The sequence below is a fragment of the Choloepus didactylus genome, chromosome 7 (assembly GCF_015220235.1).
Source record: "Choloepus didactylus isolate mChoDid1 chromosome 7, mChoDid1.pri, whole genome shotgun sequence".
Lineage (NCBI taxonomy): Eukaryota > Metazoa > Chordata > Mammalia > Pilosa > Megalonychidae > Choloepus > Choloepus didactylus.
The window spans coordinates 70618800-70907157 of record NC_051313.1 but is presented as its reverse complement, the minus strand read 5'-3'; the positions used below and the strand labels follow the sequence as shown (position 1 = coordinate 70907157).

At 37.5% G+C, this 288358-nt stretch overlaps 1 long non-coding RNA gene and 1 pseudogene across 1 annotated transcript; one reads left to right on the top strand and one right to left on the bottom strand.

The window, feature by feature from the left end:
• The first annotated feature begins 79876 nt into the window (after positions 1 to 79876).
• Positions 79877 to 80016, top strand: LOC119541031 (annotated as a pseudogene).
• A 13387-nt stretch (positions 80017 to 93403) lies between these two features.
• On the bottom strand, positions 93404 to 278903 carry LOC119540082. The gene is made up of 4 exons (XR_005218032.1): positions 278759 to 278903; positions 265716 to 265851; positions 115900 to 115959; positions 93404 to 93530 (listed from the first exon to the last, which is right to left on the bottom strand). It is a non-coding gene; the product is annotated as an uncharacterized LOC119540082 (long non-coding RNA).
• Between the last annotated feature and the right edge of the window lie 9455 nt (positions 278904 to 288358).

Sequence of the window (288358 nt, the reverse complement as noted above, 5' to 3'; positions counted from 1 at the left end):
AAGACATTATCTGGCTCAGAGAAGGTATGGCAGAGGTACAAACTTCTCTCCCTCAGTCCTGATCAACCCAAGCAAGACCCCTGCTGTTTTTCTGGTGATTTCTCCAATTGTCCCCTACTCTGACAAGGGTAATTTGTTGGCCCCAGAGTGCTGACAGGGCATAGTGACTATTGTAATTATTGTTCTCAATTATGTGTCAATTAAGAAGCTCAGTGTAAATAGTCCCCTTCTCAAGGGCACCAATAACAATATAATAATGTAGGTGGATTTGGAGTCAATCAGAACTGGGTCAGAATCCTGGCTGCATCATTTATATGGATAAAGTTTTAAACTTGATGAATGTCAGTTTTCTCATCTTTAAAATGTGTCCCATAACATACACCCAAAGAACTAATAGAAATAGTAAATAAACTAATGTATGTGAAATGACTGGCAGGTTTCCTTCCCTTTCCCTGTTGGTTTCATTCCTTCTGCCCTGTTACACCCTCTTTTATTCCATACCCTATAAATAGACAAAACTCAATATATAGCTGTTGACTCAGTGAACATGCTGGTGAGCAAAACATGGTTGCAAAATGTGCAGAGTAAAATCATCTTCATGGTGAGGCAAATTCTTGCTGTGCACAGGGGCTTCCCCTAGGGCTCCAGAATTCCCCTGATGAACAGTGATTGGGACACAGGTGAGACGAATGCTATTACTATACTTTTCACCTGTGTTAAAATGTATAACTCTGAATATCAAGTAGATATTTACATTAAGTATGTCTGTGTACAAATTTCTTATTTCTAGGAAAGAGTTTCCCACATTATACTCTACTACTCTCACTAGGAAGGCCTTCAATAGTGTGGGCTCTGCCAACCTCTCCATCTTACTTCCTGCCATCTCCCTCCCTTTCAGCAACTCGAACAGCTTCTAAATTATAGTTTAAGCATTTCAAAAGTACTGCTCTCTCCTCAGTGCCCTTGTATGTGCCATTCCCTTTATTAAAACTGTCCTTCTGTCACCCCACTATCGATTAACTCATCCTTTAGTTAGTTTGGGGAAGCTTTTCCTAACACCACCCTCCCTTCTCATGGTTCTGTGAGATTTCCTTTTCCATCCAGCCCACCCCATTTTTACTTCTATTGTCTGCTCATTTGGGTGTTGACTGTCTCTCTCATCCTTGAGATAGCTGGGTTGACAGCTGTTTTGTTCACTGTCGTGTTCCTATAGTAAGCCACAGTTCCTGGTACATAGTGGGTGCTTAAAAAGTATTTGTTGAAGGAATGAATGAAGAGGTAAAAGTACATTAGCAAATTCACATTTGCTCCTCTTAATTTCAGTAGGAAATGGATGGGTATATTTCCCACTATGACATTTTATATGATTTGGAAAACCTGAAAATGATTTTATTTCTGTCCAAATCCCTGGTATTTAACATAATATTGTCAAGAAAGAGTTTCTTACAATAAATGCAACCAAACATCCGGTAGGCATATCGGGAAAATATAGGAAGGAACACCCATTTTTAACAGGCCAGTTACAGGGGTCACTCACTTCCAGTGAGCAGCAGAAGCATTGTATTCAATGTTCCCAATGCCATCATTATCATCTACCTATGATTTTTCAAATTAGGATGCCACTGTGTATGTCTTATTTCCTTTTCAGAATCTTTATGATGTTGTAAATGTAGGTACACCCGTTCAGTATGTACAAAATGATTCATAAGTTGTATGATGTCACAGAAGCTTTGGCAAAGAAAATAAATGGTGTTTCTAGGTTACTATCCAGCAAACCTCTGACTTATCTTGGGCTTCTAGTGTTTTCAATTCATTTAATGAGGGTTAGAGCTACCCTGATGGATCAAGTGCTGTAAATTCTTAATTTATCATTATGGCTATGCATAATGACAGGAAGCTGATGTTAAAAAAAACACAACACAGCTAGAGAAATAGAACAAATTATTGGGAAGGACTGGGCAGAAAATTTGGCCTAACTTTATTTTGATTAAAATTTCTATTCTTTGCATTTGACTGCATGTAATTCATCACAAGAATATTATCCTATCAATATAAAATGTGCCTATTCATGGTATTAAGATTTTTACTTGTTGAATACATATATTCTGCCCCTAAATACTGTCTTTCAGCACATGTCGGGGAAGAGTGGATGAATAATATGGTTTTCAATAATTCAAGTTTGCCATTCTCATTTATAAAAATGGAATAGCAGCAGCATGGCTTTCCCAGAAATGTAAGAAGAATCATCCACAGACTTGTCATAAAACACAAACATTGAGTGATATAAATAGGACCTAAGAAATAGCAGTGGACTTTGAAACCCATTAGGGCCTAACAAAGCTGTTGAACAAAGCAAAACAAAAAAGAACCTCACAATAAATGAGGAGGGCCATTCTCTCATTCATTCAGGCAGTAACTCATCATACATGCTTTAAGCAGCTAATGCTTACCAGGGATAATGCTGGAGGGCAGAGTGGAGAGTAATTAAAACAAGAAAAATTAGGGTGCACTGGGAGCTCAGTGTACTTGGAAAATCAGACTCCCAAATTAAATGCTTACAATACTATTGGGCAAGTGCTTCATACAAATAAAGCACCAGCAGAGCATGAAAGAGGAAATTTTAATGCTTCTTGGAGGAGTCCAGGGAGGCTTCAGAGAGGAGGTAGCCCTTGAACAGGCTTTTACATATAAATTTGTAATTTTTTCATTAGAGTCTCCATGGGATACTGAAGGAATCCACTGCACAGCTGACACAGGAAGTTTATGAAGGAAAATCAAACACATTGAAGAATGGATTGCTGTTACGAATTACCTTTCAAGAAATAAGCTTTCCACAGATTTCAACTCCAGCCTTGATTAATACTACTTCTATTACTAATATATATTCAAAATCTTTTACTAAAATGATCATGTATTAAATATTAAAAATCGATAGCACTCGATGCTAGTCACTCATCTCATTTAATTTCCACAGCCAGGTTATGAGAATATAATCACCACCACTTTATAGATGAAAAGCTTGAGGTGAATAATGGTTAAGTAAATTGTCCAAGATCACAGTAGTGGTGATGGAATGAAGTTTCAAATTAGAGTCTCTCTGACTTAAAGGTGTGTACTTCTACTCTCTCCAATCTGGGGGAGTATTTGAAAAATAAGTTTGGGGGACAGGAGACAGATAAAATGACAAGTTCTCTTCTATTAACATATTAAGGAAAATATGTGATTCCTTGAAGCAAGAGGTAGAAGTAGAGTGAAGCTCTGAAATGGTAAACACGGTTCTTTTATTCTGGAAAATTCCAAATCTCAAAAAAGGCATAAGATAATAAACTAAACCTCTTGCACTCTTCACTCACCATCAACAATTACCAACATTTTGCCCATCTCTCTTCTTTTTTTAATTTCCCCTAAACTTTTCTTTCTTGAGTATTTAAATGTAAATCCAAGATATCAAGTCTTTTGACTTGTAAATTCTTCAGTATACAGCTCTAACTGATAAGGACATTTTCCCTCTGTTACCATCATAAACAACATTTGAAAAGCAGGATGTTGTTTTCTAAATAGAATGTAAAATACTGCAGAATGTTTCCAAAATGAAGATGTAGCTTTATAGAACTAAATCAACAATAAAAAAATGTTTACTCCTTAAGTAAAAGTCATGTTGGGATCATTAATGAAATAATATGCAAAAAATACATAATTCTGAGTGATCAACTTTTGGTCATTTTAGACACAGAATACAATCTATACATGCAAACAGAAGTCCTTCATTGGCTAAAGATGAATGATGACATGGATTGGACACACAGATGTTGCTTAATAATTGTCTCATGTGAAAATGCATGGGACAGAAAAAAAGCTACCCTGCTCTTTAAATCCATTAAATAAGAAGAAAATGTACAAACATCAAAGAATTAGTGCCAGAAAGCATAGATACGAGTATTCAGCTATATTAAAAAACAACAAAGAACAAAAGTTAGAATGATCTTAATAAGACATTTATTATTCCAGTCTACCTGTGTCATTTTGGAAAGAGCTGTCTGCCCTCTTTGAAAACCTTTTAGATAGAATGCCTACCTCCACCCCCATCCCAGTTGTCAAGAACAAAGCCTCAAGTCACTATGTAACTTGGTTACATGGCATATTGGCTCCATTTAAGCAAAAAGAAAATTCGAATTTGTCAGATTATGACAATCAAAACTTCATTAGGGGTACTGAGGCTGCGTCTTCAAAAGTGTAGCTGAATTGGACTCGAAAAGGAACAAAAATTGAAACAAAACAAAACAAAACCTGGATTAGCCATATGTCGGATTAGCCATAGCTTGCCAATAGTTCTACCAGCAGCTGGAACCTCAGAAGGCGATCCTGAGGCCATCTTTGCAAACCATAGTGCTCTTGAGAGGCCTCAGTGAATGTGAGTGCCACCAGACCTGTGCTTACTCAGTCAAGAAATACTTGCTAAATGGGATTGAGAGCTCACCTGGCTGAAGGAGCCGTGAGCTGCTCAGTTCACCTCTGATGTCAGAGAAAGACCAGTTCACTTCTTCTCTAATTAGATACCAGCAAACTAAATGAGTAGATTTGTAGGAGAAAGCTATCATTTTACCACCTGGATGAGAAGACAAGAGATGACAGAGATACAAATCTTGAGCAAATTGGCTACAGCTGCCAAATTGCAGATTGAGGCAACCCCAGAGAAAAACTACTTAACAGAGTATCTATGTTAGGCCTAAAATTTTCCTAAAACATGTTTTATATATCTTATGTTGTTAACCATCAAGGGGGTAAAGGTCTATACTAAGAAGTGTAGATTAGATCAGGCATCAATTCATCTTGCTAACTGGATTAAGCTAATAAAAGAGCACAGAAGGGACTGAGTTATTTAAATTCATGATTTTGACTTCTTTTGCATCAGTTTATTAATCAGTAAAATGAATGAGACAGATTAATATCTGTCTAAAGTTACCTCCTAGTATTGATCTGAAAATAACATAAATAAGAAAGTAAGGAAAAACATTTTAAATGTTAAAATATGAAGTATAATTTTTATTATGAGTGATTTTCCTCTTTAAGTGACTGATTTTTTTAAAATGTCTTATTTCTTTTCTGTTTTGTTCCTATCTTTGTAGAATAGGAATACTTAATACTTACAAAATATGGTGGAAAATTGGTCAGATCTAATAGTAAAACAAAAAATTAGATGTTAATATGTAAGTGCATATCTCTTATAGATCAAGAAGATTTAAGTAACAATCTCAAAGAGAATGTGTAACTACTGAACAAAATAAATGTAATTTCACAAAGTAAATAATTTGCAACTTTCTTGGGTCTAATATTTGTAAACTTGGTGGACTTCAGGAAAAAGATGAAGCATAACAGATTATTGTTGTACATATCAAATGGTGATTTTAATTTCCTCTGAAAAATATACTAGACTTTAGCTCAAAAATGTTCACAGAAAAATTGTTTATTTGGTAATAAATATTTTGGTAATAAAATATTTTATTTGGTAATTTTGATTGAATGAAAGTTAATGGAGGTTAGAAAGATCAGCGGCTTTTTTTTTTAAACTTTTATATTCTATTCCTCCCCATTCTGTCCTTGGAGATGTGTATTAGGGGAGGATGAGGGGATAAAGAGAAAACTGTTTTTTCTTTTCTTTTCTTTTCTTTTTTTGGATGATTTCTCTAGAAATATAAAGTCCTAAGAAAAAGGCAAGTCTTCCCTAGAAGTTCTTAGCAGACATTAGTTTCCACTATCATTTCCAGAACAGCAGGGTGATTTAGTGTGTAAATTCTGGAATCAGACTTCCTGGGTTGGAATCTCTGCTCTACCACTTACTAGCTGTATGATAGAGGGCAAATTATTTAACTGTTCTGTCACCCTGCTCTCATCTGTAGAGTGGGAGTAACGTAGAGTTGTTATGAAGGCTCAACAAGTTAATATATATAAAATGCTCAGAGAATAGTAAATGCTCAATCCCTTTTACTTATTGCTTCCAGGTACACTGCACGTTTTTTAAAAAAAAATATTTTTTTCCCTGTAAAACCTACTTTAATCTTTTTTGTATGTTTGAAGTGATGCTTAAAATTAAAAAAACAAAAAAACAAAAAACTGTACAAGCTGTGGAAGAAACAGATTTTGAATCTGACTTAGAATTGAATGGAAAACTTCTGCTAAGAGAAGACCCAGTCATGCCAGAAAAAAGAATTGCCCTTGAAACCTGAACTATGGCTAGCAGAGGCTGCAATGGGAAAGCAGAGCCCTGCAGGCACTGTTGGAAACACAATCCGCAAGGATAAAAGACAGTCTAGAGATACATATCAAAAACTCCAGACTTTCATTCTCAGAAATCCCTTCTTGGGAACACAAGTGCTAGGAAATTAGTCAAAAGGAGAATAAACTCTACTATATTCATAAAAAAAATGATTATATTATTATGTACAATCTCAAAAAACTAAGAAATGACTTAAATGTCTCATAGGGAAATGTCTAACTGGTGGAATATTATATCCTTATTAAAATCATGCATGTAACGATTAGCCACATGGGAAATGATGTTTAATATTAAGAGAAAAAAGAGCATGGAAATCCTATTACTGCAACTTTGTGAAAACACATATTTGTAAATATTTTATATAATTATATGATTAAACACAATAAGGAAACAGAGAAAATTAGGTTTCATCTGGAATTAAATTTCTTTGTAAGGGTCTACACTGCTGCTTAAAGAATAAAAACAAAATTAAAACACAAACATATATGAATTATAATGTTAAAACTACTCAAACAAATTATGATGATTTAAATCACTGTGGTAAATTGAATTATATACCTCAAGAAACCCATGTTCATACTGTTAATCTGTGTCCCTGTGGGTGTTAACCCATTGTAAATAAGACCTTTCGAAGATATTTTTAGTTAAGGTGTGGCCAGCTGAATCAGGATGGGTCTTAATCCATATTCCTGGAGGCCTAATAAAGAGAATTAGAGGTCACAAAAGCTGTCAAGTAGAAGGCATTGCTCTGTGACAGGAGGCAGAGATAACAAGCCAAGGAACCTCAAGGATTGCCAGCAGCTAGCACCAGACAGTTAAGGACTTCAGAAGCAAGCAAGCCTTCCCTGTATCTTGATTTTGGACTTCTAGCCACAAAACCCAGAGACAATAAATGTTGTTTACGCCAACCCATTGTGTGGTATTTGTCATAGCACCCTCCCAAACTAAGATAATCATGGTTAGATTGTTAGAGGATTTTTTTTTTACTACCTTTCTGCTTGTATTCACACTTCAGCTAAAGCAACATTCATTTTACACACAACTTTGAAGTGAGAAGAGGTTAATCACTATAAAGATTGGGAGGCAGAGTAGAAACCAGTATTTACTGAATACCTACTATGCAATATGCTATACATATTTTAATATATGACTTCTCACTTAAAAAAACTAAAAGAAAATTATAAAGACTGATAGTATAAAAGCACAAGAATTTATCAAATACCACTCTGGTCAGGCACCATGCTAGCCTCTAGAAATCCCATAAACCACAAACATACACTGAAAGGCTATGTATCAAATCTGACTTCTGTAGCAGATTTCAACCTCGTGTTCAGAAACAATGGCCCTACAAAACACACCTGAGCTGACCAGGACCCCCCGCCCCATGATTGGACAAACCAACCCTTGGTGGAAACCAGCAAAAGACCAACATGTGACCTGGTGCTGACTGCTCCCTTCAAAGCCAAGAGGGCCACAAAAAGTATAGACAGACACCATTTAGGGAAGGAAAAAGGAAAAATGAGAAGCCACCATGATAAGGACTTAAACTTAGAGTTCCACAGAGTATTTACTGCAAAAAGAGATCTGAAATCAAAACAGACTGTTTAAACTGGGGAGGCTGGTATTTTAGTTTCCTAAACAGCTGAAGCAAAATATCATGAAATGGGTTGGCTTAAACAATGGGAATTTATTAGCTTCTAGTTTTCACTCTGGGAAAATGTCCAAATCAAGTCATCTTCTAGGCGATGCTTTCCCCCCAGGACTGGCATTCTGGGACTGGCTGCTGGCGACCCTTGGTTCTTAGCTTATCACATGGCAAGGCACGTAGCGTTGTCTCCTGGTCTCTTTCTTCTCTTCTGGTTTCCCGTTCAGCTTCTTGCTTCCGTGGCTTTCTCTCTGTGTGTCTGAGTTTCCTTCACTTATAAAGGACTCCAGTAATAGGATTGAGACCCATCCTGATTGAGTTGGGCCACATCTTAACTGAAGTAACCTCTTCCAAAAGTCCTACTTACAATGGGTTCACATCCATAGGAATGGGTTAACTTTAAGAACATATTTTTCTGGGGTCCATACAGTTCCAAACCACCACAGCTGGCAATATTTATTCTTCTTCCTTGCTGTCCAGAGGAGTAAGGTAGGGATAGAAAGAGGAGAGCTTGGGTTTATGGGAACAATAGACAGACAATGAAGCTACCATTTCTTTGTGTAGGTGAGTAGTGTGTGGGTACCCTTCTAAATTGTGTGCTCTCATAGGGTAGAAATTGCATTTTATTCTCCTACTTTTCCCCCACCCTGTTAGAAATTAGCATGGATGTCCCTAATAGTTATACACAAGTGGCACTGAATGAATTAATCATAAGACTCAGAGGATTTCAGATGTTTTCTAATCCGTCATCCTGTTTTCAGAGAGATTCACATAATTCAGCACAGAAAGCTTTTTCTTTGGGATGTGGAGTATTTGTAGTAGTATTTGCTCTTGGCCAGTGTAAAGTGGGACACAGAACAGTTATTCTCCACCAGACTTATATTTCCTTTCCTTTTACTTCTTCCTTTCATTTTGCCTTGCAGACTATTTTTTTTAACTTGTTGATTACTAATAAATCTCTGCCCTTCCTTCCTTCACCCCTCATATCAGCTTACACTTTCAACTAAGAAAACATCAGTCTTATCAAACCATTTAGAGTAAATATTAGAGCAAAATAGCAAAAGAATTTTTTAATCAAAGAAAAACTTGCAAGGAGGTGAAATTCTCACTACCTGATTACATGAATTTTCAGAGAACTTTGTTTTTTTCTCCATATGAGAGAACCCTAGTAAGATTCCTTCATGCATCAAATTACCTGTTGAGTACTTGAATCCTTCTGATGTACTAGCACAATCAATTTCGTATATTGATCAAATTACACACCATATTCCAGCTTGACCAAGCTTTTCCAGCTTGACCAAGTTTTGATTTGCTTTTGTTCTCTTCAGTTTCATTTATTATTATTATTTTTTTTCTTTTTCCTTTCAAGATAAGGAAGAGCCTTCCCCAATTTTATGTTCTGTAGGGACATTTATTTGGAATGAAATGAGTGACTTGTAATAAGAGCTTAATGCTCTAAATAGGAGAGTGTGCCAAACTGCTTAACTGAATGCAGAAATTTGGTTGGGATTCCAGAATTACTTCTGAGTCAAAGCCCTGGAAAGTCTGAGCCATTTCTTATCTTTAATTTATGGTACTTTGCTAAGGACAGCTCTGAACTGAGTTCTCACAAGGTTAGGATTTCAGCTTAGAAAGTTGTGCATCACAGAACAGACTTCAAGACAAAACTCATGTTGCATTCTTTTTCTGAGTTGTGGCATCTGTTTCCTTCAGCTAAAAACTCCCCCATTTAGGTGTATCCAATCCTGATTAAAAGAGCTGCCTGCAAAAGCAGACTAAGATAAAGCAGTGACTCCTGGGATTTCTGAGCTCTTTCATTTCCTTCTTTTTTATTTTGGCCTCATAAAATAGTGTTTGTGGTCTCCCACCAGAAATGATCTGAACATTTCAGCATCCTGACTTGCACACTTAAAAGATGCATATATCTCCAAGTTTAGAGTAAACTATCCTGATGTAGAATAATGCTTTTCTTTAGATTTTTCCAAGTTTTGAACATTTTACAGTTTTAAGTAGAGATCATTATAAAATGAGTTTCCCTGACAGATCATTTGTGCCTGGACCAACTGAGCTAAGTCTTACAGGGAACCAGATGATAACCAAAGTGGCTTTTGGACATTGTGGGCACTATGACTTCATTCCCAGCATTCAGTACATTGGGTGAAGCAGCTGTGCATTGTTTGTGCAACAGTAGTGGTCCTGGCAAGAAATAGATGGCACACTCAGATTGGTCCTTTGAGGAGAGATTGACAGACTATTTATGAAGGTGAGAGCAGTATAAGGAAACCATAAGTTCCCCAAAGCTAGTCATAGCAGGGAGGGGAGGAGTGATTGGTGCCACCCTGGGCCTGAAGGGACAGGGTATATGACAGTTACTAGAACCTGGAGACAGAGGCCTATGGAGAGTGCTGCTGACAATGGCTTGGCCTACAGCAGCAGCCCATAGTGAGTTCCTCCTGGAGCTCCACACCAGGTCCAGAGGGTAAGGGAGCCTGTGGATGTAGGTCAGACTCTTGAGAAACTACAAGGTGGAGACTGGATCTGAAGGAGCAAACAGAAGAGAAACAAAAACAGTTGGGATTGATCTCTCAATTCCACAGAGAGGGTCACTGTTAACCCATAGCCATCTCTATGTGAATTAGGAAAAAAAAATTGTCCTCTCTGGGTAGCACAGACCCTTAGGTACATAGGACTATGCTTCTGTGAGAGTTGTAAAACAAAACAAAACAAAACCTTCCTTCCTCCAGGAAATACAGTCTCATGCCAGAGTGTACAGCTTGAAAAGCAGAGTGTGAGCTAGATTCAAGCTGATAATGACCACCTTGGTAGGCATCTTCCCAAGACTATAAGATGGCCTTACCAGGAGCGGACCCTGTTTGATCTGAACCAATTGAAATAATGCTATTCTCCTTGTCAGAGTTATTGGTACAATGATGGATACAGAGTCCAGGCCAAAGTCAATCAGGATCTGACTATCCTTTGGTAATAGCAACTGGTTCAAGGGCAGGTATGTGTCTGAGGCTGGTCTGATCAGAATGAAACTCAGGACTTTTCATTGATGGCTGCTCAAGAAGTTCTTTCTTCCCCTCTGGAAATGAACGAGGAAGCATGTGTCCCTTCCTGGGAGTTTCTGGCATTTATCATAAGAGAAGCAAGCCTAAGAATGAGCCTGATGCCTAGAAGAGCACAACATGGAAAGAATCATCTACAACTCTGATCATATCACGAATGTCCACGTCATCACACCAAAGCCATAATAACCTGTCTAAAACAAAATCTGGCAAGCATCCTCCCATTTGCAACCCTCAAAGTTTCCCTGTGACTTACAGAATAAAGAGCCAAGCTTCCAAGAATAGCTTAAGAAGTCCTTTTAACCTGGCATCAGCCTATCATTGCCAGTGATAGGCATCAGCCTATCATTGCCTAATACACCAGTCTTGGAATTTATTCAGCAATACCAAAATGCCTATAGTTTCCCATCCATATGGAACTTTCTCAAGCCTTGGCTGTTAACTGTGTCTGAAATACTCTTCTGGCCTCTCCGCTCTGGCAGTCATTAGTACTTTATTCTACACTTTCAGATATTCTCTTCCTGGGTACATGGTAGGATTGCTCTCCCTACTCCCATTAAATTAGCCGTGACCATCTGACTTACTCTGGCCAATGAAAAGTGAGTAAAAGTGAAATGTGTCATATCCAAGCAGAAACTTTTAGGGGTAGATGTATGATTTTCCATTTTCCTTCCTCTTGCTATGGCAATTAGCAACATTCCATATGGTAGAGGCTCTGTCAGCCTCAGTCCCTGAGTGAGGACAATGTCCTGTGATGACCACGAGGCATGAGAAAGATATAAAGCTGTGTTATTTTAAGGCCCTAAGATTTAAAAAAAAAAAAGATAGGGATTTACTTTTCTCACATGACATTTGGAGATAGAATGCCCAGGGCTGGCGCAGTATTGAAACAATGTCATCCAAAACTAAGGCTCCTTTTGTCTTTGCTCTGCTGTTCTTCACGTCGAAGTAGGGCCTCTGACCTTGGGCATACTACCGTGAAACTTTTCCAAGACTCACTTTCCCTATCTTGAAAAAATGGTGCTAACCCACTCTGTAACTGCAGTGTAGTGGTAAGGCTTCAACTAAAATCTGTTATAAGATAATGTGTAGCACAGAGAGTGGCACTTATTACAACAAGGGTGAATTCCAGGACTGCAGCAGTAGCTGCAGGAGCACTAGGCTTCATAGTGACGATGGAGTGGAAGGTGTGAAGGTGGAAAGAAGGGATCCTCTCTTAACCCATGTTCTTCAGTCTTTTAAACTCCTAAGATTTTTGAGATACTTATTACTGCAGCCTATTTGCACCTAGCCTGATAGGACAGGTCCCGGACTCTATTCTAATCAATTTATCTGACTAATTCTTACTTATGTTTTAGAATTTACTTGTTTATTACCTTCTCTCAGGAAGTTTTCCTTGAATTTCTAGGGTACCAAGTTCTTCCACATATCTGTGCTCACAGCTCATCATCCTCTCTACTACCTTATATTGAAATTAACTCTTTATATGCAAATTGCCTCTATCAAGCTGAACTCCTTGATAGAAGAATAAAATGATGATTGACATGGTGTCATCTTCATTTCTTTATCCCTAGTGTATAGCACAGTATCTGTTTGGCATACAGTCGTTGCTCCATAAATGTTTACTCGATTGATTCAAATTAAGGTAGTCTAGGTTTTTTTTTTAAAAAGCTAATGCTATATTTTATTTAACTATTTGCTTTGAAACAGACAGAAAACTGAGATTAATTCAAAGGAATGGTAACCTTTAAACCTTCTGCTGCATTGGTTAAGTGACATTAGGCAACCTAGCAGCTCTGTGTTCCAGTTTCCTCAACTGTAAAATGAGGATAATAACACTACCTACCTCTTAGGGCTGCTGTAGGATTAAAGGAGTTAATTTACATAAAATGCTGTAAATGATAAGTATTTAGCTCTTTGTTTAATAAAGTATGCCTGTTTACATGGTTGTTATTTTGATATAACTATATTAGTTACTTGATTTCCATCTCTTTCCATTGTGCATTTGATTCATGTACATAATTCATATGTCCTTCAGAAAAGTTCAAGCTAACCAATACTTCGCCCAAATATCTCTTTATCAAAATGTCAGCATCATAATTGGCATTTTGGGGACAGGAAATGTCCAGAATAAAAAAGAACAGAGCACAGGCACTGTGGCCAGGTTTCCACTACATTGAGTTGTCAGTGTTTCCTCATGTGATTAACGCCTCAGCTTCAATTTCCTCAACTGTAATATAGAGATAGTAATATGTATAGTTTCTCTTGAAGATTAAAGGATATAATATGCATAAAGAGTTTAACATTGTATATAGAACACAATATTATACAATATGCGATTTTCATTTCTAGGGTTATCATGGTTATCATTCTGACTCTGAGGAAAGGCTGTCATTGCAGGACTTGACTAGGTTGTAACTTTGCCTCATCTCTCCTACATTTTATAAGAATAGAACCACTTAAGGGCAGGTATCCCATCTTATTTCAGCCATTCAGAATATTAAATATAGTGCTCAGTAAGTATTCAGTGAATTTAGCTGAATTTTTAATCACTTATCTTGCTTGATAGTCTAAACCTATAAGATGAGTCACTGTTGAGAGCCCAGTTAGGGTTAAGTTTGGAGACAGCACATACCCTAGTTGAACATGACATTGGTCTAGGAAATTCTTCCTCCATCTGAACTGCTGGACTTGCCACTAAGTTGATGATTGTTTCATAAATAATAATGACAGATTTGCATCAAGAGAATAATCAATATGTCTTCTGGAAAATAAGATTCTAAGTATGTTACTGGAAGCTTTGGCAGGCTGCAGTATTCAAAGCATCTGGGTGTGTGTGTCTGTGTGTGTGTGTGTGTGTGTGTGTGTGTAGAATTATTACCTCTGCTTTAATATGGCAGCTTTGGCATTGTACAGACACAATGACACAAATAAACTGCCTGAAAATGTTCGTTGAACTCTACAGTAAGGCAACTAGTGGAGTGACTGACAAAAGACTATACTATAAATTAGAAATTCTGTCACTCACTATAGAAAAACTCATGGAAGCAATTAGCTTAGAAATTTGAGAATTTGGGAATATGGCTATAAAAGTATAATGCATTGTGTCTGTATTTCATGCTTTGATCAAATTTCTGCTGAGAATGTAGAGCATGGAAGCTTTAAAAAATCTATAGAAATATGATAACCTGCAGAGCAACCACAAACAGCAAGGGGTAATGGAATTGAGAAGAAGGAAGAAGGGAAAAAAAATCCACTCCGAATATTGGACGCAGCTCAGTATGCCACACAGAAAAAGGCAGTTCATCAATAGGTTTTGACGAACTAGTATCGAACAAAGAGAACTCATGATTCTTTTCCCCAGACACATGATTCAGATAAACAAATCCCTAGGAGTAAGGTCACACCTACACAGCATGGCAGTCAACTGGGAAGAAGCCTATTTGTCCTTTTTGATGTGATGGATGACTTGTTCAGTTTGCCCTTTGGTTGATGAAATAATTGCACAAATCTCAAATGACCATAAGAAGTGAAAACTAAACATCAGCCTTCAACCTAAACAGTGAAGATGTGCCATTTGGCAAGACACCGGCCCTTCAGGCCTCACCAGCTCACAGGGCCTATAATCACCAAAGACAATAATGTCAGCGACAAGCAGCTGAACAATCGCCCAGCCTAGAGGCAGCCCTGTGATCTTTATTTCTCCTTCCTGTGCAAATAACATTCAGCTCCGAGGTACTTGACCAAACACTGAAGTTCTAATTAAAGTATCTTTTATGAAGACTTTGGATTTTATGGAAATATTCCCATTAGCCAAAATAAATACATTTATACAGTAATTTTTTTTTAACAGTACATCATTCTATGCCTAGTTTGTATCTCGCTTATTTTGTCAGGCACAAGAAAAATGCTTTCTAGCCAAAAAGAGAAGTATTCAAAAAGAAAATATGGAAGAAAAAGAAGCAGTTGCTAGAACATTTTATTCAGACCTCTTCCTGAAACTTTATCTGGCAAGTCATTTTAGAAAATATAACACATAATCTGCTAAAAATTAAAGAAAGTGACTGGGAATTTTTATTATCAATCTGACCAAAACTTTCCCTTCTAGCTCTAAGGGCCAAATTCTGCATAGACATATACTCTTTTCCCACAGCCTCTCTGGATTTCATGGTGGATGAAGTTATTCCAAGATTTTAGAAACTGGATGACTTTTAGTTCATAATGATTTCATGAGAAATGATATTCTGTGGAGAAAGCAGTGAATGAATGTCTAATTCTTTCAGTGACTTCTTCTGCCCCAAATACCTAATTACATTTTGCTGACACCATAGATACGTTTTAGTTTCTTGCCTATATCTCTTAGTGTGGCAGAATGGGGAAAAGGAAAAAACTAAAAAAAGGACGGGTTTGAAATTAGACTGGATTTGAGATCTAACTCTACCTCTTACTAGCTCTGTGAAACTTATATGGCAACTTGGAAATCTAGTTTAATTTTTTTTTATCTGTCTGCCTGCTGTATATCTACCTACCTACCTTTCTATATCTGTCTGTCTATCTATCTATCTATCTATCTATCTATCCATCTATCATCTACCTATCATCTATCTAGTTACATCAAAGGATTATTGGGGGGAATAAGCATATGATAAGCACCCAGGACAGAGCACTAGTTTCTGCTCATTTCACTGTTTTGCCATCTGAGAAACCCCTATTTGTGCAGAATATCTAAGCAGACTTTTCACACTTTGGCTGCATCAGAATTACCTGGAGGGCTTGTTAAGATTCCCAGGCTCCACTCCCAGAGATTTTTTTCAGTGGATCTGGAGTAAACCCAAGAATTTGCATTTCCAACAAATATCCAAGTAATGTTGATGATGCTGTTTCATGCAAACACTTTGAGTGGCATTGATCACTCTAACAGACGGCAAACAAGTTTCAGCTCTTGGGCCAACTCCTATTAAATGGTGCACTCTGTTGAGAAAAATTCTGAGACTATGTCAGGACTGGGTGAGATTGTGCTTTTGGAGTGCTGAGATTTTAACAACTCTGCCCTCCCTACAATAACTTTCTTTCCCTGTTTTATATCACTTGTCCATCTCTCAGTCAAAATGTTAAAACAGCCTTAAATTCCAGCAACTTCAAATCATATGGCCAATTACACATGATCAGAGAAGTGCAGAATTGCTCCATCCATTTCCTGGTACCAGACTTTCTTTCAACTTCAAAGATATCTATGAAATAGTCAGAGACTATTTTATAGGCTGCTGAAGCAAATACAATGAAATGGGAAGGGTTAAAATGGGAATTTATTCACTCTCAGTTTGAGGCTGGGAAGAAGACCAAATCAAGGCATCACCAAGGCAATGCTTTCTTCCCAAAGACTGTGGCATTCTGGGGCTGACTGCTGGCAATCCTTGGTTCTTAGCTTGTCACATGGCAAGGCACATGGTAGCATCTCCTGGTTTCTCCTTTTTCTTTCGGGTTCCACAGATGTTCAGCTTCTTGCTTTCTGTGGCTTTTTCTCTCTGTGTCTGAATTTCATTCTACTTATACAGGACTCCAGTCAGAGGATTAAGACCCCTCCTGATTGAGGTGGGTCACACCTTAACTGAAGTAACCTCATCCAAAAATCCTACTTACACTGGGTATACACTCACAAGAATGAGCTAACTTTAAGAACAGGTTTTTCTGGGGTTCATACAGCTTCAAACCACCACAGAAACTAATGCCCATACATGCCGTCAGCCACAGAAAACTCATAAGGCCAGAAAAATAGCTATCACTACTACTAACAACAACAACCTAACTGACTATGTGCCAGACCCTAAGATAAGTGTTTTTATATTCATTATTTTAATTAATTTGTCCAGCAAATCTATGTCCTAAGTGTTCTTATTTCCAGTTTAGAAATGAAGAAATGATGCTTAGAGAGTTTTCCAAAGAAATTTTCTCAAGGTCACCCAGAAAGTATGCAAAATATTCCTAATCAAAAAAGCTATGTTTATAAAACCTACAGAAGTAGGAAGTGGGAAAACCCAAAAAGTTTTTCTGGTTGTTAGAAAAAAGCTGTTGTCCTTTAGGGGCTAAGATTTATTTTTTGGTTTTGTTTTTATAACATGATAAGATACGTCATTGTCATATGTCACATTTAAATGAAGTATGGGCCACATAGAAATGGAGCTCTGTGTAATTGTAGAGTCTACTCTCTTTAATATAAATCATGTATACATGCTCTGGCTTAGTATTCTTCAGCACTTTGTTATCAAAGTTTTTAATACACAAGTACCTCATGTGAAACTCAGGTCTAATAATTCTCCAGGTTTGAAATTTAATACATAATCAGTGCTTTGCTAGTTTTCAATATTAGATGTCCTTGACTTTTTACTTGTAAGGCATCAGGGTCATCTTTTATTAAAGAGTTCTTGTTTCTGCATGTTCACTATCAAATTAATTTAATTTACGGATATCCAGGCATGATTTATTCCTTATTTTTAAGAAAAAACATATTTTAAAGTGGGCCAATTCATTGGTGAACTGCATGTATGCTGGGAATAATTTAATCTGACTGCATAATAAAGAAAGGACTGCTGTAAAAATCATTCTCTCTAAACTAAAGAATTTAGTTAGCGATAAAAGGTGGAATTGTTCCTCCAGGGTACTGTTATATTTATGAAAATGGATAATCAAAGGCATTTTGAAATATCATTCATTCTATTTCTTTTATGTTTGGAAATTTCTTTTTTGAAATACCATATTTGGTCATGTTGATAGAAATTAAATTGGCACTTGTAAAAGGTGCTTCAAGGATAGAACTATTAGTTGTTTTTAAGCTTTCTTATTCTCATATTGTCATCAAAACCATAAAGGAAATTAGCCTGATAATTTGTTTTGCTCTGCACATTGCAGAGCTGTCTTCAGGATCAAAGAGATTCCTGTGTGATACAGGGTGAACAGGCGGCTGATGCCAACAAACAGGGGAGTCTGATTGTGATGACCAACTACCAAGTCACCAAAAATATCATCAGCTGACTTACAGAAACAAGACTCACAGGATTACAGAGTTCTGAAGTCCAGCGGTACATTAGAGAAAACCTAGTCTGTCATTTTTATTGTACAACTGATTGTACTGAAGGATAGGAAACATCCCAAGACCACACAGACAGTTACTAAAATGACTACAAATGATACCAGAGACTCTCAGAGTCTGGTCCAAGCCAGAATAAGTATCGAGTGACACATTCACCATTAAGCAGCCAAGTGTCAGTGGGGAAGAGCTTTGAATATTAAATGGAGGAAGATAACCAAGACTCAAGAGCCCATTACAAATACTAGAAATGGGATTCATCATACTCCTTTTACTTATGTCTTCAAGGATCATAAGAATGAATTAGAGAAACAGTCTCTGAAAAGATAAAAACAACAACAACAACAAAAACACCTTTTCTACTGGGATATCTTTTGTTCTACCGAGGAATGATTTTGACCAGGGAGTCAGATTCAGCAAGGGATCTATGAAAAGACCACTCTGATCAGCAGGAGTAAAGAAGCATTAAGAAGGTATCATTTATGAAAAGGATGGGAAAATGCTACAGAGAAATTTTGCCTACTTTTCTCTTTCGCCCATGATATGCTACCCAGTGTTAACTGTGGTATCATACCTAGTTTAACCACAAAATTTATGAAGTTGAGACTATGGTTCTAAAATAGACTATTCAAGCAAATCTACTGCAGAATTGAGGTCCAAAAGTTAGGATAAGTATAGTAATATAGTATAAAGCTACAAGTTAATAAACACAATCAGATACATGTACACACACATACATATACACACATACACCAGCAAGTTTGAGTTTAACTTACAGAGTTAACTCAAAATTCCACAGAAGGAAACCTAAATTACCATATTTACCAGCACAGTGGGTAAATATTTGGCTTCTTTGCCAAATGGCGTAAGCACTTCAACAGTACAGGTACCTATTTACTTTTAAGGCTGTTGTTGAGTCTCTTGTTGCTATGGGAGATTAAAGTTGGTTTTACAGCCTAACTAGAAGGATCCATATCTCGGCTGTGGGAGGAGTGGATGGTTTCTATTACTGAAAGTTATGTTCTCTGTACAATCAGGCCCTGCCAGTATGTTTCTCTGAATCATTTCTAACAATGTGAGTAGCTACTGTAGGAAACCAGGCATTGTTTTCTTTTTTGGATATCATAAACATTTACACTGGCATGCACCCCAGAATTCAAGGGGAGAAAATGCTAATATAAAATTAGCAACTATGTGCTTTGGTATGTATCCCAAGTGAACTATTCACTGTTTCTTGGACATCCATGCTCTTGCACACCTGTGTTCATTCCATATGCTCTCCTAACTGCTCAGAATATCCATTATTTTCCCAACAATGTATTATTTGCCCTTGTAGACTCAGTTTCTTTTATCTTCCTTTAGTATTAGAGAATACTATATGCATAGTATTAAAATTTGCTTTTATCATTTAACAATATATTTGGAGATTATTCCATTTTCCATCATTTTATATCAGCACATATAGATGTATTTTTAATCCACAAAGTATTCCATTGGATCACATAACAATCCATTTAACCAACCCCCTCTTGAAGGAGATTACTTTGTCCACTATTTGTACAATTACAAAAAAAAAAAAATGCTGCAAAGACTGTGAGTATATGTGGGATCTTAGAGATGGGAGGATGTGACTAGTTTTAGCAGTAATCTAATCTACAATCAGAATTTTCTTCTTCCATTTTCTTTTTCTTTTCTTCCGTTTAGACTGTGGATTTTATAAACTAAATCAGGAAGCTGTTTTCCTCAGCTTTTCCTCCAACCCCTTTCCCTCAGGACTTAAGATACGACTCAGCAGGACTGATTTTATAGTTGCTACCATGAGATAGCAGGATGAGTGGAGAGAGGTGGGGGTGAACAATACTTATTTAAATACTGAAGAAACATCCCCAATAATAGCTTCTATGAAGGAGATTTTTTCCCAAGCATGATTCAGAGCTCAGAGGTGGGCAGCCCACACTCTATGTCTACAGCAAGTCCAGGACTAAGGGGCCACATGGCTTATTCTGTCTGAAGGCACAAGGCCACAAGATCTGAAATGATGATCTCTGGCCTCTACACACTGTGACCAGTAACTTGAAAGAAGAAGACAACAGCTGCCTTATGGAGGGATGCAAGCACAAGGATGGGAGGGGTGGTTAATGCATTGAATGACGGCATCGTGAAACAGGCTGACAGGATGGTTAAAATAACGAGATGAAGTTTAATGGAGATAAATACCATAAATGCAGCTTCCAAAAATAGAAAAGACAGAAGGAAGAGAAGGAAGAAAAGAAAAGAAAAGAAAAGAGAAAAGAAAGGAAAGAAAAGAAAAGGAAAGAAAAAGGGTAGAGGAAAACTCTGATTGATTCTGGAATGTTATAGAGTCGTATGATTTATCAATACATTCACAAAAATATTTTTTTTTCATTTCCTTAAGGTGTTAAGTTTACTTACTCTTTAAAGTGGTAACTTTACTTATTGGAAAATAAAATCGATCAATTGTATGAACTTAACTCAATCCCCTTTGACCTTTTTTTCATTCCTTATTATGGTCATCTTATTTTCATCCACCAGATGATTCAAATTATATTCTAATTCTTAATACATCATTCCAAATCTTTTTAATTGGGATATGCCATCTAGACATACCCATAGTACCCTGTTCCAGGGCACAAGAGCTGTCCAAAATCCCCTCCAGGGGGCAAAAGGGTGTAGTAAGCAGGAAGGAATCTACATCTTTAAAATAACAGCATGTCTAGACTCATGTCCAAATACATCAGTTCATGATAAAGTAGTAAGTTGGACTTTTGTGGAAAAATATATGGTGGAGAAAACAACACAGTAGCTTACGTCCTTTGAAAATTGGACATTGTGTGGGGTTCAGGGATTGTCTAGCCACAGGTTGCTTACATGTGGTCTGAACATTTTCTTAATGTGATCCTATATTTAAGTGCATATAGGTTTAGCCAGAAAAGAGAAAGATGAACATCAAAGCTGTTGCAACACCAGAAGAAAATTATAGGGTGTTTCCACATTTGAAAGATCACTAGTTTTCACTATTGGTTTGGGGCAATGAATTATCCATAAATAAAAATCTCAAGACCTCTGACCAGAAACATATACTGTGTCTACAAAAAGTACAAGTTCAAGGAGTAGCCATTCCTATCACAAAAGATCAAATGTATACAATTAGGAAAAAAGCATTAGAGAAACTGAAGGCATTGAAGTAGTTTAGGAAGCACTTCTCCCAACACATTCTGGAGTTCCCTTTCCAATGCTGATTTATGTCTGTAACAAAAAAAAAAACAGGGAAAGTGTTTTAATAACTAATTTTATTTAGAAAAGTTTATAAATAATGATGACTCCATTTACTGAGTGTTTAGTCTGTAGCAGGCACTATATGAAGACATTTATATGCATCATTTCCTCAGATCTTCACAATAATTCTGTGCATTTGTTAGCACAGAATCTGCAGTCAGGACAAATAAACCCAGAAGTCTCAGGGATTAACAACACAAAAGTATATTTCCAGCCCATGTATATTCCATCCTGGGCAGGTAAATCTCCAAGGTGGTTAGCTTCAGCTTTCAGGTCATTCCAACAGGGGAAAACTAAAGCTTACACAGCAGCTCTCAAATTATTTGGACTGGAAAGTGACACACATCACTTCGATTCATAGTCCATTGGCCAGAATAACTCATCTGTTGAAGTGTTACTGCAAGGGAGCTGGGAAATGTGAAGATGTAGTTAGGGATTTGGTGAGCAGTAAATGTCTTTTCCATATTCTGTAAAGTAGACATTATCTCCATTTTACAGATGAAGAAATTGAAGCATAGGCATATCTATAGATACTCAGCTAGGGAAGGTAGATCTGAATTCAAATCCTAAATTCCAACCAGCTGCTCAGGTCTGGGATCCATCTTTGTTTTGGTAATAGTGGTAAGGGTGTCTTATTCATCTTCGTATCTCTTAAAATGAACTCTGTAAAATGAGAGATCAACAAATCGAATATGGATATAATATTATCTTGCTCATAAATTGATTCATGTGATTATTTCTTAACTGCTCAGTTAGATTATAATTGACGGAGTCCTATGCTCATTATCTCTACAATTCCAAACCCAGAGCTCATAGTAAATGCTCAATAAATATGTGTTGATTCATTTGATTGACTGAAACAATTTTCAGCTTCTCATTAACTTTCCACTTTGACTAGTTATTTGTATTTTTACCTCTTGATAGCAGACAGAAAGCTAAAGTATCTTAAATAAAGGCAAAGACCTTTTGGGAAAATAATACATTTATTTAAATTTTTCTAAGTTTGCCTGTTGATTTTCATTTTGGATGAAGAAAAAAAGCATTTTAAAATTATTGAAGGCTAATGCATTCCATAAAATTGCAGGAAAGCAAACATTGCTACCAGTAGGTCATCATAATTTCATATGATTTGGCTATTGTGTTGTTTTTAAGATATTATTTTCTATTCCTGGGACAGTTATAATTTTGCACAAGTCCTTATCAGATTTCTTCTTTTGCCTTTATATATCTTTTATTTTCTATTTTTTCATATTCTTCAGTCCTCTTTGTTTTTTATCATTTTTCAACTCTTCTCTGCTTTTTTTAAATCTTTTTAAATAATGTTCAATGTAGTGTTTATACACTATCTTGTTACTTTTTCTTAGTTGTTTCTTTTTCCTTAATTGTGCAGATGTTGTCATTTTATATCCTCAGTTGCACCTCTTTGTATCCCCATCATCCCAAACACTGTTCATAGTATCAACATAAACCTAAGTAATACTTGCAGACTTGTAGAACAGTGGCATCATCTCTATATGACCTCAGTCCCAATCTGTGTCCATTTTCTTTATTTTTTTTCCATTTTCTATGATAATGGTCTTTCTGTCCTTTCCTGTCTTCTGTCTTCCCAAATAGACCACACTTTTCCTCCAACATCCCATCTTTAATTATGTAATGGCTTTGACAACCTGTTAAAGGGTGATATGTCTTTACCACTCAGTTTCTATATAATTTCTCTATAACTGTATAACTTCTATATAATCACGTGTTAATTCACAAATGTTCTTTATTGTTTTTTCAATTATGTCTCTCTGCATAAATTCATCTATTGATATTTGACTACTTTGACATAAAACACTAGGTTATCAAATATGCTTGAGTATAAGTTTGTTTGTTTGTTTTTAAAATACCCAGAAGCAACTAAAGTTGAAGAAATCAATGATGTCATGATGAAATTTTTTTAACCAACAAGGCACTTCCTTAAGTATTGTCACACTAATTAGCTGGAAACTCAGCATTGACATTTTCATGGTTATCATAAAACTAAGCTTTAATAAATTTTTTAACAAACACATATTGTGTGCCTAGTAGGCCCCCAAGCTTTATGTTGGGTACTACAGTCATATCAGAGAAAAATGCAAACCCTCATGGAGCTTACATTTGTTCAGGCAGACAGAAAATAAAAATAAAGTAAACATTATAAAGATTGTGCATCACAGAATTATGCAATTAAAAAACCTTGAGGTACCCACATGTTCTCAGAAAGTCAGGAAAGACTTTCCTGAGGCAGTCACATTTTAGCTGCTGTCTAGTGGACAAAGGGTGGTAGATTCATGAACTAGGAATAGGGTGGGCTCCACAAGGGTGCTAAAGAGGGGAAAGAACTCAGTGTGTTCATGCAGTGGAGAGAAGGCTCCTATGATGTAGGATTGTAGTGTATTGTGAACTAGATATAGGGTGGCCCTCTATTTTGCTGGGAAGCAGCATGATTCTCTTTATATCAACATGTATTTTTCAAACACCTACTATGTTCCAGGCACTGTTCTAGGCACTGGATATGCAGTAATGAACGCACAAAACAGACACAAATGTCTGGTGTCATAGAGATTTCATTTTAGCATTTAAAAAAAATCCTAGTGATTGCTGAGTGGAGAGGTTGGGGCAGCCAAAATTGAGAGATGATCAATGAGAAATCCGTCACAGTAGTCCAATGGAGAGATAATGAATGCAGGGGTCCAATTGAAATGTTCACCTACCTTTCAGGGATTTTAAGAAAAATGATTTGAATACAGATTCCCTCTTTTAGAATAAAACCAGGGAAAAATGGAAAAGTACAAAGGTACAAAGTAATACACAAAGAATAATGCACACTAATGGATAAATCAACATGTATACAAATATAAATTTCAGATGTATTAATTATAGTAAATAAAATCATAGACTAATAAAATGTAGAAGAACATTTTCCAAATCCAGAGGTGGGGAAAGCCTTTCTAAGATAGCATGAAACAATAAAGACAAAGAATGAAAGGTTTTAGCACATAAAAATGAAAAGCTTCTATAAAACAAAAAGTAAGTACGGTTAAAAAACAGTAACAAACTAGGGGAAAAGCTGGCAACATATATGCAAAGGGTAAAGGATTATCCATCTAGGGCAAAATTATAAGTAGGCGCAGCCTCTCCTTTCTGCTAAGGATTTTAAAAATTAATCTGAAAGCTATGGGGAGCCAATGAAAAAATTTAAACAAGAGTTTGAAAAGATCCCTTTAAATTAATGATTACTTTGGAAGCCATATAGAAGCCTAATTAGGTGGAATTTGCAGAAATCCATCCCAAAAGTGATGGGACCTGAATTAAGATCAGGATGGGATTAAATGTCATAAAAATTAGAAATTTTTAAAACCTAGTTGCTGAACTATTAGATGAAAGTGAAGGGCTCAAAATGATTCCAGGTTTTATGGCCTAGATGTTGAATAATGATTCCATTCATGAAGACAGTTATTAGATATATAAGAAGAAGAGCAAGTTTGGAAGTAAAGAAGATGAATTCCATTTTGGTTACATTGGGTTTGAGGTGACTTGAGGATCTCACTGAATATGCCTAGGCAGTTGTAGAACATTTTGGTCTGGAACTCTGGAAAGAGGACTGGACTGAACATTCAGATTTGGAGTTTATTAGCATACAAATGATAACAGAAACTATGTGTTTATATAAGAGCACACCAGGAGAATGAATTGAGTGAGATGAATAGATATTTTAAAATGGAGCCCTGGAAAGCCAACTTGGAGTGAGTAGACAAAAAGAAACTGAAAAAGAGTAGCTAGAGGAATATGAGAAGAATCCGGAATTCATGACACAAAAGCCTACAGCAGAGTTTTAGGATGTGTCACTGATACATTACAAAGTAAATTAAATATAAATTCGTCTCTTCTACATGATTTCACATGATTTCATTTTCATGGATTAAAGTATTACTTGTATGTGGATGATTCTCAAGGGTTTATCTACCTACAGTCCTTAATTCTTTTCTAGACATTTATTATGCATTTCTAATTATCTGTTAAATATTTCCATCTGTTAGTCCCAAAGCATCTAAAACTCAATATATCTTAGTAATAAGACTGCAGACTCAAAAGCCAGATTGCCTTGTTTGATCTCAGCCCAGGTACTTAATCTTGCTATGCCTTGGTTTCCCATCTATATAATGGAAATAATAATAACACGTATGTCATAGGATTCTAATGAGGCTTAAGTGAGTTAATACATGCAAAGTGATAAAAGTGTCTTGCAGAGAATGAAAACACAACAATTATGCACAAAACTGAATATATCATCTTTTCTCTGAAACCTGTTTCTGTATTTACTCTCTAAGTTAATGGCCTCACCATCTTCCAAGTAAACAGGCTGCAGTCTTGGTGTCATCCCCTAGAATGTAAGTTCTAGGAGGGTTGGGAGTAACTGTCTTTTCTACTGTCAGCAGCACGCTCAAACTGGATGCTCAATAAATATTTTTTGAATGAATGAATGACTCATGACTATTCTTTCTCTCCCTCACTCTTTTTTTCTAATAGAGTTTTATTGAGATATATTCACACACCCTACAGTAATCCACACTGTACAGTCAGTTATTCACAGCACCATCATACAGTTGTGGGTTCATCACCAGAATCAATTTTTGAACCTTTTCCTTACTCCAAAATAAAAACAAAAGCAAAAAAGAACACTCAAAACTTTCCAACCCCTCCATCCCACCCTATTCTTCATCTAATTTTTTCTACTCATCCATCCACACACTGGATAAAGGGAGTGTGAGCCACAAGGTTTTCATAATCACACAGTCACACTGTGCAAGCTACATAGTTATACAATCATCTTCAAGAATCAAGGTCACTGGGTTGCAGTTTGGGAGCTTCAAGTATTTCCCTCTAGCCATTCCAATACACAAAAAACTAAAAAGAGGTATCTTTATAGTGCATAAGAATATCTTCTAGAATGATGTCTCGACTCCATTTGGCATCTCTCAAGTCACTGGAACCTTACTTTGTTTCACCCCTCTTCCCCCTTTTGGTCAAGAAGATTTTCTCAGTCCCACAATACTGGGTCCAGACTCATCCCCAGGAGTCATTTCTTGTGTTGCTAGTGGGATTCACACCCCTGGGAGTCATGTCCCACGTAGAGGGGAGAGTAGTGAGTTCACCTGCCAAGTGGGCTTAGAGTCTCTCTCTCACTCTTAAAATCTCATCTGTTAAATCCTATCTATTCTACTTCTATAATACCATTCACTTTTTTTAAATTCAAATTTGTTGAGATATATTCACATACCATACAATCATCCAAAGTGTACAATCAATTGTTCACAGTACCATCATACAGTTGTGCATTCATCACCCCAATCTATTTTTTGAACATTTTCCTTGTACCAGAAAAAGTGAAAATAAGAATAAAAAATAAAAGTAAAAAAGAACACCCAAATCATCCCCCCCTCCCACCTTATTTTTCATTTAGTTTTTTGTTCCCATTTTTCTATTCATCCATCCATACACTGGATAAAGGGAGTGTGATCCACAAGGTTTTCACAATCACACTGTCACCCCTTGTAAGCTACATTGCTATATAATCGTCTTCAAGAGTCAAGGCTACTGGGTTGCAGTTTGATAGTTTCAGGTATTTGCTTCTAGTTATTCCAATGCATTAAAACCTAAAAAGGGTTATCTATATAGTGTATAAGAATGCCCAGCAGAGTGACCTTTCCGCTCCATTTGGAATCTCTCAGCCACTGAAACTTTATTTTGTTTCATTTTGCACCCGCTTTTGGTCAAGAAGATGTTCTCAATCCCACGATGTCAGGTCCAGATTCATCCCTAGGAGTCATATCCCACATTGCCAGGGAGATTTACATCCCACATAGGGAGGAGGCCAGTGAGTTCACCCGCCGAGTTGGCTTAGCTAGAGAGAGAGGACCACATCTGAGCAAAAAAGAGGTACTCAGGGGGAGACTCTTAGGCACAATTACAAGCAGGTTTAGCCTCTCCTTTGCAGTAATGAGCTTCATAAGGACAAATCCCGTAATAGAGGCCTCAGCATGTCAAACAGCCAGTCCTCAATGTTTGTGAGAACGTCAGCAACAATCCAGGTGAGGAAGCCCAACACCTCTGTATTTCCCCCCAGCAACTCAGGGGGGCCCTGTATATATGTTTTTATTCTCTGTCCAAATACTTTGGGATGTGTCTCTATTTCACACTAACTATGCAAACCTATCAAGTCTCACTTCCTTTTAAAATTCCATGTAATTATGGTATTTGAACAAACTATACAAGTTAAATTGTTGAGGAAATATAGATCTTGCACCAACTAAACATCTCTTCCCTTGGTCTCACATGGAATTTGAAGTTTTAAAATGCAGTCAGTATTGTCCTTTACCCTTTGGCCCAATTTGCCCTAGTCCTGTCTTAACCACATCTGCTTCATTCATATCTCTAGTTGAAGTCTGGGCTCTTTTTCAGCTTTTTTAACAGTTGCTATATGTGCTAATACTGACATTCATATCTGCTGAGTTCTAGCTCTGAGTTTCAGGTGTCACACAGATACCCAAAGTTCCAGGGATCGATCAGGTTATACACAAAGGGAACAACATTTTGGAATGTGGAGACAGCCATTACAATTCAGGAAAAGATGTGACTGCTGTAAGAGCTTACAATCTAGATTCAATGCTGAGTTTACACATTATAGTTAGTCTGTATTGGTGAGGCATTATAGCATTTGCCTTTTTTTCTGGCGTAGTTCACTCAAAATGCTGTCTATAGTACCATTCACATCCTTGCGTGTCTCACAGCTTCACTCCTTCTCACAGTTGCTCAATATTCCATTGTATGCACACACAACGATTCACCATTCTGTTCCTCAGTTGATGTACCCTTAGGCCACCTCCACCCATTACAAATCATGCATACTCTCTCCATAAACACCAGTGTGCAAATGTCCATTCATGTCCCTGCTCTAAGATCCTCCAAGTAAATGCCCCTTAATGAAGTTGCAGGATCTTAAGACACCCACCTACTTAGCTTCATGTGGAATCACCCCACTGTCCTCCAGAAAGGCTATACCATTCTGCCTCCTAACCAACAGTAAATACATACATCCCTCTCTCCATGTTTTCACCAGGAGTTTTATCCCTGTTTACATTTTTCCATACAATTTTATAGAGCTATATTCATATACCATATAATTATCCACAGTGTACAATCAATTGTTCACGGTATCATCATACAGTTGTGCATTTATCACCACAGTCAGCACTTGAACATATTGATTACTATGAAAAATAGTTTTTTTAATGAATAATAAAAAAGATAATAAAAAGAAAAATAAAGTATCATATAATACAATAGTAGGGTCAGACAACATCACCACTACCAAGAATCCCATATCCCTGCCTTATAACCCCCTCTGAAACACATTTAGCTTTGGTATATTGCCTTGTTACATTTAATGGAAGCATATGACAATGTTACTGTTGACCATAGACTCCAGATTGCTTTGATTATATTTTTTTCCACAATACCATCCCCTTTCCAACACTCTGCATGGTTGACATCATTTGTTCTCCCATATGCAAGAACAGTTTTATATTTGTACATTTAGTCACAATCATTGACCACTCCAGGTTTTGCTAAGTTAAACAGTCCCAGTTTTTATCTTCTATCTTCACCTCAGGTGTCATTCATGTCCCTAGCCCACCTCTTTCAGCTTTACTCACAGACATCTTTGTTCAGTGTAGTCACAATATTGTGCTACCATCACAGTATTGTGCTATCTATTTTTGGATCTTATACAATCAATCTTGCTGAACATCTGTAGGCCTTCAGCATCAAATGCCTGATCTCTACCCTCTTTCTATCTCCTGGTAGCCTGTGTTACCAGCTTTTAACTCTCAAAGTTTGCTCATGAATGTTAGTTCATATTAGTGAAACCATGCCATATGTGTCCCTTTGTTTCTGGCTTCACTCAACATAATGTCCTCAAGATTCATCCACATTATTATATGTTCTGTGTCTTTGTTCTTACAGCTGTGTAATATTCTATCGTGTGTATTCCATTGTACCACAGTTTGTTTATCCACTTGTCCATGGATGAACATTTGGGCTGTTTTCATCTCTTGAGTATTATGAATAATGTTGTGATAAACATCGGTTTACAAATGTCCATTCATGTCTTAACTTTCAGTTTCTCTGAGTATATACCTAGCAATGGAATAGCTGGGTCATATGGCAGATCTATACTTAGCATCCTGAGGAACCTCCACACTGTCTTCTAGAGTGGTTGCACCATTCTACATCCCCACCAACAATGAATAAGTGTGCCTCTTTCTCCACATCCTCTCCAGCACTTGTCATTTTCTGTTTTTGGGGTAATGGTCACTCTGGTAGGTGTGAGATGATATTTCATTGTGGTTTTGATTTGCGTTTCCCTAATGGCCAGTGAAGTTGAGCATTTTTTCATATGTTTTTGAGCCATTTGTATTTCCTCTTCAGAAAAGTGTCTGTCCATGTCTTTTGCCCATTTTTAAATTGGGTTGTCTTTCTGTTGTTGAGTTGTAGGATCACTTTATATATTCAGGATATTAAGCCCTTATCTGACATGTGGTTTCCAAATATTGTCTCCCATTGTGCAGGCTGCCTTTTCCCCTTTCTGACAAAGTCCTTTGATGTACAAAAGGGTTTGATTTTGAGGAGATCCCATTTGTCTATTTGTTCTTTGGTTGCTCTCGCTTTGAGTGTAAGGTCTAGGAAACCACCTATCAAAAGATCTTTAAGAAATTGCCCCACATTTTCTTCTGAGAGTCTTATGGTCTTAGTGCTAATGTTTAGGTCTTTGATCCATTTTGAGTTAATTTTTGTATAAGATATGAGATAGGGGTCCTTTTTCATTCTTTTGGAAATGGATATCCAGTTCTCCAAACACCATTTATTGAAGAGGCTGCTCTGTGCCAGTTGCTTTGGCTTGACTGCCTTATCAAAGATCAATTGTCTGTAGATATGAGGGTCTATTTCTGAACACTCAATTTGATTCCATTGGTCGAATACCATTCACTTTTATATCTATCTTCTTCTTTGTCCTCTACCTGCACTACAATTCAGATTCTTGTTGTCTTTTGATTGACTATCGCAAAGCCTTCTACCTGGCCTCCCTGCATCCTTCCCCTTCCTCATTTGCACTCTTCCCTCTCACTCACACACCACATCTCCATGGAACACACCGCCACAAGGCTAAACTTCTTGAAACATAATTCTGATTAAAATTCAAATAATACAGTGCAATATCACTCAAATCCACCTTCCCCATCTTGAGATCTGAGATTGGATCAGAGAATTAAAAGGGAAATAAATAACAAATATTTATTGCAGGATATGTTAAATGAGAAAAACATAGTGAAGAAGATAAGTACTATTTTATGGAACAGATTCCTGTGGATTGGTGCTGGGAAATATTTATAGTAAAAGACAGCTTTGGGTTGAGACTTGAGAGAAAGGTAGAACTTGGGTAAAGCAGAACAGTAGGAAAAGGATATTCTAGGAAGATGAAACAAGGAGGCAAATGTGGGAATGCCTAGGCCATGTACATGCGCCAGTGAGTAGACCTGAGATATAAGTTAGCATGGAGTCAGAATTATGATGGTGGAGGTCAAACAGAAGGTAATGGAGCAATCATGTAACATATCACAGGAAGAATTCATAGATATTTGTAGCTCAGTAGTGTCAGTAAGAGGGAAATCTAGCATGACATTGAGTCATTGGGAGTATTCACAAATATGGGGCCATGTGAAGAGAAAGCTTTTGGAGGCAAAATAAGATAAGCACAGATTTAGAACTGAGTTCCTGGAAAATAGGAATTCAGTGGAGATATCCAATATGAAAGGATCTGAAATCAAGATTGTGCTATGGGGTCAATCTAAAAATATAAAGTTTTTGAGTCATCTAAAAATGTAAAGTTGTTATATGACCATGAAAATAGATGAGATCTCTGAGTGAGAATTTAAAGAGAAATTTTCAGCAAAGGGTGTGCCAATATTGAGGATGTAAAAAGAGAAAGGGAATCCACTGTGGAAAACAGACTGGTAGCAGTAGAGAGAGAACCAAGAGAGGGTAATTTCAAAAGAAGCTTTTAAAAGAATCATCAACAGTGTCAAATTATTGGGCAGAGATAGAACAGAATAAGCATCATAGTTTAAGAGCTTATTGGTAATCTTTTTTTTTTTAATTTTTATTGGGATTGTTCAGATACCATATAATTATCCAAAGATCCGAAGTGTACAATCAGTTGTCCCTGGTACCCTCATACAGCTGTGCATCCATCACTGCACTTAATTTTTGCTCAATTTTTAGAACCCTTTCATTACTCCAGACAAGAAATAAAGTGAAAGACGTAAAAAACAAAAGAAAAAAAAAAGAGAAAAGGAAACTCGAATCCTCCCATATCCCTAACCAACCCCCCTCAATTGTTGACTCGCAGTGTTGGTATAGTACATTTGTTACTGTTTATGAAAGAATGTTGAAATACTACTAACTGTAGTATATAGTTTGCAATAGGTATATATTTCTTCCCTATATGCCCCTCTATTATTAACTTCTAGTTGTATTGTCATACATTTGTTCTGGTTCATGGAAGAGTTTTCTAATATTTGTACAGTTAATCATGGACATTGCCCACCATAGGATTCAGTTTTATACATTCCCTTCTTTTGACTTCCAACTTTCCTTCTGGTGACATATATGACTGTGAGCTTCCCCTTTCCACCTCATTCATGCACCATTCGGCACTGTTAGTTATTCTCACAACTTGCTACTGACACCTCTGTTCATTTCCAAACATTTAAGTTCATCCTAGTTGAACATTCTACTCATACTAAGCAACCACTCCCCATTCTTCAGCCTCTTCCTATATCTTGATACCTTATATTTCATGTCTATGAGTTTGCATATTATAATTAGTTCGTATCAGTGAGACCCTACAATATTTGTCCTTATGTGTCTGGCTTATCTCACTCAGTATATTGCCCTTGAGGTTTTGTCATCAACCCAATTTTTTTTTTTTAAGATGGTTTTGTTCACACACCATACATTCCATCCTAAGTAAACAATCGATGGTTCTCTGTATGGTCACATATTTATGTGTTCACCACCTTCACCACTATCTATATAAGAGCATCTACATTTCTTCCACAAGGCAGGAGGGAGAGTCAAAGAAGGTAGAGAGGCAAAAGAAAGAGGGAAAAAAAATGACAGCTATGAAATAGCAAAAGGAAAAGTAACCTTAAATCAAAGTAAAGAGTCAGGCTACACCACCTATGTCAAGTGTCTAACATGACTCCCCTATCCCCGCCTCTTATCTGCATTTACCTTGGTATATCGCCTTTGTTACATTAAATGAAGCATAATACAATGATTCTGTTAGTTACAGTCTCTAGTTTATGTTGATTCCATCCCTCCCCCAATGCCTCCCCATTTTTAACACCTTGCAAGGCTGACATTTGCTTGTTCTCCCTCATAAAAGAACATATTTGTACATTTTTTCACAATTGTTGAACACTCTAGATTTCACCAAGTTACACAGTCCCATTCTTTATCTTTCCTTCTTTCTTCTGGTGTCTCACATGCTCCCAACCTTCCTCTCTCAACCGTATTCATAGTTACCTTTGTTCAGTGTACTTACATTGCTGTGCTACCGTCTCCCAAAATTGTGTTCCAAACCATGCACTCCTGTCTTCTCCTATCACTCTGTAGTGCTCCCTTTAGTATTTCCTGTAGGGTGGGTGTCTTGTTCACAAAGTCTCTCATTGTCTGTTTGTCAGAAAGTATTTTGAGCTCTCCCTCATATTTGAAGGACAGCTTTGCTGGATATAGGATCCTTGGTTGGCAGTTTTTCTCTTTCAGTATCTTAAATATATCACACCACTTCCTTCTTGCCTCCATGGTTTCTGCTGAGAGATCCACACACAGTCTTATTAAGCTTCCTTTGTATGTGATGGATTGCTTTTCTCTTGCTGCTTTCAGGATTCTCTCTTTGTCTTTGACATTTGATAATCTGATTATTAAGTGTCTTGGCGTAGGCCTATTCAGATCTATTCTGTTTGGAGTATGCTGTGCTTCTTGGATCTGTAGTTTTATGTCTTTCATAAGAGATGGGAAATTTTCATTGATTATTTCCTCTATTATTGCCTCTGCCCCTTTTCCCTTCTCTTCTCCTTCTGGGACACCAATGACATGTAAATTCTTGTACTTTGTTTCATCTTTAAGTTCCTGGAGACACTGCTCATATTTTTTCATTCTTTTCTCCATCTGCTCCTTTGTGTGTAGGCTTTCAGGTGTTTTGTTCTCCAGTTCCTGAGTGTTTTCTTCAGCCTCTTGAGATCTGCTGTTGTATGTTTCCATTGTGTCTTTTGTCTCTTGTGTTGTGCCTTTCATTTCCATAGATTCTACTAATTGTTTTTTTGAACTTTCGATTTCTGCCTTATGTATGCCCAGTGTTTTCTTTACAGCCTCTATCTTTTTTGTGAAATCTTCTCTAAACTTTTGGAATTGATTTAGCGTTAGTTGTTTAAATTCCTGTATCTCAGTTGAAGTGTACATTTGTTCCTTTGACTGAGCCATGGCTTCATTTTTCTTAGAGTAGGTTGTAGTTTTCTGTTGTCTGGACATCTGACCTCCTAGGCCACCCCAATCAGGTTTTCCCAGACAAGATCGGGCTCAGGTCACAGAAGGAGGAAATATTCAATATCTGGTTTCTCTGATGGTTTTTCTTAGAGGATTGACACATCCTGTACTTTTCTGCCTGGCAGGTGCACCTGTCAGCCTGTCACTGCCTGTGTAAGAGGGTGTGGCCTGTGGCTCTCCTCCCCCAGGCTTTGGGGTCTGGTTCTGGAAAGGCAGGCAGTAGAGCTCGGCCCCTCCCTTTCCTCTTGGGAAGCTATGTCCCCTCCAGAGAGGTCAGCTGCATATCAATAAGTTCTTTGTTTCTCTGACTCTGTTGATCAAACTGTTTTGATTTTAAAATGGCTGAGGCTGTCTTTACTGCAAAGTGCTGTGGGCTGAAAACAGCTGAGGTTTTCTCCACAGAGAGAGAAAGGAACAGAAAAGCTCCCGGATTCACCCATCATCCAGAGATAGCACCTGATCCTCTGGTCTCCCCGTCCTGAGATAGATATGTCCCCCGACTCTCCCAAGGTCAGTTGTCAACAAAAGCCTCTGTCTGCTTGTTGAGGATTCGCTGTCTGTATTGAGCAGTTAACATTAAAACCCCAGTTGGAGCTGGCTGAGAGAGTGCTGTTCTCTAGCACCGTGAGGCTTCCGTGAGGGAGGGGCTCTCGGCTCTCAGCGCAGGTCCGCAGTTTTACTTACAGATTTTATGCTGCGATCTCAGGTATTCCTCCTTAATCAGGTTGGTAGATGATGAGTGGACAGTCATGTTTGTCTCGCCACAGTTATTCCGGTTATTTACTAGTTTTTTGGTCATTTATGAATTGTTCCGGGGGGGACTAACAGTCTTCCACTCCTCTCTATGCCGCCATCTTATCTCCTCCTCCCTATTGGTAATCTTGAAGAGATCAGTGGAGATAGAAACTACATTGAATTTTTACATATATTCCATAGATAACTTTTGAGCATCTACTAAGTCCCTAGCACTGAGCTAGTTACTAGAAACATAACAGGGAACAAAATAGGTGGAAACCCTAACTTCAGGAATTTTACACTTTAGATGGTGAGATAGACAAATAGATAATTAGAATACAACATGATGAATTATGGTAGGAAGTGCCCCTCTTATGAAAGGCCACAGAAAGCCTCAGGGAAATTCTTAGTGTGTTGCTGTGGTTGTCGTTTGGAGAAAGTGATGTTCAAGCCAGATGTGAAGGAAAATTTGGAGTTATCTGAATGAGGTGTTAATGGAGGAGGGCAAAAAAGAGATTAGAAGAAGAAAACATGTTCAAAGACCTTGAGGCATAAAAGGACATGATTAGAATGCAGAGTAGTGAGATAGAACTTTAGTAGAGCTAAGATTGTGCAGGACCTTGTGAACTAAGTTAAGGATTTTCAAAAACTTTATCATAAAACTAATGAGGATCCATTAAGAGACAGGATTTCCACTATCAAACTTGGGGTTAAGAAATATCCCCTTGGATACAATGTGGCAAAAGCTTCACAAAGGAGTAAGACTGAGTTGTGGGTTGAAGAGTGGTGGAAGGGGAGGTCACTGGCTGAAAGCAAAGATCAGGGTTGGATTGAGAATAGAAGTGGGTGTCCTAAGACTGTAAAAGAGATTTGAAATAGCAATAATGGAGAGACCACTATGTTTTCAACAAAAATGAACATGAATATGGATTTGCAGTGCTCATAATGACCCAACTGACCTTAGATAACTTGAAAATGCAATGGACTAAGTCAACAATTGCTATAAAACTTTACCCAACAATGTTAAGTGATCTAGGAAGATTAAGACTGAATATGCCACAGGGCTGGGGATTAGTGTGACTGTCAGAGTGAAAGGTCATGTGTCTTCACAGATAAATAATTACATTGGAACTTCCCCACTTTGGCTTCCATCATCCAAAGATGGATTATCTAACAGCTTTCACCAGGAACAAAAGCCAAAGCTGATCTGGGAGAAAGAAGAAAAGTGGCAGAGTAGAACTAGGAAGACCAGAGATCCGGGGGGGAAATGGAGGTGGGCAAGTGGGACAGAATATCAGTCATCAGACATTGGTCATTTTCAGCCTTTAATCCAAAGAATATTTTACAATATAAATGAGAAACCTGGAAATATCATACAAATGCAAAATAAAATGATGATGGCAGGACATTTTGTCTGTTTTGTTCACTGATCATGGTAGCTTCTCAATATTAGCTGAATGAATGATTGAATTTATAGACAACACTTGACAGAAGGTATCCAGGCTAAAGGGAAAACTTACAGGGGAAAAAAAAAATCCAGAAAAAGAAAGTATTTCTTTAGTTTTAATTTGGAAAGGTGGTGTTACAGAACTTGCTTAGAAATGAAGATCTAGTACAAGAAAGGGATCTAAAAGGAAAAGATTTTTGAAAGAATAATATACAGAATGTGACTAATACATCCCAAGAGCATTATTTACACTTTTACTGACATATCTTCTCTGGTCTGTTAGGTCAATGCATGTATTGAGTTTATTTAATTTCAAAGGCATGGAACAAACCAGAATACCTTCCTCTGCAGCACAATACAGACTTTGGCTTTAATCCTCAACCTACTATTTTAGCATATAGGGCCTTTTAGGAGATATTGACTGTATATAGTCAAACAAAGGCTTAACTGTTTCACTACTGTCTAAATATTAGGAATAATAAAAATTAATACTATTCTATATTTCTTCAACCCATTACACTTACAAAACATTCCACTTTGTTACCCTATTTGATGGCTGGAACAACTTTACATAGGCAAGCTAGAGATACTTTATAGATGAGTCACAGACACTCAGGATTTGCTCTGGACCTCCTGAGTAGAGGCAAAACTGGGTCTAGAATTCAGTGTGCCCAACCCAAACTAGCATTCTTTCCAATATCCCACACAGACAAATACATAAACCACATTTGAGTCACATTTGAGAACATGGCTATGCCCCTTGGTGAGGAAGCTTTGTGTCTAGTGGTTTAAATGCCACTTGGCTTCAGCATAGAGCTTCAGCCCAGTGACCCAGTGCCGAATCACAGAGTGCATGGTGGAGATCTGGGTATGAATCCTGAGGCAAACATTGCCCTTTTCCAGAACAGTAGGCACTGGCAGCTCTTCATGTACATTTTGTTCAGGAAAAGTAATTGTTCTGATTTTTAAAAAATAACATGAAACAAAAATAAATGCATTTTTCTATTCTTCTGTTACAGATTCTACAAAACTGATTGAATATGATTCTATAAAGGAAAGCACATTTTACCATTTTCCAGGGGGTCTGGTTTTTAGTCTTCCTTTAGTTCTCCTTCACCAGCAATAAGACTTTGATCAAGGCTTTTGCTTTTTCTGAGCCTCAGTTTCCTTATAAACTAAAAATAATAATAAATAAAATAAAAAATAGAACTCTTCTATGATATCATCATTTGGGTATTTTAAACATTGAGATTTGATGGAGATATGTTCTAAAATATGAACCCTAGAAATATCTAGCGCATAAACATAAGTCACAGAAACAATGAATCATGTAATACCTGTCAAAACTGGAGGTTAGTAGAAGTATGTTTAGAGGTACAAGTTTTCATATCTTTTTTTTTTCTTTCACTGTGAGGTTTCTTAGGTTCTTACTCATTTACCCAAGAAAGCTTAATTTAGAATTGGCCCGATTCAGACAGAGTCTTTAGGATTGGTTGGGAGAGTCCTAAACGCCACTTAAATGCCACCTTCTATTTCCTGGGCAAAAGTGCCTGGGCTGGCACGACCCCACAGCCCAGCAGGGCAGTGGTGGTTGTGGTAGGAGCTGCAGAGGGGTTGCTGTTTCGGCCCCTGAAATTAGTGCCTAGAGAGCTGGAAATTCTGTAGTCTCTGATCAGATGGTCCAGAACTGAAAATAGCAAGAGTGAGAAGTTCATGAAAGAGAAGGCTACAACCCCAAGGAAAATTTGCACAATAGCACATTGCCTTCAGCAGAAAGGAATTCCACCCCATCCTACCTCCAGATCATCTGTCTTCTCCTGACTAATGATACTGTGTCTAGACCCACTTGTTAGGTTCGGAGCCATTCAAGAATGCACACAATGCAGCAAGTCAAAGTTTAAGTATAAGGTTTAAGATTTATTAGAGGAAGAAAGCAGGTGGGAACCAGCAGAAAAGAAGAAAAAGATAATGGCTCCTGCTCTCTATCTGAGAGCAGCATTTTTTAATGAAAAAGGAACCCACGTTGGGTAGGGTGTCTGCTGTGCTGTTCTGTGCCTTGATTGGGTAAGTGCCTATCTAGTTTTGGGCTGATTGGTTGGTAGAATTCTGAGACAATATTCTTTTAGGAAAGCAGCTGTGTTATCTAGCTAGGGAGAGCAGGCCTTTTTTGGTTGCTTATTTTATGGGCATATCTATCCTTGCCTTACCTGCCTTTGAGGGGCCAATGGGACAGCCTTGAACAGCTTTGAACAGCCTTCATTCTTTAGTTTATGGGGCACCTGTTTTCTTGTGAAGTAAGCTGCGGGGCCCCTGAGTTAGAAACTCCTTTTACATGTTAGTTTCTTCTTCTGGGATCTAACACCACTCAGAGAGAACAGTGACCCTGTCCCTGCCGGTCCTGCTCCTTTCTCTTCAGTCCTCCTCTTCCTTCTGCCTCATTTCTTTCTCTCTGTTTTCCTTTGTCACCTCCCCTCCTCTGTGATTGCAATTCCTCTAATACAATACATAACCCACAATTTTCACATACTTCTGAAATGTCAGACCGGGAATAAATTCAAAACAAAATGTATACACCGAATCTTTAGTTTCTAGATTGCTGGAGGAGGTGATATGATTTTGTATAGGAGTTTTTTGTGCTTCCTAATAGACCCCAGGTGAACCCTATACTCAGGTAGGTGGAGCAGTCAGGGGGTGAGGCTCAACCCCACCCCTTTAAACTCCCAGACACCAACACGTTGTGGTTGCTCAATTATGACTGATCAGAATACTCATAAAAGTGTAATCGTCAAATAAAGAGGAAAATACATAGTGCATATTGTTATAAGAGTCAGTTTTTGCCAAAACTTTTGTTTGGGAAGTAAAAGAAATACAAATCTCTAAATTGGTACTCAAAACTGACACACAACCAACCTTGCCTGGGCTGGCACAGCCAGTAATTTCTGACAGAGAAGCTGATATAAATGTGGGAGACTCTGATAGTCTGATTAATCAGCCACTTAACTGACAAGTGAGAGGAAGGCCTACCGTTATCCACATCAAGATAAAGAACCTGAGGAGAAGATTACCAGAATCAATGTTTGAAAAACGGAACGTCAGTTAATGACTTTCGGTTAACTGACTTTCTTAACTATTTTGAGAGCATTGGTACTAAACCAAAAGAGTGACAAATAACAGGACAGTTGATATGTCAGTTCTTTCTAATCTTTGAACTGTGGCTACACAACAGTAAAGCAGGATAATCTATAATGATTTAAATGGCAAAGGGAAGCTAGTCAAATACTTTATACTCCCTAGTCACTAGTCATATGTCTTATTCTCCAGCCATATCAGATTTCTTCAAGCTAGCCTGGCCATTTCATGGCCACTAAACTTTTGGAAGCATGGTTATCTTCCCTGTCTGAAACTCCCTTCCCCTCTCCAGGGCTTGCACTGTATCTCATTCTTCAAACCAAGTTCAAACCCCCTTTGTAAAGACTTTTCACAAGAGACTCCTCTAAGCAGAGTTAGAAGCTTTCGTATGCAGGCTCTCACAAGATTGTTTTCTTCCCTTTTAGAGAATCAAATACATTATATTGTAACTAAGTGTGCACATCTCTCCCTATGATCCTCTCCCAACAACCACTCACACACACACATTGCCCCAGAACCAGAGTTTATCTGGGACAGAAGACATTTCTTGTCCAGAGCACAGGTCTAACCCATTGTAAAAACTCAGTCGATACCTAAGAATTAGTTGAGAATGTAGCTGAAGTCAAGGTGGAGATGCAGTTGGAGATACCAGGGGCCCTACAAGTAATTTCACAAAAGTTCATTGATGGCAGAGGCCTTGAGAAAGGCTCTCCACTCTTCTAATACAATAGATGATGCCTAAGAAGTAAATACGCTGTATATTTGGGCTATTAAATTTAGAAGACTTTTGTATTCAGCAAAGCAGGGAGAATTTTCTATAATTGTTTAGAAAAATAAAGGCAAGGAAACAATTTCTGAAAACGCTTCAGTGATAAGAAAATAGAAAGATAAGTTCATTTTCTGAAGTCTCAGATAAAGGCCAATCCCCATGAGTGGATTTTGGATTAATTCAAACCACAAGTTTCCAAAGTTCAGGGATGGAATGTTTAGAAGGAAAACAACCATAACTTTGTAAATGGAGCAGTGATGTATACCTCACACACATAAAAGAAGTTTAATCTCTAGTTGTCTGTCTTTTTAAAGAAAGTTTGCAAATACTTCCACCCTGCATAATTAATGTGATGATATGAAGAGCTATCACTTCTAACTTACCACAGTTGACAAGATGGGTACACACTCAAGAGAGCTGGGAAAATCTCCCTGTTACCCCACAGATCCCGGGAGCAGGTCACCAATCTGTATGACTTCACACACATTGGGCTTGAGGATAAAGAGAAGCTAAGGCCACATTTACAAGAGAAGAAATTTAGAATTTTTCACGGAAGAGAAAATAAAATCTCACTCTCCCATGTCTGGGTGAGACCACTGATGCAGATTCAACATGTGCCTATGAGAATGGGAGTGATGACCTGAGCATGTCTGGGAATGGCATATATATATATATATATATATATATATTTTTTATTTGCAGTGATCTCTATGTATTTTTGAGGTACAGGAATTCTTGAGTGCTGAAAAAGAAGCAAAGGAAGACATCCAAAGGAAAGCAAAGCTCCACCAGATTCTCCTCTGAGGTGTGATCTGTGAGAACCTGAAGGTGAAGAGACTGACTGGCTAAGTTATCCAGTGAGAGGTACAGGCCTTGCTTTCTATCCAGCTTGGCCATTCTTACAAGAGCTAAGGCAGAACTTGAACGGAAAGATGTCAGGCCTAATATTCAGAAATTCCATATGGGAAGACACAGCTGCAAAGATAGCTGGTTCATCAGAGGACATGAAAAGAGCAGGTTTGACAGGAATGGCATTTGAACTGCTGACAGTTCTGTTGTGCTCTGTGTTTTTGCAAGGCTACAAGTGAAGTAGGACAAAAGGGTATTGATGTTCTCCTGGCACCACCTGAATGAGAGAAAGTTGTGGAAGGGGCCAGCAAGCTGGAAGAATAAATGGCATCGTTTAGAGCCAGAAGCCAAGCAGAGGGGATGAGGCAGGAATGTTTCCATTTCTAAGTTCCATCCACACAGTCCTTAGAATTGTTCCCTATATAGTAGGGAATTCAGTCAATATTAATTAGGAAGAAGGAAGAAGCACACTTAGAAGCATGAAGTTCAGTTGGAAAAGACTGAATGTGGATAGACAGAGACAGAAAAAAGAAGTCGGGAGGGCACATATTTTGAAAGTTAGGGTCAAATATGTAAGCTTTCAGCCCAACTGGAAAGCTGTACTGAGCTTCTTGCATACCCTGTTTTAGAATCTTAAAGCAGACAGGATCAAGTAAATGATGGTTGCACAAAATAATACTTGTTTGTTTGTTTCTTAATAGAAAGACGAGGAAAAGATAAGGTACTGAATTTCAGGCATGACTGAAGTTCTATGTTATTAGTGAACCAGGGGTCTGAAAGGCCAGACACTCATCAGTGCCTTCTGTGGAGAAGTCTGGGGCACTCAATGCTAGAAGGAAATGGAAACGCTGCCAGTTAACAGCAGGAACATCTAAATCATCACACTTAGGAGGAGAACTGGAAAAACAAGACAGCATTTTACCTTCCACAGAAAAATAATAGTGAAAGAAAGCCTTCATTGAGTATATACATGGAATGTCTTAAGTCAGGCTGCTAAATAAACAGCTACTGTTGATGAAGGCCAGAAGATAAACAGGCTTTCATAACGGTCAGAAGGGCAGGGAGCATTGGCTGTGGGGTAAAGAGCACTTTCAGTTCTAGATCACTAAATCAAACATACCCAGGGTGTTACTGACTCAGAAATGATCATCTGATTGTCCCTCTGTTTGTGGCAAATACTAGGTTCAGCCTATTAGAATATAGAACAGCTTAGTGGCCTGGGTCATAATCAAAACATCAGCCAATATTTATCAAACATCTCCCATGTGCAAGGTACTATGCTAGTCACTGTGGGGGACATACTAGCATCCCTTCTCTTCCAGGCATTTCCTACATATTTGGAGAAATAAGATCTAAACACATAAAAGGTTAACCAGCAGTGTAGTTCCAAGCAAAGAACTGAAGTGCCAAATGATGATAAATATTCATGGATTTGAAAGGAGAGCAAGATTGCCAGGGTGTGAGGTGTTTAAATGGACTGTTCAGAGATGAAAAGACACTAGAACTGGAAGGGAATTTAGAAAGTATTCTAGTCCAAAGCTTTTAGAAATGAGAAAATGAAGGTCCTGAGAAATAATGGCTTGTCCACGGCATCACATTGACTAATAGTCCCTTAGAGGCATTTAGCTTTTGAATCCCAGCTCCACTGTGTATTTCCGGCAAGTTATTTAATCTCTCTGCACTCAGCTCATCACAATCTGTAAGAGAATTAAATACAATGATTAGCCATTCACGGCATATGGCATTCTTTCCCTCTGATCCAGACCCAACCTCAGAACCTTTCTCAACACAGAGCATCAGGCAGCCAGCCATTCCTAACAGATCAGAATTGCCTGCAAGATGAAACATTTTTTTTTCAATATATCAAGGGGGTTTCCACTATTATTAATAACAAAGTTCTGTAGATAGATTAAAAATCACTTAAAATTTTTTTTAAAATCTAACTCCTTCTATAAACCTAAATTACTTTTTGGCCTGGCTTGCAGTTTCCAAGCCCCATTTGTTCAAACCAGTTACACAGAGTCTCCACAATACCTGATTGTGCCCATAGAGTCTGTTTCAAAATAAATTTACTTTTCATTTTTAGGTATGACAAGTAGCAGGCTGGTTTAAGATCATAAGGTGGATTTTCATTAACTTTCTTGCATTGAATGTCTGGAAGCTGAGCTTCCCCCACTTCAGCCTATCAGATGAGAGACAGAACAATTGCCATCACCCCCAGTTGCTTTAGATGATCCCCTCCACCATCGTTTGGCAATTTTCCATAATGGACAGAGAAAATCTAGGAAACCCTGAATATCAAATGCAGGAAGAGATCTTAGTGGTGATTTAGTTCATTCTCCCAACAAATGCATAGTTCCCTATCACTGAAGGCTATTTTCTGATGCAAGTTGGAAGTTACCCAGTCTCTTTGTTCAGCAGGACTAAATTAAAGACATATTCATCACAAGCAGAAAAATCAAATCAGCTGGAGCAGAGGCACCTGTGAAAGAGGACCCAAAGGAAACTTCCAAAGTTCTCACAGGGAGACCATCAACTGCTTGCCCAATGCAGTACATTTTATATTTGCGTCTAATGTTGTGGTACTCTGAGAGTCAGGACTGAAGAAACTCTGATTCTAAGTGAGTAACAGTATCACAAGTGAAAGGAAGGAGAAATGCGAAAATAGTTGAGACTAAACATGCCTTCCTTACAAAGTTGCAACTCTGGAACCCTCAACCCCAGAAATACGATGATGGGATAAAAGCAGGCATGGATGATGGCTCTCTCTAGAATGTTTAATGGGAAGATTATGTGATGTGTCCAGCTTCATAATGGAGGGAATGAATCTAAAGGGCTTGCCAATGAAATGATGGTGGAAGTGCTAGGCTGCAGACCATTATTTTCCTCCTTTAATTCACTAAAGTATAAATAATCAAAATGACACATAAATTTAATTGCCAGTGTCTTATAGTTATTTTTGAGAAACAGCCACAAATCTGAGATCTGGTATTTAACAAACAACTCAGGCTACATACTCAGACTAAACACATAGTGTGTTTTCCAGGCTGTAATTTTATAAAAACAAAATGTCTTTAGAGAGAGAACAAGCTAGTACTATTGCTTTAAAAATCACTTTAGGAAAAGTTTCCTTACTAAACTAAAATAAAATGTAGACAATCTAATCCATTTTGCTGGCTGGCCCTGATCCGCTCTGCTGTGACATGTTATTACCTTCATTTCATGGACATCCCACATGAATGCCTTCTCTCTCACCATCTCCAGGAGCAAATAAACTCCTCACCCTTCATTGTGGGATTTTGTTTCTCCAAGAGCAGGGGGTCTCAGACTTTTCGGTCTCCAGACTCCTTTACACTCTTAAAAATTATAGAGACTCTGAAGACCTTAAGTTTATGTGAGTCATATCCATTGATAATTTAACAGATTAGAGATTAAAGTGAGAAATTTCAAGAATATTTATTAGTTCATTTAAAATAGCAATAATAGACTTGTCATATGTCAATAAACTAACATATTTTAATGAAAAAATATTTTTAAGAGTGGAATTGATTTATATTTTTGCCAATCTCTTTCATGTCTAGATTAACAAAAGAGATCTGGAGTCTCGTATCTATGTCTACATTCAACTTGTTGGGATATGTTGTTTTGGTTGAAGTATATGAACACCTAGCCTCACACAGATATGTAGATAGAAAAGGAAGAAGTATTCTAATAGCTTTTCACATAACTATGGATATCTTTTTTAATACTACACATAAACTTGACAAATAGTAGCTTTTTAAAGTTTAGTTGTGATGTGGAATCTGAAACCTCATCAGTGAACTTTTATACTCTGTTACATTACACTTCATTGACCTATCTTGCATTTTGAATGGATCTTTTCCCCATGTATGATTTTATATGATCATGTGTTGGTCACTTACACTTGTTATTATGCCATATCCAAAAATCATATTTGTTAGTGTCACCACCAATCTCATAGAAAAGTCTTAGGAATCTTTCAAGATTATAATGGTAGACACAAGATTTCATAATTTTGATATTTGCCTTAAACTTGAATTTTATCATTGACAAAAAATATTGCCAGTTATGTTCCTTGAAGAGACAGACTCATTTTTTTCATTTTTTGAGAAAACATCTATCCAAGTTTGAATATCCATGGTTTGTCTGTCATGCATTCTTTCATATAAAAATGGTGTTCCATGCAGCAGAAGTGACTCAATGATCAAGACTTAACAAATTTAATAATTGTTTTCTGCTTAAGCAAGGACATTTTATACCAAACTCCTTTTTTTTCCCCTCCATTTAACTGTATTTGATGGTTAAGAGTACAATGGCCACTAGTACACGTTGGAGTCATTGTCTTGATTTGTACTAAGGCACCAGGCATTTACCCACTGTTGCTTTTGTCCATCAGTGCAAATATCAACACAGTGAAAAAATGCAAATAACATCTTAGTTTGTTATGAAAATAGTTTTGACCTTGCAGTCTTCCATAAGTGACTTAGGTACCCTTAGAGACCCACAGAACACAGTTAGAGAGTTCCTGTCCTAGAGTACCTCAACAAAGATCACAAGCCAGAGTAATTAAGTGTAAAAGAGAATATCCAAATAGGTAGCAACCATTAAAAAATTATTTTTGTAAGAGCTTTATAACAAAGCCAGTGAAAATCTCATGATACAGGCATGTTATACTCTCAAAACAAAACAAAACCTATTCCTCTTGCCCTGCATAACTCATGATTACTTAAATTTCTCTGTGCCTCAGTTTTTTTTTTTCCTTTTTAATTATAAAGTATGTACTGAAATGTATGTCTCATACACGGTTGTTGGGGGTGTAAATTGATATAATCCTTCTAGAAAGCAATTTGGCAATATGGATCAAGAATTTTAAAAAAGTATACCCTTTGACCTAGTAATTCCACTTTAAGAAATCTATCCTAAGGAAATAATCATAGCTGACATCAGAGATTTACATACAAAGATGTTCACTGTAGCATTATTTATAATAGTGAAAACCTGGAAGCAACCTACATATCTATCAATTAGAATAATGGTTAAATAAGTTTTGACATATCCATTTGATCAGTACCAAGCAAACATAAAAATTGTGTTTAAAATATTTAATAACACAGGGAAATGTGCTCTCTACAATGCCAAGCAGAAAAAAGTATGCAAGACTGTATATGCCATGCTATGTTAAGACTGGGGGTGGGAAAAAAAAGGTGGAGGGCAGGTTAAGAAATGATGACAGGTACAGCCAAACAATGGAACACTAGGCAGACTTAAAAGAGAGTTAGGCTACATGGGACATGACTTCCAGAGGTGTAAATCTTCCTGGCAATGTGGGACACGACTCCCAGGATTGAGCCTGGATCTAGCATTGTGTGGGATTGAGAAGGACTTCTTGACCAAAAGGGGGAAGAGAAATGAAACAAAATAAAGTTTCAGTGGCTGAGAGATTTCAAATGGAGTCGAGAATTCACTCTGGAGGTTATTTTTATGTGTTATATAGATAACCCTTTGTAGTTTTTAGCATATTGGAATAACTAGAAGGAAATTCCTGAAACTGTCCCTAAATGGAGCCCTAAACTGATTCCAGAAGATGACTGCATAACTATGCAGCTTACAAGGTATTACCACGTGATTGTGAAAACCCTGTGGCTCATGCTCCCCTTGTCCAGCGCATGTGCCTCAGTTTTTGCAACTGTAAAATGGACATGATAAGATCACCTGCCTCATAGGATTAGTGGGAGGATGAGATAACTTCAAAGTAGAAGGATGCTTAGCACAGTGCTTGGCACATAATAAATGCATAATAAATGTCATCTGCTATTATTTTTTCTTTAATCCTATATTAGCCTAGATTTCTCTCATTGTTGCTCAAAATGCATATCTTCTTTTATGGACATTTGCAGACATTTCTTTTCTTCAAGCTCCTCACTGAGGACATCTCTGACTCATGAGTTTGATGTTATTTACAGTAATTTTCTGTGATAAAAATATAACCATACTACTACTTCTTGTGGTGTCCTGACATCACAAAGATGCTTGATATTTTTTCCTGAAATATTTTTTCAAAAAATGAACTTAATACTGGCAAGACAAAATTTGAAACAAAATAAAATGAGCCTGTAAAATTAACACCTGCTACATTTTATCTATAAACAAAGGACAAAAGTAGTTCTCAGCCCTTGTACAACACTATTGGCTAATTCAGAATGATGAAAAGTCTTGGTAGAAAGTGTTCATGAATTTCATTATCTAGCTTAAGATTTAATGACTGAATGGCATAAAATATTACTCTTGACAAGCCTTGACATTTTCCTTTATTAGAAAATATTTTTAAATAGCCAAGGAACAGCAATATTAGCAAAAATATTTAATTTTGCAGAATATTACCCTGGGTGCCGGCTGGCACAGGATGAGACATATTGCTCAGTATGAATTCCTAAGGCTGAATGAAGGCTTTGAATATGAATGAATGTTTGCATACTTCACAAAAATATTGTCCTCCTTCTGGCATGAACTTTGAGAAATAACTTCTGCCAGTGTTTACACAGTTTTAGGAGGGCTCCATGGTTTATGACCAGATTAGCCTATTTTCCTCCTAGTACACAGCTCCCAAGTCCACATGTGGAAGTGTTTCTCCAAGAGCAGTCATAAGTGAAGTCTGTGTTTCCAGAGCTCCTGCAGTCAAGAATAATCTAGTCTAATAAAGGCAGTCAGTTTGAGAGATACTAAGATTTCACATGGGAATTTATTTTAACAAACTAGGTGATAGCAAGACTTGGGTTCTTATACTTAAACAACTGAAAGTAAATCCCCTCTACCCATGCTCTTGAAAACCCAAAAAACATCTTTATGAGTTTTAGACAATAACTGCCACGGTAAAAATGAAAAATGGGTATAGCTTGGGGAGTGGTGTGTAAAATGTAGTCAATCACCTTTTATGTGAAATGGCTTGCTATGTCTTGAATGGGGTAAAACTGAGCCAATGGAAAGACCCCCAGGGGTTGGGTGGTTGTAACCTTATGGCCTAAAAACAGTCATGTATGAACATGGATGATGACATGTTACTTGACCAGCTGATGAACACAAAGCCACGGAGATAAAACTCAGAACAATATGATGAAGAGTGGTGCATCCTGGATATTAGTGGCTACAAAACGATAGTGGGAACACATCTGATTAAACATATCAACCAAAAAGTCTTAATAAGCCTCTGCTCTGTGCCTTTTGTGTTGAATACACATTGATCATGGAATGACTGTTTATTTTGGCAACAATGCTTTGTGTAGACCATGAGGCTATGGAGTCACCACAAGGGGAACCATGCCCTAAAAAGAAAGGGCGACCAGTGCTCAGAATGTCCTTGGTCATGGGAATAAAAGAACATGAAGCTTTGCCATCCACCTTAGCAGCAGCAACAGCACATCTACATGAAGGCAAGTGAGTGAGTGAGTGAGTGAGTGAGTGGATGAGTAGACAAAGAGATCAGGAGTAATCTGTCAGCAGAAAACCCAGGCATCTTCTGTGACTTGCATGAGGTACTGTGATGGATAATTCCCTTCCTTATTTAGTTTTTTCAGCCTCTTGAGCTCAACTTCATTCTTGCATAAAGTGACAGCTGGAAGTAGTATTTCATTTTTATAACTCTCAGAAAGTTTGTTGCAGTCAAGTATTTGGTTTTGTGCCCATGTTTGTTTTTGCACCTCCTTGTGCTACACAGCAACCCTGCCTTCTGCAAGCCAAGGCCAGACAGAGCCTGGGAGGCAAGTTCCAAATGGCTGACAGTGCCAGATCCAGATATAAAAAGGTATCTCTCCTTCTGTCTCTCTTTTCTTTTCTGGTGACAAGGAGAATGATTTATTCAACATGTGACATTTGAAACTATGCCTAACCTTCGCTAAAGATAAGCAAGCTGCCAACCCTGGAAGAACTGGGAAGCCACAGGACTCAAGAGCCCAAGAAAGCACTGGGAGGCTTATTCCTTAGCCACTTGTATGGTTTTGGAAAAGGCAATCGCTCTCAATCACCATCTCTCCATTTCCAGGGCCTCTAGAAATTCCAATGAAGCAAAAATAAATAAATTAAAAGGGAAGAATTAAAAAAAAACAGTTGGGGGTATTTGATAGAATAAGAGAAGTGGTTAGACTTTCCAGTAGAGAGAGTGAGAAAGAAAACCAAAGATGTTAGATATATGCCAAGTAACTGAGATCATGTCACAGATGGCAAAATTAAGTCCACATTAACTTAAAAAAAAAGCTATGGAAGACTAAGATTAAAATTTAAGTCTTAACCACCTGAGAGGTAAACTCATTGCCCTCTTCCCTACATGGGACATGACTCCCAGGGATGTAAACCTCCCTGGCAATGTGGGACATTATTCCCAGGGATGAGCCTGGACCTGACATTGTGGGATTGAGAAAATCTTCTTGACTAAAAGGGGGAAGTGAAATGAAACAAAATAAAGTTTCAGTAGCTGAGAGATTTCAAATGGAGTCAAGAGGTCACGCTGGAGGGCATTCTTATGCATTATATAGATATTCCTTTTTAGTTTTTGGTGTATTGGAATAGCATAGAAGGAAATACCTGAAACTGTTGAATGCAACCCAGTAGACTTGATTCTTGAAAATGATTGTATAACTATGTAGCTTACACTGTGTGACTGTGTGATTGTGAAAACCTTGTGGCTCACACTCCCTTTATATAGTATTTGGGCAGATGTGTAGAAAAATGGGGACAAAAATTAAATGAAAATTAGGGTGGGATGGGAGGATGGAATGCTTTAGGTGTTCTTTGTTATTTTTATTTTTGTTATTTTTTTTATATTTTTTGGAGTAAGGAAAATGTGCAAAAAATGATTGTGGTGCTGAATGCCCAACTATATGATGGTACTATGAACAATTGATTGTACACTATGGATGACTGTGTGATATGTGAATATATCTCAAAAAAACTGAATTTAAAATATTTGAGGCTTAAAACATTTACCTCTTCAAATATGTTGGCTTTTGCTCGGTTGAATTTACAAAATGTTTAATTACTCTGCCTTTGACAGCTTATCCTGACATTAAACATAATAGATGTGAGTTACAGTGAGACTTGTAGACAATGAATTTCTAGGGAATCAAAAGCTCCTCATTTCCTCCTCATTCTTACGATTAGCAACAGACTTCAGACTGTCTCTGAAATATTTCAAATGCTACTCCCTTCTATTTTAATTATCCTCAACAGGTATCACTTGGATATCATTTCTTTATTAAATATCTATAATGTAATGAGGTTACATAAAAGATTTTAAGTAAGAAGACAAAAATATGATGTTTTGTATTTTAGAAAGTGTTCTCCAATAGGTCCATGGAAAATGGATTGATGTAAGAAGACCAATTGGGAGCCTATTAGAGGAAACTGGTAGATAAATAATGAGGACTCAGATGATGACATCAGTGATAGAAGAGTATGGAAAGGAGGATCTGGAAAGGAGAGATTTAGGAACAGAGTCTGGGTACAAATTGTACTGGGAGGTGTCAGCGAGGCGAGAGAGAAATCAAATAAGATTCTCAGCTAATGACTTTGTGTCTTTCAAGAAAGATCAGATCTGGGAAGAGAGAGAAATTCAGTGGTGGGCATGTTGCTTTTGACTGTCCTTTACGTATACAAGTCAATGCTGTGGAACATGTACTGGAGCTTGAGGTATGTATTTAGATGTCATTGGCATATTGATCACATGCATATTAGTTAAAAACTGTGAGAGTAGATGTGATTATTTGGGTTTGATTCTTAAAACACACGATCGGTGATATAGAAGGTGAGTCAAAACAATGATGTCATGGAAGTCAAGGGAGAAATGAGTCTTAAGAAAGAAGCGGTCAGCATTGTTAAATGCAGTAAAGGGGTCCAGTAAGATAAAGCCTGAAGCCATCATGATATATGGCAACTCTGTGACCCCTGTTATGACAGTTTCATTAGAATTTTAGGGACAGAAAATAGACTGTAGGGAGTTGAGCAGTGAATGAAAGGTCAGTCATGGACATGCTGTGAGCAGAATATTTGCATCAACTAGGATGGACTAGGTTATGCTGCAGGAACAAACAACCCCCAAATTTCAATGACTTATGTAACAAAACAAAGGTTTATTTTTCATCATACTACATGTCCAATGAAGGTCATGAGGTGGGGCAGGGGTTCATTGTAGACACTCAGAGGCCCAGCCCAATGAAGGCTCCATGTCAACATGAGCTTTTACAATTACTGCAATAAGAAAAAGGTAGAGTTGCTGTGCCTCACACTGGCAATTAAGCTCCTTCACCTGAAAGCAATGCATGCCACCACTCTTATTTCACCAATCCAAGCAAGTCACATGGACACCCAGGGCAGAGAAATACAATGCTACGAGGTATTCAGAATCAGGTTATTTGTATACAGCCCTCATGAGGGGGTTAGGGCCCTAGATACAGAGGATTATAAATTTGAGAAGAGTTGGTTGGTTGGTTTTTAAGAGGGGAAAATCTCACTATTATTATGTTATTATGCTCACCCTTTGTGCTCTGATTGGGCAATGCACTTGGTAAACAAATTCATGTCCCCATATGCAAATATCCTTCCTACTATCCTGTACTGGGTACATTTTGCTTCACTTCAAAATTCTGCTCAAGAATTACTTCATGCACAAAGCTGTTCTTTGATAAGGCTACTTAGCTACACATGAATAATTATATATAGGTAAATATCTTTCCTCATCTTTCCATTGTTTGTTTGTCTGCTTTTCACAGGTTTTGAAATCCTTTCCCCTAAACCCCCTAAAGGATAAGACTGTTCCCATTTGTTTCGTTTCATTCCATGGAGTAATTGGCCACAAGGTAGGTTCTCAATTCATGATGCTGGCTAAACAATTGGTTTCTCTAAGACCAGAAAAGACCCTTCTGCAAAGTTCCTTGGGTCTGACCACCCTCTAAGAGCAGAGAGACATTTACACAATGATTTGTGAAAAAAAAACTGCAGGTCTGTTTTTTCCATGGTCAAAAAGGCAGGAAATTGAGTAGCAGTGGCCTAACTCATGGAAACTCCACCCATGTACCGGCACCATGGTGATTCTGCTTAGTCTGCTTTCTGGGACTAGCCCAAACCTGTCAAGTTCTCACTTTAAAAACTTGCAGATACATCCACAACATGTTTATGCATTCACTTTTTATGCAAAGAAGTTGCTACTGAAATACCTCAACAAGAGGGATTACAACTGATTGTTTTAATAATGATTTATTCAGATCCACCTTGATTCTCTCATCTGGTCCTCCAGAACCATGGCCATATATGTGCAGGGTGCAGAGTGCAGTCTGGTCTGTGGACCATGTGTGGTAACTGGCACTCATGCATCAAGACAGTAACCTAGGCCTCATTAGCACAATCCAATCTACTGAGCTAAACAACCACAGATATGCAACTCAGGAGGGCTTTGAAAATGAAACAGGTGCACATGTATTTTGGTAAAGATTTCCATTATGCCCACAGCTGAAAATTTAGACTCAGCCATTACATTTTTGAGCCAGAAGGAGTCACAAAAAACCTCCCACACACAAAATAAATAGGTCAATACATAATCCAGACAGACCAGAAGAGCCTTTTGGAAAAAAGGGAAAATTTGTCAAGAGATCCATTTAATGAGAAGATGAGTTAGGCAACAAAGACAAGGTATCATTTAGTGAAAAGCTAAATAATAGCTACTTGGGAGGGTCCTGAGGACAAGTATTTATTATGATCCAGTGAAGCTACTAAATATCTTTTCCCCAGACGTGAGAAAATGCAACTTTTGGTCCTGCTAATTTCAATTCTTGATTCAGCATAGCAGAAATATTAAATAGGCCTTGTATTTATTGTATTCATAAATAATTTTCCTCTCAACTGAGTTGACTCCAGTTGGCACTTATCATCTTACAGGTCAGCATGAATGTTTTTATAATGAGCCATAAAAGGGGGAAAGTATAGTCTAGACTGGCAGTCAGAAATCCTGCTTTCCCTCAGCTACACGGCTGATTCTGATTCTGGGTAACTGGCCAAGACTGATAACATCAGCTCCCTGACTTACTAGATGGGGAAAGAATTTTACCTTTCAAATGTGCAAAATGTTGTAACAATGGGCAATATGTACTCCTGGGGCAGGTGGTTGAGGCCACTGAGTGGCACCCAATGCAATTGCTGCAATCTCCCTCTCTACCCCCACATCTACCCACTATGCACACTTTTCTTTTTATTCTCTTTTTTCTCTCCACTCCCTCTACTCCTATTATTCTTATTCTCTCCATTTTCCTCCATCCTGATATGTTTTACTTCTGCCACTGGCACCTAGCACCATTCCCCAGATCCACTGCTAAGTTTTGTGGAACGGCTGAAAAGGCTGTTGTCCTATGATCTGCAGCGAATATGTTACTGAAATGGAATCTCCATGAGGGCAGAATATATGTCTGCCTTGCACATAGCAGGCAGTCAACAAATACAGCCATGTAGTGTTTAACATATTTTTCAGTAGTTGAAACACATTTCTCTTAAGTTTTCGGATTTAAAATATTTATGAACTTTGTTGAGGCACTGTACCCCATTCACATTCCCCAAACATAACAAAGCAGAACACTGCTTATGGATTATCAAGTGTTTAAATGTTTCCATCCAGGCTTTCAATCAGTGGTTCTATTTTAGTAAAATCAAGGGAATAGAAATGGGAATAGAACCAGGAAAATAGTTTGGATGTCTCAAACTCATTTAGATCCACCTTTCAAAGGATTTTGGAAACCCATTTTGTCACTGTTGTCTTTCTAACATTTTCCCCAGCAGCTAAAAATCTCATGCCAGAAAAAAGAGAAAAAAAAAGAGTAACTACAATACCAAAGCTGTAGGAAACTCTGAGGAATGTGAGCCTTTTATCAGAGAGGCGCTGGGTTACAGCTCAGCAGACTTGTTGAAAGAGGGTAGGTCCCAACTGTAATAAGAGGAAGCAGGCAATGTTCAGCACGTCTAGTTTAAAAACAAGGGAAATTCTTTCCAATTTTGCTCTTCCAGTGCCTGATGTTCTGAATCATCCCTCCACTTTCCATCGACAGTAACCAGCACAGCCCAGTTAACAACTACTTACGGCACTCCCGTGACCAATGAAGCCCACCAAACCATTATGCAATTTGTTTGTTTCGTGACATAGTTTGACCTTAGAGATTAAAGTCCTAAAATTGCCTACAATAAACTCAGACTGCTGTTTTAAATTTGAGGCTGTTTTCACCAAGGCCAACAGAAATTTTAGAGTAAATCATCCTGAGGACAACCAGTATTCCATAACCTCACTGTTCTTTGAAAAGAGAAACCTAACCTACTTTACCCTATTGTCTTTGCAAATATGCACCACTCCTACATTTTGAATCTAAGTAGAAGGAAATTACTTAGGAAATTGAAAGATCTGTGACGCCTTACAGTCCTACAAGGTGCAACTGCATCTCACTCAATTTATAAAAGAGATGATGAAATATTTTAGCTTATTATCTCCACTTGATTTTGTGATACACTTTCTGACTACTACATATTTTCATGCATGGTCCAAGGCTTCTTTTCACAGTTAGTATATTAACCCAGAAATGCCCAACATAGTTGGCCCTTCAGTGAGGAAAGCTAGTATTTTCCAAGGAAAGAAAGCACAACAAAATGAGGTAATAACTTCACCCATCTCAACAGTCTCCTGATCCAGCTTTAGGTAAACTTTTTAAATCGAGAAATATAATGACCACCTCATACCTTAGCATAACTTGACTCCAAACCATTTACTCTGGAAAAGAATATGGAATAGCTACTCTCTCTCTCTCAAAAAAAGTGAGACCCTGGCAACCTGGAAAATCCTACCTCTTTCTCCTAAAATAAATAAATTTGTTTCTTCATTTGAGGATTAAAAAATTTAATATTTTTATCATTAAAATATTTTTTGCTATCATTAGTAGACATAGTAAGGTACATGCAAAATTGGTTTGAGAATTTTCAGAAAAAGTAAATGTATCTAAGTGATTTCAATGGAAGGGAGAAGAAGTTAAAAGAACTTAGATCCTATTTGATTATTGAAGATAATCCCATTCAATTTTTTCAAATTCTAAAAAGTCATGAGACCAAATTATTAATCAAAGTTTATCAACTACCACATGGTGCATAGCAACATGCTGGTCTACCCCATTCAACCATGTGGTTTCAAATCAACAAACAGCAAGGAATGAAGGCAACTATAATTGTCATTAACCACAGAGAACACCATGGAACCTTCATCCAAAATGAGGCAAATCAATGAGGGTGGCTGGAAGAGCAAGAAGGAAATTAACAATTATGGAAGGATATCAGTATGAGCTAGGAACATTTTCAAAAAGTATCTCATTTAATCCTAATAACAAACATTAAAATACAGAATTATTAGCCCCATGCAACCTAGAAAGAAACCACAGCTCAACAAGAAAATAATTTGCCCAAGGTCTGCCAGCAAGTGATCAGTGGGTCCCAAAGGGGTGCACGGTGAATTACACTATACAACCTCACCAACTGAGGTCTGTATTTGTGTTTTAAGATCACATCATATTTTTTAAGGTCTCCCTGGAGACAGGACATGCTGCGAAAGAGCTGAGTGAGTTTGCATGCAGATCCTGCGGCGTAGATTTGCGTATGTGAGTAATAAAGCCAGTCAGAGGGCAGATTGTGAAGTTGGCTGTTGTGGTCTATACTGCCTCCACCCTCCTTTCCCCTGGGGCACCCTGATGCTTGCAGATGCCTGGCACCTTCAACCAGCCCAAATGCTGAAATGCTGAAATGTAGAACCCTCCAGACTGGCCTCCTCCCACAACACAGCAGATTGTCTTATTAAATTATAATTACCTTTGTGCCCTTCTCATCACAATCTCCACTAGATTGTGAACTTCTCAAGGGCCAGGAAAGTGTCTCATTTCCCTATTTCCTAGCATAATTGGTCAAAATAGGTGGATGCTCAGTGAATATATGTAGAATAAGTTCATGAATGAGTGACTGGATATGCCTCTCATCATTAATCAAAATATTCTGGCCCTGTGTTTCTTCTCTACAGTTCTCTGATTTTTGCCTCTGAAGGTGACAAATAACTAAAAATACGTATTGTTAATTTATTAAGAAATGATTGACTGACTAGCCCACTCAGGTCCTGTTGTCTGTATGTATCTGTGTGTATATGTTGAAGACCAAATACTCTATTTGCAGTATATTCATTGGCTACTTTAAACTTGGGAATTTTGACCTGACTTAATAGAGAAGGCAGCACCTCAGTAAGCTCCACTGTAGAGTCATAACAGGCCCTAGGGGCCCAGCCTGCCTGCCAATGGCTGGGTGCTCTGGTTAACGACAGTGGAGGCCAGTGGGCCAAAAGGGAGTGAATGCTAATACCATGCACTTGACATGTGTCCTCTCATTGACTCCTCACAACAGCCTTTGAGGCAGGTACTATTCCAATTTTACTGAAGGAAAAATGAGGCCCAAAGAAGTTATATAATTTGCAAAGACCAGTCTTGGAGTAAATGCTAGATAGGATTCAGGTTTGGCTTGGCAATAGCTCTCTTTTACTAAGCCCAGGTCTTCAAAGCTATTGCCCAGGTAGCAGCTGCAGGGCTGAAGATTTAATTTATTCCAAGGAAGGTTAACCATGAGTATTAGAGTTGTCAGCCCTCCATTCATGTGACCAGAAAGGGAAATCTCAGTGTAGGGGAAAAACCAAAATCCACTTGGGAAACAGGTGCCAAAGCCTTTTAGGACACCAGATAAGGCCCCATCAAGAGTTCCCCTTCCCTTGCCACAGAAGCCTTTGCCCGTGGTGACCCCAAAGCTGCTGCTGAATCTGCACCAGCTGGACAGCCCAAGAGGCCCTTCCCAGTAAGGACCTGGATTGGTTCTGCAGCAATAATCTCAGTAAAGATCTCATTTGAAGGAAATTCATTTCACACCCACTCAAGATATTTCAGTTCTGTGTAAATCACAACAGAAACAAAAATTCAAAACAGTCTTGGGGATAACTTAATAGATATAGTGAGTCTTAGTCTTGTTTCTAAGGTTAACTATGTAATTTTAGGTCACTCTCTACTCACACTAAACCTCCATTTTTTTCAGCTCTAAAACTGTGATGATGGTGTCTAGCTTTTATGATGGTTGTAAGGATTATATAAGATATGTATATAAAGCACATCCTAGAGGTCCAATGTATTATGGCCCATCATTATTATGTTGGAGACCCTTAAATATTTTAAAGAGGTTGCTATAATTAAAAAAGGAAGTCATGAATACTGAAAACCAGTCCCAAGCTCATTAAGAGTAATTTATACCAAAAATGGCCTCATTTATTTTCTGGTAGTTTCTTAGACTTCAAAGTCAGGGAACGCCATAATCAAAATGAAGTTGGATTCTGTAAGGCATTTCACAAAGTCTCTCATGGTTATTCTGTGAACTGGAAGAAGACAACTGGGTTTTAGAGAGTTAGGTGGACTCATGGCTGTTTAAACAGCCATACTGAAGATTGTCATATATCAGTCTGGTGGGAAGTTTCTAGTGCTTTGTAATGGCCTTGCTCAATATTAAAAAAATATATTGTCTCTTTTATGACTGCAAATAATACATATTCATTCTTGAGGTTTTGAAAAAATCTTAAAAATGATAAAGAAAAAATAAAAATCACTCCAAATCTCACTATTAACATTGGGTTTATGCCCTTGCAATCTCTGCTCTTTCTCATTCTCCAAGTGTGTATATATACATACAGAAATGCATACATAGCCACAAATTGGTTTTGCATTATACACACAATTTTTATAGCCTTGTGTTCACACATAATACTTTATGAATATTAAACATTCTTCTAAAACATGGTTTCTAATGGCTCCCTCATGTTGCATCTCATGAATTTATTATATTTTATTTAACCAATTTTCTACAGCTGTTTATAATATTTTATCATTTTACATATCAGTGATGAATATCATTGTACATAAATCTTTGTGCATGTCTCTGATAATTGTCTAATATAAATCTGTGGATTTTCTAGGGAAAATGGAATGCATATTTTCATGGCTTTTGATATATATTTCAAAACTACCTTTCTACGAATCAATTTCACTTAGAAGACTACCTAGTTCACTCAAATCCACAAACTCTGGGTATTATCATTAAAAAAGTCTATCAGTTCAATGGTGAAAAATGCTACTAAAATTATTCCTTTGATTTACACTTCTTTGCTGACTTGTGAGTTTGATGTTTTTTGTGTTTTTTTTCCATGTATGTATGGAACATTTGTTTTTCCTTTTAAAGGATTGTCTGTTCATAAACTTTACCCATAATTCAATTGGCCTTTACTCATAAGATCAATTAATTCAAAAGAGCTTCTAAAAGATTAAGGGTATAACCCTTCTGCAAGTACCATATATTGCAAATGTTTTTCTCAGTTGGTCATTTCGTTTTTTATGTTTGCTTAAGGTGTTCGATTTCTGAAATCTATATTAAAGCATTTTGCTTCTAGTCAAATCTATCAAAATTTTCAAAAGAAAAGAAATACCAAGATACATATAAAACAGAAACCTTGAAGTGGTACAGAAAATAAAACAAACAAAACATCACTCTAGTTATGACCCAAAAAAGGAAACTATTTAAATGAATTTGTTAAAATAGGTCAAAAACTCTAAATCCAACTTTATGGGAGAGACTCATCAAAAATAATATGTTAAATGTAAAAGAATAGCCAAAATTACAGCAGTTAAGGGCAAATTGCAAGCAAATAACATTTGCAATATCAGTGTAAGAAAAATTAAAATTCAAGGCAAAAAATAAAAATAGTAACCTAAACGAAGCACATTTTATTTCAATGAAGGAACAAACTACAAGAAACATGGTAGTCACAAAATTCTATGAGCTGATAAGTCTCAGATTAAAATAGACAAATCAAAATCTATTGGAAATTCAAGGAGAAAGCAACAGAACATAGTATTATTGGAATAACAGAACTTACCACTCAGTCTTTGACAGGTCAAAGAAACAAAGAGCAACAACAAACCAGGTCTGAATAATAAACTTATTAATAAGGATGAGTAAGTAGGTATAAATCAAGCTCCGTAGCAAAAAAATAAAATAAAATAAAATAAAAAAATAAAAAAGAGAGTACATTTTTTATGTACCCATTTAAAATTTATAAAAAAGAACATTGTACTCACAAAGAAAATATAAATTCTATACAATCTGATATTATATATTCTATACAATCTAATCACAAAGCCATAACAAAAATTATGAACAAAGTATAAACATTAGAATGAAATATGTTGGATATTTTAAAATCAGTACTTTTCATCAACTCACATTAAATAAGAAATTTAAAAACTTTATTTGAAATCACATTTCTCAATTAAGAGAAAGATAAGAAGGCAATAATAGAGAGTTTAGGAGGAGCAAAGCAATCTCACACCTTCTTTTTTCTGCCCCACTTCCAGGGTCAGGGCAGCCTAAGATACAGTGGGGTGGGGCAATGATAATGGCCGTCTTGTCAAAAGGCATGAAGAGATTGTTAAAGCTTCGTTCATCTCTCATTTTCATTTCTTTCAAGGATGGTGCTTTTAAAGAAATGTACATTTAAGGTTGGGTATTTCTCTTGAGGAAGCATTGTTGACTTTAGGCAAAGAGAACCATCAGAATAGAGACCTGTATGGGAAACACACAGAGGGATGGGGAAAGGGTTCACTCATGTTTTCTTCTACATAGTTTATCACGATTGGAAAGTTAGGAAGGGATTCAGGGTAGAAGTGTGATCAAAGAGGAAGGAAAGTGCATTTGGCTGGGATGAACTTGAGCTGCATTTTCTGGATACCCAAATAATGCAGTAGGTAGCAGGATGACACACAGACACAGACAATGAGAATACCTTGGACAATTGTCAGGCCACATCCAAGAACGGTACTCAGGGCTAGGTGCTACATTAAAAGGAAAGGAAGCAACAAATTTGAGAACTCCTAGAAGAGACAGCCTGGGAAGATAAAGGATCTGCAAACCATATTCTATGAGAAAAGGTTGACTTTAGCCTAAAAATAGGTGAATTAGATCAAGGGGACTTAAGTCTACAAACATACGAGAGGCTTCCATTTCTCTATTGCTACAAAAGGGTAAACTAAGGAGGAAAATTGTGCAAATTATGCGGTGGCAAAATTTGCTTCCAAATAAGGAACATTATAACAATTATTAACTGGAAGGGTTTCCTTTCGATGTAAAGCAGGCCCATCACTGGATGTGTCTAAGCAAAGACTGAAAAAGATGATCTTATCATTTATAAAAGGGATTCATGTCATTCCTTCTCTCATTCATTCATGTATTTGTTCATTTTATTGAGCACCTAGCATGTCCCAGCCCTACATTAGGTGCCAGGAAATCCAAGAATAAAACATGATCTAGGCAGTCAAGGATTGCTCCTCTTCTGAAGGAGACTGATAGAGTATAAAAAGTATGATGGGAAGGCATCCAGCCTGGCAGGACTTCATGTAACAGGTAATTCCAGGAGAAGTAACATAGGAAGTACACCAGGCACAAGAATCCATCTACTTGCCTCCTCTCTCCATTATGGCAGTTGCACAGGCAGTCCCTGAGGCCAAAGTCCTCCTAAAAGAATAGCTCCTCAGGTCCAGGAGGGTATTTCTGAAAGTGGCGAGCTTGCAGGCCTGGAATCTAAATTGGAGTCTCTGCCTCAGCCGCAGTAGTATCAACACATAAATAATCAATGTGGGCATTTAAGAGCTGTTTACCTTATTAAGATGTTTAAAATGATACATACTGTTTTAAATGTAACCTCCAATAGATGCCCATATAGTTTACACTTAACAAAGTTGCTAGCTGCCATCCCAATTAACAGCATCTGCATGGGTGCAAAAAATGAAAACAAAGTCTAAATTGATTATTGACCTTGGAGATAGTATAAGGAGGGTACTTTGACCAACTGTGCCAGCATCAGTGCACATGCCGAGAAGAAAAGGAAAATCGTGGGAAGATTGACAAAAGAAGATAATATTAAGTACATATAACTAGCAACTATTTTGAATCCTCAGTAAAATATAATACAATTGTTTTCCATTAGAGAACATTTTCCAGGCAAATATTATCTTCAGGGTAAGATGGTAAGATCAACAATGTGGGTAGAGGGAGTTAAACTCTACTTAGTAAATGCACTTTAGCATGCTGTGTTCTCAATCTCTGTATCTCTCTTGTGATAGATGGATAGATAGATAGATAGATAGATGTAGAGATAAAGATATAAATATATAGCTATATGAGAGAGAGAGAACGATGATCAAGGCTTTGCTCATTGAGAGTTTGTGGCCTCACATCTTTACACCACCTCTTTGATCACCATTAAAATGCAAATTCTCTTTGGAAAAATAACATATTATTGTTTCAGACATTGATACTCTCTTGGGTAGTGATGCTAATGGGGTACCACTGAGCTTCAAAGCATGACTTCAGGGATATTGGGGAACAAACTGAGAGAATATGTGAAAACTGATGAGCATGGTGTTAGCCACATAGTAGGTGCTCAATGAAGGTTATGTTCCTCCTCCCACACACCTATTTCTTGTCCCTTCCTTCTCTACTAAGTAAGGTAAAGAATCACATGGCCAGAATCATGCTAATTCTCCAACTATGCAGTCCAAGCTTGTGGGTGATGAGAAGAGCAAACGAAGTACCTTATTAAGATGTTTAAAATGATACACACTGTTCCCTATTCTTTGCATAACACATTATCTTGCCAAAAGTGTACTGGTCCCTTCCTTCCACTTCCTTTCATATATGTCTGTGAATTGTTTGGCACATGGTAGGTCCTCAACAAATGTTGGCTCCCTCCTTTTCTCTTTCTTCCAAAAAACCAAAAAGAGCTTTCAAGTCATGGTTTCTCTTCCACTTAACTCCATTTTGTTAAATTCAACTGAACAAATATTTAGTGTTTTCTAAATACTATATGCTATGTTGGGTTCAACAACCTGGGGTTACAAAATGCACAACCATGGAGTTACTGGACACCTAATAATTCCAAGGGACTCAAACCAGGCTGAGTGGGGATGGAGGGTTTCTCTTAGATGGTTCTCACTGTACTTCTCACTTGTGTCCTAGATGGAGGGAGGATGCTGTGAGTCAGCCTCCACTCAGGCATTAAGGGGGCCTGCACACGTTCAGAATTCATTTTTGGTTTTATCTCAATTTTAGATTTGAATGCTGTTTCCTTTAGAGCCCACAATAGTCCAGTTTGCTGAGGCCATGATTAACTTTATATGATATCAGGATTAGGCAGTGGAGATACTAAAAGGCAGGAACATCTTTTCCTTTAAGTACAGGGCATGGAAATAATTTATTTCCAAATAATTTAAATGTTAACAGTACTTTGACAAATCAGCTCATGATTACAAAATCATCACTCAAGGAAAATTCTTGCTATTCAGATACCCCATTCACCTCGCCTGCTTTAGACTACTCTCCCCCAATATGTTTTGGTTATTGCTTCAGCACACATCTCATTTTAAAAATGTTACTATAAGGGATAAAAAGGAGACATTATCTATGGTAGCTCCAAAATTCCCCAAAGTATAAAGGGTACGGGTATTCTAATTCAACCTTCAGAGAGGATAAGAGGTAACAGATGTACAAGCAGGTAGGCTTGGTCCTCTTGAAAGGAAATCTCAAGCCGCTCCTACATCATCCAATGTGACCCACTTCTCAATCTTGCAGTGCAATTTCCCAGGAAGGAAATACAGAACATCAGTGCCTATTAGGGAATAGCTATTTTATTGATTCAAAGTTTTTTTCACTCTTAACACTTAACATTTACTAAGTCTGTGCCATATGCCTGGAACAGTGCTAAGTGCTTTCCATGAATTCTCTCATATAAGATAGGTAATATTATTATCTCTACTTTACAGGCAAGAAAACTGAGGTTCAGAAAACTGTCAAAGCTAGTAAGGAGCAGAGCAGGGATTCAACTCAAGCCACACTGAATCTACAGCCATGTTCCTAATTGCTATGCTGGGCTTCCATAGACAGAAGCAATGGAACAGCCCAGGCCACTATGATCCTCTGCCCAACTGAACTCTCTTCTTGTGCTCTAGGTGGAGTTTTTTGATTAAGCATAATATATTGTACTCATACCGTTACACACACACTTTTCATACAGAAAGTACTCACAGGTATGTTCAGAAAGTAAAGATAGCCACATCTTTGGAAAAAAAAAATGTACATTATCACACAGGGTAGTCTTAAATGTGGGGTGATAAGGCAATTACCAATTTCTTGCAATTTAAAGAATTCTGGTAAATTTTTTCTCCTGTCAGAAAGTTTCACATACTGGTGTTGGACAGCGTATTACATAAGGTCCATTCTTCTGGTGAACATTGCCCTTTTTGTGGTATCACTTTTTTAAAAGGCAAATATCATTTTAAGAGTAATATCTTAAGTCATGAACAACTTTGTGTAAATAGTATTTCATAATCCTCAGTTCCCATGACTGAGAAAAGGCATTTGATGTGCCTAAACACACAATGGGCATTGTTTTATTCTCCCAGATGCTAAAACAAATACCATAAAATGGGTTGGAATTTATTGGTTCACAGTTTTGAGTTCAAAATCCAAATTTGAGGCATCAACAAGGCAATGCTTTTTCCCCAAAATCTGTGGTGTTCTGGTTGCTAGCAATCCTTGGTCTTTGGTTTTTCTGTCACATGGCAATGCACAAGGCAGTGTCTTCTCCTTTCTCTCTTGGATTTCATTGACTTTCACCTTCTGGCTGCTCCCAGTGGCTTCTCTATGTGGCCTTCTCTTTAAGACCTCTGTTAACAGTATTAAGACACATCTGGATTCAGTAGGGTTACCCTTAACTGAAGTAAACTCACCAAAATCTCCTATTGACAATGATTTCACACCCACAAGAATGGATTAAGTTTAAGAACATGGGTTTCTGGGGTACATAACTCCACAGGCATAAACATACCCCAAAACAAAAAGGCACCAATAGGCTTCTAGGGTCTATTGGGAACATGTTCCCAGACTGACATTTCTCTTTTCTAACTTGGCAGTAACTTTTTCAATGCAATTTTAACATCTAAGTTATTTCCAAATGTAATTTGTGGCCTCTGCATATTTGTGCAAACAACATTCTCAGATTCTATGCCTAATTTTTACTTTGTTTCAAATAAAACATCTCAGGATATTTTCTAAACTTTCTTAGTGAATAAAAAATTAGTGCCAGATTCTGCTTCCAGGAAGATGGAATAGACATACTTTTCCCTATTATTCCCACAAAATACAACTAAAAACACTGAGCATTATATATATATGTATATTTATAAAGATACTGAAAAGTGAGCGAAGATGAGAAATCAGCTATAGATATAAAGACCCAAAGAACAGCATAGTAGTAAGTTCCCTGGATTTCCTTTTTGCTTAATATATCCTAGACTAGAAGCTGACAAAGCCAGCAACCTGCACATGCAAATAATTACAGAAAAAAAAAGATGACCCAAATTCTGCTCTCTCAAGTCAAAGAGCCAGGAAAGAGGCAGCCTAGAAAAAAAATTCTAGATGAAGACTACTCTACGCTGATGGCACCCACACCCACAGCAGCAAAGGATAAGCAGAGAGCCTAGATTTCTACCCTCACAGGTTTATAACAAGGCACCCCAACACTTACACCAGGATGGTGTCAGAGAAAGCTAAGTAGGGAACAGGATGCTCACCTCCACCAGCTAGTAATGAGCCCCCAAACACACAAAAGCAGTGTCAGTAGAGACCATGTGGGAAGCCTGGACTGTCTCCCCTACCCAGTGGTGACAAAGATCCTTCCCTTCCCCACTGAGATGGTGTCAGAGAAGACATATGGAGAGACAGGACTTTTATAATCATCTAGCAGTTAACAGGGCTACCAAAACCATGATATCAGTGGAGACCACATGGAGATCCTCAACTCTCATCTCCACCCAGAGTAATGAGGAGCCTCCTGTCCTCCAGTGTCAACAAAGGATGAGTGGGAAACCTGGAAGCAATAAGTTGGCACCCCACCTTCCATTAAAAAAAAAAAAAAACAGCTAAAACAGAAGGTTTAAAAAAGATCCAAAGTCTTATAACATAATACAAAAATATCTGGTTGTCATTAAAAAAACACTTTCTCCTAACAATAAAGAGAAAGAGCTCAAACTGAACTTAAAAAGACACTCAAGATATGCCAATACCATGAAGACAGAGACGTTAGAATTATCTGATAAATATTTTAAAGCAGTTATGATAAAAATACTTCAATAAACAATTACAAACACACTAGAACCAAATAAAAAATTAAGATATTCTCAGCAAAGAAACAGAAGATATAAAGGAGAACCATATGGAAATTTTTAGAACTGAAAAATCCTAAACTGAGATAAAAAGCTCAGTGATTGGGTTCAGCAGCAGAATGGAGGGGACAGAGGAAAGAATCAGTGAACCGGAAGATAGAACAATAGAAATTACCCAACTTGAATAGCAGAGGAAAAATAGAGACAGTACACAGTACACAGAAGACACACACAAGCATGTGTGCACACGCACAATTAATAGAGCCTCTGGGGCCTGTGGGACTAAAACAAAATATCTAACTTTTCCATCAGAATCCTGGAAGAAGTGAACAAAGAGGTTGGGCTGAAAAAATACTTGAAATAATAGTGGCTGAGCAACTTGGTGGGTGAAATCACTGCCCCTGCCCCCCCACATGGGATCTGTTACCCAGGGGTGTAAATCTCCCTGGCAACACAGGATATGACTCCCAGGGGTGAATCTGGACCCAACAATATGGAATTGAGAACATCTTGACCAAAAGGGGGATGCGAAATGAAATGAAATAAAGTTTTAGTGGCTGAGAGATTCCAAATGGAGCTGAGAGGTCACTCTGGTGGGCACTCTTAAGCACTACATAGATAACCCTTTTTAGGTTTTAATGTATTGGGATAGCTAGTAGTAAATACCTGAAACTATCAAACTGCAACCCAGTAGCCTTGACTCTCGAAAACGATTGTATAACAATGCAGCTTACAAGGGGTGACAGTGTGATTCTGAAAGCCTTGTGGATCACACTCCCTTTATCCAGAGTATGGATGGATGAGTAGAAAAATGGGGACAAACAATTAAAGGAAAAATAGGGCAGGAGGGTGGGGATGATTTGGGTGTTCTTTTTTTTTTATTCTTATTTTCACTTTTTCTGGTACAAGGAAAATGTTCAAAAAATAGATCAGGGTTATGAATGCACAACTATATGATGGTAATGTGAACAATTGATTGTACACTTTGGCTGATCTTATGGTATGTGAATATATCTCAATAAAATTGAATAAAAAAATAGTGACTGTAAAGTTCTCCATTATAAGAGACCTAAATTTACAGATTCAAGAAGGATCTGTAACAGGATACAGGATAAAACCAAGGAAATCTAATCCAAGACACATCTTAATTAAACTTCTGAAAACTAAAAATAAAGAAAAAATCTTCAAGGTAGCAGAGATAAATAACATCTTACCTCTAGGTTAAAAATAATTTGAATGACAGATTTTTTTCATCAGAAACCATGGAGGCCAGAAGAAAGTGGCACAACATTTTTTTTTTTAGTTGTATGATTTCTCTTACATGCAATATTTAAAATAAGCAAATTCATATAGATAGAAAGCAGAATAGTGGTTACCAGAGGTGGGGGGAGAGGGGAATGGGAAGTTATTGGTAAATGAGTATGTATTTTATTTTGAAATGATGAAAATAGTCTGGAGATAGAGTGGTGAAAGTTACACAGTACTGTCAATGTACTTATTGTCAAAATATTGTCCACTTAAAATAGTTAAAATGTTTTTTATGATACATATATTTTGCCACAAATAAAACTAAATAAATTTTTTAAAATTCCCAGCTGGTTTCTTTGCATGAATTGACAAGCTGGTCCTAAAATTCATATGGAAATGCAGGGAACATAGAATAGTCAAAATAATCTTTTTGACAAATTCCTTTGAGGTACAGAAACTTCTAAGTTTGAGGAGTTGCAGTTTATTTTTTCTTTTGTTGCTTGTGCTTTGGGTGTAAGGTCTAGGAAATGACAGCCTAATACAAGGTCTTGAAGATGTTCCACTGATCTTCCAGGAGTTTTATAGTACTGTCTTTTACATTAAGGTCTTTGATCCACTTTGAGTTAATTTTTGTGTAGGGTGTGAGGTAGGGGTCCTCTTTCATTCTTTTGGATATGGATATCAAACTCTCCCAGCCCCATTTGTTGAAAAGACTGTTATGTCCCAGTTCAGTGGCTTTGTGGGCCTTATCAAAGATCAGTCACCCATAGATCTGGGGGTCTATCTCCGAATTCTCAATTTAGTTACATTGATCAATATGTCTATCTTTGTGTCAATACCATCCTGTTTTGACTACTGTGGCTTTATAATAAGCTTCAAAGTCAGGGAGTGCAAGTCCTCCCACTTCGTTTTTCTTTTTTAGAGTGTTTTTAGCAATTCAAGGCATCTTCTCTTTCCAAATAAATTTGATAACTAGCTTTTCCAAATCTGCAAAGTAGGTTGTTGGAATTTTGATTGGGATTGCATTGAATCTGTAGATGAGTATGGGTAGAATAGACATCTAATGACATTTAGCCTTCCTATCCATGAACATGGAACATTTTTGCATCTTTTGGGGTCCCTTTCTATTTCTTTTAATAGAGTTACGTGGTTTTCTTTGGATAGATCTTTTACGTCTTTGGTTAAGTTTATTCCTAGGTACTTGATTTTTTTAGTTGCTATTGGAAATGGTATCTTTTCCTTGAGTGTCTCTTCACTTTGTTCATTTCTAGCATATAGAAGCATTACTGATTTATGTGAATTAATCTTGTATCCTGCTACTTTGCTACATTTGTTTATTACATCTAGTAGCTGCATCCTCTATTTCTCAGGGTTTTCCAGATATAAGATCATATCATATGCAAATAATGACAGTTTTGCTTCTTCTTTTCCAATTTGGAAGCCTTTTATTTCTTTGTCTTTCTGGATTGCCCTGGCCAGCACTTCTAGCACAATGTTAAATGACAGTGGTGACAGTGGACATCCTTGTCTCATTCTTGATCTTGGAGGGAAGGCTTTCAGTCTCTCACCATTGAGTACTATGCTGGCTGAGGGTTTTTTGTATATGCTCTTTATCATATTGAGGAAGTTTCCCTCAATTCCTAACTTTTGAAGTGTTTTTATCAAAAAGGGATGTTGGATTTTATCAAATGCTTTTTCAGCATCTATAGAGATGATCATTTGATTTTTCCCTTTTCATTTGTTAATGTGTTGTAATACATTGATTGATTTTCTTATGTTGAACCATCCTTGCATGCCTGGAATGAACCCCACTTGGTCATGGGTATGATTTTTTTAATGTGTCTTTGGATACTATTTGCAAGTATTTTGCTGAGAAGTTTTACGTCTATATTCATTAGGCAGATTGGCCTGTAGTTTTCCTTTTTTGTAGCATCTTTGCCGGGTTTTGGTATTAGATTGATGTTAGCTCCATAAAATGTGTTAGGTAGTGTTCCATTTTCTTTGATGTTTTGAAAGAGTTTAAGTAAGATTGGTGTCAGTTCTTTATGGAAAATTTGGTAGAATTCCCCTGTGAAGCCATCTGGCCCTGGGCATTTATTTGTGGGAAGTTTTTTGATGACTGATTGGATCTCTTTGCTTGTGATTGGTTGGTTGAAGTCTTCTATTTCTTCTCTGGTCAGTCTAGGTTGTTCATATGTTTCCAGGAAATTGTCCATTTCCTGTACATTATCCAGTTTGTTGGCATACAGTTGTTCATAGTATCCTCTTATAATTTTTTAAATTTCTTCAGGATCTGCAGTAATGTCACCTTTTTCGTTGATTATTTTGTTTCTAGGGGTCTTCTCTCTTTTTGATTTTGTCAGTCTAGCTAGGGGCTTGTCAATCTTGTTGATCTTCTTGAAGAACCAACTTTTGGTGTTATTTATTCTCTCTATTGTTTTTTGTTCTTTATGTCATTTATTTCTGCTTTAATCCTTGTTATTTCTTTTCTTCTACTTGGTTTAGGATTAGCTTGCTGTTCATTTTCTAGCTTCTTCAGTTGATCCATTAGTTCTGTGATTTTAGCTCTTTCTTCCTTTTTGATGTATGTGTTTAGTGCTATAAATTTTCCCCTCAGTACCACTTTTGCTGCATCCCATAGGTTTTGATATGTTGTGCTCTCATTTTTATTCATCTCTATATATTTAGCAACTTCTCTTGCTATTTCTTCTTTAACCCACTGATTTTTTAAGAGTGTGTTGTTTAACCATCAAGTATTTGTGAATTTTCTAAGTCTCTAATGGTTATTGACTTCTAATTGTATTCCATTGTGGACAGAAAATGTGCTTTGAATAATTTCAATTCTTTTAAATTTATTGAGGCTTGTTTTATGTCCCAGCATATGATCGATTCTGGAGAAAGTTCCATGAGCACTAGAGACATATGTGTACCTTGGTGATTTGGGATGTAATGTTCTATATATGTCTGTTAAATCAAATTCATTTATCACATTGTTTAGGTTTTCAATTTCCTTATTGGTCTTCTGTCTGGTTGATCTACTTATAGGAGAGAGTGATATGTTGAAATCTCTCACAATTATTCTGGAGACATCAATTGCTTCCTTTAATTTTGCCAGTATTTGTCTCATGTATTTTGCGGCCCCTTGATTGGGTGTATAAACATTTATGATTGTCATTTCTTCTTGTTTAGTTGCCCCTTTTATTAGTATGTAGTGGCCTTCTTTGTCTCTCATAACATCCTTGCATTTAAAGTCTATTTTATCTGAGATTAATATTGGTACTCTTGCTTTCTTTTGGCTATAGCTTCCATGAATTATTTTTCACCATCCTTTCACTTTCAATTTCTTTGTGTCCCTGTGTCTAAGGGACAAACTATATCTTTTAATTGGAGAGTTTAATCCATTCACATTCAACACTATTACTGTGAAGGCATTTCTTCAATCAGCCATTCTATCCTTTGGCTATGTTTGTCAGATATATTTTTTTTCCTGTCTCTCTCAGTGTCCTTTAACATACCCATACTGAATCTCTTTAGTACTGAACCTTCCTCCATCTCTCTCTCTCCTTTCTTTGTTTCTCTGTCAGTAGGGCTCTCTTTAGTATCTGAAGTAGGGCAGGTCTCTTGCTAGCAATTTCTCTCAGCATTTGTTTGCCTGTGAAAATTAAAGCTCTCCCTCAAATTTGAAGGAGCGCTTTGCTGGATAAAGAATTCTTGGTTAGAAATTTTTCTCTCTCAGAATTTTAAGTATGTCATGCCACTGCCTTCTCACCTCCATGGTGGCCGGTGAGTAGTCACTACTTAGTCTTATGTTGTTTCCTTTGTAAGTGTTGAATTGCTTTTCTCTTGCTGCTTTGAGAACTTGCTCCTTCTCATCAGTATTTGACAATCTGATCAGAATATGTCTCGGAGTGGGTTTATCTGGATTTATTCTATTTGGAGTTTTTGCTGAGCATTTATGATTTGTGTATTTATGTTGTTTAGAAGGTTTGGGAAGTTTTCCCCAACAATTTCTTCGAATACTCTTCCTAGACCTTTACGCTTCTCTTTCCCTTCTGGAACACTAATGACTCTTACATTTGGAAGTTTTATATTATCTATCACATTCCTGATGTCCATTTCAATTTTTAAAGTTTTTTCCACATTCTTTCTTTTGTTCTTTCATTTTCTGTTCTCTCATCCTTGAGGTCACTGATTTGCTGTTCAGCTTCCTCTAATCTTGCACTATGAGTATCCAGAATCTTTTTAATTTGGTTGACAGTTTCTTTCATTTCCGTAAGATCATCTATTTTTTTATTTACTCTTGCAGTTTCTTCTTTTTGCTCTTCTAGGGTCTTCTTCATGTCCTTTATATCCTGTGTCATGGCCTTGCTCTCCTTGTTTGTCTTTAGTTCTTTGATTAATTGCTCCAAGTACTATGTCTTCTCTGATCTTTTGATTTAGGTGTTTGGGTTTGGGTTAGCCATATCATCTGGCTTTTTCATATGCTTTAAAATTTTCTGTTGTTTTTAGGCTCTTGGCATTTGCTTAACTTGATAGGGTTCTTTTAGAATATGTAGACTTAATCAAACACTTATCTCTAATTTGTCAGATCTATTGCTTTGCAGAGTATACTTTCTCTAACTAACAAGCAAGTGGCGTCTGTGAGCCACCTATTTCCCTCAAGCCAGTTCTCCCCAACTTTGTCTTTGTGGTGAGTGGGGGTCTGAGTCTTGTGGGGGTTCAATTGGTGCACCTAGTTTGCATGTGTAGTTGGTGCTGCCCACTGAATGTGGGGTGTGTCTGAGTGCTTAGGGATGGGAGGCAGCTTTAATACTCAAATCTCCCAGGTACCTTGGTATTGATGTATGGTCCCTGGGACTTCCTAGTGAGTCACTTTTTCAAACTGTGCCCTCCTAGGGCCTCTACTGAGGGAAGACTGCTATGTCACAAGTAAGCACCATCTCCCAAGGGAAGTTCTGGGCCTCAGAGCTGTGTAGGGGTGTTCCTAGCCTGCTAAAAGGATGGCTGTATGGGACATGTTAATTTCTCCCTTTTTGCACAGCTCCTCCTTCCCAGCTCTGGGACAATTAGCTGTGGGTGCCCAAAAGGCTATTGTCCAAGCCAGATATTGTGGCATGTACGAGTGTTGCTGGAAACACTTCCCATCATACTGGGTTGTTTGGTGCAGCTCTGGGGTGTGGTTCCGGCACTGGGCAGGAGTGTTCCTAGCCTGCCAGGAAGATGGTTGTAAGGGGTGTGGTTTTTTCCCCTTTTGGCTAACCTCTGCCTTCCTCACTGTGAGACAATTAGCAGTGGGTGCACAAAAGGCTATCGTTCACGTGAGATATTGTGGTGTGCCCACAGGTTGTGGGGATGCAGTTCTGGCCGCGCTTCACTGTGCGGTTCTCACTGCCATATCCGCAGCCCCTTTTGGGTTTTTAAAACTAGTCTGACTCCAAATGCCAACCCATGGTTTCCCCAGACCACAGCATGGCTGCCGATTATTCCACAGGCTTACTCATTCATTTCAGAATGCAGACTCCCAGTTTCACCAAGTGCATGGTCCTTGTGGATTTAGCAGACCTTGTTCAGGTGATGCATCATTTGAACTGGTGTTCTGGATCACTTGCTGTCTTTTATCTAGTATTTTTCATGGAGATTTTTTTGCCCTGTCTCTCCTAAGCGCCATCTTCTGGAAGCCTGGCACAGCATTTTTAAAGTGCTGAAAGAAAAAAAATCTGTCAACCCAGAATCTTACATTCAGTGAAAATATCCTTTAGGAATGAAAGGAAAATCAAGACATTTTCAGATGGAGAAAAATTGAGAGAATTGTTGCTGGCAGATCTACCCAAAAACAATAGCTAAGAAAAACTTCTCTTTAACACAAAACATAATAAATAAAAAGAACCCTGAAATATCAGGAAAGACAAAAGTACACAATACACAAAAATATGGGTTAAAAAATAGGCTTTCCTTCTTTTTTGAGCTTCCTAAATTATGTTCGGTGGTTGAAACAGAAATTAAAACACTGTCTGATGTGGTTCTAAATGTATGTAGAGGAAATATTAAGATGTTTACTTTATAAATGAAGGAGGATAATGGGACATATAAGGATGTATGTTTTCTGTACTTCACACAAAGTGGTAATACATCAGTGTCTACACTGTAATGAGTTATGCATAAGTAATGTAATACTTAAAGTTACAAAAAGAGTTAAAAAAGTTACACAGAGAGATGCACTCAAAAACTCTATAGATATATGATAATGTAATTGTAAAGTATGTTCAAGAAACTGGATCATTCATACATTGCTTTGGGGAATGTAAAATGGAGCAGCCACTCTGGATAACAGTTGGGCAGTTTCTTAAAAACTAAACATGCAACTACTATGTAACCTAGCAATTTCACTACTGGGCATTTTTTTTTTCCCAGAAAAATGAAGATGTATGTTCACAGAAAAACCTGTACATAAACTTTTATAGCAGCTTTATTAATAAAATCCCAAAATTGGAAACAACTCAGATGTCCTTCAATAGATGAATGATTAAATTGTGGTAATCCCTACCATGGAATACTACTTGACAATAAAAAAAGAAAGTACTATTAATACATGCAACAACCTGGATGAATCTCCAGAGAATTACACTGTGTGGGGAAAAAAAACTATTATCCCAAAAGTTAACATACTGCATGATTTCATTTACATAATATTCTTGAAATATTGAAGAAATGGAGAACAGATTCTTTTTTTTTTTGCCTTAAACGCATTTATTAGAAATCAAAATTGAAAACAAAGAAACCAAGCTTTCAAGAATCTAGGTGAAAGCACACAAAATGAGCTCAAATAAAAATAAAAGGAAGTAATTAATAAAGTCAGAAATCAATGAAAGAAAATACAAAAATTAGAGTTGAGAGATACACAAAAAAACTGCTTCTTTGCAATGACCAACAAATTAGACAAATGTTCTTTCTGATAAAGAAAAAGAGAGGGGAGACATAAATAATGATAGGAATAAGCTTCAGCTCCAGATTAGATTTTTTTAACCAATAAATTTTCAAAACACAAACATAATTATTTGGTAGACAATCATAAATTATCAAAATTGTGTAAGAAAAGGTATAGGACTAGTATGGACCAATAGCCATAGAAGAAAGTGGAAGGGTAGTCAAAGATGTACCTTTAATATTTGTTGCAGGCAGACTATAAAATGGCCCATAATAGCACCTACTGGTGTTCACACCCTTGTGTAATCTCCTCCCTTTGAGGGTAGCTGGACTAGCAACTCACTTCTAGCCAATAGACTGCAGTAAAAGTGATGGGATATTACTTTCAAGGTTAGGTTATAAAACAGTAACTCCTGTTTTGCTACATGACTCTCTCCCTTAATGAAGCCAGTTGCCAAGTTGTGAGCTGCCCTGGGGAGAGTTCCATGTGTCAAGGAACTGAGGGGGCCTCTGGCCAACAGCCCATGAAGAACTGTGGTCTTGAGTCAGACAACCCACAGGAAACTGCATCTTGCCAACAGCCATGCGAGTGAGGTTGGTAATGTATCCTCCCCCTAGATAGCCCAAAGATGACTGAAATCTCAGCCAACACCTTGATTGCAGCCTGTGAGAGATCCATGCTTAGTTTCTTGATCTACAGAAATTATAAGGTAATAAATGTTTGTTTTAAACCATTAAGTTTTGGGGGTAATTGGTTACACAGCAATACATAACTAATACAAAAATAGGTCCCAGGCCCTGATGATTTTCTATATTATGTAAACACTTCCTGAGCATAGAAAAAGATGAATGGCTACTCACCTCGCTTTTGGAAGTTAGCCAAACCCTGATACCAAAGGTGGACAAGAACAGGATATATAAAGAAGATGATAAGTGAATCAGTTTACAAACACCAAAGAAAAAGTCATAAACAAACATTTAGCAAGTGAAATCTAACAACATGGTAATTGAATACTGAATTGCAACCATGTAGAATTTAGTACTTATCATGTACTAGGCTCTGTTGTAGGTGCTTTACTTGTATTTAGTGGTTTAACCTGCATAATAACCTAATGAGGTAGAAGCTGTTGTTTAAACCCAATTATATATTTGAAGAGACTGAAGGAGAGAAGTTACATAAGTCCCAGCTTTACCCTGAAGGTAAAACCAGATAAAGACATTACAAGAAAGGAAAACTACAAACGAATATCTCTTATGAATATAGATGCTAAAATTCTCAACAAAATATTAGCAAATTGTATCCAACAATATATTACTGAGCCTTTCTCCATCTCTCTCTCTCCTTTCTTTGTTTCTCTGTTGGTAGGGCTCCCTTTAATATCTGAAGTAGGGCAGGTTTTTTGTTAGCAAAATCTCTCAGCATTTGTCTGTAAAAAATTTAAGATCTCCCTCAAATTTGAAGGAGAGCTTTGCTGGATAAAGAATTCTTGGTTGGAAATTTTTCTCTCTCATAATTTTAAATACGTCATGCCACTGCCTTCTCACCTCCATGGTGGCTGCTGAGTAGTCACTACTTAGTCTTATGTTGTTTGCTTTGTATGTGGTGAATTGCTTTTCTCTTGCTGCTTGCAATACTTTCTCCTTCTCTTCAGTATTTGACAATCTGATCTGAATATGTCTTGGAGTGGGTTTATTTGGATTTATTCTACTTGGAGTTTGCTTTGTGTATTTATGCTTTGTGTATTTATATTGTGTAGAGGGTTTGGGAAGTTTTCCCCAACAATTTCTTTGAATACTCTTTCTAGACCTTACCCTTCTCTTCCCTTTCTGGGACACCAATGAGTCTTGTATTTGGATGTTTTATTTTATCTATCATATCACTGAGGTCCATTTTGATTTTTTTGATTTTTTTCCCCATTCTTTCTTTTGTTCTTCCATTTTCCATTTTGTCCTCCTCCACGTCACTGATTCATTGTTCAGCTTCCTCTAGTCTTGTACTATGAGTATCCAGAATCTTTTCAATTTGGTCAATACCTTCTTTTATCTCCATAAGATCATCTATTTTTTCATTTACTCTTGCAATTTCTTCTTTATATTCTTCTAGGGTCTTCTTCATGTCCTTTATATCCTGTGCCATGCTCTTCTTCATGTCCTTTATACCCTGTGCCATGCTCTCATTGTTTGTCTTTAGTTCTTTGATTAATTGCTCCAAGTACTTCTCCTCTGATCTTTTGATTTGGGTGTTTGGGTTTGGGTTATCCATATCATCTGGTTTTTTCATATGCTTTAAAGTTTTCTGCTGTTTTTGGCCTCTTGGCATTTGCTTAACTTGACAGGGTTTTTTTAAGATATGTAGGCTAATTCAAAGACTAATCTCTAATTTGTCAGATCTACAGCTTGTTGGCATACACTTTCTCTAACCAGCAGGTGGTGTCTGTGAGCCACCTATTCCCCTCAAGCCAGTTCTCCCGCACTTTGTCTTTGTGGTGTGTGGCGGTCTGATTCTTGTGGGGTTCCAATTGGTGCACCAAGTTTGGGTGTATTGTTGGTGCTATCCACCCTGAATATGGGGCATGTGTCTGAGTGGATAGGGAGGGAGGGCAGCTTTAATAATCAAACCTCCCAGGTGTTTCTGGAGATTTAAGGCTGTTGCAAGAGTCTAAACCTTCAATTCAGTCTCACCACAGATTGTCTCTGGCGCTGATCTACAAGTCCTTGGTATTGGCATATGGTCCCTGGGATTTCCAAGTTGGTCCCTCTTCCAAGCCGTGTCCTCCTAGGGCCTCTGCTGAAGGAAAGCTGTGCTATGTCACAGGTGAGCACCATCCCCCAAGGGATGTTCTGGGCCACCGGCCCTGTAGGGGCGTTCCCAGCCTGCTATAAGGATGGCTGTATGAGACATGTTAATTTCCCCCCTTTTCGCACAGCTCTGCTTCCTAGCTCTGGGGCAATTAGCTGTGGGTGTGTGAAAGGCCATTGTCCATGCCCAATATTGTGGCATGTGTATGTTGCTGGAAACACTTCATGTCACACTGGGGTTTTTGGCACGGCTCCGGGAAGATGGCTGTAAGGGGCGTGGTTATTTTTCCCTTTGGCTCCCCTCTGCCTTCCTTGCTCCGAGACAATTAGCAGTGGGTGCATGAAACAGTATCATCCATGCCAGATATTGAGGCATTGGCACAGCCCATTACTGGCACAGCCTTCTTCCAGAAGCCCAGATTAGTTCTTAAAAGGAGGTGGTAGATGTGGGAGGAAATGGGTGTGTCTATAAAGGACAACATGAGGGATCCCTGTGATGGAAATAGTTTGTGTCTTGACAATATCAATGTTAATATCCTGGTTTTGATATTTTACTCTAGTTCTGCACAATGTTACCAATGGGAAAAACTGGGTAATGGGTACATTGGATCTCTCTGTATTATTTCTTACAATTTCATAGGAATCTACAAATATCTCAGAATTAAATGTTCAATTAAGATGCCTCCAAAATAAACACAGGTTCTTCTTTTTTTTTTAAAGATATGATTTTATGTATGCATATATGCTGTTTAACATCTTCTATTGGATGCTTGGAAATTGTGAGAAATGTGGTTATGGAGATTAAATAATTGTTTTAAAAGATAGACCTGAAGCAGGGATGCCCAATAAAATTGAACTTGGATGCAATTTTTAGGGGCCTCCCAGAAGGACTCTGGGGTCACATTCCATGCTGTTTGGAAAGGGTGCTATGTCTGAAGAACAATGTCCATTATGTGCCTAGTGGAGCATGGGTGGTATGCGGGTGGAGCATGGGTGGTATGCGGGTGGGGACACGGGGTATGCCTCCGTGCCACATAATTTCCATCTCTGACTTGAAGTTAGAACCTAAAGCTTTTCAGTAGGATTTTTGCCCACTTGGGAGTTCCAGAGTCTGAAACTTTCCAAAAGAGCACCCATTTTAATTTCACTCAAACTCTAGTGTTCAAATGCTGCTAAATCCCCTGGGCTGGCACTCTGGCTGGCCATGTGAAATCCCTGGGCTACAGTTGGCTGTTTAGCTGATGTTCCACAATTATCATTTGTTGGCCCACAAATACATTATGCAGTTCATTGCTCAAGAAAGTTTTCTTTTTGTTTGAGTTTCAGGGATTAAAAGCATTACAGATTAATTCCTTTGATGCATCCAGGCCATTTTGAACTTTAATGTTTTCTTATTAAATCTCCTACTGGGAACTAATTCACTGCCACCATAGCAACAGAACCAGGCAATCCTGATTAATTACAGAATTTCTGCCCTTCTGCCTCCATGAGTCTTTCTAAAATATCTAATAACAAAAGTGCTTAAATAAATTTATGAGGTTAATCAATGTTTCATATAATTTAGAATAAGAAACTTCAAGCCTTTTAATAAAAATAGTAGAGGAGAGAGATGGGTGTTAGTAGATTAAAGAAACCAGTGTTTAAGAATTCATATGTATTAAAGGCTCAAACCACGCCAACTGTCAAACTAACCAAAAAAATAATTCATGTTAGAAAATCAGTCCATGTTTGAGTCATTACAATTCTTGAAATATAGAAGATGAGTTAATAAGTTAAACTATACATTCAATTCAAGGGCTATAATACTGCTGTCAGATTTATAGCCTCCAATTTACAGATACCAAGATATCATGAACTGTCAGAGAGGGAGGGTGCCCGCTCATCAGATCTGATTTCAGTAGATGGTTTACACTGGACATTCTCAATATGGGAAGCTGAGAGATGAATGAGAGTTTCTACTTTGCTTTCCTTATCAGTTGTGTCTATGGGGAAAGCTATGTCAAAAGGCTATGCTTGACAGAAAAAAAATGAATATTATATTTCATTTGATCTGCTACAGAAAATGGAATAGATCACTGCAGAAGAAAATTAAGCATCTCAAATGTTGGCTAGCACATGTTGATAAAGAAGTCTGCCTACTGAATAATAAAGAAGAAAGTTGTGATCTAAGAAGAATTAGCTTCGCAGGAAGATCACAGGATTGGATGTCTACTTCTATATTTTAAAAACCAAGAATTTGTACAAACTTAAAATTCACAACATACTTCAATGTATTATTCTTCATTAACATCCTTATTACTGTTTGGCATAAAATCTATTTTATAAATAGACAAGGATCAGTAATTGTCAATGTTATTTTTCATTTATTACCTTATTTTCTTAAACCATAAGATGGGATTCACTTCCCAAGGCCTACATAATAGCCTTATGCTGAAGAACAGCAATGCTAAGGGATTAATTGTTCATAGTTGTTTAAGGGCAAAGGACTACATTAAATACATGGTGGAATTATTATATAGTACCTATAAATGCAGAGTCCTTAGAAATGAATTTAACCAGGCAAGAGTGGATTGCATTCTCATGTACGCAATGAGATGGGACTCGTTGATATTTGAAAGATTAAATTACTTTGAAAGGTGTCACATCTCAACTTAATAATTCTGTGCATTCAGGTGTTGCAAAATCCATTTCTTTTACTTAGGCAAAATTGATTCATTTAGGATATCAAAGCTATGGTGGTTTGGAACTGTATATACCCCCAGAGAAGCATGTTCTTAATTTTAATCCATCTCTGTGTATGGGAGCCCATTATAAATGGGATCTTTTGATGAGGCTACTTCGGTTAATGTGACCCACCTCATTCAGTATGTGTCTTAATCCTCTTACTGGAGTCCTTTATAAACAGGATGAATAGAGAGAGAATGAGAAAGCTACAGAAGCAAGAAGCTGAAATCAAAGAAACCTGGAAGAGAAGGGAGAGACCAGCAGATGCCACCATGTGTCTCGCCACATAGCAGAGAACCCAAGGATCGCCAGCAGCTGGTCAGAAATAAAGCATCGCCTTGCTGATGCCTTGATTTGGACATTCTCATGGCCTCAAACTGTAAACTAATAAATTTCCATTGTTAAAAGCCAACCCATTTCATGGTATCTGCTTTGAGCAGCCTAGCAAACTAAAACAATAGCCTACCCATAGTTTTTCCATTTTTATTTTCTAATAAATATTTTCTCCTTTTCATCTCATATTTGTTGTTTATCTTTTGTTATTTGAATTTAATCCCTGTTACCAGTATTATTGGGCTTCCTTTTTTTATAATCATATTTTTTATTGTAAAATATGTATACATAGAAGTGATAACTTTCCAAGTGCAATTTAAGAAGCAGTTAAGTGAAAGGCATTATGCTTGAGGCTGGAAGGGATATAAAATCATGAGGACTGGTTTCAGCCCTCAAGGTAGCTTGAATTCTAGTGGGAAAACAAAGACACATTAACAAATCATAGAAGGAAGAACATGACTGAAGAATTTGCTATTTAAAGAATGGTTCTCTCATACTTACCTGATCATGAAGGTGGCTTTCCCAGTGCAAGTCTTATCTATTTCACTCTGAATGTGCTGTCCCCTGTGATTTCCCCAAATGTGGGAAACTGCAATTTGTGGTAGTGGGGGATTGCATTCATGCCTTCCCCTAAATAAGAAAGGAAGAAAGGAAAGAAGGAAGGGAGGGAGGGAGGGAAGGAGGAAGGGAGGGAGGAAGGAAGGAGGGAGGAGCAAAGAAAGAAAGAAAAAAATAGTGGTTCGCAGACTAGAAGCCCCAGTATAATCTGGGAGCTTGTTAGAAACGCAAAGTCTGAGGCTCCTACCCAGTCCTGTTGAATTAGAAGCTGCATGTTAATAATATCTACAGATGATTCATATGGCCAGCATAAGATGAGAACTGAGCAATAGTATTGGTGTTGAATGTAAATTGGGTATGCAAATAACTAGCTTTAAAGTTCTAAATAATAGAATTGGCCAAATAATTTTGGAATATTTCTTCAAAATCTTTTCCTATTGTTATATTTAGACTTTGAATTATACCTGTGTCTGAGCATGTTTAAGCAAGGTAGATGGCTGGAGACCATTTAAAATACATATTTTTAAAGTCTTTGGGAAATCTCTCAAATTAAAGGATGCCCCAGTTCTGTTTGTAGTTTTGTGTTTCAGATTTTTAAATGTAATCCAGAATTCTCCTGACATCACTACCTTAAACTACAAATAAGGTCAGATTTGCTTTAATATTTAAATTACATAGATTTCTACCTCTCATATAGTCAGACTAGCAATAAATACAATGATTCACCATCCCAATTGCAAACACCTTTCTTTTTTATGTTAAGCTGGGAAACTGTCGTAGAAACTGACATAGAAACTGCTACCGCATGCATGATGGAGCCATTTAACTCTACGCTTACAAAATACAGCATCACTGCCAAACCAAGACACTGCAGCAAAGTGGTATTCACCATTGCTGCTTCTACTTTTATGAAGACATAGAATTCCTTGGTGGAAAGAAGGATACACTCTCCCCTAGTGTTAAGCTTACGCTCAAAATCAGCCTGCGCTGCCAAGTAGACAGTGTTGAGTGTCAGCTGTTTCCTTTCACTCCGAGGCAGCCATTTTCCCCAAAGTTCATGATGATGCCTCATGCGTGGGTTAGAGGAGATGCCAGCACAATTAGGACATTCCAGGACAAAGAGTTCTCCCCTCCAACAGCCCAGGCCCTGGGGCTTTTCTAAGGAACTAATCCAGATCCACTTTAACCCAATTTCATTGTGTTATCTCTTGGCAACTTTAATGTCAGAGGACCTCATTAGCCTTTTCTTGCCATCCCACCTCAGTCAGGATTACCGCCAGTCCCTTAAACATGTTTTTAAGACTTTGTCTCATGAAGTGAAGGAACTGGGATCTTAAATGTTTCCACCCTCAAGAGCTCCATATGTAGCAAGTACTTTTGAGAACGCATATCTGGTAACCTCTAAGATCTACAGAGCACTGGGTTTCATGGAAGCCCAAGGACTTCAGCTGCCTGCAGAGCAGAAGCCAGGCCCCAGATCACTCAACAAGTCTCATTATGTTTTCTCCCAGACTAGGGTGGTGCTTTATATTCATATGTAACTAAAAGGAACCACTGAAGTGGTTCTTCCCAGATGAAAGGAGTCTACCCAATGGAGAATGAACCACTCCTCTTCTAGACACAGGAAAATGCAAGCTCATTTAAAATGATTCTCCCATCTAATTTATATCCAATTTATATCCAATTTCATCTGGGTATACATGTGTGCACTTACATTTGGAGATCTGGTAAGATAGGCTCATAAGATCTCTAATTAAATGAAGGAATGGCCTCCTGAAGAAAAAGTCTTCCTGGAGGAAAAGGGAATTGGGCAAATGAGCTTGACCAAAAAAACTAAACCCAGGTGTTAGAAAGTCATGGCAATTCTGAACATGTCATAGCATCTCTCGTTTGGGTTGGGCACCACACACATATATCTAAGTGTTAGGGAGCAGAGGTGTTCTGAGATAAAACAGAAAGAGCTCTCTTTGCTAAGAACTCTGCAAGACACTGAGACTTTGGGCATGCTCTTGTGATGTATACATGCTAGCGTGTGACCCAAAAGGGGTGGGATGGGGTGGTCATTTCAGTTCTGCAAGAAATATGGTGTAGTTTTTGCATCTGCATGACCTGAGCACCTTGATGGACCAACACACAGGCTGCAGTGTCCAGAGGAAGTATGCAGGCAGAAGTAGCATGCCTTGTGTCTACTAGAGGTTAGAATGGCATTGATGGTGACTAGGAATGGTTTTAATGCTTACAGAGACATTGGAGCCAGCAGAGATGATGATGCCAACTGATGGAGGAATGGCATGGAGGCCATGCGGAGGCAATTTCATACAGTTTTGCTGGTCATGGCCTTTGCTTAAAGGGACTGGGTCAAGAAAGGAGAAAATGACACATGCTATGGAGTATCTTATAGGATCTGTGCCTGAACATATGTGAAACACCACTGGGGACTCCCAGGTATACCTGATGGAGACCCTCAAGGAGGGTGAGATGAAATTCTTAACTCATACTGTCAAAGGGCTTCCATTACCTTTGCCATGGATTTTGTTGGACTTGGGATGCACATGGCCCCTTAAAATAAGGCACATGTATGCAAATTTGGAAATGTTTCTTAGGATGATGAGAATTTTACTTCTTACCTCATTTCCAGGAAACATTTTTCTCTTTTTTACAATGCTATTTGTTTCTAATATGTCTGGTATTTTTTTTTTTTAATTTTTTGAGCAGTTTCACATTTACAGAAAAATTCCACTGAGAATTTACATGTACTCTCTCTCTTTTCTCCTCATTTCCTGCAGTTTCCCCTATTATTAACATCTTGCATTAATGTAATGGTACATGTATTACAATTGATGAACCAATATTGATACATTATTAGCTAAAGTCCATAGTTTACAGTAGGGTTCACTCTGTGTTGTACAGTTCTATGGGTTTTGACAAATGCATAATGTCATATATCCACTATTACATCATACAGTATAGTTTCACTGCCCTAAATGTCCCCTATGTTCCACCTATTCATCCCTCTCCCCAACCTTCTCTGACCTCATGGCAACCAGTGATCTATTTGCTGTCTCTATAATTTTGCATTTTCCACAACATCATATTGTTGGAATCATTTAGTATGTAGCCTTTTCAGACTGGCCTCTTTCACTTAGCAATATGTATTTAAGGTCACTCCATGTCTTTTTGTGGCATGACAGCTCATTTCATTTTATTGCTGCATGTTTTCCACCATATGGATGTGTCAAAGTTTGCTTACCCATTCACCGTTTGAAGCACATCTCGGTTGCTTTCAATTTTTGGCAGTCATGAGTAAAGCTGCCATAAACATTCATGATTTTAGTGTGGATGTTTAGTTTTGTAAGAAACTGCTGCATTGTCTTCAAGAGCAGCTGTACCATTTTGCATTCCTGCCAGCAATGAATGAGAGTTCCTGTTGCTCTATATCCTTGCTAGCATTTGGTATTGTCAGTGTTTCAGATTTTAGCCATTCTAATTGTTGTGTAGTAGTATCTCATTGTGGTTTTAATTTGCAATTTCTTAATGATATGTGATATTGAACATATTTTTATGTGCTTATTTGCCATCTGTTTTTCTTTGGTGAGGTGTTTGTTCAGCTCTTTTGGCCATATTTTAACAGGCTTTGTTTTCTTATTGTTGAGTTTTAAGAGTTTTTTGGTATATTTTTGGATAAAAGTACTTTATCAGATGTCTTTTGCAAGTATTTTTAAGGGTGAGGAACATTTAACCACTCACTGCTTTTAAATATTTATCATTTCCCTATGATATATAGCTGGAGTCAAAACTTAAAAGGACAATGAGGCAGGCAGATAGCTTAAATATATGTAGATGTGTGACATAATGGTTAAAAGACAATAGGGAGTGGCTGGAGAGAGTGCATGTCCTATCTAAAGTCACACTATGTCACTAAAAATAAAATCAAATCCCAAAATCCCTGTTGGGCCCAACAAAATCTGTCATTAAGGTCGTTAAGCCAAGAGAGCATCAGGATGGCCATTATATCCTTGTTTGTCTAATTCTCACCTCCCCCAACACAGCTGAAATCATCCATCGCTTTCCTAGTGAATGTGGATAGAAACCAACAAAAGTATATGATAGCATCACTCCCATTAGCCTGAGAACTGGTCAATTGTAGAGACACTGTGCTTTATCCTTGTATTTTGAGCACCTGTCCAGAGACTACAAATAATAGGTATTATAATCTCATAGGGAAGTGATATTAAATAAATGAAAATGATAATAGCTAAGAAACAGTGAGCATCATTTCAGCTAAGCACTGTATTAAGACTTTTCCTTAATGCTGTTTCATTCACTATTTTCATTTAATCTCTTATGTAAGTACTATCATTATCCTGATTTTACTAAAGAGGGAACTGAGGAGAGCTTCACACAAGTGATGAAGTAGAGATTCTACGACTCCAGAGTCCATGGTTTTAACCAAAACGTATATTCTTGTGATACAGCAATAGTGAGTCAGAGGTTCAGGGATTGTACAATCCGGTGGAGGGAAAGATATTGAATGTAGGTAATATTTAACAAGGAATATTCTTTGCAAAGATAGACCTTAGGCAAACTATAGAGAGGGTAAGACTAATGGATCCAGGAGAGTGTGGACAGAAGCATTGCGGTGGAAGAGAGAGGTCTGACAGGTCTGGGAGACAATGTTGAGGCTGGGCGCTTTTTCTACCACAATTTCTCTTTCTCCCTTTCTCCTCCTCTACCCTCAATCTGTCCAGTTATACAAATTACAACCATGAAGAACTAAACTTAAACTTATAAAAAAAGAATACTCAATTTTATATATTTGAAGCATATAGGATTTTCTTCCCTTCTTCCCATCTCCCACACCACCTGTGGAGGTTTCTGACCTTTATCAAATAAGGAAAACAGAAAAATGCAAACTTTAGTAATGTGGAGAAAAGTTCAGAGACCTTCCCCTTCATATCACACCAGAGTTATGCTTTAAGAGGCAAGTTTGGTTGTCCATGGTTGTTTCCGTCTGATGGAAGAGTCAAAAGAGATCAGAGAGGCTGAACCCCAAAACCAAGAGGAGCCTTGAGAAGCTGAGAAAAGTGCTTCTGGACTGTCTTCTGAACTCTTGGGGTAGATGTGATTTCTAGTACTCACATTTCTGGTAATGAACAGAATCTTCCTATACTTCCTAATGTCATCCTATTTTTAAAAATTCTAAGGTATACATTTTCCACATTTTAACATCTCTGATATCATAAGGTCTCTTAAAATGATATTGTTTTAAATGAAATTTAAATCATTCCTAGCATGTGACAGAATATTCAACATTCCCCCACTAGATGCTAATTTGGAACATGCAGGCCAATACCTTGCTATATTGAGCCAACTGATTGTAGTATAACTCGTATTCCTGATTTGTGTAACTGTGAAATGACTTCTCTCCAAGGATCTGAGAGCTTTGTATAGCTTTAAATAATTATTTTTCCATTATCCCATTATTCAACTGCCATTGGTAAGTTCTGAAAAATATTTTTTCCTAGTGGATGCAAAAATAGGAAACTTAATGAGAGACAGAGCCTAAAAGGAATGTTTTGAAGAGAAAGAATAGGAAAAAAGAATGACCTATACTTCTTCTCCAGTAAGCCTCATTGTGTTACTTAAGCTGCACTTTCTTTTCGGTAGAGGGTTATAGCATTTTATCCAATAACGACCTTCTGTATTCTGTTGCAAATGGCAATTTGTCTTTCTACCTGTTGCATTTTCAAAAGAACTGAATAATAGTTTATCCACATGTCAGGCTCTTCCACAATACTAAGAGCTCCTTGAAAGTAGAAGTAGGTCTTAGGAATGTGTGCATTCCTACCACTTAGCAGGTGCACATGGTGTACATGGATGCTTCTCAATACATGCATGTCATTGACTGTGCAGAATACAATGTGAAGTATTAGCAAATGTTCAAACATCCAAGGGAGCTCTCACAATCTATAGGTATGTATGCCAGGTCATCAAATAAATTAGAGCATTTGTCTCTCTTGTATGTATTTATGTATTATATTCTCCCTCATATTGTAAGGATGTCTGTGGAGTGTGTGTGTGTGTGTTAGAGAGAGAGAGAGAGAGAGAGAGAGAGAGAGAGAGAGAGAGAGAGAGAGAGATTGAGATTGTTCCTTCTAAGTTGGAAGTACCATGAAGGTGGTTTAGTTAAAATAGCATATGTTTGGTGCCATCGAAACCTTGGTTTGAATACTGGTTCTGCTACATACAGGTTGTATGACTTTGGGATAATTTCTTTACTTTTCTGATCTTTAGTTTTGTATTTATAAAGTGAACATAACAGCATTTACATTGAAGAGTTGTTGTGAGACCTAAAAGTAATTTTTGAAAGAAACAAGCACTTAATATTGTCACAGAAATGGGAGCCCTCATTGCCTGTCACCCCTCTCCTGCTGTAGCTCAAGGCACAATACATTGTATTTAGAAGATACTCAGTCACACTTGCTCAATGAATTATAAAGAATTGTCTTGACAAAAAACAAACGCTATTTTTGGCTCTCTCTACAACATGCAATAAGTTTTACAGCCTGACTCTTATGAATACAAGGTAAAGGATCATTCATGACATGATCCTTTTTTACCCCAAATTCTTAGTTTTCAACCTAGAAGCCATGGGCTCCATTGTTACTCATGTTCTAAACTCTCTCTCATGTGTAAATGTCATTTTCACTTAAATGAAAACAATAACAAACAAAAACCAAACAAAATTATGGATACTTGAGTTAAGCCATGGATCATATATCAAGTTATGTCACTACTAGTTGAATTTTCACATAGGGAGCCAAGATGCTCATTTCTAGTTTTTAGGAGGAAAAAATCACAACACAACCATTTTCTTCCTTCCTTTTTTTTCTGCCTTCTTCCCAACCCACCATCTGTTTGTTTGGGAGATCAATGAATGAATCATCCAACAGGCAAATGAATTCTGGATAACACATTACTTTAAGCACATCTGAAATGAATTGAAAGTTTAAAAGGCCACATAACATCAATTGGTGTGAGTGCAATTCTTGCTGAAAGATGATCAGATGCCACAAGGGCCCTTTGTAACACAATGTTCCAGGGACAATCAATTCCAAAATCCACACATAAGTTCTTCAAATGAAACATTGGCAGCCATTTTGTACTTATTGATTACACTTCTGTAATTTTTCTTTAGATGAATGATTCACCATGATATGGTAATATTTAGTTATAAAATCATAACCAATAGCTAGAAGAAAGCATCAGACCCTAGTTTCAGTTAGCAATGGTAAGAGTAAAGGCTCAACAGACTAGAAGCTGAGGGCAGACAGATGGAAGGAAGGCAGGAAGGCAAGAAGGAAGGAAGTGAGGATTGGTAGCTGGATTTTGGGCCAGATGAGGTCCAAATCAGCATCTAATTTCAGCCCGTAGGTGTGGAAAATAAATGGAAGCTGGGATCCAAATAGGCTCTTCATTTATTCAATCAAACCATGTAATGAATACTCATTGAGCAACCATACTCTGTGTCTGGAAGTGTTCTAGGTACTGGGGATATATCAGTGTACAAAATAGAAATCTATAAATTCTTACATTCCAGTGAGGAAAGATACAATAAAAAATTAGCATAATCAATAAATTATGAAGTACATTCACAGAGAGAGAGAGAAAGAGAAGTGCTGGGGGGCGGGGAGGGGATGCAGGTTCAGGTGGATTTCAAATGCCAGAGTTGGAGTTACAGTTTAAATGCTGTGGTCTTAACTTGAGGATTACTTAAATATCAATTATTCACCAGAAAATGGCAGAATCACAAAAGTCAAAAGAAATCATTTTAGAACATTACACATATGAGAAGACTTTTATGACAGTACTCCAAGAATTAATTATCACATAAAAAGAACTAGTCACATTTTTCACCAGGTATAAATATTTACTTTGCCTTTAATACCTGAGAAGCTTTGAAAATATTTTCAAGATAATTATTTGCCCATATTCTTCTTTATCAAAACACCAAATTCACACATCTGAACAGAAAACACTGAGCTGTTTAACAGACAGAACTCAGGTATATGAATCTCACTTACTGACCAGGTCAAAGTCCTTTAAAAACAGTATCACCTCATCATTGTCCATGTGACTGATACTCTTATCAATATTTTACACGTGGGGAAACTGAGGTCTAGAGAATGTTTATGACTAAATACAAGTCATTGATAGGGACTATGGACAAGAGATATCATAGGTGAAATGCAAATAATTTCATCTAGTGTGGGTTTGGCCATGTGAGAAATTATCTCAGCAATTTGTGTACTTGACTTTCTGCATGATCATCCCTCTTCCTGCCTGGCTGTCCCACAGATGTGGTTACTGAGTAAAACTCTGGAGAGCTAAGGATGAGCGTGAAAGCCTGAGAAACACCATAACAGAATGCAGAATGTTCCATGCTACAGAGTTTCTCTAATGAAGGAATTTAGGAAAAGACTAAATACTGCCAAAAGAGTTTCAATTCCCAAGTATTTGTTTCCTTCCAGAAAAGTGCCTTTTTGGCTTTCACTTCATAGGAAAATGACAAAGGCTTTACAGTAAGTCCCTTACCTTCTTTCACTTTTTAAACCTTAAGAACAGGTTTAATATGATGTATTTCTTGTTCAGTTAATGGCAGCAACTCCATACAGCTGAGGAGATAATGGTAATTTCTTTAAATTTGGAATTTAAGATAAATTGAGGAATTCATCAAGGAAGGATGGACTTTTTAGACTGTCTTATCACATAATTTGAAATTTGTGGCCAAGAGAATGCAGCTAAGTATTTATTTTATATTACTTGATCATTTTCAAAGTTTTCCATGTTACTGCAGACTAAATTTAGAGCAGGATATTGTGTTAATCAACTCTTAAATATTAATTTAATATTCAAGGTTTCTTTGAAATCTCTTTGTGTGTCCCTGTTTTTTCTTGTGTAAGAGATAAAGTTAAATGTGAAACACTGTTAACCCATTTTGCTACTTGGATCATAGTATTCAAAAACCTATACCCCTTGTTCCCCCTACCCCCACAACACACACATACACACACACACACACACATACACAGAGATTATCTAATTTTCCAGGGCAAAGGCCACTGAATACTCAAACTATTTTTACCATAAAGTATCGACTTGTCACCCCATTAGTGATCATTTTCCTTCCTTTGGAAGGTGTCACAATTGAAACCCAAGAATTCCAAAATAAACAACTCCTCCTTCCCTCTGTCACTCCCATCCTGCCGCTCCTGACCTTGACCCTAGAACCTAATCAGTGACCATGGCAGAGCCAGTCTAGGTGACTTGGATGGGATTAATTTGATGAGTGCTTGAGTGTGAAATCAAGTGTGTAGGGTTATCCCCCCATCCAGAAAAGAGCTAGAAACACATGGATAGAGCCCTAAGTGGTAGCCTATTTTGGTTTTAGAGAAAATAAATTGGCCTCACCTTGACCACAGTGACCCCTGACAGTTACATGCCCATGATGGTTAAGTTCATGTGTCAACTTGGCTAGGCTGTGGTGTCCAGTTGTTTGGTCAAGCAAGCACAAATTTGATGGTTACTGTGAGGAAATTTCATGGTTTTAAATCATTATTCAGTTAATTGCATCTATGGCTGATTACATCAACAAATGAGATTGCCTTTAGCAATGAGAAAAGATTCGTCCAATCAGTTGACGGTCTTAAATGGAGAACTGCTGATTTCAGCAGTCAGAAAGAATTCCTATCAATGTTTCAGCCAGCCAGCTTCTCCGGGGGAATTCATCAAAAACTTTGCAATCCCAATTTACAGCCTGTCCTATGGAATTTACTTGCCAATCCCCACAATCATTTGAGCCATTAATTAAATCTCAAAATATTTATATACATGTATATATAGGTACATAAATATTATATGTCTGCATATATGTATTTACTGTTGGTATTGTTTCTCTAGAGATATTTGATTAATACAGTGCCCTACACGTAGCTACTCTCAAAAACAGCACTAGAGTACCAGACAGAAACCTTAACTGATGACAATGCTGGTGCTGTGTTTGGCCAGGAAACTAGTAATAGGCAATATCAGATGGGTTTCAGAAGTTTTGAGGACTTCATTTGGCCCCCAGGAACAAGCCAAGGTATCCATTCCGATTTATGAATCTGTCTGTGTTTTGGGTGCTCGTTACTTTAGAAATCAGCTCTAGGATGGTTGTTAAAGAGTCACCAAATTTATCTTTCCAACACCCGCAAACTACACCCTTCCATGAAGAGCCGGATAACTAGAATTAATGTCTGCTTTAATCTGACAAAATTCTACTTTGTTAATTCAAACTACCCCCCCCAACATTCCTCACTGAGTAGAAATATGAAGGTAGAATTTGAAAATGTTAGCATTAACAGCTTAATATCCTTGACTACCTAAACATTTGAAGTCCAATTTAAAAGAGCATAACAATAAATTCCAGTGCATATTTTAATAAGATTCCTATTTATGACACCATATTCCATATTTATTTCTACTAGATTATATACTTGAACCATTATCTCCTCCCTGGAAATCACATATTCCCAGGAGCAACAAAATTGGAAAGTTGGGTGTCATCTTATGTCTGATTTTTAGAAGGATTTAGGGGAACTTTTTTTTTCTTAACCCCTTTGTTGTAATTATTTAGCCTGCTTACACTAGTACCTGCTTTACTATATCCCAACTATTCAACCATCATCTCATTTTTCCAAGAAATTCTGAACATTCTTTCCCAACTATTCAACCATCATCTCATTTTTCCAGAAATTCTGAACATTCTTTGATCCAAACTGAATACCTGAGGTTGTCTGATAATTTACCAAATGCATTCCCATGAACTAGAGGCATCATTACAGTTCAGTGCTACACCTTTTTAATGTTCTGCAATACAAAGTCTTTTATGGTCATTATGTAGCATTCCTTTCACCCACAGATTGTGTTCCTAATTTTTTTTCCCACAGATACAAAAACAGAATCAGAACATATAAGAAGCTTGTCCAAGGCCATTCAACAGATTAATACTAGAGGTAGGATTGGTACCCTCTACCTCCTTGAAGAAAGCTTTTTCTTTGTGTGCCTTTCTTTGTCAACTAAATCTGTATACTCTTAGTAGATGATGTTGATATAGATCTCAGATGACACACTATTCTTGTTGTACCTGTTAAAACATTCACATTGAACACACATGTGAGAAGGTTATATAAAAGAACAAGAAATCAGTACAGCGAGAACCAATTCAATACTTAAGTACAAGTAAAGGCACATAATTGTTTGAAATTAGACAGTTACTGACAGCCTAAAATACTCTTGCACTGGTATCAAAAGCAAAGAACTGTCGAGTTAAGACTGGGAAAGCTGACAGTTACTCATTCCCTTTCATAAGCTCACCTGTATAGTCACTAGCATAAAAAGTAAAGATTGTTAGCAATGCCTAACCACCTAATTGCCTAAGTAACCGTCTGTTCTTTTATAAACCTCATTGTCTTGAGCATGAAGGAAATGGCAAACCAGTGGGGCTGTAATCTATTATCTGTAACCACTGACAGCAGTGAGGTATTGTGACACCAAGAGAGACAAAAATGGGGAAGACTCATCCGATAAAGGCTGTTCTAGACATTGCCTTCATCTTTCCTCCAAATGACTCACTTATAACTGGGTACCCTCTGTGTATGTGTGTGTGTGTATGTGCATGTGCAGTGTTGGAAGAAGGAAAAAAGAAAGATTTAAAAGAAGAGCTTAAATGGGTCAATGGGGTGGAAAAGTGGTGATTTTACACATTAGATTGTTTTTCAAATTGGTAGTCTCCTAGTTCTGGTCCATATAGCTCTGAACCGATTACACACACACACACACACACACACACACACACACACATGAATCCCCATGAATTGTTTATCCCTACAGATTATGTAACACTGAATGGAGAAGTCCACACACTAGCTGACAGAACACATGATGGATTGTGCTCCACACACCAGGACCCGGGGTTGGTACAAGCAGTGGAAATTGGGTAGCACATATCAGCACACTCTTTTTTTCTAGTCATTAGAAAGCACACGAATAAAAAGTGAACACAAAAGGAGATGCAATTGTAACATTTTTTTACAAAAGCTAATCTGGCTGCCCATATGGTCAAAATGGCTTTATTTGTTTGCTTTAAGCCCCTAGAGTGTGTAGCTGTTGGCTTTTATGATTAAGATGCCAGTTTTGAGAAAATCCTTTAATTATTATCCTTTTCAAAACCTTAATGCCTGGATTCCATGCTGAAGGTTTCCTTGCCTCTCTTCGGTCTACACTCTTTAAAATGTTGGCTTCACACTCCTTCCAGGATCCAGTGTAAAGCTGACTGTGTGGCCAGAAAAATTAAAACAGTTATTCCTTTTCCCATGAACTAGAGACTAGTGTAAACTTTTGTATAGTTCAAGCTTAAAGTTAAGCTTCAAATGATCTCAGAATCAGTCAACATGAAATATGAAAGTAGTGACAGCAAATGTTTTTATAAACCCTTTGATTCTGTAGAAAAAGATCCTTAAACATCCTGTAATTAAATGTTTCAAGAACCTAGATTAGAATAAAGAGGACTTATTTGAAGTACTAATGTGAAGGCTGGTTGAATTATTTTGACATCAGTTAGATATTAAATATTGGTAGATATTAGACATAAATTCAGTATTAAATTAGGTATCAGTTACATACTAAATCATGTGCCTTAAAGAAATAATTAAGATACTTAAGTAAACATATTCTAATTGTTTAGAATATAGATGGACTTCAGTTAGGAAGCATAATCCCTTAAAATTGTATGAAAAAAATGTATATCTGTGTGAATATATCATCCAGCAAAATCTCAAATGGGTCCATGAAAAATATAGGAAAGGTTTAAAACCACTAACCCAAAGGATGTGTCTTACACAATTCAAGTCTTTTTAGTAACCAATAATGCTTTGATTTTTTCATGGCTTTTCCAAATTAAGGTTGTTATACTCAACTAGTAGGGCATTATCTCAAACTTCTGTAATATTTGGTCTATGCACCCATTGCAAAATACAAACTCCTTTTCATAATTAATGCTATGTAGAATAAAAAGAAAGAAGTGCCTAACAGAGTAAATAAAGGCTATCTTATGAACTAATAAAGGTGAAATTAAAGCACTAGAGGATTTATTAAAAAATCAAAACAAGAATACATATATTCTGCCCAACTTTATTCCGTAACTTCAAAGCAGTTTCATTCTGCCCATTCTCTTTAAGGGAGTGAGAAAAAAATTTCCTTTCCCCGTATTGTAGTTATTATAAGCACTATATGTATCTTTTGAAAGGATATTTGGCAATACGTTGTTTAAACATCAGGACAATAAATAATTATCTTTATACCATACAGACACTCTTTACTTAATCAAATAAGCTTTATTTTTTAACTTTCAGAGCAATCTCATAAACCATTGAAGAGCTTCTCTTCTCCATTGTCTGGGAGAAATGAGTAAAGAAAGGCCAGGAATTTTGTTTATTCAAAAGAATATAATTTCCTTATCCTCCAGACTTCTATTCATCAACAGCTTCCTGAGTGTGGAGAAAAAAAGAAAGTTTTCACAAAGCTGGTAGAGAGAAGTACAAAGTTCTCTACACAATGGCAAAGAACTCAATAACACGATTGGGAATAAATGCTCAATTGTTGTCAATATGCATTGTGCAGGTGAAAGGAAAACATGGTTCTTTGACAATCTGTTTTATCCTGTTTTATTAACTTTATATAAACACAACTCAAAAGATGTTTTGAAGAAGTTGAACAGCCCTGGAATAGAGGCCTTATCTTTATGTATATTCTGGTTAAGTATCATCAAGTTGTGAAAGTTGACTGCAGACTTACCCAACTCATAAAGCATTACCTCAAACTTTTCATAATACGCCTTTGTACACATTATGTCCCACCTAGCCATAAATGAAATCCAAAAACAAAAGAGAAAAGATGTCCCTGGAGGAAGGGAAAAGGTGTGTGTGATATTTCATTTTTGGTTAAGTTTTCAAGAGTTTGGTTATTGGCTTTCTGTATATTACCCTGCAAGACAATGTCCAAATTCCTTATTCTTAGCATTCAGAATGTTTACAATTTTATCCTAAGAATTACACGTCCAGCTTTGCTTCTCAAATGAGCAATGTGGTCATAAGCTTCAGGACCAGACAGTCCTGGGTTCAAGTCCCAGCTCCAACGCCTACCAACAGAGCGATTTTGGATATTTGTTTAATGTCTTTAAGCCTTAGTTTTTTCATTTATGAAATGCGTATTGTCACATTTAATATTCCCAACAAACTAATTTATGGGATCTTCATGATGATCAAGCTAGCTAATCTATATAAAGCTGTGATCAGTGTGTAGCACAAATAAATTGCCCAGTAAATATCAGCTATTGTTATTACAGTATGTCTATTTAAATTCTCTGCCATTGCTGAGTTGGTTACTTATTGTCTGTTAAGATGTGCTCTGTCTCATCTCTATGTCTTCTCACACATCTAAACATCACTCATATCAAGTCCCTCTCCAAAACACCTCCTCAGAAAGCCATTCCTTGAAATTTCTTCAACCTCTCTTACCATCAGGTAATTATTAACTGCACATGTCATCTAACAGTTAATTCTCTATTTCCATGTGCATCTGTATTTGCCCTAAACTATTACTCATACTATTATTTCAACCTTTGAAGGTTTATGATATGATGGATTTGTGTTCAATATCCCACACCAGACTGCAAATTAAAAGAAAGCGTTATCTTACACTTTTTTCCCTGTTCCCCATAATACCTATCAGGTTGTTTTGTCCTTATATGTACTATATATTATATATTGTTGATTTCATTTTTAAGTCTGTAGCTGAGAGAGACTATTAAAAATCATCTCAAATATATTTATTTCTACAAAATTGCAAACACTGAGCTATGCAGATTTGGAGGCATGAGAAATTGTTATAGCCAGGACAGGGGTGTGATGGACCTAAATTACATTATCTCCCAAGTGTCCATCTCTTTCCCAACTCTGCATTCATGATGTCTCATTGGTACATTGAAATAGGCCACTTTGGGAGTATTTATACTGTGGAAATTGGCAAATGCTATAAATTGAGGCTTTTTTCCTTTCCTTTTCTCTCTTTTCCCCTCTCTCTCTCCCTCTCTTTCTTTTTCTCAGGGGAGAATCAGTTGTTGAACATTTACCAGCACACCATTGGTTATGGTCCAAGAAGATAGATTTTTAGAATCATCCATATGGTATGTCTAGGTTTAAATGCATCTTAAGAATTGAGAAAACTCAGTCTGTGCTTCTCTACAGGAGTCAGAGGGCATTCTGTGCACATAGAAATAACATATTCACATTATGGTAGAGAGAATCTATAGTTGTCATTTAAAAGTTAATTTCTTTCACAAGTGATCTTGATAATAGGCAAAAGGCCCATGTATTTGTATAGTGTAGCTGTGTCTTCAGTGGCTATTTCCTGATGATCATATAACTTGTGCTTCTAAACTGTGCAATCCTGAGAGGAAGTTACTGTATTAAAGCAAGTGTCAATCAAGGGCTGTATTAATGATTGTCCTGGGCTTGAAATAGTCACTCAAGAAAAAAAATGCAGTAATTAATTATTGCTTAATTAATTATAATTATAAATTAATTATAATTTAATTCACCCTGAAGATGAGAGGAATTTTTTTAAAGGATCTATTGCAAAGAATAAACAATTATCAACACACAAGTGTATTCCCAGCCCCACAGGTGGCCGATAGAGATTGAAGCAGCTATTTCTTGGGTATGTTTTCTTTTGTCATTTGTTCTATACATCACACTTCAACTTTTAAAAGATTCCATTGTCTGTATTAAGTCAGAAATATATTCCTTGAGAAACTTATATGTGTTTTTTAAAGCCATAAGTTTGTTGTTTTTCTATAGCACATCAAATTCAGGTTCTGCATCAGCCCTGAGCCTCCCTGTGCTGTATCCAGCAGAGGCATTCTTCAGGGCACTGTGAATAGGGAAAGAGGGAAAAAGAGGGCACATCAGTAAAATCTTGGTTTGCATGTGATATATATTCCTGCCATGAAAAGCTTTCCTATGAAGTCAGATATGAAACACCCCTGAAGATAAAAATATCATTCCACACCAAAGTAACATATTGAAAGTCCAATGATCCATCAAACAGAGTCAAGACAAGATTTCATTGTATGTGAGCATAAAAACTCATCTGATTCAGGGAAATCAGAAACTTCCTCATGTGACAGGGGCACTGCAGAATATCACCTTAACCAAGACATGCAAAAGGAGAGCTGAATCCCTAGTGTACCTGTGGAACAGATACAGCATTCTGCCTCCCATTACCCCCCTGTGATGAACTAAACTTTAATTATCAGATTTCCTCATTTTTATAACTTTTCAGTTTCACCAATTCAGGATTTTGGTCCTGAACTGTGCCCCGTGCTGCCTGCAGACATCCCAAATCTGGGGCCCACCTTGTCTGCTAAAATGGAAATGAGCAGGTGTTAAAGATGTGTTAGTGTTTAACCGAGGGTCTCATCCAAATGGTAACAGAAGAAATTAAAGAATACGATTTGGAGAGAAATTGTGTGTGCCTCTGGAAAATACTTTGTGACAGGAACAAACATTCCAAGACTTTGCCTTTTGTGGGATCACTAGAACCTACTTGCTCACATTCTAAATGAGGAGAGTATCCACTATGAGATTAGAGACCCAAGATTATGGTGCTTGCTAGGGCAAAGCAGCAAGGAAAAACACCAAACTAAAAAGACAGTTTATTCTGTAAACAGTAATTTAAAATTGACATTTGACTTCAGATAAGTTGAAACATCTGAGCTTGAATCCCATGCCAAATTAAAACATACTTTTAAACCCACTTTGGGGTTGTTGTGAAGCTTGCAGAGACGGAATGGTAATGTAAGTATATTCTTTATGCAAACGTGTTTCTAATTATTTCTCTTTTGTGTTTAAAACACTTCAGTTGTTGTTCCCTGTTACAATTTAGGATCAAATCCAATGCCTCAATATGGCATATAGAACCATAATAACCTGTCAACTTCCCCTGCCTTACAGTTTCCTCCAAGCCCCCTCCGCGCACATTCTCTGCACCATTCATAATGCATTTCTTTCTATTTTCTTATTTCCAGGCCTTTACACAAGCAGGTCTCTACCTGAAGTTCTGGCTAATTCCTGCATATATTCTGGATCTCAGATTAGAGGTTTTTTTCCTGCTGAGAAGACTTCTCTGACCCTTAAAGTCATGGTTACATGATCCTAATGTTTCCTCCGTACCATGAAGTACTTCCCTCAGGTAGCACTTAAAGCAATGTAATTTAAATGCCTATGTACTTGTTTCTATGTTTTAATAGTCTATCAGCTTTATAAGGGCACAGACTCTGTTCCATCTTGTTCATGTATCCTCAGCATACTGCCTGCCTAGTAACTCAGGTAGCACTTAAAGCAATGTAATTTAAATGCCTATGTACTTGTTTCTATGTTTTAATAGTCTATCAGCTTTATAAGGGCACAGACTCTGTTCCATCTTGTTCATGTATCCTCAGCATACTGCCTGCCTAGTAAGTTATCAATAATCATTTGCATATTGAATGAATCAGTTAAGCTCCCAGAACAGTATTCCAGAAAGATTAATGACCATAAGTACCACAAGTACCCTATCATTCCAGGGAAATTTATGAGAGAAGAGTACTTGTTCTGTCCACCATTGTATCCCAAGCATAAACATTGTATCTGACACACAATAGATGCTCAATAAACATCTACTGAATGAAAAGAATGTTTGGAATACTGAGTAGTATTTAAGATACAATATATTGTTCTTGACATAGTGGTTAAGATGTTATTAACATTAAAATCTTTAACAGGTAAGTTAAATGTTTTCAGATCTGTTAAAATCATAATAACCTATGGGGAAAATAACCATTCTTGTTATAATAATCAATACTACAGTCAATAACTTTGCTTACTACAGATCAATAATTTTTCCTCTCTCAAGTACTGTTCTGAATAAATGTTTCCTAGCCTACTGAGTAGTGTTTTCAGATTTCTTTTTCTGAGTTTCAGTGATACCTAGTCCCTTGAAATATACTACTCTCCAACTACTCAAAGGTATTTCCTGATCCCCATAATAGACACATGGTTAGGTTTCTATATCCTTCAAATAGAAAACAAAACAAAACAAAAAAGGCATTTCCACACATCTTTGCCTAGATAGCTTTTGGAGAAAACCAAAACATCTAACTAGAAGGGTCTCTAAGGGATGATCTGGTTCAGCACTAGGCTAAGAGAGTTTTTTCCTCCTTTTAAAGGAAGAGGACAGGTACAATTGCAGTATGTGATTCAACTGCTCCAAATAGTTATATCTTATTCCTTAAAAATAGTACTCATCTACACACACACGTACATGCACACATAGTCACTACCTCTAAACTTAGTGCAATTTGCACAACTAATATGAATGATGAAAATATTCCTTTGTACCTTTAGAATCAAAGAGAATCAAGCTAATGAGTATTCATGGATCCATGGTAATCATATTACATGGTAACCTCTCCCCACACCTAGCCCTACCATTTCAGTGAAAGGAAAAATCTCCTTTTTTTTCAGTCTTAGGACTGAAAAATACATTGATTTCAGACTGAATGAATACTGTGTTGCAAATGACGTTACTATGAAGATACAACCCTATTTTAATTTTAATAAAGGAAAGGGACAACAAAAAAGAAACACTATCTGGAATGTATCCAGAGAAGTGACTGAGGGTTGGGCTTCCTATGCTAAGAAAAATGGGCAAAATACAAAGTTGGCAAGGTTTGTTTTCAACATTTCCTTTCTCACATAATTCTACACTCTGCCACCATAGCTCCTATAGGACTGGCTTCTAGAAACTTTCTTTTTCTATTTCAACTCAGATATCAGCAGACAAAGCCAAAAACCTTAGAGTGTGGCAGGTAAGCCTTACACGAAGGACCAGAATGTCCTTTGAGGTAGCTTGGATTTGAGGGAAACCATCCTTCTGGAGGCAGAGCTGCAGCTGGGGGGGTGGGAGAATATGGTATTTCCATTCACAGTCCAAGCCACAAGAAGAATCAGGGTGAGGGGTGATAACAGGGCATCTTAAACAGATGACAAAAGAAGAGTTTCAGGAAAAGCAGGGTGGGCAATACTGGCTATGCAGGTAAGTTACTCATCAGGTGATGTGTCAGGAACCTGGACTCACATTGAATTAGGGCTTCAGAATAATAGAAAAGGATAAAGCAGTCCCCCAGACCAAGGAGAAAACAAGGGTACCAGAAATGTTCCTAGAATAGAGCGTTGAAAAACAAGATCAAGGTAGGAGCAGATAATCAGGCTGGGCTTGAGTCCATACTGGGTGACTATTAACTCGAAGCTGAGTGTTGCTCTAAATAAGTCATGAAGTTTCTGGAAAAGGGTATGCTGAGCTCAGAATTGATTTTTGGACCTTTCTACAATCTCATGATGTCATCAGATTTCCCTGCCTTAGCCTCAAAACTTTGCTTTCTATACAAATTAATCCTTCCTGTTTATATAATCTTACCTAAAGGATGACCATTTACTGTCTCTTTCCCCAGCTTAAGAAGGCCCTCGGAAGTCAAGAAGGAAGGAAATGTTCAATCATATCAGCCTGGTTAGCAGAGGAAAATGTTGAAGCTTCTCTGCCTCCATTTCTCACAATTCTGATCTTATACAGGAGGGCAGTCAGATTAGAAAAGTACACCTGAAGGGAGAATGTATTGCATTGACAAAAGGTAAAGAATGCCTGATTAAATGTACTTAGGGCAGAAACAACCATACCTGATCATGAGTTAGTGGTGTAACACTGTCCCTAAAAAAAATCTCTCCCAACCATTCCTTCTTTCTTTTCAGCTGTCATTCTCCTAAATTAGGTCTTGTTATGGATAACTTGGATTCTTTGAGTTCTCTCTCAGTTGATTTCATAGCAATTGGTTTTCCCCCATCTATATATCAAACTCACTGTGATTTTTGTCACTTCTCTATTCTATATATATCAATGGTTATATATTTTCTACCAAATTAATTTCTCAGATTTGATTCTGACCTATACACATCTTTCTGGTCTTACCTTACACCACCCAACCTGTACCCAAGGTATATGTAAAATTTGATTCTTCCTGGTTTTCCTGAACACATTTATCCTTTTTCTAACTTTTGTGCTTTTGTCTCATAGTTCCTTGGTGGGCATGTCCTATCTCCATCTATACCAGTCAAAATCCTACCCATTGTTTTAGATGCTACTTGAATGTCTACAGTGTTTCCTAATCTTTCCAACCTCACAGATCACCTCACTCCCTTGACTTTCCCATTGTGCTCTATCCATCATGTTTACTAAGCTCATCACATTCTGTTCTGGGTTAAGAGGACACTGTGCAATGATCATCATGCTTGCTTTACGCTTGCTCCTAGTGGACCTTTAATAAATGTCTGTTGAATTTAAGAGAAGCAAACATGATTCTTATACACAGACAAAAAGACAGACACACACACACACAAGCTACACACATTATTTTATAATAGAGGACCATGCCCAAATAAGAAATTCAGAATTTAGAATTCAAGAAAATTGTGATACCCATTACTATGGCTCCATAAAGTACAGAGTCTCAAATCTAAAGGAACAGACATGGTCACCATGCAAAGCATATTTTCTGTCCTCTAAAGTTTGGTTTCAACAACTGCCTTCTTGAGAAGCCACAAATCTGTAAAATGCTTTCAGAATCTTCATGAATACCATCATGTAGCCAAGAACAACCTAAAGGGAATTGAGATTATGAGGAAGTCACATAATCAATCATATTTTGTTCATTCAGTCATTCTGGCAAAGTCTATTGAAGCTAAAGATAGTAGGCAGGGGCTTTTAGTTTATCAAATCTTGAAGCAAATTCAAAAGGAAATCTCCATGGCAAGATTTGTTTTTGCTTCCTGAGTAGCAATTTTGTAAATAATTTAGAGCACAGGGTCAAGAAGGAGTTGACTGTGAAAGCCCTCTCAATATAGAAACTCTGGCTTCTAGCTTCATGGTATCCAAATGATGCTAGGAAGAAATCATACCTAAATAAAAGATGCGTTCCACATAGCTCTGAAAATAAACATGATCAATCCCCTCAAACACAACCCTGACATGACTTTCATTTTTTAAATGAAACCATTACAGTCTTTCTTTCTTTCTTTTTTTTTTTTAATTATTTGTGTAGCCCCATCCTCAAAAAAAAAAAAAAAAAAAAATTATGCACCCAGATCACTAATCTTGATTCTGTCACAGCTAAACTAGTTTTGTAGTGAAAAGAGAAGAGCTCAGAGACTGGGTTCTAGTTCTCATTCAATTCCCAGCTATGTAAACTTGAGTGAAACATCTCACCACTGCAATACTCCATCTCCAGTCCATAAAATGAGGGAATAATCTTGCCTGCCTTGCTTATTTCATGGTGAAGACTGAATGAAATAAATCAAGAGGAGGCACTTTGTAAAGTATAAAACTTCAAAAGTGCTAATGATTCCGATGACAGTTTTCAATACCCTCCCATTAATCTCTATCCAGCAACTCCGCAGATGGGCCAGCTGCTTTCTTGCCCCCCTCACATGCCATTCTCCAGACAGGTTCTGTGGTTTTCTAGGCTGTTGCACATACCTGCAAGGGCCTCAGCTTCTTCCTTTCAGCCCATATGAGTCTCACACTACTTTCAGGGACTGTATCCCCATGAAACATTAACCCCTAATCAACCACTAAGATCTTTGTTTTTCAGAGTTCTTTTCACATTGCTACTCTCAACTTCAAATAAAGCACTAGTTTATGCCTTTATATACTCTGGTTATTACCATTTGCCACTAGAGTATGAATTTCTATGTATAAAGACTGCACTGTCTACTTCTTTTATAAATCACATTAAGTGCCAGGCTTAGGGCTGGGCACACAGTTCATTAAAAAGAATGAACTATTTATTTTCTGACTTTCTTTTACTCAAAGTTATCAACTAAACAACATTTTGGCTCCTTAACTCCTGATGTCTAATATGTCATCAAGTCCTTTCTGTTTTACCTTCAATAGAAAGTCTCAAGTCTGTCTAGTTGTCTGTCTCCCCTCCCACATCCATATCTCACCTGGAGCATTTCGAAAGCTTTTTTATTGGTCTCTTCATTTCAGCAATAGCTTTCACCTAATCTACTCTACATGCACAGCCAGAAATATCTATTAAAGAAAATAAACCCAATAATGCTTAGAACCCTTAAATGGCTTTTCATTGCACTTTGTCTAAATCCCAATTCCCAACCATAGCCTCCAATGCCATGTATGACCTGGCTTCCACCAACCTCACCAACCTTATCATAGGCCACTTCCTCCTTCTTCCCCTATCACAGCCACATGTACCTCTTTTAAGGCCTTCTCAGAGGCTGTGTTCATTCATCTCAAGGCTTTTGTACATGTTGTTTCCTCTGTCTGGAAGGTTCTTCCCCAGTTCCTTCTCCTCCTCCATGTATGGAAGCATCGTGCTTGCTCTTTTTCCAATTCCTTCTCCTCTCCATAGAGAACTATTTAAGCAAGTCCATCATTGTACCCTGTTTATTTCCTTTATGTTACTTATCATGATGGGTAATTCTTAGTTATTTTCTGGTTTACTTCTACACTATTTGTCCTCTCTCTTCATTGTAAGATGCCTGAGGGCAAGGACAAGGTATGTTTTCTCATCACTGTGTTCTTAGAATCCTAGCACAATTGCCTGGCATATAGAAGGCACTCAAAAAACATTTGCAAAGGAAAATTAAACAACTGAGATCTGGATACTTAGAATGTGCCAGGTGCTGAAAATGCAAAATAGAATAATGGCCTGGTGTCTACCCCTTAAGAAGTGGTATGCTGGAGCCCACTAATACCAGCTCATGAAAGCCACTATGAGCATTTCTTCCTAAATCCATGCTGGTAGATTGAATTTGGCCATAGTGGGAGTACTTACACAAGGGAAATTTATATATGGTAAATGATATTAATCAGGGCTTCCCTTCTCTCCTTTCTCCCCTCCCAACACACAAGAAACAGTTTACAAGCACATTACCCCAAATAGGAAAATGCATAATTATAAATGCATATGGAAAATGTTATGGGAGCATAGAACAGCAAGCAGCTGGATTGGAAGAGATTCTGCAACGATTGAGCTAAGGGCTTCAAAGAAGAGGTGACATTTAAATAGAAAAAGAAAAAAGGAAAAGGTATTTCTGAACCAAACGTAAAGCATGTACAAAGGAAAAAGGAATAAGAGTGTGGGGACATTTCTTGGTATCCAAATAACAGGTTGAAGTTACTTTGGACAAAACAGATCTCTCTCTCTCTCCCTCTCTCTCTCTCTCTCACTGGCCACAGAAATAAGCCTGAACTGTAACCACCATTAGATCCTATTCTGAATCAAAGAAATCAGAGAAATGTTAGGTACTTTCTACTTACTGGAAAATTGACAGTCCACATATGTTGTGCTTGGTTTTTCACTAGACTACATGATTTGCCAGAATATCCATTTTCCCATTCTTACCAGATTTTAGATAGTTTATTCAATTTAAAAATGAACTCACAGATGAGAATTTTGCCAGTGAAGTAGAGAACCATATTTTAAAGGGAGCAGGTGAAAGAGATGCAAGACTTCTTATATCAAGTCTAAGTCCAGATTTCAACAACCAAAAGTTTCAAGAAGTTCTGATGCCAGTGCATTCCAGAGCCAACACATCCAGCCTATGTTGGGGATAAATCTTAATTCTCTCCTTAAGATGCTTTCAAGAGTTATTCAAAATGTCATTATACTTTCCCTCTACAGTTTTTAAAAAATTAAATGTTGATTTAAAGCCTGAGGTCAATGTTCTATCTTGCATGATGAGTTATACAGGCCTACTATAAAGTAGCCAAATAAGTCTCACTTGTTATTGCCACTCTGACTATAAAGTACAGAGAAGTAAAATCAGACAATTCTGTCAGTATGATTTACATGGGTCATGTTAATATCATAAAAGTGTGAAACAGTCTTTCCAACACCAAAAGCAATTGGGTAGCTAGGCCTAGGAAAACCTGCTGCTATCCATCTGAATGGATCAGTGATGGTTCATACATCTCTCGGAGACCTGTCCTAAGGTCTGAAAGACTTTTCATACACTGAACTCATCAGGACAAGGCCTCAAACCAGAGGTTCTGAGTCAAGGAAGGGATGAATGATCAAGGAATGGATTTTAGACAAAAAAAGAGTTGGAGATAGTAGCACCTTCTTCGCCTTTTTCACTGCATTAAAAAGGGTTAAATGCTTTCTAAGAATTAAATTTGCAGGGCTTCCAAGTGAAAAGTAAAGGCATTTCTTCCAGACAAAAGAGTTGTCAGGCTTGATCATTTTTCTTCCTTTCATATGTCACTGCACTCTGCCCTATTTTGTTCTTTTTTCTCTACTCCATTATAATCTGCATGGGAACCTCACTTAGCTAAACAGCCTCCACCCAGAGCCTCAGGAGAATGGAGGCTGCATCTGTCTTTTGGGTTTGGTTTTTCCTGTAAGCATGTTGTTAAAAACTATATTCTTCCTTCCTATCAAAACCCATGCAGTTGCTTTCTAATTTTAGTTTCCCTCTGTGACAGCAACCTGCAATCAAAATTTTGGCAGATAAATATATTATAGGGCTTTACATTTTATGAATGCTACTGCTGAACTTGGACATATAACATGGGAAGTTTCAGAACATTTTTTGTACCAACCATTAATCTCTCCCTTCTCTTTGCTCCCATTACACTATTATTCTACCTCTATTATTGCCTATACCAATTCTGGTATGTTCTGCATCACATTATATACTCTATGAAGGTAAGATTATATTTATATATTTAATTTATTCTTTCATTCAACAAACATTTATTGCTTGCATGTATAAAGAGAAATAAGATAGAATCCCTCTCCCTAAGGATCCAATTTTTTTTTTTTCTATTCTCCATCACATGCACTGTGTATATGGTTTTCGAATTAAATTAAATCACTAGATATGCCTCATCTTGAAGGTGCTGAGGGACTTTGGTTTAGTTAAATAATCGAGTGTTTTAAGAAGGCCCTCACCACACTGCATTGCATTCTTATTACTTTGTGAGAGTTCCTAATAGCAAATATTACAAGAGCTGTGGCAAAGGAAGGGAAAGGAAAGGCCTATCTAGTTATTACTGGAGGAAGTAGACGGCATGAGTTGACCATGCCCTTTAGCATTCACATCTGTGGTAAAGGGCAGCCATCTCAAGGTTGGACAGGCCTACGTAATACTTTTCTTTCAACTTATGAACTTGGATGAACTCAAACCGTCTATAGTGAAACTCATAATCTAAACTTTTTACAAAGTTTGTGCAATTAGTGACTAAAATGCTTTTTTCATGTCTTCATATGGTGGCCTATGGCCAGGCACACCAAAAACAGAGGTATCTAGGCAGAGACGAAGAAATAGGCAGTCTTAGAGGTATCTGATAAAATCACTCTGGCCAATTAATATCATAACACATAATCTGTGGATAAGGAGATATAAGTCCCAAAAGACCTCTTACAAGTTTACATATACTATGTTGTGTGTTATAGATTAAACCAAGTTTATTTTTATTAGATTCTATTCAAGAAATTCTTTATACAAAATAATAATTTCCATCATTTACTCAATGATTATTGAGTGTCATTCTGTGCAAGCTTCTTTGCTGGGTGCTGCAAATACAAAGATAAATATGATACGTTCTCAAGAAGCCCCAAGTTCAATGAAGGAGCAAATAGTTAAATATGCCTAATGAGGACCAGATTTTTAATCCTCCTTCAAATAATAATCATTCCAGTCACATGTGTCTTCCTTACAACTAAAAATGAGTATTTGCTAACTTGATTGCTTAACCTTTGGAGGTGAAAAATGTGAGAAGTAGGAAGAAAGAAGAGACAGGCAAAGGTAGCAGGGGGATAAAGGGATAAAAGGCTGAAATGGTCTGTGTAAAGAGAGAGAATGAAGTAGTGAGCTAAAAAGAAAAGTCAGATGTAACTGAAGTTGGAGGGAGTTTTGGAGGCTGGTGTGTAAGCAACTCAGAATTATTAAGAATATATAATGCGGATAAAGGAGAACAGGGGTCAAGAAAATTATTTTGAGAAGAGTTGATTTGAAGTAGGAGTTGAATCCCCTTTGAAATTTTTTGAGAGATAGAAGTCAATTAGAATTTATTACAAAATCACTTTTGGTCTGCTGGACTGTGCTTTCTTGTGTGTGATTCTATGCAGAGACTGAGCCACATGGAGGCCCAAGATTCAGAGCACACATTTGGAGTGCAAGCTCTTTAAGTGGAGTGTGTAAAGGGTACACTGAGGCTCACAGGATGGAAATTTCAAAATAATGCAAGAAAGCAGAGCTTTCAAATTCTCAGGTTAAAGGGTCCTAACTGGTGATACAGCTCAATTTGCTGTTATCTTGTAATGTCGGTGGAGATTCCAGGGAGGGGATGCATGAATACTTGAAATGCATTTTTTGTTGTTGTTTTTGCTGTTGTTGTTTTTAAAAGAGCATGGTATTCAAAGTAAAAGAGATGGGAAAGGGTGGGGAAGGGATGAGAAAGATTGCAGAGCAGAAATCAACAGCTGAATAAGGTTGGAGAAGGTGGAGAAGGACACAGGAGTGCATGGGCCTATGAACTGATATTTGTTATCCTCAGCTATAGCATCAAATACTGTCATCCTGGTGACACTGTCAAAATCAAGAGAGAATGCTCACAGTTTGGTTTTCAATTTTGATGAAGATGACTCAGTGGTCATCTTCCAGCCCTTCCTATCCCCCACCTTTTCCTCTCTTTCTTGTTTGTATACAGATATTTTGACATGTTTCCATTCCACAGTCCAGGGGAGATGGTAGGTCTCAACTGAGGGGGGAAAAAAAAAAAGCTACCCAGAAATGGAATAGTCTGACAGTACCTTGCTCCTGAAACTGGGAACAAGCAGCCCCTGCTGCTTGCCAGAGTAGGACCCCTGCACAAAGTTTGCTTGATACATGATTTTTGCTCAGTGGCAGGGTCCCCTCCCCCTGGGGTATATAAAAACACAGCATTCAGGCAGCACAGGGTCCCTCAACTGTGACATGAAGCAGGGCATGCAGAGCCACCTTCCACCGAACCTGACCCGAGCAGTTGGCCTCCTTGAGGCCCAGCCACAATAGAACTTCTTCCCCTGCTTTCTTGGATCTTTTGTTCTGTATAAGCAGTAAAGTGGCCATTGGTTGAGGAATCTCTGTTGTGCCCAAGCCTGTGTTCCCATGACAAATTGGACAGAAACTTGATCCACAACTTTCACTATCTGCTTGGTGAATTTTATGTACATTAGACTTGTCAAGCTTCCAGCAGATACAATTCTTTTTCCCCTTTTGGGACGTTAAGGGGGCATGTTTCCACTCCTACTCCTTCCCTGGTAATACAATATCATGGGAATTGAACATTTTAGACCAAAGGCAGGTCTAGGTGAAATAGTGTGGCATGTATGAGAAATCAAAAAGAGTTCCTTGGGGCTCTGACAGGAGATGAATGAACATGTTGGGGGCGCTTATTATGAGCCTGGCACCAGGCTGAGTCCTTTAGTTGTATCATTTCATAATCCTGACAACAACCCTAAGGTAGATGCTGTTGTAATCCCTACTTCACAAGCTCAGAGGGGTTACATAACTTTCCCATGATCACACAACTAGCAAGCAAAGAGCTGAGATTCAAATAGTAATTACATTCCAGAGCCCAGTGTCTTAACTATTTGACAATATTGTTTCCTTACAACTGTTGTACAAGGAGGTCTGAACTTTATTCTCTAGGTCCATTCTTCTCCAACTAGGTCCTGTGTGTCCAGGGTACACGAAGCCACAGACACATGTGGCCCATATGCCTGATAAATTAGTCATACTCAAAGATCTCTAAGGGAAAATTTTCCTCAAAGATGTGAGTAAAAGAAGAAAGGGAAGAACTTTAAAACATCTTATAAGAAAAAAAATAAAGATATATTGTGGATTAATATACAAATTATTATGAATTATAAAAATAAATCATAAGATTTAAAAAAATTATCAGACTTGCAGTGGTCATTTCAGACAATATTTCCATTCCTCCAGGCTTACTCATCTTCTCTCGTCTTTAGGGCATTCAAAAGAGAATTTCGTGAAATATTGCTATAAGCATGAGAGCTGTGGGGAGGCGGGGGTGGTGGTGGTGTGTTTCAACAGGGATGCATGCATTGTGGCCAGGTTTACATTTCAAAAAGCTTTTTCATAGGTGACAGAGGAACACAAGGACAGAATCTGGTTTCACTGGTGAAAAGGGGGCCTGGGTTATAGAATTATAAGCTCATTTTAGACACAGTAAGTTTGAAGTGCCTGGGGAACTTCCAAGTCATTATGTCTATGAGACAAGTGTATGGGGTCTGAAATTCAGGAGAGAGGTCTTCCACAAAGGCTTTGAATTACCCTCTTGTATTATCAGCATTCAAGATAATGTTCCCACCTAGTTCCTATAACAGTGTTTGGTACAGAGTAGGCACTCAATAAATATTTATTAAATGAATGAAGTAGAAAAAAGAGGGCACGTACTAATAATGTTTTTGATCAGAAAATCTGTTAATGATTAACTACAAAAAATGTTCAGAATTAAAGAATCTTTTTTATTTTTTATATGTTCATATTAAATTCATAAATATTTTATAGGGTACAATAAAATTTATCCTTCTAAGAAAACTATTTCTTTCAAGAGCAGAAAAGTTCCATGTAGTTGTAAAGCATTAAAAAAAAAGCTTTAGTTTTAAAAATATATTCCAACTTTTGATATTTCTATAATGTAGAGATGTTACAAACAGTAACTATACAGAAAGAGCTTTGAAATAAACCCTTCTCTCACAGGTAGGTACTATTTACTAATCTGTGATAGGATTCTTGGCTGATGCTGCCATGTGCTTCTGTAAAAATTTGGCCTTTCTAGAACAACAATTAAAAATATATATTATATATAAAATTATATACTAAATGTATATAAACATATAAATTATACACACACACACACACACACACACACACACACCACACACACATCATAGTACAGATTCCTTTTTTCTAAATATTAGTTGCCTGTGCAGTACAACAAATCATTTGAGTGTTTATTTTGCCTCAATGGACTTCATTACTTTTTCTATGTCTGTTTTTTTTACAGCCACATTTCCTAAGAGAATGTACTTCTGAATTTCCTAGTTGTAGCTTTATAGATTGCTGGGAGTCTTTTGTTACTGAGATTGGGTCCCAAATTTATGACTCACTTTCTAGAAATCAATTTTATCAGCCCAGAGTCCATTTAATTTCACTGGCCATAATAATTTTTTATTAGCTTGGGTTTTATTAGCTTTGGAATTTCATATTAATGTTAAAATTCAGTTTTATATTATTTACTTTTTTAAATGTATTTTTATTGTGAAATATTTTTTGTTGTAAACATAACTTACCAGAAGAGAATGCAGGTCAATATGATGTGACTGAACACTGCTACTATATAGTCAATCTTAGAGTCTTTACTCTGCCTTTGCTTCTCTAACAGTTGTTAAGTAGCTATGTGTAGTTGGAGAAAATGATCTAGTGTATCATGATTGACCTCTGAAGTAACCAAATGAGATAGGTACATTATGACAGTGTTCTGTGACTTCCCTCTCCTGACTCCAACTTCTAACTGTCCTCTCATTCTCAATACTTTCATTATGCTTCCTGGAGCCTTCAATCCTTGCCTCTGAACTCACTCAACCTTCTTGCCTTAATTAAAGCCTCACTGTACTCCAAAATACTGCTTCTCCAGAAGTCTCCTCAAGTGGAAATAAGGGCTCTCTGCATACTTGGTTTCTCAAGTTGAGGAAGCAGAGTTCAAGTCTTCCTCTTCCAGTGGTGCTTCAAATTAATCACTCTCACCATCCCCGAATCCAACCCCACCCCAATCCTCCTCTCCTTGGAGCTTTGAGCTTTCCAGCCATACTACACTCTATCCTCCCTTGTACCCAAGAAAGCTGAAGTTTACCTAGAAAATTCCCCCAATAGCCACTAAACACATATAACTTACCACCTTCCTCCCCATGGCACTTGCTGTCCATACAATATCCAGTTTCACAATTTCTTGACCTCATCTTTAGTTATTTTTTCTCCAATTTGTTTTAGTTACCCACTGTTATGGTAACTCTGGACCTTGGCATCACTGCTCCACTTCTGAAAACCTAAATTCAATCATCTCATTCTCTGAGCACTACTTCCTACCCTTTCCCTCCAGCTCCCTCACTTAGTGACACCTCAATGTCTATTCTTTATATTCATTGAATTCTCTAATCATATGGCCATGATGACTCTACATTCTCCGTAACAGCACCATCTTGTCTTCATTTCCTTTCCAATCCATTTAGGAATCCATAGTCCATTTGTCAACATTTTCTTGTCAATATTCTCAAAAGCATTTACACTCTATTTTTCCAATTGCTTGGAACTAGCAGAACACCAATCTTTGGATCAATCCACATGTCTATCCTATCTGTGTTCTCAAGCTGCCAAACACTGCTGAAGAAAATCACACAAACACACCAACTGGTGCCAATGCAAGTTAATAGTCTTCAATCTCCGCCATATCTGCAGTGCTTTCTGGCAATCCTTCCATGCTATAGCAATCAAATCTCACTCCCATTCTCCATAGTGGATTTCAAACTTTCTGTGCTCTCCTAAAATCTCTTATCGCACCACATCACATCTGTCACTCTTAGAAGATGACCTCATCTCCTACTTCATAGAGAAAACAGAAGCTATCTGTCAAGAAGTCCTTGAGCTTCTTCCCCAAAGCCTATACATTTATCTGTATTTTTCCCTGTCCTTTTCACTTTCCCTCCTACCTTAATAAAGGAGATAGCCCTTCTACCATTTAAGGCTAATTCTTCCACCTGTACTCAGGATCCCATCCTCCTAACCCCCTCAGGAATTTGCTCTATCCTTTATTCCCTCTCTCTTGTATCTTTATATTTTCCTATCCACTGGTTCCTTCCCATCAGAAATCAAATATACTCAAGGCTTTCACATTTTTATTTTTTTTTTCTTCCTTAATTTCATGTTGCCCTACAGTTTAATCCAATATCAGAAGGTTCTTTCTAGCCTTTCTGCACTCCTTGTTTGTATGGGGAACTCTGGTTTCCAACTACAATGTTGAGACACTTAATCATTTGCTTTATCTCACAATGTATACAATTTGTTTTATGTTACTACAATCTCATCACTAACAACAAACCTACAACATGAAGCTCAATATTTATTTGAAATACTTTTTGTTTTTAGAATACATATAATTTAAAGTGTATAATCAGAGTACTCTGTTTACAAGTTATTTGAATCAGTTATTTTTATATGTATGGCTGTATCATCACTTTGATAAGATATAATTTTAGAGTTTATTTCATTTTTTAAAATTGTATTTTATTTTTGTATATGTACAAAAGTCTACATGGTTCAAAAATAATATATGTCAATTCAGAGGAGCTGCACTCCTATCTCAATCCATGTTATTCTATTCCTATCCACCCTCATCTGTAACCATTTTCATTAGGTTCTTGTTCATCCCTCTTGCATTTCTTTGGTGAAAAATATGTATTTGTATTATTTGTCTACACTTCTTTCTTCACAAATCCCAACATACTATATATACTCTTTGCACCTTGCTTTTTTCACTTCACAATACATCTTGAATCAATGCTGTAATATTATTTTATGTTATATTTGCTATATGTATTATGCTATATTTACGGTATTTCTTTTTATGTGTGATATTTCTTTGATCATGTTTTTCTGATTTCTTTTAGTATTTAGGAAGAGTTTATTTTTCTTCTAGCAGTTACCTTTTTCCTAACATCTTTTTCAGTGCTTCAGTCCACTTTTCCATTTCTGAGCCTTCTTCTGATTTGCCAACTCTAAACCATATGCTGTGACTCCACTTATTACCAATACAGCAATCAATGAATTTATTCTACTCTCCACTTTTTCTCTCTGTTCTCCTACCAATTTTTTTTGTTGTTGTTGGTTAATTTCCATTTTGTCAAAATACATAATACTCATCCTCAACTCTCTGTTTTAATCTTAGATATATACTGAACTATATTCAATGCTCACCATCAGTCTAATTGCCAGGCTTTCCCCAGTCTTCTTTTTGTTTGATAAACCTCACCCTCTAGTTATGTTTGAGTGCAATATTCCCTGAGGTCCCATATTTTCAAAACTGTTTTTATATATAGCTTTGCTATTTGAAGGACAACTTCTCTAGATATAAAATCCTTGATTCATACTTTCTGTTCTTGCTTTTTAAAAATTTTTGTGCCAAAGTTGTTTTGCTTTGTATCTTGCTGTCAAGAACTCCAATTCCAAACAGATTTTTTCCCTTGTAAATTATTTGGTCTTTCGTCTTGAGGCCCATATATTTCATTTTCTTTATCATTAAAGTCTAAAGGTTTTATTGGCATATCTCACTTAGTTGACTGTTTCAGGTCAATTTTACCAGGTAGATGGCCATATATAGATACAGGTCTCTTAATATTTGGAAAATTTTCTTGAATTCTAGTGTTAAATAATATTTCTGTTCCATTGTTTTGTTTTTATTATTCAAGGACTCCAATTATATGTGTGTGAGATCATCTTTGCTTATCTTCTATGGAGCTATCACTTTCTCTGATAGTTTTTATCTCTACTTTATTTTCATTCTCTTGGCTATTTTAATTCCTCCCCTAAGCTCCCCTTATTATATTTTCCATTGATTCTGTTTTCCCTTGATTAACTTTAGTCTTTGTATCTGATATGATTTTGTCTGTTTCTTCTATTTCTTTTAGAATTTGCTTAATTCTCATATGACATGTTCCTTTTTTTCCTCTTCTGAGTTTTTGATTTTCTGATCAAGGTGCTATTTTTCATATATACAAATGTTCATTTAATAATAATTCAGTTTTTCTATCTTTTATAGTTTTTTAGAAGAATTTTCATCAACATAAATGTTTTAATTCTCATTTTTTATCTTCTTACAGTGGCTTTTATGATTGTTGTTTCAACTATTTTCTATTTTAAATATCTTGCATTTTACTGGCTTAGCAGTAAGAAACTATTTTAAGTAGACAGGTATGAGGCATTTGGAGCCTTACCAGTTTTCTTAGTGCAAGAGCACCCTCTTCTGTTAATACAATGAAATACAATTTCTTTTGTAAATGGAGCCTTTTATGGAGAGAAGAAATAGTTTGTCTTTTTTTATTTGGTAAGTCAATTTTTTTTCTTTGGATATTGACGTTCCATTGTTTTCCTTTATTTTTATTACCACCAAGCCCTTCCTGATCCCCATAAGTAGAACCCTACCAAGATTTCCACCTTAGGTTCTCTGCATTTCCAAGCCACTTCCTTTCGATTACCAGGAGTCAGTGTTCTGATCCACAAGATATCTCTTATTTTAAAATCTATATTCCATCACACCGGGCCACCACTTTCTTTCCTCTTTTCCATGTGTGTGCTCCAGAGTTGCCTTTGTCAGTGTAATATTCCTCTCTTTCTATGTAAATGAAGTTTATGGTATTCATCTCCTAACTATGTTGTGGACATTTATATGGTTTTATTTGTTCTTCTTATCTGTATAGTTTTGGGAAGATACATGGAGAGTTTTGGATTCAAGTGGCTGCCATTATCCTTAAATTGGAATGTTTCTTAGTATTCTGTCCTAGAACTCTTTTGCTTTTCACATACTCTCCTTGGGTGACCTCAACCACTTCTATTGCCTTAATTAAGATCTATAGGCTGCTGATTCTTACACATTATTTTATCTCAACTGCTACCCTTCACTTAACATGTACAAAACTTTTACCTTCCTCCCCAACCCATACTTGCTCCTCCTCCTGTGTTCCTAATCTTAGTGAATGGTGTCACATTGCCCTCTCCAACATGCTATGTCATGGTCACATAAGCCAGAAAGTTTCCTGTTGCCTGTGGCACTAGTCAATCTCTAAGCACTAACTTCTGAATATCTCAAGATTGTATTCTATCCCTCTCCAAATTCTTTCCTTTGGGGCAGCATCAGTTCCTGCTTCCACTTTTGCTCTTCCATTCCATTCTCCACTGCATAATCTACATAATAATGTTTAAGATTAATTTGATTACATCATTCCCCTTCAATATGCTACACTGCCTTCAAGATATAGTCTAAATTCATTGGAATGGTCTAAAATGACTGTACATGAACTAGCAACTTCTTACTTCCATTGACCTCTCTGCCCTCACTTCTCCCCTCTTGCTATGAAACACACAGTAAAAGAGACACTGTGGCAGACTGCAGTCTCCACAAATGGCCACAGCAATATTTCCAGTTCCATAAACATTTCCAAAAGCATGCAACTCCCCATCAAGCTTCATTTTCCACCCCTTGAATATGACTCACTTCTTTTTTTAACTGCAATTTTATTGAGATATATTCATATATAATCCATCCAAAGTATACAATCAGTGGCTCACAGTATCATCATATAGTTGTGCATTTATCACAACAGTCAATTTTTGAACATTTTCATTACTCCAAAAACAAGAAAAAAATAAAAATAAAAAAGAATACCCCAAAACCTCCCATACCTCTTACCCCCCTATTATTTATTTATTTTTTCTTTATTTTATTACTCATCTGCCCATACACTGGATAAAGAGAGTGTCAGTTACAAGGCTTTCACAATCTCCTGGTTTAGTGACTCACTTCTAATGAATGGAATGCTGTGGGAAAGATACTGCATGACTTCCAATACAGGGTCATAAAGTTAGAAAACTTCTGTTTGACTCTTTCTCTCTGATGACCCATGCCTTTGGAGCCCTGAATGAGAATATAAGAAGTCCAGCTTCCCTGAAGCTGCCATGTTGATAAAACATGTAGGGGTAGAGAGAGATGCCCAAGGATTCCTTACTTTCTGAGCCCAGCTCTTCCCAGAAGAGCTGAGCCCTTGAGTCTTCCCAGCCCAGTCCCACCCCACCTTCAGACAATTCAGACTCCAAGACTTTGAGCTAACCCTAAGAAGAATGGTGCAGAAACAAACAATCCCCAGCAAAACCCGACCCAGACAGCAGACTGATGAATAAAATGAATGTTGTTATTGTTTTAAGGATTAAAATTTAAGCCACAGCAATAGAGAACTAGAACAAGCACTCAAACACAACCCACCTATATTAATCTATTTTAAATTCTCAGGTGTTTCTTGGACTATCTTGCTGTACTTGAACATTACTACTTTTTTCCTCCATCTTCCATCACTTCAGCTATATAATACTTTCTTTTCTTTCAGGATTCAGTACAGAAATTGCTTCTGAAGACTTCCCTAATTTTAGCAAGAGTGTTGAGGATTGCCATGTGCTCTGTAACTCCTGCATTTGCTTCAAACGTCAATTGCAATTTATAGTTTACTTGTATTTATTCCTTATTAATCTATATGGTCCATGAAGTCTGGAGCATCATTTTATCTCTGGATTGTAGCACATTTTATGAGACTCAAATTATTGTTGGACAAATAAAGGAAAATAAATCAGATGAGAAATTCAGTTAAGAAATTCAAATCATGTTTGTTTCAATACCAGCATGAAACCTATTGCATAGAATTAATAATAACTAGTGTCATCAAAGGAATACCTACTACATGCCAATTGCTATGCAAATCAAGAGCTGATAAAACACCTACTATATGTTCATTGCTATACAAAGAAAGCACTTTAGATGCACTGTCTCATTTAAATCTCAAAGCAATCTTATTGGAAGAGACAGAGTTACAAGCACAATTATTGTTCTGTTGGCTTAAAAACCAGCTTCACTCACCTTTTCTAGCTGTGAAATATTGATGAAGTCAGTTGAACTCTCTAGTCTCAGTTTTCTCATCTGCAAATGAGAGATAAAATAATTTTGATACAAGGACTAAATGAAATCATGTGCATACTATGTCTGTTATATAATAGGTAACCAACAAATTCCATTTATTATCATTCTCATTTTTCAAATGAAGAAACTGAGGCATATAGAAAATATAGACAAGCAATTAACAGTTAAAGATAAGCAATTCATTAATTAATTCAAATTGCTAACAGGAATGTGGTGAGATATTCAAATTTGCAAGCATTCGGAAAAATTCAGTTTAAAACAATATCAAGATATCACTTTGTACACATCAAAATGATAAAAAATTAGGAAGTAGGATAATACTAAGTATTAGGATGTGGGGAAAAGGGTAACCCTCATTTACTACTGGTATGGATGAAATTAGTACAGCAATTCTAGGCAACAATCAGAAGTTTCTAGTGAAAGTTAAGAATGTATATACCATACCACTGAGCACTTCTGCTCTTACATTTGTCTATAGGAGGGCATGTGTGGTAGACTGAATTATGTATACTCCTCTCCCCACAAATGTTCTTAATCCATTCCTGTGGGTATGAATTGTAAATAGCACTTTTTAAAGATGTTAGATTTGGTTAAGGTGTGGTCATCTAACAGATTGGGCCTTATTCCAGATTACTTATTCCTTTATTCCTTTATAAGCAGAATGAAATTCAGGCAAAGAGAGAGAAAGCCACCGGAGTACCAAGAAGCCATAAGTCAAAAGAAACCTAAGAGACATGAGAGGGCACCACCATATGACAGAAAAGTCAAAGATTCCCAAGGATTGCCAGCCAGCCAGAGTGCTGCCAACCCTAGGAAGAAGCAAGCCTTCCAGCCTCTGAAACTGTGAGCCAAAGCACTCCTGTTGTTAAGCCAATTCATTGTATGGTATTTGTCTTAGCAGATGGGAAACTAAGAAAGCATGTTCAAAATGTCCATTTGAATACTGTTATGGCTGTGAGGAGTTGGAGGCAGCCAAGATGTGCATCACTAGGGAGTGAAAATATGAAATGTTGTGGATGCATATTGTGAAATTCTATGCAGCAATTAGAAGAAATGAAGTAGACATACTTGGTGCTGCATGGATGGAACCTAAAAGCAGTGTTAAGTGAGAAAGGTAAAAAGCAAAATGAGATTCATAGAATAATATTATTTTATAAAGTTAAAGCATGCATATAAAACAGCACTAAATATTTTACAGAGATGTGATTTGATATGTGTTGAATAGCACATATCAAACACTTAAGAACTTAAGAGTGGGTGCATTTGAGGAAGGAGATTGAGAGGATGAAGGGAGGAAAAGGGCATGTGATTAACACAGCTCTCTCCAATTGAATTCTAACATGTGAAAGAAAGAAAAAGGGAGTTAGGATTAGTAGCTAGGTATGTGCATTAAATTTGACAGATACAGAGGTCATAACAATTTATCCATAAGTAAGAGAGTGTGTTTTACCGTTTTGGAAGATACCATTTTGGAAGGTACCATTTTGGTATCTTCCAACCTGACAGGTGAACATTTTTATCTCATGATAGGTATTCATCTTTTTCTACATTTAAATGTTGTTTATGTTTCCTTTTCTGTGAATTGTCTGCTTATACCCTTTGCCCACTTTTTTCTCTTACGTTGGTGGTGGTGATAGTTTTATCTACGAGAAAATATTTTTCATGTAATCAAATGTGGGTTTTAAGTTTGGGGCCACATTTAGACCTTCCGCTCTCAGAAATTATACTTTTTTTCCACTTTTCTTCTAGTATTTGTGTGCATTTTTAAAAAATGTGTACAACTTTGATAGTGGCGACAATCCTAACCTGTCAATTCACCAGGTGATTCTCAGGAAAAGTTTAAGCTGAAAGACCTTAGAAATAGGCTCAGAGGAGGGGGAGGGATGATGTATGGTTCTGAAAACACAGGGATTAAAGACCACCCATCTCCTCCTCTCAGTTCCTTCTCTTACCTGCTTGCAGAACACCTCAGCCTCGGGAAGGAGGCTGGAGGATTTTTCCCTGGAAACATTTAATGACCTCAGAAAACAGGTCTTCATGTCATTAAATTTGGGGTGCCCAATCAACAAGCACGGCTCCTGCACACAGATCTTCTAATCAGCTTTTTAGAGCTTATGTTTAACTGTTCACAGTCAAAGAACAGGAGACATGGCAGAGAAAAATCAAAGCAAAGGGAAAAATATACCTGGAAGAACCAGTCAAGTCTAACATAGCGCTAACTGGAATTCAAGAAGGATTCAACTGAGCAAATGAAGGGAATGATACTATCACAGAAACATTAACTCCCTGAATGACATCTTATAAATAAAAGTGTTACAATGCTGCCGTATACCTCTTGACTGAGCAGTAAACAGTATTTGCAGGTTATAATAATTTAAATGCTGACAATCTAAGCAAAATTCTGATATTAATATATTGAGGAGAGATGGGGCTGGGGGAGTGAGAGGTGTTTTGGAAAGATAAACCTTCATCTATCATAGGAAGAAGTCAACAGATAATGTCTAAAATTAATAAACCAAGATAGAGCTGCAGAGCTGTTTTATTTAAAAAAAAAGAAAAGAAAAGAAAAGCTGAGCATAGCTGAAACTCTTGACACTGGATGCCTGTGGCTTGGTAGAGAGTAGAAGAGAGGTGGAGTAAAGAACTAGTATTTCCATAATAAACCTTTAAGAAATATTTGACTTTATAAAAATGAATATTTGTTTGATTAAAATAGATTTTTTTAATCCATCTGGAATTTATATTGGTGAGTGGAGTGAGATAGAGATCTAACATAATTGTTTTCCAACTGCCTGTCCAGTTGTTATCTAGGCCAGTTTTAATTATAGGAAAATAATTTATTTTCTCTCTTCTCACATTGTTATTTGAAGGAACACCAAGAAACACAGAAATGTGGAGTCATACAGTCAGTCTTGCTTTCTCTTTAAGGTCAATGCCCTGCCTTTGGATAATTTATACTGCATTTATTCATGTCACACATGGGATGATCAGAAAGATCAGAGACATCAGATGCAATATCAGAACTGAGTCTTTATAGGATTTAGGTAACTAATCCGTTAAGAACATTTGCTTCTTATAAGTAGTTCCTACAGGTCTCCAGGTGCTCTCTATTATGGCCAGTAAGAACCTGCAAAAGTACTCTATGTCCTTACTCATTGTGGGGAAATGCAAATTAAAACCACAGTGAGCTGCCAGTAAGCACTCACCAGAATGACTAAAATTTAAAAGACTGACAACACCAAATGTTGGTGAGGACTTGAAGCAATTGAAATTGGTTATAAATTGATGGTGGGAATGTAAAATGGTACAACTGTGTTGGAAGTTTCTAATGAAATTAAACATATGTCTACTTCTATGACCCAGCAATCCTACTCCCTACATATTTAACCAAGATAAATGAAAACATATATTCACAAAAATCTTGAAAAACAATGTCTGAGCAATTTCATTCATAATATCCCAAAACTGAAAACTGCATGTATTCATAAATAAACCATGTACATTCGTATAATGAGATACTGCACAGCAGTAAACTACTGTTGCAAATAACATGGATTAATCTCAAAAACTTTGTGCTAAATGAAAGAAGGCTTATGCAAAAGAATACATGCTGCAAGATTCCATTAGCATGAAATTCTACAACAGGCAAAACTAATCTATGGTGAGAAAAAAGTCAGAATAGTGGTTCTTCTCAGGGATGGGGGCAGAAACTAACTGCAAAGGGGCATACTAGAACTTCCTGGGTGATGATAAAGGAGTTTGGGTTACATGGGTAAATGCACTTATTTGTGCATTACATTGTATATTTCATGCTACATCAAAAGAGGAAAAACTGTAAAATATCAATGGGCCCCATTTCTGAAATTAGAAGCCATTCTGTTCCCCTTCCATCTCTTTTCAATTCACTTGTAAATCCAAGCACCAGCTATGCTATTGCTACTTTGCATCTTGCATTTGATGTCTGCTAAAGCCTGTCAAGGTGAAATTCATTGGCTGAAATGCCTCTGCCATGCTCTTAAGTCAAAGACATTAGTTGAAGAAAGAGAGAGGAGACTTAACTCTTTATCCTCTATGTAGGAAGAAATAAAACTTAATCGTGCCACTGGCCAAAAGCATTTCAGTCTCAAAGTGAATTTGATGTATTAAAAAACACAGCACATAAATCTGCAATATTCAGGACAGTGAGTGGAACATTACTACACTGAGTGGCTACTTCTCAAACTTCTTTGTGGAGCAAGGATACAGAAATTTGCAAAAGGCCAGCTGATAACAGCTGGGCCTGTTCAGGTATATATAAAATGGTTCTGACTTCCTTCAGGTATAAAATGAGGCCTCTGGACTTTGGTTCAAGCTTCAGGTACATTTTGTATAAAGTGGAAGAAAACCTCCTGTGTTCTATTACGGCCTCCTACCTTTGGGTTGTCTATCCTAATCTAGATACTAACATTCTACTTTTTGAGAAATTTTCCTTTCAGGAGATTCAGCATTAATTTCTGACATAGCCCTGGGGCATAAGTTACATGATATCCTTGAGATTTTTACTCTTTATGACCCAGAAATCAGGCTTCATTTTCCTCTCAGTAATTTTTTTTTTTAACATCACTAAGCCTTCTCATTCAACCACAATGAGTAGTTGGGAAGCTATGGCTAAGGATGAGCCAGGAGCTATGATTCTACCAGTCTGATCTCAGAATGAGGAAAACAAACAACAGTCCTGAATCTCTCAAAGACTGTGGGACACAACATAGGATCTTTAATTCTATTACTAGAGTTATCACAATTGTCAGCTTTTGGAATAAACCTAAAAAAACTATCTAGCTTTCAACATAACAGCACTTCTGAAGAAATCTCTTATTACTTGAACTCATCACTCTTGTCCTATTTATTCTCCCGAAAATAAAGGAGATGCCTAGTATTGGCTTGAACCTCAGCATGCTCTTTACAATGAAGGCTGCTCTAAGGTTACTGGGTTATTCCAGTCTCCATCTGGAAGATTCTAAAGTTAGCTGTGATAATCAACACTCAATTACAATTCCAAAGACTCTTTATGAGGTCCCTCCAAAATGCAAATCCTTATTCTTCAGAGTTCTATCTTTCTATAAAAGATATTAAAGAGAAGTATATTCTGACTTCCTTTTATGTCTTTCTAAGAATAATAATAGGTTATTAAGAATACACATGAAATCCTTAAAAATCTAAACAAAAGTGGCCAATATACAGGACTTGAGTCTGAAATATTGATGAAGATATTATTATGGCCCCCTAAGTTTCTGATCACTATATTATCCAATGTTACTTTGAGCATGCACTGGATTGGGGATTTTGCTCCATCTGTGAACTCTAATGTGACAACTCTTCAAAGACAACTTGTTGCTTCATATATTTTTCATCTAGTTTCTTTCTGATTGGTCATTCACTTCAAGTAACTTCATCAAACATCACTCTCCCCAATTATATACCATAATCTATTAATTCCTCAGCTAACCCCTTTTCAAATCTTCCTGCTTCTTAAATGCAATGAAATATGAGGCTCATTAGTCCCCCCAATAAAATAACTGTGCTATGGTGCTTTATCTCAATATACAAATCAACTGGATCTGGCAAATTGCAAAAAGTAATGACTCAATCAATAATCCAATAACTGCAAGACTTTATAATCCAAGCCCCAAGAAGCAAATGAATGGATATTTTTTGACCATGACTGTGTCTGTTATCACATTTTTCAGTCACTAAATATTGTTTCTCAGGATATGGGACCATAGAAAGTAAATGAAAATATCCAATCTTTAAAATAACTATGAAAAAATTCTGCCATGCCCAACCTCTCAGACCCCTTTATAATCCAGGCTAATAGAAAAAAATAATTTGATACATACCAAATATTAGCTAACATCACAAGAGAGCCCTTGAACTACTGAATCAATATAAGAATGTACATTGCTCATAATGATCCAATTTCCAGAGAGATAAATTTGATAAGTCTCAAGGTGTATAAATTGATTGATAAGATACGACTCCTTACTGTGTGAAATCAATTTACAAGATAACTAAACATTGGATAATACTACAACTACTGAACATTAGGTAATACTATAAATTTGTTAGGTAATGTAAATCACATCAGTGGTTCATCCAAGTTTTTATGTATAGCAAATCTAAATTCATTAGCTCACTCTGCACATATTCTCTCCAGCCATTTCCTTGCAGGGACAGACAAAAAAAGATCATAGCTTATTAAGTTCATTTATCATTGTAACTTCACATATCAAATACAATATCTGTGATAAATATAAATGTAATTTCACATATATTTTGAGGCATTATTAAATATTCAAAATCAGTCCATTGCAGCATCTTCACTTACAAATGCTAAAATGTGGAATAATTTCCTTCTAAAACTTAATCTTGACCATCATCAACAGTGCTGTATCTTTAGAGAGAACAATATAGCAGGCCTAAGCCAGTTAGGGTAGAATGATATCTATTACTACCACTCCACTAGAGATTACTAACAAAGAAAAAAATTAACAGCACTTTATTCAAAATTGTCTGTGGGGATAAAAAGTTTCTTTTAAATACATATATCATATAGAAGATAGGCTGAAACCAACCTTAACCCTGCCTACTCTGGAGAAATAAAATTAGCATTCCTGTGTCTTGATTTAACAGTACCTGTAGGGAAAAACAGTCTAATCTGTACCCTTAAGTATTCTTCTCAAAAGCCACCAGATTAATTTTGACTTAAATCATTCAATCATTCATAAAGTTTATATCTGTTTCTAAAACAGATGGGAAGGCTCAATAACAAGTGACAACAATAAGTAAAAATATTTTAGGAAATTGTTGCCCATGGTAAGATTTTTGAAAAACAAATGAAAAAAACAAAAATATTTATTGAAAACTGGACAACCCTAGGATATTGACAAGCATGACAAGCAACAAGAAAATCAAAACAGAAATATTTCCACACACTCAGTCATAATTAGCTAAGTGATGAACCAATATAGCCTATGTATAAATGAACTCATAATAATAAAAATTATATAAGTTCTTAGTTATTTCAGATATTCTCAAAGAATATTGGGAGAAATATTCCAACCTGGCAATTTTAAATGCCAAAAATTTAATTACCTTGGGGAATTGATGTAAATAAAGGTACTAAAGTAGCCGTTAGCATTTGTATTGCTTCATAGTATACAATAACAAATTCTTTGTATTTTGTGGATCCCAGAAACTTCCTCAGTTGAGAAAAAATTTCTACAACATGTAGCATATGATCAATTTCATAAAATAAAAATATTCCTGATAAAATATCTTTTGCTGTAGATTGTTTAGTATCTGTACAAGATGGGTGAAGTAAAGCATCTTTAATCTTTGAATGACTTAAATCATTAATAGTTGCACTACTAATCCTAACAGACATTGTAAGTGTAATTCCCTGCATCACATCCTAAGTGAATTCCTTTATATTCTCAAAGTTAGTTGGTCAATCAGTGAATGTTCCTTCAAAATTCAATGTTATAGCTTTAATTCCATCACATAATTTATATGAAAGCATATAAAGAGGAGAAAGCATGCACATACAATAAAAACTAAGATTGCTTGTTAACCTATTGCCTTAATGTAAGAGGGATTTAAAGCCAATGAAGATGGTTTCAGAAATAAGCACTCATCTATCCATGCTTTACCTCATTAGACAGAATGGATCTGCCAATTTGGAAATCGGCAGGAAATAGACTGGCTGTCTCCCACCATTGTCTGTACGACATCTCAGAAAGGCACACGGTCCATCAACCTGAGAACTGAGCAGGGCTTCTCTATCAATGTTACCAAATTTTGAATCAAGTCATATTATAAACCCCATCCCTCCTCATATTCCCATCCAGTAAATCTATAAAAACATTGAGAAGTTATAATGTACATCACAGAAACAGACTGTAAAACAGAAGAAACCCTCATCTCAAGCCTGTAAAGCCTTATTAGAGAATTGCATTGGGCTTTACAACACACTTATCATATTGTCCTGTAACTAGAGATTGGAGAACCTACAGTTACCAAGTAGACAGTGATGGCACACACAGTCCGTTGACCAAAAAATGAGATTCTTGAGTGCGAACAAAGGCAATATCATCCTTCTGAGTCCTAAAAATAGAAAAAAACTTTGGAAACAAAGTTATAATGAAAACTAGAAAAAGGAGCTTAGAAAACTGCTTGGAGTTCTCAGTAGAATGAAAGGAGACATGGTTTATATTACAAATGAGTAGAAAGTAACAAGGAATCACAGACTAAGATCAAAAGGTAACAGTGTGTGATTAAAAAAAAAAAGCAAGAATATTTAATATGCAGTAAATCCAAAGTAGAAGAAGCAGAAAGCAGAATTTTCACAGTTTAAGTGCAGTAAGTGATAAGAATAGACTTGAGGAGCTATTTCACAATGCAGAGGAAAAGATTAAATATTAAACTACTGAGTCAATTTGGAAGGAAAACAATGTGAGTCCATCCCAAGACTAAATGTACATGAGGAAGATAAGAGAAGAAACAAGAAGTTAGAAATAAAGCAATGAGCAAAAGCACAATGAAAACCAATCCCATCCCAAACAAAAACAAAACAATGTGTGAATATGCACTCATTTATAATCTACACAAACAGGTATTGAAGTCCATTCTATAAAATACACTGAGGATAAACAAAACAAAAAAAGATACATCTATCAGAGCCTTGCCTTTCTGTGACATAATCTTGTAGGGGATTGACAAAGACACATGAATAAATATAAATTTACAACAAAAGATTAAGTGGTGTTATGAAAGCATGTGATGAGAGAACTAACTTAAACAGAAGGTCAGAGAATGTTTGCCTAAGGAAGTTATGGTTCATACAAAATCTGAAGAAACAGTGGGAATTAACCAGGGGAACACAAGAGTTCCGGGCAGAGGACAGCATATTCAAAGTCCTTTTGTAAAAGTAATAATAGCATGGTTTAGGAACTCTAAGGCCAGTGAAGGTGAGGCCCAGAGAGTCAAGGGAAGTATAGATGAGTTGAAGGCAGGAAGGCAGGTATGAGCCAGACCACCCAAGGCACTATATGCCAGAGACTTTGACATTTTTTTCCATGACCTACAGTAAGAAATACTTTCTACATCATAACCCAGTCACTTACACCCATTTATATATATATATGGGAACCAATATAGTGGATCACGTCAGGGATGTCTCCTAGGCTGAAAGTGTCTAGGGTAAAGTATTGAAAAGAAACTCAAGAGTGACAAAACTTGGACTTATAAGAAAAAACAAAGACATCTATCAGTAACAGAAAATGCCTGTTACTAACAGAGAAATCAAAATTGGGTTGACTTCAGATCATTCTTTTGCAGTGTAAAACAAGAAGCAATGAAAAAACCATCACAGAATTTTGAAGGAAAAAGTTTCTGAACTAAAACGTTATGCTAAGCCAAGTTGTCATTCATGCATGAAGGAGATAGAAAGCTATTATAAGATGCAAACATATTGAGAAAAAATTACTCAAGAATGGGGAGGTCATAGTAATAAAAAAGATTAACAGGGGTACAGAAACTAATTAAATATAGAATTGATATTAAATGATTATTAAAAATAAGACAAAACTGAAAACAAAGTAAGAAAAAATTCTTGAAAGAAAAGCTATATAACAAAAAATTATGTAATTACAATAATCTGAGAATAAAGCACAAACTATACTGAAAAGGAAGTTGATTTAAAACATGGTAAATTCCACATCTTCCCCCAGAGAAACAATGTCTCAAAAGATTCTATTGCACTAGACTTGATAATTAGGGGGGGGGGGGGGGGGGAAGGGCATATTTTTGAAAAAAATACATGTAACCATGAGTCAAATATAAAACACAATGTAAATCTTCAAAATCACTGAATGTTAAAAATTACAGCAACATCAAAAATAGTTCAAGCCCCCAAAACCACTGAACTGGGACATAACAGTCTTTTCAACAAATGGGCCTCGGAGAACTGGATTTCCATATCTAAAAGAATCAAAGAGGACCCCTATGTCACACCCTACACAAAAATTAACTCAAAATGGATTAAAGACCTCAGCATAAGAGACGGTACCATAAAAATTCCTGGAAGATAATGTAGGGAAATATCTTCAAGAATTTGTATTAGGAGGTCACTTCCTAGACCTTAAACCCAAAGCACAAGCAACAAAAGAAAAAATAGATAAATGGCAACTCCTCAAACTTAAAAGCTTCTGAATCTCAAAGGAATTTGTCAAAAAGGTGAAGAGGCAGCCACAATGGGAAAAAATATTTGGAAACCATGTATCTGACAAAGACTGATTTCTTGCATATATGAAGAAATCCTGCAACTCGACGACAATAATACAGACAGCCCAATTATAAAATGGGCAACAGATATGAAAAGACAGTTCTCTAAAGAGGAAATACAAATCAAATGGCAAAAAAACACATGAAAAAATGTTCGGCTTCACTCAGCTATTAGGGAAGTGCAAATTAAGACTATAATGAGATATCACCTCATACCAGTTAGATTGGCTGCCATTAAACAAATAGGAAACTACAAATGCTGGAGAAGATGTGGAGAAATTGGAACTCTTATCCAATGTTGGTGGGACTGAATAATGGTTCAGCCACTCTGGAAGACAGTCTGGCGGTTCCTTAGAAAACTAGATATACAGTTACCCTTCGATCCAGCAATTGCACTTCCTGGTATACACCTGGAAGATATGAAAGCAGTGACACGAACAGATATCTGCACACTAATGTTCATAGTAGCAATATTCACAATTGTCAAGAGACGGAAACAAGCCAAATGTCCTTCAACAGATGAGTGGATAAACAAAATGTGATATATACACATGAAGGAATACTATGTGGCAGTAAGAAGGAACGATGTCGTGAAACATATGACAACATAGATGAACCTTGAAGACATAATGCCGAGCAAAATAAGCCAGGCACAAAAAAGAGAAACATTGTATATTATCACTAATGTGAACACTGAAAAATGTAAAATAAATAGTTTATATTGTAGAATGTAGGGGACCTAGCAATAGATAGCAAATAGTGAAGGGGGAACAATAATCTAATGAGAACAAATAAGTAACTGTGGGTAAACTTAGTGTTCTGGGAATGCTCAGGAATGACTATGGTTTGTTAATTTCTGGGGGGTATGATAGCAACAAGTTAACAGAAATGTAGTTATTTTAGGTTACTTGTTTTTCTTATTCCTTTTCTGGGTTATAGTCTGTTTATTTTCTTGAGGTAGAGTAGGAACATGTTTGAAGTAATGTAGTTATTTTAGGTTATCTGTTTTTTCTTATTCCTTTGTTTTGGTTTTGTTTAAAATGTTGTTTTTTAAAATTTTTTTGATAAAGTTAATTAAAAAAAAAAACAACAATGAAAAAAATATGCAGAGCCTCCCTGAGGAGCTGGGGGAAAATGCACAGGTGTTGGGCTCCCTCACCTGAATAGTTGCTGATGTTCTCACTAACATTGAGGACTGGCAGTTTGATGTGCCGAGCCCTCTATCATGGGACTTGCCCTTATGAAGCTTGTTACTGTGAAGGAGAGGCTAAACTTTCTTATAGTTGTGCTTATAAGAGTCTCCCCCTGAGTACCTCTTTGTTGCTCAGATGTGGCCCGCTCTCGCCAGCTTACCCAACTTGGCGGGTGAAATCACTGCCCTCCCCCCTACATGGGATCTGACACCCAGGGGTGCAAATCCCCTGGCAACATGGGATATGACTCCTGGGGATGAACCTGGACCCGACATCGTGGGATTGAGAACATCTTCACCAACATGGGGTATGCAAAATGAAATGAAATAAAGTTTCAGTGGCTGAGAGATTCCAGATGGAGTCGAGAGGTCACTCTGTTGGGCACTCTTACTCACTATTTAGATAACCCTTTTTAGGTTTTAATGTATTGTAATAGTTAGAGGTAAATACCTGAAACTATCAAACTGCAACCCAGTAGCCTTGACTCTTGAAGACATATGTATAACAATGTAGCTTACAAGGGGTGACAGTGTGATTGTGAAAGCCTTGTGGATCACACTCCCCTTTATCCAGTGTATGGATGAATGAGTAGAAAAATGGGGACAAAAAACTAAAGGAAAAATAGGGTGGGAGTGGGGGGGTGGGGAACGATTTGGGTGTTCTTTTTTCACTCTTATTTTTTTAATTCTTATTTTCACTTTTTCTGGTACAAGGAAAATGTTCAAAAAATAGATCAGGGTGATGAATGAACAACTATATGATGGTAATGTGAACAACTGATTGTACACTTTGGATGAACGTATGGTATGTGAATATATCTCAATAAAATTGAATTTAAAAAAATAAATAAAATGAATAAGCTGTACAAAAAAAAAATAGTCCAAATAGCAAAAATCAAAAAAAGAGAATGGATACCTAAAAATCAAAAAAGGGGACAACAAAACCAAATCAAACAATAACAAAGCTCTTTTTGTAAAAATTCGTTTTTATTGAGATATATTCACATACCATGCAGTCATACAAAGCGTACATTCAATTGTTCACAGTACCATTATATAGTGTGTTCATCACCAAAATTAATTTTTGAACATTTTCATTACCACACACACAAAAATAATAAGAATAAAAATTAAAGTAAAAAAGAACACTGGGTGTTTTTTTTTGTTTTTTTTTTTTTTGTCCCCATTTTTCTACTTATTCATCCATACACTGGACAAAGGGGAGTGTGGTCCATATGGCTTTCCCAATCACATTGTCACCCCTCATAAGCTACATTTTTATACAATCGTCTTCAAGATTCATGGGTTCTGGTTAAAGTTTGATAGTTTCAGGTATTTACTGCTAGCTATTCCAATTCACTAGAACCTAAAAAGGGTTTCCATATTGTGTGTAAGAGTGCCCACCAGAGTGACCTCTCGGCTCCTTTTGGAATCTCTCTGCCATGGAAGCTTATTTCATTTCCTTTCACATCCCCCTTTTGGTCAAGAAGATGTTCTCCATCCCACAATGCCGGGTCTAGATTCCTCCCTGGGAATCATATTCCAGGTTGCCAGGGAGATTCACTCCCCTTGGTGTCAGATCCCACGTGGGGGGAAGGGGGAGCAGTGATCTCACCTGCCAAGGTGGCTTAGCTAGAGAGAAAGAGCCACATCTGAGCAACAAAAGAGGCATTCAGGAGGAGGATCTTAGGCACAATTGTAGGCAGGCCTAGCCTTTCCTTTGTAGCAACAGTCTTGCCAAGGACGAGTCCCGTGGTAGAGGGCTCAGCCCATCAAACCACCAGTCTCCTATGTCTGTGAACATATCAGCAGCCATCGAGGTGGGGAAGCCCAACACCCCTGCATTCTCCACCAGCTCCTCAAGGGGGCTCTGCATATTTTTTTTCATTGAATAACAAAACTCTTAACACAAGACAGGAAACATCAAGCATATGAGTTAGGAAAATAAGAATTAAAATTTAAGTCTCCATTTTAAAGACAGAACTTTTAGACAATTTCAAACTCAGTTGTAAACTGCTTATAACATTTGAAAACAAAAGTAAAAAAAAAATTAATTTCACTTAGGGCCAGCTTACCAGTAAAACCTTTCAAGTGTTCATGTGATAGGATCACCTGATTCCCATGCTATACATATTACTATACTGTATAAAAAAAGAATGAAATTTTTTCAATATATTTTCTGAAGCCAACACAATTCTTGTGATACATTTAAATGTATCAATATTCTTCAATGTGTCAAGACCAATCACTTGAGAAACAGTATTTAGGAAACAATGAGGATGAGATTAATATAGTAACTTCAGGTATATGGCCACATTTCTGTATGTAAACAGTCTTCAAACTTTTATTTAAACTCAAAAAATCAGAACAAGACAGAACCTAGGGAAAAGGGAAAAAAGAAAAATTAAAATAATTGAATAAATTTGAAAATAATAAAAATTCTTTTTAATTTCAAAGTTGATTCTTTGTAAAGTATAGTAATCTCTTATAAATTTTCAAAAAAGGAAAAATCATAAATGAGAGCATACATAGAAAAGAACAAGAACATTTTAAATTATGAGAGAATGTTTTGTACAAGTATTTTATTCAGAAATTTTCAAATATAAAATTCAGCATATTTTGTGTAATGGAAAGTTGTCTTTGAAAATAAAAACAATAAGACAGATTCAACAGATAAAATATCTTGATAGACCAATAGCTATATACATTACTTTTAAAATTTGAAGAACTGCCTTCAAGGAAGGTTCTTAGAATCCAACAGTTTTAAGCCCTTCAAGTGTGAAGGAACAGATATCTATCATGCTCTATAAACTATTTTAGAATATTGAAAGATGTGTAATGCTATTTAAAAAAAGTTTTATAAACCAAATACATTCCTATATATTAAAAGTTGACAAAGATATAAAAAGAAAACTACAAACAATTTTGCTTATAAATATTGGTGGGGGAAGAAAATCCTAACAAAATGAATGTAACAAAATATTGGCAGATACCACTTCAGATCAGCAGGAAAAGGCTAATTTGTTAATAAATGGTGTTGAGATACAGGCACATTTTGAAACTAAATAAATTATATCACAGCATATGCCAATTTATATATGTTAAATAGATGAAATTTAACTGTAAGAGATGAAAAGCACTAGAAGAAAAAATTTAGAAAGGATTCATAGAATTTTGGAGTGGAGAAGGCATTTCTAACTATATTAGAAAAGATAAAAACATAAAGGGAAAAGTCTTATTACTAATACTTCGGTACTTTATCCATTGGATCATATTTTTTACCTCTCTACTATTTCAAAGTTATATCTTTCTGACTTGGATGATTACACTCCTTTCATTAAAAATAACAAATGGCCTAAGTTTAAGCTTTAGCAGGAATAATCACCACCCTTACTCTAAAATTCAGATTTCCAAAACTGAATAAGTAACAGAATCTAAGAAAGGGAAAAACTTTCTGGACAAAAAAGCAAAGAACAAAATCAGAATGGAAAATATCAATTAAATAAAAATGAAATTGTCTGAATACCAAATGATTAAATTAAAAGGCAAATCATCAAATATGGAAATATTTGCAACAAATATCACAGTGATAATATCCTTAATAAAATCAAATCTTCTATAAATGTTACCAATGGAGAAATAGTTGAATGAATTATGACTTATTCATATAAAAGAGAATGAGCCATCAAAAATTGTTTTCATGTGGAAATGGTCATGACTTACTATTAAAGGGAAACACAAATATAAAATTATATATACAGATTCGGGTATATACATATTTCAATTCTAAAACTTTATACTCACTGTATGTACTCCTATTTAAGCAGATATACATGTCTGTATTACACATAGTTTATATCCATATGTTTAGACACATATTTATTCATTGCAAGCACTATATCAAAATAATAAAAGCCATGTTGAAACTATAAATCTTATTTTCTTTCTTATAACCTTATTTTAAAAATTTATCTAAAAAAATTACCTTCATATTTAAAAAGTACATGAACATTTTTAAAGAAAGCAATTAGCTATCTGCCGATCCTCCTCTCCCACACCCAAATGGAAATAGCTTCCCTTAGGTTCAATTTAATGTCATGCCTTCAACCTTTAGAGAGGGCAATCAGTGTAAGAGGGGCTTTGGTGAACAGCATGCCTGGCTATTGTGCAACATTTTCTTGAAACCATTTTCTGCTGTGCTCCTCCAAACCACTTACATGGGAATCAACATGACAAACCCCTCCTAGAGTTTGGTTCTTGGGAAAGGCTTGACTCTGGAGAAATGTGATTTTTTTTTTAAACAACAATAAAAAATATACCCAAACTATTTCAGCTTTGCCTTAGATATCAGGAAACAGAGCACAATGCCAGCTTATAGAAAAAGGCTCATCTTGGCAGCCTGTAAGCACATCCTCCGCATGCTCCTTTTAGATGATTGCTGCTCTACTCTTTCTTTTAAACCTCCACTGAAACTTTTAAATTAAATTTAATTTTGTATGACACATCAAGTCCCTTCAGAAGGAGGTGGGGTATAAATTGTAAATAAAGAAAACATGGCTTGGTCATTCCAGGAGGAAAAACAGCAAACATCTCATCAGCTCTGGGTCACATTGATGCAACTCAGCATCATCTAAATTTTGCCCACCTGAAAAATTACTGCAACTAAGCTCTCAAAGCTTTCAAAAAGTGGAGAATGGCAGAAGGTCTTTAAATTCATGATGTCCTCCTTTTCACAGTTAGCTTGATGTCCTTATTAAAGTTGGCCTTCTGATCGGAAACATTGTGTTCATGTCTTCAATGCCAGATGCCACCACATAACTCCTTCTTAAAGAGTTCCAGAAGGAGCATGTAAAATAAAATCATCTCCACAATCAACACAACCACCATCCATTCAACACATATTGTTAAGTGCCCACCATGTCCCAGACTTGTTGGGCAGCAGGAATTACTGGCGACTAACAAAAGCACTGACCCTGCCATAGGAAGGCTTCATCTAGCCGTTCTGCTCTCCCTGGTCTGGGGCAACGTGTAACCTTTGTTTGATTTTGTTTTTCCATGCCTTACTCTCTGTACCATGATGATTAAATTCTGGACCTAATGAGAATAAGATTTCAGATAGTTCCCTAAAGCAGCCTGCTAACCTTGCAGTAAGAGCAATTAAAGGAGTCAGTAAAGTAAAATGCATCTTTCATTTCACTAGCAGGATAATATTGACCTTACTAGATTCTTTGGACAAACTGCAAAAACTACATTAGATAATTTTTTTGTTTTTTACTTTAAAACTTTCACACTTAAACTTTAAAAAATTTTCCCAACTGAGTACTTCATATCTACTACTTTATTCCTCACTACCTGCCCATCTCTTAACATAATCTGGTTCAGCTCCCACTGCTTTCCTGAAGCTGAATTCCCAAGAACCACAAATCGGCTCCTCATTGCTATCCTCAAAGGCCCTTGTTTTGGCCCTCTTACTCCTTGCACTCCCCGTGGTGTTTGACATGTTTCATCTTGAAGTAATTCTGTCTATCTTGGAATGAAGCAGCTTTATCTGACATTCTTCATCTTTGTCACTTTGGTAACTGCTCTTGTAAATTTTTTGCTGCCAAACATAAGCTCTTCACAAGGTTTGACCCTTTGCCTTTCTCTTAGCTATTCATACTTTCTCTTCTTGAGACCTTGTAAATTCTTATTAATATTTCAAATATCATTTCTAAATGGATGACTCCCAAAGCTTTAGCTATCAATCATTCACCCCTTTCTCAAGATGCAGGTACTCATCTCCAAAACCCTTGTGGATGGTTCACGTGGACATCTCACACATCCTTAAAATAACCCCTCTCCCACCTTCTACATGCTCACTCACCTCGCTCTGTTTCAGTTCTTGGGCCTCTCAAACACACAGACCTGATACCTTTGGGTCATCTCTGAAACCTGCTGTTCAAACCTTCAGGTCTAGCTTTAATGCTCATCTGGATTAGCCAGTTTGGTTATTTGAGTGTTCTTACTCTTGATTTCCTCATCTATAAAATGGGGCTAAAGTGAAGCCCAAATAAGAGATGATATCACAGATGTGACTATGACCTGTAAACGTAGATTGCCATGTGGATATTAGGTGCAATTGTTTTTCTCACTCAGTCCAGTATATGTCACATAATAGACACTCTGTAATGAACTGAGTGAACACACAAATGGTTGAATTAATGCAACCTTTAATTCTTTTTAATGTGTGTAGCATTTACTGTCCTCTGGACTGTCCATCTGGCTCATATTATATATTACCCAGTCTATCGTTAGATACACTTTCACTATGTGTGTCCTGACTTCCTAACAGATATTCAAATCCTTGGGAGTAGATATCCTTCCTTAACTTTCCTTGTGTTTCTCACAGGACTCAGGAGAGTCCTTAAACACAGCAGTAATGTATTAGTATCTAATGTTATATCCTCCTTTACAGTCTTAAATGTTTATCAGCCCAAATTTTTCCATTGAAGGGAATTGGTACACATTATTTTGAAAGCACATATTCTTGAGGGCTTCTTAAAAAATTAATTGTGACTCACATCTTACTGGTTTAGAAACTAACAACAAAGAATGATGTTAATAGCACGGTGAATGAGGGCTTAGTCAGACCTCCTGACTTTTCAGATTTCCTTCAATTCAGCCATAAAATTCCTACCCTGCTCTATCTCAACAGCCAGGAGCATTTTCACCCTCATATATGTAATTTAATCAAGCTGCTTCTGGCTGTGTTAAACTAGGAGATGCCATGGGAACTTTTTTTTTTCTATTTTTTTACTCATGATGGAATCTCCACACTCAAGCAAACAACAGCTTCACAGTCTTTCTTCCTTTCTTGGGAAAACTGGTTCCCAGAGGGAAAAATAAAGCAAAGACGCAGTGACCACACACTGGCCTGCAAAGCAATCATGACAAAAGGGGAAATATGTACATGTCAAATGGCACAGCCTTTGGGTTATCTGGTCTCTATAAGGAGGGCTTTTGAGTTGGATTTGAGTGGGTGAAATTGCTGTTTCACCCACAAAAGTTTTTTCATTATTAGCAATTTCCCAGCAGACTTTTACTCATAATTCTTTTTTAACCCTGAATCTTGGCACATTAAGTGTGCCATACTAATTTTTAATGAAATAAAAATGAATGAACAATGGACACTTTCCAGTCATGTCTGAGCCTAACAGGGTTTTTTTGTTGTTGTTTTTTTTTTTTTTTGGCTTTTATAAAGGGGGTTTATTTGGTTACACAGTCACAGTCTTAAGGCCATAAAGTGTCCGAGGTAACACATCAGCAATTGGGTACCTTCACTGGAGGATGGCCAGTGGTGTCTGGAAAACCTCTGTTAGCTCAGAAGGCACATGGCTGGCATCTGCTCCAAAGTTCTGGTTTCAAAATGGCTTTCTCCCAGGATGTTCCTCTCTAGGCTGCAGTTCCTCAAAAATGTCACTCTTAGTTGCTCTCGGGGTATTTATCCTCTCCTAGCTTCTCTGGAGCAAGAGTCTGCTTTCAATGGCTGTCTTCAAACTATCTCTCATCTGCAGCTACTCTCTCAGCTCCTGTGCATTCTTCCAAGTGTCCCTCTTGGCTGTAGCTCCTCTTCAAAATGTCACTCTCAGCTGCACTGAGTTCTTTCTGTTTGTCAGTTCCTTTATATGGCTCCAGTGATTTAATTTAGACCCACCCTGAATGGATGGGCCAACACCTCCATGGAAATTATCCAATCAGAGTCATCACCCACAGCTGGGTGGGGCACATCTCCACAGAAACACTCAAAGAATTACAATTTAATCAACAGTGATACATCCGCGCACACAAGATTACATCAAAGATAATGGCGTTTTGGGTGACATAATACATTCAAACCAGCACACCAGGGTTCAAACAAAAGATTACAAAACATACAAAGAAACAGAAAGCCCAGGCAATGGAGATGATTAAAGTATTAAAAATCATAAATGAGGAGGACCAGACCTGAGATATTCCAGACAAAGACTTTAAAAAAATGGTACTAAAAATACTTAAAGAGCTAAAGGAAAACATGGACAAAGAGCCAAAAGAAATCAGGAAAATGACAGATGAACACAAAGAGAAAATCCAATAGAGAGATGGAAATTATGGGAAGGAACCAAATGGAGCTGAAGAGCACAGTAACAGAAATTTAAAAAAATTCCCTAGAGGGGTTTGACGGCAGATTGGAGCTGGAAGAAGAATCAGTGAACTTGAAGGTAAGACAACTGAAGATCCCATTTGAGGAGCAGAAAAAAGGAAAATGAACAAAGCCTGAGGAAACCATCAGGTATACCAATACATGCACTGTAGGATTCCCAGGAGAAAAGGGAAAAGAGCAGAGAGAATATTCAAAGAAGTAATAGCTGGAAACTTCCCAAATTTAATGAAAGACATGAATATACACATCCAAGATGCTCAGCAAACTCCAAACAAGAGAAACACAAATAGTCCCACTGTGTGCAATTTTATAATCAAACTGTTGAATTCCAAAGACAAGGAGAGAATTCTGAGAGCTGCAAGAGAGAAGCAGCATGTCATCTATATGATTAAGATTAAGGGCTCAATCAGATTAAGGGCTGATTTCTCATTAGAAACCATGGAGGCAAGAAGGCAGTGGGAAGACATTCAAAGTGCTGAGAGCAAAAATTTGCCAACCCCACCTAACAGGGTTTTATATCTCATAAGTTATAGGTAACTGCCACGGCTAGACACATCAAATACAGATGACTGTCATAGACCAAAACCGTCAGTGTATGTATTGCACCTGTGTGACTCTTTAATTGCCCTTTCTAAAATAAACTCCTCCAGGGAAGTGGCTTAGAACATTTGTGCTCCCTCATAACATTTTTTTTTTTTTCCCCAGGAAAGTCAATATTTATTACAGTAGCCATGGAGAATACTGGAATATTTCTCGGAACATGAGAAAAGTAAAATTAGGCATTAACATCAAACAGTCAATTCAACAAATGGAAACTAAAGAGGTATCTCTCTTCCTGTGAGATAAAGGTAGTTGGCAGAGAGAGTGTCTCAAGACAAATCACCAAGAACACCTAAGTGGAATGTCAGAATATAGAGCATTTATTTGTTATTTATGTATCTATTATCTGTTGATTGAGTGATTGGTGGGGGAAGCAGCTATTTTATGTACTGTTATAGCTTTTCTTTTTTTTTTTTTATTAAATTCAGTTTTATTGAAATACATTCGCACACCATACAATCATCCATGGTATACAATCCACTGTCCACAGTATGATAACATAGTTATGCGTTCATCACCACAATCTATCTCTGAACATTTTCCTTACATCAGGAAGAACCAGAACAAGAGTAAAAAATAAAAGTGAAAAAAGAACACCCAAATCATCCCCCCAACCCACCACATTTGTCCTTTAGTTTTTATCCCCATTTTTCTACTCATCCATACACTAGATAAAGGGGGTGTGATCCCCAAGGTCTTCACAATCACACTGTCACCCCTTGTAATCTACATTATTATATAATTGTCTTCAGGAGTCCAGACTGCTGGGTTGGAGTTTGGTAGCTTCAGGTATTTACTTCTAGCTATTCCAATACATTAAAGCCTAAGAGGTGTTATCTATATAGTGCATAAGAATGTCCACCAGAGTGACCTCTTGACTCCATTTGAAACCTCTCAGCCACTGAAACTATTTCGTCTTATTTTGCATCCCCCTTTTGGTCAAGAAGATACTCTCAGTCCCACGATGCCGGGTCCACATTCATTCCCAGGAGTCATATTCTGCATTGCCAGGGAGATTTACAACCCTGGGAGTCGGGTTCCACGTAGCGGGGAGGGCAGCGAGTTCACCTGTCGAGATGGCTCAGTTAGAGAGAGAGGGCCACATCTGAGCAACAAAGAGGTACTTAGGGGGAGACTCTTAGGCACAACTACATGCAAGTTTAGACTCTCCTTTGCGGTAACGAGCTTCATAAGGGCAAGTCCCATGATCGAGGGCTCAGCACATCAAACCGCCAGTCCCAATGTTTGTGACAACATCAACATCAGTCCAGGTGAGGATGTCCAACACATCCACACCTTCCCCCAGATCCTTGGGGCTGGGGAGGGAGAGGCTGTAAATATATTTTTTATTATCTGCCCAAATTACTCTGGGATGTGTCACTATTTCACTCCAGCCTATACTAACCTAACGTATCTCACTTCCTATTCAAAGTTCCATGCAATTATGGTGTTTGAATAAATCGACTGTAGAGTTGTACCGTTTAGAAAATTTAGATCCTGTACCAAATAGATATCTCTTCCCTTGGTCTCATATGGAAGTTGAAGTTTTAAAACGACAATCAGTTTCAACCTTTACCCTTTGGCTTGGCTTGCCCTGGTCTTAACCAGACCTGCTTCATTCATATCACTAATTGAAGTCTGGGCTCTTTTTCAGCTTTTTTTTTTTTTTTTTTTTGACGGTGGCTGTATGCTCTAATACTGACATTCACATCTGCCAAGCTCTAGCTCTGAGTTTCAGGTGTCTCAGAGATATGCATTGTTCCAGAGACCAATCAGGTTATATGCTAGGGGATCAGCATCTCAAAGTTTAGAGATAGGCATTACAATTCAGTGATAGAGTTAACTGCTGTAAGAGCTTACAATCTAGGGACTATTACAATTATTATGTCCACGTTAGGCTATGTTCTAAGATTCAGTTCTGAGTTTACACATTGTAGTTAGTCCATATTGGTGAGGCATCATCCCTCTCACCATGTTTTCTCCAACACTTTTACTCCTATATATATATTTTCCTACAATTTTATAGAGTTATATTCACATACCGTACATTTATCCACAGTGTACAATCAGTTGTTCATGGTATCATCATAAAGTTGTACATTTATCACCACAATCAGCACTTGAACATATTGATTACTACACGAAAAATTGTTTTTTTTTTTTAGCAATAAGAAAAAAATGATAAAAAGAAAAATAACATGTCATACAATACAATATACTAGTAAGGACAGCAAATAACACCACTACCAAGAATCCCATATTCCTCCCCTATATCCCCCTCATATACATTTAGCATTGGCATATTGCCTTTGTTACATTTAATGGCAGTATATTACAATGTTACTGTTGACCATAGACTCCAGTTTGCTTTGATTATGTTTTTTCCTGAATACCATCCCCTTTTCAACTCTCTACATGGTTGACATTCATTTGCTTTCCCACATGCAAAAACATTTTTATATTTGTATATTTAGTAACAGTCATTGGCCACTCCAGTTTTTGCCAAGTTATACAGCCCCAGTCTTTATCATCTATCTTTACCTCTGGTGTCATACATTCTCCTATTCCACCTCTTTCAGCTTTACTCGCAGACATCTTTGTTCAGTGTACTTACAATACTGTGCTACCATCACACAGTATTATCCCTCATAACTTTTTAAATAAAATCTTCCAACATAGAAGTTTTGATACAGAGTACTCAAGGGAGGGGGCTATGGTAATTATGGATTCCTAAGTTATAGCTCCATACAGTCCCCACAGTTGATACCAATACATGGGGCAGGACAACAAAAGTCAATTTTAGCACCAAGGACAAAGGGGTCACCAAACAACCTTGGTATTAGAAGTCACTGGAATAGAAAAGTTTTCCACTCTTCCAAATCATAATTTAGGTCAAGTCACATTTGATATTTTTTTCCTTAAAAGTGAGCAAAATTGCCCAGAATGGAGGCATGTTGACCATTAAATAACCATGCAAACTAGCTTTTCTTACATGAATCACCACATGAAGAAAGATTTGGGGATTACCAAATACAGCTGAAAGTTACTGTACATTTTAGAAATTAAAATAAGCAGAAAAGATGTAGTCTCCACCAGACAAAACTGCTACACATTATTTATTTGGGTGCCAGGGAACAAGTCCCTTTAAGTTGATAGGATGTGCACTGATGGATACAGGAAAACATTTCAAAAAATGGACCTTGGATAATGTTTCACAGTAGGAAGTTTAACACTTAAAATTGTGTAAGCTTTCTCCTCTTGAAATACGTAGGTAGACAATTTATTTTCCTGTTCATTTGGATACACTCGAGGATCTAATTCTATCCAATTCTAATACTATATCATAATTCAAGTGGTTTCTTGTGTTAAGTACATCAATAATAATAATAAACACAATAAAAATAAAATAATAACACTTGGTTCTTGCTATGTGCCATGCTTTGCCCTAAGTGCTTTGCATGTATTAACTCAATCCTCACAAGAACCCCATGCATGAGGCACCACTGTTTATCACCAAGTTATAGAAGATGTAACTGAGGTTCAGAAAGGCAACTTGCCTAAGGCCGTATTGCTACTAAGATGTAGAACCAAAATGTGAATCCTATAAGTCAGGCTTTGGAGTCTGTGTTTATAATATTAACCCACAAATCCATAACTTTTAAACATTCCTGTAAGTCAAACTAAAAACACTGAAGTTCTTCATCTAATATCATTTTTGAAGCCCACTGCAGATATTGCTGTGCCACTTAGAAGCTGGTTACTGAAACCAACATTATAATTGTTCTCTAACCACAAGTATAAGCTCCCTACAGTTTATCTTCACTGATTTTTGGTTTTATTTTGTTTCTGGCTGTTTGGTGTTTTTTCCTCAGTGCACCTGACTAAAGGTTGATTTAGGGGGTTGGGTTCCTCATAAAATCCTATGGTTCTGTTATATTTTTATATTTATTTATTAAATATTTTGTAAATTAGCCAGAGTTCAATTCAAGAAGCAGAACCATTTAGATATAAATATATAGAGAAAAATAATTATATATTTTTAAAAAGATATTTTATTACAACGAATTGGCTTATGTGATTGGGGGAGATGGTTGAGCAAGTACAAAATCCACAGGGCAAGCCACCAGGAAGGGAAGATCACAGATAGGCTGGAACTCACAGGCTCAGACTAAAGCTGCTGTCCACAGGTGGAAATTCTTCTTTAATTCTTCTTTGTCTCTGACCCTGTATTTTAAAGTCTTTCAACTGACTGAATCAGGCCCATCCAGATTATCCAGGATAATCTCTCATATTCAAAGTCAACTCATTATGGACATTAATTATATCTGCAAGTTCCCTTCACAGCAACACCTCAAATTATTGTTTTATTAAATATTGTTTTATTAAATAGAAAAGTTGATACATCAAAAAACCATCATTCTATATAAATAAAGAAAGAGATTATTTAGATTTTCCATTTGGAATTAGGTCCTTGGACAACATTATTAATAAAAACAAAGAGACAGCTTTGGATGTTATAGACTAGAACCAATTCTTAATGAGAATAGGGCTCTTTTTTCTTTGAAAATGTTTCCAAGGAGTAATTTTTTTTCAAAATATTTTTTTTCCCTAACAAAAGTATTCAGGTAAAGATGACTTAATTGCAAAATTTCTGTAAGAGAATTATTAAAATGTTTACTATAGTTAAACTTTTGGTTTAAACACATAGTTTTACTTACAAAATCTTTCCAGGAAATTATCCAATGATGCAAACAAATTCAATAGTTACCAGTTTATGAAACCATCTGGAGTTGGTGGGGCTTGGACATAAACAGTTTTTCTTCCACACTGTCCTCCAAACCACTTCTTTTTGTTCTCCTTTCCACACCCCCAAGTGATAGCACAGGCAGATCCCATAGCTTTTCCAGTCACCTCCCGTTATTAAAATAGTCCCATTTACTGGTAGCAAGAAGATCACTCCAATCTAATGTCCTCTCACTCACTAACTGCTCTGGCTCTCTTGGGTAGGAAAAGGTAGGGAGGTTGAGGTGACAGGTGCTATTATTTCTGGCAGATACCCAGAGACTGGCTCTTCCTCTCACAGGACCGTTCTGTGGGACCTTCAGAGACCCACACCCTCCCAGGGTGCTATAATCTTCCGATGCTGTATTCTTCTAGGTCACAGGCTGCACTCTCTTGCTAGTTTCATCTGATTCTCCTTCACTCCTTCTCTGAATTATGTAAAAACGTTTAGCTAGGGTTGCCTCCCCTCATTGGGCAGTACTCTAGGAGATGGACTTTCTAGCCCAGCTACCTTTCATCGGATCCATCCACTCATGAGAACATTCAGCATCTGGAGTAATATGCTACCTCGAAGGCAGCCCTCTGTCCTCACTACCCTTTAGAGGTGGCTCCAACCAGGCCCTGAGGGGTAGGCTTCTCTAAGCAAGAGTTGGGCACAAGAATCTCAAAATCTTCGGACACAAAAAGAGGGTCTCCCAAAAGTTTGCAAGAGCATTCTTGTCCATCTCATCTCTTAGGCCCAGAGGGGGCTCACCTAGACATGACTTTTAGCCAGGCAGTGAGCTTCTGCCTACTTTCTTGTAGACAGTCTCTATGCTTGGTACTCCTATAGCTTCTTCTCATCGGTCTTGAGTGAAGGTGATAAGCAAGGTCCTTCCTACCAAACCTATACTTCTCTTCCAAGAAATTCTACCTGACCCATAACCTCCATCTCACCCCTTTTCTCATCAATACACTGGAGATGAGTGATTGGTCATAGAAAGCCATTTTACCATCTTGTAGGAAGTCCTACATGGATAATCTAGCACAACTCTTTAGAATGTTTGGGTGTTTGGCACCATTGTCTTCTGCTTTGGAGCCTCCGTCAGGACTATGGACTATGGGAAAGTCCCATGTAGTATCCTTCTACAACAGTTTAGGGATACAATATATTTTGGGTTATGAAAAAAAGCTTTTTACCAATTAATCCTTGATTTGTCAATACTTATAGCCAGAGTCATAATTCTGAACTAGAAAGTCTCTTCATTACACAGTAAGAACATGCTTCTGTCCTATTCTTTTGAAATGAAGTCTGCTCACCTGAGATTTCTGCATTCTGGGAAATCCACATCTCCATTTTCTCATTCATAATTTCTCTTAACAATTGTGTTTCCTGGATCACTTGATGAAAGGGCTCCATTACCACCCTAGTCTAATCCTAAGTGTTTATTCTGCAATCTCTGATGACACATTATATATAAGAAAAAATTACATGATACAACAAGAAGAATCGAGAGTCATTTCAGCAAGTAACTAACATGTCCTTAAACCCAACTTTGTGAGCAACATATGAGAAAGAAAACAAGTTGGGAGCTGAGGAATAGAGGCACCAGAAAAGAAAGGGTCAGGGTTTCCACTAGGCCCTGTGTAGTAGCTATGTATGGATTGAAAAACACACTGCCTCCTCAAATTTAAAAAAAAAAAAAAAAGTATATTATTGTACAACCAGACCCAGGGCACATGGTCAATCCAGTTTGGGGAAAAAGAGAATATAGGCTGCTGCCCTCTTTGGCATCATTTGGTGACTCCGGCCAGGGAGTGATGAGTAGTTATCTCAAGTCACTATTTCTCTTAGTCAAAATGAGTCTCACTCTTGGTTTGCCATACTGAATGATTCTAAAAGGCTCTGTCTAAACAGAATCTCAACTACTGCTCATTGAGGACACTATTTGTCCTTTGTAGTTATTCAATACCAAATCAATTTTGGTTCAAGACCAATGCTAATATTAGAAAAAAAAGTTTTCAAGTGTTTGTTTATTTTAAAAGAACAAAATCTACCCTTGGGAATAGTGTAAAGTGTAACCCTTCTTCCCACAGGGGTGTGGTGGGGGGTGTTACATGAGGCCAGGCCTGAGAGAGAAGACAAGGAATGATTTTTTCCCCATTTTCAGACTAGCCATCTGTGATTTAAAAATAAAAAGTGAAAAAAAAAAAAAAAACATTTTGGAGAATCTTTGGCTTCACTGTTGCCAATATCTTTGAGAGTTCACTTTCTGTTCAAACTCTGAAAGGGACATAATTATTTCCACATCTGACTAATATGTGCTTGTTTGTCAAGGGCCGTAGTCCCATAACCCATCTGGATGATGATCTTGGTCTGTATTGAAAGTCAAAAAATGAGGGCTGTTTTGGTCCTGGCTCCTATACTGACTGAGTCACTGTGTCCTTGGGCAAGTTATTTCCTCTCTCTGTACCTGCTTTTAAAAACAGAGATAATAGTGTTCCTGACCTCCTTACTTCAGTGGGGTGTCGTCAGCATTAACAAGCAATAGACCCACGTTTTTAAAGTAGAAATGAATAAAATTGCTAAATTTAAACTTATTATTTTCCTTCCCATAGACCTATTTTGTACATCCGAAAATTCCTAAATGGATAACAGTAGACAAGAAGGGCCCAGAGCATTCACAAAAACTAGGCTATAGTTAACTTTGTGGGATCAGACTCCACATCTTTGTAGTCTTTCCAGTTTCCTTATAAGAAGGACAAAGACCAGTGACACTGATTTATTTGGGGGGCCTTCTAAAAGAAATTAAGTTAATAAACAAATAAAAAAATCTTAGGATGAACTCTTGAGAAAATATTATTGCATGGTAGTAAAAACAACATGGAACTGAGAGCTGAAAAACAACATCCAAATTCTAACCTTGATCACTAACTTTTAAGTCAAGTTACTTGACCTCTCCTAAGTCTGAGTTTGCTAATCTGAGAAATGAGAGTGGATGATGATAATAGTTACTGGGTCTAGGATAATGAATTAGGGTAAAGATTCAAATGAAATAATATATGTAAATATTCTTTAAGATTCTAAAACACCATGCAAATACTAGGTTTTATTGCCACTGCTAAGCCAACCACCTATGTCTCCGGTCACCATGGCATCACCTCATTTGCTTCAAGAACAGTGGTTACACCAATTTTCTCTGGACATGAAAACAGTGCCCAGCATGTTCCACATAATTAGAGCTTCCACCCAGCCATTTTTCACTTTGACAGTTGAAAAAAAAAAAAAAAGGGAGTAGAAAGGGAGAGGGAAGGGCTGTGTTCCATGTTTAGGTCAGCCTTTGATTTGGATGTGAAATGAGAGCCTTGAGGCTGAGGTGATGCTGACTAGGCAGCTGAGCTGTCTTCTTCCAAGGAACCTTAAGTTCTACTTCCCTCAGGGTGTGCTGGCAGATTCTCAGACAGTCAATATTCCATACAATGGAGTTTGCAGTGTTGCTAACCTATGCAAGGGCTGACGGAAAGGTATAAGGAAGAAGGTTTTTCAACATTTTCAAACTTAGAAGGCAAGAAAGCCTTTTTCTAGAAGGTATCTAAGGTCTCTGATGCTCAAGTCAGTCTATAAATCAGCAAACTATAAAAAATTTGAGTAAACACATATAGTCTCCTTGAATCATTTGTCCTCTCTTTAAGACCCAACCATTCCAAGTCAGCTCAGAAAATAACCTGTATTTTCAATTTACAGGAGTGTGTCAGCCTTCCTGAATTTCTCTAGGCCATTCTCATAATTCTTTATTCTTTATGGTCCATTCCCCCCAATTGCACAGTTAATGATTTCTTTTCTTCTATCACTTTCTGTTATTCCATCAGGGCCTGCTTTACAACCAGATTGTAAAGTCCTTGAGTGCAAGAATAATGCTTCTGGCTTTTCATATCATTTTATAACTTAACTCCCTTTGAGACTCACACTTGTTGATGTAATCAGCTGTTCCAGAGCAGCTTATGGTGCAATTTTGCATTTGTTTTACTGGTCCTTCCATGACTGGAAGTCACAACATTTTCTTTCCTCCTTACTCTACTTTGTGTTTCCAGAAAACAAAGTAACATCCACAGACCAGGTACACAAATGCTGTCTGGGAAGTGAGCCTTGTGATGCTCTCCATATTTTTGGCTACATACTACAGAAAGACTAAAAGGGTACTCAGTGTAGGTAAAACTTTCAACAACCACTCCATAGTGAAGAAAAAAAAAAAAAGACTGGCAATAAGAACTAAAGGGGAGTGTGAAAAGAGAGACTCATTTCTCTAAGCAATACCAAGTGGTAACTGCATTATTTTAACTGTGGGGTTATCCTAAGAGCATACATAGAACAGAGGTCTTTTAAAAGCTTGGATTTTACTACCATGTTTTTATCCTACCAATTTGTACACCTGCCTTACACTCTTCAGAATAGAAAAGATCACCAGGTTCAAAGAACATTCAGTAGGAAGATGGAAAAAGACAAGCAGAAAAGAAGAAAAGATCAGATACTCTGACCTATGCATATCTTTTTGTGGTGGTTTGAATCTGTATGTGCCTCAGAAAAATGTTCTTAAATTTAATCCATTCCTGTGTATGTGACCCCATTGTAAATAGGACCTTTTGATGAGGCTGCTTCAGTTAAAGTGTGACTCACCTCATTCAGGATGGTCTTAATCATATTGCTGGAGTACTATAAACACAATGAATACAGAAAAAGAGAGAAAGCCACAGAAGCAAGAAACAGAAATCAATGAAACTTGGAAGAGAAGGGAGAAACCAGCAGACACAGACATGTGCCTTGTCATGAGGCAGAGGAGCAAAGGATTGCCAGCAGCCAGTCTTCAAGAAGAAAGCATTGCCTTGATGATACCTTGATTGGACATTTTCATGGCCTCAAAACTGTAAGCTAATAAATACCCAATTTTAAGCCAAATCATTTCATGGTATTTGCCTAGAGCAACCTAGGAAATGAAAACATTTCTCTTTTACTGACCCCAGGAAAATGGTTGTTGAAATACTGTAAGAAGCCAATAATTTCACACCCTTGGATAAATACAGTGACTTAACAAACAACTCATCTTTGTGTACAAGTTACTGAGACAAGGACTATCAGGCTGAACCCAGGGTCGAGGATTAATTTAAGATGAGGCTGAGGTAGACTGATTGCACTAATGACCCCAAATGTCCACAGCTTCCTGTATCCATGCCCTTTGTAATGTGCCTTTGCAGATCTTCTCTTTACTGGCTAAGGTATATTTTCCCACCTCTTATATCTTGGCTGGCTTTGAGACCTGAATGGACCAACAGAATGTCACAGAAGTGATGACATGCAAGTTCTGAGCCTAGGTTTCAAGAGGCCTTGCAGCATTACCTATCTTTCTTAGAACCCTTATACCACCATGAGAACAAGCCCAGGTTAGCCTGCTGGATGAGAAAACATATGTCCCAGTCATTCACATCACAGAACCACCATCCAGCCATGTGATTCCAGCCATGTGAATCAGACCCTCCTTGAACATCTTGTTCCTAACCAACCTAACAGCAGATGTAAGAAACATCAGGGAGCTTAGGAGAGCTTAGCAAAATCAGTTAAACAGGGACCCAAGCAGCAAAACCACCTAGCTGGCCCATAGACCCATGAGCAATAATAAATGCATATCGCTTTAAGCCACTGAATTTTGGGTTGTTTGTTATGCAGTGAAAGTTAACTGATACAAAGTCCTTCCATCAACAGTTTAGCCAGGCACTTTGCCTACTAGTAAAGGCACATACATAAATATGGAGATAGCCAGGAGCCTGAGCCAATCACTTTCAGAGTTCATACTCTTATTAGGACTATTTAGAATGCAGAGTGAGTTGTTCCAAAATAAGATTTAAAGGTCTAGGGGACATTCTAAATAATAATAATCTTAGAAGCTAATGTACATGAAATTTTTACTGCAACGCCATCATTGTTTCTAATTCCCACAAACAAGAGTTGTTAGTTTCCTGGTTTTATGGATAGAAACTGAGGCTACAAGAAGTTAGGTAGGTACCAATAACTGAGATGGAAACCCTGGTTTGCTCTGACTCATTGCCCAGGTTATGAATACTCCATGATGGTACCTCACTGGGGATGATGACATCAGCTCAGACAGCAACCAAGAATCAAGCTGCAAGGAAAATCCCCTACCACAGAGAAATGATGTTCCTGGGTAACTATCTAGGCTTATTCTAAGGAAAATGAAGCAAGGGGGCAGTTGGAGATAAGGCAGCTGCATAACACCTGTGAGACATAATTGCAGCTATAAACAAGCCCACCAAATCCTCCTTCCCTCCTGAGAACATTTGTCTCCATGGTGAAATAATACAAAACTGAGCAAGAGTCAGTCACAACTCAGGGGGAGAGAGGGCTCAGGGTCATAGAGGCTTAGCCTATTGCTCCCTGTGGACTCTGACTCATCAATCCAGGAAGAGTGAAGTGCTTGCTGGCTAACAGCTCTCCTGGTCATCTCCACAGGCAACAGGAGAGGGGGACAAAGCAGGCAGGAATCTCATGCCATTGTTAGGTTCCTGGATTTGATTTGGGGTGGTGTGTGGCATGTTGTGATATCCCTTCTAAGGTGAAGGGTAAGCTGTAGCATCTGGTCCCACCTGTAACCTAGTTGGCTTCTTTGGATTTTGGAGGCAACATATTCCTCATTTGGGTATGTAAGCCTGGCCCATTTACCCTGTGACCTGAAAAGCTGCTAGGTTTCTGTGGGGACCAGAACAAGAGGAGGCCCTAAAACAGGTCCAGGCTACCCTACAAGCTGCTTTGCCACTTGGGCCATATGATCCAGCAGGTTTAATGGTGCTGGAAGTTTCAGTATCAAATAGAAATGCTATTTGGGGGCCTTTGGCAGGCCCCAGGAAGAAAATAGCATCACAGACCTTTGGGAGTTTGGAACAAAGCCCTACCATTCTTTGCCAATAATATTCCACTTTTGACAAACAGCTTTTGGTCTGCTACTTAGGCCTTAGTAGAGCCCAAACACTTAACTATTGGCCACCAAGTTACCATGAGACTTGAGCTGTCCATCATGAACTGGTTATTGTCTAACCCACTAAGCTATAAAGCTGGGCAGCACTCTATCATAAACTGGAAGTGGTATATATGAGATTGGGCTCAAACAGGCCCTGAAGGCACAAGAAAATTACAGGAGGAAGTGGACCAAGTGTCCATGGCCCCCCTCCTGCCACATTACCTTCTCTTTCCCAACCCACAGCCATAGCCACTTGGGGAGTTCCTTACAATAAGTTGACTGAGGAGGAGAAAACACAGACCTGGTTTACAGATGATTCTATACCACCTGAAAGTAGACAGCTGCAGCACTATGGCCCCTTTTTGGGACATTCCTGAAGGACATTGTAAAGGAAAATCCTCCCAGTGGCAGAACTTTGAGCAGTGAACCTGGTTGTTTATTTTACCTGGAGGAAGAAATGGCCAGAGGTATGTTTATATACTGATTCATGGGCTGTAGCCAATGGTTTGGCTAGATGGAGGTCTGGAAGAAACATGATTGGAAAATTGGTGACAAAGCAGTCTAGGGAAGAGGTATGTGGATAGACTTTCCTGAATGGGCAAAAAACATGAGGATATTTGTGTCCCATGTGAATGCTCACCAGAGGGTGATTTCAGCAGAAGAAGATTTTAATAATCAAGTGGATAGGATGACCCATTCTGTGGATACCAGTTGGCCTCTTTCCCCAGCCATACTCTTGTCATTGTCCAATGGACACATGAACAAAGTGGCCATGGTAGTAGGGATGGAAGTTATGCATGGACTTCCACTCACCAAGAGCAACTCAATGACAGCCACTATTGAGTTCCCAGTCTGCCAGCAGCAGAGAATAATATTCATTTCCCAATGTGGCATCATTCCCTAAGGTAATCAGTCTGCTACATGGTAGCTGGTTGATTACATTGAACCACTTTCATCATGGAAGAGACAGTGTTTTGTTGTTACTGGATTAGACATGTACTCTTGATATGGATTTCCCTTCCCTGAATGCAATGCTTCTGGCAAAACTACCATTCATGGATTTAAAGAATGCCTTATCCACCATCATGGTATTTCACACAGCACTGCTTCTGATCAAGGAAAACACTTCACAGCAGATGAGTTACAGGAATGAGAATGTGTTCATGGAACTCACTGGTCTTACCATGTTCCCTATCATCTTGAAGCAACTGGATTGACAGAATGGTGGAATGGCCTTTTAAAGACTCAAATACAGCACCAACTGGTTAGCAATACCTTGTAGGGCTGGGGCAATGATCTCCAGGAGGCTGTATATGCTCTAAATCAGCATCCACTCTATGATGCTGCTTCTCTGTCAGCCAGGACTGATAGATCCAGGAATCCGGGGATGGAAATGGGAGGGGCACCACTCACTATTGCCCCTCGTGATCCACTAGAAAAATTTTTGCTTCCTGCCCCCATGACCTATAGCTCTGCTGGTCTACAAGTCTTAGTTCCAGAAGGAGGAGTCCTTCTACCAGGACACACAACAATGACTCCATTGAACTGGTAGTTAAGACTGCCACCCAGCCACTTTGGACTCTTGCCTCTAAATCAACAGGCAAATAAAGGAATCACTGTATTGGCTGGGGTGACTGATCCTGATTATCAAGGGGGACTAGAACTGCTACTACACAAAGGTGGTAAAGGTAAAGAAATGTTTGCCTGGAATACAGGAGCTACCTTAAGGTGTCTCAGTATTATCATGCTCTGTGATTAAAGTCAATGTAAAACTGCAACAACTCAATCCAGACCATTCCAGCACGAAGGTTTGGGTCACCCCACCAGGCAGAAAACCATGACCAGCTGAAGGGCTGTTGAAGGTAAAGGAAATATGGAATGGGAAGTGGAAGAAGGTAATTAATAAATACAAGCTATGTTCACATGATCAGTTGCAAAAACAAGGACTATAATGGTTATAAATATTTCTTCCTTGTTTTGTTATGAATATGTTTGTATATATACATATAGCAAATATCTTTGTTTCCCCCCCTATATTATCCCCTTATCATATAACATAGTTGTATTTAAGTTACAGGATCTCAAGTTTAAGAGTGAATATTACCCAGGTACTTGAATTCTCTTCTGGGGAGAGTTAGTGTGTTTCCAGTTACATTCAGGACAGTTGAATTATCTTAGGTGAAAATATGACTATTATTGTTTTTATTTAGTGATTGAGTATGGCTTAAGAAGATGCATATGGGTGCCAGGATGACAAAGGGTGGACTTTGTTAAGTTCTTGGGTCAACTTGGCTAGGTTATGGGGGTCCAGTTGTTTGGTCAAGCAAGCACTGACCTGATTGTTGCTGTGAGGATATTTGTGGATTAAATCATCAGTCATTTGATAGTATTTATGGCTGATTATATCTACAATCAACAAAGGAGACTGCCTTCAGCAATAAGAGAAAGTCTCATTCAATCATCTGAAAGCCTTAAAGGAAAACTGACTTTCTACCTCTACTACACCCAGCCAGCTTCTCATGGAGAATTCATCGAGACCTTCATCAGAGTTTCCCACCTTGTCTCAGGATTACTAATCCCATAGTCATGCAAGCTAATCCCTATAATAAATCTAATAATATTTACATATATATATCCTGTCAGTTCTGTTTCCCTGGAGAACCCTGACTAACATAGAAGGCATTATTCTAGGTCTTCTATTCCAACTCCTTTGATGTATGGAGCCCATCTAGGGTACTTTTCCAAGAATTATCTAACTTCCACATATTTCCAGTGATGAAAAACAGTCCAATTAATTCTTTGGATAATTTAATTTCCCAGTGCAACTGACACTTATTAAAGGTCTTCTCTACATATATGTGAGGCATGCCCAGTGATGGAGTTAGGTGATAGAACAGCCTACTCTTAGGAATTTGACAGGCCAACATTAGAACCATAATCTGTTTTCCTTTAGCTGCTAATCCCTGTTTCTTGGTTCTCTCCTGTAAGGTGTCAGAGTAAATTCAGTCCCTCCTCCTCTTAGCATACTCCTATCTTCTCATGTTTACATTTCCAGGGTAAATGGGTCCTCATATAGCATGGCTTAAAGTTTCTAAGACATTTTAGTAGTTATCCTCTGGATCTATCAAAGACTGATCTTCCTTCTAAAATCAGGAGCCAAGTATTGAATTAAACACACATGGATGCTGGAAGACCATGGTTCTCCCCATCTTAATAACTCCTAACTCCAACTGGAAGCCAGAAAGTGCAGTTTTAGCTTAAGGATGTATGTAATGTTCCCTGGGAAAAATACAATGTTAAGGTACTATCAATCAAATAAAAGAGTTGTAAGTCCTTTCTTTTTTTTCTTTTTCTTTTCTTTCTTTTCTTTTTTGAGTTCTTTGTTCTTTCCTTTTGACAGGAAGGGACAGTGGATTCTGATCAAGAAGAAAGAGGATGGAAGGTCCACTAGTGTTGGAAAATATCTTTCTGGGGATAGACTACATTTATTCAATATCAGTGTTGCCAGCATTAGAGAATCTGAAAATAATGCAGGATTTGTTGTTAGTACACCCATAATTGCTAATGACCAACATTCAGTCTCCCATGACTTGTTCTTTCTTTGCCTCTATAATTGCTCCTTCTCAATTGCGTCACTGGCTTCTCATGTTTACATACTTTAAATGTTAGTGTTCTCTGGTGTCTGACTTCCATACTCATCTTTTCTTACACTACAAGTTCTCTCATGACACTCCCATGGCTCCCACCAAATAAAAAGCTAACACTCTATTCCCTCTTAATTCGTATCTCCAGCTCTGATCTCTTTCCTTCGTCTCACACTATATTGTCCATTTCCTGATCCACTGTATTTCCTTTAGGCACATCAAATAATTAATTTTCCAAACCTGTGTCTCCTGCCATATTCCTTATCTTTGTTAATTGTGTTACCATCAACCTCATCAACAAGCCACCAAATCCTGTCTGTTCTATCAGAGTACTGCTTCCTAACTGCAGCCCTCTTCTACAGCCCCAGATGTTGCGACCAAAAAATAACTTGTTTCCCTGTCCCTGTCTCTTTCCTTTTTAGTCTATCTTCTACATTGCTCCCATAGTTATGCTCCTAGTATAAATTAATGAATATAGTAATACATTTGATCATATCAACTCTCTGCCCTATAACATTTTCTGGTACCTGTTATCTTCAGAAAATAGTCTAAAATCATCACATATCATAAATATCCTTTAGTATCTGTCTCCAACTGTATCTCTTCTACTTATACTTACTTAAAGACCATCCCATACACATGCAAACTCTGCTCCAGTGAACTTCTCACTTGACCTTTACCTGAAACGTACCCTGTATGCTGGTCTGTTTCCTTGGACGTCTGTTACCTTTTCAACCTGGCAAACTCTTATTCATCCTTCAAAATCCAATCCTAATGTTATCTCTTCTGGGAGACATTTTTGACTCAGACAGTTATTAATTTCTTCCTATGCACTGATGAATGTTTAAAAGTATTATGATATGTTAGACACCAGACATGCTAGACACTGGTCTGGGCGATGGGTATACCATGGATAGGAAGATAAAAAAAGTCTCTACTCCATGGAACATATAATACAGTGGGGAAGACAGAGACCGCATTCATAATTCAATTACGATGACTTATGAAAGAAGTTAACCTAAGGGTATCTGTAGTCTAGCCAATGCTGTCCAATAGAACTCTCTATATCTGTGAAATATTCTACATCTGTGCAGTCCAATATGAGAACCTCTAGCCACATAGGACATATGACCAGTGCAATTGAGGAACTAAAATTCTCATTTTATTTAATTTTAATCAATTCAAATTTAAATAGCCAGTTAGTGGCATCTATAGCACAATTCCATTTTAAGGAAGACTGTTCAGACGGAGATTTACTCTTGGATCTGAAGGATAAGTAGATATGAAGGGCAGGTAAAGAGGCAGAAAGAGTATTAGATTATGGCATTGTGAAGCCAGATTCACAAGTTCAATTTCCTCTATTAACCTCACACCTCCCTAAGATCTTGTGAACTTAAAGCAGTGCCTGGCATATAGTAAGTGCTCAACACACATTAGCTATTATTATTATAATTAAGTTTGTTCTGGTTCACAGGCTTCCTTGTAATCTTTCTTAAATCATTTTCCCATGTGTGTCTATTCAGCCCTCCACCAATTTCACAAAAGGTGGGAATTGTGTCCTGATTCTTTTCTATTCTGCTACAGTCTCTTAAAGAGTGTTGTGCAGGTAGGGTCACTCTCCATCTGAAATAATTCTATATTTTACGGATATTACAATTCAGTGAAGACATAAACAGCCAAGTGATGGTTATCCCAGCACACTGTGGTTCTGAGCCTTACAGCTCCCAGTATCAAAGAATGGAGTCAAGCTGACCTACTCTGAGAATTCTCAATTTGGTCCTTAAACTAAGTCTTAGTGCCTTAACCCCTCTATAGTCCTGTCTTCATCTGCAGTCACCTTCCAGTGAGGATTTTGTCTCTTGCATGAAGTATAATCCCAACCTGAAAACCCAGCTTCACATTGCCATCAACAAAAAGGTACCCCATCCCTTTTCTAGTCATACAATTTTACTTGCTCCAATATACTTTTTACTATGCCTCATGCAAAAAGTGTGAACAAAGGAATGCTAGCTTGGAATACATGTTTATCAACATGTACAGGTGTGCAGCTAAACAGTGAGAGGAGCTGTTTGTTAACATAAGATTGCAAACTCCCTGAGAGAATCTGGCAGAGCTGATAGTACAGGTGTCTTGAAACCTAAGCAGCTACACACCCCCCAACCATCACCTCTAAATCCAAAAGAAGCGCTTGAGTTTATTTTTAAATAGCAATAGTCATCTAGACACCTGTATAAAGTACAGGAAGGGACTATGGACAGGTAACTATGACATATAGGAAGAAACTGGAGTGCACATATTGAGAAAGGAGAACTTCCAACGAAGACTGAAGGTCTACAAAAATGAGGGAAACAGAAAATGACAAACAAGACCAAAGCAAGATTTCTTGCCCACTGCCAAGTCTGATGCTGCTAGTTTACAGTCAAGAGGAGTCTTCCCCCCCAAATTCTATTGAATGTGAAGTCCTAGTTTTCACATTCACTTCCCCGCAGCCTATGACGAATTGTTATTGCTGAAATTCCAGATAATTTCTCTGAATCTGCAGGTTGGCAACTTAATTGTACATGTCTTATATTACTCATTACAATTTTCATGTGCTTTGGGTTTATCTCCCCAAGGAGGATAGAAGGTTCACAGGGTGAAAAAAGTTGTCATATAACTACCCTGAATTCCCAATATCCTATGATGGAGGTAGAGGTCCTCAAAGAACACTTCATAAATATCTCTGATTTATTCAATAATAACATGCTAAAGTGGCAGGACCATTTGCCAATAGTGAGATGAAGAGAAGCAAGGGAACAAGAAGAGCAGAATGCAGGGTCTGTGCCCTAAATTTAAGAAACTAAGTTTTTCATGAGGTGACTCATACAACAGGAATGTCAGAACTGAGGAGCAGAAGTGAAGAAAATGTCTATTAAACACTTGAACTCAGATATTCTCTTATTATTGGCTGACATTACAATCTTCCTCTGCCAGTGTGTTAGGGGACAATTTCTTTGGGATAGAAACTTTCTAGTCTAGATGTCAAGAGAAAATCCACATAAAAGAATCATCCTCTTCAGAGGCTTCTGAAAATTACTAATCAGACAAATCACCTGATATATGGTCCCAGAATGTTAGAAATGGAAGGTGCCTCAGCCATTATCTGATTTCAGCCCCATTTTACAATTAAGTCTTAATGAGATGAAATGACTTGTTCAAAGCAATGTAGATAATTAGTGCCAGAGATGAATCTAGAACCCAAACTTTCTGAGTTTCAAGGCCACAGCTCTTTCCTCCTTATCAGTTTCATAGGAAGGAACAGAAATTACTAATAATTAGTCTGGTTTCCCAATCACTTGAATTCTTTCTCTAACCAGTCTGGATCCCAATCACTTAATTTTTTTCTCCCACCAAAACTGGGTCCCAATTTCCTCATCTGTGTGTCCTGCCCCTGCCCTAAAACCCCCAAACACAGAGTAAACTCTTCAGGCTGCTAAATTCAAACACAAAATTGTACAATCACATCAAATATTTATGATTTCCACTTCTTGTGCCCTCAAGAATGAACACCATTCCTTTTACTTATTCTTGGCCACTCCCTCTCCATCCCTCTCAGAGGCTATTCCAAATCTGGAGCCCTCTCCTCAGCTCCACATGCCTCACTCTCACTAATGGCCTTACCTCCTACTTCACAGAGGAAATAAATGCTTTCAAAGTGAACTTCCTCACCCTTCCATTTGCATCTACAAAGTTAAATTCATTTCCACTATACCTTCTTTCCTTCCATTTTCCTGTTCACTAGTTTAGGACCATGTTCTATCAACCACCCCCTTTCTGCTATATAACTAACTTCTCCGTTTTTGATGGCATCTTCTCTTCAGCACCTAAATATGCTCAAATTTTTCTATGTATCTTCAAGGAAATCTATCTCAACTCTTCTTTGTCCCTGTAGCTAAATTTCCTTCTCTTCACAACCTAATTTCTTTGGGAGAGGCTACACCTGATGTCTCTACTTTCTTGCTTCCCATTTTCCCTACAAAATATTGTGATTGATTCTTGCTATTACATCTTGAAACAGACTAGAAAAGGTCACCTATGACATCCTGAAGAGCAACGGTCATTTTTAGCCCCTATTTTACTTGATCTTTCTATAGCAATTACTCCTGTCTTAATGAGCCAGCTCCTCCTGTTCACATGACCCACTCTCTCCTATTTCTCCCCTCCTTACTCTGATCTTTCCTTACTAATATACTAACCAGCTGTTGTAATGCTTAATCCCTACCCACGTTAACATTTATTGAGCACTTTCCATGTGACAGACATCATACTAAGTGTTTCACATGCATTCTCTCCTTTTATGTTTAAACTCAGCATTAGGTGGGTAGGATTATAGGAAACCCTATTCTATAGATTGGAAAACTGAGACTAGAGAAATAAAGTCTTTTTTCCATGTTTACAAAAGTAATTGGTGATAGAAAAAGCAGTCACACCCAGGTAACGAATTACAGAGTTTATAGTCTTAAAGATTATTTTATCTATGTCTATGGCTTTAACCACTGTGTTGACCTAACACAACCCCGTATCAATTGGAGTGATATAATTGAATCACATGGTTGCAAACAATGGAAACTGGCTTTGAACTTTAGATGAAAAGAAATTTGTGACAAAGATATGAATTAATTCATTTAATTGAAGGGTAAGCTGAAGAATTGGGCTTAAAAAGAGACCTAGATGGATTGCAGCATGAGGGTTGCAGGTAATGAGGAACAGCCTTGCCAGGGCCCAGCCACTTGAATGAATTGGCTGCAACTTTAGGAATTTTGATCACTGCAATTATTCAAGAGGCCCCTGAAGAACAGAAATGAGACTGATCTCAGAATCAGGACTAATAAGTAGAAAATTTATCTTCAAAGAGTTGTTCTGAAACTTGGTCAAGATTGAAATTCCAGAGAGTGGGCATCATATTGCCCTGGCTAGGACACATGTCAACTCCAAGGGTAGGGAAGATAAGAGGAGCACCCATTGATTAGCAATGTAAACCTGTCTGTATCAAAGGGGGAAAGGTTCATGCCCCCAAAGCAAAACAAGAAACAATGAATAAGTGCATGCAAACTGACAAATGTCTACTACACTCCAAATCTTTAAGTTTAGCTCAGATTTTCCTCCTCAGCTCCAGACCCCAAAATTCAATGACTGCCCATCTCTAGTTAAAATCTTTTACACACTGTTAACTATTTGCTCCTCTTTAATTAGGTAGAGGTCTGCCTTACAGATACCTCTCCTGCTGCATTTCTTACTCTGGACTAAATATATGTGTCATTCTCTCTCTCCTTCATAAGACTGTGAGTTCCTCCATTGTATGGTATTCCTTCTTTATCTCCTAGCATGAAGCACAGTACTAATGCAGCTAGGTGCTCATTAAATTTGTTCTGCTGCCTGAAGAATGATACCAAAATTAAGGACTTGAAGGAGACAATAGTAATAAATGTTCATGTAAAAGAAGATCTGATGTTTTAGTTGGAAAGCAGGTGCAGTATGAGCCAAAAGTGTATTAAAGGGTTGTCAAAGAGTGAATTTATCTTAATTGCATTGATAAAAGGATGGTGTCCACAAAAGAAGAGTAGGTCTATTTTACATGGCATTGATCAGACTGCACCTGGAGTATTAATACTATTTCTAGTTACCACATTATAAGAGGAGACTGAAAAACTCGAAAGATTTGGAAACTGTATCAAATGAAAAAAGTTAACTGAACAGGGAATATTTATAACTGGAAAGAATTAAGAGGTTTGATCACTGCAATTATTCGAGGCTTATAGAGAACAGAAACAAGACTCATTGTTGTAACTACAGATAGCAGAATCAGGACTCATAGAGAAAAAAATCATCTTTAAAGAGTTTCTCACAAAGGAAATAACCCACTTCATGACATAATAACGCTATTATTGGAAATGCTCAGGTAGAATATATGTTAACACTCTTCAGGGTATTGTTAAAGGGATTCCTTCATTGCTTATTATGCTAAGTAAGACATCATAAACTCAAAGATCTTCAGGAACAAGGTAATAATTAATCTACATAAATGAAATACATTGGGTATAAGTCAATAGAAGTTGATGAGGATGTGAACTAGAGAGCATTTGCCTGCCTGAAGGTATCTGAATTCATACATCTTTATAGCACTATGAGAGTCAAGTAAAACAAATCTGAGAGCTAAATTCTGCCCTTGGACTGCCAATTTGTACTCCAGGGGCTAGACGGTTAAGACACAGTATCCAACTTGAAGACTGAATCCCAAATGGATGATATTTGCTAAAATAGATTGTCATTGAATTTCATATACATAGGGTTGTGAAGAAGATAACACTATTAAGAAATTTAGTGATAAAACAGAAACATTATTAGGACCACAAATAATGAAATTACTAAGGGTTCTAATGAAATTACTAAGGGTTTATGGATGTAAAGATACTGTGGGAAGCAAAATAATTGCCCTCAGAGATATCCATGCCCTAATCCCTGAAGCCTGTGAATATGCTGCCTTACATAGCAAAAAGGACTTTGTAGATGTGATTAAGGTTAAGGACCTTGAAATGGAGAGGTAGTCCTGGATTATCCAGTTAGGCCCAGTTTAATCAGGTGTCCTTAAAAGTGAATAAACTTTTCCAGCTGTGGTCAGTGAAAGGGCAAGGTGACTACAGAAGAAGGTTCAGAGAGATGCTGCATTGTCTTTGAAGCCAAGGAATATGGGTGCCTTTAGAAGCTACAAAAGGCAAGTAAACAGATTCTCCCTAGAGCCTCCAGAAAGAAATGCAGCCCTATCAACACCTTGCTTTTAGCCCAGTTAGACCCATGTGGGACTTCTGACCTACAGAATCATAAGATAAATGTTGTTGTATATCTGTTACAGAAGTAATAGTAAACTAACAAAGACACTTAAAGTTAAAAGAATAACACATGAAAACAGAGACTATTATCTTGTACAAATGCCTGGAAAACAAGATTTTGCATTATATTTAATACACTGATTTTATATCGATTTGATAGCTGTGACTGACATCATGAATTTGGTTGTCCAGAAAATGTCTTTGAAACAAACAAAAAAGAACATAAAATATGGCTTCTGCCCTCCAAAAGAACAAAGTTTTAGACAATAGAAGATCATTAGATAGAATCAAATCAAAGGCTAAATTATATTGTACGGAAAGAAGGGGTATGAATGTGATTATTACATGTATCAGGTTTTCCAGACTTAGCTAAATTTCAGAAATTCTGATCCACTGTGGATATAGTCATCAGAAAGGACTGTAAATGCTTCCACTTTAGACTAAAATTTATCTCCTGTTCTGGAAATGACATATCTTTTATCAGACAACAGGTCCTGCTTTTTGGCTCAAAAGCTGTGGTTATCATGACAATACAAAAGTGAGAGTAACAAAATGTAAATAGGGCTGGAGATGTCAGAAAGCTGTGTGTGTGAGAGAGAGAGAGGGAGAAGGAGAGAGAGGGAAAAGGAAGGAAGGAAGGGGAAAGAATAGAGCTTGTGGGCAAATTAAAAAATTAATATTATGGAATAGCAAAGACCTTGACTGAAACTTTTAGGAAACAGCTGTAAGTAGTTATAAATGGAAGAAGGAGATAAAATGAGCAAGAAGCACCTGGTACAGGTCAGCAAGGCAAGAAATAATAACTAAAAAATAATGCATGTGAATTTGCAGCAGATTTTCTTTTTTATTCATGAAATAGTGGTTCCCTGCTAGGCTGTGAGTCCTTGGGAGGAGACATGTGTCATTCACCTGTGTTACCTCATTACCTAGCACAGAACCTGCCCAAGGCAAGCACATGAGACACATTTGCAGGGGAAGGAAAGAACCGAAGTTTTGAAACAAGCTGGTTTGGATTTTTGATTAGAAGAGTGAATTTAAGCAGAATGGAAGCACAATGATGTGAATTTGTAATGGGAGAAACCAGTTGACACTATTGATTGAAGAGTCCCCAAAGAGGAGTTGAGCATCTCCAGTTGAGGTTTCCAACGTAATGGACAAAAAGGTGGCCGGGAGCCCAAAGCCAAGGGAAGACAGCACTGACAGAGCAGATGCTAAAGTCCAAAGATCACAGAGTATACATTAAGGAAGGCGTAAAGACCCAAACTTTGGAATTTTAGTGACATTTGGGAGTCTTTTGATCTCTAAAATCTAATTTTGGAGGACAGAGTTCAGTTAGATCAAGTCTATTAAGAAAGATAGTAGAGAACACGACAGTGTGTGCCTGTGGTGATACCATGGTCTTTCAGGACAAGTGACTCACTAATGGGGACCTCAGTGAGTACCAGTTGTTGTAACTGATAATGGATGAGGAGGAGATCAATAGTAAACAAACAAACAAAAACAGATTTCTGATTAGTAAACAAACAAACAAACAAAAACAGATTTCTGATTCGGAGATGTCCAGATGACCACCAACGCTGAGTAATTATTACTGAACTAGAGATCTAAACTCAAGAACTGGAGATGCAGTGGAATCACAAACCAAATAGTTCTTGGCCAGTAATTCACTAAAAATGAGTCTTCTAATATGAGTCCATCTTTATTTCACATTAAGAAGATACAAATAGATCATTGAACTAAAAACAGGAGAATGATTAAGGCCATTGCAAGTGCTTTTACAGTTTCAAATGAACAAATCTGGAGAAAGAAAAGCTTAATATAAATGAAAATGCTTCAATTGACAAAAAATGAAAAAAAGATATGGGCTCAGAGTCAGAGAGTTTCCTTGAATTAATCTAAATTTATGCAGTTAGAATGCTTTCAAAAGTGCCATCCTACTCAACCTTATATTATGATTCTTTTTTTAATGGGAAATTCACATTTGATTAAAAAGATGGAACATAGCATTCTCAGTTTAAATATTTCCCAGAGAGGTTTGTCATTCGCTGGATCATATGCTTAATGTAAGTTCAAAACACAGATTTCAGACAATTTATTTCCAATAAGGAAGACTAATTTATATGAATCAATGCAAAACCTAATAATGACAACTTCCCTTTGGAGCAACCTGTAAGGGATTATTCAGTAAACATTTATTAAGCATTTTCAATTTGTGAAACACCATCTTGGAAACTGAAAAAATATACAAAGATGTTTATGATATGGCTCTTCCTTTTAAGAAGTTTAAAGGCTAATAAGGGAGATGAGCACACAAATACCTTATTGTGTTTTTTTATTATAGTAAATGTCAAAAGAAATACGAAAAATTATCTTTGTGAATTTGGAGAAGGATGCTAAGATCAGGGCATGTTGTAGGAATTGGCATTTGGATAAACTAAAAAAGGTAAAATATCTACAAATAGAGATGAAGTGGGGTGCACAAGAAGAAGAAGCACCAGAAAAGCAAAGATAACGTAGACAAAATTATGGAGCATATTCATGAACTAGCAGGTAGGCCAGTTTGTTTGAATCATATAATACCCAAATGTACAAAATGGGGAAATGAGGCTTAAAATACCAAATCATGGAGAGTCTTGAATGCTAGGAGTTATTGAAGGTGTTTTAGAAAGAAATATGGTAAGAGTTATGCTTTACCAAGATAAGTTAGGAATTACTGTATAGAATGGAATGTGGAAACAAGGTAAATAGTAGGGAAGCTAATGAGATGGTTCAGGAGAGCTAACAAGGGTCTAAATTCTCAAGATCTTCAAGTCCTACATGTGTAATGTCTTTTGATGCTGTGTATTGATGGGACACTGCCCTTTCCCTGTATACCATGCTCTACCTCCCTGGCTGGACTTTTCCCATGATTTACTGTGAGATCTGTCCCCCTAAGCCTGGTGTTCAGTGGGAAAGTCTAATTCAAGGTCCCAACTCTTCTTCACCTTTCTGCTGTAGTTAACATAGCCATGGCTGACAATATATCAAAAGAGTCCTAGACAGAAGTGTAAGCAGTATTTTTATAAAAGAGGAAAAAACCAGTGAAAGGGGAACAACAACCAGTGAAAGAGGCATAGAAGGAATGCTCCAAGAAGTAAGAACAAACCAGGATGGTGCAATGTCACAGAATCTATAAAGTGGTGTTTTAAGAACAGAGCATTCAACACCATCTCTTTCTGTAGAAATGAATAAAAAGGCTGTGGTGTTTGGGAATAACCATATCTTGTACATACTACAACTATTCTAATAGTTACACTGCAATGCAAATGTTCCCCAAAGGTATGGATTGGGAACTTACTCAAAACCTACCATAGTCCCTGACATATGAAAGTAACCCAATGATTGTTTCTTAAATAAGTTAATGAATGAATGAATGAATAGGTAGTTGCTCATTGTCACCTTCAAAAGAAAATATTGTTGATTATGAGGTGACGGAGGAGATTAAAGAGTAAGTGGTAAGGAATTAGAAGTAATGAATGAAAGCTGAATGTTCTGAGAGGAAATAACATAAGGTAACATCACAAAAAGTTAGGAGGGGTTTTTGTGTCAGTGGTGGTTAACGTTGCTATTTGCTTTTGCCACCTTTTTTTTTTTTTTTTTAAATGTAAAGGAGACTTATGTCCCTGAATAGTATGTGGAGAAAGGACAATTAAAGGATGATAAAATCCAAGAGAGAAATAAAACATGGTTTATGGAAAACAAATGTCCAGAGAAGATCAGAAGACCTGGGATGGAGGAAGCAAGTCCCTGGAAAAGAAGTAATACTTCCTATACTAAGAGAGGAAGAAAGGCAACATACTGTGATAGTAAGAATTGAAAGATCTTTGGAACAGAAATCTTGAGCTGGATACAGAGAAATTCTGAACTAAAAAATTATGTTGGTCTTGACCTCTCATGAAAGAAGAGAATAGGAGACTGTACAGAGAGTTGAGCTCTGGTGATTAAGAAGAATGGAAAAGTTTAGGAAGTGCTGCCTTGGAAATACATGTAAGAGAAATAATACAGAGTTATTAGCCATGAAGGTCCCAGGAAATGGCAGAGGGCTTTGTGAATTGTAGAGGGCTCAATCAGTGTGCCTTGTAACTGCCTCCATGTATCATCTTAGGAATATTGACAGAGTGAAAAACTTCATATTACCAGGTGTATTAGTTAGGGTTCTCCTTGGAAACAGAATCAATGAGAGATGTCTCTTATTATCAAATTGTAAAAGTGACTCACGCAACTGCGGGAGCGCACGAGTCCAAATTCTGCAGAGCCGTCAACAAGCTGTCAACTCCAAGGAAGACGTCCGACGAACTCCTCGGGAAACGAACCGACAACTTTGACGAACTCCTCAGGAAACGAACCGGCAACTTTGAAGAACTCAGGAAACGAACCGACAACTTTGACGAACTCCTCAGGAAACGAACTGGCAACTTCGACGAGCTCCCCAGGAAAAGCTTCACTGAGCAGCTGAAGAAGAAGTGAAGGTTCTCTAACTGTCCGGCTTATAAGCTTCCAACTGATCACCCGGACCAAATCCAGCCAATTGCATTCTCTCACTGTGGAAGCACGCCCCTTGATGAATCATCAGTCAGCTGCAGTCAATTGACTGATGATCCGACAAACCAACCAGCCTCAAATAGCCTCACAGGAATCGTCAGGCCAGTGCCCGCTTGACCAGACAGCTAGGCCACCTAGCCAAGTTGACACATGAACCCAACCATCACACCAGGGAAAGAAACTCAGTTGCCAATAAACAAGAGCCAGAATTTCTCAAAAATTAATATTCATAGTTAGTTGTTTAGTGACTATCTCTCCCACTTGGGATACAGTGTCAAATCCAGTCACATATTTGGCCCTCAATGAAAAGCTTCAATGAAGCATGGAAAAGAGAAAAAGAAAGAAGGAGAGAAGAAGCAAGGGAGAAAAATTGGATTATTTTTTGAAGGAAGGGGAGAAAAGAATGGGGCGGGGGAGCTTTTAGAGCTTTTATTTTCAACCAGTTGTTCTGGTTTGCTAATGCAGCCATTATGCAAAACACCAGAAATGGATTGGTTTTTATAAAGAGGTTTATTTAGTTACAAAGTTACAGTCTTAAGGCCATAAAGTGTCCAAGCTAAGGCATCAACAATAAGGACCCTTCACTGAAGAACACCAATGGCATCCAGGAAACCTCAGTTAACTGGGAAGGCACGTGGCTGGCATCTGCTTGCTCCCAGGTTGCGTCTCAAAATGGCATTCTCCAAAATATCAGCTTTCAAAGGCCATCTTCAAAATGTCTCTCACCTGCAGCAAGCAGTGAGCTCCATCTGAGTAAGCTTTTATAGAGCTCCAGTGAACTAATCAAGGCTCACATTAAATGGGTAGGGCCACACCTCCATGGAAACATTCAGAGGTCACACCCTAACCAAAGGTGTCACTCACAGTTGGGTGGGTCACATCTCCATGGAAACAACCTAATCCCAATATCCCATGAGATCGGATTAAAAGATCATGGCTTTTCTTGGGGGGCATAATATATCCAAACTGGCACATTCCACCCCTTGGACCTCAGCAAAACATGATCTTTCCATATACAAAATACATTCATCCCCACACAATATCAAAAAAGCTCAAATCATTTTAGTAACAGTAAGTAAGTACAAAATCCCGTCAAAATCAGGTACAGGTGTGGTCTGTCCTAATATAAAGTTGCCCTCAGGTTGTGGACCTGTGAAACTCAGAACAAGTTATCTGCTTCCAATATACAAAGGAGGGACATTCATAGGGTAAACATTCCCATTGCCATAGGAAGAAACTGAAAGGAAAACAGGGTTCAAGGGACCAAAACAATTCCTAAAACCTGCAGGGCAAACTCCATTAGATTTCAAAGTCTGAGAGTCATTGAGCTAATGACTTGGACTGGGGAGAGTGGCAGTCCTACACTTTTCAAGGGCTTTCGCAGCAGCCCTTTTCTCTCCAAACGCTGGGGTGAGTGCTCCAATATATCCACACACTGGTGAGACCACCTTCTTAGCCCCACCCTCCTCAAACAGCGGGGTGCCACCTGGACTCTGCCTCTCCGGGGCAAAGTCTCTCCCTTCTCCAAACAGTGGGGTGGTGGCCAGGCTCTCCCCAATCTCCAGGGGAATGTGCTCCACCCTCTCTGGGGCCTGGGGTGGCAGCACTCTTCCTGAGCATCGAGGCAGAAGGACTGTGCTCTGCCTCTGGGGCAAACTCACCCTTTCCATATGCGTGGGCTGCTCCACTTTCCCTGCCCGAGACCTCGACTCCAGACCTCAATCTCCATGGCTCTGTCTTTGAAGAAATATTTCCTACAATTTGTCCCCTCTCCAGTCCAGACCGGCAGTGTCTCTGTCTAAATAGATCTCACAAAAATCTTGTTGGCTTGGCATGAAGCACACAGGGGTCGAAACCATCAGACAACAGGAGTTTCCACAAATCCTTTCTGGATAATTCCATCTCCAATCTTGCCTTTACTGAAATGGCAGCCAGGTTCCATGTTTGGTAAAATCTTCAGGTGGGGCTGTAAGCCTCTGGGGTCTCACTTTCTGGAAGCCCGGAATTGTCCAAACTATCAGTTTCTGATTTCTTTGTACCCAAGAGTTCATTTCTCAGCTTATCCCTTTCTGCTCACATTTTACCATAAGCTGTAAGGAGAAGCCAGACTTGTTTCTATATTTCCTCAGCTAAGTATCCCAGATTGTGGCTCTCAAATGCTGCTTTCCGTTCAATACCAGGACTCAATTTTGCCAAATTTTCTGCCACTTTAAAACAAGGATCGCCTTTCTTCCAGTTGGCAATGACACATTCATCATTTCTGCTCAAGGCCTCATCAAAAGTATCTTTAGAGTCCGTATTTCTACCAACAGTGTCTTCAAAGCAGTCAAGGCCTTTTCTGTCAAGCTCCTCACAGTTCTTCCAGAATCTTCCCCTTATCCATTTAAAAAGCCATTTCAACATGTTTGGTATTTGAAAGCTGTGCCAGTCTGAATGTATTATGTCCTGCAAAATGCCATTATCTTTGATGTAATCTTGTGTGGGCAGACATATCAGTGTTAATTAGATTGTAATTCTTTGAGTGTTTCCATGGAGATGCGACCCACCCAACTGTGGGTGATGACTCCGATTGGATAGTTTCTATGGAGGTATGGCCTTGCCCATTCAGCATGGGCCTTGATTAGTTTACTGGAGCACTATATAAGCTCAGACAGATGGAGTGAGCTTGCCACAGCCAAGAGGGACACTGAAGAAAGCACAGGAGCTGCAGATCAGAGACAGTTTGAAGACAGCCGTTGAAAGCAGACTTTTGCTCTGGAGAAGCTAAGAGAGGACAAACACCCCAAGCACAATTAAGAGTGACATTTTTGAGGAACTGCAGCCTAGAGAGGAATGTCCTGGGAGAAAGCCATTTTTAAACCAGAACTCGAGCAGACGCCAGCCATGTGCCTTCTTAGTTAACAGAGGTTTTCCGGACACCACTGGCCATCCTCCAGTGAAGGTACTGATTGTTGATGAGTTATCTTGGACATCTTACGGCCTTAAGACTGTAACTGTGTAACCAAATAAACCCCCTTATAAAAGCTGATCCATTTCTGGTGTTTTGTGAAAAGGCAGCATTAGCAAACTAGAACACAAGCTCAGCAGCACCCCACTTCTCTGTTACCCGGATCTCATTTCTGTTCACCTTACAGATCTGCTGCGGATATGGGTACAGCCCGGCACGAGATTTCCACCCTCTCCCCTGGATTTTCAAGGGCCAGCGAGAGCTCACTGGATGCCGCCTGAAATGTGACATTTGGAATAAAAGATCATGGCTTTTCTTGGGAGGGCGTAATATATACAAACTGGCAGAACAGTGATTATGTTTTCATTAAGGTTATTTAAAAAAATGTTCACCTTTATGAAAGGATAAGCACCTAGTGCACATTCAAGGTACAAAATAATGGGCTGTGAACTTTTCGAACCCTTCATTTAATTTGGAAGAGGATGATAAAAGCATGTTGATTCTATATTAACCAGAGCAAAAATAAGGCCATCAGTAAAGTGGCTTTATAAAGTTTTCATTCTTAAGAGAATGTTAAGTCTGTTTCTGACAGCAGCATCAGATTAATCAAAAAGTCGGTTAGTGAAAATGATAAGAAAAATGGCACAATTTACTATTATTACCAAGGACACGTTCAAAAATAAATCTATCTCACCAGATCTTTGAGAAATGTCTGATAGCTAGTAGCACAATCTTAAGTAGTGGATAAAATGTATTTTTGTCTACCAAAAATGGTTGCAATCTCTCAGAGAAAAGTGGTGTAAGTTGCTCAAATGATGAGCCATCCTACATAAAGGGACAACTCAGTGAATGCATATTCTGGTTTTTTAAAAAAATGTTCTTTAGCCAAGTTTGTGATAATAAAGGAGAAATTTAAAAATAATCAGATATTATATTGATACTCAAAACCTTGTCCAGGCCAGAAGGGGTCCTGATTGACAGAAAAAAAGGTCTAGGAGTAACTACGACCACAGAGTCAGTGATATCATGGGAAGACTTCAGGAGTCATTGGATGCCTGCATTTCCCAAGGTTGACATCTTCCAGAATTTCTTGAGGACTAGTATTAATTCTTCTGATTCATCACATACTCTGGGTTTCCCAAGCAGAATATGATATGCACTATAGCTATGTAGCTTTGTCATCTGGTCCACATTTTCATACTAACTGATGCAAAGGGAAATACCACTATCAGTTGTGAGAGAAAACATCAGTAGATTTAACCCTAGCCCAGTTCCCAGATTTAGAAGCAAAAAACCAACACTGACCTCCCTCATCATCTTGTCCCACCCCACTATCCCTTTACCCAATCTGGCCAGACAGAAAATATGACTTATCTTCCCAACACTTTAATCACAGTCTAACCCAGGTTGTGGTAACCAAAGGCTGATCCCTGAGTGCTACAGTGCTGCTAAGTCACATCTCTTCATGCCTAACAGAGACTGTGGACTGATAACACTGTTCTGCCCCTGAGCTCCCCAACCCAAGGTCTCTTCATATAGCCACTTAAACAATATTTATTCTGGTAACTTCCTGGACCCTGACTTTTCTGAGAGGCCTGTGGACCTGCCTTTATCTTTCCAATCTCGCTTTTCAGGGCATGAATATCTGATTCTAAATGTCAGCTAAGTGTCTGTATTGTGTATTGTCTACCTGGATTGCCAACACCTAACACAATGCCTGGCACATAATAAGTGCCAAATCAATATTTTTGTTTTTGAATTGAAACATAAGCCTCTGGGTTTCTTGGCATCAATGCAAACCATTTTCCTGAAGAGTCGCTGAGGACTGCCACTTCCCACTCTCCCTCTGGGCTGTTCCTAACTTGCCTAGTCAGAGCTCTGCCACCAGTCAGGCAGTAATTCAGCATGGAAGGCAAAGTGTCAGTTCCTACTCACTCCTGCTGCCTTGTCCTATTTTAGGTAACCAGGCAGTCCCTGGCTAACAATTTCCAAAATATGACAAGGACAATCTCCTCTTGGGTCCAATGCCCCTTACAAGTCCTTACCATTGACATGGCACCTGTTCTGATCTCTTAGGTCAACTCAAATTTTCTGCTGTGCTCCTCAGAAAGTGAAGCACTGGGTTTTTGCCACAAGATATATAGAATGTCATTTCTCTAGTATAGTACACAGTCTCTTAAACAATGCATACAACTTGTATTCTGGTATTGACCTACATTCTGCCGTCTTCTAAAATTATCTAGTCAAAATGTTAGAGGCTGTTCCAGGACATTCTGAAATTTTATAAAATGGACACATTCCTTTTTTCTTGACAAGGGAAATTGGAGTCAAATTTGAGAATAGAATGCATAGAGAAAATTTTCAGTGACTGATCCTTGTGTCAAGTAAAAATTTAAGCAAGAAAACATATGCAATAATGATGGCTATCTGGCTGCAGAACGGAGCATGTGTCAGAAATATTTTTATTATTTCACAGTGCAAAAACTTTAAGGTATAATCATCATCAGATTTTTCTATATTTATAGGACTTCAGTTTAAATACAGGCTTTTATCTCCTCTATCAAGAAGAATAATCTTTAGGCTTTAAAGGTTAGAAGAAATAATGATAAGAGGGAAGTAAAACCCAAGATAAGTGTAAAAATTGTAAGAATGACTCTAAAAGAATTTAAGTCTCATGGTCAGGATAAAATACAGATGAATATTTCTGGTGGACAGAGGAATGCAAATGAGTTCTCTGAACTGAATCTATTGAATCATCAAGGATCCAGAGAAAATAGAAGATGGGCAATTGCAGTTTACATTTCCAAAGAGGAAGGGCGGATTCCACAAATCATAAACTGGAAGATTTGATACATAATTCTGGGCAAGATTCTGACTGAATTATTAAAAACTTGGCTTGTAGTACATGAAAAAAGGCAGGGATAATAAGGAATAAATCACCCCAAATTAAACTAATTGCTGGTAAAGTTCTAAATTGCAAGGAAGAGAATGATATAAATATGGCATATCATGATTGTGAAAAGAAGTTATAATATCTTTTATATATCTTTTATAATATCTCTGTATTCAAGACAGAGAATTATAAATTGGATCAGGGGAGTTAGGTTTACAACTGTTTGAGCAATTGTGGTGAAAAAGTCAGTGTCTCCCAAAAGCGTCCATTCTATCTCATTCAATCCTTTTCCCCATGGTTTGGAAGAGAATTCTCATCAACTCTAAGGATTTTTAAACTGGGAGAGATAGCGAATACCCGCATGATAAAAACAGGATATGAAAGATCTCAATAGGCTTAAAATACCAGGCCAAATCAAACAAAAATGAAATTTAAAAAGAAATAAAGAGCCATTCACATGGTTTGGAAAAACCAGAGCATTATTAAGAAAGAAGGAAAAGAAAGATTACAGAATGGGATCTAAAAGACAGGGGGCTTTGGTGGAAGGATAGCTCAGTGTGAATTGACAGTAAAGTGCCTGCCACAAGAAAGCATGACCACAGGCAAGGGGAGAACTTTGCCTGTCTAGGTAGAGTACACCTGGGGACAGTGTACTGAGAGAAGGTCAGTTCTAGGCCTTTGACAGACAGATCCAGGTAAAAGCAATCAGGATGATGATGGAAATTAAAATTAACTTACAGAAGTACTGCTGGAAGTTTTGAGAATGTTTAACCTGGGGAAGAATAAGCACAGGGGGAAATGAAAGCTGCTTTTAAATACATGATCAGCTGGTTTCTGAAGGTAAAACCTGAACAAGACTAGAATTATATTACTGAGAGATTGACTCAACTGAATGAAAAGAAGATTCTGATGGATAGAGATGACCAGAGGCAGTTGGAATTCCATGGGAAACGCTGGGTTCCCTATCTTTGGATATGCTCAAGCAAAGGCTTAACACAAAGAGAGGGTGTTTTAGAGGGAATTGAAGCATTGAAAATTAGTTTGATCCATGAATTTTCTGACCTTGATATTCGAAGATGCTATGAAAGATGTATTTTCTTGTTAAGTAAAGAATATTAATACCCAAAGTAATCCCAGAATATCTCATAAGGAAATGGAATGTGCAAACCCTAACCAAAATTTATGATTGTTTTCTATTAAAGAAAATGTGGAGGGAAGAAAAATGAGAGGAATCACATATTTTAATCCCACAAATAAAAAATAGTTGATCTGAGTAAACATAAAATATACCCAGTAAGAATATAGAAAAACCACAAAACCAAATAAGGGAAAGTAAAACCTTTATCCAGGTTAGAGGAATTTTAATATAAAACTAGTGTTTCAACTTTTATAGAAGAAGAACAAAAGAGAAAATCTAGAATTGGAAATAGAAAAGTCAATAAGGACCAACTTATTTCCTTGACTACCATGGAGCAGAGAATAAACAGAAAGAATAGATTCAAGTCTGGTGAACTGAACTGATTTCTCTGAAACAGATTTTGGAGGGTGAAAGAGATCCAGTTTAGATGGAACAATAGAAGGAGACTGTGCCAGTTTGAATATATTGTGTCCCCCAAACGCCATCATCTTTGATGTAATCTTGTGTGGGCAAACGTTTTCAGTGTTGATTAGATTGTAATTCTTTGAATGTTTCTTTGGAATGTGCCCCACCCAGCTGTGGGTGATGACTCTGATTGGATAATTTCCATGGAGGTGTTGCTCCACCCATTCAGGGTGGGTCTAAGTTGAGTCACTGGAGCCATATAAATGAGCTGACCGACAGAGGGAACTCAGTGCAGCTGTGAGTGACGTTTTGAAGAAGGGCTACAGCCAAGAGGGACACTTTGAAGAAAGCACAGGAGCTGCAGATGAGAGACAGTTTGAAGATGGCTGTTGAAAGCAGACTCTTGCTCCAGAGAAGCTGAGAGAGGACAAATATCCCAAGTGCAACTAAGATGACATTTTTGAGGAACTGCAGCCTAGAGAGGAACTTCCTGGGAGAAAGCCATTTTGAAACCAGAACTTTGGAGCAGATGCCAGCCACATGCCTTCCCAGCTAACAGAGGTTTTCCGGACACCATTGGCCATCCTCCAGTGAAGGTACTCGATTGCTGATGTGTTACCTTGGACACTTTATGGCCTTAAGACTGTAACTGTGTAACCAAATAAACCCCTTTTATAAAAGCCAATCCATCTCTGGTGTTTTGCATTCCAGCAGCATTAGCAAACTATAACAGAAACCAAATGGGCAAAGGAAAGGGCACCAGGTTTGGAAGGAAGTCAGAAGACCAGATGGTCCTGGCATGGCCACCAACCAATTGCATAAGGTTGCACAAAGCACTTACTTCTCTGCTTCTCAGTTTGTGCTGTTTAAAAAAAAAAAAGGTGGGGTTGAGATGATTAAATGATGTTTCAACAATTCCATCCAGCTGTAATATTGTGACTCTATGATGAATATCCCCAGGTAGGGAGTGAGGCAATACTTTAGCACCACAAAGGCACAGGAATGTTCATCTTTAAAAGGCCAAGAGTAAGAAACAACTATGTAGCAGCTTTAAACCCGTGGTTAAAAACAATAATAGTAGCTACTATAAATGGGAATGCGCAATAAGCCAAATGACTGCATACAAAGATTGTTTGAGTTTCATGAGAAATAAAAGGGAAGTCATTAGGTAGGTAGCATATAATTATTTCACATGAAATGTTAGCTTTGTATTACCAATGAAATTATGAGTACCTTGTAAGTAGCTATTTAAAAGTATTTCTGTAAACTCACTCACACCCTGTACATTGCTTGGTAATATCTGAGATAAATATATCCCTAAGCTAGAGGCCACATGTTCAGCTTCCAAGTCCAATAATGTCACCTTCTAGACAATATGATTTAGGATTAAGTGCTCAGGTACTTTCTCTGTTAGAACTATTTCATAAAAATTATCTACCATATTCAACATGCATTTAATGATTACTACTATAAATTTTTAAATCTAAAAAAGGATTCATAAATAAGCTAATATTTATTTATCATACAGAATAATACATATAACAAAGTAAAAAAGATTCAGCATTCAGAAAAGATTTAAAGAGAGAGTGTTGCCTGAATAAAATTTTGAAGGCGAACTAGGAATTTATCTAACAAAAAAATGAAGAAACATTACAAGCAGAATAGTCAAAGGCATGGAGATAAGAAACAAAATGAAAGACTTAGGAAATTCCAATTGATTAAATATCTCTGCAGTAAAGTCCTGGGAGTAGAGAATAGCAGGAGGTAAAACAGAAGAAGGAACACTTAGCTCACAAAGGGTTTTCTGGGTCATTCTAGTATCATAGGCTTTTTCTTACAGTCAGTAAAAAAACACTGAAGAATTTTGAGTATTTAAGTGATAGGCTCAATTGGCATTTCAGGAAGATGATTCCAGCTGCAGAGTGAAGAGAGGATCTGAGTTGGAGAAGAAGGAAAGTAGTGAGGAAATAGGGCAGGCAAGAGAGAGGGAGAGCCTGAATTAAAGCCATGGCTGAGCAGAAGGGGCAATGGAATCTCTCTGAGGGAGAGTTTTTGAAATAGAACTGGTGACATTTTGGTCTGCAATGAGACATTGCAGGAGAGTCAATCCACAGAAGGAAAAACAGGTTTAGGGTGCACAGTTTGAACCATTATTGAACTTAAGATGCCCAAAAGACATGCAAACCCAGCTCTACCTCATCTTTTTCTTTCCTAAACCCTGCGTATTTGAAAAGCCTGTTTTCAGAGGATAAAAAGCCTAGTATGAATGTTTTTTTAAAAATTCATGAAATGTTTAAATGTTTCCTGAAGAGAAATAAAAGGGAACTATGCTTTCCTCCTGAGTGAAATCAAGCAGCACATAACGCTTCCTAAAGAACATAGTTTCCTAAAACAATACCTACTCTATATGCTGTACAAGTTGTTACACAATTGGGAACAAGTTAATCCAATGCTTTGCTGATGGAAAGCAACTGTGTATGTCACATCTGAGCCATCAAAGTTCAAAGAATGGGAACACAAAAGATACACTTAACAGCAAAATTGAACACTATTCTATCCTCCAGGATTCAAAGACTCTTGAGGTCCCTTGGATGTGCTCTTATGTGCCTTGCTTAAAATTGTGCATACGTGTGTGGAAATGCTTTCTTTCTTTGATGGATGCCAAATCAACAATCCTGCTCTGTGTAATGGTCTGCACTTGGTTTGTAAAGAACAATCTGAGGGGTAATAGCATTTGCAAAAAAGCAGGCAGGATACAGTGGGCCAAGTTTTCATTCCCCTTCAGCAACGTATGATCATACTCACCGGAATGTGGTCAAGACATCGTGCTAAGTTTAACTGATATTTAACATGTGGTCGTTTAATAGGCCACAGAATTGCTGCTGTGTATGTCAATACACCCTATAAAAAAACACAGTCCTTGTAAAGGGTATTTCCAAAAGTCACACGTTGGCAAGCTGACATATGCTAACACATTTGCGTATCAATAGCCAATCCAAATTTTTTTGCATAATTAGTAGATTTGGTACTCTTGAGAAGGAACATTCTCCATGAAGAACTTGCTTTGAAGGCAAACTTTCACTGCCAGGTCTCTTGGAGACTCAGTTTTTTCCAGCTCTCACTGTCACTATCTCTGACTCATCTCCCAAAGTTTAAGGGAAACATTTTTATTGGGCAGACATGGGTCAAGATGGAATTGTTTGAGTGTTTCCAAATGTCCCCTATAATTAGAGCTTCATATGACTTTGCTAAAGTTCAAGTTTGATGATGTCAGCTCTGGGCTCCATCCCAAAGAGGGAAAGAACAGGTGAGAAGTACGGGCAGCCTTCTGTGCAGAGAAAATGCCCATATGACCTGCCAATGGTCCCTGAGTACAGGAAACCATGTCATCCTTCGGAGGAAGTAATGATTTACCTTTGAAAAAGGAAGTAGCAAAGACAGGCAATGTGGGTGGAAGTCAGGAATGACGGAAGGAAGGAAAGATTATCCAGACACTATAAGAAATGACCAGAAAAAATTAATATAAAATAAAACAAAAAGAAATGACTAGAAACTAAAGTAAAATAAAATAAAATAAATAAAACTTGGGTGGCCTTCACAAGCACTTGCAAAAAATAACTCCCACTAAATTGGCTAATAATGGAAACAAATACTGTCCAGAAGAACAGGTTTTGACTGGTTTGGCTTCTTGGATGAAAAGCAATAGTGTTGCAGCAATAAAATATGTCATTATCTCTGACTTGTTATTGCAACTGACTATTTCAACTTTTCAAATTCTTTCTAGGTCCTTAGCACCTCAGGATTAAATTGATCAGGATAAGGTGGGCAAGATGGCATGGATAGTAACAGCTAATTTTTCTCTGGTGTGTTAAACATGACCCACACTTCTCACCAGTGGACTCTGCTTTATATTACTGAGCAGTACAAAGTACTCAGTATCCAGGTTCAATTTTTCAGTGGCCTCAGCTGAGAATGACTTCCTTCACCAAAACACATGTGAGAGAATTAAAGATATCTCTGACACGTGAGGTTGGCAGAGAACTGCTGAGAACAAGGCAGTTTGCCCCTGTGCTGACCATGAAGCCTGCCTCAGAGGCCCCATCACCAGGGCTCATGCAGCTTTGGCAAACTGGATAATTCGTATAGAAGAAAAATAAATGGCTTCTCTTTTGGGGGCTGAGATTTTCAGGTTTTTTGTGAAAACATTTTATTGTTCTAGAAATTGCCCCATGGTCCTGCTTTTATTTTAATTACATATGCCTAGCTTTATATTTTCTTCCACCAAATCTAGGCAATAAAGTACTGCACATTTAAAAGAAAACACATATGGAAAGAAACCACTTTCTTGGAATGAAGCATCATTAAACACCATCTACATGTTTCTTTGGGCTAACATTCACAGCCTCCACATACATGGGTTTAGAATTACTCTTGGCAATGGGGACAGTTTTGAAAGGATTGGGAGAAGAGCCCTTCCTTCTTCTGCAAAGTCTGATAGGCTATTGACTTATTGCCCAGGAGTGAGACAGTCTCCAGGAAAATTTTCTTGAAGTTCTGGTGTACTTCCTACCAAAATATAAAAGATTCTATCACATTTATGAATAATAAAAAGATGCATTTTCTTATTGGAGGCCAAGACTCCAGTTGTGGGATGAAATGATCTGCCCCCTTGAGTTTGACTTTACAAATGAAAGCTTCATATATGTAAATGTGTGTGTATATATTTTTTAAAAGCAAATTTATATTTGATATTTATGCTACCTTTTTTGTTACATTTTAACTGCTTAACTCCTCAAAGTCAACTGTGAGAAATATTTGATGAACCTATCATCTAGTGTAATATAAAAATTATAAATTTGAAATCAGGAGATTCTCTCAGTGTAGCTGTTGGAATGGAATAGTGAGTGCACAGAAAAGCCTTCAATGATAGCACTTTATCGGGGCAAAATCCTTGGAGAACCTATTACAAGAGTTTGCAGCAGACAACTACAGAAATCCCAAAAGAACAAAAATTCAACTTTCAAAGTGGCATAGGTTAACATAACCCTCAGTACTCCCAAATGGCTTTGTAAGAATGTCCAACTTTGAACAGTGACATTGTTGTGCCTCTGGAGAGATGCCACTTGTAAGTGATAGCTATGGCCCCTCACAAGAGACAGGCTGTGTCTTCCAGACCACCACAATTATGCCTTGCGTCTCCTGGCCTCTCCCCACAGCATGGGTCAAGATGCTACTACCCACTTAGAGCACTCTCTCGTTTAGTGTCCCAAGGGGATGTTCAATACCACATATGTGAGTTTTGGGGAAATGAACTAGAAAACAAGAGTAGCATGATTCAGAAATAGTACAACAGTAAAGTCCAATGTATAGTCAGAATTCCAGGAGTTCCTTACATTTTAATGTTCTAGAATAAAAAAATAGTTATTTTCTTAATTATCAAAATGCTTTTAAATGTGATGATTTGAGGAAATAAAATCTAAAGTAGTATTACACTCTTTCTTCTCAATTACTGAGCATAACTTTACCTTTATTAATAAATTGGCATCATCATTGTGGTTGTTGATATTAAATATCCTGGATCTGCTGATACATGCATTACCTTTGATCTCTTATTTTTATTCTTCATAGACCCTGTGTTTCAGCCAAAATGGACCACTCCCTAATCCCCTCTACATCCCTTGCTTTTGAAACTCACCACCTTTATTCAGGCATATTTGTCGACTGAATGAATCTGACTCTTCTTTGACCCCTGCCTCCACATACTGGAGTTCTTCCCATCTTTCCCAGCCCAGCTGCACAAAGAAGTCTCCTCCAAAATTTGCATGGCAGTATTAAGCATTCAGGGGACATGATTATGATTATACAAGCTACTCAAGTGTTCAGAAAATAGATTGATAAATAGACATAGACAGATAGATAGATACATAAGATAGATGGTGGATGGATGGATGGATGGATGGATGGAATGACACAACAAACGTTGCCCTGTAAGTTTGAACGTATTTTAAAATAAAAATTTAAAATAAAGAAAAACAAACAAACAAGAAGAAGTCTCCTCCAATTCCTCTCTTCACTCAGTCTCTGGAAATAATATTTCCCCAAATAGATGTTATTTTTTTATTTTTGTTTTGACATTTATCACTCCATCTTGCATGATGACTATCTGTATACTCATTTATGTGAGTATTAGTTGCTGAGTACAGTAGCCATATTCCATATACTTTAATGTATCCTGCTGTGCCTTAAAATAGTGACTAGCACAAATAGTTTTTTTTAACATTAGAAAAAAAATTGTTGAATGAATTTGTAGTAAGGATACTGGCTTGCCAAAACAAATTCAATACAGCTGGAAGGTGAAGCTAAGAGAAACACCCCCCACCCCCCACTGCCCACCCCCACCTCCCACTCCAAGTTGGAACTCCTTGATAGCTATTCTTCAATCATTGATCTACACATGAAATGAGAATCTCTTAAAAAAAACAACCAACATTCTAGCCATGTCCACATTTGGAATCCAGATTGATTGACAGAATGTGGGATGAGAAGGATTGGGAGGAAAGTCAACATTTTAGGGAGAAAAATGTGGAGCCCATTTGAGAGATCATCACATGAGATTCAGCAATCAGACCTGGGGTGAGAAGTCAGCAGTGACTTGTCAAATCTGTGGCCTTATTTGTACCTGCCCCAACCCAAGCCTTCCCTCCTAGATGCATATGTGCTTTCTCCTTAGTAAACAAAGTTATATCTCACTACACCTACCAATTAAAATCCTCCTATACTTACCCATCAAGTTAGAATTAAATCCAAATTCTTGACAATGTCTGATAAGACTCCACATGATCTGACCCTGCCTTCATCTCCAACTCTCTCGAACATGCCAAGCTCACTCTTTCTCCAGGGCTTTTGCACTTGCTGTTCCCTCTGACTGGAATATTCTTTCCCCAGTCTTTCCTTGGTTGGTTTCTTCTAATCATTTAAGATTTGGGTGAAGTTTACATATACAATATAAAGTAGTTATCCCCATCCCCTGTCACTATTACATTATCATCTCTAATTTCCTTTTAAACATATTTCATGAACTGAAATTATTTTGTTCATTTATTTTTGACTTATTTCTGTGCCACCATAAGAGTAAAGTCCTTGTCTACTATGCTTTACTTCTAGTTCATAGAATAGAACCTGGCACTTAGTAGATGTTCAATAAATAAACTAAATTCTGTTAACATATCTAAGCCTAATCAAACTTTATCTTGGCTTGCTCTAATGGAGCATATCATAGGGAAGTGACATAGCCCCTCACCTTAGAGCAGCCTTTAGTCCTCATTCCCAGGAAGAGTGAGGATGGACACTGGTGACTAGAAAGATCATCAACGAGCTGTACTTTGGAGGCCAAGGACAGACAATGGCCTCTGTGTCAGCACACCTCGGCTCTCAGAGGGGGCCTAAGCATCTTGATTCCTCAGGCTTCAGCTTAGGGAAGATAGTGGCACTTGTAGAAAAGGATTTCCAGCTTGGTTGAGGAAAGGACAGCAATGCTGGAGATTTTCCAGGCTCACTGTATACTTGGAATGGCACTAGGGGCCGTGAATGAGAAAACACCCCTCAGCTTATCCTAGAAACATATGGGTAGGATTTGCAAGAGAATGCAGTTCCTATGTGAAAATATGTCTTCTAGAAGCTGGCAAAATTTGGTGTTACTTTTTAATGTGACCTCATTTTTAAAATATATTTTTGTTTATTAGAGAAGTTGTAGGTTTAAAGAAAAATTGTACATAAAATATAGAGTTCCCATATACCCCCCTATTATTAACAACTTGCATTAGTGTGGAACATTTATTGTAATTGATGAAAGAATATTATACTTTTACCATTAACTATCATCTGTAGTTTACATTAGGGTTCACTGTGTTGTACAGACCTATGGAATTTTTTTTTTTAATTTTTATTCTAGTAAGGTACATATAACCTAGAAATTCCCCCTTTTAACCACTTTTTACTTTTTAACATGACTTCATTCTGAATATGGACAGATGTGGAACCATTTGGGAAATGAATGAATGAATGATCATGTGTAATAAAAAATGGAATTATAAGAAGATAGGTTTTGTTTTTATGTTAAATATTGTAGTAAAGCTCAATAGAAATATAGTTAAAATTAGAGAGTCAGAACTAATGGGAGCTTAGTAACCATCCAACCCTTGCTTTGCTGATGAGAAAACTTTCCAGTCCTAGGGCTAGTTGTTGACTGAGTCAGGACCAGTAAATAGGGCTGCCCAGAACTGTAAGCCCTCACTGTACCAGAACAGACACTTCTGAAAGCACAGTGCAAAAGCAAGTTTCTCTTGGAGCCAAACTGGAACAACAAAAGCTATCTATGCCGAAGAAAATCAGGCTCTGAGCCTGTATACTTCCAATCAGCATGTATAGTTCCTACTAATGAATAAACCAACTATTTTCCATTCTCATATTTAAAAAGTTAGAACTATTTATTGTCTCTAAAAGTTAATTAAAAAAAACCACAGCAAAAACCATATTTTCCTTGAACCATCACATCTCTGGGCAAAATGACTTTGAACTACATAGACTCTCAAAGGCTTTTAGTTCTGTGACTTTCTTTCTAATTCAGGGGTATTAAAAAAAAAAGAGAGAAAAGAAAATTAAAGAATATAAATGTAGTTCCTTAGATAGTGTTCCAGTTTGCTAATGCTGCCATTATGCAAAATACCAGAAGTGGATTGGTTTTTATCAAGGGAATTTATTCAGTTATAAATTTAAAGTTTTAAGGCCATAAAAATGTCCAAACTAAGGCATCAACAAGAGGATACCTTCACTGAAGGAGGGCCCATGGCCTCTAGAACACATCTGTCAGCTGGGAAGGCATGTGGCTGGCATCTGCTGGTCCTTTGCTCCCAGGTTGTGTTTCAAAATTGCTTTCTCCAAAATGTCTCTGGCTTCCGTGCATCTTTGCCTCTTTCTCCCAGGATGTTTCTCTCTAAATGTCTGGAGATCTTCTTTTAGCTTCTCCAGGGCAAACTCGGGATTTCATCTCTTAGAGTAGCATCTCCAAACATCCTTCTGTCCATATCTCCAAGCATCTCCAAGCGTCTGCAAGCATCTGGGTCTGTGTCGGCTCTTAGCTTCTTTCTTAAATACTCCAGTGAACTAATCAAGACCCACCCTGAATAGGCAGGGCCACACCTCCACAGAAATAATTCAGTGAGAGGTTCTACCCTAATCAACAGACTAATCAGTCTGTCCCCATAGGATTGCATTAAAGAATATGGCTTTTCTGGGGGACATAATATATCCAAACTGGCAACAGATAGCAATAGGATAAATGTATCTGGAATTTTTTATTTGGCAGCTGAACTCCACTTTAAAAACCAGAGAAGTTTTTTTTATTATAAAGATGACTTTCACCCATTCAATAAGTAGTATTAAAGGCGAACTTTCTGCCAGGGATTATATAATAGAAACACAAAAATCACCAGGACCCACTAGGGCTAAGCATGGACCTTATGAAGTGAGAATCATGGAGGACTTCTTTGAGGAGCTGAGTCCCAAAGGACAATAGTTATTAACCATATGGGACATGGGGTGAGGGGCATCTAGACAGAGGCAGGGAAAGCATAGCATTTCAGGAACTGAAAAAACCTGAGTGAGCCTGGGGTGCTAAGTGTGAGGAACTGGTGGAGTAACAAAGGAGGCTATAGTAGGAAAAAGGCCATTTCCTAGAGTTTTTGCTATATCCCAAGGATGATGGGGAGCTGTTAGAAATACCAACAAAAGTGTTATATGATCTGCTTCATATTTTAAAAATATCTCAAATTATTTTAAACATAACTTGCTCAATTAAAATTCAGAGATACTCTTTTTTACTTATCTGATTGGCAAAAAAAATGTTCAAGTAGGGTAGACAACCAGGTATTCACCCATATTGTTGGCAGAAATAGTAACAATGTGGCAATATGCATTAAAACTATAAATTCACAAGACTGACCCAGCAATTCAAATTCTCAGAATCTATCTTGCAATTAGGCTCAAACCCATGTGAGTAACATTTGTACAACTTTATTAATTGCATAATTATTCATAAGAGTAAAACATCAGAGACAATTCAATGTCCTTTAAAAGCAGGATAACTAAATACAGTTTATGTCAATATGACAGAACACCCTGCAAGTGATTAAAAACTAAAAGAAGTTCCTTATATTGAAAGGTCATCAAGATATATATTTTAAAAGTACATTCAGAACAGCACGTGCATGTACATGAACAGCATGTCTTTTATATAAAAGAGGGAAATAATATTAATATTTTTGCTTGTATATGTATAAAATATCTCTAGAATGACAGAAAAAAATCCATCACCCTGATTGTCTATGGAGGGGACCTGGGTGGCTGGGAGGTAGGGACTGGAGGAGTCCTTTCCAATGGATGGCCACCTTTGGTGAACTTTGCCTCAAGAGTTTCATGGAGTGACACAGCAGAGGCCAAAGCACAGGGGACTGAAAACTGGATTGACTGGGAAGTGACGGAGGTGATACCACTTTCAAAAAATCTGGTTGTGGAGAAAGAGAGACATAAGGCAGGGCTGGTGGGTGGGGATCAAGGAAAGTCTGTTTTAGACTGTGAAAGAGATGAGCTTGTTTTTAAATGCAGTCAGAGACAGAGACAAAAAGAAGTAATGGGAAAAAGAAAGAAATATTAGTGAAATAAGGCAAAGGAGGAAATGGAAGTACTGCAAATTTCCAAATAAGATTTAAAGCTGCAAGTACAAGGATTATGTCTTTCTTTTCTCATTCTTCTTCTTTTTAATTTATCTACTTTCTATTGTCTTTAAAACAGTGGTTTGTAGCAAAGAGGGCTCACTAAATGTTTATTTACCATCTCATAGTGTGGTGGGTTAGAACTGCATATACTGAAGAAAAACATGCTCTAAATCAATTCCTGTGAGTGTGAACCCATTGTAAGTAGGACTTTTGATGAGGCTACTTCAATTAAGGTGTGACCCACTGTATTAGTCAGGGTTCTCTAGGGAAACAAAGCCAATAGGAAATATTTGTAAATATTACAAGATTTTGTAAAATGTCTCACGCAGCTGTGGAGCTGCACAAGTCCAAATTCCATAGGGCAGGCTGTAAGCTGGCAAGTCTGATGAAGGTTTTCAATGAATCCCCCAGGAGAAGCTGCCTGGCTGAAGTAGAGATGAAAGTTTTCTCTTCTACTTCAGCCATTTAAAACCTTCAGCTTATTGGATTAAATGTCTTTTGTTGCTGAAGACACTCTCCTCAGTTGATTGTAGATGTAATTAGTCATAAATGTAATCAACTTACTGATGATTTAAGTCCACAAAATGTCCTCGCAGTAATAGGCCAGTGCTGGCTTGACGAGACAACTGGACACCATTACCTGACCAAGTTGACACATGAGCCTAACCATCACACCCATCTCAATCAGAATGGGTCTTAATCCTATTACTGGAGTCTTTTATTAGAGAATGAAATTTAGACAGAGAGAGAGAGGAAGCCACGGAAGCACGAAGCTGAAATCGATGAAACCCAGAAGAGGAGGAGAGACCAGCAGATATCACCATGTGTTTGCCATATATCAGAGGAGCCAAGGATCACTAGCAGCCAGTCTCCAGGAAGAAAGCAACACACTGGTGATGCCTTGATTTGGACATTTTCCCAGCCTCAAAACCATGAGCAAATAAATTCTCATTGTTTAAGCAGAACCGTTTTATGGTATTTGCTTAAGCAGCCTAGAAAACTAAAAGACTTATCATGGTACCTGAGTTTATGTTTTGGGGTATCTTTTCCAAGACATCTTCTTGGTACATCCAAGAAGATATACTGTATCAGACAATGTATGCACATATCAAAGAATGATCAAACTGGCATGGACCTACTATGGAGATTGTATGCAAGAATTCTACCAAACCCCATATCCCTCAATGTCCCTGGAAGAGCAGGGAGTGTGGTTCCTCCTTCTTCTTCCTTGCCCTTCTTAGTTAGTCATGCCTATATTTCCAGGCTGCAGATGAGTGTTCTACCAAGGGCTATGCTTCCAGCACCTCCAGACCTGCTTGGTATTAGAGGAAGGGCACAGTCTGCCAATTCCTTTCAAAGTTCTCAGCATTTTCTATGCCCCAGCATTCCAACTCACTTCTGGTATTTTTTAAGTAAAAAAAGTCGTCTCACACTCCCCCTAGTGACAGCCCCAGAAATGCTTTTCAATGACCTAAACACCTCACTGATAGGCAGCAAAGAAGAGAAAGAGCCAGCCTTGAGTGTTAATGTTTATAGGAACGTGACCTTCACCTCCCCAACTTTACACCTGACACATATACAGACACTGGTTTACCTGATTAGGAGGAAATATTGGAAAGCCAGATATCTAGAAATTAACAGATTGGAGAGGGGGAGCGTTAATCACAGTGTAAAGGAGACGTCACCAGATCTTCTTTTGTTTTCTGAAGAGGAATGGGCTAGAACACAGGAATGGTCTGGTTACATAAGAAGTGGAAAAGATACGCCAGCTAAGACCCAAAACCCAGAGGCAATAGTCTCTTTGAGAACATCAATTAGATGTGTCCCCTTTGCTCGTAAAGTTGACACCCTTTTTCAACATGAACATCCCTGAACATCCCTGAAGATCAGGAAAGTGATTCAACTAGAGAAAGGGGTAGCAATAGACAAGATGGAATTTAACAAAGGATTATGAATACTGAATCTTTATATAATTTTTTTTCTTATTTGCTAACATATTAGAATAGTTAGAAGGAAAGAACTGAAATGCTGGAACTGTAACCTATAGCATCCTTTGACATTTGTTATATAGCTACTTATTAAATTGTAATTTGAAAGCTATGCCTTTTTGTATATATGTTAGATTTCACAGTAAGGAAATAACTGAAACTATGGTACTATAACTCATAATAACTTTGGAAATTTCCTATATATCTACTTGTTAAATCATACTCTTAACGATATTACCTTTATGTATATATATTTCATAATAAGGAAATAACTGAAACTGTGGAATTGTAACCTATAACATTCTTTGAAATCTGCTCTCTAACTGCTTGTTAAATTGCACTTGGAAAGTTATGACTTTTATGTATGTATGTTATATTCTACAATAAAAAAATGATTTAAAAAAAAGTGAAAAAGAGGAACAAGGAATATATTAGTTGTGTCCCAGTTTGCACTTGTGACCCCAAAGCTGAGGCACTGTAATCGCTGCCACACTTAGGCTCAAAGAGAAACTAAGGAACTTAAAAGACAGAAATCATAAGGTTTAGGGAACTGAGAGCATATAACTTGTGTAAGAGTTGGCTTAAGGGGGCCATGATTAGCAGTGATTAAATATTTGAAGGGTTAGTATGTGGAAAATTAAACTTTCTTGTTCAGAACAACTTTAAATTAGTGGTTCTGAACTGTTTGAGGGTCAGATTGAGAACTGACAAATCTATGGACTTGATTTCCAGAAAACTGTATTTCTACATGTGAGCGGTCAGAAAAAAATTGTCATGGCTAATAAACGTAGAAACAGATGTCAATAGCACTTAAACATTCAGGCCAGAATAATAGAGATATATTATTTTTCACTTGTCAATTTGTGTATGATCAAAATTTAATAATGTAAAATGCTGTCAAGGATATGGAGAAACAGGCATATTGATGCTTTATAAACCAGTGCCATCTCTTTGGAGGATGCTCCATATGTTAAGCAATCACCTCCATGCCATGGCTTCTGTCCCTATCTCTTAGGCCTATGATGCTCCAATTTATAGCACTCACCCAGCTGAGAGCTCTTACTGAGCTTTAAACACGAATAATCAATTGTCAACTTGATATCTCAACTTGACTGGCTCAATCTTTGGCAAATCCAACATGTTCAAGGCAGAACACAAAAAGTCCCACAAACTTGGCCCCTGATATGTTCCATTTCTGGCATATAGCACCACTATCAATCTAGTTGTGTTTGTCAGAAATCTCAGAGGCATCCTTGGCAATTCCTTCTAACTTCTGCTCTTCCCACTTCTGTCACATCAGTGTCACATCATTTCTCGCCTGGACTACCATAATAATTGGGTTGCTCTAGCACCTACTATGGTCCTCTGATGGGTTATCCTCATTGCAGTCAGAGTAATCTTTTCAAAACTTAAATCCAATCATGTCAAACCCCTGCTTAAAGTCTTGCAATTGCCTTTTAAGATAAAGATAAAAATCCTAAATGCTATCTACAAGCCCTACACAGTCTTGTTCCTGATTACCTTCCCAGGCACCTTTTACCCCATTTTCCCTTCATTCTCACACTCCAGCACTCTGGCTTCTGTCTTTTTCTTAATGCTCCTTTTCTGCCCTGCCAAAGGCTTTTTTATATGTCTAAAATGATCTTCTTCTCTATCCCTGGTTAAGTCCTACTCAGGACTTAATTCCCTAGGAAAGGTGTCCCTGTCACCCTAGTTTAGATCAATTTTCTTTTGTTCCTTTGTATATGAAAGCATAGAACTATGTCTCTTTTCTTCATGACATTTATAGCAATTTGTAATTATGCCCGAACTTACATGACTATTTTAGTTCTGTCCTTCCCTGCTTCTAGACTATAATCTTCATGAGAGCAGAGACCTTGTTTTTCCTAATATATGCTAACATATTTTGAAATGGAGAGAGGTAGAGATTGTGTGTGTGTGTGTGTGTGTGTGTGTGTGTGTGTGTGTGTGGTAGAAAAATGTAAGGAAAAAATATACAAACATATTAGTGGTTATCTTCAGATGATGGGCTTATGTGTGATTTTGCTTTCCTTCCTTTTATTTTTCTTTACTCTATATACTTTATATACTTAATAATTAGCATGCATTACTTACAACCAGAAAAAAATCAATAAGTGTTACAGTATTAAAGGCATAATCTACTGAATTTCAGAGGAAACTCACATGCCAGCTACCTATACCAAATTATGGTTAGACCACAAAGGATTATCAAAAAAAGTGAGGAAAGTTAACAGCATGAAAAAGAGGAACTAAAATGAAATTATAAAATAACTAACCATGGAGTAAACAAATATACCAGGAAACAGAAAAGATCTTTTAAAAATCTCAATTAGTATCCTCTGAGACATTTTGATGATGGCATTCTTATCATAACAAACTGCTATGAAAAAAGAGGACAATCAGGAAATAAAAAAGAGCTTCATGCAATTAAAAATAATATACTTGTAAAAAGGCAGTGAATGAACTTCAAAATAGAACATGCACAGCTGAGGCTGGTTGGCCGAAAGATAAGTCAAGGCAATCTCCCAAAAGAGAGAGGAAATTTAAAGCAATAGAAATATCAGAGATAAGTTAAAAGATAAAGAGGACAATTCAGGTAGTCTAACCTATGTCCAGAAAGAGATTTTAGGGGCTATATATGACACAAACCAAAACACACACTCAAGAAAATCAATTAACAAAGATAAAAAGAAAAGCCTAAAGCTTCTACATGGGAGCAAAAATTATCTAAAAGAATCAGAATTTTCTACAGTCTAAAAGGATGCTAGCAAAAAATAAAGCAGTATCTTCAAATTCCTGAGGGAAAATTACTTTGAACCTAAAATTCTTTAGCCAAATCATCAATCCGTTTTTTCAACCCAAAACAAAGACATTTTCAAACATAATTACCCATGTGTCATCGATGAAAGAAACTTTCCAGGACATACCACCACAAAATGAAAAAGAAATGTAAGAAAAAGTGCACACCATAATTCATTGATTAAAAAATTTGTTTCTTTGAACCAGGCACTATTCTGGCAGCTAGAGATACAGCAGTAAACAAACAGGCAAAAAAGATAAAACTCCTTTCCTCATGGAGATCACATTTAGTGAAGGGAAACAGATGGTGAACAAGATAAATAAGTATTTAGACTATTAGTAATCAAACAGGAAAGCAGGGATAGGAAATGTGAGGATGCAATTTGACATTGAGTGATCAGTGCAGCCTCACGAGGAAACTGATATTGAATCAAAATCTGGAAGAGGTGAGAGGTTACCATTTACATGTCTGGGGGAGACCAGACCTCCCTCTGGGAATGGATCAGCATGTGCAAAAGCCTTAAGGCAAAAGAATGTTTGTTGTGCTCTAGGAACACAGAAGAGGCTGGTGTGGCTGGAAGAGAGTACACAAGGAGCAGAAGCCAATCACATGGTGCCCATTAGCCCACTGGTAAAATATTGGCTTTTACTCAGAGTGAAATAGGAAGCTACTGGAGAGTTTTAAGCAGAGTAGTAGTACGATCTATCGCATGATGTATCACTCTGGCTGATGTGCTGGAAAGAAACTGAAGGGCAGACTCAGGGAAATTGAGTAGCAATGTATTACAATAATTCAGGCTAGAAATGGGTGATGGTGAGTCAAACCAGTGTGGCAGCAGAGAAGGGAGGGAGAAGGATTCTGATTCTAGGTACATTCTGGAAATTAAACTAACAGGAATCAAGCATGAATCCAAGGCTTTTGGCTGAACAACTGAAGATGGAATTTCTATTTCCAAAGATGGAGAAGGCTGAAAGAAGCAGATATGGAGGAGAAGACCAGGATTTCGATTTTAGACATGTTATGTTTGAAATGCAAATTAGACATCTGTGTGGAGTTATGGAGATTTCATTTGTTTAAATTAGTTTGGATTTCAGGGGGGAAACTCCAGCTTCATAAATATATAGGAATCATCAAGGTAAAGAATATATTTTAAAACAAGATACTGGATAAGTTCTCCAGAGAAGTGAGAGAAGATATAAAACAAGAAGAGATCTAAGAATTGAGTTCTAGAATATACCAATGTTTAGAGATCAGAGAGAAGAGGAGAAAGCAGGAAACAAAACTGAGAAGTTGAAACCAGAGAAATAGTTAGAAAACCAGGGGAAGAATATAGTTAAAGGAAGAATTACTGATCAAAACCTGACAATTCAAGTAAGATGAGAACTGAGCAATGACCACTGGATTTAGCAAGATGAATGCCACTACTGATCTTGATAAGAGTGGTTACAGTGGAAACATGGGAAGAAATTGAAAACAGTGAGTATAGTTAAATCTTTATAGAGTTTTCTTAATATAAAAGGAAGGAAAAATGGGAGGGTGGCTGGAAAGGAAAGTGGAGTGAAAAGAGTCTTTTTTGTTAAGTTATGAAAAATGATGCCTTTGAAGACTGGTAGAAAGATCCATAGGGAGGGGAAAATTAAATTGATGATGCAGGAATGTAAAGGGAATATTACTGGAACAACACCCTTGAGGAGGCAAAAGGAGTTGGGATCTGAGGCAGAATGAGAGGGTTTGGACTTGGCTGACAGCATAGACAGTTCAACTGAGATAACAGGAACAATGGCTACTTAAATGGGTACAGATGCAGAGGGTGAGGAGATGTGGTCATGGAAGCTTGTGGAAGGCATCGTTATTTTCTCAGAGTCATCTACTAAGAACGGGAATGGAAGTGAGGAAAAAGATTTCAGAAAGAGTGGCATTTAAGTATGACATAGAAAAGACCAAGGATTGAAAGAAAATCACTCTAATCTAGTTGCTTAAAATAATCTCCTTTAATGATCTTAATTGGGAGAGATTTATTTGTTTGTTTGTTTAAAAACGTACATTTCCTTTGCTGTGGATTTAATCACACTACCTGCTTCTGTAGTGATGTGATTGTGTGTGTGTATATGTGTGTAATGTTATTCATTAGTTTCAACTTTTAGAAACCACATATATATAAATGAAGGTAAATATGGTTATAGAACATACTGTGAAAACAATATAATAAATATAATCAGGGGCAGAAGGAGTGAGGTGAAAGTGGAAGTGTATTAAAACTTTCATTTTTCATAGTGCATAGTTAATAAATGCTGTGTAGAATTTATAAATCTGTTTAGAATTTATAAATCAAGATATAGTCCTAAGGGAAAGTACCAGGAAAATTAAAAAATATAACAGGAAATAGAGAAGGAATGATAGAAATCAAAGTTCTTTTAATTCTTCATCTTACACATCAGGATGTTAATATATAGTATAAAGCTGATAAATCAAGAAGTTAAAATACAAGTGTATAATCTAAAATTATAACAGTCAATTCCAAAAGAAATAACAAGCAATGAGACTACCTCTGGAAAGCAGGACTAAATGGAAAAAGGTGGTGAAGGAGAGATCTTTACTTCTAATTTTATATATTTCATTATCACTTGATTTATGTATGCATGTGACTCTACACGTTATTTTCAAAATATAAAAACAGTTTAAACAATTTAAGATGCCATCACTATCTTTGAATTAAATAGCACCTCCAAAACATTACATAATTAAGCTTTACTAGTTTAGCTCTTTTCAGAATTGACTTCATCCAGTGCTAATATTAATGCACTAGCTTTCATCAAAGGTTGCTTTGAGAAACAACCATAAAAATATTTCCTTATTTACTGTAAAAATGTTGTTGAAGACATTGTTTATTACATGACTCAGCATTCACTAAGAGAGTCCTCAAGTGAATCCAAAACAGATCTCAAAGCTAAATAAAATTTCGCTTCTGCCAAAGGACTGCTTTGCTTTCTCCTTAATTAAGAAAACTGTAAACTGAAAATGTTCCCCTTTTTGTCCAAGAGCCAAACTTAAAGCCTTATCCCAGCAATTGTTTTTACCCTGTATGGGTGCTGTATTTGTGTTTTCCTTCCCCTGGGAAGGGCAATTCATTTAATTTTCCCTATTGAGATATAAGCTGTCCTAAATCATTTGCAAGTTGACATGGGGCATAAATAAGCAAAATTTGTTACATAGTAAAATAAATTATTTATGACCTTTAATAAAGTGTGCAATCCTTCTGCTTTCTCAAACTGCCAAATCTTACTCAAGAACTCATTTTCCCATTATCTTAGGGGTTACACTGACTAAATTTAAATGCAGATATACAAAAAAACAGACCATAATGTCCTCAAAGTTTCTCAAATAAACAGGGCAAAAGTTCCAAGCAGATATACATAAGGAAAGCTTGTGTCTTAATTTGCCAGGCTGCTATGACATATACCACACAATGGTACTTAAACAATGGGAATTTATTGGCTCACCATCTTGAGGCTAGTTCAAGTCCAAAATAGAAGCAACAGCCAGGTGGTGCTTTCTCCCCAAAGTCTGTAACATTCTGGTGCTGGCTGCTGGTGATACATGAGGTTCCTTAGCCTGCATCCCTGACATGTGGCACATGGCGATGTCCTCTCCTTTCTCTTCTGAGTTCGCTTGACTTTGGTTTCCAGCTCCTCTCTGTGGCTTTCTCTCTATAAGGACTCCAAGAACCTGGATTAAGGTTCACTCTGATTCAATTTGCCACAACTTAACTAAAAATAACATCTTCAAAAAGTTCTATTTACAATAGGTTCACAATCATAGGGATGTGGGTTAAGATTAAGAACATGTCTAAATTATGAATAACATAATTCAACCCACCACCAGCTTGGATACAATAAATATAAATGCCAAATATAAAGGGACATTTCCTAATAGTTAGAGCAGTCCAAAGGTGGGATGGGCTACCCTATCTCCATGGATTTGTTCTCTCATGGGACTCTGGACCACGTTTTAGATAAAGTATTTCTTGAAACAGAACACATATTTAGGTGCCCTTAACCACTAGATGTTGTCCCGGCATTCCTGCCACTGATCCTCTCAGGTTTAGAAAACTATCACAGGATTATACTGCAAATGCTCAGGGTGGGAGGCTTGATACCTAAATTCTTCCTCACACTTCCCCCAGCCATAGTAGGCATTAGTCACGTTGGCTGTTTGCTCTGTCAGTCTCAGTTACCTTGGCAGAATGTCTTCTCCATCTCTAGTCTTGGTCCATTTGGTGACAGTTTATTTTATGACCTTGACTCATCACATGGATTAGTTAAGATGTCTGCAAAGGACAAAGAGTGCTAAGTCAGCAGGTCTATACATAAAGAAAGCTTGAGAAGCCCCAAAGACGTGTATTAGTTTCTTGTGGCTGCCATAAAAATTACCAGAAACTTGGAGGCTTAACCTAACAGAAATTTATTTTCTCATAGTTCTGGAGGCCAGAAGTCCAAAATCAAGATGTTAGCACGGTCACACTCCTTCTGAAGGCTCTAGATGAGATTAAGTGCTATGCATCTTCCAGATTCTGGTGGTTGCTAGCTTTCTTGGCTTGTGCCACATTACTCCAATCTTTGCCTCCATGGTCACATCATTTCCTCCTCCGGGTCTGTCTTCTCTGTATATCTCTTAGAGTGACACCTGTTATTGAATTTAGGGCCCATCCAGATAATCCAGCATGATCTCCTTATCTCAAGATCCTTAGTTACTTCGGCAAATACCCTTTTTCCAAGTAAGGTAACATGCACAGGTTCCAGGGATTGGGATATGGAAATATCTTTGAGGGAGGGAGGGCACTATTCAGCCCATTACAGAAGGTCTATACGACATGAAATTGGCAAATGATTCTCCAATGCCAGATTCAGTGCAATGTAGAAACTTAATACTGATTCCAGCTTTGCAAGCAAATCATGGTACCCCTATAATACTTGTGGGCATTGGAACAATATGTAATCTTCTATTTTCATAAATTGCTGTATCATTCACAGTACCCATTTTTCTAGTATTTTAGGGGTTATATTTATTTAAGCAGACATGTGTACTCAACATACAGACCAGAATCCCTTCTGAGGTTTTGAATGGAGTGGGAAAAGACTCAGGACAGGAATTTAGAGAAGGAGTTGAGTCATCTAAAGAACCACACAAAGCAATGCCATATTAGGTCATAGAACGGAGAGCAACTAGACCATTAGTGACTTTCATTCTGTGAGGGTGGAAACAGTAATGACTCATTCAGACCCAAAGGGGCTCTGGAGACTGATATCCACAGCATCCACTCAGGGATCAAATTGCAGCCCTCTGCTGAGACTGCGGGAGTAAGAAGCCAAGGGAGGAAGAGAGACAAGCTTTTGGCTAAGGTTGAAGTGAAGGAGGGATACTGAGGACCAAACAACTCTTAAACTACACCAACTAATCCCAGGCAGACTGATACCTGTGTTCAGACTGGATCGAAAACTACCATCTCCAAAACCTGTTCCCATGGTTTTGCTATTTTCCATTTTACCTTAGTTTTGTCAAGAAATTTCCTGGTAAAAAAAAATTTGAAAAATTTAGATGTGACACAAATGATAAATTACGAGGTGATTATCCACTTTATAAAAGGATTCTTGGGTTCACCAAAGGCAGTCATAGCATTTTAAAAATAATGACATCCCTTTATACCCCGAAAATACAATATTATTTTATATCATTCAGGAGGACACTCAAAGAAGAATAATTTATTTCACAAAATCTCTGTAGCAAAAGTTATTAAGTCGTTAGCTAAAATCTTTACGTAGATTATGCTCAATGCTATACTAGATGCTGGGGGAGATTAAGAAATATAAGATATTTCTTTCCTTAAGCAATTTAAAGTTTAACAAAGCTTAAAGTTTTGTTAGAAAGATGAGACACATACATATGAAATAGCAACAAGCACTAAAAACAAAATTTATTCTAAATTTTGGGGTGCATTCTGCAAGGGCTTTAGGAAACTGCAGGAGCAATGAAGGCTAAAATGGTCTGGGGAGACTTCATGGAGAAAATAGGAAATGAACAGGACTAGGCAATTTCTCTATATGGAGAAAAGAAATGGAAGGATGCTAATCGGGAGCAGAAGCATAAGTCCAGCCAGGGGGAAGATGAAGTTGCTCAAGTGACAAATTTACTTTGAAAATTCAATGGCATAGAACTTAAGAAGATCATCTGCAAAATGAAAAAGTGACTTCCAGAATAAAAGGCAGATCCTCAACACTTGTGACTCTTTTAAAATGATGGGCCATATTTTTAGATTCTAATAAATTGAATCAATTGGAGATGCTCACTCACATAGACCTCCTACCACAGTTCTGAAGACATACGGAGGAAGAATAAATTTTGAAAGAAGTTACCTGATAGCTACTGGTAGTGAATAGGACAAATTTCATCTATTGACCAGGAAGATGCAAAACAAAACAAAACAAAACACTAACCAGCCTCACTTTTCACCAGTTAAATTACCGTATGTTTTTTCACTAGCAATTAAATCAACTTGATGGCACTTCACAGCAAGTTTCCTGATACCAGTTCACAAAGATTAATTGTAGAGGTTTTTTTTTTAATTCAATTTTATTGAGATATATTCACATACCATACAATCATCCAAAGTGTACAATCAGTTGTTCACAGTACCATCATATACTTGTGTATTCATCACCCTAATCTATTTTTTGAACATTTTCCTTGTACCAGAAAAAGTGAAAATAAGAATAAAAAATACAAGCAAAAAAGAACACACAAATCGTTCCAACCCTCCACCCTATTTTTCCATTTAGTTTTTTGTCCCTATTTTTCTACTCATCCATCCACACACTGGATAAAGGGAGTGTGATTCACAAGGCTTTCACAATCACACTGTCACCACTTGTAAGCTACATTGTTATACAATCACCTTCAAGAGTCAAGGCTAATGGTTTGCAGTTTGATAGTTTCCAGCTATTTTAATGCATTAAAACCTAAAAAGGGTTATCTATATAGTGCATAAGAATACCCACCAGAGTGACTTCTCGACTCCATTTGGAATCTCTCAGCCACTGAAACTTGATTTCATTTCATTTCACATCCACCTTTTGGTCAAGAAGATGTTCTCAATCCCACGAAGTTGGGCCCAGGTTCATCCCCAGGTGTCATATCCCACGTTGCCAGGGAGATTTACACCCTGGGGGTAAGATCCCACATAGAGGGGAGGGCAGTGAGTTCACCTGCCGAGTTGACTTAGCTAGAGAGAGAGGGCCACATATGAGCAACAAAGAGATACTCAGGGGGAGACTCTTAGGCACAATTATAAGCAGGTTTAGCCTCTCCTTTGGAGTAACAAGCTTCAAAAGGGCAAGTCCCATGATAGAGGGCTCAGGATAACAAACCGCCAGTCCTCGATGTTTGTGAGAGTATCAGCAACAATCCAGGTGAGGAAGCCCAACACCTCCGCATTTTTCCCTAGCTCCTCAGGGGGGGCATGCATATATATTTTCATTCTCTGTCCAAATTGTTTTGGGATGTGTCACTATTTCACCCTAACCTATGCAAACATACTAGTTTTCACTTCCTATTAAAAGGTCCATGTAATTATGGTATTTGAATAAACCATATGAGTTAAATTGTTTACGAAATACAGATCTTGCACCAACTAAACATCTCTTCCCTTGGTCTCACATGGAATTTGAAGTTTTAAAATGCAGTCACTATCGTCTTTTACCCTTTGGCCAGATGGGCCCTAGTCCTAACCACATCTGCTTCATTCATATCTGTAGTTGAAGTCTGGACTCTTTTTCAGCTTTTTTAACAGTTGCTATATGTGCTAGTACTGACATTCATATCTGTCGAGTTCTAGCTCTGAGTTTCAGGTGTCACACAGATACCCAAAGTTTCAGGGATTGATCAGGTTATACACATAGGGATCAGCATCTTGAATCTGGAGATAGCCATTACAATTCAGGAACAGATGTGACTGCTGTAACAGCTTACAATCTAGGGACCATTACAATAAGCGTTCCTCTGATAAGCTGTGCTCTAAGGTTCAATGCTGAGTTTACACACTGTGGTTAGTCCATATTGGTGAGGAATCATAGTGTTGGCCTTTGTTTCTGGTATAGTTCACTCAAAATGCTGTCTACAGATTGCGTTCACCTCATTGTGTAGCTCACAGCTTCACTCCTTCTAGCAGTTGTTCAATATTCCATTGTATGCATACTCAGTGGTTCACCATTCTGTTCCTCAGTCAATGTACCTTTAGGCCACCTCCACCCATTGCAAATCATGCATACTGTCTCCATAAACAGCAGTGTGCAAATGTTCATTCACATCCCCGCTCTCAGATCCCCCAACTAAATGCTCTCTAATGAGGCTGCAGGACCTTATGGCACCCACATGCTTAGCTTCATGTGGAACCACCCCACTGTCCTCCAGAAAGGCTATACCACTCGGCCCCCTAACCAACAGTAAATACGTACATCCCTCTCTCCATGTTTTCTCCACCACATTTACCCCTATTTATATTTTTCCAAATAATTTTTTTATTATTCATTTTATTGAGATATATTCACATACCATGCAGTCATACAAAACAAATCGTACATTTGATTGTTCACAGTACCATTACGTAGTTGTACATTCATTACCAGAATCAATCCCCAACACCCTCATTACCACACACACAAAAATAACCAGAATAATAATTACAGTGAAAAGGAGCAACTAAATTAAAAAAGAACACTGGGCGCCCTTGTCTGTTTGTTTGTTTGTTTGTTTCCTTCCCCCACCTTTCCACTCATCCATCCACAAACTAGACAAACGGGAGTGTGATCCCTATGCCCCCCCCCCAATCCCACTGTCCCCCCCCTCATAAGCCACATTTTTATACAATTGTCTTCAAGATTCATGGGTTCTGGGTTGTAGTTTGATAGTTTCAGGTATCCACCACCAGCTACCCCAATTCATTAGAATCTAAAAAGGTTGTCTATATTGTGTGTAAGAGTGCCCACCAGAGTGACCTCTCGGCTCCTTTTGGAATCTCTCTGCCACTGAAGCTTATTTCATTTCCTTTCACATCCCGCTTTTGGTCAAGAAGATGTTCTCCATCCCACGAAGTCGGGTCTACATTCCTCCCCAGGAGTCATATTCCACGTTGCCAGGGAGATTCACTACCCTGGGTGTCTGATCCCATGTAGGGGGGAGGGCAGTGACTTCACCTTTCAAGTTGGCTTAGCTAGAGAGAGAAGGCCACATCTGAGCAACAAAGAGGCATTCGGGAGGAGGCTCTTAGGCACAATTATAGGGAGGTCTATCCTCTCCTTTGCAGCAACAGTCTTCCCAAGGGCAAATTCCGTGGTAGAGGGCTCAATCCATCAAACCACCAATCCCCTATGTCTGTGGGCATGTTAGCAACCATCGAGGTAGGGCAGGCCAATACCCCTGCATTCTCCACTGGCTCCTCAAGGGGGCTCTGCATATTTTTTTCCTTGTTTTTTTTTTTTAAAAAAAACTTTTTTTCCTAAATCAACTGTATGAAAAATAAAAAAGATTAAAAAAAATAAAAATAAAAATACAATAAAAGAACATTTCAAAGAGACCATAACAAGGGAGTAAGAAAAAGACAACTAACCTAAGATAACTACTTTACTTCCAACGTTTTCTTACTCTACCCCAAGAAAGTAACCTAATATAGCAACATTTCTGTGAACTTGGTCCTACTATACCCATCAGAAATTAACAGACCATAGTCATTCCTGGGCATTCCCAGAATATTAAATTTACTCATAATAGCTTATCTGTTCTTCTTGGATTATTGTTCCCCCTTCCTTAATTGCTCTCTATTGCTAGTTCCCCTACATTCTACATTATAAACAATTCGTTTTACATTTTTCAAAGTTCACATTAGTAGTAGCATATAATATTTGTCTTTTTGTGCCTGGCTTATTTCGCTCAGCATTATGTCTTCAAGGTTCATCCATGTTGTCATATGTTTCACAACATCATTCCTTCTTACTGCCATGTAGTATTCCATCGTGTGTATATACCACATATTATTTATCCACTCATCTGTTGAAGGACATTTGGGTTGTTTCCATCTCTTGGCAATTGTGAATAATGCTGCTATGAACATTAGCTTGCAGGTATCTGTTCATGTCACTGCTCTCCGATCTTCCGGGTATATACTGAGAAGTGCAATCGCTGGATTGAAGGGTATCTCTATATCTAGTTTTCTAAGGAACTGCCAGACTGACTTCCAGAGTGGCTGAACCATTATACAGTCCCACCAACAATGAATAAGAGTTCCAATTTCTCCACATCCCCTCCAGCATTTGTAGTTTCCTGTTTGTTTAATGGCGGCCATTCTAATTGGTGTGAGATGGTATCTCATTGTGGTCTTAATTTGCATCTCTCTAATAACTAGTGAAGCTGAACATTTTTTCATGTGTTTCTTGGCCATTTGTATTTCCTCTTCAGAGAAAATACATATCTTTTGCCCATTTTATAATTGGCCTGTCTGTACTATCATCATTGAGTTGTACGATTTCTTTATATATGCAAGATATCAGTCTTTTGTCAGATACATGGTTTACAAAATTTTTTTCCCATTGAGTTGGCTGTCTCTTTACCTTTTTGAGAAATTCCTTTGAGGTGCAGAAACTTCTAAGCTTGAGGAGTTCCCTTTTATCTATTTTTTCTTTTGTTGCGTGTGCTTTGGGTGTGAAGTCTAGGAAGTGGCCACCTAATACAAGGTCTTGAAGATGTTTTCCTACATTATCTTCTAGGAGTTTTATGGTGCTTTCTTTTATATTGAGATCTTTGGTCCATTTTGAGTTAATTTTTGTGTAGGGTGTGAGGTAGGGGTCCTCTTTCATTCTTTTGGATATGGATATCCAACTCTCCCAGCCCCATTTGTTGAACAGACCATTATGACCCAGTTCCGTGACTTTGGGGGCCTTATCAAAGATCAGTCAGCCATAGATCTGGGGGTCTATCTCCAAATTCTCAATTTGATTCCATTGATCTATATGTCTATCTTTGTGCCAGTACCATGCTGTTTTGACAACTGTGGCTTTATAATAAGCTTCAAAGTCAGGGAGTGTAAGTCCTCCCACTTCGTTTTTCTTTTTTTAGAGTGTCTTTAGCAATTCAAGGCATCTTCCCTTTCCAAATAAATTTGATAACTAGCTTTTCCAAGTCTGCAAAGTAGGTTGATGGAATTTTGATTGGGATTGCATTGAATCTCTAGATGAGTTTGGGTAGAATTGACATCTTAATGACATTTAGACTTCCTATCCATGAACATGGAATATTTTTCCATCTTCAAAGGTCCCCTTCTATTTCTTTTAATAGAGTTATGTAGTTTTCTTTGTATAGGTCTTTTACATCTTTGGTTAAGTTTATTCTTAGGTACTTGATTTGTTTAGTTGCTATTGAAAATGGTATCTTTTTCTTGAGTGTCTCTTCACTTTGTTCATTTCTAGCATATAGAAACATTACTGACTTGTGTGCATTAATCTTGTATTCTGCAACTTTGCTAAATTTGTTTATTAGCTCTAGTAGCTGTATCATCGATTTCTCAGTGTTTTCTAGATATAAGATCATATCATATGCAAACAATGACAGTTTTACTTCTTCCTTTCCAATTTGGATGCCTTTTATTTCTTTGTCTTGCCAGATCACCCTGGCTAGCACTTCCAGCACAATGTTGAATAACAGTGGTGACAGCGGGCATCCTTGTCTTGTTCTTGATCTTAGGGGGAAGGCTTTCAGTCTCTCACCATTGAGTATTATGCTGGCTGTGGGTTTTTCATATATGCTCTTTATCATATTGAGGAAGTTTCCTTCAATTCCTACCTTTTGAAGTGTTTTTATCAAAAAGGGATGTTGGATTTTCTCGAATGCTTTTTCAGCATCTATTGAGATGATCATTTGACTTTTCCCTTTTGATTTGTTAATGTGTTGTAATACATTGATTGATTTTCTCATGTTGAACCATCCTTGCATGCCTGGAATGAACCTCAATTGGTCATTTTTTTTAATGTCTCTTTGGATTTGATTTGCAAGTATTTTGTTGAGGATTTTTGCATCTATATTCATTAGGGAGATTGGCCGGTAGTTTTCCTTTTTTGTAGCATCTTTACCTGGTTTTGGTATTAGATTGATGTTAGCTTCATAAAATGAGTTAGGTAGTGTTCCATTTTCTTCAATGTTTTGAAAGAGTTTGAGTAAGATTGGTGTCAGTTCTTTCTGGAAAGTTTGGTAGAATTCCCCTGTGAAGCCATCTGGCCCTGGGCATTTATTTGTGGGAAGACTTTTGATGACTGATTGGATCTCTTTGCTTGTGATGGGTTGATTGAGGTCTTCTGTTTCTTCTCTGGTCAGTCTAGGTTGTTCATATGTTTCCAGGAAATTATCCATTTCCTCTACATTATCCAGTTAGTTGCCATACAGTTGTTCATAGTACCCTCTTATAATTTTTTTAATTTCCTCAGGGTCCACGGTAATGTCACCTTTCTCATTCATTATTTTGTTTATAGGGGTCTTCTCTCTTTTTGATTTTGTCAGTCTAGCTAGGGGCTTGTCAATCTTGTTGATCTTCTCAAAGAACCAACTTTTGGTGTCATTTATCCTCTCTATTGTTTTTTTTTTTTTTTTTCTCTACGTCATTTATTTCAGCATTAATCCTTGTTATTTCTTTTCTTCTACTTGGTTTGGGATTGGTTTGCTGTTCATTTTCTAGCTTTTTCAGTTGATCAATTAGTTCCTTGATTTTGGATCTTTCTTCCTTTTTAATATATGCATTTAGTACTATAAATTTCCCCCTCAGTACCACTTTTGCTGCATCCCATAGGTTTTGGTATGTTGTGTTCTCATTTTCATTCGTCTCTATATATTTAGCAATTTCTCTTGCTATTTCTTCTTTAACCCACTGATTGTTTAGGAGTGTGTTGTTTAACCTCCGGGTATTTGTGAATTTTCTAAGTCTCTTAGGGTTATTGACTTCTAATTGTATTCCATTGTGGTCAGAGAATGTGCTTTGAATAATTTCAATCTTTTTAAATTTATTGAGGCTTGTTTTATGTTCCAGCATATGATCTATTCTGCAGAAAGTCCTGTGAGCACTAGAGAAGTATGTGTATCCTGGTGATTTGGGATGTAATGTTCTATATATATCTGTTAAATACAATTCATTTACCAGATTGTTTAGGTTTTCAATTTCCTTATTGGTCTTCTGTCTGGTTGATCTATCTAGAGGAGAGAGTGATGTGTTGAAGTCTCCCACAATTATTGTGGAAACATCAATTGCTTCCTTTAGTTTTGCCAGTGTTTCTCTCATGTATTTTGTGGCACCTTGACTGGGTGCATAAATATTTATGATTGTTATTTCTTCTTGTTGAATTACCCATTTTATTAGTATGTAGTGACCTTCTTTGTCTCTCAAAACATCCCTGCATTTAAAGTCTATTTTACCTGAGATTAATATTGCTACACCTGCTTTCTTTTGGCTGTAGCTTGCATGAAATATTTTTTTCCATCCTTTTACTTTCAATTTCTTTGTGTCCCTGTGTCTAAGATGAGTCTCTTGTATGCAGCATATTGACGGTTCATTTTTTTTGATCCATTCTGCAAATCTTTACCTTTTAATTGGTGAGTTTAATCCATTTACATTCAACGTTATAACCGTGAAGGCATTTCTTGAATCAGCCATCTTATCCTTTGGTTTATGTTTGTCGTATATATTTTTCCCTCTCTCTATTAATATCCTTTAATCTACCCATACCGAATCTCTTTAGTACTGAACCTTTCTCCATGTCTCTCTCTCCTTTCTTTGTTTCTCTGCCTGTAGGGCTCCCTTTAGTATCTCCAGTAGGGCAGGCCTCTTGTTAGCAAATTCTCTCAGCATTTGTTTGTCTGTGAAAAATTTAAGCTCTCCCTCAAATTTGAAGGAGAGCTTTGATGGATAAAGTATTCTTGGTTGGAAATTTTTCTCACTCAGAATTTTGAATATTTCATGTCACTGCCCTCTTGCCTCCATGGTGGCTGCTGGGTAGTCACTACTTAGTCTTATGCTGTTTCCTTTGTATGTGGTGAATTGCTTTTCTCTTGCTGCTTTCAGAACTTGCTCCTTCTCTTCCGTATTTGACAGTGTGATCAGAATATGTCTTGGAGTGGGTTTATTTGGATTTATTCTATTTGGAGTTCGCTGAGCATTTATGATTTGTGTATTTACGGTGTTTAGAAGATTTGGGAAGTTTTCCCCAACAATTTCTTTGAATACTCTTCCTAGACCTTTACCCTTTTCTTCTCCTTCTGGAACACCAATGAGTCTTATATTTGGACGTTCTGTATTATCTATCAAATCCCTGAGGTCCATTTTGATTTTTTTGATTTTTTTCCCCATTCTTTCTTTTGTGCTTTCATTTTCCATTCTGTCATCTTCCAGGTCACTGATTCATTGTTCAACTTCCTCTAGTCTTGTACTATGAGTATCCAGAATCTTTTTAATTTGGTCAACAGTTTCTTTAATTTCCATAAGATCATCTATTTTTTTATTTAGTCTTGCAATGTCTTCTTCATGCTCTTCTAGGGTCTTCTTGATGTCCTTTATATCCTGTTCCATTCTCTTCTTGATGTCCTTTATATCCCATGCCATGGTCTCATCGTTCATCTTTAGTTCTTTAATTAGTTGCTCTAAGTACTGTATTTCTTCTGATCTTTTGATTCAGGTGCTTGGGCTTGGGTTATCCAAATCATCTTGTTTTTTCATATGCTTTAAAATTTTCTGTTGTTTTGGGCCTCTTGGCATTTGCTTAACTTAGTAGGGTTCTTTTAGGATTTGTAGACCAATTGAAATCCTTATCTCTAATTTGTCAGGTCTACAGCTTCGTGGAGTACACTTTCTGTGACTAACCAGCAGGTGGCATCCGTGAGCCACCTGTTCCCCTCAAGCCAGTCCTCCCCCACTTTGCCTCTGTGGTGAGTGGGGGAGTAAGTCTTGCGGGGTCCAGTTGGTGTACCAAGCTTGTGTGTGTAGTTGGTGTTGCCCACCCTGTATAAGGGGCGTGTATCTGGGCAGTCAGGGAGGGGGGCGGCTCTAACAACCAAATCTCCCTGGTGTTCCTGGAGTTTTAAAGCTGCTGCAATAGTCTAATCCTTCAGTTCAGTCCTGCCACAGTTTGTCTCTGCCACTGACCCACAAGTCCTTGGCATTGGCGTGTGGCCCCTGAGACTTGTGAATGGGTCCCTCTTCCAGGCCTTGCACCCCCTGGTCCTCTGTTGAGGGATGACTGTGCTATGTCACAGGTGAGTGCCATCCCCCCAGGGTGGTTCTGGGCTGCCGGTCTGTGTAGGGAGGCTCCTAGTCTGCTGAAATGATGTCTGAATGGGGCTTGTTAATTCCCACTGCTCCACCTTCCCAAGTCTGGGACGACCAGCTGAGGGTGCAGGGAAGGCTAATGTCCACACCCAATTTTGTGGTGTATGCATGTTATTTGAAGCACTTCCATCACAATGGGTTGTCTGGGGCAGCTCTGGGCTATGGGGCCGGTGACAGGCAGGAGTGTTTCCTGTCCACCAGAATGATGGCTGTGAGAAGATGCCCCCCTTTTCTTGGGAAGTTCTGGTGTTTAGTGAATTTTCTCAGCCACTGGATTATTGCCTTTTGTCTCAGAGTTCTCAGTTCTGCTCTTGTCTTGACCTGCCCAAATTGTAAGTCTTTGAGGCTTTCTGTATTGGGCTTCTTAGAGTAATTGTTTTAGAAAATGAAAAAAAGATAAAAAAAAAAAAAAAGAAAAAAAAAAGGGCCCTCCTGGCAGATCTAATGCTTTATTGAAATGCTAGGAGACAAAGCAATTAGGGCTATTAAGGAAAGATCCAGGGGGCAGAGAGATCAGTTTTTCTTTGGGTTTTGCAAATGAGCCTGCCAGGCCTGAGCTCTGCCCTTCCCCTTTCTATGTTCACCAGAACTCCAAAAAGCATCTGCTTTTATTTTTGAGTTTGTCTTGCTGTTTTTTTGCTATGCCTGTCTCCTCTCTGCTGGGCTGGCTGCTCTCAGATTCTCTGGTGTCTGGTCTCAGTCTATCTATGGTTGGAGTTTGGATCAGTAAAATGAGTTTCCGATAAGAGCTGCCACTGCAGTTCTCCCTTCTCCTTCTCAGCGCTGATGGCCCCTCCTCCCACGGGACTGAGCCTGGCAGGGAGGGGTGTGGGTCCCCTGGCTGCAAAAACTTACAGATTTCGCTGATCTCAGCAGTTCCACGTTTTCATGAGTGTTGTATGAAGTATGCCCAAAGTCCGATTGCTCTGCGGTGTCCAGTCCACGCAGTTCCTGGCTTTCTACTTACTTCCCTGGAGGAGTAACTAAAACATACACCTCACCAATCCACCATCTTGCCCCGCCTCCTCCATATAATTTTATAGAGCTGTATTCACAAACCATAAAATTATCCACAATGTACCATCAGTTATTCATGGTATCATCATACAGTTGTGCATTTATCACCACATTCAGCACTTGAGCATATTGATTACTATGAAAAAAAATAAAAAGATAATAAAAAGAAAAATAAAATATCATACAATACAATATAATAGCAGGGACAGACAAAAACACCACTATCAAGAATCCCATATCCCTCCCTTATATCCCCCTCTCAAACAGATTTAGCTTTGGTATATTGCTTTTGCTACATTTAATGGAAGCATATTACAATGTTATTATTGACCATAGACTCCAGTTTGCTTTGATTATATTTTTTCCCCAAAACCATCCCCTTTCCAACACTATGCATGGTTGACATTCATTTGTTTTCCCATATGCAAGAACAGTTTTATATTTGTACATTTAGTCACAATCATTGACCACTCCAGTTTTGCTGAGTTAAACAGTCCCAGTCTTTATCTTCTAACTTTCCCTCAGGTGTCATTCATGCCCCTAGCCCACCTATTTCAGCTTTACTCATGAACATCTTTGTTCAGTGTAGTTACAATATTGTGCTACCATCACACAGTATTATGCTATCTATTTCCAGAGCTATATAATCAATCCGGCTGAACACTCTGTAGTCCTTCAGGATCAAATGCCTGATCATCCTCTTTCTATCTCCTGGTAGCATGTGTTATCAGCTTTTAACTCTCAAAGTTTGCTCATTAATGTTAGTTCATATTAGTGAGACCATACAGTATTTGTCCTTTTGTTTCTGGCTAACTTTACTCAACATAATGTCCTCAAGGTTCATCCACATTATTATATGTTCTGTGTCTTTGTTCTGTCTTACAGCTGCATAATATTCCATTGTGCATATGTACCACAGTTTGTTTCTCCACTCATCTGTTGATGGACGTTTGGGTTGTTTCCATCTCTTGAGTATTGTAAATAATGCTGTGATAAACATTGGTTTACAAATTTCCATTCGTGTCTTAACTTTCAGTTCCTCTGAGTATATACCTAGTAATGGAATAGCTAGGTCATATGGCAAATCTATACTTAGCTTCGTGAGGAACTGCCCCACTGTCTTCCAGAGTGGTTGCACCATTCTACATTCCCACCAACAGTGAATAATATGCCTCTTTCTCCACACCCTCTCCAGCACTTGTAATTTTCTGTTTTTTGGATAAGGGCCATTCTGGTAAGTGTGAGAGGATATCTCTTTGTGGTTTTGATTTCATTTCCCTAATAGCCAGAAGTTGAGCATTTTTTCATATGTTTTTGAGCCATTTATATTTCCTCTTCAGAAAAGTATCTGTCCATGTCTTTTGCCCATTTTTTAATTGAGTTGTTTGTCTTTCTGTTGTTGAATTGTAGGATCACTTTATATATTTGGAATATTAAATTCTTTTCTGATATGTGGTTTTCAAATATTGTCTCTCATTGTGTAGGTTGCCTTTTTACCTTCCTGACAAAGTCCTTTTATGTACAAAAGTATTTAATTTTGAGAAGATCCCATTTGTCTATTTGTTCTTCGGTTGCTCACACTTTCAGTGTAAGGTGTAGGAAATCACCTCCTATCACAAGATCTTTAAAAAATTGCCCTACATTTTCTTCTAAGAGTTGTATGGTCTTAGCACTAATGTTTAGGTCTTTGATCAATTTCAAGTTAATTTTTGCATAAGGTGTGAGATATGGGTCCTCTTTAATTCTTTTGGAAATGGATATCCAGTTCTCCAAACACCATTTATGGAAAAGGCTGCTCTACCCCAGTTGCTTTCCTTGACTGCCTTATCAAAGATCAATCATCCATAGATGTGAGAGTCTATTTCTGAACACTCAATTCGATTCCATTGGTTGGTATATCTGTCTTTATGCCAGTACCATGGTGTTTTGAGCACTGTAGCTTTGTAATATGCTTCAAATTTAGGTAGCGTGAGACTTCCCACTTTGTTCCTCTTTCTCAAGATATTTTTGGCTATTTGAGGCTCCTTGACCTTCCAAATAAATTTGGTTATTGGTTTTTCCATTTCTGCAAAGTAAGTTGGGATTTTAATTGGTATTGCATTGAATCTATAAATCAGTTTAGGTAGAATTGACATCTTAATTATATTTAGTCTTCCAATCCATGAACACTGTATGCTCTTCCATTTTTCTTAAGTCCTGTTTGATTTCTTTTAGCAGTTTCCTGTAGTTTTCTTTGTATAGGTCTTTTGTGGCCTTCATTAAGTTTATGTCTAAATACTAGATTCTTTTGGTTGCTATCGTAAATGGAATTTTTTCTTGATTTCTTCCTCTTGTTTCACGTTACTTCTGTATAGGAACACTACAGATTTTTGCATGTTGATCTTGTAGCCTGTCACTTTGCTGTATTCACTGATTAGTTCTAGTAGCTTTGCTGTAGATTTTTCTGGATTTTCTACATATAGAATCATGTCATTTGCAAATAGTGAAAGTTTTACTTCTTCCTCTCCAATTTGGATGCCTTTTATTTCTTTTTCTTGCTTAATTGCTCTAGCTAGCACTTCCAGCACAATGTTGAATAACAATGGTGATAGTGGGCATCCCTGTCTTATTCCTGATCTTAGAGGGAAAGCTTTCAGTCTCTCCCCATTAAGTACAATGTTAGTTGTGGATGTTTCATATATTGCCTTTATCATATTGAGAAAATTCCTTCTATTCCTATCTTTTGAAGTGTTTTCATCAAGAAAGGATGTTGAATTTTGTCAAATGCCTTTTCTTCATCGATTGAGATGATCATGTGGTTCTTCTGCTTTGGTATATTGATATGGTGTATCACATTAATTGATTTTCTTGTGTTGAACCAGCCTTGCATACCTGGAATAAACACCACCTGGTCATGGTATATAATTCTTTTAATGTGCTGTTGGATTCAGTTTGCAAGTATTTTGTTGAGGATTTTTGCATCTATATTCATTAAAGAGATTGGTCTATAATTTTCTTTTTTTGTAGTATCTCTGTCTGATTTTGGTATTAGGGTGATGTTGACTTCATAGAATGAGTTGGGTAGCTTTCCCTCCTCTTCAATTTTTTTGAAGAGTTTGAGCAGGATTGGTACTAATTCTTTCTTGAATGCTTGGTAGAATTCACATGTGAAGCCATCTGGTCCTGGGCTCTTCTTTTTTGGGAGCTTTTTGATGACTGGCTCAATCTCTTTATTTGCGATTGGTTTGTTGAGGGCTTCTATTTCTTCTCAAGTCAAGGTTGATTGTTTATGCTTTTCTAGGAAGCTGTCCATTTCAACTAGGTTGTCTAGTTTACTAGCATATAGTTGCTCATAGTACCTTCTCATTATCTCCTTTATTTCTGCAGGGTCAGTAGTTATGTTTCCTTTCCAGTTAATGATTGCATTTATTTGCATCCATGCTCTCTCTCTCTCTCTCTCTCTCTCTCGCTCTCTCTCGCTCTCTCTCTCTCTCTCATCTCTCTCTCTCTTTCATTTTGTTTTGTTGTTGTTGTTGTTGTTTTTGTTGTTAGCCTAGCTAGGGGGTCCATCAATTTTCCCGATTTTCTCAAAGAACCAACTTCTGGCTTTGTTGATTCTCTCTATTGCTTTCCTGTTTTCAAATTCATTTACTTCTGCTATCACCTTTGTTATTTCTTTCCTTCTGTTTGCTTTGGGGTTAATTTGCTGTTCTTTCTCTAGTTCCTCCAGGTGAACAGTTAATTCCTCTGTTTTTGCTATCTTTTCTCTTTTAATATAGGCATTTAGGCAATAAATTTCCCTCTCCGTACTGCCTTTGCTGCATCCCATAAGTTTTGATATGTTGTGTTTTCATTGTCATTTGCCTTGAGGTATTTACTGATTTCTCTTGTAGTTTCTTCCTTTACCCACTGGTTTTCTAAGAGTGTGTTGTTTAGGCTCCATATATTTGTGAATTTTACGATCTTCTGCCTGTTATTTATTTCCAATTTCATTGTATTATGATCTGAGAAAGTGTTTTTTATAATATCAATATTTTTAAATTTGTTGAGACTTGCTTTGTGATCCAACATGTGGTCTATCCTAGAGAGTATTCCATGAGCACTTGAGAAAAATGTGTATCTACTGTCCTGGGGTGTAGTGTTCTATAAATGTCTGTCAAGTCTCATTCATTTATCATACAATTTAACATCTCCATTTCTTTATGGATCCTCTGTCTAGATGTTCTATCCATTGATGAGAGTGGTGTATTGAAGTCTCCAACTATTATTGTAGAAGTATCTACTTCTCCTTTCAGTGTTCTCAGTGTTTGCCTCGTGAATTTTGGGGCACTCTGGCTTGGTGCATAAACATTTATGATTGTTATGTTTTCTTGATGAATTGACCCTTTTATTAATATATTGTGTCCTTCTTCGTCTCTTAATTGTTTTACTTTTGAAGTCTAATTTGTCTGATATTAATATAACTACTCCCACTTTTTCTGGTTGCTGTTTGCATGAAATATCTTTTTCCAACCTTTCACTTTCAGCCTATTTTTGTCTTTGTGTCTAAAGTGCATTTCTTGTAGACAACATATAGTTGGGTCCTGTTTTTTAATCCATTCTGACAGTCTGTGTCTTTTTATTGGGAAGTTTAATCCATTAATATTTAGTGTTATAAATGGAAGGGCAGTACTTTCTTCTACCATTTTGTATTTTGGATTTTATATGTGGTGTCTTATTTTTTGTTCTCTCTCCTTTTACCCTTCCTATCTCCATTTCTACACTCTTCTCCAAACTTCTCTCTCCTGTCTTTTCCTATCAGCCAGTAGCACTCCCTTTAGTATTTCTTGTAGTGCTGGTCTCTTATTCACAAACTCTCTCAGTGTCTGTTTTTCTAAAAATATTTTAATCTCCCCCTCATTTTGAAGGACAGTTTTGTCCAATACAGAATTCTTGGTTGGCAGTTCTTTTCTTTCAGTATCTTAAATATATCATACCACTGTCTTCTTGCCTCTGTGGAGAAATCTGTACATAGTCTTATCGAGCTTCCTTTGTTGCTTTTCTCTTGTTGTTTTCAGAATTCTCTCTTTCTCTTTAATATTGGACAATCTGATCAGTAAGTGTCTTGGAGTAGGTCTATTGGGATCTATTCTGTTTGGGTTATGCTGTACTTCTTGAATCTGTAATTTTCTGTCTTTCATAAGAGTTGGGAAATTTTCAGTGATTATTTCTTCTATTATTCTTTCTGCCCCTTTTACCCTCTCTTCTTCCCCTGGGACACCCATGACATATACATTCATGTGCTTCATGTTGTCACTCAGCTCCCTAAGACCCCACTCATATTTTTCCATTCTTTTCACCATCTATTCTTTTGTGTGTATGAATTCAAATGTCTGGTCTTCCAATCCACTGATTCTTTCTTCTACCTGTTCAAATCTACTGTTGTATCACTCCATTGTCTTTTTCATACCCTCTATTATGCCCTTCATCCCCATAAGTTCTGCCATTTGTTTTTCCATGTCTATGAATTCTTCTTTATGGTCATCCAGTGTCTTCTTTATATCCTTCATCTCTTTTGCTGTATCTTCCCTCAGTTTATTGACTTGATTTTTGAATTTATTCAGATTTTTTTGAACATCTTGAATTAGTTCTTCCTTTAGTTCATTGAATTGATTTAGCATTAGTTGTCCCAACTCCTATAACTAGGTTGAACTATTAGTTTGTTCCTTTGGCTGGTCCATATTTTTGTGTTTTCTAGTATGGTTCATTATCTTAACCTGTCTAGGCATCTGACTTTCTTGATTAGTTTATTCTGGAGCTTTCTTGATAGTTTATTCACTCTTTTACCTAGGGTTTTCTTGTTGGTTGGCTTTGTTCTCTAAACTTTGGTGTTCAGTTCAGCTTATTCTAGGCCTCTAACTTAGGTTCTATTTAGTCGATCAGAGTTTTTCACCTTTTGTTTTGTGTTTCTTGCCCTGCCTCTATGTAGCCTTTTCGTGTGAGGGTCTCCTTAGTTATGGTCAACTCATCAGGTTTTCCCAATCCAGAGAGGGTCAGGTCTCAAGAGGAGGATATGGTGTTTCCTTGAGAATGAGACCCTCCTGTGAAGCCTTTAGACTCTGTGCTTCTCCTATACTGTCCAGCAGGTGGTGCTTGCCAGCCTGCAGTCCCCCTACTAGTGTAAAGAGGTATGGAGCCTTTAGTTCTCCTGGTGACTCTGACCCTGTCAGGGCGTGGCTGACTGAAGTTGGCTTCTGAATTCCAGCCCCTGGAGTCTGAGTTCCCAGCAGGAGGGCTGTCACTTGAGCTGGACCATGCCCCCCTTTACTTGGGGAAGTTATGGCATTCAGCAAATTGTCTCCCCCACTAGACTGACTGCTCTATCTTTCAGAGCTATCTTAGCTCTGCTTTTGCCTGGGCCCAAATTGTGAGTCTTTGAGGTTTTCTGTAAAGGGCTCCTTAGAGTAGTTATTTAAAAAGAGAGAGAGAGAGAAAGATAAAAACTAGAAAAAAGAAAAAGAAAGGCCCAGTATAGACTATTTAAAGAAAAGCACTTTAAATCCGTCCTTGCAGTTCTGATAGGCTACTGAAATGCAAAAAGACAAGAAGCTGGAGAGCGATTGAGGATCAATCAAGAAACCAGAAAAATCAGCTTTTCAGACAAGGGCCCTGGACCCCTGGATTTGCATATGTGCCTGATTCTGTTTGAGCCCAGCCCTTCTCTGTATTGTGTTCACCCCCAACTCCAAAAGTCTGTTTTTGTTTTTGTTTTTTGCTGTTTTTGCTAACCCTATCTCTTCTCCACTGGACTGACTACTCCCAGATTCTCTGTCTCTGTTTATCTATGGTTGGAGTTTTTATTCAACAGTCTGAATTTGTTAATCAGTTCTGCAACTGTAGTTCTCTCTCCTGGTTCCCAGAGTCAACAGCCCCTCCTCTCTCTGGAATCCAGCCACAAAACAGTCTGTTGTGCCTGGCAGGGAGGGACAAGCATCCCCAGGCCACAAGAACTTACAGATTTAGCTGTTCTCAGCTGTTCCATGTGCTGGAGACTGTTGTATTATTTGCGTCCAAACGCAGCTTCTCCTGAGGTGTCCAGTCCACATAGTTCCTGGCTGTCTACCAGCTGCCCCAGAGGAGTAACTAAAACCCACACTTCACCACTCTGCCATCTTGCCCCAGCCCTAGAGGTTTTTAATTTGATCATGTGTGGTACTTGAAAATCTAAAAATTGCTTTCCCTTACCTATGACATCAATTTAATACCTTTTCTGTGTGTCTATGTTTTTTTCCCAGTCAAATGTCATTTCCTAGTAGCTGCAATGAATCCTCTTTGAAGAATTAAAAAAGTCACATCATCAAAGTTCTATTTAAAAACCTTCTGATGCTTCCTGGCTCTCAGCACTCTAAAAAGTAAAGAGAACATTTTGACCTGGAAAGCAGGAGTATAAAAGCCAACCCAATATGCAGACAAATGGAGGGTGACAATGTAACCTGGTTAATCTGTCTTTCTGCCTCAACTTCTCTACTTTACCCTTCCTTGCCTCACTCACACAACTATTTCTTTTTAAAGTGGTTGTAACATTGCCAGTAAAGGCAAGGATGACCTAGAAGTCCCTTAGTGGAATAACCAGCTACTGACCTCATTGAAAGGGAGCAGGACAGAACACTGCCAAATACTTAACTGAGCACCTCATCCTAAAGGCATTTAGTCCCCCAAAAACAAAAGACTGCATGACTCATCATGGAAAAGTTCAACCCCCTGTCTCCCTTTCTGTAGCAGATGTAGTCACAGAGGAAACAAATTGGAACTAATCATCCAAATAGGATAGAGATTTTGACATTTTATGTAGCAAGGAAAGATGTTGAATAATTAATCCTTTGCTTTTCTTTATTTCCTGAAATTCCCTAATCTTTCTGATCCTGTCATTTTCAACCTGACTGCACAGAAGAATCACCTGGGAAGCTTTTAAAAACTGCTGATACCTTCACACCACTCCAGACCAATTAAATCATGATCTCTGAGGGTGGGCTCAAGCACTGGTAGCTTTGCAAGCTCTCCAGGAGATTTTAAGGTGTAACCAATGTTGAGTACCTGTGTAGTCCGAGGTGTTCATGTTGCCTAAATGAAAATCAGTTGGAATGGGTTGGAGAATGAACATGAAAGTGTCCTTGTTTTGTTCTTGGAGCAAGGTGCATGCTGCAGTATTGGTGGAAGGGTAACTGAGATTAAGATTGGTCCCAGGGAGAAAGCAGAGATTCATTTAAATGCAATTATAAACCATGCAATTTTTGGCTCAATATACCAACATTCTTTATTTATTAATCAGCATTCCTCTGTGACAAAGAGCTTGCCCTTCTTCAATGTACTTTTTAAAAAAAATCTATTTGTTAGTATGTACTCATAGATTCTTACCTTATTCCAGGGGGTAGAATCCATTATTGTCTTATTAATATTTTTCTTTATTAGAGAAACTGTGCATTTACAGAATAATCTGGATAAAATACAGGATTCCAATATACCACTCCACCACCAGCACCTTGCATTGGTGTGGAATATTTGTACTTCCAGTACAATGCTGAATAACAGTGGTGACAGTGGGCATCCTTGTTTTGTTCCTGATCTTAGGGGGAAAGCCTTCAGTCTTTCACCACTAAATATGTTAGCTGTGGGCTTCATCACATTGAGGGAGACTTAAAGTTTATTTTATCCAATATTAGTATAGCCATTTCAGCTCTTTTGGTTACTATTTGCATGGTATATATTTTTCCATCCTTTCACCCTCAACCTACATGTATCTTTGACTTTAAGGTGAGTCTCTTGCAGACAGAAATAGCTGAGTCATGCTTTTTTATCCATTCTGCCAATCTCTGGCTTTTGACTGAAAAGTTTAATCCATTTGCTTGATAATATAGGACTGATAATATAGGACTTCTGCCATTTTGCTATTTAGCCTTTGGAAGTCTTGTGCCTTTTTTGTCCTTCACTTCCATTAATGCCTACTTTTATACTTATTTGTTTTTTTATGTTATACCATATTGAGTGCCTTCTCACTTCTACCTGGATATATTTTTTCATCTATTTTCCTTGTGGTTACCATCTGGATAAAATTTAACATCCTAAATGTATAACAATCATACTTGTTTTGATATCAACTTAACTTCAACAGATTGCACACATAGTTTTCCTATAGGGCTTTGCCCCACACCAGTTTTTTTGTACTTGTTACCATGTATATCTTTGTACATTGTACATCCAAAAACATAGATTTATCATAACCTTTCATGCATTTGCACTTTAGCACCTGTAGGAAGTAAGAAGTGGAGCTACATACCAAACAATATAATACAATAATATTGTCATTTATAATTACCCTAATGTTGCCTTTACCCCAAGTCTTTATTTCTTTATGCTGCTTTGAACCACTGTCTAGTGTCCTTTCCTTTTAGTCTAAAAAACTCCCTTTAGCATTGCTTATAGAGCAGGTCTAGTGGTGATGCCTCCCTCAGCTTTTGTATATCTGAGAATATCTTAATCTTTCCCTCATTTTTGAGAGTCTTGCCAGATATAAAATTATTGGCTGGTAGTAGTTTTCTTTCCACACTTAAGTATTTCAACCCACTGTCTTGTAGCCTGCATGGTTTCTTATGAGAAATCAGCACTCAGTCTAATTGGCACTGCCTTGTATGTAAGATGCTGCTTTTCTCTTGCAGCTTTCAGAACTCTCTCCTTGTCCTTTGCATTTGGTAGCATAATCAATATATGATGGGGTTGCTCATGTTTATCCTATTTGGTGACTTCTGAGGTTCTTGGATGTGCATATTCACATCTTTTGCTAAATTTTGGGAAGTTCTCTGTCATTATTTATTTGACTATTCCTTCTACCCCTTTCTCTCTCTCTTCTCCTTCTGGGACTCCCATACTGCATACATTGGTGCACTTGATGGTGTTCCACAGCTGTCTTAGGCTGTTTGCATGCTTATTATTTTTCTCTTTCTGCTCCTCAGCCTGACTGATTTCAAGTGTCTTGTCTTCAAGTTTACTGATTCTTTCTTCTGCCAGCTTCAATCTGCTCTTGAAACCCTCCTGGGCATTTTTCATTTCAGTTATTGTCATCTACAACTCCAGTAGTTCTGTTTGGTTCCTATTAAAAATTTCTATCTCTTCATTTAGACTCTCATATTGTTCATTCATTGTTTCCCTGATATGCTTTAGTTGTTTCTCTGTACTTTCATTCATTTCCTTGAACAGTTTTAAGATAATTTTTAAAGGCTTTGTTCATTATGTCCACATTCTCATCTTCATTGGTGTTTTCTGTATTTATTTTCCTCTTCCTTTGGATGGGCCATCATTCCGTGTTTCTTTTTTGTCTTGTACTCTTATGTTGCACAATGTACATTTTAATATTTTAAAATGTTAACTCTGGTATTTACTCCCCAGGATGTCTGTTTCTTGGTTGTGTAACCAGATGGTGATGAGACAGAAATTTTCTTGTGTATCAGCCCTCTTATCAGGAATGTCTGTATAAGATGAATGCAGCATGCTGGGTTTTCCCTGTCTTTCTGGGTCTGTGTCTTGTCCTGAGCTTTTGCTTATTGGTTGTTTTGGAGTTCCCCTGTTTACAGGACTATTGTTGTCCCCTCTGTTTCCCAGAAGATAGATCTCCCTCACCTGGGTGTTTGAGGCTGACAGGCCTTTTGTCCCAGACTGTCTGCCTGTATAGTTTATGACACTCCTTTCATTGTTTCATTCTGCTTTTGCATGGAGGGCAAATTCCCAGAGAGGACTTGCCCAAGTCAGTTTTTCCCAGTCAAAAAGGCCAAGGATCCACATAAATAGTGCTGACTGACTCCAAAGTGCCCTGGGGAGGGGATCAGGAAGGGTACCAAAAGCTACTCCTATAGCTTCCCAAAACTGAGCTTTCCTGGCCTGCCCAGAAAACACAGCCATTCAACTAACTTTCTTCTACAGCCCTGAGGAAGCACTGCATCTTTAAATATCTACACCCTCTATCCAGTCCAGGGAGGGTTGAAACAATGGTTGTCACTGCGTTTGTCTGAAGCAGGTTGAAACAATAGCTGCCCTAAGAGCCGGGACCCAGTGATCCAGATTTGCTACTCAAAAGCCATGATCAGTGATTGGCTGTGCCCACACCTCTGCTTGGGGAAGAGTTTTTACATGCCTTCTGTCACCAGCAGCAAGCCAGGGACTGGACCCCATGGTGGCCTGCTACAAGACTAGGGGATGGGTGCCAGTAGCTGCTACTCACACAGAGCAATTTATAGTTCTTTACAATAATTTATCAGCCTCTTCCTCCCACTCTTCCCTGGATGCTGTACCGTGTTCTGGCCTCTGGAGTTTCAAAACAGTTGTTTCAGACAGGTTCTGCCTGTTTAATAGCTGTTTTGGTGGAAGGACTGAGTCTTGGAGCTTCCTACTCCACCATCTTCCCCGGAAGTCCCCTGTCTTATCAATGTTGATGCTCAGATTGCCATATCACTATAAAAAATATTTCAGGAAAAGATCAAGAATTTTTTTTTTACAATTTTTTTTTTCTCAAGGCTGAAGTGGTTATACCATTTTACTCTCCTATGGATAGTTCTAGATGCTTCATAACATGGCCAACATTTTATGCTATCAGTCTTGGTCATTCTAGTTGGTGTGGAATGTTATCTACAGTATCTCATTGTGAGTTTAAAATCCATTTCCAAATAATAAATAATGTTTAGCACCTATTTTCTGCATTTTGGTCAACTGTATATATCTTCTTTTATGAAGCATCAGTTCAAGTTTCGCCCATTTTTAATAGATTGTTTGATTTTTTGTTATTGATTTGTAGAAGTTTTTTGTATTTAAATATTTGTCAAATATAGGTATTGCAAACATAGTATCTAACTTTATGAATTGTCTTTGCATTTTCTTAATGCGTATTTTTTTTTCCAGGTCAACAATGGGAATTTATTTGCTCATGCTTTTGAGGCTAAAAGAAAGTCCAAATCAAGGTGTCATCAAGGTGATGCTTTCTCCCTGAAGACTGTATTGTTCTGGGGCTGGCTGCCGGTGATCCTGGGGTCCTTAGCTTAACATGGCTAATTACATGACAGCATCTTCTGGCTTCTCCCTTCTCTTCTGGGTTCAACTTTTTGCCTCCTTTGACTTTCTGTATGTCTGAATTTCATTCCACTTATAAAGGACTCCAGTAATAGATTAACACCCATCCTGATTGGGCTGGGTCACACCTTCAGTAATCTCAACAAAAGGTCCTACTTAAAATGGGTTTACACCCACAGGCATGGATTAAATTTAGGAACATGTTTTTCTGGGATATATACCACTTCAAACCACCCCAGTAAGATTATCAAAATTCATAAAAACTAAGTAGTCATCTGTATTTACTTTAAAAATTCAAGCTGGATGCATAAAAATATTCCATATTTAAATACTGCACATAATAGAATTGAAAAATATATTTTCATAGCACAGTTTAGTCTGAGTTAGAGTTGATCTAAGTTTGACTCCCAGCTCTGCCTTTTACGAGCTATGTGACCTTAGCTATAAGTGTAAATGTCTATCCATTCATGGTTTCACTCTGTGATAATAGGTTTTTTAAATCACTTTGTTTTAAAATAGTTATAGACTCACATAATGGTAATTTTTGATAAGCACAAGTTTTTAATTTTCATGATGCTTAAATTTTCATTTTTCCCTTCATGGTTAGTGCTTTTTGTGTCTTATCTAAAAAATCTTTACCTACTCCAATTTTGTGCAGACTCAGGCTGTCTTGAATACTGCAACCAAACAGTATCTTGAATTAGGCAAAGTGAAGCCTCTAATCATTTTCTTCTTTTACAAGGTTGCTTTGATTTGTTTTTTCACATAAGTTTAGAATCCGTTTTTCAGTTTCTACATTAAAAAAAAAAAGCCTATTGATATTTTGGTTTGGATTACATTCAATGCATACATAAATTAGGGGAGAATTGATTTCTTAACATTATTGATTCTCACAGCCCATGAATATTATATATCTTTCCATTTATTTAGGTTTTCTTTAATTTCTTTCAATAATGTATTGTAGTTACAGTATTGAGGTCATGCACATATTTTGTCAAATTCATTCCTAATAATTTTATGTTAGTTAATCTTTTATGAATGGCATTGCTTTTCATTTTGTTTTCCAATTGTTTACTGGCTAACATAGGGAAATAATTTAAAAAAAAATAATGACTGTATGTTCCTATTATTAGTTCTAGTAGTTGTTTTGTAGATTCCTTAGGATTCTCTATGTAGACAATGATTTCTCCTGTGAATAAAGACAGTTTTACTTCTTTCTAACTGATCTTCATGACTTTCATTTCTTTTTTCTTGATTCTTGATTCTGTATGTTAATATTTTGTAAAGGATTTCTGTATCTATGTTCATAAGAGATAAAGACTCTAATTTTCTTTGCTTGTAATTTCTTTATTTGGTTTTGGTATCAGAATCATGTTAACCTCATAGAATGACTTAGGAAGTATTCCCTCCGTCTCTGTTTTCTGAGTTTGTATAAAATTGTTAACATTTATTTCTTAAATGATTAATAGATTTTACCAGAGAAACCACCTGTGTGTGCAGTTTGCTTTGTAAAAAGGTTTTTGATAATAAATTCAAGTTATTTTAAAAAATACAGGATTATCCATATTTTCTATTTCTTTTGTTAATTTGGTAAAATTGCATTTTTCAAGAAATTTTTTCATTTCATCTAAGTTGATATAAAACTGTTCATAATAATCCTTTTGCAGATTATTCCAGTCATCCCAAGTACTTCTGAGCTCTTCTAAACCTATTATACATCATATTGTAATTAGTGCACAGTACAACAATTTTATGTGTTATTTTCATTTCCACAATTAAATTTAAGGTTCCTGAGAGAAGGGACTGCTTATGTAGCCACCTTCAAAATTTAGCTTGGTCAAGGCAAAGGAAAAATGCAAGCATGTGAATTTAAGACGAGATGGGACATCATCAACCATCATCAATACTCTAGAATTCTTAACTCATTAATGTGGAACATAAAAGGAGCAAAGAGAAGGTCAAGAAAGTCTGAGCAGGTAAGTTAAATTTGGATAAGTTAAATTACTTATCTTGAAAGGTAAGTAAGAGTTTGCTGGGAAGACAAAGTAAAGGATGAGAGAACATCTAGGCAGAAGGAATAACATGGGTAAATGTGTAGAGGCATGAAAGAGCTCAGTATATAAGATGGGACAATCCATATCAGCCTTGGGAGGATATGGTGTCAGGGTTGACAGAACAAGTACCTAAGAAATGCTTCTGGCATAGATGACGCTTTGGCCTGAGGTCTGTGAGCCTCCAAGGAAGCTAAACCAAAGATAAACTTCTCATGCCCACCTCCCAAGTTTACCTAAAAATGACCCTCCAAATCATACCAGCACAACAGTCAATATTTTCCTTAATATTATTCTTGTAATTGCCTGGCTCCTTTCAGACAGGACCTGATTTGATCTTCATCTCTTCATCTAGCAAATGCTCATGTAAATCTCTGTTGCTCTTTACAGTTATGATCATCTAGCCTCTTTTCATGGAGATCATTGACATACCACAAAATAATCCATTAAAAAGCATTAAAATTTTGAACATTCTTTAAACAGTAAGTCACCTCAAAGGTAGGATCTTTAGGAAGATTGTGATTCCCACAGCCCTTACGCAAAGATTTTACTCTCCTTATGAGATAAGAGCTAACTAAAGGATGCCAAGGGATAAAATTGGGACCCTCTTAAGTTCATGCTAACTTGTTTGTGTGATTGCACCTTCCATATACTTTTTTTCATTCTTCCTTATCCTATTCCAGATATTTTCCAACTTTTTAATAAGACAAATGCCATGCTCATCCTAGATTTATTAAATAAGCATTATCTATCAGATTTTCAGTGACTAGATCCAATCCGAGACTCTTCCCGCCACCTGAAGTCCAGTCAATTAGTGAGTTTGGTACCTCCTTCTTAGTCACCTGTGATCGAAGGAGTAATCATATCACATGCTAGGAATGGTCAATGAACTAGTTGGTTAGCAGCATTTTTGAAGGCAGCCTTCTAGATCTACAATGTAAACTGACCCAAATGGAGAATCTGATTGAAGTTCCTTGGGGCAGAGACTGTAGATCTGGATGCCAACAAAATAGCAAGCATCACCTTCTGATTTTCCTTTCTAGGTGGCCCTAGGGCAGTCAGCTACCAGGCCCACTGTGGCTGTGCAGTGGAGAGAGAATGGTTCTATACTGACAAAGATGAGTCTTCAGCTCCTGAGAGTTTCTGGAACTACAATCTTCCAGCCAATATTGTGTTTGTGCAATCTATATGACGGGGCAGCTGCCTCGGTTTCCTGATTCATACGTTTGCTCCCCATCCTAGGCCTGGTAATCTGTTCTTCCCAGACTCCTTGGCCAGGGCCTAACACCAAGTTAAGCTCTTGCCAGTGGTCCCCTTCTTCCTGGACCATTAGTTCTTCCTGCTCCTTGAGCTTCTAGGCCCACTTGACCGTGAGCATTTCCTAGAGACTTCAGCTACAACAACCCACCCACCAGAGGAGATGCCCATGCTGATGAGGCCCTATCAATCTTGAAATTGCCAAGCATCTTTGGCACTGTTCACTTGCATGGGGGACCAACCCTAGGATGGATCCCATAATTTTGGTGCACCCTGATCCTGGTGGCCCCTCCTTCCCCACAGCCCAATGCAAACACCCCAGCATTTGGTTCACTGCATATTTGCATGATTTCTATTTTCTGCCAAATGTTTTGTGACGTTTGTTTTCCTCTTTTACTTAAAACTGGCTACCCTTTACTGAGCACTGGATTATTTTAATTGCAGTACAGATATCAGTGACAATATTTTAATTAATTGCTTACCTCTATTATTTCAAAGTGACAAAATCTTATGTTTATACCCAGATTTTCCTGTGGCTGGCTCACTATCACCTGACATAAATTAACTCACAATATAGTCTTTTAGTTCTTGTCAGCAGGAACAGCAGGGAGGAAAATGAAAAGAAAGGAGATTTATTTGCACCATGTTTTCTTCATTCAGGATGGAGAGGATATGATAGGTGGTATCCTTTCATCCACTAACTTTAAGATGTCTGCTTCCTTTTGATGTTTTCATTTGGATCTGAACAAGTGTTCTGGGCCGTATCTTTTGCTTCAAATATCAAATAATAATCCCTCTTTGTGAAAAGAGTGGGGAAGCCTGTGGTGCTATTTTGCCAAGTAATATACATAGGGGATTATTTGTAAAGCAAAAAGACATACTTGCCTAATAAACAAACCTTAAAAGCTCAAGTGGCAGGTTTGTCTTTCAAAGAAGGAAAATCCCCAGGAAGACGCTCTGTGGCCTTCTGAGTCATTACTCCCTAATTCACATTTTTCCTCAAGGAGAAATAACTTTGTGTGAGATAGGTTAGTAAATGAGCACATTGTGTTGAGGAACAGTAAAAGAATTACAGTCTTTGTCTCAATCCCAGCTATTGGCTCCCATTTGAAGGAAGCCATCTATGTAAAACATCCCTCATAGGCCAGGATAGAACTTGGGGGTCCAAAGTGGGAGAATAATCTGAGCCCTAAGGTAGTAACTTTGAGTGTTGTTGTCATACACAAAACAGTTGAATCTCATTATTTGTGCCAGTTTTGTTCTATAAAATCACCACAAACGCTGAATTAATGAATAATGCTCTTAGGGTAAATCCAAAGTTAGGTTTCTGTGAGCCTATGATCACAACTTTTTTGCCAACTTATCAATACATAGCCTTGTTGCATGTGTATTTATGTTTAAAGACACCTTATTTAATATATATTGTTGATTCATTAACATTGAGTTCATGGCCAACAGCACTATAACTCATGCTTGAATGAACCTTATCTAACACACACATTTTCTCTTGTGCTTAGGAACACTAGACAGCACTTCAGCACTACTCTTGGGTGCCATTTTAAACAACCACATCACCAAAAATAGCACAAAAATGTGAAAAATGTGGCACTAAATATACCATGAAAGGACGCTTGTTTATAGTAGGAAAGCTGAAACAAGAAGGCAAATTGTTTCCTTGTTTGACTCAGCTGGGAACCTGTGGTTTGTTGGGCAACTCAAAACTCTTCATCACCCTATGCAGGTCCACAAAAGGCTGTGAAATTGCTGTGAGTACTGATTTTACAAATAAATTTTAGCAAGTAGGTGAATCCACAAATATGGAGTCCATGAATCATAAGTGTCAATTCCAATTTCTGATAGAAGAATTTCAATAGATATAATGTTAGATGGCAAATACATTTAGTTGCTGGCCAGTCAGGGTTAAGGATCCATTAAAGGCTTTTTAAAAGTGTTTTTCTAAATTATCAAGTTTTATTTACACATGGGTCAGACCTACATGTAAAATTGTAGGTACCTGCCAATTAGTGTGATTTTAAGCACTCTCATCTATTTATCTCTTCCCAGCAGTTAGTCAACAGTATCAAATTCCTACTGCTGGAGTTGGGAGAGCATTCTTAAATTAAAGCAGGGCTCCAAATTCATCCCTCTAGGGGCCAGGCAGGGAGGTGAACATATAAGGCAAGCTCAGTGGGGACACTGGTAATCTGGAAGGGACAGGTCCCATCTGACAGGCCACCAACTTCTCAGCTACAGCCTTTTGAGGCCATGTGGGAATGCCAGCTCGGTGCTGACAGATATTCTTATGCTTTGTAAGAGAAGATGGAAATCTGGATATTTATGAGAATCCTCCAGGTTTTTAAAAGTTGGCAACTGACTACAAGAATTTTCAACCCCCCAGCATGCCCAACAATACACATGTGCAAGCCAGATGTGACCCTCAGACTTCTAGTTTATGTTGTGTTCTAGAACATAGGGAGGAGGGAGAAGTAAAGGGCATATTTTAGGCTGGGGTGAGATTGAAAATACAGGTTATGGGCTCTTCTTGGCATCCTGTAAAATCAAGGCACTAGTTTTTTAATACAGAATATTTCAGAAGAAGAACTATGGGATTGAGTCTTTGAATAACTTCTGAACTCTTCAGAATGTCCATGTAACTCCTACCCCCTGTTGTTGAATATGACCTACCTACTTTCTCAAACCATCAATCTGTCTAACAAAATTTCCTGTCTTACATGGAAGAATGCAAACAACCATAGTTCACCAAAGCAATATAATTGCTTTCAAAGAACAGAGTACTAAAGATATTCTAAACCCTGTCTCTGACAGTCTAGAATAGTTGCTAAAACAAAGGCTATTATCTCTGCTGCTGGAGAAGGGAAGAATTATGCCATAATTTGGGTGACATGTAGAATTTGGAAGCTAAGGACGTTAATTAATAACCAAGTATAATTGTTTTATATTTCTGCCATAACAAATACCACTAACTTAGTGGCTTAAAACAACACAAATTCATTATCTTAGGGTTTTCTGTAGGTCAGAAGTCCAGTTACAGGTCTCACTGGGCTAAAAGCAAGATGTCGGCATGGTATCTCTTCCAGAGGCTCTAGGGGAGAATCTGTCTCCTGCCTCATCTGAGTTGTTGGCAATTTCAGTTCCCTGCAGTTACACATTGTAGACTGAGGTCCTTGTTTCCTTGCTGGCTGTCCAGCTGAGGACCATTTTCAGTTTTAGAGGTCCCCTTATCTATTTTCAAAGCCAGCAATGTGGGTGGAGTCCTTCTAATGTTGGATCTCTCTGACACACTCTTTTTCTATCCTCTTCTATTTCTAAGGACTTAAGTGATTAGATTAGGTCTATCTGGATAATTTAGGATAAACTCCCCACCTCAAGATCTGTGACCTTAATCACATCTACAAATCTCTTGTGACATGTAAAGTGACACATTCACAGGTTCTGGAGATTAGGATGTGGTCAATTTTGGGGGAAGTAGGGGCGGTGCATTATTCTGCCTATTACACCAAGCTTATATATCCTGGGATGAACAATGATTTCCTCTATTCAAAAAAATAAGCTTATCAAAGGATTTCAAGTAAATAAAATTTGCTGATTGACAAATGAATTCTACAGAATTTAAATTGGAATGTGTTGTTTGTTTGATTCCTATTGTTCTAGTCTCAATATCTGCTATCAGTGGGTGTCTACATGGAGAAATGGAAGGAAAAAGTTAGAAAGTAGGTATATACAGAAGGAATGCATCCCCTATTTTCAATCCAAGGAAAAATAATTTCATAATGGAGGTGGAATGACCCCTTCAAAAGGCAACAAACTTTAGATCTATTAGATATGCCTATTTAATCACCGATTTTATGAGCTAAGAGAAGACATTCTTACTCAAATAATATATTGGGATTTCTGAATCCAATTTTCACTGGAATGGTTTGAAACTTTCCAAATATTATTTATAATAGTGATTTCCTCTTTTACATGATTATAAATTAGGCCTCTATTAGCCAACAGTAATAATGTCAAAGAGTAATTTCTTTGAATATGAAATGTAGGAAAACTACACAAAACTTGAATCAATTGCTAAGGCTTAAAATGGATATCCCCCATCCCCCACATACAGTAATTTTCATAAGTTTAATGCAACAAACATCGAGGACTGCCAATAAACTGATTTATCTGATTTATGTGTTTCACATTTAAGCACCTTAAAATATTGCATATCAACTTTTTTTTTGTTTTTTTAATTTTATTTTTAAATAAATTCAAAATTATAAAAACAGTTGCAAAAACATACAAAACCCATACACAGAACTCCAGCATACCCTGACCCCCCCTCCCTGATACCCCTATCCCACCAACTTTAACATGCTTGTCACACCGCCATTTCTCTTTCCCCTCCCTCCCTCCCCCCCATCTATCATCCATCATCTATTGCTCTGTCTTCTGAACATATGAGAGCAGGCTGCACACATACTTGAACAATATAATTCACATATACAATTCCCATGAACAAGAACATTCTTTTATGCAATCCCATTAAGCACAGCTAAGGAGTTCAAGAAATTCAACATTGATACAAAGCTTACATTCTATATTTCCTTTTTTTTTTTTCTTATGTCCCAACTGTGTGCCTTTGAGCCTCCTGTCCTCCATCCTCCATCCTCAGATCCCATCCAGGATCATCCTTGGCATTCAACTGTCATCTATTTAGACTTTTTTTTTTTTTTTTCAAGTGTGGAAAATATATACAGCCTAAATCATCCTATTCCACCCCCTCCCTAGCATTCCATTAGTGGGATTAATCACATTTAGAATGTTGCAATGCTATCACCGTCCCACCATCCATTACTAGAAATTTCCCTTCACCTCAAACAGCAACCCTACACTCATTTCTTAACTCCCCATTGCCCCTTCCCCCACTTCTTGTAACCCATACTCTACTTTTCGTCACTATGGTCATATTCTCTGATAATTTTTTTGTGTTTCCTGTGGGGCTTAAAATTAACCTCTTAAATCCATAACAACTTTGTTTTTCTTTGATACCAACTTAACTTCAATAGGACATGTAAATGATGTTCCTATATTCCTCCACTCCCCCACCTTTATATACTTCTTGTCAAAAATTACATAGTTTACATTGAGTCCAAAAGCACTGATTTGTCATTAGAGTTTATTTGTATTTTATATCATGTAGGAAGTAAATAGTGGAGTTACAAATCAAAAATTATTGACTTCTATTTGTATTCATTGTGGTCAGAGAATGTGCTTTGAATATATTCAATTTTTTTTTTTAATTTATTGAGGTTGTTTTATGTCCCAGCATATGGTCTATTCTGGAGAAAGATCTGTGATCACTAGAGAAAAATGTGTGTCCTGGTGATTTGGGATGTAAGGTTCTATATATGTCTGTTAAAATTCTCTGTATCTCTCTCTCCTTTCTTTATTTCTCTGTTGGTAGGGCTCCCTTTAGTATCTGAAGTACAGCAGGTCTTTTATTGGCAAAATCTCTCAGCATTTGCTTGTCTGTGAAAAATTTAAGCTCTCCCTCAAATTTGAAGGAGAGTTTTGCTGAATAAAGTATTCTTGGTTGGAAATTTTTCTCTCTCAGAATTTTAAATCTGTCATGCCACTGCCTTCTCGCCTCCATGGTAGCCGCTGATAGTCACTACTTAGTCTTATGTTGTTTCCTTTGTATGTGGTGAATTGCTTTTTCTCTTGCTGCTTTCAGAACTTGCTCCTTCTCTTCAGTATTTGACAGTCTGATCAGAATATATCTTGCAGTGGGTTTATTTGGATTTATTTGATTTGGAGTTTGCTGGGCATTTATGCTTTGTGTATTTATAATGTGTAGAATGTTTGGGATGTTTCCCCAACAATTTCTTTGAATACTCTTTCTAGACCTTTACCCCTTCTCTTCCCCTTCTGAGACACCAATGAGTCTTAAGTTTGGACATTTTATTTTATCTATCATATCCCTGAGATCCAATTTTTGATTTTTTGATTTTTTTCTCCATTCTTTCTTTTGTTCTTTCATTTTCTGTTCTGTGATCCTCTAGGACAATGAGTCATTGTTCAATTTCCTCTCATCTTGTATTATGAGTATCCAGAGTCTTTTTAATTTGGCCAACAGTTTCTTTTATTTCCATAAGATCTTCTATTTTTTTATTTATTCTTGCAATTTCTTCCTTTATGCTCTTCTAGGATCTTCTTTATGTCCTTTATATCCTGTGCCATGTTCTTCTTCATGTCTTTTATATCCTGTGCCATGCTCTATTCTTTGATTGTATTTTTTGATTAATTCTGCCAAGTACTGTGTCTCTTCTGATATTTTGATTTGGGTGTTTGAGATTGCATTCTCCATATTGTCTGGTTTTATCATATGCTTTAAGATTTTCTGTTGTTTTCGGCCTCTTGGCATTTGCTTTGCTTGATAGGGTTCTTTGAAGCTATACAAAATACCAATCTAATTTTTCAGATTTACAAGTTGGTGGCGTACACTTTCTCTAACTAACTAGCAGATGGCATCTGCGAGTCACCTATTCCCCTCAAGTCAGTTCGCCTCAACTTTGTCTTTGTGGTATGTGGGGAAATGATTCTTGTGGGGTTCAATTGGTGAACTCAGTTTGGGTGTGTTGTTGGTGCTGTCTGCCCTGAATGTGGGGCATGTGTCTGGGTGGTTAGGGAGGCAGGAAAACTTTAATAATCAAATCTCCCAGGTGTCTTCTCAGAGATTCAAGGCTTGTTGCAAGAGTCTAAGCCTTCATTTCAGTTTTGCCCCGATTTTCTCTGCCACTGACCCACAAGTCCCCGGCATTGATGTAGCATCCCTGGGTTTTCCAAGCAGGCCCCCCTTCTCAGCTGTGATCTTCCAGGACCTCTGCTGAGGGAAGGCTATGCTACATCACAAGTGCATGCCATCCCTCAAGGGACGCCCCGGGCCACCAGACCATGCAGGGATGCTCCCAGCCTGATGCAAAGATGGCTGAATGGGGTGTCTCAACTCCCCCCCCCCTTTTTGCACAGCTCCACCTTCCCAGTTCCAAGACAACTAGCTGTGCATGCACCCAAGGCCACTGTCCACGGCTGATATTGTGGCATGTGCGCGGTGCCATAGGATACACTCCCTGTCAGACTGGGTTTCCTGGCATGGCTCTGGGCTGTGGGTCTGGCCCCGGGCAGGAGTGCCTCCAGCTCACCGGGGAGCCGACTGCAAGCAGCTCTCCCCTCTGCCCCCTGGCCCTGAGGGAATCAGCAGTGGTCTATCCTCCATGCCAGACACCGAGAGGTTGGCACAGCCTGCTCCTGCTGTGCTTCACTGCGTGGTTCTTGCCATCATAACTGCAGCCACTTCTGGGTTTTGTTTTTTTTTTTTTTCAAAAGAACTAGTCTGTGTCCAAATGCCAACACCCGGTTTCCCCCTACTGCAGCACGGCTGCGGGACTTTCAGCTGGCTTACTCACTCGTTTCAGAATGCAGACTCCCAGTTTCACCAAGTGCACAGTCCCTGTGGTTTTAGCAGATCTTGTCCAGCTGGTGATTTGTGGAACTGGTGTTCTGGGTCACTTTCTGGTTTTTATCTAGTATTTTTCACAGAGGTGTTTTCTTGCCCTGTCTCACCTAGCCACCATCTTAGGTTCCTCTCAACTTGTTTTTAAGATCAGAGAAACTCCTCAACAACATAGTGGAAGGATAAAAATAAATAAATAAACATGAAAATAAAGATGACCATTTTAGTGGACAGCCACACCATGGTATGATATCAGGGACCCAGAATGATCCTTTTGGTAGACAGTTTCCAAAGATGGTTCCCTCCCTCCCTGTACAAACATGCTATTCTCCCACTGAGAGATGGAGTTTATTTTTTCCTTCCCTTGAATCTAGGCTGACCCTGTGACTGCTTTGGCCTAAAGAACATAGCAGAACTGATATTCTGGTACCTCTCAACTCAGGCCCTCAGAAGATTAATAACTTTTACTTCCTTCCTCTTGGAATGCTTCTTTTTAAACACAGCAACCAAACAGTGAGGAAGCACAACCAACTACAAGAGTCCCACATAGAGGAGAACTGATGACCCTGGCCAATAGCTCCAACTGAGCTCCCACCTGGCACCAGAATCACTGCCAGTCATATGTTTGAGTCCATTTGGACCTTTGAGTTACCCCAATACTCTAACCAACACTGCATGAATTCAGCCAGAATCATGAAAAATAAATTGTTGGTGGTTTAAGCCACTAAATTTGGGGGTATTTTGTTATGCAACAATGAACAACCAAAATAGTCTTGCTCAAAAGAAAAATTATGAAGACACTCACAAGAATATCTCTCAATGTGGCTCCTTTGATATCTACAATCCCATAATTGGAGATGTAAGTTTTTAGGTATAATCTAACAATGTTTATCCTTATTCAAATAGATTTACCTCTAGAACATCACACCTTACACACTATCCTTTATTAGAGATCTCATGTGACTAGCTTATCAATTTCTTTCCTGAGAGCTGGTGTAAGGATGGAGTAGAAAAAGAAAATTGGGCAAAACTTCATAGGAAGTAATGCTGTGTACAAAACCAAGGAAGGGAAAGAATAGCAGAGGAAAGACAAAGGCCAGAAGATAGGCTTTACTAACTTCAGTTTTTCATAGGGCTTAAAACCCTCTGAGTTGTGTAACTCATTTGTAATTATTTATCAGTTTGGAAAAAGATCCCATACTATAAAAAGAAATACAAGCCATTAAATAAGAAGCCTGCTTGAAGACATGTAAGAATTGGTTAAAACCCATGGAAGTAATTAGAATAACTGCCCAGCAACCATCAGGATAAAAGAAATGCATTCACTCGTTGACCTTCATTCACCATCACTGAACACAGGAACTCTTTATTTATTAATGGATCTTTCAATAAGCCATTTTTTTTTGCCTTTGCCAATTTCAGAACTGGCCTGAGGCAAAAGGTAAAATAACTTTCATAATCTACCCCCTTATCCCCTCATCCTACCACATCCATCTTCATTCCCATCGCCTACCTCTACACTCACACTCCTACTAACTTATCTTCTGCCAAAAAGCTCTCTTAGCATTTCTACTGAAAGGACTGTAATATTAAGGTGTTAGTGAGTGATCTGGGTGATTCGTGATGTATTCACTAAGGAAAGTGGACAGGTTGCTTTGATGACAGAAGTCGAACTAAGGAAATGGCAGCAGGAATTTGTCAAACCCCAATATAGATAGTGTGTTAGTCAAGTTCAGATATAAATAGACATCTCCAGAGTTTCCAACTCCCCTAGACCCACTAGCTTTCAGTTGAGCTCAAAGTTTGCACAACTCTCCCTTTCCCAATGGCATCTTGTTCTAGGTTCATTCGCAGCACTTGTGAAGAGCTCTTAGAGACAACCCATGTGGCATTCCTCCTTATCTGCATGATGCTAATTGAATTATGCACTCAGTAACCAGGCTATTCAACAAAAGTCTCTTGAACAAAATACAGTGATCCAACAGACATGCATCTTACCCATACTCTCATCCCTTGGAACCAAAGTGTGGTAAGTCTCAGTCATGTCCATGTCTTCTGAACAGAATATATCTACCATGACTAAAAGCCTGATTCAAATCTAATTCAATCATGCAAATTTCATGCTGCCTGTCCCCTGCCTCAGACTTCAGATATGGAGCATCATTAAACACAGCAGTAAGGGACCCAATGGGTTGTTTACAGAGGTCCTCTACTTCTGTCTTTATAAGGAGAGGACAAATTTATTTTCATTTTTGTTAACTTATCTGCATGTATTTTCAAATCATTACACATAATTTTGACAGTTACTTTGCTAACCACTCAAAGACAGTATTTCTCTGTCTTCTCTTTTACATTAATGTTAGATAAAGTGCTTAAAACAGTGCCTCATGCATAGAAAACACTATAAATACTAGCTAGCATCATCATCACCATCATCATCATCATCATCATCATCACCATGTTTACCCCTTTGATGTATCATAAAAGGAAGCAATTCACTTAATAAATTCATTCAACAAATATTCATTGTGTGTCTGGCATACATGGTAACAAATATAGAAATAGCTTGCTGTCTCCAGAGGGACAGACAACATAATAAACATAGAGATTATATAGTAAGGAAGAAAGTAATAAGTGCTACAGGAAAAAAGAAAAGAAAAGAAAAGAAAAGCAAGCACAGGGTAGGAAGGAAGGTGAGCACTGCAATTTGAAATAGAGTAGCCAGGGGAGACCGCATTGAGAATTAGCATGAAGAAGTTAGCTATGTCTATATCTGAAGGGAAAGTGTTGCAAGCAGTGGGAATAGCCAGTAAAAAGGCTCTGAATCACAAGTGTCTGGCATGTTTGAGAAAAATCAAGGAATCTGGTGTGGTTAGTCAAGATGATCCAAGAAGAATGTGGCAGAAAATGAGGTCCAAGAAGTAACAGAGGCCCATAGCAGGAGGATCCTCTAGGACATTGTAAAGACTTCATTGTTTAATTAGGGGTAAATTGGAGACATTGCAGGGTTAGAACAGAGGAGTGACATGATCTATCTTACATTTTTAAAAATGATTGACTGCTAGGTTGAAAATAAATTATATGGATCCAATGTAGAAACCAAGAGACCAGATAGTAGGTTAATGCAAGCAAGATAAAATGATGGCACAGGCCAATATTGCTGGAGTATTAGGGATGAGGAGTGGTGAGATTCTGTATATATTTTCAAGATAGAAAGAACAGAACTTCTCAACAGTTTTTATCTAGAGCATGAAAGGAAAAGAAGAGCTAAAGATGACTCCAAGATTTTGTATGTAAGTAAATGGAAGCATAGCCATCAACTGAGATGGGAAAGAACAGATTTTGGGAGGGGAAACATCAAAGGAAACAGTTTGGGGACATGTTGAATTGAAGTTTCTATTAAATATCCAACTGGATATGTCAGGTGTGCAGTTGTATATAAAAATCTGAAGTTCAGAAGAAAGCATGAACTGGAGATACTAATTAAGACATTGTCAGCATACAGATGATATTCAAAACCATGGAACTGGATGAGATAAATGAGAGAATAGATGAAGAGATCTAAGATGTCAACATGGAGTGGTCTAGTATCAAGAGGAATGGAGAGCAGGGAAGCAAGCAAAGGACACCGAGAAGGAGTAACCAATGAGGCAGGAAGAAAACCAAGAAAAATGTTGTATCCTGGAAATTAAATAAAGAATATATGTGAAGAAGGAGTGATCACCTGTGTCAAATGCAAGTAACTGGTGCAAGTAAGATGAGGAGTGAGAATTATTTAGTGGATTTAGCAGCAAAGAGATCATTGGTGACTTTCACAAAAGCATAAGTATTAAGGGCATCAGCCTGACTGAAGTGGGCTTAAGAGGGTAAGGGTGAGAAGATTTGGAAAGTGGGCATAGAATAGTCTTTGGTGGGAGTTTTATTGTAAAGAGGAGCAAAGAAATGAGATGGCAGCTGGGAGGGGGAGGATGCTGAAAGGAAGGATTTCTTAAATTGAAAAGAAAAAGCAGCATGTGCTTATGCTGATGGTAATGATTGAAAAGAGAAAAACAATGACAATGTAAAAGAAAGGGAAACCGATCGCTGGAGCAATAGTTCTTGAGTAGGCAAAACTGGAGGGGATCTAGTGCAAGAGTGAAGGGGTTAGCATCGAGAGTTCCTGTATGGTGCAGGTCAGAAGGCAGATGTGATTCTGATAAGCAGGTAGGCAGAGCAACAGTAATCTGTAGCAGTTCTCTTCTGTTTGCTTCAATATTCTCCATGAAGCAGGAAGTGAGGTCATCATGAGAATCAAGATTGGAAAGATGGTGTTGAAGGTTGGAGAAGAGAAAGTAGGTATGAAATAAATGTCTAGGAGAGTAGGTGAGTAGCTAGGAAAGGATACAATGATTGCCACAGAATTGAAGGCCCATTTGATGTGTGTGGTGATAAATTTAAAGCGATGCTAGTCAGCACAGTTGAGTTTTCCAAATCCAGCTGCACAGAGCAGGCATATTCTTTGATTTAACCAGAGCTGCTATTTTGCAGCAAGTGTTCTACAAAATGAGAGAGGCAAAAGATAGCCCAGTGTGGGCAAGGGAGTGACATATGATTGATGCCAGAATTTGAGCTAAGGAAAGAAGAGAGATCATCAAGGAGATGAAGGACTGTGAAAGAATGGTAGGACCACTGGATAGCAGGCTAGGACGTGAGGCGAGTCAGAGGGCTGTTGGAAGTACCAAAAGGAAAAACACTGGAAATGTAGGTTAAAAAGAGAAAGAGGGAGAGAGGGAGAGAGGGGGAGAGAGAGAGAGAGAGGGAGAGAGAGAGAGAATCTTAATGTTAGAAATACTGAAAACCAGATTAGACAAAAGGTAGTAGAAACTGTCTCCCTGGACTTCAATCACTCTGGCAGAGGATTTTTGAGATAGACCAAATATCCTCTTCATCCACTATTTCTTACGCTAAGAAACCTTTTACTTTAAAAGCTATTTTTTTGTTGTTGTTCAAGATTAGAGAACAACAGGAGGGCTAGATTTTCTTTTTAAACTAATTTCCAACTGTCCCATCTTCAGAGGTTATTCCCATCTGATTCATAATAAACTTTCATCACTTCAAGCTAAATGTTCTAAGTGTAGAACCTCTTCCCCAAACCAGCAACTGTGTTCTTTAACCCTCGTTCCTAAATAACATTTTATAATCTTCAGTTATTAGTATGCTCTTATTTTCTTGAACCTTCTCCCTATTGTTAATCTCTCTTAAAATTGAAATATTATCACTAAACTTGATTATGGCATAAAAGTCTCAATAAAACCAAAAATAGTGGGAGGATTATTTTATGATTCTCTGTGTCATTTACTCTCCCGGTGTCATGTTAGTATTAGGTTCAGTGTTTTTTCAGGAAGTAGACAACCACCTTTTAATTGGGTCAGTACAAAAGGTAAAACATGGTCTCACTGAGCCATCCTGCATCTGGAGAAATCTCCTAGAAGAGATATGCAAAAATAAACAGCAGTGCCAGGGAATGAAGCTTCATTACATTCTTATAACAGAGTATTTTTTAACCAAGCAATATCCCAAATTGGATAATTACCTCCCACGTTGTTTTCCTCTTGGCTTGGAGCTAAACACTAGGCTTTTTCTCAATTAGCGTTATAAGCTTTGAGTCAAATTCCGTGTGTGCTGTTACCCAGCTGCTATACAACTACCCAGATGTCCCATGAAGCCCTTTCTAAATATAGTCCTAAGTACATTGAGAATCCTCCAGGGGGAAAAAAAATGGCATTAGTATAAGGATTTTATTAACAAGAATCAGTATCAAGTACTTCAAATTCTTTTAGGAAAAAAAAATGATTGTAAATAACTCAGATTAGAAAATTTTATTCTGGCTGCTTAATTTCAAACTACTGATCTGATCAGAATAAAATGATCATTAAGTAATAAAATTTGATCAAAGATCATTAAGCAGCATCCTTATCCAGTAGTATGTTATTAGCAGGCAACGGGAATTTAGCAGTAAAATGATACATATGAAATAAGGTATGTTGAAAATAACCCTGCTTCTGTTTTAATTTAATGTTTTAGTATTCAAATGGAAACAAGAAAAGCAGAAATCTTCTGAAGTAAAAACAGAACTGGAATTTCCATTTCCCATATAGACATCATAAATGAGATCATTTCCACAGCAATGACTCCTTGCACAACACTTTGAAATGAGTGCACTCAGACAGAATTGGTGGCCAGGGCCCGGGCCCAAGGTACTGAAAACCCAAACTGGCTTCTGAAGAATTCATCACACACATACACCCCCCCCCCGCCCCCACCAACACAGTTGATTTACAGCTCTGTCAGAAATCACATAACCTATGGCTAAGTCCTTATGACAGTTATGAACAAACAACTAAAACAGCCTCAGGCAGAAGTGGCAGAAAATATTGCTCCTTTCATGGAAGAAAACAGAAGTAAATCCCATTCAATGAAAAAGGTAACAACATATGATACTTGACAACATCAAAATAATATTTAAGAATTTACAAATCCTCTAGCATAATACCCTGTTCCTCGCCCAAAAGGATTAACATCTGAATCCAGTTCATATCTCAATTCAGAGAGCACTCGAGCTTCCCGTGTGGCTTCTGTTCAGGTGTGGAACTCACATTTGTGCAACTTTATCCGAGCAAGTCACCAACCTGCCAGAGCTGTTCTTCATTGACCTTTCACTTACAAAAGATGTTTTATCAAAGACTGTTGGAATGCATTGTGTGACACTTCCCTCGCCTCAGAACAAAGAGCCAGCCTGCAGAGGAATTAGCAGCTGGGGAGACGTTTTAGGATACACAGCTTCATGTCATGGCTGTGCAAATGAAAGTATCAGAAGGAAACTCAAAGCTGAAAGAAGAAATAAGGTTGAATTATTTCAGTGTAGTGAATAAAAGGCATGTTTCGCATTGACAACTGTGCCCTGTGGGAGGTGTGTGCATGTTTTAGGGAGCAGCCAGCTCCTATCTGGCATCCACCGGCCCTGTCTGCACCAGGCGCAGCAGTGCCTGCTGGAGAAGCTTTAGTCTGTGTCCTCTCTGGTAACAATCAGCCCACGTTCCACTGCCCTTAGCAAACTAGCACTACATACATCTTGCAGCTCACTCACTGACTCCCAAAGTAATGCTAAGGTTTGTAAGAGAAGAAATATTGATACGATATTTACACCACACAGAGTACTTTTTTTGCTTCCTTCAGAAAAAAAAAATGTAGAAATAAGGTATTCATGCTAATACCTGGGTCTGAGGGAGTTTGAAGAAATAGAAAGGGGAGGAATTCCCCATTATGTGTCTTAAGGAGAGGGAGGGAGAGGAAGGGAGGAAGAGAGGAATTGTCAAGTGAAAAAACATTACATAAACAAAAGGAATGCTAGATAACTTTGGAAGTTATTTCTCCAGATTTTTAGGTTTCCTTCTAGCATTTCCTGTCAGCTATCTAGTTATATACCAGGGAAAAGAAAAACGACCTAATACTGTTCCTGTGGAAATTTGAATGGTAAATATGAAAAATAACAATGGTCCACAAAAGGTGAAGAAGCAGCCAACTCAATGGGAAAAAATTTTTGGAAACCATGTATCTGACAAAAGACTGATATCTTCCATATATAAAGAAATCCTACAAATCACTGACAATAGTACAGACAGCCCAATTATAAAATGGGCAAAAGATATGATAACACAGTTCTCTGAAGAAGAAATACAAATGGCCAAGAAACACATGAAAAAGTGTTCAGCTTCACTAGCTATTAGAGAGATGCAAATTAGGACCACAATGAGATACCACCTCACACCAATTAGAATGGCTGCCATTAAACAAACAGGAAACTACAAATGCTGGAGAGAATGCTGAGAAATTGGAACTCTTATCCAATGTTGGTGGGACTGTATAATGGTTCAGCCACCCTGGAAGTAAGTCTGGCAGTTCCTTAGAAAACTAGATATAGAGTTACCCTTTGATCCGGTGATTGCACTTCTCGGTATATATACCCAGAAGATCTGAAAAGCAGTGACACGAACAGATATCTGCAAGCCAATGTTCATAGCAGCATTATTCACAATTGCTAAGAGATGGAAACAACTCAAATGTCCTTCAACAGATGAGCGGATAAATAAAATGTGGTATATACACACAATGGAATACCACACGGCTGTAAGAAAGAACGACGTCGTGAAACATATGACAACATGGATGAATCTTGAAGACATAATGCTGAGTGAAATAAGCCAGGCACAAAAAGAGAAATATTATATGCTACCACTAATGTGAACATTGAAAAATGTAAAACAAATGGCTTATAATGTAGAATGTAGGGGAACTAGTGATAGAGAGCAACTAAGGAAGGGGGAATGATAACCCAATAAGAACAGATAAGCTATCATGGGTAAATTTAATGTTCTGGGAATGCCTAGGAATGACTACAGTCTGTTAATTTCTGATGGGTGTGGTAGGAACAAGTTCACAGAAATGTTGCTATATTAGGTTATTTTCTTGGGGTAGAGTAGGAACATGTTGGAAGTAAAGTAGTTATCTTAGGTTAGTTGTCTTTTTCTTACTCCCTTGTTATGGTTTGTTTGAAATGTTTTTTTATTGTATTTTTAAAAAATTTTTTTATATAGTTGATTTAAAAAAAAGTTAATTAAAAAAAAAAAAAAACAATGAAAAAAATATGCAGAGCCCACTTGAGGAGCTGATGGAGAATGCAGAGGTATTGGGCTTCCCCACCTCGATGGTTGCTGATGTGCTCACAGACATAGGGGACTGTTGGTTTGATGGGTCGAGCCCTCTACCACAGGACTTGCCCTTGGGAAGACTGTTGCTGCAAAGGAGAGGCTAGGCCTCCCTATAATTGTGACTAGGAGCCTCCTCCCGAATGCCTCTTTGTTGCTCAGATGTGACCCTCTCTCTCTAGCTAAGCCAACTTGGCAGTTGAAATCACTGTCCTCCCCCCTACATGGGATCAGACACCCAGGGGCGTGAATCTCCCTGGCAACGTGGAATATGACTCCCAGGGAGGAATCTAGACCCAGCATCGTGGGATGGAGAACATCTTCTTGACCAAAAGGGGGATGTGAAAGGAAATAAGTTTTAGTGGCAGAGAGATTCCAAAAGGAGCCGAGAGGTCATTCTGGTGGGCACTCTGACGCACAACACAGACAACCCTTTTTAGGTTCTAGTGAATTGGAGTGGCTAGTAGTAAATACCTGAAACTATCAAACTACAACCCAGAACCCATGAATCTTGAAGACGATTGTATAAAAATGTAGCTTATGAGAGGTGAAAATGTGATTGGGAAAGCCATATGGACCACACTCCCCTTTGTCTAGTTTATGGATGGATGAGTAGAAAAATGCGGGAAGGAAAACAAACAAACAAACAAAAACAAAAAACAAAACAAAACAAAACAAAAAGTCACCCAGTGTTCTTTTTTACTTTAATTACTCTTTTTCACTATAATTTTTATTGCTGTTATTTTTGTGTGTGTGGTAATGAAGGTGTCAAGGATTGATTTTGGTGATGAATGCACAACTATGTGGTGGTACTGTGAACAACTAAATGTATGCTTTGTTTTGTATGACTGCATGGTATGTGAATATATCTCAATAAAATGAATTAAAAAAAAAGACAGGGTAAAATAATATCTTGTTAGGTGAACAAACAGATATCACAAAACATTTTTTGCATATGTAGCCTCTTCATTTTATTGTCTGTATTACTGTAAAAGTGATAATTGGGTTCCAGAGACACCTTCCATTATCAAAAATTATACTATAAAAACATTTTGTTTGATTTGGGGAAAAAAGGCATATTAGGAGCTAGAGTTTCAAAACTGCAAAAACAAAGTTAATTTACTTGTTGGCCTTAAGAGTAGAGCTATAGTTCTCCTCTGTGTGGAATTTGTATTATTTTTGTAACTGTCCCATAAGTTTGAAAATATTTCAAAATAAAAAGTTTAAAAAAAAAAAAAAAAACAAGTCAGAGAGGGAAATGGTAAAATTCCTAAATGACTAGGGTTGAAGGATTAAGAAGAATGTAAAATTTTGTGTTTTCCACTTTTTTCTTTGGTAATGCACAAGATACATCTATCTACAATGAAAAACTAGCGATGAAGTGGTATGAAATAGCATCACATGCTGGCTAGATTACACATCTTTTCAGTATTATTAAATCCCTAACACTGCGCAGATTGTGTAGTGTGACAGTTAGGATTCGGATTCTTCAGCCAGCTGGACTGCATTTAAATCCAGGCTTCTCTGCTCTCTGACTATGTGGCCCCAGCAAGTGATTTAAACACTCTGAGCCTCAATTTCCTCATCTAGAACATATAAATAATAACAGTCTTTCCCTCATAAAGTTACATGGTTAAATAAATTAATTAAAATGTTACCATTTAAATTAATTAATACATTTAAAGTATTTGGGATAATACCTGGCTCATAGTAAGTACTCAATGTATGTCAACTATTTTTATTTTTTTTTCATTTCATCAGTAATTTTAGGTTATTTCCAGATGTAAATAGGAATCTTTTGTATTTTAAAATAGGAATCTAATGTATTTTTCATAAGTTCTGGGGAAAATTAATCACCCAGGTATTTATAGTATGAGAAAGAAAACTTCATGACAATAATCTGATTTTTGGCTTTTCATTCTATTCCTCAATATATACATAAAAATTTAATTCTGTATTAGTTAATTATATGTATATATATTTATTACAAATTATATATATGATATGCTGTATACTTTGGTATATTTAATTATATATTTAATTTTATATTGCCAGCCTGTAGATCCTAATGGAGTTGACTGAATAAATGGGTTGAGAAATGACAGTAAATTGGTGACTGCAGAGCTGATGTTGAAGCACAGCTCGAGTTTCTTGTCATTCATTCAAAAAATACGGAACAGAAGCCAGTGGGATCTACCCCTTTACCTCGCAAGCATTAGTTAATCACATGTGTGAATGAAGGAATGAATGAATGCATGGATATGAATTGCCCCAGTCTGTTTTCAGACTATCATTCTATTTATAAAATTTCCCTCCATTCTATACTTTCAATTTACTTTTCAAATATTGGCTCACACATGAAAAACTTTTGAATTGATCACAAGACAAATATATAAGGAAAAAAAAAAAACACTTTTTTACTAAAATAACTCACTTTTTTCTAGCTTTTCTATTTCTTTTTCCATGCTATTCACTATGGATGGCACAAGTCTTCTCTCACATACCTCTTTTTCTTAAAACAAAAACAAAAACAAAAACAAAAAAACACCTTAATTCTCCCATGGAATTTACCTTGGTTAAGTTGAAAGCAAAAGCATTTTTCTAGCTACCTTAACCCTAATCAGTATATCTTTCCCACCATGGACTACTGAATGAAAAGGCATCATATAAGTTTTACTCTATCCATCTATTTTCTTAGGATTTAGGCCCCAACAGGTCTGAGACTGTCTTCTGAAAATTGTGGACAGCTCATAAATTTGATTTTAAGCAGTCCTGCTGTGAGGACTAAAGCTCTCTTTGTGACTGTCTTTATTTCAGGTTACCACTGCCAGGATGATGCTCATTTCTCAGATTTCCACTCACTTCTGTTTCTCTGTTTTCATCCAGACAGTTGGGGCCAGAAACTCCTCAGTGTACCCTTTACTGAGTTCAGGGTGTCTCCTCTCTTCTCCATCTTGCTTGTTATTAAACAGAGTTTTTTATAGTAACCAGAGTATGTCAGTCTTTTCAGATGAATTATTTTTTTTCTAAAAAAAAAAAAGGGGGGGTGAGATAAAATGATTCATGATCTTGACCCACGGGGGTGGAAAGTAATGCTTCATTGAGTCAAAAGGCAGTACGAACTTTAGAGAAACTGCAGTTTATATTTCAGCTCATACCTTTTGACTTTCCAGCAGTTGGTGGAAATTATTGTGAAAGAACAAGAAAGAATTTGGCCAAGTTGTATGGAAATAGCAATAAAAAATATTCTTTATGTAAAAAGTAAAGGAAAGCAATCATTACTAGTCCAGCTACTAGCAGGATTCAGTCATTGGCTCATTTATTCACTCAGGTCATAATAATCTCTCTGAGGAAAGTTTATTCCAAAACATTACTCCTAATAACTCTTTTGTCTTCTTATATATTTATTACTTATATGTATTACTTCTGATAGATTTAGTAGTCCTAATACCAAAAGACAAAAATGTGAAGCAAAATATGTTAGATTAAGCCAGCGTGTAGGAACAAAGACAAATTATTTTATCAATTTGAATATCAAGATTCTTAAAGGTTAAATAGGTGACAACAGAAAGATTGTACAACTTAATATTTCTGCATGTATTAAAAATTATGTGAACTCTGTATTTTCTTCATGATTTTTCTGTAAACCTACAACTTCTCTAATAAAAATGATCCATTATTTCAATAGAAAAAGAGTTGTATTTATTATTTTAAATGCAGTTGAACTTTCTCTGTCTGTGTCTTTAGAGTTCTACTTCTTTTTCCATTTACAAAAAATGTTTTAAGTATCCACTTTGTGCAATGCAGTGATATAAATGAAACACAATTCTTTACCTAAATGAGCTCATATTTTAGAAGGCAAACAAGTAAATACAAACGGCAATAAAATGTATGAAGCACAATAAGAGAGATTTCACAAGATCAGAGGTGGCTCATGGAAGGAGTGGATAATTCTCTCAGGGGAGTTAGTAGGCAAGACTGAACAGACTGCGTGGTATGTGAATATATCTCAATAAAATGAAGATTAAAAAAAAAAAAAAGACTGAACAGAATGTATCAGGCAGTTAAGAACATTCTGGGAAGAAAACAAACCATAAGCATAAAGATACGGACACATTAGCCAGCATATAGTGTCCTGGGAACTGCAAACCACGTGTAATGGCTGGAGAATGTGGTAAGAAGGTAGGTGGTGCGTTTAACAGGGCTACGGCCAGAGAGGGTTTGAATGAAGTGTGAAGGAGCAGGGCCAGCTTCATGGGCATGTGACCTGTGCAGTCACACAGAATTAGAACAGTTGCATGCTTGTTCTAATCCTTTACTGCTGCCATCTTGAAATTCTTAACTTTTGAACAAGAGGACTGCATTTTCATTTTGCACTGGGCCCCATAAATTTTGTAACCAGTGCTGTTCAGTAGTTCAAATAAGTATTTCTAGAAAAAAATTTAAGACAGACCCAAATGCTCCTTGGTTTATTTGTGGGTATCAGACTTTAAACAAGTATCAGTCAGGACACACACATGCCAACAATTCTCAAAACAAGGAAGAGAAATTTTTAAAGATTTCTCCTGACCAAATATGCTAATTAAGAAAAACAGCTAATTGACTGTGGTTCTTGGACTTTTCTGCTGAGTCTTGCTCAAACACAGTATGGAAATATTCTCCAGTTCAATCCTCTACAAAGTTCTCAATATTCTTTCTGGGATTAACTTTATGAAAACAAATCCTTTAAACAGAACACATAAAACCATTTGGCATTCTCTTTGCCAAAAACACAATATTTTATTCTCAGCTTCCAAACTCAACCTACTCTCTTCTTAGAATCTTTTTTTTAAATTCAGTTTTATTGAGATATATTCACATACCATACAATCATCCACAGTGTCTTAGAATCTTAAGCAACAATATATAAGGTAATAGATGAGCTTTTGTTTACACTAATTGAAAAACAGTTTATATCATTGCTTGTCCTTTCGAAGTGCAAATAAACAAGTAGCTAGAGAGTGAATTTCAAAGAATGTTATGGGTTACAGTGCCACAGTTTTGGTTATTTCCTTATTGTGAAATATAACATATATGCAAAAAGGTGACAACATTTAAAGCATGATTCAACAAGTATATAGGAAATTTCCAAGAATGTTAGGAGTTACAGTTCCATAGTTTCAGTTATTACCTTATTGTGAAATATAACATATATACAAAAAGGTGGTAACTTTCATATTACAATTTAACAAGTAGCTATATAGCAAATTTCAAAGAATGTTATGGGTCACAGTTTCACCATTTCAGTTCTTTCCTTCTAGCTATTCCAATACCCTAGCAACCAAGAAAAAGAAAATTATATAGAGATTCAGTATTCATAATCCTTTGTTAAATTCTATCTTGTCTTTTGCTACCCTTTCCTCTAGTTTAATCATTTTCCCAATTTTCAGGGATATCTAGGCAGTGACCACCCTAACCTGTTCATGTTGAAAAGGGGTGTCAAATCCTTTTGCTTTTAATGTAACTACGTTCTTATATTTAAAATCTCTTTTAAATAGCATGTAGATGAGCCTAATAATTTTATTCAAGCTGGTAATATTTATCTTTTAGACAGAATATTTAGTCCATTTACATTTACAAACATGAAATTATTAAAATATTTGGGATTAATGTTACTATTTTGTTGTTTTCTATGTATTCCACCTGTTTATTGTTAATTTATTCCTCATTTTCTGCCTTCATTTGGATTAGTGAAGTATTCTTCTTATTCCATTTTATCCTCTATTAGCTTTTTAGTTTTGTATTCCTGTACTTTAGTGCTCATCCTAAAGACTTCAATATCCATCCTTTATTTATTAAAGCCTACCTAAGTTAGTACTTTTAGCACTTCCTAAACAATTTAAGAAACTTGTAACAGTTTATCCCTTTACCCCCTTGAATCAGTCAGGTTTCTCCAGAAAAACAAAAATGACAGGACATATATATATATATAATGTAAATATTAAGATATTTATTATAGGAATTGGCACATGTGACTGTGGGGATTGCCAAGCCCAAATTCTGTGGGTTAGGCCACAAGTTGGAAACTTCAAGCAGGTGATGAGGAATTCCCCAGGAGAAGATGGCCAGCTGAAGTAGAAATAGAATTTCTTCTTTCTGAATGCTGAAGTGCTCAGTTCTCCCTTTAAGGCCTCTAACTGATTGGATGAGGAGACTTCTCTCAATGCCAAAGGCAACCTCCTTTGTTTAGTATAGATGTAATCAGCCATAGATGCAATCAATTGATATGATTTACATCCATCTTTGAAAATACCCTCACAGTAACAATCAGGCCAGCGCTTGCTTGTCCAAACAACTGGACACAATAACCTAGTTAAGGTGACACATGAAATTAACCACCACACCCCTCCTGTCCTTTGTTCTCTTCTCACCAAATATTTTTACTTCAACATATTGTATAAATAATAGAAGACAGCATTATATAACCAGTTTTAAATAGTCAATTTTATCTTAAAATTTACCCATACATTTATCCTTTTTGATCCTCTTTATTTCTTCCTACAGTTCTGTGCTTTCATCTGGGATGATTTTCCTTAAACCTGAACAATTTCCTTTAGCACATTTTTTGTGCCAGTCTGTTGAAGAACAGTTCTCTCCATGTTTATTTATCTGAAAATCTCATTAATTTGTCTTCATTTTTGAAGGATATTTTCACTGGATGTAAATTTCTTGATTGGCATTTTTTTTTCTTGCAGAAATTGAAAGGTGTAATTCCATTGTCTTTTGACTTTCATACCTTCTATTGAAATTTTGGTTGTAAATCTCGTACCTACTTTGAATATAATATATATGGTTTTTTCCTTCTTCTGGGCACTTTAAGAGTTTTAGGTTTGTCTTCAGATTGTAGCAGTTTGGCTATAACATACCCAGGTATGATTTTCTTTGCATTCATATTGATTTTGGTTTGCTTAGCTTCTTAAATCTGTGAGTTAATATCTTTCATCAGTTTTGAAAAATTTTTGGCCATTATCTCTTCAAACATTGCTTCTCCTCCAATCTCTTTCCTCCCTCTGGAATTATAATTACATGCTTATTAATCCTTTGAGTTCCACATGTTGCAAACTCTGTTCTTTATATTATTTGCCCCCTCTGGCTTCAACTGAATATTTTCTATGGACTTGTCTTCACTCATTCTTTCTTTATGGTGTTTAATATGCTGTTAATCCCATCCAATGTGTTAATATTTCTGAAATTAATACCCTAGTTTTCAGTTCTAGAATGCCTGTAGACTTTTTCAATTTTGAAATTCTCCATCTTTTATTAATTTTGTCTCTATTTTTCTCTGTTTTAATATATCAATCACATATATTTTAAAGCTCATTTCACCAAAACCACTGTCTGCATTATTTTAAGGTCTATTTATTGCTTTTTTCTTGATGATAAGTCACATTTTGCAGACTCCTTATAAGTCTAGCCACATTTTTTTATTGTATGGAATGCATTGTATAAAAACTACTGCAGAGGTTACAAATGATATTATTTTCCCTCAGAGAAGGTTCACCCTTTGCTCTATTACACATATAGGATGAGGGACTAATGACTTCAATCCAATCAGAGACTAGCTTGGGGACTAGGTTGAAATTTTAGTAAGACTCAATCCAGCCCTGACGTGTCTCTATTCCTTAGAAAATGCCTCTTTAGGATTTGGATGACAGCCTAAGAGGACTGTCTCCTCAACCCTGAATGCTTTCCTATAGAAATTTTAAGTTTAGTGCCTTAGCCTCCCATTCTACACAGGTTCATAATTTAGCAAATGTCTTGAGTAAGAAACCTTTCATGTGTGTTGCAGGCTACCTCCCTATAGCAAGACTTTGACTTGTTATTACCCTAGACAATGGGAGATTTCAATCTGCCTTCACAACCAGTCCTGCATGCTCCTGTGCCACCAACAGAACTTAGTAAATGGTCTATGGGGAACACTTCTGGCCTCCCCTTATTTCCTATTTGTTACATCAGTCCCATGTGACCTTACTAGTTTTTATTTCCTCCTGTAGAGTTCTTCTGCTTAGGAAAAGTTTAATCCTCAGCCCACAGCCAAAAATGTCAATACTCCTGGGAATAAAACCATTGGCAGTCAGAAACTCATCTCATTACGCTCTCTAGAATTTTATTTATGTAGTCCACATGGTTTCTATTGTTTTTCAATGCATTTAAAATTATTATTTGTTTCAATTTATTCTATTTTTATTGACTTTTTCAGTGAAAAGTTGACCTGCCACAACCTGTTTTATCCTACCAGAAATAGAAGTAGGTTCAGGCCATGCACTTTAAAGACATCTTTTCTATTTCAAAGAAAGGATAAAAGCAAACAAATAAAACAAAAAATATTGATGAAAGTTATTTAGTTATCAAGCAATGCATTAGAAGTCACATGACTCATATGGAGAGGTCACAGGAGAGAAAACATGTTAACTGAATTTTTACTTTCATTAAATATATGCACGGCCTTTCCAAATAACAATTCCTAGCTGTCTTACTTCCACAACTAAGTTGGGTGTGGTATAGCACATAATTCAAGGACAAAAGGTGAATCCAAAGATATCAAACCCACAAACAGGTGGACCTACAAAGGGTTAGAGTTGGAGGGGATGTCAGTAATTATCATCCTCATTACACACGTGAGGAACAAAGGATTTAAGAAAATTGTATAAAGTAACTCAGATTGATACAAGCAGATCCAGGACTAAAACCCAAGAGACCTGAAAAGAATGTTAGCAAATATCCTAAACATATATAGCACCATTTCCATTAGATGGTACACATTTAATAATTTCTTATTCAGTTCAGCCTTTGAGCAGAATGAATAGGTAAATGATGACATTATGGCATACCCTACTTTAAAGCTTCAAAAAAAAAATTAGCTGTATCATAAAGTAATCATGTTCACTAGACTTTAGTAGTAGAGTATAAAACTAGTAACTGAAAAACAACGAATTTCAATTAAAATTTCATGATGCAGTATTTCTAAAATACCATTTTAAACTTAACACACACTCCTGAATAAAAGCCACACAAATTACAATTGAATGACTTCATCAGCCACAATCTATAAAATGGAAACAATAGGACCTATATCACAGAAAAAATAAAATAATCTAAATTACATATTTAGTATATGTCTAGCACATGGCAAACACTCAACAAATATGAACTATTATGCTATCAAACTATACCTTGTTTGTTTGTTTGTTTTACCATTTCTGTCACCACCACTCTGATTCAGGTTCTTATTACCATAACTCTGAAATGTTGCAGCTATCTTCTTAACTAGTTGCAGAAATTACTGTGTATATGACTTATGGCTGCTGGGAGATGGAAAGAACATGTAAAGACAGTACAGTGGATTTTGTACAGTGCTCCCATCTGCATTCTACTCCAGATGATTAATCTAAGCCATTCCTGGCAATTCCATTCCCCTTGCCAGTAATTGGTTCCAGAATAGGCGTATGACTCGATTCTGGTCAATGAGACAAGAAAGAAAGATTGTGAATGCCTTCTGGCTTATTACTAAGAGAGAACCACACAAAGATCTATCTTCCTTTGGATGTCATGTCTGGAATGCTATCAGCCAGAGGAAGAGGCCCTCACCAAACACAGCAGAGTGGAGAGAGGAAAAGAATCTGAGTTCATGAAGAAATTGTTGAGCCACTAAGCATATCTTGATATCCAGCATACCTCAGGACTTCCTGTTATATGAAGTTATTAAATGTGCTTACTGCTTAAGCCATTTTGAGTCTGAGTTTTAGTTACTTGCAGCTTTATGCTTCTTGAAATTGTGGAATTAGAATGGACCAACTTTAATAATAAAATAATCTATGTGTCCCCTACATAAACTACAGTGACTTCTGGGTGGTTGGTGCTCAGTAAACATTTATAAAAGGTATTTTAAAAATGAATATAATGGTATCAAAGTGAGAGGGTGATTAGTACTATATTTATTCTTCGAATTAATTATTTTAAAAGCACAGCTAAGAGGAATAATTACGCAGGATTATTGTCAGATTCAAATGTCTCAACCTACATTGTAATCATTGTCATTTCAGGGGCAAAAGCATTGAAACTCTGTTACTTTAACAATTTGTTTCCCAAACTGCTATGACAAATACCACACAATGGGTTGGCTTAAACAAAGAAAATTTATTGGTTCATGCTTTCAAAGACCAAAAGTCCAAAACAAGGCATTAGCTAGAAGGCTTACTTCCTCCCGGGGTTGGTAGCATTCTGGATGGATGGCAATCCTTGGGTTCTTTGGCTATCTGGTCACTGGCCATGTCCTCTCCTTTCAGTTCTAGGTTCCTGCTGACTTCCAGCCTCTGGTCAACTCCATGTGACCTTTCTGGACCATATCTGAATTTCTTCTGCTTATAAAGGACTGCAGCACACCCTCACTCAGTTCAGTCACCCAATGAACATGTGGAAATGGAAATTAAAAACACTATTTACAATCGCTCCAAAGAAAATTAAATACTTAGGCTTAAATTTAACAAAACATGCACAGGATGAATTTGCTGAAAATTACAAACATGCCGATGAAAGAAATCAAATGAGAGCTAAATAAATGGAGAGACATACGGTGTTCATGAAGTAGAGGACTCAACATAATAAAGATGTTAACACTCCCCAAATTTATCTATAGGACTAATGCAATTTCTACCAAAATCCCAGAAAGGATTTTTGATAGACAAGCTCATTCTAAAATTTATATGAAAGATATAGGCCCTACAATAGCAAAAACAATGTTGACAAAGAAAAATAAAGTGGAAGGGATCATTCTACCCAATGTTAAGGCTTATTATACTGCTGCAGTAATCAAGACTGTGTGATATTGGTGAAGAAATACACAAATAGATGATAGAACAGAATAGAATACACAGAAATAGACCCACACAAATATGCGTGACTTATTTTTTTGAAGCAAGGATAGCTGTTTCAATATATTGTGCTGGAGCAATGAGATATCCATGGTAAAAAAAAAAAAAAAAAAAAAAAAAAAAAAAAAAAAAAAACCCACTTCGATACATATAATACCTCACATTATATACAAATATTATATTAACTCAAAATAAAATGTAAAACTGTATAACTTTTAGGAAAAACCCAGGAGAAAATATTCAGGGAATAGGGCAAGGTGAAGTGTTCTGAGATTTAACATCAAAAGTACATTCCATAATAATAAAAATTGCAAATCTGATTTGATCAAAATTTAAAACTTCTGTTCTGTGATAAACCTTATTAAGAGAATGAAAAGACAAGCTACAGGCTTGGAAAAAAATACAGGCAGAGTACACACCCAACAAAGGACTAGTATCTAGAATAAATATATAAAGAACTCTCAACAATAAAAATAAAAACAAAAAACAAACAAACAAAAAAATCCAATTAGGATATGGGCAAAAATATAAAAATGACAGAAATTTCACTGAAAAAGATGTATAGATAGCAAAAAAGCACTTGAAATGACATTCAACACATTAGCCATGAGGGAAATACAAATTAAAACCACAACAAAATATCACTACACACCTACCAAAATGGCTAAAATTTAAAAATAGTGACAACACCTAATGCTGATGAGGATGCAGAGAAAGTGGATCAGTCATACATTGCTGGAGGGAATGAAAAATGTTTTGAAAAACTGTTTGGTAGTTTCTTATAAAACTAAACGTGATTACCATACAATATAGCAATTGTACTCTTAAGCACTTATTCCATAAAAATTGACTCATATTCATGCAAAAACCTATACATAAATGTTCATATGAGCTATATTTATAATATTAAAAAAAAAACCTTGGAAAAATCCAGACGTTCTTCAATGAGTAAACTGGAAAAAGTTACAACTTTGGTATATTCTTACCATTGACTACTATTCACCAATAAAAAGAAACAAACTTGATACATACAAAAATTTGGATGAATCTCAAGGGAATTAAGCTAGGTAAAATAAGCCAATCCCCCAAAGTAACAAAAGGTTACTTTATTATTCTATTTATATAACATTCTAAAAATGACAAAATTATTGGACTGGAGAACAGATTAGTGTTTGCAAGGGGCCTTATAGGGACAGGGCAAGGGGCAGGAAAGAGGTGGGCTTGGTTATAAAAGGACAACAGAGGGTAACAGAACTGTTGGGTATCTGGATTATGGTAATGGATACACAAACTTAAGCATGATAAAACTGTATAGAACTAAATACACACAAATGAGTACAAGTAAAACTGAGGGTATATGAATAAGATTTGAGAATTGTATTAAAGCCACTATCTTAGTTGTGATATTGTACTGTAGTTTTGCAAGATGTTACTATTGGTGGAAATTAGGTTGTTACATGGGATATCTCTACATTATTTCTTATTATTGCATGTGAATATACAATTATCTCAGAATGAAAGTTTAGTTTTAAAAAAATAGAGGCCAGAAAACATTGGAATGATATATATAAGGTGCTGAAACAAAAAAAATCTATGAACTATGAATTCTATTCAAAAAGGAAGATGAAGGTAAAATAAACACAAACCTAGAAAATGTATTGTTAGCAGGGCTTACTACAGGAAATGTTAATATCCTTTAGGCTCTAGGGAAATGACAGCAGAAAATAACTCGAATATGTAAGAAGGAACAAAGGGCCCCAGAAATGATTTATATGTGGATAAAATTATTTTTCTTTTCTCCTAAGTTCTCTAAAATACATATGACTGTTTAGAACAAAATTAAAACACGATTTTTCAGCATATAATAAGTATAATGTTTTCATGACAAAAATATCTCAAAGAATGGGGGTACAGTTGCAAGATTCCTATTTATTTTTTACCAAAAGTAAGTCAATATTTACTTAAAAGGGTAGTGATAAGGAGTCATACAAAACCACCACAAAAATGCAAAACATATAGCTAAAAAGCTAATAATTCATAACTAAAACCATTTAATATAAAAGGCGGCAGAAAAGGAAGAAGAAAAAACAACTAAACAAATTAAAAAATGAGACAATTAGAAAACAAATCACAAAATGGCTGACCTAAGTCCAACCATATCAATTATTACTATAAATATAAATGGGATACACTCTCCAATCAAAAGACAGAGATTGTCAGACTGTATTAAAAAAAGCAAGACACAAATGAATGTTAGCTAAAAGGAGTGTATTTTAAATACAAATACACAAATAAATGAAAAGTATGAAAAATATATATCACACAAACTATAAACATAAGATAACAGGAATGGCCATATTAATATCAGAATATATAGACTATTAGGACAGAGACAAAAGAAACATTTCATAATGATAATAGGTGCTACACAGCAGGAAGATATCACAATTATACATGTATATGTACCTTATAACAGAGAAATTAAATAGCAGGGATTCGCAGTTAGAAATGAACAAGAGCAAGGATTCAAACTCTTGCCTAGGTTTTGATTCCAATTAACTGAAATACTATTTGATGTGATTTTTATTTTTATTTCAAAATTGAATTCTGGAAAAGGTTTAAAATTGCCTTTTCTGGAAGTTTTTTAAATGGAGGAAACAGCAACTTTAAGAATCAGTTTTAGTACAAGTACTGCTTGTCAACATGGGGACTAACTGAAGTCTTATGTGTGACTGTTTCAGAAGTTATGTGAAGGTTCTTTGGGTGATGAGGTGCAAACACAGATAACCAGCCAGCCGAGAATACATGAAAGGACAGCTGTATTAGCTCAAAGAGCCTGGAGTAGGAGAGGTGAGAATGAGGGCTGCAGAGGGGGCCTGTCTTACCTAATGTAGGAGCTGGCAGGGGAGAGAATACATATTGGTCCCAGGCTTTTGCCTATATTGTGATCCAGAAGGGAGGGGTAAGATTTTCCCATGGATTGGAGGTTCAAAGCATACAGCCTGAAAAGCTGTGGCAATAGCAACATGGAGAAGCTGAAGTCAGCTTCTGATCATCCAAATCATTTGGGAGTACCTGCCTTGCTAGTAAAGTATGTGGTGCAAAAGTGTAGAAGAGTCTTTTAAGAGAAGAAGCTGCAGCAGCCTCTATTATCCCAAAGCATATAGAGGTGTAGGCTTTACCCCAGGGTAGGGCTAACTGGAGTGACTGCTTAGAAGGGATACGACTAGGCCAGGCAGGATGATGAGGCACCAAACATAATTTCTTTATACCATTATTTCAACCCATATAAACACAAAGGTATCATGTGAGCCAATCCAGATGCTATATAACATTCAAAGATTCACAATGGGGAAGCAAAATATTTTTAAATGATTTTTAATTTACCTGGTGTGATTGTTAATTACATGTGTCAATTGGCTAGATTATGGTGTCCAGTTTTTTGGTCAGCCAAGCAATGGCCTAATTGTTACTGTGAGGGTATTCCACATATGAATTTACATCATCAGTCAGTTAATTGCATCTATAGCTAATGGCATCTACAATTAACAAGGGAGATTGCCCTCAGCAATGAGAGGACTCTTTTCATCCAATCAGTTGGCAGTATTAAAGCAAGAACTGAGGATTTCAAAAGTAAGAAAGAAGAATTTCTACTTCTGCTTCAACTGGTCAGCTTCTCCTGGGAAATTCATCATCACCTTCTTCAGAGTTCCCAACTTGAAGCTTCTTCTGGGGAACTCAATGCCACTTTCATCAGTTTCCTAACTTGCAGGCTGACCTACAGAATTCTAATTTGCCAATCCTCCAATTGTGTGAGCCAATTCCTATAATAAATCTCAATATTATTTACATAAATATCCTGTCAGTTCTGTTTCTTCAATTTCTCTGGAAAACCCTGACTAATACACCCAGAAATGATTCAGAACATTAACTGTTATCAAGTTTTTAACTCATAATGACACTTCTAAGAAAATAATCTTTTCTTTTGCCCTCCTGTTCTTTCATATTTAGATTTTTCTCTCCATATCAATACTCTTTCCAAAACTTTCAACTTAAGAGTTCATCTTTACTCTTCCTCCCTTTCCATGCAATTATCTTTTCTTTCTCCAGAAAACAGATGCAAAACTCTCTTTCTTATTCTCCACTTCCCTTTCTACTCATTTTGATTAACTATACCTATTATAATTAGGCTTCATGGAAGGGGAGATATGGAAAAGAAGCTGTGAGTATTCTTTCATATTAATAATTTTAGTCCCTGTTACATTTCCATACTTTTCAATATATTTCCAAAATTATAACAACCATACTGTTTCAACACAGCATTATATATGCAAAAAACTTCTTTGATTATTACATAGTTTATCAGTCCTAGATTTAGGATCACATAATTTTATGGTTATAAGCTAATCACTCAGATAATTTGGAAACTCTTGAAATAAATTATAAACCTTGGATCCAGTCATTCATTTTATGGTTTAAGGAGAGAACTCTCCTACAGAATGATTTTTATGAATCCTGCTTCCATTATTTTCATAGAATTTGGAAAAATTGTATTGTTGATTTTAAACAATTCCAAGGTACTTGTTAACTGCTCTAAAGATGATTCACAAATATAAAACAGTGTTTTTATGGCTTATTTTGAAAAATGAAGGAAAACAACAAATCCCACTTTAAGGAATATATATATCTTAAACTGTCTATTTATTAGAAACCGATATGACATATTTGTTTTTAATTTTTAGTATATTATTTTAAAAATTTCATCATGCCACAATTACAGTGAAAAGATCACAGAACTAAGAACTCAAATAAATCACTCCACCCCTTCTTTTCCACCCTGGAGCTGCAAACTAGCCATTGATTAACTAAAAACATTCAGCCTTAAACTTCAAAAGGAATAAAAATCTTAAACTGTGGTACCACATAAATTTTCTAATCTGAAATTTATAATTATTTTGAAAAGTTAATAACATAATAATATATTTTTTGCCTTTATAATATGATAGCCTCATAACTTGAAGATCTAAGAAGAGAAAGGAGGGAATGAGAGAATGAAGGAGGGAGAGAAAGTGGAAAAGAAGAGGGAGGAGGAAGAAGGAGAAAAGAAAAATTAAAGGAAAACAAAGGAAGGAAGAAAAATATTGTTAGTTCTATGAGTTAAGTTGATCAAAGAATGTTTCCTACTTATCTATAAGAATAAAACCAAGGTCCATGGCCTTAGAGCTTATTGTCAAAATAATAGCTTAATCTTTGATTAAGGAATAATTATGCTTGGGTTAAGATATATGTAGAAGCTTTTTGATTATTGTTTCAATATTTTAATTCCAACAACACTATTTTCTACCACTGATAATTTTTTTAATTAACTCAATTCCAAATTAATAAAAATCAAAATATATATTACTCCCTGCCTCTTCCTGTCTCCAAATTCAAAATGTGATCATAGGACAGAAATAGCAAGGTAACAAAGTATCTTATCATACATTTTATTTGCTCTTACAGCTGAGAAATCGTTTTGAAAATATTTCATGAAAAAATTTCTCTATTTCATCAACCAAGACACCATAGTTATTTTATAAGGCATTATATGTTTGTTTCTAAAATAAAGGTATAAAACTTTATTGGTAAGAACCATTTCTCTTGAGCCTACTGTATATTTTAATAATATCAACAAAGCTACAATAGAATCCTCACAAAACGTTTTTTACAGCAGCCTCTCCATGAATTGCCACTTTTAAAAGTACCCTCCTCTCAAAATAAAATCTCTTTTTATAGATATAATTTTGTTCATATGCAGGAACATTTTGAGTCATGGGTGAAGCAGAGACAGCTCTAAGAATTATAACTAAATCCACAAAAACCATCTTTGTGCATAGTTTGTACAAAAAAGAGGCTGATCCCTTTCTTCATTAACATCAACAACAATGAGTATCACAAATGAGCTGAGCACTATTCTCTTGGTCTCAAAGAACTCATAACCTGAGTGAAACATAATGAAGGTACATATGAAAACCTGACTACAACATAAAGATCTAACTGTACTTCTTCAGCATGTTACCTCTTCATCTCTAATGTATTCATATATCTTGTCTGAAATATTCCAATTTTTAAAAAATATTTCTGCTGGACCTCCAGGGAAGACAGCAGAGTAGGAAGCTCCAGGACTCACTTCTCCTCCAAAAACAGCTAGTAGACAGGCAGTAACTGTCACAAACAACTATCCTGGGGATCTAGAGGCCAGGGGAGAAATGTAAAGCATCCAGGGAAGAGTGGGATGAAGAGGCTGAGAAACCTTGGTAAAGAACTGTGAGTAACTGCTCTGGGGTTACTTTAGGCAGGCTGCCTCAGGTACTTTAGGGTGGCAAATTTGTATTGCTGGGTCCCGGCTCTGAACCACTGTTTTAACCCACTTAGGACAGCAACCACCTTGGCCACAGTTTCAACCCCACCCCCAATAAAGGTGGAGCTGGTAGTGGTTTAAAGACATAGTACCTCATTAGAGCTGCAGGAAAGAGTTTGCTGAAGACTGCTATCTGCTGGGCAGGCTAGGAAAGTGCAACTTTGGAGAGCCATCAAAAAGGCTTTATGGAATCTTCCCTGACCCTCTCCCCAGGACTTCTTAGAGCTGATATGCACCCTATTTCATGGGTCCCTGGCCCTATTTTGGCTGGGAAATACTGAACTGGGAAAGTCCTCTCCAGGGTGACCCTTGTCCCAGAATTTGCCCTCCAGGCATAAGCAGCTAGACAAAGGAAAGGAATGTTAAAAAAAAAAAAAAAAAAAGACTACAGAGGCAAAACAAAACAAATAGAAGAGATCAAGATTCCCAGAGAAGGAACAGAGGAAAGAAAGCTTTTTTGTGGAGGTGAAACAATTGCACAAATAGTGCAATCTTAAAAATTCTATTCTATATCCAAGTCAAGAATCAGGTGAAGAAGTGCTGAAAAAAAATATTATCAGTTAAACACAGGCAATTCTAAAGGTCTAGAATAAGTTGAACCAAGTGTAAAAGAAGAGCCTTAACACAATGCCAGTCAAAAATAAAACCCTAGGCAAGAGAAAGAATCTGACCTTCAGAGTAAACTCATCAAGATAATCAGATGTCTAGACATCACCAAAAATTACAAGGCATACTAAGAAACAGGAAGATATGGTCCAGTCAAAGGAACAAATTAAAACTTCAGAGGAGACACAGAATTTGGAACAATTAACCAAAGATGTTCAAACAAATCTCCTATATAAATTCAAGGAAATATGGAAAATATGACTAAAGAGATGAAGAATATTAAGAAGACACTAGGTGAGAATACGAAGAATTTAAAAGTATAAAAAAAAACAGAAATTATGGAAATAAAAGGCATAATAGAAGTGGTTAAAAATACCCTAGAGGCATACAACAGCAGGTTTGAACAGGCAGGACAAAGAGTAAGTGAACTAGAAATCGAAATCTTATATACAGAAGAAATCTTATAGACAGAAGAACAGATAGAGAAAATCGAAATCTTATAGACAGAAGAACAGATAGAGAAAAGAATGGGAAAAAATGAGGAAGGTCTCAGGGAACTGAAAGACAGCATGAAGCACACAAACATATGCATCATGGGTATCCCAGAATGAAAAGAAAATGGAAAAGGGGCTGTGCCAGTTTGGACATATTATATCCCCCACAAAGCCATGATCTTTTAATCTAATCTTGTTGGGTGGATCATTTTGATTCAGTGTTTCCATAGAGATGTGATACACCCAACTGTGAGTGATACCTTTGATTAAATTATTTCATGGAGGTATTACCCCGCCTATTCAAAGTGGGTCTAAATTAGATCACTGGAGTGACAGAGCTTATAACAGAAGGAGCTCAGAGCAGGTGACAGAGACTTCGGGAGAGATGCTTGCTGATGCTTTGAGATGACAGCCCAGAGTTTGCTCTAGAGAAGGTAAGGGAGGACAAAATGTCCCAAGAGCAGCTCATAGAGTCTTTTCGAGAGACACTTGGGAGTTGACACTTAGAAATGCATGGAGACACAGACAGAAGGACATTTAGAGATGCTTAGCTAAGAGATGCTGGCCCACAGTTTGCTCCAGAGAAGCTAAGAGAGACAAGCCCAGAGACATTTTGGAGAACATCATTTTGAAATACAACCCAGGAGCAACAAACACCAGCCATGTGCCTTCCCGGCTGACAGAGGTGTTCCGGACACCATTGGCCATTCTTCAGTGAAGGTATCCTCTTGTTGATTCCTTTGTTTGGACACATCTACAGCCTTAGAGCTGTACAGTTTGTAACCAGATAAACCCCCTTTATGAAATCCAATCCATTTCTGGTATTTTGCATAACTGCAGCTCTAGCAAACCAGAACAAGGGCCAAAAGAATATTTGAGGAAATAATGGTCAAAAATTGCCCAACTCTTATGAAAGACATAAATATACATGTCTAAGAAGTTCAACCTACTCCAAAGAGAATAAATCCTAATACCAACTTGGAGACACATACTAACCAGAATGTAAATGCCAAAGATAAAGAGAGAATCCTGAAAGCAGCAAGAGAAAACCAATTCATCACATACAAGGGAACTGCAATAAAACTAAGTTGCAATTTCTCATCAGAAAGCATGGAGGCAAGAAGGCAGTACATGATATCTTTAAAGTGCTGAAAGAGAAAAACTGCCAAACAAGAATTCTTTACCCAGCAAAACTGTCCTTCAAAAATAAGGGAGAGTTTAAAATATTCACAGATAAACAGAAATTGAGAGAATTTGTCAATAAGAGATCTGCCCTACAATAAATATTAAAGGGAGTTCTGCTCGTTGAAATGGAAAGACAGGAAAGAGAGGCTTGGAGGAGAGTGTAGAAACAAAGATTATCAGTAAGGGTATCATCAATGGATAGAACATCTAGACAGAGGATCAATAAGGAAAAGGAGAACTTGAATGATATGATAAATGAACAAGACCTAACAGGTATATACAGAACGTTGCACCCGAAAACAGCTAGATGTACATTCTTCTCAAGTGCTCGTGGATCTTTGTCCAGGATAGACCACATGTTGGGTCACAAAACAAGTCTCAATAAATTGAAAGTGATTGAAATTATAATGGAATAAAGCTAGAAATCAGTAACAGGCAGAGAACTGGAAAATCCACAAACATATGGAAGTTAAACCACACACTTCTAAACAATCAGTGGGTCAAAGAAACAATTGCAAGAGAAATCAGTAAATACCTCAAGATAGATGAAAAGGAGAACACAACATAAAATTTGGGGGATGCAGTAAAGGCAGTGCTGAGAAGGAAATGTATAGCTCCAAAAGGCCTACAGTAAAAAAGAAGAGCACACCTGGAGGAACAAAAAAAGAACAGCAAACTAATCCCAAAGCAAGCAGAAGGAAAGAAATAACAAAGATTAGAGCAGAAATAAATGAAATTGAGAACTAAAAAATAGAGAGAATTAACAAAACTAAAAGGTTCTTTGAGCGGATCAATAATATTGACAAAACCTAGGCTAGACTGACAATGAAAATGAAAGAAGATACCAATAAATAAAATCAGAAATGGGAGGGGGGACATTACTAATGACCCCACAGAAACAAAAAGGATCATAAGAGGATACTATGAACAACTGTATGCCAACAAATTGGACAACTTAGATGAAATGGACAAACTCCTAGAAACATATGAACAAGCTACACTTACTCTAGAAGAAATAGAAGACTCCAACAGACCAAAAACAAGTAAAGGGATTGAATCAGTCATCAAAAGCCTCTCAACGAAAAAAAGCCCAGGAACAGATGGCTTCATATAAAGAAATCTTACAACTCAACAATAAAAGGACAAAACCCAATTTTAAACTGGGCAAAAGACTTGAATAGACATTTGTCCAAAGAGGAAATAAAAATGGCTAAAAAGCACTTGAAAAAATGCTCAACATCAGCAGCTATTAGGGAAGTACAAATCAAAACCACAATGAAATTTCACACCTATTAGAATGGCCACCATTTAAAAAAAAAAAAAAAAACCAGAAAACTACAAGTGTTGGAGAGGATGTAGAGAAAAAGGAACACTCATTCACTGCTGATGGGAATGTAAAATAGTGCAGCTGCTGTGGAAGACAGTTTGGTGTCTCCTCAGGAAGCTAAGTGTAGAACTGCCATATAATATAGCAATCCCACTACTAGGTACATACTCAGAACAATTGAAAGCATGGACATGAACAGACATTTGCACACTGATGTTCATAGTGGCATTATTCACAATTGCCCAAAGATGATGGACACAATCCAAGTACTATTCAACTGATGAACGGATAAACAAAATTATATATATATATATGTATTATGTATAGGTACATGTATATGTATATATACACACACATACGATAATATTATTCAACTGTTAAGAAGGAATGAAGTCCTGATGCATGCAACAACATGGATGAAACTTGAGGACATTATGTTGAGTGAAGTAAGCCAGACACAAAAGGACAAATGTTGTATGATCTCATTGATATGAATTAATTATAATAAGCAAATTCATAGAGTTAGAATCTAGAAAATAAGTTACTAAGAGATAGAATGGGGCTAGAGAATGGGGAGCTGATGCTAAATTTGTGCAGAATTTCTGTTTAGGTTCACTGTAAACGTTTGGAAATGGATAGTGCTGATGGTAGCACATTATTGTGAGTGTACTTAACAGCACTGAATTGTTTGTGAGTGTGGTTGAAAGGGGAAATTTTGGGTCACATGTTACTAGAAGGAAAGTTAGAAGATAAAACATGGGACTGTAAAACACAGTGAACCCTATTGTGGATGATGACTGCGGTTAATAGCACAAATATAAGAATATTCTTTCATGAATTAAAACATGAGCATCACTATTACAAGGTGTTAATAATAAAGTGGTAAATGGGAAAAAATGCACCTAATGCAAACTAGGGACTATAGTTAACAGTAATATTTTAATATTCTTTCATCAATTATAACAAATGTACCACACCAATGCAAAGTGTCAACAGTAGGGGATATACGGGAACATATTTTTTACTTGACTTCTATGTAAACCTATAACTTCTCTAATTAAAAAATTAATATTTTTAAAAATTCATTATGCTAAGTGAAAGAAACTAGACACAAATACCATATATTGTATGATTTCCTTTGTATTATATGTAAATAAAAATAAATCTATATAGAGAGAATTTCATTAGTTGTTATGTAGGGCTGGGGAAAGACAGAGGGATTGAGACATGACTGCTAAGAGGCACGGGATTTTTCTTTGTGGAGTAACAAAAATGTTCTAAAATTGATTTTGGTGATAAATGCACAATTCTGTGGTTATACTAAAAGCTATAGATTGTACACCTTGGATGGATTGTATGGTATGTGAATACATTTCATTAAAAATGCTGTAAAAATATTTGCTAGTTTCTACACGAATGAAATATCTTAATTCTACCCTCCCTCCTCCTTTCTCTACAATGTTCCTTTCTGGCTCAGAGAATTTTAACTGTCTCAGTTCTTGAATATATCTTTCTCTGTTGCCTTTCTCCTTCAGCCCACTCTCCCCTTCCCCCTCTAATACCCAAACACACACACACAGGAAAACAGTCAGGTGAGAGGAATTGGGTGTTTTCAATGTAGATTGTATCTTCAGGAGGTAACATTTAAGCAAAGATTTGAAGGAGATGAGGGAGAGAGCCAAATGGATATCTGGAAAGTATGTTCCAGCCAATGTACATAGCCAGCGCAAACATCCTGAGGTGAAAACATGCCTGGAGTGTTCAAGGAAGAGTGAGGGCAGCATGGCTGAAGGAAACAAATGAGGGAGACAGGAATTGCTGAGGTCAGAGAGGTAAGAGGGGCCAGATTAGGTCTGTGGGCCTATTGTAAAAATCATAGATGTATTCTGAGAGAAATAGGGAGCATTTCAAGTATTTTGAGCAGGAGAAGGCCATGATCCAATTGATACTTTAATAGGATCATTCTGGTTATTCCTGTTGAGAACAGACTGTAGAGAGTAAAAGTGGAAACAGGGAGACCAGTTTAGAGGTTGTTGCAATAACACAGGTAAGAATAACAGTGACTTGAACCATGGAGGTAGTGGCAGAAGCGGTGAAAATGGTCATATTCTAAATATATAATACTAGGTGGTATTTTAATTTTATTTGATTGGTTTAAGTAACCTTATTAATTTCTTAATACAGGACAGGCAGTGAAATACAACAATCTATTGTGATAATGCTGCCACTATTTTGAAGTACCATCTTCTTATTTATACCAAAATATGCTGTTTTAAGACTGGTAAATGATAAAGAACAGAGAGTTACATGTTTATAAAGAGTGAGGTCAGAAGAAATGTGTTATCTCTTGTTCTTTGCACTGGAAGCCATGGGCTCTCCCTGCTCAGCCATCCAGCAAGGTAACTAATACGATGGGAAACGAGCTCACAAAAGAGGCAGCTTTTCCAAGGCCAACCACCTGGCATCCACAGATCAAGTGTTTAACACAAAATCCAAGACAGATTGCTAAAGTGTAAAACATTGGATGACAACATTTAAATCACAACCAAAAGAACCCAGAAAATAACATAGTTCTCTTAAAGAGTTAATAATAATCTCTTTAAAGAATTAAACTAGTTAATTCTTTAAAAGTATTCACTATGTGCCAGGCACTCTTCTATGCCATGGCTTTTCAGGCCAAAAGGCCAAAGTGAGGATATTATGTAGGTACTTATATAATCATTTAAAATGTAATCATTTTAAAAATGTAAAAACTAGTCTTCGAGGTTTTACCCTTGGGAAGACGGTTGCTGCAAAGGAGAGGCTAGGCCTCCCTATGGTTGTGCCTAAGAGCCTCCTCCCGAATGCCTCTTTGTTGCTCAGATGTGGCCCTGTCTCTCTAGCTAAGCCAACTTGAAAGGTGAAATCACTGCCCTCCCCGCTACGTGGGATCAGACACCCAGGGGAGTGAATCTCCCTGGCAACATGGAATATGACTCCCGGGGAGGAATGTAGACCTGGCATCGTGGGACGGAGAACATCTTCTTGACCAAAAGGGGGATGTGAAAGGAAATGAAATAAGCTTCAGTGGCAGAGAGATTCCAAAAGGAGCCGAGAGGTCACTCTGGTGGACACTCATATGCACACTTTAGACAACCCTTTTTAGGTTCTAAAGAATTGGGGTAGCTGGTGGTGGATACCTGAAACTATCAAACTACAACCCAGAACCCATGAATCTCGAAGACAGTTGTATAAAAATGTAGCTTAAGAGGGGTGACAATGGGATTGGGAAAGCCATAAGGACCACACTCCACTTTGTCTAGTTTATGGATGGATGAGTAGAAAAATAGGGGAAGGAAACAAACAGACAAAGGTACCCAGTGTTCTTTTTTACTTCAATTGCTCTTTTTCACTCTAATTATTATTCTTGTTATTTTTGTGTGTGTGCTAATGAAGGTGTCAGGGATTGATTTGGGTGATGAATGTACCACTATGTAATGGTACTGTAAACTATCGAAAGTACGATTTGTTTTGTATGACTGCGTGGTATGTGAATATATCTCAATAAAATGAAGATTAAAAAAAAATAAATAAATAAAATAAAAGCCTGGGCTCTGGACCCTGAAAACCCTGGGTTCAAAGCCTCTGTACCTCTCTGAAAAAAAAAAAAAAAAAACTAGTCTTCGTTCATGGATCATAAAAAACAGTTAGCTGTCTGGATTTGGCCCATGGGCCATAGTTTGCAGACCCTTGTTCTAATAACTTTGCATGTATTAACTCAGTTAATCCTTTCAGTCACCTATGAAGTATGTATTATTTTACCCTCACTTTAGGGATAAGCAAATTGAGACAAAGCAAAATTAAGTTTCTTTCTGAGGTCAGACAGCTACATTATTTTTAGTATAGTATAAAATAGTAGATTCTAGTATAATGGAGATTATTTTCTCCGTGTGCATTTCCTTCTTTTATAAACCCATATACCACTTTTCTGCCCACAGAAAAAAGCATACTGATTAGAATGTCCCTCCTGTTAAGAATTTCTCTTTCTGACTTCTAGATGCTGGGTCACTGTGAGCATGCTGGGGACATTACAGGACAAAGGTATGGGGCTAAGAGTCTAGTCCTTTCTCTATCCCTGTTAACATTTTTTTCTTTGGCATATGTATTTTGTTGTCCACTACTGATTTTTTAATGGTTTATAACATTATCTTTATTTTTGTTTTTAATTTTAATTTTTTTTTTTAATTTTATCAACCTCTACTGACTTCATTTTCTCAGCTATACAAAGGTCCAAGGTAGATGTTTGGTGACAATCAGGCCACAGAAAGCAAAGAGTAAACAGGACCCAATTCCCTTTAGAGCTGGCAGGTGGAAACACTCGTTCCCTGTGCAAAATAATGAGGCATTTTTCAAGGGCTTCCCAATGCAAATAACAATAGGGCATTTATTTTCCCAAATGGCACATCACAGTCATTCATCTTTATGTAATCAGATAATCGATGCAGTGCAGCAGTTGAAGCTAAATCATCTGTCAGTTTGTCTTTAGATCTTGCTGATAATATCCACCCAATATTTGGAATAACTGATGACATGCAGTTATGCATGGAAGAAAAGATTAAGGCCTAATGTCTCTAAAAGGAAACATTAGAGACAGAAAACACAAAGCTTGCTTTGGGTTCCGAACCTCTGGCACAGAGAAAGACCATTACTGACCAACATCCTGAGAATGGTAGTTGTTTTTTCTGGCTAGTGGTGTGATGATTCTCTGATATGAGTGTCATTTTCCCTAGCTCTTTAATCAGTAGCAAAATCAAGTGGAAATAGCTTTGTTATATGTAGCCTCAAATCAGATGGACTATAGCTGGGTAATCATCACTCTGGGAACCTTTCAAAACATTAAGGACTTGGAACTTACCAGTACTCTGAACATCCCTTATTTGGTAAGACCAAGCAAAGAAGACTTCTGGTCAAATTGTAGATAGTATTATGGATATAACAGGGAGTTACCACATATTCCATTTTGAAGACATCAAATTCTAAATTATTCCAGTTAATCAGTAACTAGTATGACTTGAATGCTTCTTGTGGGCTAAAAAGCATTAGGTGTCACAGTGTAATATGAAAATCAATAACATATATCTGGTCCAAAGTTATAATATTAAAATTATACTAAAATAATGTCAACCTTTAGGATTCAGCTGATACATATTATCAGCAATACACATTATTATATGGTAAATGTGTATATTAGGTAGAATCATATGAACATGCCATTTTTTAGGTAAAAAATGGTTGAATCTTGGCCATTTCATACTGTTCCATCTACTATAAATTAATAGAGATTTCTATTTCAATAAGCAGACTGTTTGCTGTGTCATTATAATAATTGATAAGTTATGGGAAGCTTTCCTTAATTTGATCATATCCCTCTATAGCCTGAAACAATTAAGTCCTGGAAGCCCTAACATTTTCCCTCAAAGAAGCCACTTTTGCTTTCCCTGAACGTTTTGTGATTTCTCTGATGATCAGGGGTGGCGTGCACTCTGAGACTACCCATCTTTGCTTGCTGCTGAGTGGTGGGGGTTGAATCACTGGTGGTAAGAAAGCCCGTGAGCTTTACTTAAGAATCACTGAGAATCTACAGCAATGTAGTTTCTGAAGAGTGAGGCTCTGAAATGCACAGGAGATTGGAACATACTAGTGGGAAACCCCTATCTGAATTGTTGTTGTCCAAGAATAGGTACAAAGAATGGCAAAATGGAAATCTAATACCGTACCATTATGCATGCAATTAAATTAACTTGAACAAATTATTATACTAAATATACTAATCAAATTGTAAAGTAATAGATATGCTTCTTTCATTTTGGAAGATAGTAAGAACTTAAGCAAGATTTAAAAATACACAGAATAAAAGTTATTTTAATACCCTTTAACAATGAGCATTTATGAAATACCTACTTGTCCCAGAACCTGCCAGTCCCTTTCTCATATGTCATCTCTTTTCCTTCCCACAACTTGTAAATAGCAGGGCAGGAGTTTGAACCCAGGTCTTATGAACCAAACATGGGATTCCATGGCTTTGTGACCATATTTGGAAATCTTTCCCATGGCTGTTCAGTAGACATTATGTAAAATGTTCAGTAAGGGGAACCAATTTGGTAAAACTGACAACTAGCACAGTTTACTTTTAATTTCTTTTGGAAAGATTGTGTGAAATTAAAAGCTCCTACATCTAGCATGATGAGACTTCTGACTTAGGCAGTGAGTAAAAGTGAACTTAATTGTGACTGTACAAAGTGACTGTTTTCTTAAGAAGGAGAAACAAACCAAAGTTCATGATAACTCCTTCGTAATGTAAACAAACTGAACCACCCAGCTTAACTTCCCTAGGGAGAACCTGCATCAAGTTGAACACAAATATTTACCTAGATATACTTGAAAAGGAACCCAAAACTCTTCCCTGTATGGATTACCAACCTACTCCAAAAAGCTGAGTGATCATAATCCAGAAGTAATGACCGCTCTAAAGACTATTAATAGAAATGGCAATTAGATGTTCTAATTTATTAGTTGATGTAAATATACATGCCCTAAAATATATTGAAAATATATCCAGAAACAGGCCAGCAAGAATGAGAATTTCACTGAATTTTTACCCCTCTATTTATAACATTGGGGATTCTCTTAGAATTAGACTTTTCTAGGTAAGCTCCCCAAAGACATGTTTTCTTATCTTACCTCCTTCCCCCTGAATTCAATGTGAGAAGGAGTAACAGAAACTATGCTTACATCATAGTTTCATGATAACTGTGTTGGGTAGAGGAGATGAGGCCTGGTCAAACAATTCAGCAAAAAAGTGGATGTGCTTGCCACTTAAACAGAGCTCTAGGAGGCTCCAGAGGTCATGGAACCTCTGCCCTGCTCTCAAGTTCCGCTTACTAGGATAGGTGTTCCTTGCAGTGTTATCACACCCAAAGAGGCTGTAAAACCCTGCATCTCCACAGAGTACCTGCAGGGCCAGCTAATTTGCAGGGCCCAGTGAAAAATGAAAATGCAGAGCTTCTTGCTCAAAATGTAGGAAAAATGCTTTTCCCTTGTTTACGAGGTCTCTCTCTCTCCACCAGTCATGGTGTATTTAATTTTCTATTTAATGTCATGCTCCCTTGGGCATGGGGCTTGCTGTGCAAGTGCAGACCTTTACAGCCAACCTTCATTCCCCCTCAATACTGGGGCACATGTGGCCACCCTCAGCTCACCCTGAGCGAGTTCACTGGCACACATCCATGGAGCCACCCTGTATACCTGGCTATCTTTGTTCCACCTGAGCTGCTATGACAAAATACCATAAATTGGTTTGTTTACAACAGGAATTTATTGGTTCACAGTTTCAGAGGCTAAATGTTCACTTCCTTGCAGGGTTGGTAGCATTCTGGAAGGCAAGCAATCCTTGAAGTTCTTTGGCTTTCCTGTCACATGGCAATGTCCTCTCCTTTCTCGTCCAGTTCTGTTGACCTCTAGTTTCTGGCTCCTCCCCATGACTTTCAGTCTCACTATTCTGAATTTCTTCCGCTTATAAACATTCTAGTAATAGGATAAAGGCCCACCCTCATTCAGTTGGGCCACACCCTAAATAAAACATCTTCAATAGATCCTAGTTACAATGACTTCACACCTACAGGAATGCAAAGTAAGACCAAGTACATGTGTGTGTTTTGGGGTGGGAGGTGGGGAGCAGTACATAATTCTGCCTATCACACTGGCTAAACCCTGACGTTTTCTCAGAGGCACTTGCTTGCTAAATGTTGGCTACTCAATTTGGAAATTAATTGGTCACATGACTTGGCCTATATAAATAAGGAACAAAGAGATACTGCCCAAGAAAAGACTCCTAAAACAGAATGCTAACCAAGGAGCGCCTGCACTGTAGAGAAGCAGCTCTTATGATTCTGAATTCAACAGTGGGTAAAGTGAGTTCAGGAATATAAAATCTTACCTCAGGCTAGAATTTCTAAGTGTGCCACTGATCATTAGGATCAACCTATAAGCAGACAAAACTCTCTGAGTTTCTTTGCTGACAAGCGAAAAAGAAAGTAGTTATTGAGAGGCCTAATCAGATAATCAGCACAGAAGCCACAAAATCATGAACATTCAAACAACAGAGAGAATGTTATATTATTAGCTAGGCCAATAAATCAAAATGGTCAAAGAAGTATCTCTGGGTGCCTGGAAAATAAGATCTTCAAGCAAGAAAAGAAAAATATAATCACCAGGAGAGTTAACCTTGAATTCTGAGGTAGGAATGGGAAGAAATCCAGATAGACTTAAAAAGAACAATAATGAATCTTAAATTTTCCAAAACAAGAGTTTTTATATGTCATCCTCAATGGGATATAAATCTCAAAAAACACCCAGAACTATTTTGACACTGAAACTACATAACTGGGGTGTTAGGGTAAAGTGGTTTACATAGGTTATGGTGCTTCATGGTCAAACCGCAATTAACGTCATTTTCCAGGAGGGAAACCAGGGCTTGTCCAGAGTCACACATGGTATGCACAATGACGGGGGTGAGGTGCAAGGAAGGCAGCCCGCCTCCACATCCACGTACTCAGTCTCTACACTTCCTCATACTCCTAGCCCACACGCACAAAATACATTTGCTAAGCCATGTGTCCTGATTTTTATTTGGAAATTGTAATCACTAGAGCAAAATAACTCAAGCAATGCAGCTAATGAAAAGCAGCTAAAGGATACCAAAAAAATGCTACAGCTTCTCTTTTTTTCTCTCTCTTTTCCTTCTGGTATTAATCATTGCTACTAGCCTTTCTAAGCCCCCATATCCTATTTTCAAGTAAAAATAATAATGAAGTCATTTTCATAGGACTGTTTTGAGGAATAAAATAGGTAACACATGTAGACTGTTTAGCACAGTCCTTAATAAAACTTTACAATCATCACTATTAGTGTTTAATATTAGTGTTAGTATCAATTTTGGCATGGGAAAGAATGTTGTGTGTGTATGGGCAGATTGGTGTCTTTCTTTCTCTAGTAAGATTGAAGGTAAAAACAAAGCAGTGTGTTAAGATAGGCAAAGAAAACTAAAAACTTAGGGCCTAATGATAATTAAAGCCTGCATTATGTTATAAATATCAAGAAGCATACCTAAAGTCTTTTATTTTCCAGTTATAATCTCATAATTAAGTTCTTTCAGAGGCTCCTCATATCCCTCATAGGGCCAACAGGAAGGAACCCAGTGGAAGAACTAAATCTGAATGCACTGGAATCCAGATGTTGTCAATTTACTTGCTCTAAAATTTATTTCTGAAAATCTTCACACTAATACTGATCACTTAAGTGGTTCAATTATTATTTTATATTTTACTGTTTCACTACCTATAAATGGCATTGTAATTCACATATTTTACTTGTCCCCTCATCTGGAGTAAAAGTTCCATTGTTTCTAATTCTTAGCACAGTGATACACAAACAGAAAATTAATTAATAAAGCCTTAATTAATTAATTTAAGGCTAAATAACACTTCTTAACATTCCATTTAGGGAATTCATTCTTCTCATCTTCACAAGTTTGACCTCTGTGAGTTTAGAGTTTTGCTTCTCAAAGAGAACACATCCACCAGGAGACCTAGCAAGAATTCCACTGAAGGCTAAACTACATCTCTTACCCAACCACTTCAGGCACCTCATGCCAAGGGAGAGGCAGGTAAAAAAGAATTCACCATCTTGGCAGGGGTAATCAACCCTGATCGTGAGAAGCAGACTGGAATGCCATTATATAAAGAGGAATACGTTGGATACTCAAGTGAACCACTTGGGTTTCTCTCAATTTCCCCTTGCCCAGTTATGCTGGTAATGGATAATTGCAGCAGAAATGGCCTGAGAAAGGGGCTTGGATCCCTCAGGGATGAGAGTCTGGATCATACACCAAGTAAGCCCCATAGACCAGCAGAGAAAATAGTCAAGGGTACAGGGACTATAGAATGGTTTAGCAGAGGAGGGAGATAATGAGTCTCATTTGTGACTTTGAGTCCAACTGCAGTGGTAGGAACAGTAGTTTCTCTCACTAACCTTCCTCTTATAAGTTTCCTTTAGGAAAAGAAACCTACCAGAATCCTACAGGAGCTGGCCCCAGGATACATGTGAAGTAAACTCAAGCAGCACAAGGGAGGGACTAATGCGGATGTTTACTACACTGCCAGACCTTCTCTTCAGGACAGAAAGATGTATCATACCCCCAGCAGTTGGGAAGGTGATTGATTTTCAGACCTCTTTGGGATCTGCCTCAGCCGAAAATGACCTCCCTGCCCATGGCCATGACCCCTTCGGAGGCAGTCCACACACGATGACTGATAGATGCAACATAAAAGCCCAGCCCTCTTGCCCCTAGTTAAGGCAACTCCGAAGGGTCACTGCAGCTTCAGAGCTCCCCAGAGAGTGAGGAGAGGCCTAGATGTGATTACACCATAGCCCAGCTTCCCCTCCTGCTCAATTTTCCCCTCTTCTTCCCCATCTTAATAAACTTTCTGCATGATAAGCTCCATCTCAGAATTGGCTTACCAGGGAACTCAACTCAGGACACTGACTGGTATTTGGACTAACAATCTCTTTATCAAAATAATCATGTCCATTCATGGTTAGGTCCTACCTTGTCTGATGGGTCAGATGAACGTCCAGAAAGATGGCTGAGATAGAGCTGCTTTGCCAATCCTACACAAAGGAGGGCTATCCATTGGCTATGCAGAGGCTGGGAGGTTTTCTTCTACAGGCCAAGATGAGGAGGGCTGTAAGAGGTGGAGCAGTTGTTTTCCACATTAGGAACTGTGGTGTTGAAGAGGTCTCCCATGGTACTCTCAAAAAACTCATGCCTATACCCCTTAAGAGAGCCAACATTTTCTCATCACCCACTAACCAGGATGAGCCAGAGATGCAGATACATACAACAGAAGGTTGTGGGTAGTGGCATGCTGATAAATGTTTAACAAACTGCAATTCAGGGGGTTGGGGAGGAGAGCACTGATTTGTAATGTTTGCTGATTCCCAGGGTGTAAAGAATTCCATTGTTGCTGATTTTAAGCTACCAATGTGACATCACTGATTGTGGCATGGAAAGAAATGTACAGTAGCACACCACTATATAGTACTTCCATGATACAAATACAATATCCATAAATAACCTTAAAAGGATACATGATAGTAAAATATAGTAAAATAATTAAGAAGTGACAGGTTTTGAGTAATTATCACCTCTGTTTTTAATATAATTTATTTAATTGCAAGTTTATATAATTTAATTTTTAATAATGATGTGCTTAACAACTATCACATAAAATTCCTGAAAATTTTACAATCAACTCTCACAAGCAGTACAAGCCAGCTCCATCACATCACCTGATTCAAGAACAATTAAGAAAAAAAGAATTTGCCTCTATTCCCTCACTCCTCTTTCCAGTCCTCAACACAAAGTGCTAAAAGCAGAAAAGGAAGGGGAAGAAGTGCCTCCTATGGAAGACAGAGATAGGAGCGGGGAAATGTTCCAGTTATCTATCGTTGCATAAGAAACCATCTCAAGAAAAATGTAATCAATTTTCTTCCATAGTTCTTTTGGTTGACTGTGCTCAGCTGGGTGGTTCTTCTGCTTCATGCAAAGGTAGCTGGAGCAGCAATCATCTGGAAGTTTGACTAGGCTCTACTGGCCAGGATGGCCTATTTTCATATCTTCTCTCTTGGCAGACTGGGCTCATCTAAGACTCTGGAATTATTCAGCCTCCCTCTTTCTCTCCATGTAATCTTAGGGTTTCTTCCTCTCCATGTGGTCTCTCCTTGTAATCTGTTGACATGCCAGACTTCTTATATGGTAACCCAGGGCTCCCCAAAGCACAGAAGAAGTTGCCAGGCCTTGTTAAGGCATAGGCTTGGAAATGGCATAGCATCACTTACACTGCTTTTATTGGTGAATATAAGTCCAGGCACAGCTGAGATTCAGTGAGGGAGGGAACAACAAAAGGACAACATGGAAAACTAGCTATCTTGTGATGGGGATGCAGTGAAGATAAGGAGATAAGGTTCGAATCAGATTTGAAATTGGAGATTTATGTTTGAGATTGGATCAGACCAAATTTTTAAATAATTGAAAATGACTGCAAATTGCAGATTCTAGACAGCATGTTATTTGGGGTAGAAAAGGAATATTGGCATAACAATATTAGGGGATATTTACAAAATATAAAACAATTTTGTATAATATACCCGTACGTAGTTTAAACTATTCAATAAAACAACTATGTAAAATGCTGTATAAATATTAGTGAAGATTTTGTGTTATTAAGGGAAATAATGTTTCTCAATTGCCATAAAAAATTAAGGCAAATATGTAGAGGTGCCTTCTTTTTTTTTTTTTAAAGCATTATTGTTATGCAGGACTCATCATGACAAAATAGCTACAACTATAACCATAACTGAAACAACAAAACAAACAAAAGCAATGCAAATATACAACACTACAGAAATACTTAGATATTTATGATACAACAACATGATGGGATACTATGCAGTCATTGCAGATGCTTTTCAAACTATTTAAGGTAGAAATGTACCTTAATTCTGAAATGATAGACACTGTCCAGTAACACATGTGGCTATCGAGCACGTGAAATGTGACTACTGCGAATGATAAAAAATCTCCATAAAATTTAAATTCAGTTTATTAATTTAGACCTGAAATTAAATAAAAATACGACAAGCCAGAGGAGAATGAAAATAATTCAAAAGGATATTAAAGGAAGTAAAGCAAGAAATTAGGACCTTCAGATGTCTCTCTTTGAAGGAAATCTTCAGCCTGCCCAACTTTTAGATTATATACTGTTGAGGGGTACAATATAACTCCCAAATAGGTTATAGAATCTGAGAAATAATTATAACCCTGTTCTCCTTCCCAGGCAGCTTTACGGGCATGAAAAAGCAACTGAATCTTCCCATGCTTTGATTTTGTAGACCTTAGATGAGATAGAAAACCAGCAGACCTGACCACACTGTAGAGGTGTGACAAGACGGAGCTTGAGTTATACAGATCAGGACTCAGATATCCCAGAGGATATCATTGTGAAGGGTGGTAGTGCCAAGAACCAGACTGGAGGATGTACACACTTCAGCAGAGGCCACCATTGATAGACACCAATAAATAAGGAGGTAACACAGCCAGTACCCTGGCAATGTAGATGTCAGTCAAGCAAAATGAAAGAGGAGGAAGAGAAAATCCTTAAGGAGCTGAATTTAAACTAACCTGAAATTATAATACCTGGAATTGCCCTAGATTACGCTAGGTAGAATAGGAATAAAATATTAATTTGAATGGAGAATAATTTGAAGTTACCTTTGTTTGCATGCCTAAATATAAAACTTCATTTTTTTTCTAAAGGACTTTAGAAATCATCTAGTCCAACATCGTTCTTTAACAACCAAGATACAGAGGCCTGGAGAGGTTAAATGACTCACAAGCATACCCAAGTAATGAACATCAGAGCTGTTCTAGTTTGCTAATGCTGTGGAATGCAAAACACCAGAGACGTATTGGCTTTTATAAAAAGGGGGTTTATTTGGCTATACAGTTACAGTCTTAAGGCCATAAAGTGTCCAAGATAACACATCAGTACTCGGGTACCTTCACTGGAGGATGGCCAATGGTGTCCGGAAAACCTCTGTTAGCTGGGAAGGCATGTGGCTGGCATCTGCTCCAAAGTTCTGATTTCAAAATGGCTTCCTCCCAGGACGTTCTTCTCTAGCAAGCTTGCTCCTCTTCAAAACGTCACTCACAGCTGCACTGAGTTCCTTCTCTTTAAGTCAGCTCATTTATATGGCTCCACTGATCAAGGCCTACCCTGAATGGGTGGGGCCATGCCTCCATGGGAATATCTCATCAGAATCATCACCCACAGCTGGGTGGGGCACATTCCAAGCAAATCTAATCAGCACCAAAACATCTGCCCCACAAGACTACATCAAAGATAATGGCGTTTGGGGGACACAATACATTCAAACTGGCACAAGAGCCATTAGAGGTGCCTTCTTTATCTGAGTCTGTATTAACTCTCACTTTTACGAATCAGCATCTTAGTATCTATCTGAACAGGGCAACTGGGAAAATGGTATTCTGTGGTACACACCCTCATCCTGCTCAATTTTGAACAGACTAAGAAACTATTTCATGGAATTCACATTATCTGTTAAATACCTTCATTAGGGCTGAATAATCACTGGAGTACATATTTTAAGTATCCCTGAGAAGAATATACCTATAAAATTTTTTACCTTAGTGATGGCATATTTGCTTAGTTCTTCACAGTTTGAAAAACACCTTCAGATAGATTATTCCATACTAGCTGTGCTGGTTTGAAACTGTTACAGATCCTGAAGACCCATGATCTTTTAATCCAATCTTGTTTGGGGGAACCTTAAGATTGAATGTTTCCATGGAGATGTGATTCACCAAACTGTAGGTGAGAACTTTTGATCAGATCATTTCCATGGAGGTGTAACCCACCCATTCTGAGTGGGTCTTAATTATATCACTAGAGTCCTTTAAGAGAGCTCACAGACACAAGGGGCTCAGAAAAGAAGAGAGAGACATTTTAGAGGGAAGCTAAGATAAGTAATCCACAGTTTGCCCCCAGGAGAAACTAAGAGCTGACACAGACACTTGGAGACGTTTGGAGATGCAGACAGAAAAATGTTTGGAGATGCTAAGCTAAGAGACGAAGTCCAGAGTTTGCCCCAGAGAAGCTAAGAGAGAACCCCAGACAGTTAGAGAGAAATGCCCTGGGAGAACATGTGAGAATGCACAGGAGCTGAGAGAGAGAAGTTAAGAGAGACAGAAGCCCACAGACATGTTGGAGAAAGCCATTTTGAAACCAGAACCTGAGAGCAAAGGACCAGCAGACCCCAGCTACATGCCTTCCCAGCTGACAGAGGTGAAGGTATCCTCATATTGATGCCTTAATTTGGACATCTTCATGGCCTCAAACTATAAATTTGTAACCTAATATACCCTCTTTACAAAAACCAATCCATTTCTGGTGTTTTGCAATAACAGCAACTCTAGCAAACCACACTAAGAGTTAGACATTATTGCCTCCATAATGCAGAAAAGGAAATCAAGATCTAGGGAAATTAAGCAATTTGCCCTAGGTCTGCATCTGCTAATACCTGAACCCAGGTCTTCAGACTTCAAATCAAGCAAACTAATTTTTCTAATTTAATGACCTACTAGCATCTTCCTTCCTAAAAGTTAAATCTCACTGTCTCTAGACAGATCTAGTTCAAAAGAAAATTATTCTAGAATATGGGAATGTCATTGGGTCCTAACCCCTTGTAATGGTTAATTTCATGTGTCAACTTGACTAGGTTATGGTGATCAGTTGTTTGGTCAAACAAGCTGTGGCCCGATTGTTACTATGAGGGTATTTCATGGATGGATTTGCATCCATAGTTATGGATTGCATGTAAGGTTGATTGCATTTACAATCGAAAATGAGATCACCCTCAGCAAATTGTAGTGTCTCCTTGGGAATTCAACTTTACCTTCATCAGAGTTTTCAATTTGTAGCCTGACCTATGGAATTTATATTTGCTATTCTCCACAATCATGTGAGCCAATTTCTTTAATAAATCTCTTAATATTTACATATATATATCTGGTTGGTTCTGTTTCTCTGGAGAACACTGATTAATACACCCCAACTTAGGCAATATTTCTCTTGACTCTTAACCACTAATACTGTCAAAGTCCTGATTTTTTTATTGCCTTTGTAGAATAGTGTTACTTTTTTTCCATAGTCAAGTTGGTTAAGACAAAGGGTTCCTCACCAAGAAATACAGGCCATACACAGTAGGCTGACTCTGACCAAGAGGGCACTTCTAGCAGAATCCAGAGTATGATGGTCTTTGAGTTGCTTGGTGTCTAATTTGGGTGTAGTTTCTTGAGCTGAGTTATGGCTATAGGAATACATTTATTCATGAAATAATCATTCCATAAATGTTTGCTGTAACATACAAACCCATCATATGCATTGAATTTATGGCCAAGTTTTTAATTAGCATCAAAGATTTTGAATGGACGATTTCACAATAGTTAAAACCATGAGCTTAGAAGTTATACTTGAGATGGAACAGTGATTCTTTTACTTGTTTGTGAGTTCATTCAAAGGTTACCCAACTCTCTGAATCCCAATTTCTTCTTCTATAAAACAAGATAATAATGGGTTAGGGGGAAGATTAAGGTAAATTGTATATATTAAAATGGATAATACAATGCAGTTTACAGTAAATATAAATAATAGCTTCTGTTCAAACTTAAAATTCTATATCCAAAAATTTCTTTCACTTTTCTATCTCTTAACTTTTCTGGTCTGTTTTCAGGCAACTTCATTTAACAACATTTGTTTGTGTGTGTATTATGAGGTCCTAAGACAACCTTTTGCTAAAACATGGTAAGTGGTTACTTGATAATATGAAAATCACCCTGAAATGTACTTTGTCCTGCTGTTTGCTTTTTTTCCTACAGGTCAGAATATTTTATTGCCATATTTTTTAATTGAGGAGAATTCATATAACATGAACTTAGCCATTATATAGTGAACAATTCAGTGGCATTAAGTACATTCACAATGTTGGGCAAACACAAATTCTATCTAGTTCCAAAACATTGTCATCATCCCAAAAGGAAATCCTGTTCTCATTAAAGCAGTCACTCACCATCCCTTCCTTGCCTGGCCCTGGCAACCACCAATCTTCTCTGTTTCTATGGATTTACCTATACTGGCTATTTCACATGAGCGGAATCACACAATATGTAAAATTATCCAGTATGACTTTACATCCTTTTGTGTCTGGCCTCTTTCACTTATGTTTTCAAGGTTCATTCACATTATAGCAAGAATCAGTATTTCATTCAACTATTGTATGTATATACCATAATTTGTTTATTCATTTTTCTGTTGATGGATATTTGGATTGTTTCCACTGTTTGGCTAGTGTGACTAGTTCTGCTATGAACATTCACATACAAGTATTTGTTTGAGTACCTGTTTTCAATTCCTTTGGGTATATATGTAGAAGTGGAATCGCTAGGTCATATGATAATTCTGTATTTCACTTTCTGAGGAGCCATCAAACTGGTTTCCACAGAGGTTGTTTCATTTACATACCCACCAGCAATGAACAAACCTTGCAATTTCACCACATCCTTGCCAACACTTGTTAATTTCCATGTTTCCTTTTTATTATAGCTATCCTGGTGGGTATAAAGTGGTATTTCATTGTGGTTTTGATTTGCATTCCTCTGATGACTAATGATATTGAGCACCTTTTCATGTACTTATTGGCCATTTGTACATCTTCTTTGGAGAAATATTTATTCAAGTTTTTTGTCCATTTTTTTTAAATTGTGGTTGAGTTGTAAGAGTGCTTTATATATTCTGGATACTAGACTCTTACAAGATACATGATGACAAATATTTTCTCCCATTCTGTAGGTTCTCTTTTACTTTATTGCTAATGTCCTTTCATGTACAAAAGTTTTAATTTTGATGAAGTCAAATTTATCTATTGGTTATTTTGTTGCTTGTGTTTTTAGTGTCATATCTAGGAATCCATTGCCCAATCCCAGGTCCTGAAAATTTACTATGTTGTCTTCTAAGAGTTTCATGGATTTAGATCTTACATTAAGGTCCTTGTACTATTTTGTGTTAATTTTTTCTTTATGGTTTGAAGTAGGGGTATAATTTCATTCTTTTGCATGTGGCTATCCAGTTGTCCCAGTACCATTTGTTGAAGATGATATTCTTTTTCCCATTGAATGATCTTGGCAAAATCAAATGGCATAGGACTGTGGGTTTATTTATAGATTCTCAATTATATTTTATTGGTTTATATGCCTATCCTTATGCCAGTAACACACTATCTTGATTACTGTAGCTTTATAGTAAGTTTTGAAATTGGGAAGTCCTGTTTGCTTTGTTCAAGGAAAGAATTTTTGTTTTATCATTAGCAATGAAAACATTGCTTCCTCTCATCCAAGGCTCAGAAGGTAAAGCAACTGATTAACAGAAAGGTATAAATGATTAATATAGACTTTGAGAACAGACATTGATGAGATATTGAGAACCAAAGATAAGCAAGAGATCATAGAATTAAAATCCTGAAGTAACAGACTCAGATTTTGTAGTGAAATAAGAATAACTTTTACTATATTTACCCCTATAATTTATATGTATAGACGAATCTATCAAGACTGTCCTAATAAATCCTTAGTCTCTGATGGAAAGAGGGAATCTCAAAAATTCTTCACTTATTTACTGGGAATTGGGTCCCAGTAACTTCCCCTGTTAGAGGAAAACAATAATGAAGAAGACTATACAGCTCCTGACCTCAAGAAACTTTCTCTATGGTGGGAATGATGGATTATGAAAGAAACAATTACTGTAAATAAAAACAGAAGAAAAGCTATTTTGTGTGGCTTGAGGCATTAACTTTAAATCTACCCTTGATTTATTTTACATCTTTTCAAATTAGACAGAGAAAATAATAATTATACCATTTTTACAATGCAATTTTATCCCATTTTATTAGCTGTTTGAAAATGTTTTTTTAAACAATCTTTATACCAATTCAAGTACTAAAGTTGGCAATCCTTTCTAGAAGCCCTGCTGTTCTGGTTTGCTAATGCTGCCATTTTGCAAAACACCAGAAATGGATTGGCTTTTATAAAGGGGGTTTATTTAGTTACAAAGTTTACAGTCTGAAGGCTATGAAAATGTCCAAACAAAGGCTCAACAACAGGTACCTTCAATGAAGAACACAGATGGCATCTAGAAAACCTCTGTTAGCTGGGAAAGCATGTAGCTAGCATCTGCTTGCTCCCAGGTTGCATTTCAAAATGGTCTTCTCCCAGGATGTTTCTCTCTAGGCATCTGGGGGTATCCTCTTAGTTTCTCTCAGGCAAACTCTGGAGTAGTAAAAGTCTACTTTCAATGGCTATCTTCAAGATGTCTCTCTTGGCTGCAGCTAACATCAGGGGTCCGCAACTTCAAGCATGTCTAAGCATCAGCTCAGCAAGCCTCTGGGCCTGTGTGGCTCTCTTTTAAAATACTCCAATGATTAAATCAAGACCCACGCTCAATAGGCGTGGCCACACCTCCATGGAAACAAGCCAATCAAAGGTATTACCCACAGTTGGGTGGGTCACGTCTCCATGGAAACAACCTAATCCAAAGATTCCAACCTAATCTACACTAAAATGTCTGCCCCCACAAGATTGCGTTAAAGAACCTTGCATGTTGGGGGGACATAATACATCCAAACTAGCACACCTGCTTTATTTCCCCTTCATCTCCATCAAGGTTTCTATATAACTACAAGAAGAGTGCTTTCCTTCACAGAGAAGCCATAAGAATAAGAAACACCTTTTCAAATCAACCCTCTTTTTTATTTCCTTCTCAATCCAGATGCAATAACTCCTCCCATGAAGACTTATTGGATTGATGGGACACTTCTGTAAGAATGTCAGAATTTAAATACCAAAGAATAAATAGAAACATAAGCATTATAGGACATGTTTTCTAGATAATTAATATTGGCATCTATGTTCCAGAAAAGGGGTGCTCCAGACTATAAAAAGAAATAAGAATGAAAGAAACCAAAATATTATAGCAATAGTAAAATAAAAAGACATAACTATGTGTACTTGGAGAATGTTTGGAACCAAAAGCTCTGGTCCACTCTTATGGATCACTCTGTGTAATGTCAGATGAGTCATACATCTTTTTATGAATCATATTTGTTGTGCTGGTTCAATATTTACTGACTGCCTACGACACAGAAAGCATAATCCCTGAAGGTGAGATAACACAGGCACCTTAAAGCCAAGCATATGAGACATTGAGTTAGATCCCACAGTTCTGACCAGCAGCACAACTTAAGCTGTAAGCCATGGGCAGAATCTGAGAATGTGCTTTATAATTTTGGTGCTTTCATCGGCTTTCTGGGGCCTGCCTGTAGCTGAATCCCTTGGTCTTGCCCCAATCAAAGAGTTTCAAGGTAACCCTCAGATACAGAAATCCTCCCAGTTACTGAAAGCCAACTCAGCAAACTTCATAGGAAGATGTAGTACAGAACAGCCTCTGCCTGACAGATGGTACAACCATCCATCAGCAGAAAAATGGTGACAAAATAGAAGTTTGTTATGCCTTAGTTCTGGAATTAAATATGTCAGCATTTGAAGCTAAGGACATTATGGGCCACCCTTCCCTGCAAAAGAGGTTGCATTTTTCATGTGGTTGGTGGCATTAATTTGACCCTGGGGAAAAGTGATGCTGCAAGCAAGATGGCTACAGAGACCCTATGCAAAGACTTTGTATTGCCTCTTCCCCTCTTAATTCAGTTGGGTGAAGATGTACTGCTATGCTGAGAACTGCTAAGGAAGTAATGGGGGTCTAAGAGAGATGCCATCACACTAGACCGCACAAGCCTGGCTCTCTGCACAGGCAGGATAGCACATGCTCAGTTCTATTCTGTTGGACTCATGAGTTGACTCACATCAACACCTAGCTCTACTATTTGAAGTAGTTCATGGAGCAGCTGTACTGCAAAAACAAAACAAACAAACAAAAAAAAAACGTGTTTTTTTGTGTTTTGTTTTGTTTTGTTTTGTTTGCAAAAAGAAAGAAAAGTATTCTACTTCAATGTCAAGTAAGATAAAATCAAAAGGCTAAAGTGTTCTTTCTTCATCTGAAATAGATTTACATTTTTTCCAGACAAATTTAAGACATAATTAAGATATAAATAGAGGTAGCCAACGATATTTAGAATTTCTTTATGGACATAGTAGTTAAAGATAAATACTTTCTCAATCCAAGCATGTTTTCTCCATATTTTCTTTAATTTATGGACCAATGGACACTGAAGGACAGCTACCTGGAAGTAGGTTGAGAGCCTCTTCATGGCTCTAGAACCTGAATCAGGCAGAAGCACTGGGAAAAGTTACAGGTTTTGCTGGGTGTGCCAGTTTGAAACTGTTATGGACCCCAGAACACCCATGATCTTTTAATCCAATCTTGTATGGTGGAACCTTTTGATTGAATGTTTCCTTGGAGATGTGACCCACCCAACTGTGGGTGAGACTTTTTGATTAGATTATTTCCTTGGAGGTGTGGATCCTACCCATTCAGGGTAGGTCTTAATTAGATCACTGGAGTCCTTTAAGAGAGCTCATGGACAAACAGAGCTCAGAGAAGCTGAGAGAGACATTTTGGAGAGAAGCTAAGATACACAATCCACAGTTTTCCCCCAGGAGAAGCTAAGAGCCACACAGATCCAGACGCTTGGAGATGCAAACAGAAAGATGTTTGGAGATACTCAGCTAAGAGATGAAGCCTAGAGTTTGCCCTGGAGAAGCTACAAGAGGACTCCCAGATGCTTAGGGAGAAATGTCCTGGGAGAACAAGCAAAGATGCACAAGAGCTGAGAGAGAGAAGCTGAGAGAAACAGAAGCCCAGAGATGTTTTGGAGGAAGCCATTTTGAAACCAGAACCCAGGAGCAAAGGACAAGCAGATACCAGCCTCGCGCTTTCCCAACCGATAGAGGTGTTTCTGATGCCATAGACCTTTCCTCAGTGAAGGTATCCTCTCGTTGATGCCTTAGTTTGGACACTTTTATGGCCTTAGAACTGTAAATTTGTAACCTAATAAACCCCATTTATAAAATCCAATCCATTTCTGGTATTTTGCATAATGGCAGCTTTAGCAAATTGGAACACTGTGTTTGTACTCAGGGAGTACCATATTGCCATTGTCCAGAGACTTTCTTAGGTTTAATTTCTTTCTATACTATTGTTTTATTAAAACTTTAATAGGTAATGCATGCTCACAGTACCAAATTTAAAAGGAACAAAAGGGTACACAACAAAAGTAGGCTTCCCTTCATCTATCCCTCAGCCACCTACTTCCCCTCCCCAGAGACAACCACTGTTACTAATTTCTTGTGCATCTTTCCAGAGAAGTTCTATGCATACATAAGGATGGATATTTGTTTTTGTTTTATACAAATAATAGCATATTGTTTACACACAGTTCTGCACCTGGCTTCTTCTCTTAACATTAGATTTTTGAGGTCATTTCATATCAGCTTTTTCACAGTTGCAAAATATCAGATAGTTGTTTCCAATCTTTTTTGAATTTTAAATAATCCTATGATAAAGATCTTTGTATGTGCATCAGTGTGACTTTACAAGCATATATGCAGATAAATTCCAAAAAGTGGGATGACTGAGTCAGAGTACATACATTTTAGAATTTTGTTAGTTACTGTCAAATTATCTATTGAGTTTGTACCAATTTACATTACCAGTCATATGAGAGTATCTATTTCCTCATTGTAAATAGTTATTAAACTTTTTTACTTTGAAAAAGGGTGAAAAATATTTTTCCTATGTTGTTTTAATTTCCACTTTTTCTAAGTTTGATATTGAGCATCTTTTCATGATTTAGAGACATTTGTGTTTTCAACTTTTTCCTACTGTTTGCTCATATTCTTTGCCCCTGAGATTGTCAGCCTTTCTTTCATTGATTTCTAGAGGCTCTTTTTTTTCTCAGTTTTCTGTTTTGCTTATACAGGTTTGTCAGACAGAAAAACCCTTTTTTAATGTGATAAAATTTCTGATATAGCTTCTGAGTTTTGTGTCATATTCAGAAAAACCTTGCACATTCTGAGATTACTAAAATTTATCTCTCCTCATTGTTTCCATTAGTATTTCTGTTTTACATTTTAGTCTTTCACCTATTTAGAACAACCCCCCCGCCCCCCCCCGCCCCCCGGCCAGTAGGCTACCCAGTTGTCCTAATATTATTTACATTTATTGAACAATTCATCTTTTGCCTACAGGCTTGAAATGCCATTTAAAAACTCACATACTAAATTCTCATGTGTACTGGGTTTATTTTTAGGTTTTTTATTTCTTTTTCGTCAGCCTGCATCACATTATTTTATTTACTATAGTTTTAGCATGCCTTTTAATATGGGATAAAGTTGATTCTCTCCTCCTTCCCCATTTATTGTTCTTTTCCAGAATTTTCCCTCGTTCTTCTTGCTTGTTTTACTTTTTCCATTTGAACTTTCAAGTCATCTAGTCTAATTTCCAAGCTTAGTTTGGAATTTAATGGGATCACATCAATTCCTTTAAAATGCTGAGTCTTTCCCGTCAAGAATATGGTGGGTCTTTCCATTCCTTTAGTTGTTCTCCTGAGTCTTTCTGTAGCATTTTAAAGTTTTTACCATATAGATTTTTGCACAGCTCTTATTAAGTGTTGTCCTAGGTGTTTTATTCATATCTATTGTAAAAGGAAACGTCCATCATATTTGCTGATTGTGTCTTGTATATGTAAAATATATTCATTTCTACAGAGTAATTTTGTACTTAGCTAACTTTTTGAATTATCTTATTGTTTGTAATAGTTTTTCCGTTCATTTTCTTGTACTTTCCAGACAAATGATACCACTTTCTTGCAAACAGACTCAGTTTCCCGAGGGAGGGCCCAGGAGAGGAGAAACGCCCCTTCCCAGGGTTCGGGCGCTCCCACACCCTTCCCGACCGTAGAAACCTTCGCGCCTCCAGCGCTCCCCTCAGGACCCCACGCGCTGACCTGAATCGGGCGGCAGCCGGGGCGGCTTTCTCCCTCTGCTTCTCAGGGCCCCAGGGCTCCTCACGCCAGGGCCGCAGACAGCTTAGGAAGCTGCCCCAAGATCACCTCAGCACTCTGGACCCGGATCCAGCCGCGGTTTCCCTTCGCGGGCTCTTCCTGTGCGAGACAGCGTCCGAGCGGTTCGCGCCCCGCCCCCTCCCCCCCACCTCCGCGGGTCGGAACCCGCCCTCACCTGGGCTGCGGCGCTCAGGCCCTGAGACCATTCCCGGGGCGGGAGAGCCTATGCCTTAGGTTTAATTTTCCAGAATAGGTAAGACTTGAGGTTTGTGCCTTATGATTTGTAAAAGACTAAAATTCTGCACTGTGCACTTCCGTGAACTGGCAGATACATTCTGAACATTGGCAGCTTCTTACCCCCTCTTTAACCAGTCATGTGACAAATACTTGGGCGTTAGCAGACTTGCGCACTATGATAATTATAATCGTACTTTTAAATTTAAGGAGCATATTCACATATATCATCTTACATGACGTCAAGAAAGCCCAGTTATGAAGCATCAGTATTTTAGTCCTATTTTCTAAGAGGAAACTGAGACTCGTGTTGAAGCAACTCACCAAGTTCACGTGGCTAAGACACAGTAAAATCGGTGACAGTTCCAACGACCTGCTCCTGTACTCCACGGCTATGCAACACATTGTCTTTGAGCAAATTACTTAACTTCTCTGAGCCTCAGTTTCTTCACCTCTGTGAAAAGGAGGTTGAAATGAGATAGTCTCTCAGTTCCATAACGGTTCTAAAATATAAACTTCTCGGCTACTTAAATTAAGAACATTTAGCCATTTGGGGATATTATCTCTCAATATATTTCTTCATATTTCCCAAATTTTCAAAACAAACATTTTCAGTGTTTCTAAAATGCACTTACAACCCCCTCTGTTTCCATTCATAAAGAATTTTCCTGCCACAAAACTTTATTTCTCTAGCAAATATTTTAGTTTCCTTGGCTGCTCAAGCAAATACTATGCAATAGGTTAGTTTAAACAATGGGAATTTATTGGCTCACGGTTTAAGATTAGGGAAATTCCAAAATCAGGGAGTCAGTAAAGTGATGCTTTCTTCCCGAAACTGGCATTCTGGGGCTGGCTGCCTGTGATCTTTGTGCTGGGCTCCTCTGTCACCTGGGAAAAACACATGGCAGCCTCTCCTGGCCTCTCCCTTCTCTTCTGGCTTCCCAATGACCTCAGCTTTTTGCTTCCCATATCTTCCTCTCTAGCTGACTGAATTTCATTCTGCTTATAAAGGACTCCTAGTAATAGGACTAAGACCCATCCTGATTGAGTTGGGCCACACCTTAACTGAAGTAACCTCATCAAAAGGTCCTACTTATAATGGGTTCACACAACAGGAATGGATTAAGTTTAATGTGATTTTTTGGGGTATATAGCTCCGAAGTACCAAACAGCATCTGCATGGTGTCAGTCAAATTGTGTCCATCATGTAACATGCAAGGCTGATCATAAGATCCCATTTCCAGCACAATTGTTCTATGGTAGGGTTTAGCAAACTTTTACTGTGAAGGACAAGATAGTAAATATTTTAGGCTTTGCAAGCCATACAGTTCCTGTCATAACTACTCAACCAGCCACTGTAGCATTAAAACAGCAGCAGTCAATACTGTCTAAACAGACAATACTCAGATGAATGAGTTTGGCTATGCTCCAATAAACATTAGTTACAGGCAGTGAAATTTGAATTTTAGATGACCTTTATGTGTCATAAAATATTACTTTTCTTTTGCATTTTTAAATCATTTAAAAATGGAAAAATTATTTTTAGCTCACAAACTAAATAAAAACAGTCAGTGGACCAGATTTGGCCCAGGGACTGTCCTTTACCAGCCCTTGCTCTTTAGCCACTTTTGTAAATTAGGTCACCTGTGGGAATTAGTATAAGCTTATGCCTTGGAATGTCCATTTCCAAAGTTAAATGTTTAGGCTGGAAATGCTGCATTTAAGCCACTGATGGACAAATCAATAATGTTACCAAAACAGAAATATTAAGCAAAACCATTCACATGGAACTGACACATTCCCGCTGTCTGTGCTGTATTTATTCTTGAAATAAAAGGGAGACTTTGTTTTGTTGGTAAAAGCCACACATTCTTGAAGTGATACAGGAATGTCACTTGGCAAAGGAAAACATTATTAACAATTAGATGTGTCCAAGTGAAAACATTATTAACAATTAGATATGGCAGTTTGGAGCTGTGATAAAGAACGATTTCCTGCAATTTTCTCACTTTGAGTTTCATGGAGTCTGGCAGCATTCTTTAGAGATAATACACTATATCACATTCATTTGTAATTTATTGTTGAATAGAGGCTATGTCCAAATAACTTATTGAACCCATTCATCACGAGACCTGATATCTTCTCAGTGGCTCTTGAGACCTCCGGCCAGCTGTGCCACTTCTCTATTCTTCAACCTCTCTAGCTATGAAAATGGACATTATAACTATGAGGCCCACCACCTTCCATGTCAGAGTTGTATGAGAACAATCAGTAACAGGGATTGTCACTTTAAAGGCTGAGTGTTCCCTCTTAGGTTTTAATGTATTGGAATAGCTAGAAGTAAATAGCTGAAACTACCAAACTCCAACCCAGCAGTCTGGACTCCTGAAGACAATTATATAATAATGTAGATTACAAGGGGTGACAGTGTGATTGTGAAGACCTTGTGGCTCACACCCCCTTTATCTAGTGTATGGATAAGTAGAAAAATGGGGATAAAAACTTAAGGACAAATGGGGTGGGATGGAGGGATGATTTGGGTGTTCTTTTTTCACTTTTATTTTTTATTCTTGTTCTGGTTCTTTCTGATGTAAGGAAAATGTTCAGAGATAGATTGTGGTGATGAACGCATAACTATATTATCATACTGTGGACAGTGGATTGTATACCATGGATGATTGTATGGTGTGTGAATGTATTTCAATAAAACTGAATTTAATTAAAAAAAAAAACTAAAAAAAAAAAAGGCCAAGTGTTCAAGAATATTTATGGAATGAAACATTATAAGTGAATGAACAAATGAGCAGCACAGAAAAGATTCTCAAGTGAAAATATTCTCCACTTTGATTTTGTTGTTTTCCTACTGCTTAAATTCCATTGTCAACTTTGGACAGAAACTTTTTTCTTAATGGCTTATTTGACATTAATGCCTAGTCAAAGTAGAATTTGTTTGAAAATAGATTCCATTTTCAGTTTTCAAATTCTGATTAATTTTATAAGTAACTGATTTTTTTTTCATATAATACAGGAGCATTCTAAATTAGAATTAAATTTTCCCAGAAGAGACTCTTTAGAATAAGAACGTGATGTGATTCATCCTTTCCTTTTTTTCCCTTCTCTCCTGTAGGTATAATCTTTTTAGAGGAATTTACTGTTAATCCTAAAATGATATCTGAAGGAAAATCAGTGAGGATAGAGTAGGTCTGATTGTTCTAACCATAAATACTATCAGTTAAAGATAGAAATAACTTTGGGAAACCATCACCACAAAGACTATGGTTAAACTAAAAATAACACAATACAATTTGAAGGGGGGTGGATCACTGTGGTTCAGACAAGAGTTTTTCTTTTATTGCAGGTTTTCACGCAGAGGTCAGTACAAAGTCAACCACTGTGGTTTCTAACAGGCCTTCTCCAACTTCACAGTACATAGGTCCTGAACATGTCCTTCTTCCTTATTTGTACTTCCCACCCTCCTAAAACTCTCTCAGATTCACTTTTTTCTGGGGAAACTGATCTGGCACCTTCTTCATTTGAGGTTAAAAGTGGGGGAGTCAGACTGCGTAAGAGAGAAGTTCTTAGAGGAAATGGGAAGGAAAAGGAGTGAAAGCTGAGCATCAGAAGTGATTTTCTCTTAATGGTGTCTAAGCATCTTTCACCACAGCTGTGGCCATGTGGCCTCCCTCAACTAGCTCAGAGATAAAAGATGATGTGATTCATCTACCTCTGGCCTAAGCTGTCAGTGTGAAAATATCTCTGGCCTAAACTGTCAGTGTGAAAATACTGGAATCACTGAGCAAATTTTACTCCAGCCCATGTTGCCTGGCAACTTCAACCTCACGTGTAAGCAGTACTCTATACTGCTTTTCAAATCAGTTGTTTCCTTATGATGTAATGCAAAGTCATTTTATTAAAGAGAAAAATGGGTCTTTGTAAAATAGTAAAGCTACATAATGACACTTGTTAATGCTCTATCACACTCACTTTGGGAATTTCAAATATGAATTGAGCAATATCATTTATGGGAAAGGAGACATCATCAAATGGTGGTATTTCCTGGTGATTCAATTGGTAAAGTCAAAATATAAAAGAAATGGCAAACTGTAGGAGAAAATTGAGTAAACCAGGAGATTGAAGAATAGAAGTTAGAGGCTTCTGGGTTCTGTGACGTCTTGCTTCCACATCCTCAAGGAAAAACAGTACTCTCACTGTGGCAGATACTGCTATGCCGTATTCATTCTCTCTTTTTCTCTTACTAGTAGAAACATGGTTTTGTCTTGGGATTGCTAAAAATAAATAAATCAATCAATCACCACACACTGTATTTTCCAGCTTCCCTTGCAGCCCAAGATGTCCACGTGATAGGACACTAGTCAATGAGATGTAGGTGGTGGTTGATAGGTGGGGTTTCTGGGAAACCTTGATTAGAGGGAACATACTCAGCTGGCCAGGCCCCTTTCCTTTCACCTTTGCCTTCTTTCAGCCTCTTGTTTAGAGGCAGAGGAGCCATTTTACTGGCAGGGGGAAGAAAGGCCAACCAAGGGTGCCAGGACAGAAAGACAGGGATCTATACCAGCCCTAGACCACCTCTTCCGCACTCCTTTCTTCATAAGTAAAATAAAGCCCCATGTGTTTCAGCCAGTGGTTTTTGTTTTTGTTTTAATCATTTGAACCAAACACAATCCCTAACTGATGTACTTGTCTTCATAGATGGGGAACCTAAGGTTCCACTTAACTGACCAATGTCATGCCGCTAATACATGGCAGAGCCTTGATTCAAATCCACATCTGTTTCCCTGGAACCAGTCTCTTTCTACTTTCTTGCCTCTGTTCTTGACCTCTGCTTCCTCACTTGAGGCTTAAACATATGGTGCTTTCCTGTAGCACAGAATTTCTTGTAGAAATTCTAAAAAATAATTCACTTCATGACCTTAAGTGATGCACTTATTTCCTGCCTGAACTTCTCACCCCAAAGTTGGGTTCAAAGATATTCTGCCACTCCTCAATGGAAGATCAAAGGAAATTCAGGGCAAGCTTTATAAAGAAAAGTTCTTTGGAACTGTGCTATGCAGGATGCCAGGGGTTTCAACCACTGACATCACTGCAGGAAAGGCATTTCAAGCAAAGCAAACCCTTTGAGCAAAAGCATGGAGATGGTCAACTGCAATTTGGCAGGAGCAAAGGGCATGTGAAACTCTATATTTATGTAAATTTTTATGCACAAAATATTTCCAAAGTGATTTTTGAGGTGGTATACAGCGAAAAATGGAAAATGCAATAAAACCACAAAACCAATGCAATTGAGATTTTTTTAAAAACTGCTGAATAATGAAGCTGGCAGGCAATACTAATTCCAAACAGTCTACACTAAGGAAACCTACTGTAGTCAAGTGCTGTGGTAGTCTGGAGCTGTTATGTACCCCAGAAAAGGCCATGTTCTTTTAATCTATTCTGTGTGGGGGCAGACCTATTGTGGATGGGACCTTTTGATTAGGCTGCTGCAATTGAGATGCGACCCAGCCCATTCAAGGCTGGTCTTAATCCTTTACTGGAGTCTTTTATGAGAATAAGAGAGAAAGAAACACCCACACAAGCCAAAGGAGCCACTGAAGCCAGAATCTGAAAGCAACAAAACTCAGGAGAGAATCTGAAAGCAATGAATCCCAGGAGAGAAGAATCAGCAAACACTGGCCATGTGCATTCTCATTGACAGAGGGGTCCCAGATGCCTATGGCCTTTCTACAGAGAAGGTATCCTCTTGTTGATGCCTTAATTCAGACATTTTCACAGCCTTAGAACTGTAAAATTATAAGCAAATAAATGTCTGTGCTGGTTTGAATCTGTTATGTATCCCATAAAAAACATGTTCTTTAATGCAATCTTGTGGGTGTAGACTTATTATGGGTGGGACCTTTCAGTTAGGTTATTTCCATGGAGATGTGACCCACCCAACTGTGGGTGAGACCTTTTTATTAGATTATTTCCATGGAGATGTGATCCCACCCATTCAGGGTGGGTCTTGATTAGTTTGCTGGAGTCCTTAGGAGAGCTCAGGGGACAAAACAGACCTAGACACTTGGAGATGCAGACAGACAGACATGTGTAGATGATAAGCTAAGAGATGAAGCCCAGAGTTTGCCCTGGAGAAGCTAAAAGAGGACCCCCCAGACATGTAGAGAGAAATGCCCTGGGTGAACAAGAAAGGATGCATAGAAGCTGAGAGAAAGAGAAGCTAAGAGAGACAGAAGCCCACAGACATTTTAGAGAAAGCCATTTTGAAACCAGAACCTGAGAGCAAAGGACCAGCAGAAGCCATCCACAAGTCTTCCCAGCTGACAGAGAAGTTCTGGACAATATCGGCCTTTCTTCAGTGAAGGTATTCTCTTGTTGAAGCTTTAGTTTGGACACTTTTATGGCCTTAGAACTGTAAATTTGTAACCTAATAAATCCCCTTTTATAAAAGCAAATCCATTTCTGGTATTTTGCATAATGACAACTTTAGCAAACTGGAAGACCCCCTTTGTAAAAGCAAACTATTTCCAGTTTACTGCATTTCAGCAGCTTTAGCAAACTGAAACAAGTGCAAAACTCAATTTTGAATTTTATGGCAGGAAAAGCAAAAAACAAAAACAAAAATGTGATGAGTTACATTGTGCTCACTGTCAATAAAGAAACCAAACAGTTATCCAAGATTTCAGTTTGAAAGCATTTACTGAGTATCTATCACATAGTAGGTTTTTTGAAACCTATGTGCAGAATTACAAACCTCAGTATTATTATTCAGTACAGATGAGTCCTGGGTTCTACTGGTGATACTAAATGGACACTAAAAGTTGAAAACTTTTGATGCTAGGAGGTGGGAAACAAAGAGAAATAAAACACAGAACCTGCCTTCTTGGAATTTATTATCTAGAGGAGGGGGGTGAGGAAACCAAGGTTTATTGGCTGCAAACTATGGGCATTTAAAAATATATTACTCTACTAAATCCCCACCACCCCATAGAGTAGGAATCATTAATATTCCCTCTTTACAGAAAGGGAAACTAAGATGTTTGAAAGGATATATTATGTGGCCAATGACACCAAGCCTGTAAATGATATAGTTGCAAATTGATCTCAGAACTATTTGATGGCATAACTCACATTCTTTTGACCACTACATCAGAGTTTTCCAAATGTGAGAGCAGCAATCAAAGCCTTTCCTTAAACAGAATCTTAGGCAGAGGCCCCATCTACAACACATATGAAAGTAGAGCTGCTCTGATTGATGTGGGGATGGGGTCCACTCTCTTGTCTACCTCATTTCTGCTTCCAAGGCCCCCATCCATGAGTAACAAGTCCCTAGATACTCCATCTTGAAATCCCAAAGGATGCTCAAAGCACAGTTTGCAGCAATGGCATTTCTCTCCAAACCTAGGTTTTCCTGGCTCTGAGAGTCAAGGTGATGCCAAGCAAAGCTTTACAGAAGGGAGTATAAATAACATGATGGGTTAATCTTTAGCACCAGTTTAACCAATAGTGTACATTAATTCTTCTTCACATAGCTGCTTTTTTACTGACACTCTTAAAATCCAGGACATAATACTAAATTGTAGAACTTTGAAAGCAATTCTTTGGGGAGCTAAAGCCACCTAATTCTCAGATGGTTTCCTTCAATACAGGGTAAAGCTAAGTCACTGAATAGCATGTTCAAGAATACACATCAGTTTTCTCTGTTGAGTATGGATTTTATCAGAACATGTAGAATAAAAATTTCAAAACTCGAATCATACAGAAGATGCAGAAGAAAGGATTCTGCAGTTGATTTAAAGGAGTTACTGTGGATATGCTAAAGATTCCAAGCTTATAGGAAGTGAGGTTGACATTTTGGGGTAAAAATCAGAGAATCTGACTTATTTTCTAGCTATGTCACATGTCCAAGTGCTTGAGAATGTCACAATTGGTTTGATGAAGTTTTGAGCCATTATGCATGGAAATGATGAACTGGGCCTGGAAGATTTTGAAGCTAGAAGTTAATAATTATGCCCCTCCCCCATAAAAGACTTGTGGAGTACATTTTGCTTTTAGTTGGATTGAATTAATGCATCCTCAGATAAATGAGTTTCTACTCATTCCTGGATCATAGGTAATGCCATGAACTTCATAGAAGAGGGAAATCCTAATACAGATCCCTTAGAATAAAACCCTGTTGGGGATTAACATAGCCCTATACAGGCATTGGGAGTTTAAGAAACCTGCACAAAAGAGGCAATTCGTTTTATTCCCACACTGATAGGAGAAGGGTTCTTTTAATCAATTATATTCAGGAGTACAGCAGCACAAATCAAAATAAAGACTCACAACTACTTGACTATTCTTAGATTTAAGCCTATGAAACTGCCCAGGAGGGCAACCTCTAGGAAACCCCACATATTTATTGCCCATGAAGAACAGCCAATTACACGGGATTGCCTTTGTCAGAGACAATGGCCCCTACCTCTGAGATCTCCTGGTGGTTTTCACTGTGGATCTCCTGAATTTCCAAGAATGGTCATTTCTGATGTGGGGGCTTTCAGTAATTTTAGACATCTTGTATCTCTTTTAAGAAAAATAACCTGTTCTGATGGTGTATTAGGAGGAATAATTGCAAGTAAGACCTGAGACGAGACTATGTTGAGGGCTATAGCAATAGTTCAGGGGAAAATAATAAGGAGTTGAATTAAGGTCATGGAATAAAAAGTAGAGAAAGAAAGAGAGATCAAATAGAGATATCAGTGGATTTCACATTAGAAATCAGGATCTTAGTGGAGAGGAATTCTTAAGATTCACAGGACTCCAGAAACTTATGCCAATAGAGGTGATTTAATTGATACACTAAACCAAGAACATATTTCAACAGAATGAAAGGCATATATATGGACAAATATATGTGCATTTCTATCTATAGGCAGACATTCACAAATAACCAAAATATTTAATGATAGGGAAATGGATAAACTATAATGCTAATGAGGAATATTATTTAATGATCTGACCACAGGCCTGGAGTTAGAAAAATAAAAATTCTGATATAGAAACACAGGTCGGTGCCTTTCCTGAGTTCATGTGACTATCTTCAGCTCTCTATTACTGTTGTACCAGGCTTGGTTTCCAGAATTCTGGGAAGGATGTGAGGGTGAGGCATGACTTGCCTGTAGCTAGAGAGCTCAGGGAAGAATGAGTTAAAAGGCTGAGTCCTGGGAGAAAGAAGATGATGGCATAGAGAGGAGTGGAAGTTAATTAGTCCCCCTGGAACAACTAATAAACAACCAGGAACAGCTAGTAAATAAT